The sequence below is a fragment of the Moschus berezovskii genome, chromosome 15 (assembly GCF_049115385.1).
Source record: "Moschus berezovskii isolate FMDL1 chromosome 15, NW_MosBer_1.0, whole genome shotgun sequence".
Taxonomy (NCBI): Eukaryota; Metazoa; Chordata; class Mammalia; order Artiodactyla; family Moschidae; genus Moschus; species Moschus berezovskii.
Window position 1 is genome coordinate 67,541,130 of NC_142474.1, and position 245,919 is coordinate 67,787,048.

The window sequence follows — 245,919 nt, forward strand, 5'->3', positions numbered from 1 at the left end:
GACTGGTGTCCTGGGAAGCTCCTTTCTACACAACACAGGTAGATGATCAGAGTTTAACCCACCTACAGCTTTTTACTGTGACAGAGCAGTGGTTTAAACTATTTGTGTTTGATTCCAAAACCATTATTTTTTCTACTACTTGAAAATTCCATGGGAGGATAATCTTAGCTTTTACCTAATTTAAGGGAAAGATGTAATTTACATTAAACGAAGTTTTAACAACTGTAGTTTGAACATATAATTGTTAGAAAAGGTGACAATTAGGCGGATTAAACCTGAGCAGTCATTACTAGAACAAGCTCAGTAAAACCATTAAATCATGGATTCAGTTACATGGCACCGATTATTACAGTGTCTCTTTCACTGCAACAGTTCTAAACAGTTTTAATCTTTGTCAACTACATTAATAACAGGATGCTGATAGAAAGTAAAAACACTCAAGCCATTTTGCAAAATGAAAAACAGTATTTAATAACAGAAAATTTACACATGGTACATTTAAATGTGCATTTTTCTCTTTTGGTGGATAAGTATGCAGAAAACCTCAATGAATTTAATATATGACCTGTGAAGCTGAATCTTAGTGTATCTATATGGAAAAGAGTGATGTTGACAGAGAATGTATCAAAGTATGTTACAATTCTATTTATTAAGTGAAAGTAAGTTATTTTTTTTAAAAAAAGAATCAGGCTATTCTGGTAATGCTGCATATGTTTTAAACGAATTATTTAAAAATGTAAACCATCATGTTTTTTGTTAAAATTGAACAAGCTGTTAAAATTGCTACAGTATATCTCACCTAAGCTTTCTACCACTATTTGAAAGTAATCTGTATTGTAGGGAAGGCACCAGAAGCAGCCAACGCAACAAAACTGTACTCATAGCAAAGTGAGGCAAAACCCTAATCCTTTTATTTCTCATTCCCAAAAGGAGTTATAGTACTGAGTGAAGGGATTTTCCAGTTGCATTTTTGAGGTCACAATGATAGCTTTACATGATTGCCCTCAAGACTACAGTTTTTGCAGGCAATCAAGTACAGATAAATTACAATAAAATAAAACTATATTATAATGTTTTTATTGTATTAACACCAAATGAATGGTAGACCGACATGAATAGATGAGAAAGAAAATCAAGCTCGAGGCTTACTCTTTCTCTAAAGAGGTCATGTTTCTAATAGTTTTACTGAAGCATTAATTTTTATAAAGTGCAATAACAAAATAAATAAGATGAAAATAGCTTTGCAGATCTATTTACAACTCTGAGACTAAGATAAATTACTGATTACATTCTTGATAGCCTTTTTAATGCTGTGGAAGCTGTAACATACATGAAAAGCTCACTGATCCAGGTAAAATAATGATTTTTCCCACTTAGATCAATCTAGTACTGAGGTGTATGTAATTATGCTAGCTCATGCTATAAGGCAAGGTTAGAGTAAAGGGAAAAATTTACTAGATTAAAGCTAAAGGCTAAATCCAGATACAGTCAGGTGCTGAGCGTTATTCCTGGCTTCAAAATAAGATGTATCTGTTTCGTCATCTGGTTGGGGTATGAAAGGCATTTTTTGATGCTGTAGATTTTCCCAGTCCACACCACTGAAGAGAGGATGATGTTTCAGCTCTTGGGAAAAAAAAAATCAAACAGAACAATATTATGACACCATTACCTAAGTACTATTGGGTTGGCCCAAAAGTTCGTTCGGGTTTCCCATCAGATGGTATGAAAAACCCAAATGAACTTCTTGGCTAACCCAATATTTGACAGGCATCGAGGAGAGACTGTCTCACGTGGACTTGCCCTGGTTTACTATGCCCGTTTCACAGACATTTTAAAAACATCCCTCTCTTCACACACTTCCCAACCGCACATGCTGTGTTATTTTGTGTATCACCTGGCATACAACAGGTGCCTTGCCCGAATCGGTCCAAAGAGTGAATGATGACTGGCCTTAACAGGAGCCTATCTTTCTCACTGCCTGTACCTGCTGGGAAGAATCCCAGACTTCATGAGGTAAGGAAGCCTGGCCTACTTCCTGTTCCCCCATCACTGATCTTAAGTGATTAATGCCCCACTTCTTATTTCAAGGCCTTGTTGACTGCTTGGAGCTCAGCATCGCCCGCCTACATAACTTCAGCAGGAAGCTCACCCTCCACTCCCACACTGTCTTCCCTGTGCTCCATCCTTATCCTTCCTGCTAATTTCAGCATACACACCAATGACACCTCTGACACATTCTTTCTCTTCCCAGTTCTTTGATTTCACTAACTTGCATCTCTACAACACACCGGCCACCCAGCAGTATGGCCGCATCCGAGGCTGTGGCTTCCACTTACAAAATCACATCTTCTACATTTTCCTTCTGTCGACTAAAATAAGAGTTTGCTTTTTTGGTCACACAGGTATTCAGTTGGTAGACATAGCTCCCCTCTCCTCAACTATTCACTTCATCAGGCAACAGTAAAGATGGCAAAAAAAAAAAAGTGTCAATTAAGGCAGTATGCAAACCAAAAAAGCAATCAAATTTAAGGAAAACATCAGAAGATGACTACGCAGACAGTAGGGAATCGTGTGTCTGTGCTGGGGCTAGTGGACTGGAAAAACAGTATGTGTATATGTTGAATTTACTGTAAACTAAAAGACTGGTAGGAAAAAGGATAAAATAGCAAAAGTAATTCACATTTAGAGAATTTGTCTCAATTGTTCAAAATAAATAACTGAGCGTCGGTTACTTTAGAGTTACTTGTAGTAGTAACTGGAACTGGGGTATCTGGATGTGATATGATGTTTCATGTTCTCTCATTGCATCTCTTTATTTTAAGCTGCATCTGCAAAGGAATCTAACCTATAGGTTAAGATGAACTAAACTGAAGAATAACCCTGTCTGCTTCACTAGGTAAACTATTCACTGAACAAATGAACAGTATCTGAGGTCTGGTAAGAATGTGCTAAGCAAATTACAGTGCAGTGCAGCCATCTTCTAAACAACGGTTTCACAACTTTGTTATGATTGACACTTGGGACCAGATAATTTTCTGTTGTAGGGACTGCCTAAAGCATTGTAGAATGCTGAGTGAACCCATGGCCTCTACTACTAGATGACCCCAGCTGCTGTGACAACCCAGAAATGTCTCCAGACAACACCAAATGTCCTCTGGGGAGCAAAATCATTCCACAGGAGAACTGTTGCTCTAAAGCAATTTTTAATTTTCATTATTACTATTTTTTGGTCATACTATGTGGCATGCAGGATCTTAGTTCCCTGACCAGGGATTGAACCCGTGGTCCCTGTAGTGGAAGCTTGGAGTCTTAACCACTAGACTACCAGGGAAGTCCCTTAAAGCAATTTTCAGAGCTCAGTTTTCAAATATCTGCATCCTCACTTTACACTGGTTTTTGCTCAGATTCCACTTGTCAGAAATCTTCGTGACCATCCAGTCTAAAATATAAATCTCTCGCCTTCACTTTGTACCCTCTCTGCTTTCTCTCTTTGTGTAGTTACTACTGGATGGTGTTATGACGATATTTGTCTACTTCCTGTCTTTTCACTAGAACTTAAGCACAGGAGTTTCAGTCTGGTTCATCCCTAGGTTACCTCCAGTGCCTCCAATAACAACACTGACACCTAGAAGTCACTCTATAGGGTTTGTTAATCTGATTAGAGGGAAAACTAGAAGCTGATACAAATGACATACTACTAAAGTTCATTTTCCTAACATATCGTACTTCACATGGAAGTGTATTTTGAGACATAAGTGCTTAGCTGTCTCTATCTATACAGAGTGACACAAAGAATTTTAAGGCAACCTCTAATGAGATTTACTGGACTTTCAAAATAGGAGTTTAAAATTAATTTGAGTTTCCAGCACTGGTAAAAACCTTGGAGTGGGTCACCATGAGCCCATTTTGTCTTCTTTGAGGCATCTTAGCTGTGGAGATAATGCAACAAGGAGCCAGAGTACATAAAAATACTTGTCAATCAATAATGATGTCAGAAATGAAGCAGTGAGAAATCATAGAACAGGAAGTTTTGACTAAAAGAATTTCCTATATTGGTTGATGGTTAACTTTATCAGGCTGTGAAAAACTTAAAAGACATTGACAAGATGAGATTGTTTGGAGAACCTGCTTGAGAGTAATAAAATTCAAGACTGCAACCTGATTGCACTGAATTTTAATGTTCTGAATAAGGACAAATGTATCGATGAATACTAAGAGGGCAAAAATAAACCGAAAGTTTAAAACCAACTGAGTTTAGATGTCAGATTATCAGTAGTATTATATTAGAACTTGATGTTATTAACATTCATCCCTGAAGCAAATCAAGGGTAAAAGTCACCAAGGTTTGGTGACTAACACCAAACCTTACCTTTCATTCCTGCTCTCTTTGCATCGTCAATGGTTAAGAGTATGTCCACAGCACTTTGAGCATTATCAGATAACTTTTCTTCACCTTCAGGCCAAGGGATATCTACAAATACAAGTTAACATGTTCATCATTGGTCAGAGGAACAATACACAGATAAATGAGATACATGAATCTATCTTCATAGATAGGAGAAAAAGAATCACCTCTTTTCAGAATATTCTGGAATACTTGCTGTGGTGTTTCATCATTGAAAGGGGGAATTCCTGTTAGAAACTCAAACAAGCAAACTCCAAGGGCCCACCAGTCTACTGCAGGACCTGGAATTTAAGAGGAAGCAGCTGAACTTGCAAGCATTTTCTATAAATGTTTGATCAACTAAAACATTAATATGTTTTTATCTTGGCACAATGAAGGCCCAAATACTTACTTCCTAAGGTTTTCCTCTGGCTCTTTAAGGTATAAAACCCCAAATTACCTTCCTTTAGGCAGTGTGGTAATTCTTTTCTTGGAAAATAGCAGTTTTATAATTTTTATTTATTTAAAAAAATTTTTTGCCATACCATGTGGCATGCAGTATCCTAGTTCCCCAACCAGGGATTGAACCTATACCCCCTGCATTTGGAAGTGCAGAGTCTTAACCCCTGGACCTCTAGGGAAGTTCTGAATATAGAAGTTTAGATTAACAACGTGGCTATTAAAAAAAAAAAGTTAAAGTTCTCTTTTGCCATTTATTAATTAACTTCCAATATTCTGGACACTTATTTGTGCTAAATCCTAAAACACAGTGAAGAAATGCATCAAATCTAAAAATTATTCCTTAAAATTAGAGTACTCCTCAGTTTCAGATCAGGAAATAATGACATTCGGATGATTCTGTATCTACTTGTTTTACAAAGGAATGAGATGAGGTAGTAGTATTAATGCTAACTGGAGGATAACCTGGTGACTAGGGAAGCCTTACTTACAGGGTGTTTAAATGTTGCTTTACTCTTTTTAAGGACAGAGGGGGACAAATTAGTTTAACAAAAAAAAAAACGTTCAGACTATAGCTTGAGGAGGGAATTAGAAGATAAGTCTTAATAAGTGGGTAAAACTGACTTCTAAATAAAACCTTCAATGAAAGCATCATTTCTATACAAAGATGTCTTTTCATTTTTGGGGCTATGCCATGAGGGTTGTGGGGTCTTAGTTCCCCAATCAGAGACTGAGCCCAGGCTTTGTCAGTGAAAGCACCAAGTCCTGACCACTAGACCACCAGGGAATTCCCTACAAAGATTTTTTTTTAGATGTTTATTTTAAACAAGACCTTATAATCTGGTTTATACTTTTGCTTAGTTATGTCTATGAACGAACAAAGTGTTTCCTAAGCAAAAGTTAATTTCAGTCCAAAAATGATTAACTTCAATATAAATTTAGAGTTGAGATTCTAGTCTAGAACTAAATTTGTCTGAAAATTAACTCTTTTAAAGTCAGTTTCACAAAATTCATTACTGTGGTTAAGCAAATACCATTTCAAAACAAGTAGAAAAACAAAAAAGCCTTCAAAACAAAAAACAATAGGAAAGCACTGTGGAATCTGCCATTAGAAAAAATAATCGCATGCATTTAGAATACCTTTCCATCTGCAAGCCACATGATCCCATTTTTCCTATGGAACACAAGGTACAAACAGTCTACAGGCTTCTATCTCTATTGTAATCACTATAAAAACACACAAACCACCTCCATTAGTAGGCCTTTTAAGCAGCACTGAGAAAGAATTATTTCAACAGATTAGATAACCAAATATAGGAAAGTAGGAGGAAATCAGGAAAAACCCTGCATTTTAATTTATTTTACTTAGGTTAGAAATTAGGACCCTTTTCCCAGCTCAGCCAAAAATGACTCATGTCAGAAACATACATGACTTCTCCATGGATATGTCATACATACCCATACACTTGAGTCAGAGTCTAAAAAGATCATGTATTGTGATAAATCATATTATCCATTATAAAACAAATAGCTAGAACTATAGAACAGAGTTGTTTTACACGACTGGCTTTCTAGTTTAAAATCCACTTCTGTAATTTGTATGTTAATACTGTTAATTCCTATTTTCCAATAATAATGGAATGGAAGGCTTAGAAAATTCAAGCCCTTTTATAGCTATTAACTTTAATATTTTTATCAAGCCTATTTCTTCAGTTGTAATAAAAAAAATTCCACATGCCGACACATGTTTTTACAGAGAAGAGTAATCTCTCTGGATGTCTTCTTGCTCAGAAGACAGTTCATTTTTGTATTTCATGGGATAAGGATAAACATGTACACGCTGTGTGCATGCTAAGTTACTTCAGTCATGTCTGACTCTTTGTGACCCCATGGATTGTAGGCCGCCAGGCTCCTCTGTCCATGGGATTCTCCAGGCAAGAATACTGGAGTGGGTTGTAGTGCCCTTCTCCAGAGGATCTTCCCGAATCAGGGATCGAACCCAGGGATCGAACCTGTGTCTCTTACATCTCCTGCATTGGCAGCTAGGTTCTTTACCACTAGTGCCACCCGGGAAGCTCATTTTGTATTTCATAAGTGAGCTGAAATTAAGAAAAATTTTTCATGCAATGTGATCTAGTTAGACTTTGACTATTCAGTTAAATGTGCTTTGCCACGTTCCTTTATGGAGAAATCCACTCACCTGAAGTCAGAAATCCTGCATGTAAGAAAAGAGGAGTTAGGTACATTGTTTGAAAGTTATAAGTTCATTCTTATGTCATTTATTGAACTAGAAACCAGGTAGTGTGCCTGATACAAGAAGAGATAAAAGATGAAGAAGAGAGCTTTTCCCAAGTAGAAAATAGCCTACTCTGGGATCAATAATTCAGGTAATTTTACTACAAATGTAAGAGAGCTGAAACAAACATATGTATTAAAAGAAGCTATGGAAACTCAGGCTGGGGTCCCTAAGTCCCCTTAGCAGTTAAAGGGCAGGGAATTGTTATTATTATCTTTAAAATGATAAATTTTTATTATTTATTTTAAAAACTATGTGTCAAGTCACTTTTATGGGAAATAAAAATTTTAGAACATTTCACTAGCTCACTATGATAAATAGATGTCCCACTAAAAGAGTGGCAATATTTTATCAAGTAAACCTTGCCATCTGAGGTTTCCATTCACACTGTATTGATTTGAGGAAATGTATAAATGATAATATAGGAAATGAGCTAGCCAAGCTGTGAATTAGCAAAAGGGACAATGTCCAAAAGCTAGTTAAGTGCCCAGAGGAACTTTTATTTCTGTGTTGCTTTTTGAGGGATGGTTCCTATCTGCCTGGACCCTTCTGGTGAGGGTATAGTGAGTGCAGGCTCTGAATAGGAAGAGGCATCTGCAGACTGAACAGAAGTGCAGGACCAATTTTGTATTCCTGAAACCAGATAAGAATAGACCTGGGGAGACATTTGGAACAAAGACAGTAGAGGGGGTGGAAGGTGGGGCTTCTCTGGATCACTGAGAATAAACCAGCAGGCTGAGAATGAATGGCTGTGTGTCTTTATTTACCATAATAAACGCCATGTATGTGAGAAAAAGAGTACTGCACGATCTCATCTTGTTTTACCTTAGGCAATCTAAGTTCCAAAGAAATTTAACACAATTTATCTCAAAAGAAACTATAATGACAGATATTTCAAAAACTCAAGATGTGTGTGTGTGCCTTACCGTGGGCCCTGGCTAACAGCAGTTCAGGTGCGAGGTAGTCTGGTGTTCCCAGGATTCGCCCGTCATCCACTGGGGCTGCCCCTCTTCTCACACTCTTTGGAGTTCGGTATGGAGTTTCTGATTTGACCTGATTTGGGGTCTGCTGATTTCAAGAGTTTAAGGCACAATAAATATCTTCATTCCTTTCACAGTGAACAGAAATGCTTACACCAAAGAAAAGCTAGGCTGCTGGGCATGAAAAATAGTCAAATCCTTGATCAGCTTTGGAAATGGTCTCAGAACTAATTACAAAAAGTCTTACTTAAAAAATCCTAATGATAATAATGCAATTCAATTGCTTAGCTAACACCAGTTATTTCAATAAGATCTAGATATGCAGGAAACAATGAAAAAAATCCAGGAGAAAAATTTCTTGATAGGATGGATCAATACAAGCTTACAAAGTGTCCTGGAGGGAAGCTATAGCTGAAAAATGACTGAATTATTAGGACAATGCATAAGATGGAACTATATGCAAATAACCTTTGGTGCCAACTGGCATTTATGTTTTTAAGATATTTTGTTGTCTCACAAGGACTCTGTTGGAACAGCAGGACAGGTGGCAGACACAGGCTCTGAAGGTAAGAATTTCTAAGTCTGTCACTAAGTTCTAAATAGAAAACTCAAGTTTTGTAACCCTACATTCGAGGTGTGCACAGTCTATATTATGATGTCTCTCCAAAGGAAGAAATAAAAAGAAACTTTGGGTTTAAAAAGATAACGGTTTAGAAAAAAAAAAAAAAAGATTTTATTTTTCAACTCTCTTCTACAAAGAAAAGAGAGCATCTAAATATGTCCTTAAAAGGCAGTAAAGTAGATGGATTTTAATTTTGTATCTCAGAGTTACTGTGATCAAGTGAAAATGTGATTGTAAACATGTAAACATGTGAAATGTAAATATGTGAAAGTATGCAGGACAGTACAAATGAAGGAGGCACTGGAATTAAAAATGATAAACACTGCCACCCGCTTCACCTTTCGGTACTAAAACCTCCACAGAGCCACAGATTCCCAATAAGCAGAACAAAACCATTTGATTAATATCATACAGTCCAGCTGATAGGCAAAGTGTCTGGCCTTCATAGTTTATTTTTCTAAACTCTAAAGGACCGCACATTAGCAAGTGATAACATACCTGATACAGCGTGGAGTGTCCAGTGATAACATACCTGATATGGCACGTAGCATCTTTCTTTCTGAGTAGGGGTGATAGCCGTGGGATATGACCCACTATAGGCACATGAAATATCCATCACGTCTAGAGAAGTGACGCTCATCTTAGAAGGTTCGGAGTTATTGGAAGCATTAATGTGACTGTTAAAACTCCGAAATGCCACAGCGTTTCTTTTAGAGGTTAATGGTTTTAAGACCTCTGAAGAGGGAGCCAACATTTTCTGGTTGCTCTTTTGGATGGCAGGATACTCAACACCTTTTGGCAAGGTATTTTCTTGGCAGCTGGGCGATACAGGAAGTAGGTCTTCAATATTTGATTCTTCCAAAGAGGATTCTTTGATGTTTTTATCTGGATCTAAAGACTGCCCTCCTAACGAACTTTCCATTATGGAAATTCCAGGAAAAGATGAATCAGAGTCCATGTGAATACTTTTAGGAGTTCTATCACCATCAGAACATAGGAAACTAGAACTTAAGTAGTCCTTCTTACTATTCTTGTCACAATCATCATCCAGCTCACACATAAGGTTTTTTTCTATCATTGGGACAGGTGATTTTTCTGGGGTTTGGTGTTTATCAGTAAACGAATTGCCCACATTCTCCTTATTCACACAGTCATTTTGCTGATCTCTGTATACCAACAGTTTAAGGTCCTGGACTTCAGCTGTTAAGCCTGTCCTTTGATTTGCATAACAATCTCTCATTTCATTACTACACTCATACTCGAAGCAACTTTTTTTATTTGGTATAATTCCCTGACGAGGACTGGAGTCAACTAATTCGAAAATTCTTTTACATCTTCTTTTCCCAAGGTGCTCTTCAGTCATCCCACCAGAATCCGCAGCCCACTGATTTGACTCGTGGAAACAAGACTGGCTTGTGTCAGCAGTCATGTTGACATTATTTACATCTAGTTCTCTTGCTTCCCAAGAAACTTCCCCTGAAGAACATTTTTTAGCAAGGTTAACATAAGAGTTTCCAGTGGCAGGAATGACACTGCTGCCGTGAATGGGAGAAAGAGCTAACTCAAGATCCCTTTCATTGAAACTTTTGGTCTCCACAGCATCTACAGATTTTGTGCATAAAGGCTTTTCAACTGTATTCCAACTCATCATTGTAGAGCTTGCTGCATCGTCACTTTCCTAAGAGGGAGGAAAAAAACACTTAAAAAATTAGGGGACTTCCTTGGTGGCCTAGTGATTAGGACTTAGTCACTATAATGAAGAAAATCATATTACTGAGACTAAGGAGCAAATAGAGTCCAATTTATTTTATCAAGTGGAAAGATTTTTTTCTTTGGGTATTAATATAATTCTAATCTAACATTTTATCTGCATTCTATATAGGAAAGGTTATCATATTTTTAGTTCCTCTCAGCTTTAATAGCTTTAAAAAGCCCAGAATAGAATACATAAATTAAGTAAAATAACTTTCAGTATCTATTCACTTGGCAAGCAATCTCCTTAAAATAGATACTTTTAAAGACACATCTGCATCACCTTTGTGGTCTAGAAGTTATTTCTGATTCAGAAGAGTTACCATTCCATTAAATGATAAACTGGCAGTAAACAGTTATAGAAGGAGGTAGTATAAGTTATAAAATAAGACAAAGGTTAAAAAAACTCAACAATCTAATGTCTGTGTTAGGGTAGGGAATTTTAAAAAAGAAGTCCATCTAGATGCCTAGAAGCCAAACATTTACTATTAAAATACTGCAAAAATTAAAAAATTGGAGGATTTCCCTTGTGAACCAGTGGTTAAGACTCCATGCTTCCAATATAAGGATCATGAGTTTGATCCCTGGTTGGGGAACTAAGAACCCCATATGCCTCGCAGCATGACCAAAACATAAATTAAAAAAAAAAATTTTTTTTTTAAATTGTAATCTCATATACTGAACAAGAACAATTTCACATTTGAATGAGAAATGAAATACTGCAAAATAATTTGACAGAATATACAGGAAAATGAAGAGTATCTTCACTGCTGTTCACATAACAGTTTCATGTCCTTACAGAACTTGTATGAAAAGGTGTCAAGTGTTTCTATCATTATACACAGTTAGTTTTGGATAAGGTGAGTGGCATTCTGACCTGGCAATCCTTTTCCCATCTGGGACTGCTGTGGCACTCGGATTCCACGCTGGATATGAACGTATGGGACGGACTGCTGGTGCTGGATGTTGCCAGCCTCTTCCTAGACTGGAGGAGGTGGGAAGTTAGACACTTCACAGGCATCCCGGGGTGACAGGCAACCATTTCAGGACCTGTGCGGAAGAGAAAACACTGAAGCTTATGTCACATCTTTCCTACTTCCCTGCGATTCCTGAATCTTTACAGGTAATTGGGTTAAGTAGTAAGTAAATATTTCAGATCAGAACTATTTCTATGTAAACATTATCTCATCTACAAGGATGGCTTCAGGCTGTTTTGACAAACAAGTACTGTTCTGAAAGTTAATAGACAAAACTCTCAATATTTATAAAGTAGAAATCAGGACAGGGAGCAAATTTATAATTAGGAGAAAATTCATTTTGAATATCCATTATCCAATTTGAAACTTTTCTCGATGAAGGTTCATTCAGTTCAGTTCAGTTCAGTCGCTCAGTCGTGTCCGACTCTTAGCGACCCATGAACCACAGCACGCCAGGCCTCCCTGTCCATCACCAACTCCAGGAGTTCACGCAAACTCATGTCCATCGAGTCGGTGATGCCATCCAGCCATCTCATTCTCTGTTGTCCCTGTCTCCTCCTACCCCGAATCGCTCCCAGCATCAGAGTCTTTTCCAATGAGTCAACTTGTCACATGAGGTGGCCAAAGTATTGGAGTTTCAGCTTTAGCATAAGTCCTTCCAATGAACACCCAGGATTGATCTCCTCTAGAATGGACTGGTTGGATCTCCTTGCAGTCCAAGGGACTCTCAAGAGTCTTCTCCAGCACCACAGTTCAAAAGCATCAATTCTTCAGCGATCAGCTTTCTTCACAGTCCAACTCTCACATCCATACATGACCACAGGAAAAACCATAGCCTTGACTAGACGGACCTTGGTTGGCAAAGTAATGTCTCTGCTTTTTAATATGCTATCTAGGCTGGTCATAACTTTCCTTCCAAGGAGTAAGCATTTTTAATTTCATGGCTGCAATCAGCATCCGCAGTGATTTTGGAGCCCAAAAAAGTAAAGTCTGACACGGTTTCCACTGTTTCCCCATCTATTTCCCAAGAAGTGATGGGACCAGATGCCATGATCTTCGTTTTCTGAATGTTGAGCTTCAAGCCAATCTTTTCACTCTCCTCTTTCACTTTCATCAAAAGGCCTTTGAGTTCCTCTTCACTTTCTGCCCTTAGGGTGGTGTCATCTGCATATCTGAAGTTATTGATATTTCTCCCGGCAATCTTGATTCCAGCGTGTGCTTCTTCCAGCCCAGCGTTCCTCATGATGTACTCTGCATAGAAGTTAAATAAGCAGGGTGACAATATACAACCTTGACGTACTCCTTTTCCTATTTGGAACCAGTCTGTTGTTCCATGTCCAGTTCTCACTGGTGCTTCCTGACCTGCATACAGGTTTCTCACGAGGCAGGTCAGGTGGTCTGGGATTCCCATCTCTTTCAGAATGTTCCACAGTTTATTGTGATCCACACAGTCAAAGGCCTTGGCATAGTCAATGAAGCAGAAATAGATGTTTTTCTGGAACTCTCTTGCTTTCTCCATGATCCAGCGGATGTTGGCAATTTGATCTCTGGTGCCTCTGCCTTTTCTAAAACCTTCTTGAACATCTGGAAGTTCACGATTCACATATTGCTGAAGCCTAGCTTGGAGAATTTTGAGCATGACTTTACTAGCGTGTGAGATGAGTGCAATTGTGCGGTAGTTTGAGCATTCTTTGGCATTCCCTTTCTTTGGGATTGGAATGAAGACTGACCTTTTCCAGTCCTGTGGCCAGTGCTGAGTTTTCCAAATTTGCTGGCATATTGAGTGCAGCACTTTCACAGCATCATCTTTCAGGATTTGGAATAGCTCAATTGGAATTCCATCACCTCCACTAGCTTTGTTCGTCGTGATGCTCTCTAAGACCCACTTGACTTCACATTCCAAGATGTCTGGTTCCAGGTGAGTGATCACGCCATCGTGATTATCTTCGTCATGAAGATCTTTTTTGTACAGTTCTTCTGTGTATTCTTGCCACCTCTTCTTAATATCTTCTGCTTCTGTTAGGTCCATACCATTTCTGTCCTTTATCGAGCCCATCTTTGCATGAAATGTTCCCTTGATATCTCTAATTTTCTTGAAAAGATCTCTTGTTTTTCCTATTCTGTTGTTTTCCTCTATTTCTTTGCATTGATCGCTGAGGAAGGCTTTCTTATCTCTCCTTGCTATTCTTTGGAACTCTGCATTCAGATGCTTATATATTTCCTTTCCTCCTTTACTTTTCACTTCTCTTCTTTTCACAGCTATTTGTAAGGCCTCCCCAGACAGCCATTTTGCTTTTTTGCATTTCTTTTCCATGGGGATGGTCTTGGTTCCTGTCTCCTGTACAATGTCACGAACCTCCATCCAAAGTTCATCAGGCACTCTATCTATCAGATCTAGACCCTTAAATCTATTTCTTACTTCCACTGTATAATCATAAGGGATTTGATTTAGGTCTTATCTGAATGGTCTAGTGGTTTTCCCTACTTTCTTCAATTTCAGTCTGAATTTGGCAATAAGGAGTTCATGATCTGAGCCACAGTCAGCTCCCGGTCTTGTTTTTGCTAACTGTATAGAGCTTCTCCATCTTTGGCTGCAAAGAATATAATCACTCTGATTTCAGTATTGACCATCTGGTGATGTCCATGTGTAGAGTCTTCTCTTGTGTTGTTGGAAGAGGGTGTTTGCTATGACCAGTGCGTTCTCTTGGCAAAACTCTATTAGGCTTTGCCCTGCTTCATTCCGTGCTCCAAGGCCAAATTTGCCTGTTACTCCAGGTGTTTCTTGACTTCCTACTTTTGCATTCCAGTCCCCTATAATGAAAAGGACATCTTTCTTGGGTGTTAGTTCTAAAAGGTCTTGTAGGTCTTCACAGAACTGTTCAACTTCGGCTTCTTCAGCATTACTGGTTGGGGCATAGACTTGGATTACTGTAATACTGAGTGGTTTGCCTTGGAAACGAACAGAAATCATTCTGTCATTTTTAAGACTGCATCCAAGTACTGCATTTCGGACTCTTTTGTTGACCATGATGGCTACTCCATTTCTTCTAAGGGATTCCTGCCCACAATAGTAGATATAATGGTCATCTGAGTTAAATTCACCCATTCCAGTCCATTTTAGTTCACTGATTCCTAGAATGTCGATATTCACTCTTGCCATCTCCTGTTTGACCACTTCCAATTTGCCTTGATTCATGGACCTAACATTCCAGGTTCCTATGCAATATTGCTCTTTACAGCATCGGATCTTGCTTCTAGCATCAGTCACATCCACAACTGGGTAATTGTTTTGCTTTGGCTCCATCCCTCAGTCTTTCTGGAGTTATTTCTCCACTGATCTCCAGCAGCATACTGGGCACCTACCGACCTAGGGAATTCCTCATTCACTATCCTATCATTTTGCCTTTTGATACTGTTCTGGGGTTCTCAAGGCAAGTATACTGAAGTGGTTTGCCATTCCCTTCTCCAGTGGACCACATTCTGTCATTACTGATGAGCTAAATCTGGATGTGCTAAAAGGCTGGAATGTGACTGCTGCTCCTGCTGCTAAGTCGCTTCAGTCGTGTCCGACTCTGTGCGACCCCATAGAATGTAGCCCACCAGGCTCCCCCGTCCCTGGGATTCTCCAGGCAAGAACACTGGAGTGGGATGCCATTTCCTTCTCCAATGCATGGAAGTGAAAAGTGAAAGTGAAGTCGCTCAGTCGTGTCCAACTCCTGGCGTGACTACTCTTACTCAATTCAACTTGTATTTAATTAAAACCAGAGCTTTATTTTAATGTTGAGGTTTACATGCTTACCAGTGTGGAATTATATACATCCATAGGGACTTCTTTATACTACTGGGTAAAAGAAATAATAGTGACTTTGCTAAGTGTGAGTCAGTGCCAGAAAGCAGCACCATCTATATAATACAAGTTCTTGTATCTTATAAACAACTAACGATGCTAAAACGATCCTGAACTTAAAGTGAGACTCTTTTTTCTCATTTGTAAAAAGGAGGCAAGTCTTCCTTTCGGTCTATCTATTCATCCAAGATATATACAGAATTGCAGACCAAATTCACAACAAAGTAGCATCTATGAAAACAACGAACACTAATTACTCTTTAGAGGATCATTATTCACATTTCCAAGATGAAGAAAACACCCATGCACAGAACTAAACTGTCCACTGTTGATAAATTAGAGGGTGAGGTTAAGTGCTATACAGATTTTCCACTTGCTTCCTTTACTTTTGACTTTTGTCTTTTATTGTGTAATAACTAAAACTATATCATCTTGACTTTATTTTATTTCAGAACCTTTTAGAAATCATTTTATAAAGGTACACAGTATTACTATATCTTCTCCACTAAGATTTCCATAGACTCAGTACAGTGAAATTCACCCAATGATCATTACAATGTTGCAGCTAATTGAAAAATTAGCTTGACATTTTATTTTGCTGATGTAAAGATCTGCAACAGGGACTTCCCTGGTGGCCCAGTGGTTAGGAATCCACCTTGCAATGGACGGTACACCAGTTCGATTCCTGGTCCAGGAAGGTCCCACAAGCCGTGGAGCAACTAAGTGAGGGCTCTAGAGCCTGTGCTCTGCAACAAGAAAAGCCACTGCAATGAGAAGCCCACACACTGCAACTACAGAGTAACCCCAGCTCACTGCAACTAGAGAAAGCCCATGCAGAACAACGAAGACCCAGTGCAGCCAACAACAACAGAAAAGATCTGCAACAACCCCTGTCAGAAATGGCACTTACACGACAAAACAGAGGAAATCCACAGGCTATCTGAATGTCTGCATTTCAAAATTATTGATACTCAAAATTTTTAAATTGTAAAATACTTTGTTCCTCAACGGCACATTTAACGGAATATACTACCTTTTCTTTTATACGCACATGATTTTAGTAGCTTGCTAGAATAAGGAGTAATGTCTTTTTGATCTACGGACATAGGACAAGTTAGTCCTTGAGAAAGCGGTGATGTTTCAGATACATGAGTTGAAAGAACATTTGCAGAGTCGTGATTTTCTTCTGCAACTGGCGTGTGCTATGAAAAAGGAAGACAAAAACAAATTAAACGATTTGTTGTCACAAAAATACCACCTAAATGCATGGACTTATGATATCTAGGTAGATGAACTGCTGAAGTAATGCAACATGCTTAATATTTGAATTCATGTAAATGGCAATCATGTTAGGGCGCATCATGTGAGTTTTTTTCTTATCGAGTACTTACAAATCCCAAAGAACTGATGAGAGATAATACTTGTCCTGGGGTTCTTGAATAATCCTGTCTAGGTTTCGCCATGGATGGTGTTGTAAGAATATCCATCATGTTGATATCTATGTATGGAAAGAAGAGTATATGATATTCTTTAAGAACTTCAACTGTTATTGACTAAAGTCAACAATTATTTGTTCTGGATTTTGCCCCACTTTCCACATTATTAACATCAACTACAAAGTTGGCTTCTGCAAGACAAACACAGCCAGGAAAACCATCATGCCATACAGTAAACATGTAGAACTAACCAGACAGAGAAAGACAAATACCATATGCTTTCTCTATATGTAGAATTTAAAAAACAAAACAAAAAATCAAGCTCATAGATACAGAGAATTGATTTGTGGTTGCCAGAGGTGGGATTAAGTGTTGGAAGAAATGGATCAAAGGGGTCAAAAGGTAAAAATAAATAAATAATAAATTTTAAAAAAAATAGAACAGTGTTATCTAACTGCCAACAAAATAATTCTTGGTAAATAAAGGAGGTGGTAAAAAAAAAAGCTAAGAAAGGAATCAAAGTACTAAGACTACAAAATAAATTTTATTAACAGAATCTGAGTGACTAAACAACAACAGCAGAATCAATTTAAGGAATTAATACAAATTATGGAACACTCATGTTAATTTACTATGTAAGCAAGACAGAAACTAATGCACATTTTTATCAGCTTTCAATGTGTAACACTGTAAAATGATTCAACACTCACACATAATATTGTACAATTTTCTTTAGATATCAAAAATAATAAGAGAAGTGTAATGCTTTGTATGTGGTGTAAGACTATAAAATGTAGGTCGAAAGTTTGAATTTAAATTTCATTTATACCTCACACTGATGAAACTGTAGGAACTACAATAAACTTCTTAAAAAATATTTTACAAATTAAAAAAATGCTACAGCAGTGATTTCTTGGTTATGACTTTGAAAGCACAGGAAAAAGGCAAAAATAGACAAAGGGGACTATATCAAACCTCACAACTTCAGAACATCAAAGGAAACAAGCAACAGAATGAAAAGACAACCTACAGAATGGGAGAAACATCTGTAAATTATTTATCTAATAAGGGGTTCATATACAGCATATAGAAACAACTACAAGTCAGTTACAAAAAAAGTACAAATAGTGGATAAGAGTCTTGGATAGACATTTCTCTAAAGAAGATATACAAATGGCCAAGAGGCTTATGAAAAGATACTTAACATAAGTAACCAATAGAAAAATGCAAATCCAAACTACAATGAAATATTAACTTATACCCATTAGGATGACCACTGTCAAAAAATAAAATAAGTAAAAGAATGTGGAGAAATTGGAACTCTTGTGCACTGCTCGTCAAGTGTAAAAGGTAAAACTGTGCAACCAGTATGGAAAACACAGTGGAAGCTTCTCAATTAAAAATAGAATTTGGTCTATATGATCCAGCAATTCTTCTGCTGGGTACGTACACAAAAGCCATTTTATTCATTTTTAACTAACAGAAAGCGATATAAGCTAATGAAATGTTAGTGTCTAAAATGTGAGGACTTTTAAAAAGGTACTTACTTGCTGTTTCTTACCTCTATTTAAAGTAACTTTGGAAAGGCCAAAATCTGTTAGTTTAATATGACCTTCATTAGAAATAAGCATATTGTCTGGCTTCAAATCCCTGCACACAGAAAAGACAAATAGCAGATAACTAAAAAAGAGCTAGTGTTGATTTTAACATTTCCAGCAAAAGAAACAGAAAGTTAAAGAAGAATCAAACCCTACTTATTGTCTCTCATTGGTGGCTTTGAAAGTACAGTACTGAACTCTCAAAAGCAAACTAAAAAAAAAAGCAAACTAAAATTTGAGTATCTGAATATACAAGAGTTAACTTTTTAATGCTAGATTATCTTTGGCATTATTCACTAGATATTCTATTAAAATAAATTTCATTAGGTAAAATAAACCAGGTCAAATCATATCTACCACTTTCTGTGAGAGTAAACCTTAATCAAAGAGTCACTTAACCTTTCTTTGAACACAGCAAAGCACTATAAATCACCTGGTATTATAAATTATAGTACTTTTGCATGCTGTACAGCTAAAAGAGTGGAAAAAAGAGTCAATATTCTCCACAATAAAATGGGATATCCATGGACAAAGCAACACATTCACACACACAGGGAGATGAAAGAGTTGATGGAATTTCTAAATTGGTACAAATTACTACTAAATTTAAGATAACTCATATATTGGGGGTTATGCAAATATCTAAGACTCAAATAGTAAATACATAATTTGATTACTTGTGCTTAAGTAATAGTTTGGAGAAAAGTCAGTCCTTACCTGTGAATGATTCCATGTCTATGAAGGTAGTCTAGAGCCAATGCAACTTCAGATATATATTTCACGGCCATCTCTTCATCAAAATAGCCATAGATATGTAGAAGGGACTTGACATCTCCACCAATGAGATACTCCATTACCTGTCAAAATGAAATAGAAATACTGTAAACTAAAACCAATATGACTACTTAAAAATATCTTATTTGAGCATTAATGATTATACATTTTAGCATGGTTCTGTAACAAACATTTTCTTGGTGTCACTGAGTACACATCAGTACCAGGTCTGTTCATGCTACCATACACTTTTTAAAATTTAAATTAAACTGTTCAGCCTTACAAAAAAGGTATGAAGAATAGAATAATTTCTCATGTACTCATCTGTTTTCACCCATCATTAGCACTTTGCTACATCTGCTTTCTTCCTCTACATATGTATGAATACACCAATACTTATTTATGCTAATCATTAACATGATTATGTTACATAGTAAACATAAGTTATTAACAATATTAACATAAATACATTATGTGCATGTATTTTTATTCAAATTAAATACTTTAAATAAGGCAACATTAGCAACTGGTATTAATCTTTAAAATTTTGGCTGAATAATTCGAGAATAAAGTTGAAGAGGGCATAATATGTCACCACAGAATTCTTTTGTTTTCTCTTTCTATTTTTTAAATTATGAAAGTATACCACTGAATTCTTCATTACATTTCTACTAACAAGGACATTCTTTTCTTTTTTAAACAAATGCTTTATCAAGGACATCGTCTATAACTACAGTGTAATAAACTGCATGGAATTTTATGCTAAAATAACGCTATTACCTGTTGTTTAGTCTGTATTCAAATTTCTCTGATAATTCCATATTGTTCCTGATGGCCTCTCTCCTCATCCTTCATTCCCAGGCCAGGACCATGCATGGGATTTAGTTACCATATCTCATTAGTCTCCTTTAATTTGGCATAATTTTTCTTCTTTTTATTTGCTGGAGAGGGGGTGGGACTGGGGGTGGGGCATAGTGTGGTCTTTCACAACACCTGATTATTTTCCTCATGAACCTCCAGAACTTGGAAGTCAAAATACCTGCCATCCTCACCTCTTCCTGCCCCCTACCCAAATTCCTCATTAGAATTAAGAGTGTAAGCTGCCATGTTCAGTGAAAAGCAAGCAACTTGCTAAGTACATAGATCCCAAATCCACCACTTCCTAATATTTCTTCCTTATTACACATCCAACTTTATATAGTATTTCTATTATCCATCCTTTACTTAGGAAATATTTTTAGCACTATGTGCCACACACTGTTCTACAAGGTTTATATCAACCTATTGGAATTTCATAACAACCTCTGAGGTAGGTACTATTGTTATCCTCACCTTGCAGATGGGAAAACTGAGGTGTGATGGTTCACTTTATGCATCAAATTGGCTAAGCCATGGCACCCAGATATTTGGTCAAACACCAATCTAAATGTTGCTGTTAAGGTATTTTTTACATGAGATAAACATCTCAACCATTAGACTCTGCATAAAAGCTGATTTTCCTCCATCATGTGGGAGAGCCTTATCCAATCAGCTGAAGGCCTGGAGAGAAAAAAGGTTGAGGGGTCGTGTCTTTCTCCTCCAAAGAAGAGGGAATTCTGCCTCTTCACTGCCTTTGGGCTTGTGCTGCAACATCAACTCTTCACTGGGTCTATAGCCTGTCAGCCTACCCCACAGATTTTGGACTTGCTATTACCACAACCAGGAAGGACAATTCCCTAAAATAAATCCCACTGTTCTACATACACACATAGACACAGACACAGACACAGACACCCTATTGTTCTTTTTCCCTGAAGAACCCTAACAAACAGAACAGGTAAGATAACTTGGTCAAGGTCATAAAGCTAGTAAGTTCAACAGCTGGAATTCAAACCTAGGTACTCTGAACCCAAAGATAGTAATTCTTAAGTCACTGGATTTAGTGGTTCCTGAATGAAGAAAAACATTTCATTTACTCACCAAGTAGACATTGTTTGCTGACTGCAGGGAATAGTACAAATGGACAATGAAAGGACTTTTGCTTAGGGCCAGCGCGTCCCTCTCAGCTTGTACTTGATGAGTCATATTTTTGTTGATCATATCTGCCTTTTTGACAACCTGTAGAACATAATGTGACAACAGACACATGGTTTTATTTTTTATCGTAGAGTGGTCTCAGGTTTCCAAGTTCCCATCGTGAAAACAAACAGAGAGAAAGCATGGACATGTTGTTTGGCCCTCACACTGCCAGCAGGAAACTCTGCCAGGAAAACAGTTGGTGAAAATAAAACTTTCTTTAACACAGAACCTCTCATCTTGACATCAAGTAGTAAAAGCATCACATCCCTTTTGAGAAGGAAAAAGATGTAAGCAAATGCTCCCCGTTTATCCTACCAATAAGTAGAAGATAAATTCTGTTCTGCTGTTCTTACAAGTCATAAGATAGCAATGTTCCTAATATGCTCCCAGATAATCAGGACTGTAGGGCTTCCCTGGTAGCTCAGCTGGAAAAGAATCCACTTGCAATGCGGGAGACCTGGGTTCAATCCCTAGGTTGGGAAGATCCCCTGGAGAAAGGAATAGCTACTCACTCCAGTATTCTGGCCTGCAGAAATCATGGACTGTACAGACCATGGGGTCACAAAGACTCAGACACGACTGAGGGACTTTCACTTAATCAGGAATATAGGCATAGAGAAATAATTGGCCAATCCATTAAAAAAAAATTTCGGTTCCTTGATGGATGGAAGTAGAGAAAGAATGTACTTTTTTTCCCCTGGAAAAATGCTTTTTTTTTTAGGAATATAAAACTATTGACCACTGTTCACCAGTATTTACAATAAAGTAAATAATATACAGTTGAATAACATTCTGATTACTACAAACTTGTTTTTCTTGGCTTCTGCTCAACTAGTAACCTGAAATACTGAGAAAACCGAGCCTTCATGTAAGGAATGGGTTGGGGTAAAGTCTGAAAAAACATGCAGGTCAAGTGTAGATTAGAAAAGTTTGTTCACTCGTTTTTTCCTGTGCTGAGTCGCTTCAGTTGTGTTCGACTCTTGCAACCCCACGGACTGTAGCTCACCAGGCTCCTCTGTCCATGGGGTTTTTCAGGAAAGAATACTGGACTGGGTTGCCATTTCCTTCTCCAGGGGATCTTCCTGACTCAGAGATCCAACCCAGGTCTCCCGCACTGCAGGCAGATTCTTTGCTGACTGAGCTACCAGGGAGTACGCTTCATAGACTGTGACTAGCTAAAATGCAGGGAGCAGTATAGGACAGGACATGTGTTTACACATTCTTGGGACTTCCCTGGTAGTCCAGTGGTTAAGATTCTGCCCTTCCACTGCAGGGGACCTGGGTTCTATCCCTAGTCAGGGAACTAAGATCCCATATGCCCTACAGGCATATTCCTGTAGGGCATATTCTCCTATATCGTAAATTGCCAATATTTTAAAACTATTTGATTAGGTTTCCACGAACAAATCTGAGACATCCCATATATCACAACCTTTCCTAAATAAAGCATTCGGTTCGGTTCAGTCGCTTAGTCGTGTCCGACTCTTTGCGACCCCATGAATCACAGCACGCCAGGCCTCCCTGTCCACCACCAACTCCCGGAGTTCACTCAAACTCATGTCCACAGAGTCGGTGATCCCATCCAGCCATCTCATTCTCTGTCGTCCCCGTCTCCTTCCACCCCCAATCCCTCCCAGCATCAGACTCTTTTCCAGTGAGTCAACTCGTCACATGAGGTGGCCAAAGTATTGGAGTTTCACCTTTAGCATCAGTCCTTCCAATGAACACCCAGGATTGATCTCCTCTAGAATGGTCTGGTTGTATCTCCTTGCAGTCCAAGGGACTCTCAAGAGTCTTCTTCAGCACCACAGTTCAAAAGCATCAATTCTTCGGCGATCAGCTTTCTTCAAGGGACTTTAATTTCTTGTAAAACAATGGTTCACCAAAAGGAACCATCAAATGTCCACTTAACTAAGTTTTGCTTCGCTATTTAAAACAAAGCAGAATTTTTCTACTTTTCTCATTTGGTTGGGGAGGTTGTTGATAGTGATAAAAAAATTTCCTTCCAGGGCTTCTCTATTTATATGCAGATTCTGATAGGGATGCTTCAAAAGATTACCCAATTTAAATTGCTTAGTTTACCTAATTAATTACAAAACTATTTAATTTGAAAGGTTAAGACTTAAGTTTTCAATTTAAGTTGAAGGGATTTCTTATATTGCTCAAAATGATGGAATTCCAGAAACATGGGCTTATCCATGGTTATGAAAAGTTGTTGTTTAAATATATTTACCAAAACAAAAACCACCACAACAAAAAAAGCTCCAAAATCATTTACATATGTATTTTATGTATACACATATAAAAAACTTAGAGTGATCCTTAGGCATATATGAGTGAAATGCAAATTCTAAATGTGATTAAGTAATGACTATGGAGATTTCCCCCAACATTTAGAAAAGCTGTTCTCTAATGCTGGGGAAATAATATACTATGGTATCAAATTCTTTTCTGCTGAAGGAAGCAACTATAGAAAGCTTTTATTTGTTCAAAGCAACTAGTGCGACAGACCAAAAAGAAACACAACCCAATGTAACTTGCCCAATACTACTTCAAAACAAACATATCAAACCTGATTTTCATTAGAATGTAGTTATTTCTTTACACTAATAAATCAAAAAACCAAGACCCACATTTTATATATATATATTTAAATACATATAAAAATCAATGCAAACAATTACTGAGTCTCATCTTCTGGACAAGAATGCCAAGTTAGTCTCTCTTCATAAAAATTACAATTACAATTTGAGGACACTTCACATTTGCCTCTTTTGCCAGCACCAAGTCCGCCTCATCGGAATCTTTCCATTTCATGAGAAACATTAATTCTCCACCGCTGTCTGTGGCACCAATTATTTGTTCTGGATCAAGACCTCTGGCAAAACCTCTTGGTTTATCAGCAGCATCTCTTTTCTTCTTTGATTTGCTATCATCAGATTCACTGTCAAAGATTTTCTTTTTTTTCCATCTTTTTCTTTACTAGCTTTTTGAGAATTAAGAAATGCTTACATTAACTCTGGACAATCTAAATTTTCTTCAGGTTCCTAAGTATTGTCTGCATCTGTAAACCCCTTCCACTTCAGGAAATACTCTACCTTCCCATTCACTGCACAGCAGTCCAGTACTTCTTCTACTACAAATTCTTCAGGTTCTGCCTCTTCAACTTTTTTTCTCTTTCTATTTTGTTTCTTTCCCATTTTTTCGCAATGTAGTTTTACTGGAGGCCATTTTTTATTGCAGACTTGAAGAGCTATTATTCACCGCCTGTGAGCTGCTTGGGTCCCGGGTCTGCGGCATCTCCCGGAAAAATTCTTAAAAACGATTAGAGTTTACTAACACTTAAGTGTCAGATGTTGTGTTACAGAAAACAACTAATTACTCTTTTTAAGTCTCAAGGTAATTGGTAGGGAAGCAAAACTATAATCTATGTTAAAACTGGAGCACTAAACTGAATAGTTAGTAACACTGAGATCAATTCTCAGGAAGATTACAAGGAAAAAAAGGGCATATTTCTTCCAAAGATTCATTAAAGCATTTTATAAAATCATCAATACACTGTAAATTCCAGCTGTAGAGTGTTCCATAAGAAAAATGAGGAAAATTGACAAGGCCATTCAAAAACATGATTTCCTTATCATTCCACTAGACTGGAAACTTCATGAGGGCATAGTTGTTTTTGTTCACCACTGTAACCATATCCTACACAAAGTGGATATTCACAAATACTTATGAAAAAATATACTGGCAGTTTCATTTCAACAGCTAATAATGACTTAGGATAACAGAAGGAAAAGCAAAAAATCTTTGGAATATGAAGTGATGGAGAATTAATTTCAATAGGGTGGGTCTGAAAGGTTAGGAAAAGTTTGAAGGGGGGCTAAAGAGAAAGTGAAAGTGAAGCTTGCTCAGTTCTGTCTGACTCTTTGTGACACCATGGACTATACAGCCCATGGAATTCTCCAGGCCACAATATTGGAGTGGGTAGCTGGGATCTTCCCAACCCAGGGACCAAACCCAGGTCTCCCACATTGCAGGAGGATTTTTTTTACCAGGTGAGCCACAGGGAAGGCCAATGAAGGCCTGAGGAACCTCAAAAACATGTGAAGGAAGTGAAGAAAGTTGGATGCAAAAGACCATGTATTGTATGATTCCATTAATATGGAATGTCCAGAAAAGACAAACCAATAGAGATAGAAAGTTACTTGCGGCTAAGTGGGTAGACACTGCAGATAAGCAAGAGAGGTAGTTTTCAGGTACTGGAAATTTTCTAAAATTGTAATGTATTAATGGTTACCCAATCTTTGATTACTAAAAACTGAGTTGTACTTCAAGAAAAGAAAGAAAGAAAAAATTAAGTCTGTATTTGGGCAAACTTAAGAATGGAATGAAAGGGGTACTAAAAATGAATATGAGACAGAATTGACAGGCAGAGTTGAGAGAGAGGCAGAGTTGAGAGAGAGGATATACAGACGCAGTAGAGGAAAGTTAAAAAGACTCAAGTTTCCAGCCTGAATGATGGTGGTGTTATTACAGGGAGAGAAGAAATCCAGGAGGTGGTTAGGTGGAGAGGACCATGTTCAAAGCTGGGCAAGTACAATTTTGATGTATGTGCTAGATATTCACATGGCAATGTCCAACAGGAAATTGAAACCACATCAGTACTCAGTCTTCTAGTTTCTCCTTTATTACTATTACTCACTCCTGAGATGTGACTAATTTGAAGCTACGGGAGTAGATGAGAATCAACAGTGGCCTGAACAGCTTCGAATACTTTGAGCTCTTGAATGCTTTGGAATGATACATACTACTGTAGGGCTTCCCGGATAGCTGAGCTGGTAAAGAATCCACCTGCATTGCAGGAGACCCCGGTTCGATCCCTGGGTTGCAAAGATCCCCTGGAGGAGGGCATGGCAACCCACTCCAGTATTCTTGCCTGGAGAATCCCCATGGACAGAGGTGCCCGGAGGGCTACAGTCCATGTGGTTGCAAAGAGTTGGACAGGACTGAGCGACTAAGCACAGCACATACTACTGTAAGGATAAAGGAGTGATTTAGGAATATTTCAGCTTAGTCTTTAAATAAAAGTACATTCCAGACTTTTAATGAAAGGCTTGAAAAGTGGGGTTTGTTTAATGATATCTTTTGGTTATACAGGTCAAAGTTGGGCTTCCCTGGTGGCTCAGAGGTTAAAGCGTCTGCCTGCAATGCAGGAGACCTGGGTTCGATCCCTGAGTCGGGAAGATTCCCTGGAGAAGGAAATGGCAACCCACTCTAGTATTCTTGCCTGGAGAATCCCATGGACGGAGGAGCCTGGTGGGCTATAGTCCACGGGGTCTCAGTCGGACACGACTGAGTGACTTAACCGCATATGGCATAACTCCTGTATGCCAGTAGCTCTTCTATATCATAGCATGCTGACTACAGTTAACAATACTGCATTATATATTTGAATGCTTATAAGATAAAGTTCTCATCACAAGAAAAAAAATCTGCAGCTGTTTCATCATGGTTAACTAGACTTATGATGATGATCATTTCACCACATAGACAAATACTGAATCGTTAAATTGTACACCTGAAATTGTTATGTCAATTACGCCTCAACAAAAATAGAAATGAACCTACATCAAATTGGTAGTTAAAATATAATTTGGAAATAACTGTTTCTAATTTAAAGTTTCACCCCTAATCCTGGTAAAGCCCAAATTAGTAAAAAGGATTCAGAAGTCCTAGCTAGATCTCCTAAAGTTTACGCGGTGGCTACAGAAGGGCGGGGCAGAGGCAACAGCGACTTGCCCGCGCTGTCACCTCAAATAAGAAATCATCTCGCGGGGCCCGGAGGCTTCAGCGAGCCAGGCATCCAGTCTAGCCCCTCCAGCGGCCCTGGAGCCTGCCCAGTTCAGGGGGCGGGAAGGAGGGCCGAAGGACCAGCCTCTTTAGCTTTCTTTAATCCTCGACTCTTACCTTCACCGCATACAACCTGTTGCCTTTCTGCCCCAGATACACCTTCCCAAAGGCGCCGCGGCTAATAGGCTTCACTATGGTGAACTCCTCAATGGAGGGAGGTCTTGGCACCGGGATCCTATTCACGCACTCTCCTGTTGCCGCGCCACCTCCACTCTCCATCTCACCGCCCACGGTGGGCTCCATCGCAGTCCACCCCGGATGCAAGGCTCTATCACTGGGCAAGGTCCCTTCCGGAGCCGCAACTCCCGCCAACTAGGTTCAAAGTGAGGCTCCGCCCACGCCGCACGTAGTCAGTGATGTCACACTGGAGCCCACACCACGCCCATCCATGCGCATCTCCGTCTCCGTCACCTGCGTTGCGTCGACGCAGAAGCCGATGGAAGTGAAGGCGGGGCTTCCGGGAATTTCTTGAACCTACAACAGGCTGCCCCAGGTTGCCGGCGGCAGATTTACCTCATTCGCACTGACTGCGGATGGCACTGCAGTTTTTGGCCAATGGGGAAAGGGACTTTGGGGGCTGTAATTTGAATAACGGGACTTGAAGAGTTTTTTATCCCGATGTCCAAAGGAGGCTAATGGGGCCCAGCCCTTACCCCACTTAAAAAACAACCACCAGACTCCACTGGGGCCTTTCACCCGCGGGAAAAATGTAAAAGGTTCGGTCGGGTCAGTGAATCGGTGACCAGTGAAATCATAGAATGTGGAGAGCAGGAAGCGCATGCCTGGTCCTGTAATTTGACATTTTAACTGGGTGAAACTTGCCTACCTGCAACAGGAAGTTTTTTATTTATTGTGGGGAAGATAAAGAGCACTAAATTGTAGCAAAAGAGCGTATTATGGCTCAAGGCCCAGTCACAACAGGAGAATATGTCGGAAGTACTGATAAGAAAGCTGGAGGAAGATTTAACGGGGAGGATGCCGTTCTCCCTTTAAAAAGAAAAGGACGCCCAGAAAGCTTTGGGGCTCCGGCGCGTGTATTATTTAATGTGAAAGTGAACTATTTCGGGGGCGTCAGCGGCCCAGGGTGGAGACCTCACCTGACCCGGAAGTACTGGTGCGTTAGCGCCTTGCCTTCCGGGGCGGTTTGTCTGTCGTTGCAGCAGCTGTATGCTGGGGAGGCCATTTTCCGCTTCTAGGAAGAGTGAGGGCGCGGAGAGAGAAAAGAAGGGGAAAAGAGGGCTCAGCGCCTCCCCGCCGGACCGGAGAAGAAGGACAATTTTGGCAGGCGGGTGAGGTCGCTGACGGCGTCGAGATGTTTTCCCTGTCGAGCACCGTACAGCCCCAGGTGGGTCCGGCATCCAGTTTATTTTTCTGTCCCAGCCCTGCTCCGGGCTGTTTGCCATTTGCGTTTCTTGGAAGCAGTTTTCTTTAAGGGATCGTAGGAGGAAAGCGTTCAATCCAGTTAGAGTCCTGGTGTTGAGAAAAGATCGGGGCGACGCTGAGTAAAAAGGCTGACGAAAAAGCCTAAGTATAGTATGAGCGTGATGGAGATCTTGGCTTATCGATTTGATTGCGTGGAATTTATCCATGTGGCACTGTTTAGTGCTAAGCATTTATGGGGTGGGCTTTGTGGGTAGGGGGAACGTCTACCATAGGTGTAGAGGGAGCAAGTGATGTTTCTTTTCTGTCTTTCCGCCTTTTCAAAGACTGGTACTCACAACCCAGACTCACTCTCTTTTTTAATGGCATTTAACCCAGACATGCGAAGAAATTTGCAAGCTTCTATGAATACTCTCTTTTTTTATCAGCAATAACTAATATATATATTTTAAGTTATTGATTACTTGCAGTTAAAGTTTTGATTCAGCCTCCTCGTCATCTTTCCATTTATAAAGCAAAAGAGCAGAGAAAAAATATTCCAAGGGTTTTTATTTTTAATTCTCTCAGGAGTTATCACCTGTGACTGTTTTGTTCTTAGTTCACTTAAAAGTCATTTTTGATGGTAATTTTTTTTTTGGAGAGTTCTTCACAGTTTTGCAAATAGTTTTTGTATACATTCAGTTTTCAAAATATCTTTGACATTCTTTAGTTTTTCTTGGTTTAAGATTATAATTATGTCCCTTTGTGTAACCTCTACTCGCTTTTGTTTTGCTAGTACTGATTGGATTAAAAAAAGTTGTAATTTATTTATAGGGCTTCAGTAATATACTAGGTGGACAAAAAAAATATGGAACTTTAATGATGATGTGAAATAAAACAGAGTAGGAGTTTGCCACGTGAATAGACAGGAACAGGTAGACATCTGGAGGTTCTGAGATCGTGACAAGCCTAGCTGATTGGAGGAACAAAAATAAGGCCAGTGTGGCTAGAGCCTGGTTGCTGATTAAAGGGCCAATGACAGAAAGGAGGTTGGAAAGACGACTTGATATATCATACAGGGAATTATAATAAGGGACTTTGGATTTCATTTGCAATTTGTTGGAAACCACTGAATTCTTTTAAACATATTAAGGAGTGACATGATCAGATTTACATTGCAGTCTATTACAGAGTAATACTGGCTTCTTGCTGTATGGAGAATGTGGAAGAGCAAGACTGGAGGTGTTTTCAGATAAGGATGTTATTGCAGTAATCTAGAGAGGAGCTAATGCACTGCTAAGGGGTGACAGTGTTTATGAAAAGGAGGATATGAGATTTATTTTGAAAAAAGAATAGAATTTCATCAGGGACAATGGAAAAAGATGTTTGCAGCTGGCTGCAAGAAGGTGTTACTAGTGTCTGGTGGAGTCCTGCCAATCATTTGAAAAAAAATTTGACGGAGATGGCACTGGCGACCCACTCCAGTACTCTTGCCTGGAAAATCCTATGGACGGAGGAGCCTGGTAGGCTGCAGTTCATGGGGTCGCTAAGAGTCGGACACTTCTGAGCAACTTCACTTTCCCTTTTCTCTTTGATGCATTGGAGAAGGAAATGGCAACCCACTCCAGTGTTCTTGCCTGGAGAATCCCAGGGACGGGGGAGCCTGGTGGGCTGCCGTCTATGGAGTCGCACAGAGTCGGACACGACTGAAGCAACGCAGCAGCAGCAGCAGCTGAATATTAAACCTTTTTGCAGGAAGTTGGTATCAAGTGTGCATGCATACTAAGTTGCTTCAGTCATGTCTGACTCTGCGAGCCCTTCAGGCTCCTCTGTCCATGAGATTCTCCTGGCATGAATCCAGGAGTGGGTTGCCATGCCCTCCTCTGGGGGATCTTCCCAGCCTAGGAATCGAACCAGTGACTCCTGCGTCTTCCTGCATTGCAGGCGGATTCTTTACCACTGAGCCACCGGGGAAGCCCATGGTATCAAGAAGACCCCATATTAGGAGAATTTATCATTGCTAAGTGGAGTTAGTGGTGTGTAATGTTGGTAGAGATAGTGAAGAAGCTGTATGTACTATAGGCAGTCCTAACTGGGCCATGTAGGACTCTTATGCATTTTATACTGTGGAAGATAGTAATGTTGTTTAGTCACTCAGTCATGTCTTGATTCTTTGCAACCCCGTGGGCTGTAGCCCGCCAAGTTCCCCTGTCCATGGGATTTTTCAGGCAAGAATACTGGAGTGGGTTGCTATTTCCTTTTCCAGGAGATCTTCCTGACTCAGGGATCAAACCTGCATCTCCTGCATTGGCAGGTGGGTTCTTTACCACTGCACCACCAGGGAAGCCCAGAACCCAATTTGTATTTCCTGGTTGCTTAATTGGTTTAATACACTTGAATTTAAATTGTATGAGAGAGGGTCAAGTTTTTCATTGAGAAGAGATCAGACCATGTTTTAGCAATTTAAATTCTTTTTTTTTTTAAAGAATCATGTCTATTTTATTTATTTTACAGAGTGATTTAGATTTAATACATTTGGGCATTTTAAATATTTGACATGAAAAGCAGGTGTATCATAATAGGGATCAGAAAAATAGCAACTCATCTTATACATAATAACTAGAAAATATTTTTTTGTCTGATCATTTAAGTGTTACAAATCCTGAGAATGTTGGACACTGAACAGACTTAAGTACTACCTTATAATTAAGTCTTGCTTGGAAATCATCCTTTTAAAAAATGCTCTGAGGTCCAAATCACCTATGTATTAAACATGAATCTTCTATATTTTACACAGAGTTTAAACAGGTATATCAAATGATTACTGTTTAGTGGCTCTTAAAACAGCTCTTAGGTACAAGGACACACTGTTCCACAATTTCCCATAAGTTGGGTTTCTCCATTGCAGTCGCCACTAGCTCTTTGTCATTTATCTGCTTGTTCATAACTTCCTCTGTTGAGTGGGTTCCTTCAGAAATTTAGATTTCCAACATATATTTAAATGGTAAAGACTGTTGAAGTTTTACTCTTAAGCACAGCCCAATAAGAGTTGCTGAAGAGCCTTGAGGTACTGTTGGCGTGAACCTTATAATAACCAAATAGTCGTCTTCATTTATCTCTTGAACCTCCACACAACTTTCTGTTACCACTTCAATTTCTTCTAAAGTATTGGGTTTCTCTGGGTCCCGGAGAGTTTGAATCAGGTCATAAACTTCTAGCTCTTTCTCTTCCATGATGTGGGGTTGCTGGGCAGCTCCCCACTCAGAGAGGCCTGAGAGCTACAGGACTCTGCTCAGTGTCCAGGAGAGCAGTCCAGACACTTGCCCCATTCTTACGTTCCACCCGAGCCAGTCTGAGCAGTGAGCCTCAGGATTTATCAACTGCATAGTCTTCAGATGAGCCAAGACAAGCCTAAAGGTCCATTTTAGCAGATAATAGGTGGGACCAGGTGGATTGTTCCAGAGGACTTAGGGAAATGGCAATTTAAATTATTTACTGAATGAGAAGAAATATAAGTAATTAAAATAAAACTTTTAAAGGTATAGACAGAAAATATGTATCTTAGTTTGATTCCTGCAGCTTGAGAAGAGCTTATAATTTCTTTCTCTTAAAAATAATACACACTCATTGCTAAAAATGCTGAAAAGAAAAATAGCAGAAAATAAAGATCACCCATAATTCCATTGCTCCAAGAGATTGCATTTTAGAATAATTTCTTTCAGCCCTTTAACTCTATACAAATATGTGTATGTGTACTATTCATTTATTCATGACTGCACTGGGTCTTTATTGCTGCGCTTGGGCTTTCTTTACTTGGAGCGAGCGAGGGCTTCCCTTGTTGAGGAGCACGGACTCTAGTGTTTGGGCTCAGTAGTTGTGGCGTACTGGTTTAGGTGCCTTGTGGCTTGTGGAATCTTCCCAGACCAGGGATCAAACCACTGGACCACCAGGAAAGTTCTGTATGCATAATTTAAAAAAAAAAGTTACATAAAGTTTTATAGCTTGCTTTTTTCATATAACAATATTATCTTCTGCATCAGTAACCATGGGATGAAAAATATTTAAGTGGAACCTGAAGTCATTATCTGGGTTAGAATTGTTCCTCTAATATTATACTTTTCTTGCTGAACAACTTGGAACATGACATTGAATCTAATTTCTTGCTCTCTTCATCAGTTAAATAGAAGTAACTAACGTTTATGTCTCTTATGAGGGTTGAATGAGATAGTTAAGTAAAGTATATAGTATAAAACTTGTCATATAGTAAGAGCCCATTTAGTTTATTCATCTTCTCAACAAATGTTTATTTAGCAACTACTGTGTACATTATTGTTGCACTGGGATACAGTATTGAATGAAATAGAGGAAGAGAAAAAAAAAATCTAAGGTGTGTAAGTATTATGTAAAAACATTTTATAATTAATGGATAAACAAAAGAGAAAAATATTAAAATACAGGAAAGAAATCCCTTGTGACATGAAACTTATGTTCCAGTGGGAGAATGTGGTATAATAAATGAAAATATTTGGTCTTTGTTCCCAGTTCTTGGCACAGAGCTCCTGAAGTCCTTGAAATTTCCTGTGTGATAGGCGTGTTTTTATTCTTAAAGCCCCCGTTTGGATCACCCACCTGGATTTATGCTAATAAGGGGACTTTGGTTGAGGTTTCTAGTAAACAATATATAGGTAGACTAGTAAATATATAAAGTGTGTTAGATAATATAAATGTCAAGAAGAAAAAATAGAGCAGAGGAAGGCAGTAAGGAATATTTCTTAGGCGAGGGTTGTTTAGTAAGTAGGTTGCCAGGGAAAAGACACATAAAAAGATTGCTTTTGAGTTAAGTACTGAAGGAAGCATGAGAGCAAACTTTGTGACTAACTGGAGAGGTGGGAATACACAGCAATGCAGAATACTTGAGTGAGAGCCTGCCAGGTGTGTTCCAGGAACAGCAAAGGGGCCAAGGTGGCCAGAGCAGAGAGAATGAAGGGGAACTTAATAGTGGATCAGTTCACAGAAGTGAGAAAGAGCCAGGGAGTCATCGTTGTTAGGACATCAACTTTTATTGTGAGAAAAGCCACTGGAGAGTTTTGAGTGAATGATGAGCTCTTACTGGCTTTAATAGAGGAGATTTCAGGGAGAGAAGTTAGGTTGCTGTTTTTAAAAATCCACATACAAAAAATAAATAATCCTCTTAGAGATGACTCAGAATAGGGTGGGGTGGTGTAGTAGGGATGTTGAAAAGTACAAAATTCTGGATATATGCTTGCTCGTTTCATGTCTGTGAGATATTTCATTTTTGTTGTGGTATTGTTTATTTAGCCACTCCCCTATTCTTGGACATTTCTAGCTTTCCATAAATTTTAAAATATTTTGATGAAAATTATCATCTAGGCATATGCAAGCATAGATTATTACTTACCAGATTATTTCCTTGGGATAAATCCCTCGGAGTTAGGTTGCTACAACAATGAAATATATGTATTTTTAGTACTTTTGCTATATGGCAGCCCACTCCAGTGTTCTTGCCTGGAGAATCCCAGGGATAGGGGAGCCTGGTGGGCTTCCGTCTACGGGGTCACACAGAGTCGGACACGACTGAAGTGACTTAGCAGCAGCAGCAGCAGCTATATATAAGCCCAATACTATCCTGAAAGTTAGTAGTTTTTGACCAGCAATAGTCTATTTATAATTTTTAATGTATAGTTTTGATAAACATTGTATGTTTAATTTTGTACAATCCCCAGTTCTGACAATAAAAAATTTTTTTTGCTGTTTTTATTCTAAAAAGCACTGCTGATTTTCAGCTTTTATCTTTTTTTAGGTTACAGTTCCTTTGAGTCATCTCATCAATGCTTTCCATTCACCAAAAAAAACACCAGTTTCTGTCAGTCCATCCATTTCTCAAAACCAGCATCGAGATGTAGTGTCTGAGCATGAAGCCCCCAGCAATGAGGTAAGAATTTTTACCCTGGATGTGTGAGAAAGCTTTTTTTGGTTTAGTACATTGTAAACATGCCTGAAATAACTTTCTATGTTTAGGCATTTGTAGCAGGGTGATTTCTGTCTTCAGCTTAATCTCTGTTGCAGGATTAAAGACATCTAATTCCAGCTTTGTTGTGTGTATAGAATATTACTTTGTCCTATTTTTAACATTTATCTTATAAAAAATTTCATGTGGCAATGCATTTGTATTCACTTCCTATGTTACTACTTGTCTGATACCATTTAAATATTCTTTTGTATTGCTTCAGTGGTAGTAGGGATCCCACAGTTAACTCCACAACTGCCCCACAAGTCTCAGGGAAGACAGAAGAGCAAGAAGTTATTATATGCTGCCTTATAGAAGCTTTCAGTGTAATTGAACAGTTGAAACACAGATACCTGAAAATGAAATGTATTAGCTATGAAACTGTGCTTTGAGTATTCAGAGAATTGTAAAATCATTATGGTCTCAGTTCAGTTCAGTTCAGTCGCTCAGTCGTGTCCGACTCTTTGCGACCCCATGAATCACAGCATGCCAGGCCTCCCTGTCCATCACCAACTCCCAGAGTTCACTCAAACTCATGTCCATCGAGTGGTCTGGTATATAGCAAATTGCTAATCTAGGAACTTGTGTTTACAAGACTTGTTACTAAGATAGTTGCTTGTAGTTCAGAATACATTTTTCATAGTAAACACTATAATATGTGGCTAAGTTTCACAGAAACCTCTTTAGCCCGTAAATGGCTTATATCCTTAGTCCTCATTTGAGGGACTGTGGCAGAGGACAATATATGTTATTCAGTCACTAAGTCGTGTGCAACTCTTTGCGAACCAATGAACTGCAGCACACCAGACTTCTCTGTCCTTCACTGTGTCCCTGAGTTTGCTCAGACTCATGTCCACTGAGTCAGTGATGCCATCCAACCACCTCATCCTCTGTTGCCCCCTTCTCTTACCCTCTATTTTTCCCAGCATCAGGGTCTTTTCCAGTGAGCCAGTTCTTTGCATCAGGTGGCCAAAGTATTGGAATTTCAGCCTCAGCATCAATCCTTCCAATGAATACTCAGGATTGATTTCCTTTAGGATTGACTAGTTTGATCTCCTTGCTGTTCAAGGGACTCTCAAGAGGTCTTCTCCAGCACCGCAGTTTGAAAGCATCAGTTCTTCAGTGCTCAGCCTTCATTATGGTCCAACTCTCACATTCATACATGACTATTGGAAAAACCATCGCTTTGACTAGACGGACCTTTGTCGGCAAAGTGATGTCTCTGCTTTTCCTAACACTGTCTAGGTTTGACATAGCTGTTCTTCCAAGGAGCAAGCGTCTTTTAATTTTGTGGCTGCAGTCACCATCTGCATTGATTTTGGAGCTCAAGAAAATGAAATCTGACACTATTTCTATATTTGCTTTTGGTGGGAGTGGGTGATGGGATGGTTGTGAGGTAAGTCTTGAAATACAATTTTATGTAGGTGAAAAATTTGTCTTTATGTTTTCCTTTAATACTATCTGGCAAATTCTTATTGCTTGTTTCTATAGGTGGTCCATTCTTGTTTTGTGACACCCTTTTCAGTTACAGTCTAAGAGAGCTTTCCTGATGATATGACTGCATGTGTCAAAATTGCTGCATGCAGCACTATTATGTTCATTTCAGAAATTTTGGAAAATATTATGTAAGTGGGAGAAATTAATCCATGATCCTACTTCTCCTTTTCTCCCTTGTACTTTATAGTTGGATCATACTGTATATGCAGATTAAGTTTTTTCCTTCATCATTTAATAGTCTTATGAACTTGTTATACCATACGTTAGTTTTTATGACTTCAGACTGTTCATTTTATGGTCTGTTGTTGGGTACTGTTTCCAATTTTTTCTGCTATAAACAGCACCACTTGTACTTTCCATGGTACTAAATACTTAACTGTTTCATTAAGTGAAATGGCTAGATCAGTGGTGAAGTATATTTTAGCTTAAAAAGTAACTAAATTCTAGAAGCCAAAGTTGAACTTAAGACTAATGGTTTCAGATACAGAATTGGTGTCTTATCCTCTAGTTTACCCTCATGAGTCCTGTGGTTTATCACTGATGACTGCTTGTTATTGTTTCACAGACATTTCCATTTTTCTTAAGTATCCTTCCTCATCTCTACTCTCACCTCTTTTGTTCTGCGATGCCTTTGCTTTCATCAAGTCTTAACTCATTCAAACATCCACTTCACAATACAAGCGAAAAAACTTTCTTTTTAACTTCCTTCCAAGCTGTCTGACTTCTTTACCTTTTGCTTTCAGACTTACTAAAAAAGTAGTATTCTGAACTTAATCGTTGCTTTTATTTATACCATCTCCCATTGTAGTTTGGCTACTACTTTTACCATTTTATAGGCTTGGTGTATTTTGTTGATTTCCTTAACAGTAAATACAGGCCTTTTAAAAAATCTGCAACTTTTTCAACTTTTCCAACTTTTCCTTAAGAATAACCACTGTTTTCAAAGTACTCTCAGAAATTGAGTGATACTGCATTGATTTTTTTTTCTCTTTCTGTTTTGCTGGACTTCTTTTTATTGCCACCCTTTTAAATAATGGATGCATTTACCTGTAATCTAATTTTCATTCTCCACAGTCTCCCAGATTATCTCTCTTAATGTTTGTATATATCTATATGCTGATAACTCCCAAATCTACCTTCAACTCTAAAGTATCTCTAAAGTTTTAAAATAGTTATCTGGTGACTTATTAAAAAACCCTCTGGACAGGCTTCAAGGACCTCAAAATTAAGATGTCTAAATCTGAACTACTTCTTCATATTCCAGTTTATTTGCTCGTACAGTGGTTTTAGCACCTCTTTGTCAGTCTGGGTCCAACCAAGAGAGAGACCACATAGTCATTTGAACAGTCTAAGTTTAATATAGTAAGTATTTTTAGTTGAATATTTTAAAAAACATTGGTCTTAGAAGGGATTGGCATAACTAGGGATTGGCTAGTAATAAGCAAAGAGAACTCAAAATATATAGGACTTGCAGGTTCAAGGAGCAGCTAATACTCCCAGGATTGAACTACCCACAAAGAGTTCTCCACCCTTGGGCTGAGGTTCTGAGGTTGTTGGAGAGGGTATGGCCTTGGCTCACTAAATGGCTTAGAAGTCAGTGGTGCTGTGCAAGCTGAACCTGATGCAAATCTGCCACCTGGGTACCAGGAGAAGCTGTTCGTGGGAAAGCTGCCAAGTACTGTTGGCAGCTGTGCACACAGGAGCCAGACTTCAGAGAAGCTGCAGGAGCCACATGCTGGAGAAACCAAGGGTGTTGCACCCAGGAGCCTGTTGAGTGAACATAATACGTGGCCTGAACCAGGAACAGAAACTCCTCCTATGAAGTCTCTCCAGTGCCCTCTACTGATAACTTAATGTTCTAGCCAACAAAGGAAGACTATTTAAAGGGACTCATATCCATGATTGTGGAGCCAGAGAAAGGACCAAGAGGAACTGAGAGACAGCAGATGGATAACCTGCACATCCATCCAGAGCCCCTCTCCCTCATAATCCTGTTCTTCACTGGTTTCTTCAAGTGTCTGTTGTCTGCCACTTGGTATTTGCATTCCTCTTAGGGCTCAGTTCAGGTTCACGCCTTTTTCCTCTTGTTATATCAGCCTTCTTTCCTCCAGATTATCATCTTTATCTTCTGTTTTCTTCCTCTAAAACAAAACTAATGATACTAGGTATAGAATTAAATTCAAACACAGCTCCTCATAATAGGGCCATAGCCCACCTTTCTAGGGCTTTTTTCAGTCACTGAACTTGACTGCATCTCAAACATTCCAGGCCCTCTGATGACTTTTTGTTTGTCCTTTTCCCCGAGGTTTCCCCATCGTGTGTGAATTAAGTGGTAATTCTGGGAAACCTTATCTAACTTAGGAAATTGGTTGTTCTGTGTTCTGTTACCACTTTTAAAAAAATACCTCTGTAAGAGCAGTTACCATGTAGTATGGTAATTATCTATCATACTCATATGTACTTTATTTCTCTTTGTGTTCTAGGACCTGATACCCAATAAGTAAGGTGAATAATCTACTTAGTTAAAAATCTGCATTTCTTTTTGTATTATAAATAGACTTTTTTGGTTTCCCCATTTTAGAAGATAAAATATCTTTGTAGCTTTTAAATATTGTAGTCCTTCTGGTTCCATTATAATACTGTGCCTTATATTGTACAGTTTTTATTACCTTAAAAAGCACTTATTAAATATTTTATTTCCTCCTGACTTGGGCAAGGCATGATCTCATCCATTGATCCATACTATCCTGTTGTGAAATAAGCAGGATATATTTTATAATCATTTTCCTAATGAGGAAAGGAATTCTAAGAATGTGAAGGACTTGTTACAAAGCTTATAATTGACTAGCACCTGAACATCAATCCAGAGCTATGTAATCCAGGGATCTGACTATATCAGTCATAAAAAGTTGATGTTTTACTTGTTTTGTTTAGTTTTACTTCTCTTACTTGAAGTTTTAGCTGCTGGGACTTTAAATCGTTACTTGTCCTTAATGGCTCCCTGTCTGCTCATTTGAACAAGAAAACAGCTTACTCCTATTTAACTTCTAGTTATTTTAGAACTGTTTTAAGGTGAATGTATTCTCTTGACTGGTTTCCACACATCTTTTGCTTTGTTCAATTTCTCTCCTTACTAGGAGTTAGATATGGGTAATTTATAGAACCTTTCAGTTCAAATAAGAATCTCAGCAATTGTTTATTGAATGGGCTTTTGTTTATGGTCATTAAAGCTCTATGGACTGCTAATACTATTGGGAGTATGATTTTTTTTAAAAAACTTTGTCAAATCTCACATGGTTGACCTCAGTAAAGATAGAACTAGAAAAATATGCATACTAATTTATTTTTTAAATATTTGAAGGAAAAGGGAATCAATACCTTCATTAGATTTTAAAAATTCACATTATTTTAGTTAATAAGTACTCTTTAAGTTAAATAGCTTGATGTGATGATGCTTACCTGAGCTAAACAACAAGAGCCTACTCTATAATGTTTTGTAGTAACTTACGGTAGAAAATTATATATATATAGGGCTTCCCAGGGGTTGCTATTGGTAAGGACTCCCCCACCAATGTAGGAGATACAGCTGATGCAGGTTCAATCTCTGTGTCAGGAAGAGCCCAAGAGAAGGAAATGTCAACCCAGTCTATTCTTGCCTGGGAAGTCCCATGGACAGAGGAGGCTAGTGGGCTACAGCCCATGGGGTGACAGACACAACTGAGCACACACACTTCACATATGTGTGTGTGTGTGTATATATACACACATGTGTGTATATATATAACTGAAAAGATGTGGGTTCGATCCCTGGGTCAGAAAGGTCCCCTGGAGAAGGAAATGTCAACCCACTCCAGTATTCTTGCTTGGAAAGTCCCATGGACAGAGGAGCCTAGTAGACTACAGTTGATGGGGTCACAAAAGAGTGGGACATGACTTAGCGACTAAACAACAACTGAAACTTTGTAAGTCAAATATATGTCAACAAAAAGTTAAAAAATAATAATGCTTACATGGTTGACTCAATCTTTTACAGCCTGTACTTAACTTAAGGGACCTTGGATTGTCTGAATTAAAAATTGGACAGATTGAGCAACTGGTAGACAGTCTACTTCCTGGATTTTATAAGGACAAAAATGTTTCTTCCCATTGGCATACATCTCATGTATCTGCACAGTCCTTCTTTGAAAATAAATATGGTAAGTTAATATATTTTATGTTTCACTGAAAGTAAGCCATTTTAGTACTGTTGATAATTTAATAGATAACAAGGTTAGGGGGTTTCTCTGGTGGCTCAGATGGTAGAGAATCCACTTGTAGCGTGGGTTTGATCCCTGGCTCAGGAAGATCCCCTGGAGAAGGGAATGGCAACCCACTCCAGTATTCTTACTTAGAGAATTCCATGGACAGAGGAGCCTGGAGGACTACAGTCTATGGAGTCGCAAAGAATCGGACGTGACTGAGCCACTCACACTTACTTTCATGTTACTTATTAACATACTTCTGTTTTCCAATGTTTCATCACATTGTTGATTAGCTTTGAAATTGTCTCTTGGAAATAACTTGTTTTGATTTTTATAATATTTGGTAAAATCATTTGTTGTATTTTGTGATTTGATTGACAATTAGAAAGTTTAAGTTTTACAATTTCTTTCCAGGTTGCTTAGATATGTTTAGTACTTTACGTTCCTCTTGCTTGTATAGACAACATTCAAGAACTCTTAAAAGTATTTGTTCAGATCTTCAGAACTGGCCAGGTACGAAGCAACAATTATATTTATTTTGAAAAAAATAGATTTGTTTAATATATTCTGATTTATCTTTCTTAGTGATATTAATGATTAGAAACATTCGTTTGTAGCTCACAGTAGAATCTGCGGAATATTTGGAAATAACTAGTGTCAAAGTTTTGGTTCTTAGTAGACATTTCCCTTGTGAAAATTTAAAATGAAAACTGAATGTGATACCGTTTCATTCAGTTTTCATACAGTCTCGGGGTTTTAAAACTTTGAAATCAAGGACACGACGTCTGCAGTCCACCTCTGAAAGATTAGCAGAAACGCAGCACACAGCGCCATCATTTGTGAAGGTAATTACACCTTTTTTGTTGTTGTTTGAGAAAGCAGTACTTTTCAGAAAGAATGTTCAATATCTGATGTATATTTTTGGCTAGTTGATTTTCTTTCACCTTTTCATTTAGGATAATGGATTAATATTCTATGCAATCATTATATCTACAACATTTCTGGATTCCAAGCTTCTCTTTCCACTAGCCTGTTAGACATCTTCCTTTATTTTTTTCTCTGTCAATCTACACCTGCTTATGTGTTCTTATGTTAATAAGTAGCATCCATCCAGGATAGAAACATTGTGGTTAACTATGATTTGTCCATCTTCTCTCACTTCCTGCATCCATAATTACTAAAATCCTATTGATCCAGCCTCTTAAATATTTCTTAAATCTGTCTTCATCCCCAGGTCCACTGCATAGACAGATGATGATTATTTAGTCTCCCTGCCTTCATTTTTGCTAGCTTTAGTCCAGTCTCCAGACTGTCATCCGCTAGACTGTCTAAAATGTAATAGTGTAATGGTTGTATCCGTTCCGTTCCGTCGCTCAGTCGTGTCCGACTCTTTGCGACCCCGTGGACTGTAGCCTACCAGGCTTCTCCGTCCATGGGATTCTCCAGGCAAGAATACTGGAGTGGGTTACCGTTTCCTTCTCCAGGGGATCTTCCCGACCCAGGGATCGAACCCGGGTCTCCCGCATTGGAGGCAGACGCTTTAACCTCTGAGCCACCAGGGAAGCCCAATGGTTGTATTCCTCCGCTTTATTGTCAGATTTCTGTCATGGTACATAAGGCATTTCATCACTTGGCATTCTGCCTAACATTTTTCTGTTCTCATCTTTGAGTGTACCATCTCCTCTCCCTCTAGCCTCTCCTCTCTTGGTGTTTTAAAGTCCTGTCAAACAAGATTCTTATAGCTCTTGAGTACTAGAGGCTGTTGTTTCATGGCACTGTCAAATTGTTTATGCCCTGTGTTTCTGTGGTTTAGTTATCCCATCCTCTGTAAAGTTTTTCCTGACTTCTTAGCATTTGTTTTACCACCATACCTAGTTCCTCTAATGTAATATCAAAATAACTTCAAAAACTTAGTTATTTGTGTATCTCTTCCCAGTAGACTGAAAGCATTCCGATCATTGGTATTTACATCTTCAAAACTTACACACAGTCAAGTATTGATATATGAAAGGTGCTAAGTAAACATTTAATAAATGAGTGAGGTTTCTCTTGTGGCAGGAATAAAGGATTGTGACCTATTGTAAGTTATTAAACCCTAAGTCAACTTGTGACCTGTTATTCAGTAGAGTTAGTGATTTACATAGTTTATATTCATTAACCGCTAGAAGTATATGGGCCAGTGTTAGTTTCCTAATCATTGGCTATTTATTGTTGAGTCTTAATTCTTCACATTGACAATAAAAATTTTAAATTGTAGAATTTTAATGAATTTTTTTGTGAGTAGTTGTTATGTTTGGGGGGAAAATTACCTATAGTCAGTGATACTGATGTGTTGTTTGTGTATTTAGGGGTTTCTTTTGCGGGACAGAGGATCAGACGTTGAGAGTTTGGATAAACTCATGAAAACCAAAAACATACCTGAAGCTCACCAAGATGCATTTAAAACTGGTTTTGCAGAGGGTTTCCTGAAAGCTCAAGCGCTAACACAAAAAACCAATGGTAAGTTGTTTAGACAGCATCCATATTTGGAGAGGAATATCTGAAAGGAAATCACAGTCCTGCCTCTAAGTGATTATAATAACTTTTCTAACAATTATGAAACTTTTTATTGGTTACATTTCCTTGTATTTGTATCTTAAGCTGTGTGGAAACAGAATATGTCCTGGCACTTTCACTGTCTGAAGTGAACCTAAGTCAGCGATAGAAGTACAAGAGGCTTTGTGGAATGTTTGATAGCACGTGCTGAAAGGCGGTCATGGAGATTATGCAGAATATACCAGGCTCCAGAACTGTGTGTTGTGAAATGTCATTACCATCAGTAACCTCATGTTTGCATTTCATTGAGCTGTCGTTTCTCACAGATAACATTTTATTTAAGCCTTTTTCCTTTTTTTTTCAGATTCTTTAAGAAGAACTCGTCTGATTGTTTTTATTCTGCTGGTAGTTGGCATTTATGGACTCTTAAAGAACCCATTTTTATCTGGTAGAGACTCTTTATATTTGACTTTTATTTTTTATATTTTATTTATATATTAAAAATATATTTTATATTTGACTTTTTAAAAAATCTTTTATATACTCATTTCTTTTCCTTAGTCTAAGACTTAGAGATAAGAAAACATTTATCTTTATAATTCCAGAGTCTAGGTCTTTAATCCAAATTTGAGACTTCTCAGATTGGGTTACTTTGAGATTGTTTTTTGCATTGAGATAGAAAAATTTTAATCTCTTATGATTATGAATCATCCTCCTTGTCAGAGGACTTACTATATTTGCATTGTCTTATGGATTATAAGAAAAATTCCTTCAGACACTGTATAAATTCAGTTGTACTTTTTTAAGAATGTAATATTTTTTAAAGTTCCAAGGATTATGTTAGAGTAATAATTTTAAATTTACTTCTGGACATGATTAATTCCCCAGATTTTTAGGAAATGATACTTAACCAATGATAAAATTCTAAGAACATGCAGGAAAATTTTATAATAGCAATTCAGAGTGAAAATAGTCATCTATTTCAAAGGCACAGTAATAAATTCAATGTATTGAAAATTAACACACAGAAAATTACTTTAGAGCCTCAGGTTTTCTCAGTTTGCCATTCTAAAATGAAGTAATAATGTCAGATTTAAGTGCGTCCAATTGATTTTTCCAGTTGTCATTCAGTGTTTATATTGTGTTTTCCCCTTTCTTTGTGATGATTACCTTGAGAGGAAAAAACAATGATTTACACTTAAGAACATTGATGGACCTAGATCAGAAATTATTCCTAGAACTTGATGTAGCCCCAGTTAGGTTAAAAGTTATCAAACCTGAGATGAGGTTTTAACATCCAGGAATAGCCTTTTTTATATCTAGATGTGCCTTCTCTTGTCTCTCTCTGTTTTTTTTTTAAATTATTTTTTCCAAAAAAAGAAACCAGTGTATGGATTGGTAGGTGGTATCAGCAGAGTGGTGGAAGAGTGGAAAGAGTTCTGATGATTATTCTTTTGTGTTTCTTAATTACACACAATGGAGCTTGAGAACCATTGGTTTTCATTTTTATTATTAGATATAAGGAGAAGAGGAAAATTCTTAGTTTTAATTGGAAAGGCAAAGATGTCATTTTAATGAGAATCATTCATTCCTTGAACATTGTCTCAAAATCCAGAAGATCTAATTCCTACTCCTCGCATTGTGATCTTAGACATTTCATTTTTCTGGACTTTTATTGCATCTGAAAAATAAGGTAGTTAGAATTTTATGAATCTATCAAATATGTAAGCATTTTTTTTTGTCCCTTTAGTCCGCTTCCGGACAACAACGGGGCTTGATTCTGCTGTAGATCCTGTGCAGATGAAAAATGTTACCTTTGAACATGTTAAAGGAGTAAGTTAAAAAGTTTACCTTGGTCTCTAAAACATTATTTTAATTGTATTTTTTATTAGAAAGGTTGAAATAATAGAAAATACATATATGATGTGTGCCTCCAGTTCTTGGCACAGAGCTCTTAAAACCCTTGTAATTTCCCAGGGGATAAGAGCACAGGGAGTATGTTTTGTTCTACTGTTTGGTTTTTGACACCAGTTCCTGACACAGGGCTTCTGAGTCTCTTGGAATGTCCTGGGTGATGGCGGTGTCTTTTGTTTTTTTCTTTCCTTGTCCCCTTGACTACACAGCGTGCACCTTATGGGACCTTAGCTTCCCAACCAGGGATTGAACCTGGGCCCACAGCTGTGAATACATGGAGTCCTATCCATTGGACCGTCAAGGAAGTCCCACAATGTCTTTTGTTCTAATGAGGTGGCTCTGAGTGGGTTCCTGGAGGGGGCTGGTCACCAGAAAGATCAAGCCTGTGGTTAGAATCTTGGAACTTCCACCTCTACTCTCTGTTCTCCAGAGAGGGGAGAAGGGCTGGAAAGGAGTTAATAATTGATTATGCCTATGTGAGTACACTTCCATTAAAATCCCAATAGGTCGGGGTTCGGAGGCATTTTCAGTTAGTGAACACATAGAGACGTGAAGAGAGTAGCATTTTCAGAGAGGACATGGAGGGCCTGTACCCTTCTGTATCCCTGGCCTACCTCTCTCTTCCTTCTGGCTGTTTCAGGGTATATCCTTTCATAATGAGCCAATAGTACCTAACCTGGTTTCCTGAGTTCTATGAGCTGCTCTGCCAAATTAAACTCAAGGAGGGATTCTGGGAATCTCCAATTTATAGCCAATTGGCAGAAGCACAGATGACAACCTCGGTGGGGGATTGACATCTGAGGGGTATGTGGGGAGGGGGAGGGGTAAGTCTTGTGGGACTTTGGCCCGTCAATATGTTTCCTGTTACCCCCTTCCCAAGTACTTTCTTTTTATCACTGCCCAGTGTAAATGAGTTTTCTCACTGAGTTATTAAAAGTTGTGTGATATGAGGTTGTAGATTGGCTACAAATATATTATTATGTGAGGGTAATTTAAAATAAATACGTGAAAGTATACATACAAAAAAGGTATTCTTCATTTACTCTGGTAGCTAACATTTTTAAATTGAAGTTGCACCCATGAAAAACTTTCCGGTGTTTGTTGAAAATTGAATTCTGGAACACTAGGTTGTGTTCTTTGGCAGAGCTATGCTGTGGTTGTCTTTAAAGGGACTGTTGCTTTCCAGTTCAGCACATTTCTACCAGTGCTGTTCTACATCTGGCCTTCACTCATTTATTGATACCATTTTGCCACTAGGAATTTGCATTTCTGACTTCTGCTTATATGCTGATTAGGAAAATTGCTCCCTGTTTCTAATAGATAGCTTTCTTAACCCTTGTCAGAGTTTTAAAGATGATCTAATATTCTGATTGTAATTTTTGTTGGCCAGATTGGATATTTTTTTGCTAGGGATCTCAATTCTGTCAGATTTTATATTTGGTGAATTAAATCTTTAAAACTTTTTTTTACCACAACTATTTATAAAGCAGTACACTATAGCTTAATTTCAGTCACTGTCCTTTGGCATTTGTTAGGAACTAAATTGTTTATATTTTAGTAGTAATTCCTTGTAATAAAAATAACTTCATAACTAGTCACAAATTAATGTTATAACTTAAACACTGACTCACTTATCATTAATATATAGTAAGTCCAGATAGTTTGCCCTTGAAGCTTATAACCAGGTCCAAAAAAGTTTTAGATTTGAAACTTATTAGGCAACTCTATATTAAATGCCACTGAGACATTTAACTAGAATTTTGAATGTAACAGGTTTTTTTTTTAACCAAAGGAAGCAATTAGAAAGGGGTTTCGTTGGGATATATAAGGAGATTTCATGCATCTGGTACTGAGGGTCGGGAGAAAACCCTTTGTGTGAGTATTTCTAAAGGGGCCTTTTGTATACTTTCACTGAAACAAAAAGCCAAATTAATATCAGGTTAAATTTACAATATCCAAAGAGGGTGTCTTGGTAAGATAATTAATATTTTAAATTATTTGGTAAATTGTATCACTTCAGGTGGAGGAAGCTAAACAGGAATTACAGGAAGTTGTTGAATTTTTGAAAAATCCACAAAAATTTACTGTTCTTGGAGGTAAACTTCCAAAAGGTAAGGTATCTTCGCTTTCCCGTGACTTGACAAAACACTGTAATATATCACTAATTTAACTTTTATCAGATTTACCTGATGGAAGTTTATTCAGTTCAGTTCAGTTCAGTTCAGTCGCTCAGTCGTGTCCGACTCTCCGCGACCCCATGAATCACAGCACGCCAGGCCTCCCTGTCCATCACCAACTCCCGGAGTACACTTAAACCCATGTCCACAGAGTCGGTGATGCCATCCAGCCATCTCATTCTCTGTCGTCCCCTTCTCCTCCTGCCCCCAACCTTTCCCAGCATCAGAGTCTTTTCCAGTGAGTCAACTCGTCTCATGAGGTGGCCAAAGTATTGGAGTTTCAGCTTTAGCATCAGTCCCTCCAATGAACAGCCAGGATTGATCTCCTTTAGAATGGACTGGTTGGATCTCCTTGCAGTATAAGGGACTCTCAAGAGTCTTCTCCAACACCACAGTTCAAAAGCATCAATTCTTCGGCGATCAGCTTTCTTCACAGTCCAACTCTCACATCCATACATGACCACAGGAAAAACCATTGCCTTGACTAGACGGACCTTGGTCGGCAAAGTAATGTCTCTGCTTTTTAATATACTATCAAGGTTGGTCATAACTTTCCTTCCAAGGAGCAAGCGTCTTTTAATTTCATGGCTGCAATCAGCATCTGGAAGTTTATTAGTAATTCTTAATTGATATTTTACAAGTGCTCATTCTGAACATACTGTTCTGTTATCTTTTTCCTTTGATAATTTAAAAGTTTGTTATTTCAAACTTTTAAGTAAATTGCAACAATAAATAGTACAAAGAATTCCCTCCATAGTTTTAACTCAGACTCAAAAATTTTTTTAACAGTTTGTTCTATTTGTTAATTGATTTTCTTTACATTTTTTTTAAACCATTTGCAAGTAAATTACAGATGTCATGCTCTTTTGCTCCTAAATACCTCATCATGTGTTGCCTAAGAATTAAGGATATTCTCTTCTTACAATTTCAGTACAGTTATTAAAGTCAGGAAATTTAACATAGATCCAAAACTGTTATCTAATCCAAAGTCATATTCAGATACCAGCATTTATCCCAGTGTGTAAACAGTATTTAAATAATACAGGAAAATTAGTTACGAAGCAGGTCCTGAAGTGAATCATTTATAGAGACAAATATGTTTGACTATGTTTGAAAATATTGATCATTGGTGTGCCTTCAACCACAGCACTGTACTTATTAATTAGTAATTATTTGTTTTAAGTTATCAGGTTGTGTTTTTGTTTTTTAATTTGAACCATTCTTGTTTATTTTTTTCCGTTAGGAATTCTTTTAGTTGGACCACCGGGAACAGGAAAGACACTTCTTGCCCGAGCTGTTGCTGGAGAAGCTGATGTTCCTTTTTATTATGCTTCTGGCTCAGAATTTGATGAGATGTTTGTGGGTGTGGGAGCCAGCCGTATAAGAAATCTTTTTAGTAGGTTTAGCGGATCTTTCATATAGTAATAATTTCTCTTAATGTTAGGAAAAGAGGGTTTCTTAAACTCTGTCTTTGCTTCTTGTTTCTGATTTGATAGTTGGCTGAAATAGCCATTGTAGAATGTGACTCTCAGGTAACTTAGTGTGTGGGCTAAAATAAGACTATTACTTTTCTTCCCAATTAGTCAGAAGAGTTTGTGGAATCACTAGGTTGCTGGATGAGGCTGAGGTCTTTCTGTTAAAAACCTGTAGTTTTGTTTGTTTTGGGTTTTGTTTTTTTTTTTTTTGGTGTGTTTTGTTTTCACCTTATTTATCAATTCTGTAGTATATATTTAAAAATTATTTGCCTCAAATCTGACTGTATATGGTTTGTACGACTGGGAAGAATGAATACTCAGTGTTATAATTTTTTTTTTTTTCATTTGAGACTACTCTTCTTAAAGCAGTTAAGAAAGACCTTCTTTTATGTATTTGCTCCCTAACGAGTGTCTTTTATTGGCTGTTAAATATTTATGCAGTTTTATTTTAAAGGTGTTGATTTTATTAAACTTATTTGAATCTTTTTTGTCTTTAGGGGAAGCAAAAGCAAATGCCCCTTGTGTTATATTTATTGATGAATTGGATTCTGTTGGTGGGAAGCGAATTGAATCTCCAATGCATCCATATTCACGGCAGACTATAAATCAACTTCTGGCTGAAATGGATGGGTAATTGACTCTTCTGTGTTGAGAATTTGGTGTTATATTTAGTAGCATTTCAGACATAGGAAAAATTTTAAGTTTACAGGCAACATTATATCCTATGTGCAAGAAGTAAAGACAAGCTATTTTGACTATTGTTTTACTAATGGGATCATTGATAATTGATGTATTAACTACTCTTAAATTGAAAAGTAAAATTTTCATTTACTGTAGTATGACAGAAAAGCAGTGATTCTAACTGAAAGTAGTCATCTCTTTGGAGATGTGAAAGAATACCCTCATTCCTGCAGTTTGTGACTAGCTCTGAGTGTTACTGGAGATCAAAAGCTTGCATCAGTTTTCATAATGTAAAAAGTAAGAGGTGGACTTGCTTTGAATGAAGCAGAGAAGTTTCTTAAAGTCATATAAGACATTCTGAAAGTTTAAGAGTAAATAATTGGAATTGGTAAACTTGAAAATAATTTTTCAAAAAATTAGTCAGAAACTCAATTTTTTTGTGTCAGGTCATCTCTTCCTAAGTAGAAAAATTACTGTGAAACCACAGATGATTTGGTGATTTATTAACGAGTTTTATTGAAGTGCTGCTGCTGCTGCTGCTAAGTCACTTCAGTCGTGTCCAACTTTGTGTGACCCCATAGATGGAAGCCCACCAGGCTCCCCCGTCCCTGGGATTCTTCAGGCAAGAACACTGGAGTGGGTTGCCATTTCCTTCTCCAATGTGTGAAAATGAAAAGTGAAAGTGAAGTCGCTCAGTCGTGTCCGACCCTTAGCGACCCCATGGACTGCAGCCCACCAGGCTCCTCCATCCATGGGATTTTCTAGGCAAGAGTACTGGAGTGGCTTGCCATTGCCTTCTCCGTTATTGAAGTGCATTGACCTTTTAAAAAGCAGTTAGTGATGTCTTACTATTTGGGGTATTAAAAAGACAACCCCTTTTCTTTGCTGTTAATAAGATTGAAGATAAACAGTTGTGTAGAACATTTCTCTGTGTGTGCTGTTTTAACTTTCAGTGAAAAGATACTTTTTTTCCTTAATAGTTTTAAACCCAACGAAGGAGTTATCATCATAGGTGCCACAAATTTCCCAGAGGCATTAGATAAGTAAGTATTAAAACTTTTGTGATATATTCTAGAACCGTGATGAACTTTAAAAATGCTGTGCTAAGTGAAGAATACCCATCACAAAACATTACATATTATGTGATTCCTTTTATATGAAATGTTCAGAATAGTTAGATCCATAGCAATGGAAAGTAATATACTAGTTGCCAGAGGTTGGGCAAACAGGAGGGAAATAACTGCCAGTAGACTTGGGGTTTCTTTTGGCTGGAGAAAGTGGGGGAAGGGATCAATATTCTCTAAAATTATTGTGATGGTTAGACAACTCTGAATCTATTACCCACTGGATTGTCCACTTCAAATTCTATGATGTGAGAATTGTATCTCATTAAAGCTACTAAAAGAATCTTTCTATGACTTAGATATCACAGAGCTTTTGGGGGTGGGTAGTAGACAGCACATTTTTAAAAGTAAAATTTACTGTAGTTTAAGATTTTTATTGATTTTACTGTTTAAATTATTCATACTTTCATTTGATCTAAATAGTTGGTTCTTGCTTAAGAGTCTAGTTTAACGTTTTATAGTATAGCAGTAAGATCGGTGTGTGGCTCTCATAATAGGCTGCTATAGAATTATTTGTTCCTTTACTGACAGACTTGCTTGTCTTTGTCTCTGAAGGGTTGTATACGATCCTGATGCAAACATTTATCTATATGAACCTTTGTTTAGCCTTCTAGTTATTGAAATTATTATTTCAACCATGTTTTACAAGGAACTAATCTGAATATTTATGCTCAAAATAAATGTTGGTTGCCATTACCTTTCATCTTCTCTTTAGGATGTCAGTCCTGTTTTTATAACCAGACCTTCAGTACAGTTTATTCATTATATTTTCTTTTTGTATTCTCCTTGTAGTGCCTTAATACGCCCTGGTCGCTTTGACATGCAGGTTACAGTTCCAAGGCCAGATGTGAAAGGTCGAACAGAAATCTTGAAGTGGTACCTCAATAAAATAAAGTTTGATCAGTGTAAGTCTAATTCTGTGATACAAACATTATCTGTGTGAAATGGTAGTATATCAATTTACCCTGTTAGTGGTCCTTAATTCAGGATGTCTTAAAAGACAAGTTCCTTTAAATGTTTTTTTTTTTCTCTCCTTTTATTTGCCCTTAAAGTCTATTTCTTAAGTAGTGTGTATCAAAGATTCTATAATTTTGAATCCCAATTTGAAAGCAAATTTTCTTTTGAATATTGAGATAGATGATATTTGATGAATCTATATATAAATGTTTCTTTAGATGAATATAAAATAATAGAACAAGTACCTGTATATTATGAGCATAGTACCTCATTATGTAATCACTTTGGGGCCAAAAGAGGGGAAACAAAAGTATAAAACAAAATACATGGAAATATTATGGACCCACCTGAGTAGTAAAAGCATCTTTTAAACTGCAGTATTTTCAGAGATACCAGAATCAGTTCATAAAATCAAACATGTTTCCTCTTGTAACGTGGACTTTTGTGTCAGAGTTATTTCAAGATGAAACTGATAATGTGCTTTTTCAGTTTGTGGTTGGGTGATAACTGAAAGTCTGTAAATTGTTATGTGACAACTTTACCTTTCTTTGTTTTTCACAAAATTATTTAAGTACAAGAACTTACGTTATTTGCCCCACTGACAATTTTTACAGTCTGTTCAGTAGCAATTTTTTATTTTCCCTCTTAGAATTTAGTGAAGTTTTTTAAAAATTATAGTTCATGATTGCTATTTTCTTTTTTCTTTTGCAAAATGAGTTCTTTATGCAGAGCTTTCTATTACTGCTTTTGAAATTTCAATGTTGTATTCTGTCTGCATATAGCTGTTGATCCAGAAATCATAGCGCGAGGTACTGTTGGCTTTTCTGGAGCAGAGTTGGAGAATCTTGTGAACCAGGCTGCATTAAAGGCAGCTGTTGATGGAAAAGAAATGGTTACTATGAAGGAACTAGAGTTTTCCAAAGATAAAATCCTGATGGGTAGGTTTCTTTTCCTTTTTTCCCTATGTTATGCTGTTCATTATGTTACAGAAAAAAATCTTAATTTTGAGAGAAAGGTTATAAAAACGAAAGGTATAGAAACATGCAAATATATATTCAAACATAGCACAAAGTTTGGCCTCTTACAGAACAAATACACTGTATATTATACTCTTTGAAGGTGCCCATGTTTTTCTTATGTGATATTGCTGATTAAAGAATAGTTAACTTTTTACTGTTTTTCAGTATTTAAGTTTTATTTTAAACCTTAAATTGGCTTCAAGGGGCTTCCTTGGTGGGTCAGTGGTAAAGAAGCCACTTACCAATACAGGAGACACAGGTTCAGTCCCTGATTTGGGAAGATCCCACATGCCATGGAGCAGCTAAGTCCATGTGCCACAACTGCTGAGCCTGTGCTCTCGGGCCCAGGAGCCACGACTGCTGAGCCCACATGCCATGGCTACTGAAGCATAGAACCTGAGCTCCCCAGCGAGAGAATTCATTGCATTGAGAAGCCTGTGCCCCACAACTGGAGAGTAGTCCCCAGTCGCCACAACTAGAGAAAAGCCGACGCAGCAGCACAGACGCAGCACAGCCATAAAGAAATTAAAGATTATTTAAATTGGCTTCAAAACAGGTTGTTACGATATTCCTGTTAGAAGTTTATTTTCTAGAAATAGTTTTTTCCTTTTGATATAAGGAGTAAGATTATAGTTCTTAGAATTTAGTTTTCAGTTGACAAATTATAGTTTACACATGTTGTAGAGTGGAGTCTACTCATTTTTTAAACTTTCACGATGTTTCAAAATATTAACGATATTAAATCATATTACTCTAAGAATGACTTTGAGGCATATGAACTTCATTCACTTAAATATTTCTTCCTAATGAAGTATTTTACTTAAGTAAATTTTTATTCTTAGGGCCTGAGCGTAGAAGTGTGGAAATTGATAACAAAAATAAAACGATCACAGCGTATCATGAATCTGGTCATGCTATTATTGCATATTACACTAAAGATGCAATGCCTATCAACAAAGCTACAATCATGCCTCGAGGGCCAACACTTGGACATGTGAGTACCTTTAGTTTTTCTTTTCTTTCAGATAATGTTCCCTAGTACCTTATGACGGAGAAGGCAATGGCAAGCCACTCCAGTGCTCTTGCCTGGAGAATCCCATGGACAGAGGAGCCTGGTGGGCTATAGTCCATGGGGTCGCTACTAGTCGGACAAGACTGAGCAACTTCACTTTCACACGTTGGAGAAGGAAATGGCAACCCACTCCAGTGTTCTTGCCTGGAGAATCCCAGGGATGGCGGAGCCTAGTGGGCTGCCGTCCATGGGGTCGCACAGAGTCGGACACGACTGAAGTGACTTAGCAGCAGCAGCAGCAGTACCTTATGAAGGAAATTACTGATGAAAATATTTCAAAAGAAAATTCAGCTCCTTCCTAAGTTTGTTGATACATTCTTCTTTAACTTCCTCAACTGTCTTGAATTCAGACATATGGGTGAAGTGTATCTGCTAATAAAGGATTAATTCAGGATTGACAACAAAATATAATTCTTAAATGTGTAGTTGCTCTTTTCCCCTCAGAAGAAACTATGTATCATAATGAGTGGTTCAGTTGTTTTTCTAAGTTTTGCCTCATTGAGCATAAATTTCATTTTCATATCTTTCTAATTATAGATATTTTAAATATTTTTATTCAGCGAAGGACAGACAGTTGTATTGCAGCATTAAGTACTTATTTATAAAATGCACTTCTGTTTTCCTCATTTTATATATTGCTGGTTTGGACATCAGTCACCATGACTGTCTATGAAATGTTGCTGAGTTTTCAGCATCATGATATTAAGTAAGAGAGACAAATGATAATTCAGGTTATTAATATGTATTTCAAAACTGCGTGTGAATTTTTTCTTTGCTTTTCAATTGTCTAGGTGTCCCTGTTGCCTGAGAATGATCGGTGGAATGAAACTAGAGCTCAGCTGCTTGCCCAGATGGACGTCAGCATGGGAGGAAGAGTGGCAGAGGAGCTTATATTTGGAAGTGACCATATTACAACAGGTTACTGTAAATAATGACATTAGTTCAAATTGTGTTTATTCATTTAAAGATTTTTAACTTGAGTTCTATGTATATTTTAAAATTTTAGGTGCTTCCAGTGATTTTGATAATGCAACCAAAATAGCAAAGCGCATGGTCACCAAATTTGGAATGAGTGAAAAGGTAATAATTAATTTTAACCCTCCCTCATGTATCACATGATGATGTGAAGAGTGTCTCTTTCTGAGAGAGGGTTCTATTATAAATTGATAGATTTTCCTGTTTCATTCCAAATGGATTTGACAAACTTACTTTATAAACTAAACCTCATTTTCTGAGAAATGGCACACACTGTTTCTATTCCAGCTGCTCAGACAGTAATAGTTATTCATGAATTAACCAAATGATAATATAAATTCTTTAGCTCTTTCTGTTCATATGACATCAAAGATCTACTTGTTGAGCTTGCTTAATTTGCCCTTTCCACATACTCTGTGTATCTGCTTTATCACTGTGGCTCCATGAAGCAATTCCAGTATACTGTGGCTGTGAATTTCTGGACTAGAATAGCTGATAAAGTTTTCCAAGAAGGTACTCAGAAGCATACATGCTAAGTTGCTTCAGTCATGTCCAATTCTGTGCAACACTATGGACTGTAGCCTACCAGGCTCCTCTGTCCATGGGATTCTCCAGGCAAGGATACTGGAGTGGATTGCCATGCCCTCCTCCAGGGGATCTTCTTGACCCAGGATCGAACCCATGTCTCATATCTCCTGCATTGGCAGGCAGGTTCTTTACCACTAGCGCCAACCAGAAGCCCACTCGGAACCATACTTGGGTTTTAAAATTCTCTCTGTACATTTTAGTAGTATACTTTCCCTTGTGACTCAGCTGGTAAAGAATCCGCGTGCAATGCGGGAGACCTGGATTCAATCCCTGGGTTGGGAAGATCCCCTGGAGAAGGGAAAGGCTACCCACTCCCGTATTCTGGCCTGGAGAATTCCATGGACTGTATAGTTCATGGGGTCGCAAAGAGTTGGACATGACTGAGTGACTTTCACGTCACTTATTATACTTTCAGAAGAAAAATGAATTTATTTTGCCCTCAAGGGCATTTTTATATTGTAATTTTTCCTTGCTCCCGTGATACTTATTTTCTTATGTATGGTATGTACATTAGTTAGAGGTTTTCATGTTGAATTTCTTTCTTTTCATTGATTTTAGCTTGGAGTTATGACCTACAGTGATACAGGGAAACTGAGTCCAGAAACTCAATCTGCTATTGAACAGGAAATCAGAATCCTTTTGAGGGTAATAATCTTTTTTCTTTAATGTTTGTTTATCTGTTTAGTCAAAATGTGCCTGAATATTTGGCTGCATACAAAATAGCTAAAGTTCTACTGTTCTTTAGAAATGTTGGTATAGCTCATAGAGTTAATAGGGGCACCATTGCTACCGGATCACGGAATGAAGCAGGGCAAAGGCTAATAGAGTTTTGCCAAGAGAACGCACTGGTCATAGCAAACACCCTCTTCCAACAACACAAGAGAAGACTCTACACATGGACATCACCAGATGGTCAACACCGAAATCAGATTGATTATATTCTTTGCAGCCAAAGATGGAGAAGCTGTATACAGTTAGCAAAAACAAGACCAGGAGCTGACTGTGGCTCAGATCATGAACTCCTTATTGCCAAATTCAGACTTAAATTGAAGAAAGTAGGGAAAACCATTAGACCATTCAGATAAGACCTAAATCAAATCCCTTATGATTATACAGTGGACGTGAGAAATAGATTTAAGGGTCTAGATCTGATAGATAGAGTGCCTGATGAACTCTGGATGGAGGTTCGTGACATTGTACAGGAGACGGGGACCAACACCGTCCCCACGAAAAAGAAACGCAAAAAGCAAAATGGCTGTCTGAGGAGGCCTTACAAATAGCTGTGAAAAGAAGAGAAGTGAAAAGCAAAGGAGGAACGGAAAGATATAAGCATCTGAATGCAGAGTTCCAAAGAATAGCAAGGAGAGATAAGAAAGCCTTCCTCAGCAATCAATGCAAAGAAATAGAGCAAAACAACAGAATAGGAAAAACAAGAGATCTTTTCAAGAAAATTAAAGATATAAAGGGAACATTTCATGCAAAGATGGGCTCGATAAAGGACAGAAATGGTATGGACCTAACCGAAGCAGAAGATATTAAGAAGAGGTAGCAGGAATACACAGAAGAACTGTACAAAAAATATCTTCACGACGAAGATAATCACGATGGCGTGATCACTCACCTGGAACCAGACATCTTGGAATGTGAAGTCAAGTGGGCCTTAGAGAGCATCACGACGAACAAAGCTAGTGGAGGTGATGGAATTCCAATTGAGCTATTTCAAATCCTGAAAGATGATGCTGTGAAAGTGCTGCACTCAATATGCCAGCAAATTTGAAAAGCTCAGCAATGGCCACAGGACTGGAAAAGGTCAGTCTTCATTCCAATCCCAAAGAAAGGCAATGCCAAAGAATGCTCAAACTACCGCACAGTTGCACTCATCTCACACGCTAGTAAAGTCATGCTCAAAATTCTCCAAGCTAGGCTTCAGCAATATGTGAATCGTGAACTTCCAGATGTTCAAGCAGGTTTTAGAAAAGGCAGAGGCACCAGAGATCAAATTGCCAACATCCGCTGGATCATGGAGAAAGCAAGAGAGTTCCAGAAAAACATCTATTTCTGCTTCATTGACTCTGCCAAAGCCTTTGACTGTGTGGATCACAATAAACTGTGGAACATTCTGAAAGAGATGGGAATCCCAGACCACCTGACCTGCCTCTTGAGAAACCTGTATGCAGGTCAGGAAGCACCAGTGAGAACTGGACATGGAACAACAGACTGGTTCCAAATAGGAAAAGGTGTACGTCAAGGTTGTATATTGTCACCCTGCTTATTTAACTTCTATGCAGAGTACATCATGAGGAACGCTGGGCTAGAAGAAGCACAAGCTGGAATCAAGATTGCCGGGAGAAATATCAATAACCTCAGATATGCAGATGACACCACCCTAATGGCAGAAAGTGAAGAGGAACTCAAAGGCCTTTTGATGAAAGTGAAAGAGGAGAGTGAAAAGGTTGGCTTGAAGCTCAACATTCAGAAAACGAAGGTCATGGCATCTGGTCCCATCACTTCTTGGGATATAGATGGGGAAACAGTGAAAACAGTGTCAGACTTTATTTTTTTGGGCTCCAAAATTTCTGTGGATGCCGATTGCAGCCATGAAATTAAAAGACGCTTGATCCTTGGAAGGAAAGTTATGACCAGCCTAGGTAGCATATTGAAAAGCAGAGACATTACTTTGCCAACCAAGGTCCGTCTAGTCAAGGCTATGGTTTTTCCCGTGGTCATGTATGGATGTGAGAGTTGGACTGTGAAGAAAGCTGATCGCTGAAGAATTGATGCTTTTGAACTGTGGTGCTGGAGAAGACTCTTGAGAGTCCCTTGGACTGCAAGGAAATCCAGCCAGTCCATTCTAAAAGAGATCAATCCTGGGTGTTCATTGGAAGGACTGATGCTAAAGCTGAAACTGCAATACTTTGGCCACCTCATGCGACGAGTTGACTCACTGGAAAAGACTCTGATGCCAGGAGGGATTGGGGGTAGGAGGAGATGGGGACGGCAGAGAATGAGGTGGCTGGATGGCATCACCTACTCGATGGACATGAGTTTGGGTGAACTCCGGGAGTTGGTGATGGACAGGGAGGCCTGGCGTGTTGTGATTCATGGGGTCGCAAAGAGTCGGACACGACTAAGCGACTGAACTGACTGACTAACTGATTGCTACCAGAAGTACAGTAGGTACTCTTTCCACCAGATGGCAGGATTACTTTGGTATTACGTGTTATGTTAGGTTCAAATGTAGTAGTATAGCTGCTCAGGTGCATCCGAGTCTTGGCAATCCCATGGACTGTACCCTGACAGTCTCCTATGACCATGGGATTCTCCAGGCATGAATAATAGAGTCGGTTGCCATTCCCTTTTCCAGGGGATCTTCCCAACCCAGGGATTGAACCTGGTGTCCCTCATTGTAGGCAGATTTTTTTATCATCTGAGCTAACAGGGAAGCCCCAGGTTCAAATGTACATGAGCCTTAAAAGTGTGAAACCTGATAGTTTTACATGTTATAAAGTAAGGGGTTCATTCCAAGGAAGTTTTAAAACTTACTGCTAATCCTTGATTTTTAGCTATAATATTCCATAATATATTTCTAATAATTTATATATTTAATGTGGTTATTTCATTTGGACATTATGGTTATGTTCACAATGTCTAGTAATTGTATTATATTTGTATACCTGTGTTTGTTGGTTTTGGTAAATTCATTTTTATGTTTTCTATCCGTTTTTATGAGGGCAAAAATTATTAGCTATTCAAATGTGGACATTTGTACAGGCAAATGTGATACTGTCAAAAATGAACTGTTATTATTGCCACTATTCATACACTGATAAACTTAATTCAGACTTGCTTTGGAAAGAGAATTGAAGCACTTAAGTGATAAGTTCAAGGTGGGTTGCAAAAAAAAAAAAAGGTATGAAAGTCAAAGATCACCTCTAGTGATGGACTGTTCTAGTATTGCGAAGTGAGTGTTACCAAGTAAAAGAATGACAATCTGTATCTTTTCTAGCCATTCTAGATTGAGTAAATTGGTGAAATGTTAAGAGACAAAATGAACAAACTCCCTTTACTTTTAGCATGTATATTGTATAAAAAAATAGATTTCTGTGTTTATAGACCTTACTTAGAAAGCAGATGAGTAGTGTATACTTTTATTTCTTCAGTAGCTTTTTGTGTAAGTGGACCTTGTTTATCTATAGGATAGATTTGGAGGTTAAAAATAGAACACTAGAAAGTATGAAAGTTATTGTCAGGGAACCAAGCGTTTAAATGCTTTTGTTTTATAGATAGAAATCAGTAGATCTTATATATTTTTTTAGAGTACATAAAGGGTTTTTTTTTTTTCCCCATTTATGATTTTGCTTCTAAGGTATCTGCTTTTTACGTATCTGCTTTGTATTTCAGGATTCATATGAGCGAGCAAAACATATACTGAAGACTCATGCAAAAGAGCACAAGAATCTGGCAGAAGCTTTATTGACCTATGAGACTTTGGATGCCAAAGAGATTCAAATTGTTCTTGAGGGGAAGAAGTTGGAAGTGAGATGATAGCTCTTGAAATGGATGTATTGCTGGTTTTATTGCAAGACCATAAGTAGCATTGAAGTAGTCTTATTTTGCAACTCTTTCTCCCATTCTTGACTCGGTATCATTCAGAGGTGTGAAACACTTTGTCAGTCTTTTGTCACATTCATCTAATTTTGATTATTCTCATGATGGACACCTATTGCAAATAGCAAATTTATTAAAGAAAATAAAGAGCTATCAGGATTGAAAACAGCTTGTTTGAGAAGTGTCAATTGGTTATTAAGTTGAAAATAAATAGTGATTTTATGGTTGGTTACAGTGTTAGATGTGAATAGAAAGTGTGCCTTTAGCTTTTGGGAGGTATTTTTACTTAGCAGAGTGAAATTCATGAACGATTGTCTTTGTTTCTAGATAGTACCATTTATCTTTGATAAAGAAATGATGCTGTTTGGCTATTGGTACATTGTAGTTCTACGTTCATTAGTGGAAACTTCATTAAAATGCACTTAATTATGATCCAGATTGACCATATATAAAGTGTTTTTTTAAAGAGTGGAGAATTGTGAACCTACAGATACAATCAGAATTTAAATGATTATAACTTTTAAAAAATGCAGCTTGCATTTTCATGATTTTTAAAACATTACTATCACTCTGAAAATGAAGCTTATTTCAGAGCAACAGTATTTTGTTAAATAAACAAGTAACACACCTCAAATTCTTAATAACAGTGTAATTATGCTTGGCAGTGAAGCCAAAATAAAACCAAAAACGCAGTCCCCTTCAGAGTGAACTTTTGAATTACTCTGTGTTAGAAATCGAAAGTTGTATTTACTTTTCAGTCAGATTTTGCAAATATTAATGTGTTGTTACAGGATTTACAGACGACTTTATTTAGCTCAGTAGAAACATATTTTAGAGCACATTGTATTGGTTTTACAACCAAATTATATTTTTGAAGTAATTTTATTAAAATTACCTATAGTTTTCTAGTAACTTAAAATTGTTGATGGTCTTCATTGAGGTTGATAGAGGGAGCTTGCTACATGGTACTCTTGCCCTTTTGTTTGGGTAATTTAAAATTTTGATGTACTTTCAACCTTAAAGACACATTATCAGAATAATACAAGGATCTCCCTTATACTCTTGATTCAGATTCACCAACTGTTTTCATTTGCCCCAGTTTCTTCTGGCCCTTCCTCCCTTTCTCGTCTCCTTCCTGCCCCCTGTCTGTTTATATGTGTGTATACATGTCTTTTTGCGGGCACGTTTTCATTTCCATAGGTAGACTTCCAGAAATTGCTGCTTGAGGTGTTGAGTTTCTGTTTAACTTCTTAAGAACCTGATGAACTGTTTTAAAAGTAACTATGTAAGTATATAATTTTGTGTTCCAGCTACCAGTGTGTGAAATGTTCCAGTTTATCCATATCTTGTGCTTTTCTTACAGTCTTGTCTTTTTGACAGAGTCATTTAGTGGGTACGAAGTAGAGTCTCATTGTAGATTTCATTTACGTCGCCCTTGGACTGGTGATTTTGAGTATCCTCTGCTAGACTTTTGGTCTTTTGTATGCCCTTTGGATAAATGTCCATTCAGATCTTCCCTCCCTGCTTTGGTTTGTTGTCTTCTGTGTTGTAAGAGATCATATATTCTGAAGACAAGTCCTTTATCACACGAATCTTGTGTTTTTTGTTTGCCTGGCTGTGTGACATGCCTTATGGGATCTTAGTTCCCCAACCAGGGATTGAACCCAGGCCCTTGGCAGTGACAGCACAGATTCCTACCCACTGGACCACCAGGGAATTCCCTCTTCCTCCTCTTCTGAGTTCTTTCTTAGCAGTTGCTCTAGGGATGATGATATGCATTTATCACTCTTAATTCCAGTCTACTTCAAAATAATACAGATTGAATTCTGTAAAAGTGTAGTAACATTGTTCTGATAGATCTCCTTTTTTCCTCTTCTTTGTGCCTTAGTTGTCATGTTACATTTGTATGTCTTATAACAACTTGACAGTACAGTGACATAACTACTGCTTTATATAATCTTAAATCCTCAGTCTTTATCTGGGGGTGTCTTTATTTTGTCTTTTGTTTTTTTATGAATATTTTTGCTGGATATGGAGTACATGATTAATTAAGAGTTTGTTCTTTAAATACTTTGAACATGTCATCTCGCAAACCCGACCTCCATTATTTTTGGTGAGAGGTCAGTGTCAATGGTAATGATTATGTTAATAGTAAACAGCTCTTGCTGCTTTCAAGAAGTTTCCCTTAGCCTTGTCTTTTTAACAGTTTGACTCTGATGGGTATTAAGTGTGGATCTCCTTTAGGCTTTTCTACTTGGGATTTGTTGAGCTTCCTGATCTATGGATAAATGTTTTTCATCAGATTTGAGAAGTCTGGGGCAATTATTTCTTTAAATATATTTATTTGCCCTTTCTCTTCTCCTTCTGGGATTCTTTTTCACATGTGTTTGATATACTTGATGTTGATGTGGTTTCTGAGGTTTTGTTCATTTTCTTCATTGCTTCTCTCTTTCCTTCAGATTGAATACTTTCTGTTGATTCTTCAGGTTTACTGATTCTTCTTTCAACTGAATTTTTCATTTTACATCTTTTTTTCAGCTCTGAGTTTGTATTTGGTTCTTTCTTATACTTTGTATCTCTTTATTGAGATTCTTTATGCATTGCATAATTTTCATCATAGGTCTCATTAATTCTTTAAACATGACTTCCATTAGTTCTTTGAGCATGCTCATAATAGCTGCTTTTAAATCTTTGGTAACTCCAGCATCTGGAGATACTCAGTTCTAGCTGAATGCCTTTTTTTGTCAATAAGGGTACATTTTCTTCTTTCTTTGCAATCTTGTTGAATTTCAGATGATGTAGCAATTACTGATTCTGAAATTTTTCCCTAGGGGTTTGTTCTTGTTTAGTAATTTGCCATCAGTAAATTTGTGAAATCTGTCTCCATGACAGTGTGCAGCCACTGGTGTGTCTGCTCCTTTTTTAAAAAAATGTTAACTCTTGCTTCCTAACGGTTTCTGCTGTGACTGCATAGCTTAGTATTTAGCCAAAGGATTGGACAGAGGTTGTGTTCAAACCCCATCAGTCAGGCCTCCACTCTGCCAGTGGATCTATGTGGGCTGGCAAGTACATTCAGTGTTCAGCTCATTTGCAAGTCTTGTCTGGTCTTTGCTTTCTGGTGGGCTTTTTCCTTCTCCCTTGTGCATATGTGCAGGTTTGGGCAACTGTGAGTATGTGAATGGCCTCAGTTTTCACTTTGCATGCCTATAAATCCAGAGTATTTAGAAGTGCTTATCAAACCCAGATGGCTGTCTTCTTACCTCCCAGAACTTCTAGTGAAATCCCTCGCTACTCTGTTGTTTGCCCCACATAGGATTAAAGCCTCAGTGAAACCTGTTTGCTTACACCTTGAGCTTACCATTTTACAGGGCATCAAGTCAGGTGAGTCCCTTCCGGCAGTAGCAGCAGGCCTTGTTCCCAGGATCTGCCATCACCCTGGTTGAACTGCTGCCCGCGAAGGTCCAGGAGGCGGCAGCACGGAAGCCCACGGGCTCACAGGTTCTTTCCTGAACTGGTTGTCAGGAGTAAGCACTTCTTAGTTTGTTGTAGATATTCAGTTCATTTCCAGAGTGCTGAGATGGCTATTTTATTCAGTTTGTCCAGATTTATAGCTGCTTCTTTGAGATGATTCATCAGTCTCCTCCCCTCATCATGCTGAACGTGAATTTTCCAACTTATTCTGAATACATTCCACCCAAATTAGCTTCATAAAGATAGACTTCAAGAGGACTCAAACTTTTCAAAGCTAGCTGTTCAAAGTTACCACCGTGCCAGAGTTTTACAAGTAACCTGTACCTACTTTTGATAATTGATATATGTCTTATTTTTAGACATTCTTTGTATTTGTTCATACTCATTTTAAAAGTAAGTACTGAGTTATTTCAATCTGTCTAGTTATAAGCATATTTTTTAATGTAAGTATGTAATATTTTAATAAAATATGTTGGAATGTAGACTTGATTTTTGGATTGAAAGAAACAACACTTAGTCATGGACATAAACTTTGGAGAGTTGATACATTTGAACTGAGGTTTTTATTTCTATGCAAATTCTCCCTTGGCCCCTATTCTGTCACACTAATCCCTATTCTTCTAGGCAAGAATGTAATTTCCTTATACCCGCTCCTGTCTTTTAAAATAGAAACTTAATTTAGTTATGTATCAGTGCTTCATACAGGAATATAATGGGTGGCTAATAAACTGTGGAACATTCTGAAAGAGATGGGAATCCCAGACCACCTGACCTGCCTCTTGAGAAACCTGTATGCAGGTCAGGAAGCAATAGTTAGAACTGGTCATGGAACAACAGACTGGTTCCAAATAGGAAAAGGTGTACGTCAAGGTTGGATATTGTCACCTTGCTTATTTAACTTATATGCAGAGTACATCATGAGGAACGCTGGGCTGGAAGAAGCACAAGCTGGAATCAAGATTGCCAGGAGAAATATCAATAACCTCAGATATGCAGATGACACCACCCTTATGGCAGAAAGTGAAGAGGAACTCAAAAGCCTCTTGATGAAAGTGAAAGAGGAGAGTGAAAAGGTTGGCTTGAAGCTCAACATTCAGAAAACTAAGATCATGGCATCTGGTCCCATCACTTCATGGGAAATAGATGGAAAAACAGTGGAAACAGTGTCAGACTTTATTTTTTTGGGCTCCAAAATCACTGCAGATGCTGATTGCAGCCATGAAATTAAAAGACGCTTGCTCCTTGGAAGGAAAGTTATGACTAACCTTGATAGTATATTAAAAAGCAGAGACATTACTTTGCCAACCAAGGTCTGTCTAGTCAAGGCAATGGTTTTTCCCATGGTCATGTATGGATGTGAGAGTTGGACTGTGAAGAAGGCTGATCGCCGAAGAATCGATGCTTTTGAACTGTGGTGTTGGAGAAGACTCTTGAGAGTCTCTTATACTGCAAGGAGATCCAACCAGTCCATTCTAAAGGAGATCAGTCCTGGATGTTCATTGGAGGGACTGATGCTAAAGCTGAAACTGCAATACTTTGGCCACCTCATGCGACGAGTTGACTCACTGGAAAAGACTCTGATGCTGGGAAAGGTTGGGGGCGGGAGGAGAAGGGGACGACGGAGAATGAGATGGCTGGATGGCATCACCGACTCTGTGGACATGAGTTTGAGTGTACTCTGGGAGTTGGTGATGGACAGGGAGGCCTGGCGTGCTGTGATTCATGGGGTCGCGGAGAGTCGGACACGACTGAGCGACAACTGAACTGAACTGAATCTGTATGAATTTGAGAATGCATTTCATGAAAAAAGGTTACAGAGCTGCCAAAGAGGGAGGGCTAGAAAGAGAGAGAGAGGTAAAACCTAGTTTGGGGAACTTGTTAGGAATCTAATTTTCTGCAGTTCTGGAAGCAGGTGTGTAACATGCCCAGGGAACCTGGAATCTAAAGAAGCTTGTAACTCTGGCTCAGGACAGGAGACGAACTGCTAATGTATTGAGACATTTCTGCATTTTCTGCATTTGCTTTGACAAATTCCTTTTGAATGCTTATGGAGGACCAAATGTTGGTCTAGAGAGAAAGTGAGCCATGTTGGGGGATCCACGTTAGATACTATACAGAAGGGCACTTAGAGGTGTGGACAGGCCCCAGAAAAGGATAATCTGAAATGGTGCTCTGTATTCCTTAAGAGCTAAGAAGAAAAGTCAACAGAGTGGATTACATATACTTAGGTCAGCGGAGTTACAGGTGAGAAAGCCGTGGGCACAGAAATACCACTGAGATTCATAGCTTTAAAATAACTGCCAGATCCAGACTGCTCAAAACCAGCTCACATAACTCTGCTCCTCCCTGCAGTTTTGATCCTGGTGGGTTGGAAACTATAAACTGCCAGCTAACAGAGGAAGAATGGAATTAAGCAATAAAGCTAAAGAGGACTATGCCTGCCTTCCACCCCGACTGCACGTGGGCATCCTGTAGTGTGGCTGAGCTGGTTAACCCTGACTTGGTGTTTTTATAGTTCAGTTCAGTTCAGTTGCTCAGTCGTGTCCGACTCTCAGTGACCCCATGAATCACAGCACGCCAGGCCTCCCTGTCCATCACCAACTCCCGGAGTTCACTCAAACTCATGTCCACAGAGTCGGTGATGCCATCCAGCCATCTCATTCTCCGTCGTCCCCTTCTCCTCCCGCCCCCAACCTTTCCCAGCATCAGAGTCTTTTCCAGTGAGTCAACTCGTCGCATGAGGTGGCCAAAGTATTGCAGTTTCAGCTTTAGCATTAGTCCCTCCAATGAACATCCAGGACTGATCTCCTTTAGAATGGACTGGTTGGATCTCCTTGCAGTATAAGAGACTCTCAAGAGTCTTCTCCAACACCACAGTTCAAAAGCATCGATTCTTCGGCGATCAGCTTTCTTCACAGTCCAACTCTCACATCCATACATGACCACGGGAAATACCATTGCCTTGACTAGATGAACCTTGGTTGGCAAAGTAATGTCTCTGCTTTTTAATATACTATTAAGGTTGGTCATAACTTTCCTTCCAAGGAGCAAGCGTCTTTTAATTTCATGGCTGCAATCAGCATCTGCAGTGATTTTGGAGACTGGAAATTCTTTTTAAGTATTTTGTGAGTGAAAGGAATTCTTGACTTTTTATTATTTGAGAGTAAGGTTTTTCAACCTGGGTTGGGAGAAGAACGTTCGAAAATTTCAAATGGTGAACACTTTTGGGTGATACAATTCATAAGATTTTTCAGGATCAAACTATTTGTAGTTTCCATCATAATCATGTATGGGATACATGTATGAAAAACTAACAAAGCTTCTGTCTTTGTAAGTTTTTGTTGAAGGATAGTTAATTTACAATGTAAAATAATTTACAAAGTTTAGTTAATTTATAATGTATTTCAAGTGTACAGCAAAGTGATTCAGTTATTTATATATATATATATATATTCTTTTTCAGCTTTCTTTCCATTATTAGATACAGTATAATTCCCTGTGCTATACAGGAATTTCTTGTTTATTTTACATATAGTAGTAGAAGATAAAATATGCAAGGTAGGATCAAGTGCCAGGCTAACATTATCTTGTGCATAGAAGGATCTGTTAAGTGGATAAGAGGATAACTTCAAGACCTGTAGCATGTGAAGTTCCTTAAGGTACTATGGGCTGATTTCACACAAGAGGTATTTCATCTTTTATCAACCAGTTTCCTCCTTTCACATGTTAAAGACCAGTTGTTAGTAAATTTGAGATGTTAGTAATGTCTGTATAGCTCTCCCAGAAATGAACTAGGTGATGAAAGACGCAGAGGTTGGAGAAGATGGAGGAAGAAGACAAAATAGGATTGAAGAAGATGGTTGCTAAAGGATTTCAGGAAGAACAAAAGAGACTCTTTTTATATTAGGAAATAAGCATCATTGTTCAAAAAGAAACCTAAATACACTATAATAAAAAATACAAAATAACTGAATGATTGTTAAGAAATTTGTGAATCAAACTTTGCAAAGCCTGGTGCAGTGTTCCCTGGTGGGGAGAAAGCATAGCACCTGCCAAGTAGAAGCATGTTGTCAGTATTAACAATGCGAGGCCAAAAGGTTCACAAGTTTTTATTTTTAACTTTGGTGAAAGATAGTGTTTTATACTGTTATAGCACAAAGAAAATCAACTTTAAAATTTATCAAAATTTTGGCCTTCGCTGGTGGCTCAGATGGTAAAAAATTTGCCTGCAATGCAGGAGACCTGGGTTCGATCCCTGGGTTGGGACGATCCCCTGGAGAAGGGAAAGGCTACCCACTCCAGTATTTTTGCCTGGAGAATTCCATGGACAGAGCAGCCTGGCAAGCTACAGTCCATGGGGTTGCAAGAATCGGAGCAACTAACACTGTCAATGTGATTTTTTTTCCTGATTGAGAAGTTGATAGATGGGCAAGTGCTTACCTGTGCTGTGGTTTGGTTCCACTTTCTGTGTGCTTTTTCATCCTTGTTAGATTTTAAGATTCTTAAGTTCATGCTGCTTCTTGGTGTCATAAAATCTCAAATCCTCATACATAATTTGAAGAAACAGTTTTTGGAGGAATACATAGAAAATAAACTCCTTCGGTTAGATTTTATTTTAAAAAATAGACCTTTATAAAATAAACCTTTTTTAAGAAAATTGAACTGTTACTATGCTTCTCACTATTCTAAATCACAAAGTTCATTTATCCACCAAAGCTGTTGATCACTGTTAGAACTGATTATACTGTTAACATTATATTTTGTAAATATATATTTTGTAAAAATTGGTGATGCCAAGGTGATAGTTTAGATTTGTCCTTTTTTGGGGGGTATTTCTTTAAATAGATAATGCTGATTTGTTTTATTAAAGTGGGTTAACATAAATTCTCATATAAATTTTTACCAGGACTTTCAAACTATATCCTATTTCCTATGCAGCTAGTACCATCAGTATGAAGTCATCCACTTAATGGGTAAATTTGATGAGCTGTAAGGCAGTGAGAATATCAAGATCCCAGTGGATTAAATGATCACAGAACTGAAGAGCAAATGTCTTGAGGCAAGATGATGAACTGCTATCCATGTCAAGAGTAGAAAATTTCTGGTACCCCTGGCTAATTTGTGAACCGATGGTATCCTTTGATCATTTTTTAAAAATGTAGTTCCTTAATTGTAAGCTAAAAATGTTTCATTCATTGTGTCTGTTCATTCCTTTTCTATATTTGGATTTATACTAAATTTTTTGGTCTGAAGTTTTATGTGGCCAAATGTACTGATATTTTCTAATTTCCATTTTTTGGGAAAGATCTAAACATAAATAATACCACTCACCCATATTTTCTTCAAAAATATTTAATGGTTTTTATTAAAAAGACTAAACATTCACTAACTTGGAGTTTATTTTGGTGATACCTTGAGATGTGTAGTTACTTCTTATCAGTAATTGATTTTTCCCAAACCATTTATTAATAATCCATATCATTTCTCATTGATTTGTGTAGTTTTTGTTATATTAATAAGTTCTCACCTCTATATTGTTTTCCAGTAATATGCTTATTCACCACCAGGGCATTATTTGAATCTTAGATAGGCTTAGTGGGAGTCTTAGTTGTGGATATTCTAGGCAAAAACTTTCTAGAGGGCATCTGTTTCCATAGTGATTGGGAATGGGAAATCTTAGGTTTCCATTGCTCGGGGATCCAGACAGCATTTGATAAAGGAAATACAGAAGTTTAGAGAGGACCTAAAATGAAGATCATGGCTTCTGGTCCCATCACTTCATGGGAAATAGATGGGGAAACAGTGTCAGACTTTATTTTTTTGGGCTCCAAAATCACTGCAGATGCTGATTGCAGCCATGAAATTAAAAGACGCTTACTCCTTGGAAGGAAAGTTATGACCAACCTAGATAGCATATTAAAAAGCAGAGACATTACTTTGCCAACCAAGGTCCGTCTAGTCAAGGCTATAGTTTTTCCCGTGGTCATGTATGGATGTGAGAGTTGGACTGTGAAGAAAGCTGATCGCTGAAGACTTGATGCTTTTGAACTGTGGTGTTGGAGAAGACTCTTGAGAGTCCCTTGGACTGCAAGGAGATCCAACCAGTCCACTTTAAAGGAGATCAGTCCTGGGTGTTCATTGGAAGGACTGATGCTAAAGCTGAAACTCCAAAACTTTGGCCACCTCATGCGACGAGTTGACTCACTGGAAAAGAGTCCGATGCTAGGAGGGATTGGGGGTGGGAGGAGACGGGGACGACAGAGAATGAGATGGCTGGATGGCATCACCAACTCGATGGACATGAGTTTGAGTGAACTCCAGGAGTTGGTGATGGACAGGGAGGCCTGGCGTGCTGTGATTCATCGGGTCGCAAAGAGTTGGACACGACTGAGCAACTGAACTGAACTGAACTGAATGAAGACTCCTTGGTCCATACAAAAACACTAGAGAAACCAAATCTTGACAACCTACCTGAAGTCCTGGTGTGTAGTTCTAATCTCCCTTCAGCTTTGTAGTGGCTTTGACCCTTGTTCCAGGCTGCTTCAGGTGCCAAGAGTCTTTTTCCGATATCACTATAGTTTTTACTGGTCTCATAGGTCACCCTGGAGAATACTGTGGAGGCAGAAGACAAAAGATAATTTTTTGGTTGGGCTATTGTAGGAAGCAAATGCTTGGTGATCAAGAATTGATACCAGTCACACACACCAAAACCATTTGTAGCTAAGCTGGATAGCCCTGAGAAATATTTTTTTGTTTTCATTTTTGTTCATTGCTCTTTCATCAGTGAAAACGCTGTCCTGGAACCAGACATCACTTCAGCAGGGACCCAGCCTCTCTTCAGAGTTCTTTGGTGCATTCCAGCAGCAATTTCTGTTGAAGGTCTGGACACTTGGCTTCTGAGTCACTAATCCTCAAAATTTGTTGCCAATTCATTCAGTCTACAAAGAACAAAATGGCATTAAATGGCCTCTGAAAAATACGTAAATTAATTTGTCTTGCTGTAAAATAAGGCATACATTCAGATTTTGCTGGTGCATCTTGTGCAATGGAGGTTATCTTTTCTTTTTGAATTTGGTTAATCAAAAGTCTTAAAGTTGTTAACTTCAAATCATTAACAAATGGAACAGGAACTTGGTGAGTTTGGGGTTAGCCTGTTTTCTATTAACTTTTGAGCCTGCTTCTGCTTCACTCACAATACTAGGTTTAGTCCAATTGTAACTACTGGATCAATAACTACATTAAAAGGAGTTTCTGTATATACTCACCTGTTTATGCCAGTATGAATTCAACCTGTTTTGCTTTATTCCTAAGAAATGGAATAAAGATGGAAAGACACAAGTTGCAGACAGATGGAAGCAAGGGAAAACATTTAAAGTTTGGGAAATGTTAAAGAGGATGGAACAAGTGTAGAGCATAAGATGCTTCCTAAAAATGGAGTTGATAATATTCTGCAAGGCCATTATGATGATTACATTTAGGAGTGGGAAATAGATTTGGGTAAATAAAGCAAATGAACAAAGAGACTATTAAGAGGAAACAAAAAAGATGTCCCTAGAGTCAGACACAGCTGAGCACACACACACATTAGTTAGCAAATTACTGAAAAATCTGGCTAATAGAATTTTAATGAAATTTAGCTATATTAAATGTTTTTTTAATTTGTAGCAGTGGCCTTACACTTCAGTTTAAAAAAGCCTAGCTTGTTTGCATTTGCTTGATTTTTTACAATCTGCATATTATCAGTATTACATCTTTCTGGTGAAATCTATACCAACAGTTTGTGCCTTCCTTAAGTACCACCAGAAGCTCAACTCTTTCTTCCAATGACAAGATTATAATTTAAAAAGTTCTTCATTCTGGTGGTCAAAAGAATACCCAGATATCAAAACAGTAATCATTCATAAATTATAATGAAAAATCATGTACCGTCACATTAAAAAATTTTAAAAGCCTAGATATAAATACATCAAGAAGGGTATAGGATTTACATTAAAAAAGCTTCCAAAGGTTAATGAAGGACAAAAAATAGGACAGAGACAGAACACCTACCTGGATACACTGATACAAGCGATTGTCAAGTTAAAATTACTTCTCTTAACCTAATAAAAATTTCACTGAGAATTCTCTTTAACTGGCATGGTGATTAAAGTCATCTCAAATAATGTAGAAACAAACATTGCCAAGGGAATGCTGGAAAGGAAAAATAAGGGGAGGAACTTTGGACCTATAAAGGATATTAAAATATATTTTATATACTACCTATGCTAGAAGCAGCAGACCATTCAGTGGAACAGAATGGAAAACCCAGAAACAGAACATCAGAGTTAAAAGTAGTATTTTAAACTAGATGAGAAAAGATGGATTATTTCGGACACGTGAATAATCATTTTTTTTTAGAAAGCTCTCAAATGTTACACTATGCTCCAAAATAAATTTTGGGTTGATTGAATATTTGATTGGGGAAAATAAAAGCAAAGAATTAAAATGAAGAAAATGTGTAGATGGAGGCTGGGCTACGGGAGGATCAGAGGGATGCGGAAACACGGTTTCATTTCATCTGGAGAACCTGAGTTGGTTTCCCCTAAATTTGCACTTGTTATCACAATTTCTGGAAACATGAAAAGTTTTCTGTAGTTACACTCGCTAAATTTCGCTGGTCCAAGAGGGATGTGGAAAGGAATAAGCTGAGGGGTAAGTAGATTTAGACTTTGCTTTTTTTTTTTTTTAGAAGAGCCCAAAAAAGCTCTTGGGGCACAGGCTTTTGGCATCCTGAAGCTCCTCGCCGCTTCAGCCCCACACTCTTGCAGCAAAAGACCCCTTTCCCACCTGCTCTATCTTTTGTTAAGTATCCGGAAACGCTTAGCCAACTGGCACAGTTGATTGAAATGTGCCTAGCACCGCCCACAGTCAATCTCAGACTTGAGCCGCGGGGCCTAGCACATGCGCACTGAGCAGTATGGCCCGACAGGTCTCTGTGCCTGCATGCAGGAACTCCGGCTTCCGAGGAGGCGCGCAGGCGCACTGTGTTTAGCGGTGTCGCTTAGCTACGACTCTTCTGGGCTGAAAGATTGGAAACCGCGGAGCTTCCCAACCGGGATATTGTGGGGGAACTGCTTAGGCTTATCTGTAGCTCTAGTATTGGGTTTCGGGGACAGTTAAGAGCCGAGGGGGAGGTGAGGTGTGTTTGAAGCCCCTGGGCTCTGTGATGAAGAAGATTTTTGGCTTCGGGAGTAAGAAGGGCGAGTCGCCCTTAGGCTCCTCCATCAGCCCGGGGAGAGACGGTGGTCATAGAATCAACTTCCAGCCGGGGTATCGCATCCGAGACAAGGACCTCGGAAAGATCCACAAAGCTGCCATTGTAGGGAACGTAGCCAAAGTGCAGCAGATTCTGTTGCTGGGGAAGAATGGCCTGAACGACAGGGACAAGATGAACAGGTAAGCGGGGTGGAAGGGCCTGGCAGAGGTCCCTCCTGTGAGTTTCCTTTTCAAGGCTGGCGGACACCTTCCTGGGATCCAGCGCCCTGCAGACTTTATAGGCAGCAAAAGCCTTAGCTCTTTTCGGACCCACTTATAATTTCCCTTATAGAGCACTTTACTGATAAGTTTTGAAGTCATTTACCTGAATGTCGGTAATCAGAGTAATGAAATGAAACGTATTTTTTTCCCCTTCTTGATCTTCCTTGTTATTATGCATGGGTTAGCATGATGTACTCATGAGTAAGAGCTCTTAAATTATATAGCTTTCAAGAAACCTGGAATCTCCTGGCTCTCACATTTTTTCTCATGTGATTTCTGAAAATACTTCTTTATGGATCGCCTATTGTGGATCATGACAGTGGACAGATTTCTGATGTTGTTAGCATCTTATTTTTAATGTACACATTTTTATACCGTAAGGTTATATATTATAGAAAACTGCATAGTGAACAAAATAATTCCCATGCCAGATCTACTTCTGGATTAAAAATTCTTCAGATACAAGTCAATTTCTGTTTTATATCAGTTTATGCCTAGGTATATATTTTCTTTTCTGAAGGACCTTAGAAGCTTTGAAGTAGGAAGCTGGCTGTGTCCTTGAGTAGGAAGACATTTTCTTAGGATGTATGGTCTTTCAATATTTAAACCAAATCAACATATGTGATTTTAAAGATTTTGGGTTACATATGCTGTCTTTAATTGTTGTGATGAAATTAAAAGTTTTGTATAGTAGATGAAGATTTGCCCTTCTAGATGTCAGAATGTGCTATAAGTGCCCCCAAAGTGTTCATTTACTAACAACTGAAAAGATAGATAAATGAATGGAACAGAATATAAACTACCCAAACACCTAAATATATGCAAGAATTTAGAACTTGATACTGGTGACATTTTCTATTAGAAAAGATAAATTATGTGTAGATGGTGGAGAAATAACCTGGAAACTATTTAGAGAAAAGTAACTAGATATTTATCTCACAAAAAAGCTTCAGATGGAGTATGGATCAAAAATTTTAAACACTCACAGAGAGAAAAGTACCAGAAGAAAACATAAATTCCTGTTTATACATTTTTTGTGTGTGTGCAGACAGAGACCTTCTTTTTCTATTTCTACTGGTTCTTAATTTTTTTTTTTAATTGGAGAATAATTGCTTTACAATGTTGTGTTGCTTTCTGCTAAACAACGTCGTAAATCAGTTGGTAAGTATACATATATTCTCTTAGTCTTGAGCCTCCCACCCACCCCAAAGACCTTTCTAAGAATGATTTCAAAAGCAAGAATTCTGGAGTTTCCTGAGTTTTGGCACCAAAAAAAAAAAAAAAAAGGAAAAAAATTCTGGAGGTTGATTTAACAAAAAACTTAAAGCTCTCTGTAGATCAAGCTGTCTGTAGGGAAGTCGGAATAGCAGACAGGGCTTGTCTTTCTGGCACTAATAGGAATGTGGCACAGATAAAAATAATTTCTCACTTTCAACTTTTTTTAGAATTCTTTTGAGACTGGTATCCTCTGACAATTTTCAGACTTTTCAGAAGTCAGGGAAATCTTGTGAATTCCCTGGCAGTCCAGTGGTTAAGACTCACTACTGTGGGCCTGGGATTGGATCCCTGGTGGGGGAATTAAAATCATGCAAGCTATAAGGATATATTGTACAACATAGGGAATATAGCTGTATCTCATAATAACTTTAAATGGAGTATAACCTTTAAAAGCTGTGAATCACTATGTTGTGTACCTATAAAATATAATAATATACAATATAAGGCATCTATACTTCAATTAAAAAAGCAACCTTAGAAGAAAAGACCTTACAGTGATTAGATGAACAGAAAAATTAGAAATAAGCAAACAAAAATGCTACCAATTATAGCTGTAAAGACTTGAATTATAAATTTCATCCCAATGTCAGAGACGTTAAAATGTAAGAAAATGAGGATATTAGAATCAGCGAAATACAGTGTTGTCTCTAATATTCAAAACATATTTGCAAAGGATGTGTAATAACCTTTGACTTCATTGAGATGTTGTCCTTGTAAGATAATAGTAATAAGTATGATAATAGTACCTAGCAATCACTGAGCTGTGATCTGTGTGAGGAGTGGTTCTAAACCCTTTCCTTGGATCTCATGTAAGCATCATGGTGTCCTGCGAGATAACTGCTACTCTCCCTCCATTATATTAGTGAGGAGATTGAGGCTCAGACAGGGTGAGCGACAGCCAACGAGTGACAGCGAAGGTCGAGTTCAAACCCCGGTTGAGCTGAATCTCAAGGCCATGCTCGTTCTATTCAAGTAGACTGTTCCTTCATTACTGTGGTAAGAAGAGCTGACACTGATATATACTGTTCTTTCTCCAGAAGGAAACAAAACATCAGTTTTAGAGGGACAGGAACAGCATGCTATTGAGTGTTGTCAATCACAGGAACAGTTGTTTGTTTTGAAACAGTCACACTACAGTTTCCTGAAGACTCCTCTTGCTCTCGTAGGACGGCGCTCCACTTGGCCTGTGCCTGTGGCCATTCAGCGGTGGTCACTCTCCTCCTGGAGAGAAAATGCCTGCTTAACCTCTGTGACGGTGAAAACAAGACCGCGCTGATGAAGGTATGGGGCAGCCAACCATGTCCACAAGAGGTGGATATGATTTAATTACTGAGACTAAAAGTGAATTTATCTCATTTAGGTATAGCAAACCGGTGAAGCTTGTGGACTGTTTACTTTGAATTCCGAGAATTTACACTCTCTTTCTTGGCACAACACTGACAGGCCGTAGAATGCCAAGAAGAGGAGTGTGCGACTCTTCTGCTGGAGCATGGTGCCGACCCGAATGTCGTGGATGTCAGTGGGAACACCGCTCTCCACTACGCCGTCTTTAGCCAGAATGTGTCACTCGCAGCAAAACTGCTTTCCTACGACGCCAATATAGAAGCCAGGAACAAGGTATATCTCAACTAGCTTTATTACAAAATATTTGCAAAGCATTTTTTTAAACCAGAAGTGTTTTATTTCTAACTATGTAAATAGGTAAACTGAATAGTGTCCATCAAGCCCTGTTACCATGGAAACAACTCCAAAGCCAATGCAGGGGGTGGGGAAAAATATCAAAGCCCACAGAGAGGGCAAAGTTCTGTCTCCCAGCCACCCATCTACCCCAGAAGGAAGATTTCCCATCAGAATGTACCCGGGAGTGGATGGTAGGCTCAGAGCCCACAAACGATGAAGGCCTCGGGGGAGTGAAGTGATGTGAGGAGTGGCTGCTTCCAGGGGCTCAGGGAATGGGTGCCCCTGGGGGTGGGTTGGAGGAGGAAGGAGACCCAGTGCCCATGAGGGGGAGCCAGATGAGTGCAAGTGGTCCTGGGAGGCAGCAGGCCTGGAGCCCTAAGCCCTCCAGGACCCCGGTTCTGAGATCCGGCCAAGAGGGTCAGGTCATGTTTGACTCCCAGCAAGGGCGTTCACTTGTGCTGGTGACCAGTTGGTTCGCGATGTCCCCTTTGGGTCACCCATGCTCAACCCTGGGGAGCTGCTACGTGGTGTTGCAGCTGTGTGTGCGGAGCTGCCCCTCCTGCTCTTTCTCCAGGACACACGTGACATCCTGCAGCTGCAGCCCTGCCAGGAACTCCCTCTGCTCTCACAGGTGGGCTCAGTTTTCTGTGTTTGGAAGCTGTAGCCTTCCCTGAGTGAAAAAATATTTTGAAAGAACTTAATTGTCTAAGATTTCACTTTATACATATTTCTAAAGAGCTATTAGAAAGTAAAGCAATCATTCATGTGTTTATGGCAGATATTTGTGATAACACTGCACTTGTTAAAGGTAAAACTTTCCAAATACTTTACCCCCCACTGAAATTTGTTTTGATTGGCATAAAAACACAGTAAAGCACAATTTGCCTTAGAAATAGACTTTGTCTTAAAACTCAAACATAATATAAACATTTTACAACATATGGACATCTCGCTGCTTTTAACAAATTCCTGTTTTATAAAAAAAGATTTATATAAAAATGATTTCTCTCTTATTGCCCAAGGCTTAAGAAAGTAAAGGAAAAGGGTAAAGGAGAGAGCAGGTGAAAAATGTAGCTCAAGTTGGAATTTTGGCTGTTGGGAAGTGCCAAAAAGAGTTTGTTTTTTTTTTTCTTTTTTTAATATTTATTTATTTGGCTGTGCTGAGTCTTAGTTTCACCATACAGGATGTGGTTTCCTGACCAGGGATTGAACCCAGGCCCCTACACTGGCAGCCTGGAGACGCAGCCACTGGACCACCACAGAAGTCCTGAAATTTTTGTTTTTGTCTATATTTTTCCTTCGGTTTATACATTTTGGTAAGGTGCTTTTCAGTTTTCAGGGATAATAGTTGTTATTTTGAGAAAGAGAGTGAGTGGATGGTATAGTAGCCTATATATCAATTTGAGGAAGAATTTGAGGAAATCAGACTGGCAGTGAACAGGTGGCGATTAAGTGGGAAATAAGAGAGAAGAAGAAATAATTAACTGACATCTTATCCTATTCTGGCAGAAACAGCCACTTAGATAAGAGTCTAGACTCTGCTGTCCAGGCTAGAAGGTCTTGATGGAAAGTAAGTGGTTTATAAATAATGAGATCAAGTTGCCTTTTGAATTTACTAGTCCCTGTTCTACCAATGTTTACCCAGGAAAATTTTATGCTGTTTTGATGACTTCTACCTCTTAGACTTTTCTTTTTTATTCAAATCCTCAAGTAAGAGAAGGAACTGGCCATGTGGGTAAGAGATGAGACTGGATTGGTTGTTGCACTAATTCTTGGCTAGATTGTGCTGGTGAAAACCACAATCACTTGGGAAACCTTATAAAAAAAATTTACAAACCTAGGCTTTTCCCTGAAGATTTTGATGGAATAAATTGAGGAAGGCCTGGATGTGTATATTTAGAACTGTTTCCTTGAGATTCTAATACAATCTGTGGTGAAGAGCTATGGACTGAGTAAGTGTAATTTCTAAATGCACCTTTCTCAAAAATAAGTAGTCTGTAGAAGAGTTGGAGTTTGATCAATGCTAGCTACTTCCATCAGCTCCTTCCTTTGCAACAGCATTAACCTGACTTTTTCTCTGCCTGTGTGATTAAGAAGTTAAAAGGAATATTATTGGCAATATCTGTTGGCTTGAATGATAACTCCTTTTCCTTCCAACCACTAAGTATTCAGTTGCACTCAGTCTTTAGAGATTTCCTCATGGTGAAGTCACTTCATCTGTAGAGTCTGACCCTTTCAGGATTTTGCACCTTCTCTTATCATCCAGGTCATTAGGTCAGCAGATGTTTGTTATCAACAGGGTTTTCCTGACTGCAGTAATAGTAACTCATGAGCCTTCTTTTGGTGTCAGCTGCTGAACAGAATCTTACAGTGTGTCTGTTAGATTCGCTGAGCCCTGGCATAAGCAAAATGAGAGCTTAAAACATCAAAACCCATGAAGTTAGTAACAGTATAGATGGGAATTGTTTTGATGATTTAGTTTCAGCAGTCTTAGGAACTCAATATCCATTTGATTAACAATTTAGAGGAATTCTAGAGATAGATTGTAGTTTCAACAGGCAGTGGAAACATTCTTGAAGTGGAATTATGATTTTTTAAAAAATTATGTTTAATTGAATTATGAGCCTTAATAGCAATTTTTATTACATGTTGGGCCTACTTTTTGTGAAACACATGATATGAAGAAGGGACGGTTTCACATACAAATACTTGCTTTATTCCCACCTGTTTGGGAACAGCAAACGTCAAACCACAAGTGGGCCATTGACCAAGCATGGCCCTTGGATATGTTTACCTCCACAAATTGAGACAACATTTAAAATAAAGGAGACTCATGCAGAGGTCTGCATTTCAGGCATCTCAAAGAACCAAATCTGGTCCCCTTGAGCCCATTCTACTGTTTGATCAGCATGCAGAGGCTGCCTCTTCTGTATGGAGCATGTGTTCTCGGGTTTGCTGGCCTTACCTGACTTTTTCACTTTCTTAGGTCACCAACTTTCCCTCCATAATCATTTGAGTTTCCAATTCTTGTTTTGTAGTTTGATAATTATTTCAAGATTTAAGAGACACTCTAATTAATCTGTAATTGATTTCATATTTTAAAAGAATTTCTTAAGAATGAGATTGAATTTTTCAAAGTAGAAATTATTAGTTGGTATTTTGGAAAAAAAAAACAACAACTCTTTTTCTTTGCATGTTCATATAGAGAATAATATTCCCATTGAAATGTCTGTAAACCTTATTCATCATCATCCTTGGACTGGTTATACATGCTACAGATAATAATACATATTTCTGCCTCAGCATTGTTCCTAAAATATGCAGTTGGTTTAGTAGCTAATTGATTCTCTCTGGAGGAGTGTTGAGAGTAGTAACAGGGTGAGTGAATACTATGATATCCCTGATGAATAGTGTGACAGGAGCAAAGGTCCTGCAACCAGTAAATATTGGACGTGAGCTTTAGAGAATGACTCTGTGGTTCGTCTTTTGAGGAGGCAGAGGAGGAGCATTTTATTTATCATTTTTTAAAAAGACATATTTGACTGCACCAGGTCTTAACTGTGGCACATGGGATCTTTAGTTGAGGCATGTGGGATCTAGTTCCCTGACCAGGGATGGAACCTGGACCCCCTGCGTTAGGAGCTGGAGTCTTAGCCACTGGACCACCAGGGAAGGCCCAGAGGAGGAGCATCTTCGAGAGAAAGAAGGCGCACAGGGGGATAAGGAAGAGCGGGCTCCCTTTTATTTGCTTTCTGAATTACATGTTTAAGTTCAGTGAATCTATTGCATGATTTTAAGTTCAGCTTTGAAATAAATTAACTGTGTACATTAGAAATGGTTTTCCCTGTTTTACAGGATGACCTCACACCACTGTCACTTGCTATAAGTGAGAGGAAACAGCAAATGGTGGAGTTTTTAGCACAGAAAGAAGCAAATATACATGCGGTTGATAAGATGAAAAGGTACAGTTGTTCTTTTTCTTTTTAAAAACCTTTGTGCTGTTCTAAGGTGGTGACATCAAGATTAAATTAATAAAAGGGTTAATTTGTAATCAACACATCATCAGGAAGGTAGAAAATCAATTATTCTGACTGGGAATCATGAACAACAATATATAGCAGGAATAGATAGCAGGATTCATATTCATATAATATTGACTGATGTCATATGCATCCGGTTCCCTTTTTTTTCATTCATCTTGTAGTCGCTGAGGGATTTCATATTAGTTTTATTAGCCTTATAAAATATATATTCTGCTTTTTTAATTTATCTTATGACACAATATTGAATTTCTTAATTCTTTTATAATAATTCTTTAATCTCTGTATATATTTTTCCTTAAAATTGCATACTGAACATAAAAGACTTGATTTTGTCTTTTGGATGACTCTTTGCTTTAAATTACTTTCTTAGAAGATTGCTGATGTCATTAGTGACAACTTCTTCGTTCTCATACGTGTGCTTGTAGCTCAGCCACTGTTGCAAAGCACCAGCATCCAGTTCTGGCAGCTGGGCCTCCTAGCCTCCCGCCAGACTCAGAAGCCTTATGTGGAGCTCACGTGTAAGCCTAGATCTAAACCTCGATCTTCACAATGAGGTGTCCATTGAGGCTGTTATTTATCTTTTCTGCTAGCAGATACCAGTGCGGACCATTTTAGGCTGTCAGGGAGGTTCAAGTGCTCCTGCAGGGATTGAGCAGACTTCCCTTTCTCCTTGTTTTCTAGACCTGAACCTCAAGGTGGCTTTCTGTCCTGGGTGGGGCACCTTTTCTTAGGTCATAGGTTCCCTATCATCCTTCCCAGAGTAGTAGGTGCCAGCTTGCCTGAGAGTCCATAACGATGATTGGCCCCTCATGAGATCTGTTTCCTATAGTAATGAAAATCTTTCAGAGGATTTATATGTGCTTCAACCTTAAATGTTTTCAGTGAAGTGAAAGTGAATGTTGCTTAGTTGTGTCTGGCTCTTTGTGATGCCATGGACTATATAGTCCATGGAATTCTCAAGGCCAGAATACTGGAGTGGGCAGCCTTTCCCTTCTCCAGGGGATCTTCCCAACCCAGGGATTGAACCCAGGTTTCCTGCATTGCATTGGGATTCTTTACCAACTGAGCCACAAGGGAAGCCCTTGTTTTCAGAGTCTGCCTCATAAGGAACTTATTCACCAGAAATCCCTAAGTCTCAAGTAAGTTAGTTGGAATTAAGCAAGGTAAGCCCTGTCCAGGACTTGCCAGTATCCATTCTAAGGGTAGGGTTATGTCTTCCAGGTGAAATGAAGATGAGCATGGAGATTAGACATCATTCTCAGAAAGATCTGCTGGTTTAGAGTTTGAGTAGGTAGAGAAGGAAGAGTAGTGGTCCAGGCCAGGTCTTGATTTTGATTAGTTTCTGCTCTTGGTGTAATTAGCTGCAATAATTGGGGTCAGTTTGGTGGCTCAGAGGTTAAAGCGTCTGCCTGCAATGCGGGAGACCTGGGTTCGATCCCTGGGTCTGGAAGATCCCCTGGAGAAGGAAATGGCAACCCACTCCAGTATTCTTGCCTGGAGAATCCCACAGACAGAGGAGCCTGATGGGCTACAGTCCATGGGGTCGCCAAGAGTCAGACACGACTGAGTGACCTCACTTTCACTTTCACTGTGTTATCTAATGTAGTGAATTTGTATTTTAGAAATAAATTTAGGTTCAAATTATATAAGAGCTGAGATTCCCTAACTTACAAACCACAAAGAGCAGCTCATCACCATAATTAACAGTTTTCCTGCAACATTTGAATGTTAAAGGTATGAAAAAACACACATTAGATTTCATTTGGAATTCCAAAGTAGTTCCAGCAATAAAGTTCTAGACCAAATTATTCCATTCCTTGACTGTTTCTGCAAGCATTTTGGGGATATATTATCTCATTAACTCCTCTTAATCACTTTGTGAAATAAGGCAGTAAGATCCCAGTTGTGTAGAGGAAGACTTTGAATTGAGAAGTAACTTCTCCAGAACGAAGAGCAGCTGATTACAGAGCTAGGATTTCCGAGTTCAAGAGAGTGTTCATTTGCCAAGTCAACTCTAGTTATTTTACTGAGCTACACTGCCCTTAGTTCACAAGGACTTCATTTTCCTTTTCGTTCTCCTTTAATTACATGCTAAATAAAAGTCTGTATAGCTTAGAAACTTGGAATGTATGGGACAATTGAAATTTTGATATTATATGTGATATTTTCTGAAATAGTCTAAGACTTTGGTAGTTGTTTTTCATATTGGTGTTAAAATATTACCACATTTTTAATACATAGCATTCGCCAACTAATTTCTGAATATAAAGAAGAGAGACCTAAAACTCCTCCTGAAAACAGCAACCCAGGTAAGTCATCTGACAGTGAATTACTCTTGGTGATTCTACCATAGGTAAAATAGGAATGAGCAACTTTTAATGATAAAAGAACAATGAAAAAGCATATGTAATTTGCATGTGTATTTTATTTTTAAAATTAATTTCTTAATAGTCTAGTATTCCAAATTGTTTAAGAAGTTAATTATAGGGTAACTTAAAATCAGAGACTCTATTATCTTAAAACAAATCCATGTATTTAATCATGGCCCCTAAAATCCTGTATTAGATCTTCTTGTAGATAGAAAAAACTTTTTAAGTTAGTATGATGTATATTTTCTGTATAATCATATTATAGCAAATTAGACTTCTTATAAAAGTGGAACTTTAATTTTTGCAAATGGTTTGCAGTTAGTGAATGAATAATTAGTGGTTCCTATGTAGTGATTAATTTCACTAAAAAAGTTACCATTGTTACAACTGGGAACCTCAACAATACCTTCCTGGTCGGATATCAAATGATAAACAATAAGAACTGCAAAGCTGAGCCAGTGTGCAGCATACCAGGAACAGATTTTTTTTGAAAGGTACCTACCAGTAGTACAGGAGACAGAAAAGCAATGCCTGGTTGAGAACCAGTTATTTTGCATATTGTTGTACCAACAGGGTCTCTATTACCAACTTCATTCCTTACAGATCCAAGAAAAATGAAATAGATTGACTTCATTAGAGCCAGATGTTTTCTTCGTGTGTTGGATAATTGTCATGACAATATAGTTTTTTTAGAACAATATATTCTCTTGCCATTAGTTAAAATATAATTGTATAAAATATTCACATAGATCAAATTGGGACTCTGCAGACTCTAATAAAAGCACAAAGACACGTCACATTAATAAAATCACCACCATGGCCCCTCGATGTGGCATCTAGCACATTGCACAAGCTGTCTGAGGACACTTTTAACTTAGTAGACTTCTATCTAATCAAAGAGGGCTTCCCAGGTGTCTGAGTAATAAAGAATCTGCTGCCAATGCTGGAGATGTGGGGTTGATCCCTGGGTCGGGAAGATTCCCTGGAGAAGGAAAGGGCAACCCACTCCAGTATTCTTGCATGGAAAATCCTGTGGACAGAAGAGCCTTGTGGGCTATAGTCCATGGGGTCGCAAAGAGTTGGACATGACTCAGTGATTTAACAACAACAACATCCATCAACCAACTTGTAGGTTGGTTTTACACGTTAGATAAGACACAGAGATGACATAGAGTCTTGATCTTCAATATGCTCAGAATAGAATAGAGTTGTCTCTGGTTCATTTCTGTATTTTTATAAACAAAATTTTCAAAGAAAACATTCTTATTTATTTGTTCATTTGTTCACCAAAGAAATCATTGTATGTCTTTTAATGTACTAAACATTATTCTGATGTCACAGAGTGCAAACATTTAAAAATCGAGCCCTCCAGGCTCGAGCTGGCAGGACTCCTTTCTCCATGGAGTCACTGCATGTGAGTCATCCCTCCAGCATCAGATCATGACGACACATGTGAAATGTTGTCCAGCAGCACCGGAGTCCATCACTCCCTCCCTCCTCCCATCCCTCCCCTTGTTCATCAGCTTCGGATCTGATGATGTATGCCTTCCAACCTGAAAAAGCATGATTTCTGTCAACATTTGCCATATAACGGGGAAGATTGATGTAATGATGTCCCTCAGTGGAGCACAGCACTGTTTGTACCATCCTGCTCTGCGTGGTCCAGATACTCTTGAGCAATGGAAGGACATAGTCTCAGGAGAAACTTTAAAAATATATTAGTGTGTATATATATATATGTATTTAAAACTTTAAAAAAAAGTTCAGCTTCTGTGTGACCTACTGCATGCTCACCAATACAAGTCTAGTCCCCATCCTCACCCCCCAGTTGACCCCCCTTTACCCATTTGCCCTCCCCTACCTCCCTTTCAAGAGATTATTCTTTCTAAATCTGGAATCACTACAGCTTTCATACTTCTCTTGCATTTGGAAATAGGGCCAGGAAGACTTTGTTTCCTGTTTTATCACGCTCTGAAGTTCAGCGCCTGTAAACCAGGCTTTCCAGTGACAGGGCGTTTCCATCCTGAACTGAAGAGCCAGAGATCTTGTGTCAGGTCCCAGCAAGACACCTGCATTCTCTGTTCAGTATTCCAGGTGATGGGAGTCCAGAAACACTGTGCTGTTCATGTGTGCCATTGTCAGCTTACAGTGCTGATTCTGTTAATGGTGTAGTATAATTTTCTGTCAGTCTCCTAGAGTTTGGTTAGGATTATGGTCATTGTAAACAGCAGTTCTTTCTTCTTGTTTTGTTTTGCATTTGATGACTGTAAAGGAGAGGCGTGGTTCTTAGGCATTAATGGCCTGTGAGTGTAGTATAACCACTGTTCCCTCTAGTGTGATCTCCAGGTGTGGTCCGGAAGGAATACTTTTAAACAGAGAGTCAGCTCTTTCTGCCATCTTTCTGTGCCGCCAGAATGGTGCGCATGAATGTCCTGGCTGATGCTCTCAAGAGTATCAACAATGCCGAAAAGAGAGGCAAACGCCCAGTCCTTATTAGGCTGTGCTCCAGAGTCATCATCAGGTTTCTAACAGTGATGATGTAGCATGGTTACATTGGTGAATTTGAAATCATTGATGATCACAGGGCTGGGAAAATTGTTGTGAACCTCACAGGCAGGCTATATAAGTGTGGAGTGATCATCCCCAGATTTGATGTGCAACTGAAAGATCTAGAAAAATGGCAGAATAACCTGCTCCCATCCCGTCAGTTTGGTTTCATTGTACTGACAACCTCAGCTGGCGTCATGGACCATGAAGAAGCAAGACGAAAACACACAGGAGGGAAAATCCTTGGATTCTTTTTCTAGGGATGTAATACATACAAATAAAATGCCTCAGAGTGTGTGGGGGGAATAAACAGAGCATCAGTCTTGAGGTTTAATAGTCTGTATTTTTCTTTTGCTGATTTAAAGTGTGTCTTACTTTTTTCTTTAATAGAGGATGAGAGTTCTGAAGAAGACTCTTTAAGCAGGTAGGATATTATGGATGTTGTAAAATTATATGTTTAAGTAAGGGAACACAGGGAAGAGAAACTAATGTTTGTTGAGCGTTCTACTCTAGGTTAGACACTGCATTATGTGCTTAACATTTGTGACCTCATAGAGTCATCACAGCAGCTTTGTAAAGTAGCTGTGTCCTACTTTTACTTAATTAGTCAACTGTGGTTCGGGGAGGTTGATGAATTGACCCGTGATTCCATGGTTAAAATGAGTTGACCTGTGATTTGACCGTTGGCCTGCTTGGCTCCCATGTCCATTCTCCTGTCCCTCAGCAGAGATTGAGAAGTACTGTGTAGCATATAAGTTAAACATATAAATTAGTTCTTCGACTTCTATACATTTTAAGTTTCAGACATTGCCAAGAACTCCTATACTGTCCCAGAGTAAAGGGGAGGGGTGGGGCCATCTCAGTAAGTGTTTTCCCTGCTGAAGGACCAAGACTGCCATTTTTGACGGATGCCGTTTATTTTGTCTTTGAACCAGGGACAGAGAGTGGAGAAGGAACAGCATACCCTTCCACTTTGTTTTAAGTCATCAGGTTTATTCCAGTTTGGGCAAACAAGAGTTATGTCAATCCACCAATTCAATTTTCAGTTCAGTTATTAGGTCTTTTGATGAAAACAAATTATTTTCAGGCTCTGCCAGTATATTGGCTGTCACTGTATGTCATGGAAACTAAGAATGCGTCTTAACTAGATATTTCAATAGTTGGGAGAAATGGAAGCAGAAATAGGTAATTAAAAACCTTTTAGAGACTTCCCTGGGATTGCAGTGGTTAAGATGGTTAATAAGACTTCTCCTTCCAGTGTAGGCAGTGTGGGTTCGATCCCCGTTCCGGAAGCTAAGATCCCACATGCCTCGGGGTCAGAAAGCCAAAACATAAAATAGAAGCAACATTGGAATAAATTCAAGAAAGACTTTAAAAGTGGTCCACATCAAAAAATCTGTTTTTTTTTTTTTAAAAGCTTTTTTAAAACAGAGACCAAGTTTTAATTATGTCAAGAAACTTCATTTAATATACAGATAGCCAAACTTTCACTTGATTTTTTTGTTTAAAGAAGTGAACTCACTCATTTTTGTTGTATATGTTTTTGCTCTAAAGGTTTTCCAACAAACCTGGTGTTGATTCATGGCCTACATCAGATGATGAAGACTTAGATTTGGAAACCAAGGTAAAGTGCTCTTTTCTGTGATTAGTTTTCCTGTTCTGAATTTAGTGTCATATAGCATTTACTCTTGCAATGGCACCCCACTCCAGTACTCTTGCCAGGAAAATCCCATGGCTGGAGGAGCCTGGTGGGCTGCAGTCCATGGGGTCGCTAAGAGTCGGAGACAACTGAGCGACTTCACTTTCACTTTTCACTTTCATGCATTGGAGAAGGAAATGGCCACCCACTCCAGTGTTCTTACCTGGAGAGTCCCACGGATGGGGGAGCCTGGTGGGCTGCCATCTATGGGGTCGCACAGAGTCGGACACGAATGAAGCGACTTAGCAGCAGCAGCAGCATTTACTCTTAATATTCAGCAGTGGTGTCCCTCTCACTGTTTTACGTTTGTAATGGAAAGTTGGTGAGAGCAAACCATTTTATAAAAATATGACTAGTTGAGTTTTTTTTCTTTTTACTTTAGTAAATATTGAAAAGTGAAAGTGAAGTCTCTCAGTCGTGTCCGACTCTTTGCGACCCCATGGACTGTAGCCTACGAGGCTCCTCTGTCTGTGGGGTTTTCCAGGCAAGAGTACTGGAGTGGGTTGCCATTTCCTTGTCCAGGAGATCTTCCCAACTCAGGGATTGAACCCGGGTCTCCTGCATTGTAGGCAGATGCTTTACTGTCTGAGCCACCAGGGAAGTCTCAAATACTGAATGTAGAGTGAAGAAAAAAAATGGGTTGGAAAATACATAGTGATAGGAAATCGTATTGGGAAAAGCTTTCTTATAATGGAGGAAATACAAAATTTGGTCAAGGGTAAGCCGAAGAATTGATGCTTTTGAACTGTGATGCTGGAGAAGACTCGAGAGTCCCTTGGACTGCAAGGAGCTCCAACCAGTCCACTTTAAAGGAGATCAGTCCTGGGTGTTCATTGGAAGGACTGATGCTAAAGCTGAAACTCCATGGGCACCTCATGCGAAGAGTTGACTCACTGGAAAAGACTCTGATGCTGGGAGGGATTGGGGGCAGGAGGAGAAGGGGACGACAGAGAATGAGATGGCTGGATGGCATCACTGACTTGATGGACATGAGTTTGAGTGAACTCCGGGAGTTGGTGATGGACAGGGAGGCCTGGCGTGCTGTGATTCATGGGGTCGCAAAGAGTCGGAGACGACTGAGCGACTGAACTGGACTGGACTGGACTGGAAGGATTCTTACGGTGAATTTTAAAACATACTGACTTGACTTATAATACTCATAATGAAATCTTTAGTGGATCAGTTACTTACTGTAATAATCATGGAATCTTCCTGGAGCTTTTCAGTTCCAAAACTATAGTTTATATCATCTAGTTTTTTTTCTACTCTTAGACACTATTTTGGTTTCTTAGAAGTGTTAGGAGGGTGCTTTTTTTTCTTTCTTTCTCTGTTTCTGTCTTTGGCTCTGCATTAAAACTAAAGTAATAGTTGTAATTATGGAAATTTAGAAATTAAAAATCTATTTCTCAAAATCCATATTATAAAGGGATTCCACTGTGTTTTCTAAAGCATTCCATTAAGAAGATATTCCCAACTGTTCATCTCTTTGAAGAACACATGTTTTGCCCAAAATAATAAACAGCTGTAGAAGCACAGGCTTTTAATAACCGTAAAATAAAACTTACAACTTCAGATTTTTTTTGTATTGTAGTAAAAAAAAGAAAAAGTCTACTGAAAGTCCTTGTGTCATATTCTAAAATTTCAGATTTCAGACATTTTGTATTATTGTTATTTAAATATTCATCTTATAGCCCCTGTATCAGTATAAACTAGTGGAGTTCAGGAAACAATTGTGCATCTCCTGGAGCATGTAACATATATCTCAAATGTAAGAACCATTTTAATAGTTTCTGAATGTGAATAAATGAAGAGACAAATGGAATCCTATATAATGTTACAGCTAATATACATAATATAGCAGTTAAATCTGTTTGAATTCTAAAAATATGACTTAAATTTAGATTCTCTTTTTAATATTTAGGATGTAGAAGTTCAGTTAAGTTATGTTGAGGAAGGAGGTCCTGCACAACAAGAAAATAAATAAGAAATACGTGATAAAAATGTTACTGTATATTTTTCAGTGTTGCCCAACTGGGAGCTGAGAATTTTAGATTATTATTTATTGACCTTCTTTTTAGCTCCATCTTGTATTCCATTAAATTTTTATTTCAAACAGTGTATTCTCCTTAGCATTCTGACTACCAGTCCTTGTTCCCATGTTAGGAATATTTCTTTATCAATTCCTCTCTCTCTAGTAATACTTGACAGCATTCAGGTAGTGATAGATGACCATGTGTGGCTAATTGAATGACTTTTTTTATAATGGCAAAATTAAACTCTTAATTACAGTATTATTTATAAACAGTTTTAAAGTAATATAAATCACTATTATTGATATACAATGAACAAAAGCCTCTGTTTTAAATATATCTTTTATATTCAATTTATGTTGATATTTTCATAAAACTTTTTAACAGTGTAGATATATAATTAATGTATTAATAAAAACATATAAAGCACAGGCTTTGTTCATAGTGTATCCTTAACAATACAGATATATTACTGATTTATTGTATATAATTTCTAAATATATATGTTTTTCCACATACCTCATTATACTTATGCTTTTCTTTTTTTTTCTCTTAAGTTTGTACTTCACTAGGCATATCTCACTTTTTCCTTTCTTTTTCTTCCCCTACCTTTTGTCGTTTTTAGTATTTACTCTTAACCTAGTTTTTCCTTGCAGAACACATTTCTTCCGGGTCTGTTCTTTGAGTCCATCTCTCTCTGCCTCTGTTGTGAACATGTTTGCTTATGGCTTTCTGTTTAGAGTGTTTGTGGCTTTCATTCATGATCGTTGCCCTATGGGTTTAACCTTGTTTTTTTCCCTCTTTCTTAGAATGAGCTTAATTTAAAAAATCATTTGTCTTTAGCTCTTTGACAAACAGAATAGAAATAACTTTTCCTGTTTGCAGTTCTAAGCCATCTAAATAAGGTTCTGCTAAAAACTAAACTTTCATATTTCCCTTCCCAAATGATAATTCATGCATATAGAAATCATGCAAGCAAATTTCAAAATATAGCAACTAATTTAAATAGCTTAGTTTTTCAGACATAGTACTCTTTAAAGTATTGGGGATAAATTTTTATTCTAGAACATTTTGGTAGAGAAAGTAATCTAGTGGGTGTCATAGTATTTTTATTGCAGTCAATTAGGGGTAAGGAGAGGAACATCTGGGGCTTCCTGTGTCATCTGTCATAATTCTTACCCCATGAGAAGGTCAGTCAGTGGCAGAACTTGATTTGAATCCACATTTGAATGACTCCAGAGCCTGTGCTCTTTGTGTTAGATCATAGAGAAATGGGGGAGGTTATAATTCTTTTATTAAATTTGACTCTAATTATTCTTAAAGTTCTTATTTTCTTCTCTAGAATGTCCTGAAACCAAACTTAACAAAGCTAATGAATGCTTCTCAGCAATCCAAGAGAAACAGTAAGTTGTCTAAGACCGTCCTTCTGGTTTTATTCACTGATTTGAAATTACAGATGTTCTCATGTACTCTCCCTTGTTTTCACTGTAGTAGAAGCAAAATGTAGCATTGTGAGACCAGAGAGTACAACCTTCTCTGAGGACAATAATTCTGATAGTGAAATTGAAGATGTGGTTGAAACCATTCCCGAACCATCACCTGGAATCCAGGGCTTCTCTCATCCTGCCTTCCCATCTCCTGAGCCTCTTCCACAATCTCTCAAGTCTTTAGCAAGCCTTGGTCTCACAAAGGCAAGTTGTTTTGTTTGTAACTCTTTTTTCCCTGTACTTTTCCACATGCCATTCACATGTCATGTCCCCTTATATGACAAAAAGGATCCTACCACAGAAATGGAAGCCTTCAAAGTCACGATACAAAATGGTGTGATAATATGAGCAATATATGTGTATGATTCAGATTTATAAATGTTGGCATACTAAGTATTCCATTATGAAAGAAAAAAATTTCAAAGAAATTAGGAAGAACAGCTAGATGAATATGAAGGTGGGTAGGGGGATGAAGGGGAAGAATTCATTTAAAAAGGACACGATGAATATGAAATGGAATGAGGGTCAGGATGAGACAGATTATTATACAGACACAACAGAAATAGTGGGGGTATGTCAGACGAGGAACTCTATATTATAAATATGAGAAGACTTATTTCAAATTCAACTTAAGAGGAGACAGTGAGGTCGTGAAAAAACAATGCTCATATTCTTTTGAATGACATATAGCTGATTTTTATGAAGAACTGAAAGAAAATTTGTTCCTTACCTTTTTTGGTGGTTGTTCTTGAGATTGGTGGTTCTTGTTTTTTTATAATTGCAGTATAATCAATTTACAATATTGTGTTAGTTTCAGGTGTACAGTGAAGTGACTTGGTTATACTTATATATGTATATATGTCTTCCCTGGTGGCTCAGTTGGTAAAGAGTCTGCCTGCAATACAGGAGACCTGGGTTCAGTCCCTGGGTTGGGAAGATCCCCTGGAGAAGGAAATGACAACCCACTCTAGTATTCTTGCCTGCAGAATTCCATGGACAGAGGAGCCTGGTAGATTACAGTCCATGGGGTCACAAAGAGTCGGACATGACTGAGGGATTAACACACACACATATATGTATGTATCTATATTGAATATAGTTCCCTCTGGAAGTTCATTTCAATTTGAAGTGATTTGTCTTTTTAAAAAAATTCTCACTTTGAAAGTAATGAAGCGATGTCTTCTATTTAATATAGCAAAACAATTAGTTCATAGACAATTCAAGGTGAGTTCTGTTTTAGGCCTTAGCAGATTTATTATGATTTAAGAATTTTTGGCCTTTCTGTTTCTTGTGGTTTCTAACTTACTGTTTGATAAATACTTAATGTACTTAACTAATTAATCTTACTGTTTGGTATAATCTTGGTGGGTGTTTTAGATCTTTTTGAAAATAAAGAGGAAATAAACAAGCATTTTATCTAGTCTTTTTGCTAAAGTTATAATTTATAATTATATAAATGAGAAACTTTGGATGATGTGCAGTGTTTAGTTTGCTTACTGTCCACTCTGGAGCATTGCTTGTAGGTTTTTTTTTCACAATGCTGTCCTGTAAAATAATGTCATGTTTGCTCCTCCCTGATGCAGTGTAGTCTTTCCCCTTTCATTTGGAAAAAAGCATGGCACCAAATAAAATATATTTGTGATGGTGTAACTCTTTACTTGTGTAGTAGATTCCCATCACGTGAAGGAAAAATATGACACTTGCTTTTTGCCATTTGATCCTGGTCCTGCCATTTGGTCTCTCTGTAGGGTTCCCAGTAACTGTGCTCTAGTTTTACACTTGACTTGATAACACTGTTTCACACCTCGTCCTTTCCTTGGGCTGCCCTTTCCAGAATCCCCCTCACATCCCGGCTCTGTACTCTGTCTTCTGAGACACAGCCCTTTGTCACAGCGGGCCTTGAGCTTCACAGGTTCACCTGCCTCCTCTCTCCTTTGTGCCCTTCCTGTGCTCTGTCCATTTCAGCTGCAGAGCTGCTGAAGGATACTTTTCTGCCTTCTTGTTTGTTTTCACGTGTCTCTGCCTTGCCTAGAACACAGAACAGAATCGCTCTTTTCTTTACATTTCTAACTTCTCCGAGGACAGTGGCTGTGATTTCTTAGACAACAGTGAATGTTTGTCATCTTACTGATTGACTAAATGACCAAATAAATGAATATGTTTTCTGAAGTTGGGTTTTTGTTTTATTTTGCCTTGTTTTTATAGGAAGGAGCCACAAAGCCAGAGATTATAGACAAAGAAAGTGATACAGATATTATTAAAAGGGCTCCACAAGAGCAAATAAATCATGACCATTTGAGTTCTGTTGATGGAATACACAAAAATAATAGAAGTGGTAAGTTAGTGAATGTCTGTGGATTTTCTTCTATGCTTAAAAGCTCAAATAAAAACCTGTAAAGTGTATAGATGCAAATATGGCATCTGTTTCTTTTTAAGTGTATTTCTTTTGCTCTCTTTCTTCAGAAGTGTCCCAAGTACTACCAACTTTTTCTTCCTGAAAATGCTTCAACCCTCTGAAATTCTTTGCCACTAGTTCATTTTATTGAACTATTTGTGGATAGAGATAGACTTATATATGTATTAAAATTCATAGTAGTAAACGTTCTCATTAATGTATCTGTGAATCCGTTTTACAGATATGATGTCAGCCTTAGGATTGGGAGAAGAGGAAGATATAGAATCACCTTGGGATTCTGAGGTACTGTCTTCTTATTATTTTGAAATGTAAGCACAGAGTGATGTAAAAACATAAAAGTGGGAGATGCTGTGACTCTCTCACCTTTGCATTTGCCCATCAAAATTTTTAATCTGATTTTAATCTTTATTTTTAATTATTGATTTTTAATCAATAAAATAATTCTGTGCTAAATACTACCACATAGTACACTTTAGCTAATTTTCAAGGTTTACCTAATGTAATCAGTGTAGTATGGAAATCAAGGCTTCTAAGTCATAAGGAATCTGTTTGTGTTCTGAAGTTACATTTATCTAAAAACTGAACCATTGTTCCAGGTGAGTCTATGATCAAATGTTCCTTTCTTTCTTTCTTCTTCCTCTCTTCCTTTCTTCCTTCAATTTTTATTGGAGTACAGTTGATTTATAATACTGTGTTAAACTCAGGTGTGCAGCAGAGTGAATCAATTATATATATGTCACCTCTTTTGTAGATTCTTTTCCTCTACGGGCCATTACAGAATATTGAGTAGAGCTCCCTGTGCTATACAGGAGGTCCTTATTAGTTATCTATTTTATACACTGTAGTATGGAGTGTGTGTGTCATCCCCAGTCTCCCGGGCAAATGTATGTTTCTTTGGTACCTGTGCATGTGTAAAACTGCTAGAGAGGGCCAGAGAGAAATGGGCTGAACTGTGGTTTTTTACCACATCAACATTGAAAAGATGGTGCTTGAAACTTGAAAGTATTATTATGTTTGGATTGTCAAGTTAATCTGCAAGGAACATTTCAAGAGAAGCAAAAACATAGGGAATAGTTAGAAATATGTGGTATTATAATAACAGCGGTTAGCTTTGCTTTGTGATGTTTCAGTAAGTACAAACCATTTTGGATAGTTTAACTAGCACACACAGAGTACCTTTGTGGCAGCCCTACTTGAAGTAACCTAAAGTAACGATGCTCTGTTTGAAGGTGGCAGCTATGGGAGGAGATAAGAAGGGCCTGATCTCTTAGATGCAGGTGGCTACAGCACCGTGTTTGAAGTCAGCATCCTGAATCTGTCGCTTAGCAGCTGTGGGATCTTAGCAAACCTGTCTTAACCTGGTTAAATGTAGGCAGTTTTTAAAAGTAGTATATTTTCTTCAAAAGGAATTAGGAAATCTTCATGCAACTCAATATTAATTTTAACAGAGTATCTCTGAGAGCCTTCCACAGAAGTATGTGGATCTTTTATCTGGAGCTGCTGGTCAAAGAGGGAAAAATACGTTAAATGGACAAGTAGAAGGTAAGAACTATATTTTATAGAAAAGTCATCTGACAGAATGTTGATTTAAAATGGAAATGCTGATATATTCTAATAGGCAAAGAAAATCACCTGTCAGATGTGTAGTGAGGTAAAAGACGAGAAAAGGAGGGAAATAGCGTATCTTATCAGGTGTCAGCCACAGATTAAATTGAGAATCCAGTTTAAGGAGCTAAATTATTTAGCTCCTAGACTTCCTTGGCAGTCCAGTGGTTAGGACTCTATGCGGTTAAGAGTCTCCAATGCAGGGGGTGCTGATTCGATCCCTACTCAGGGAACTAAGATTCCATTTGACACATGGGCAAAAAAAAAAAAAAATTCTCTTTCAAGATACTCTATGACCTAAGGAAGGTTGAGAAACAAGAGGGAAGAGGGAATGAAGGATTAGAGAGGCAGAGGGTACAGGGAGGAAATGAAGGAAAGGAAGCACAGGTCTATGGGGAAGGTGGCCATAAGTAAGATAGGTCTTTAGATAAAGGGAGAGTATTTGACATGGATGATGCATTTGAAGTGAGCTTCCAGTACCAAAACGTGTCAGAGAAGAACAGCAGAGTTCTCCCCTCTTCCTGTTTTCCTCATTGTTAGGAAGGCACTCAGGACTGCGGTCCCTGGGCGTGCAGAGTGGTGTGTCATCCTCTGGGGGAGCGTGGGTATAGGTGCTCAGCTGTAATGTGTGCAAATTGGTGTCATACAAAATGCTGCTGCTTTATAGGATGGTGTCACATGGGACAAAACAAGAGAGCTGGAAAGAAGGCGAGAGCAGGGGACATGATAGGGAGATCAAGGAACCCACAGCCTGATAGAGACTCCACAGGAAAGTTTCCAACGTGTAATGCAGTTTCACTTTGGGGGGAAGTGTTAGAGTGAGGAAGTTGAGGCTAAGATTTCAGGAGAATAAATTAAGTTGAAGTAATGTAGAAGCAGACTCAGTATAGACCAGAGTTTCTCAAGTTTTGACTAGTATCCTGGGGACCTTGTGTGAAGTGCACATACTGAGCAGGAAGTCTGAGAATCTGTGTTTCTAACAAGCTCTCTGAGTAGCAAGGGTGTAGCCTTGCATTTAGAGAAATCTGTAAGAAGAGCTTTGGAGAGTGCGGGACAGAACAGGATCAAGAAAAAGCATTATTTTGTGTTTCTTTCTGAGCGTGTCTTTAGCCAGAGGGAAGCAAAGAGTCGCAGTAGAAATTACAGGTGTAAGATACCATTGCTAAGCAAAGAGGGAGAAAGAAGTGCTGGGGATGATCCATAGAAAGGATGTAAAGGGGGAAGAATAAAGACCACAGATCCAGAGATTACCCTTTGGAGAAGAGAGATTCTAGTGAAAGAAGGAAGGGAGGAAAGTAAGTCCTTAGGGAGGTGAGTTTGGAGTTGATGAGGACACTTGAAGGAACTCCTTCTCGATGGCTTCAGTGTATTTTCACTGAAAAGAGATAAGATCACTGTTGCTCCAGAGAATACTGGAAGTGGGAGGGGGTGCTAGAAGTGGAGGAAACTCCAGCCACTCCAAATACCTATCAGGCATCAGAGATATGTGTTGTATCGGTATTTGTTATTTGAATTAGATTAATGTGAATTTGGGGGCATTGACTTTTTTTGAAAGTTGTTTCACAGAAATCCTTTGAAGCAGTAGCATGGTGTTCCAAACCAAACTAAGTTTTGAAACAAAACAGATTATTAGGGTTCATTTTCTAAATGCTAGAATTGTTATTTTTGATAAGTGAACTGACACTGATTTAAAATCAAAATGCAAAATTTTTAATATCTAATAATTGTGTGACAGTTAAATTTATTATTTCCTTTTTGATAATTGTATTTCAATATTGAGAACTTATTGTACATTATTTTCTAGATGTGTCTTATATACCTTCTTGCATGACTGGATCAAGAAACTTTAAGATGGCTAAACTAGAGGAGCCAAGACATGTAGGCATACCAGTAGCCCACATGGGTATGAAAAAAAGTGAATATTTTTATGAACCATTATTCTACAAGTGTGTATCCGAGCTAATCAGTTCATTACTCTTTGTCTGATGAGAAATGAATTATGCATTCAGTTGAACTGTCATTCCAGCTGTGTACTTCTTAAATGACAGATTGAAGAACATGATAAATACTTGTAGTATAATGGTGTAAATGATACTGCTTTATTGCATTCAAGATAATGCTGTTGCATTTTACCATCAGCTTTCACATTTATCTTGGGGTCATGATTTGCTCCTCTGATTAAGATCACTTTTCTCCTCATCAGTTGACATGTTCACACTGGTCTGTGTGCACTTTAATATTTTATAAAGTCATTGCAAACGTAACGTTACTTGTGATATCTTAACTGCATGTTTTGTTAAACCTGTATTTCTATTTTTTCCTCACTACCTATAGTGGATTCATAGTCTGTCTTGCTGGTGTCCTAACATACCCCTGAAAACAAGACACTAAAACCGAATGTATTCACTGCCAAGGCTGTGCACAAGGATTTCTGCTCAGTACTAACTGCATGAATGTAGAGCTGGCTTTCGTATTTACACGTAATTAACTCTGGGTCCCTTTTGCCTTTTAGATTCTCCTGAGAAATATCCTAACGTGAAGGTAAAAACGTTTATGTTTTTATCTTGAATTATGAACTGTGGATTGTATCAAATGTACATTATTTATTAATCAACTTGTTTCCAAACCCATTCAGCCTGCAGTATTAGTGAAAGATTCTGTTCCTAATAAAATAGTCGGAATGAAGGATTTACAAACATCCACTTCAGGTAAATTTTGCAATATACACGTAACTCTGAAAAGAGGGACACTGAAGTATTTGAAATGCTCAGTCTTCATACCGCTAACTTTTTTTGGCAAATTTAATTGAAGCATTTGACATATATAAGACAAATGTTATTATTGGTATCCATGTTTTGAAAAAAAAAGATATGTACAAGCATAAGAACAAGAAATTTTTAAAATGTAAACTTGAACTCAGTATGTTTCTATATATGTTTCAATACACTGAAGTTCTCAGTTTGGAATCTGTATGCTTCTTAGGGATTCTCAGAAATTAATTATTAGATCCTAAGATTTTTCCGGCATCCAAAAATGCTTATTTGAGCTCTGACCTTTACCTAGGATAAAGCTTCTCTTGCTAATATATCAGTTGTATTTCAGCTTATCATTATTTCATTTTAGTGTTGTTACACAGATGAATGTAGGCCAACCAGATATTTTGTTTAGCGGACTTTGTGTGTGTGTTGTGTTTGTGGTGTCTTTGATTATTAGAAGTATGGGAAGTACTCATACTTTAATAAATTTTTGATAGACATAATCTTTTAAAACAATGATTCTGAAAGTTTTGGCTTTAGGATCCTTTTATACTTCTAAAAATTATTGAGAATGCCATGGAACTTTTGCTTAAGTAGGTTGTACTTATTGATGTTCACTGTATTGGAAGACAAAGCTGAAAAACTTAAAATACAAGAACACAGAATCATAATGGCTAATTCCGTTTGTCATTAGAGTTATAACATCACATATCATGCCTCTGAAGAATTCCACTGTGCACTCAGAAGAGAATGAGAATGGAAGTAACATTTACTGTTGTTGTGAAAATAGTTCTGGCCTCTTGGACCCCCTGACCCGATGGGTCTCTGGACTTCAGGGATTCTCAGGGCACACTTGAGAACCACAGTTTTAATCTGTTGAAGTGGTTAGATGTGAAATAATGAAGGGGCCTTGAGTTGAAACAGGGTTTAAAGTTTCACTTTTACATTTCTTGCTTGTTTCTTTGACTTCTCTTAAGAAATTTAGACCTGACAGCTTTTTTTTCTGAAGCAAATATTTCTGTGTTGCGTTCATTCTTGTCTCATGCTCTGTGCTCTTTGGATCCAGTGTGGTCCTCGACTTATCCTGTTTTCACATGGAAACAATTAGTCACACACAAGCCTATCATTTCTTATATGTTTATGATGTTTATCGAAGGTTTACAAAATGGGTTCTGAAGATATTGATACATTGAGAAAAGGATGTCTCATTGTAATTAAAGTAGTTGTTGTTGGTGGTGTTCAGTCGCTAAATCGTGTCCAACTCTTTGTGACCCTGTGGACTGTAGCATGCCAGGCCTCCCTGTCCCTCACCGTCTCCCTGAGTTCACTTAGTCATGTCCACTGAATCAGTGATGCTGTCCAACCATCTCACCCTCTGTTGTCCTGCTCTCCTCCCCTCAATCTTTACCAGCGTCAGGATCTTTTCCAGTGAGTTGGCTGTTCACATCAGGTGTCCAAAGTATTGGAGCTTCAGTTTCAGCATCAGTCCTTCCAGTGTGTGTTCAGGGTTCATTTCCCTTTGGATTGACTGGTTTGATCTCTTTGCTTTCCAGGGACTCTCAGGAGTCTTCTCTAGCACCACAATTTGAAAGCATCAGTTCTTTGGCACTCAGCCTTCTTTACAGTCCAACTCTCACATCCCTCTGTGACTACTGCAAAAATCATAGCTTTGACCGTACAGACCTTTGTTGGCAAAGTGATGTCTTTGCTTTTTAATACTTTGTCTTGGTTTGTACCATTAATTAAGGTAGTAAGGTAAAGTGAAGTCGCTCAGTTGTGTCCGACTCTTTGCGACCCCACAGACTGTAGCCTACCAGGCTTTTCCATACGTGGGATTTTCCAGGCAAGAGTACTGGAGTGGGTTACCATTTCCTTCTCCAGAGGATCTTCCTGACCCAGGGATCGAACCCAGGTCTCCCGCATTGTAGGCAGACGCTTTGCCATCTGAGCCACCAGGGAAGTCCTGTAATTAAGGTAGTACCATTCATTAAAAGTGTTTTTAAAACCATGGTCTCTCGAACACACAATATTGTCATGCATAATTAAATGTAAAATAAATGCCATAAATTTTGTTAATAAAATATTTGTTGAAGAAAAATAATTATTAATAAAGTTCTTATGGAATACAGAATATGTAATAGAGATTGAGTGAATCAAAGTAAGTAATACTAGAAAATTAGGAAGTAGTAAAGGCACTAGTTAACATCTCTTCATGAATGGCAGTGAAGTGTAAGATACAGTAAGCTCGGAAGGACTAGTGAGTTTGAGGGGAGAAGAGGACATGGAACTGATTCTCTGAAGAAAGACTTTTTACAGGTTAGTTAGAGTCGTATTCTTACTGACATTCTAATAAATGGAAGCTTTGTTTTCAGATTTTTCAGATTCCGATTCTCCTAGTTTGAGCCTCAACAATGAGACTTATCAAAGAGCGGGGCATTTAAAAGTTGATCAGTGTCCACTGGTGTCACAATCAATGACCAAAAATCAGTCAGCATCCACAGAATGTGGACAGATGACTGTAAGAGATAAAAGATGACTATTGGAGCGGTGTTTCTGGTAGGGAATTACACGCTCCATGACCTTTCCAGTCTCAGCTGCCAGAAAACAGAGGAAGCAAACAAGGTAATGCAGAAGCCCAGAGCACTCAGCTGTGGGCCACCTGGGCACGGCCTAACCGTTACTCTGATGGTTCCAAATTAGATTTTGCGGCAAAACCTACCTCTCGCTGACTCCTTTTATGCAACCTACAGCCAAGCAATACCTCTTAGCAAGGTGTTTGCATTCTCCCTCTGGCCATAGTAATACAACAAATACAAAGAGAGTTAGGAGAAAGTAAGTTTATTTAGCCTAGTATTTAGCATACCCCTGAGAGTGGGTAGCAGGATTATATTTAGAACTCTGGGACTAGTTGAGAGACCTAGGTAGACGTCTAGAGATTGCCTTCTCAAAATGTAACTCCTTCTCAACATTGAAGGAGTGCTGTATCATTTAAAAGCAGTATATAGAAAGTCAATTCTGATTCTACTAGGATGCCCAGTCTGTTGAGTAACCATGTCTAATATGTGTTGTCCATAAATACCAATTAATTTAGCACCTTTAATCAGTCATATGATCAGAGCTATAGTAAGAAATCATATACTGTTTCTTTTTTTCACTCCTAGTTTTTCCTTTTCTATCCTCACCTATAAGGTTAACTTTACATTTACAAGATTCTCAGTTATTTCCTAGAATAGTGACTACAAGCTATAAACTCAAAGTGTTTGTTTTTTTTTTAATCTATAGAAGTGACTTGTTTGCCCTTGTTTCTCCATTAGCTTGGTATGTCCACGAAACACAAATTCAGGTAAAACCTATCCAGTCCCTTCAACAGAGGAAGATGTGAAATAGGAAAATTACAAAATAAATAGAAGCAACTTCAGACCGTTCATGTAGATCGTTTCTCATCTCAGTCGATAGCTTTTATAAAGTAACCAGCAGAGTCTACTCCTTCAAGGTCCCCGGATTTGTACATTTATTCATTTCATAAAGAGTTATTCTATACTGGACTCAGGACATTTTATATCCTAAGTATTTTTGGAAATGCTTCCCCAGTTCAGGCCTGCATCACCTTTGTTTTTTTCCATTAATAATGCTTTCAGATTCATCTCCCTCCATTTATTTGTATGCCCTTCAAATTCATTCCTCTTGTAGCATTTAGAGTCACCTCTCTCAAAAGCAAGTGTGACTGTGAACCACTCTTCAAATCACATTAATGTCCAGGCATCATAAAGTGACACGTGAGGCTTTCATAATCTGACTTCTGCCTGACTCTGCGTCTCTCGCCCTTTCTGTCGTTTGCTATGGAATTCTGACCTCCTTACCTGTCCCTGTACTTTCGACAGATATTTACCCTGTTGTGTGTGTGCTTCTCTCTTGTCTTCTGACTTGTTACAGCCTTGCATGCCTTCCCTCTCCTTCCCTTGAACTGTGCAAGTCTCCGCTCAGGCATTATCTCTAGAAAAGCATTCCCTGACATCTTTTATCTACATTTTTATTTAAACTCCAGTGTCTAGTACAGAGCAGAAAGCTGATAAATAATTATTGAATAAAATAAATAAGGACTGTTTATACAAAAGTGATTTTTAAGAGCTTGTCCTGTGCAGTCTAGGAGCCAAGAAGGTAGACATGTGAAGAAATCATTTACCATTCAGGTGATGAAGATACACTCAAAAAATCTATAAAGTACTAAGGTATCTACAAGGAAAGGGATATCTGTTTATCTGAGGAAAGATAGCTGTAATCAAGGACAACTTCACAAAGCAGGTTTGAGTCTTAACAGATGAAAAATAATTTATCAGAAGAGTACAGGGTAGCATTTCAGATTAAGGAACTGATAAAAGCATGCAAAGTAAGAGGAATTTTGTAAACGACGAATAATGTTGCAGTTGAAGCTTGGCATGCTGTTAAAAAGGTACTGTTATGAAGTAGAGAAGAGAATGTATTGTGACTTTATATGTCTGTCCTGTATTTTGAAATTTTATTTGGTTTCTGCTTGTCTTGTTCATTGATGTTTGGATGAATCTGTGAATGAATGTTTGAGCTGTTTGTGTGCCTGTATCCTGGTGACATCGGGTATTTTCCAAATTGTTTGTTGAAATTTTAGATCATTGGAAGTATTTCTTAAAGAAGTAAATATTCATCTGAAGATTAAGATTGCTTTAAGATGTCATTTGATACAGTGTTTTAAATCAATGTTTTAAATAAAGATTATGTCTTTTATCTAAATATTCTAAGTAATTTTAACTAAACATGCAGATTTGTCGGCAGAACTAGACTTAGAAATGACATCAGAGGAAGAAGAAGAAAAACCTGTTGGAGATGAAAATAACCATTCCCAGGTATGTAAAAATGTAAATTTAAATTTCTGGTTTAATACTGTTTCCTATGCTTCAACAGCATAATACAGTGTGTAACAGAGGTCATAACAAATAAAATTACTTTCCAGAATTAGTCTTTTAGAATCAATAGATAATAATTTAATAGTTTTTAATGGCACCTTAATTATAAAACTTCAAATATTGTTAGAATCTATTATAAAAGTTTGTTTTTGGAATTGAGGGAAAAAATTTCCTGACTATTGTTTACTTCTTCCATTTTTATAATTTCATTACATGATTATGAAGGTGATATCAAATACTGAATTGTAAGAGTAAACAGTTGAAATTATGAACGATATGACAATGATGATCCCTGACCTAGATACATGTAGAGAGAAATCATTCCCGGTGGTTCAGTGTTTTCCATTGAAATTGCCAGTCAGTGGTGCCAAGATGAAAGATTCATTCTGTCTGTGATCTTGGCGTAATTGATTAGGGATGTACATTCAGGGAGAGAGTGGGGTCATAGAATCAACCCAGTTACCTATTAACAGAATTGAAGCTTCCAGGTTGGACCTTTGTTGTTAGGGCACAAATAAAACTTTCTAATTTATCTCATTTTGGGGTGAGAAATCAGTAAATATTACTAAAAATGCTTTATCCACTTCCATTGGTAGATATTAGAATATAATATAACTGAATGTAGGGGCTTCCTTGGTAGCTCAGCTGGTAAAGAATCCACCTGCAATGCAGGAGACCCCATTTCATTTCCTGGGTCAGGAAATTCCCCTGGAGAAGGGTTCGGCTACCCACTCCAGTATTGTTGGGCTTCCCTGGTGGCTCAGATGGTAAAGAATCCACCTGTAATGTGCAAGACCTAGGTTTAATCCCTGGGTTGGGAAGTTCCCTTGGAGGAGGGCGTGGCAGCCTACTCCAGGATTCTTGCCTGGAGAATCCCCATGGACAAGAGGAGCCTGGCGGGCTACAGTCCTTAGGGATGGAGAGTCAGACATGACTGAGCACACACATAACTGAATGTAAGCAGGTAATATGTATTGATGAATAATACTATCATAATATATAATCTGCATTAGAATTTAGGGATTTGTTCCTGTCTCTGATTGTTGTTAATTTGATTTTGGCTCCTAGTAATATAAAATTTGTCTGTTTTGCACGTATTAATCCTTAAAAAAAAGAAAAAAAGTCTTAAAAATGTGCTGTAGGGACTCCCTATTTAAGATATAGTGAGGTGAAATATTTTTAAGTGAGGAAGCCTTTATAACATTAAAAATCATCTAATTAATTTTTGGTAGATTTAACATATATGAATTACTTAATTCAAACAGTGACAAAATTGGGTTTGTGAGTTCATGTTTTTCCCTTGTTTTAGGCTAAGGAAAATTATTTTTCACTTCTTGTGATCTGGTGATTTGTGATGGGAAATAGATGGGGAAACAGTGGAAACAGTGTCAGACTTTATTTTTTTGGGCTCCAAAATCACTGCAGATGCTGATTGCAGCCATGAAATTAAACGACGCTTACTCCTTGGAAGGAAAGTTATGACCAACCTAGATAGTATAATAAAAAGCACAGACATTACTTTACCAACCGAGGTCCGTCTAGTCAAGGCTATGGTTTTTCCCGTGGTCATGTATGGATGTGAGAGTTGGACTGTGAAGAAAGCTGATCGCCGAAGACTTGATGCTTTTGAACTGTGGTGCTGGAGAAGACTCTTGAGAGTCCCTTGGACTGCAAGGAGATCCAACCAGTCCATCCTAAAGGAGATTAATCCTGGGTGTTGATTGGAAGGACTGATGCTAAAGCTGAAACTGCAATACTTTGGCCATCTCATGCGACGAGTTGACTCACTGGAAAAGACTCTGATGCTGGGAGGGATTGGGGGCAGGAGGAGAAGGGGACGACAGAGAATGAGATGGCTGGATGGCATCACCGACTCGATGGACATGAGTTTGAGTGAGCTCCGGGAGTTGGTGATGGACAGGGAGGCCTGGCGTGCTGTGATTCATGGGGTCGCAAAGACTGAGCGACTGAACTGAACTGAAGCATAGATTAAGAAGTTTAAGAGTTAAATTTGAATAAATTTTAGATTTCCATCATGGACACTTTAGGATAATTTTAATGACAAATACATGTACTCCCTTCCCTTTATGTATTTAATAACAATAAAAATAAAATAAAAAATAGAATAAATAATACAAAACAAATTAAAAAATAAAAAATTTAATAACAAATACAAGTATTCCCTTCCCAATACATGTATAAGGCTTCCCTTGTGGCTCAGCTGGTAAAGAATTTGCCTGCAATTCAGGAGACCTGGACTTGATTCCTGGGTTTGGAAGATCCCCTAAAGAAAGAAAAGACTCTCCACTCCAGTATTCTGGCCTGGGAAACACTGTGGTCCGTATAGTCCATAGGGTTGCAATGAGTCGGACACAACTGAGTGGCTTTCACTTTAACTTTCACATGTACTCCCACATATTCTTTAATCATCACTTGCAGATGTTTCTTTTGAGACAGACTTTTCCATTATGTTGTTTACTAAAATGTAGTAAATTTTGACACGTGATTTTGTCACATAGGTAGTATAAACTCCCACCCCCCAAAAATTAAGTGTTTATCTCCAAAGGAGAAAACTGAGTTTTGAGATGCTGTGAGATTTTTCTTCCTTCCAATAATAGATTTTTAAATTTCTTTGTTTGCTTGTTTGCTCTTTTGTGTAAGAGGTGCCTTGACTGAGTTTTAACAACAGACAAAATTCTGTAGGTATTCTCCTTTAAAAGAAAAAGGAGATCACCCTATCCCCAGCTAAGGCATTAAATTACTTGGGCAAAGTCACACTTTTAACTTGTCTGATTCATTTGATGAATTCCTTTGGTAATTTATCAGGTTCAAGGTTACAGAATTTTATCATCTCTTTTGGTGCCATAAAATGCTAGGGAATGCCACTTTAGGGGCTTTGAAGAAATCATTTATCTTTTTTTATGATGTTAAGAAGGGTTCTAATTTCATTCTTTTACATGTAGCTGTCCAGTTTTCCCAGCACCATTTATTGAAGCGGCTGTCTTTGCCCCATTGTGTATTCTTGCCTCTTTTGTCAAAAATAAGGTACCCATAGGTGCATGGATTTATTTCTGGGCTTTCAGTCTTGTTCCATTGGTCTATATTTCTGTTTTTGTGCCAGTACCATACTGTCTTTATGACTGTAGCTTTGTGGTATAATCTGATGTCAAGAAGGTTGATTTCTCCAGCTCGATTGGATACAAATGGATTATAGACCTAAATCTAAGACTAGAAACTATAAAACTGTTAGAGGAAAACATAGGCAGAACACTCGATGACATAAATTAAAGCAAGATCATCTGTGACCCACCTCCTAGAGTAATGGAAATAAAAACAAAAGTAAACAAGTGGGACCTGATTAAACTTAAAAGCTTTTGCACAGCAAAGGAAACTATAAGCAAGGTGAAAAGACAACCCTGAGAATGGGAGAAAATAATAGCAAATGAAACAACTGACAAAGGATTAATTCCCAAAATATACAAGCAGCTCATACAACTCAAAACCAGAAAAACAATCCAATCAAAAAGTGGGAAAAAGGCCTAAATAGATATTTCTCCAAAGACAACATACAGATGGCTAACAAACACATGAAAAGATGCTCAACATCGCTCGTTATTCAGTTCAGTTCAGTCGCTCAGTCGTGCCCGACTCTCCACGACCCCATGAATCACAGCACGCCAGGCCTCCCTGTCCATCACCAACTCCCGGAGTTCACTCAAACTCATGTCCACAGAGTCGGTGATGCCATCCAGCCATCTCATTCTCGGTCGTCCCCTTTTCCTCACACCCCCAACCTTTCCTAGCATCAGAGTCTTTTCCAGTGAGTCAGCTCGTCTCATGAGGTGGCCAAAGTATTGCAGTTTCAACTTTAGCATCAGTCCTTCCAATGAACACCCAGGATTGATCTCCTTTAGAATGGACTGGTTGGATCTCCTTGCAGTACAAGGGACTCTCAAGAGTCTTCTCCCACACCACAGTTCAAAAGCATCTAGATATCACCTCACACCAGTCAAAATGGCCACCATCAAAAAGTCTACAAGCTTTAATAAATGCTGGAGAGGGTGTGGAGAAAAGGGAGCACTCTTGTGCTGTTGGTGGGGATGTAAATTGATCCAGTCACTATGGAAGATGTATGGAGATTCCTTAAAAAACTAGGAATAAAACTACCATATGACCCAGCAATCCTACTCCTAGGCATATACCCTGAGGAAACCAGAACTGAAAAAGACATGTATCCCATCATTCACTGCAGCACTGTTGCAATAGTTAGAACGTGGAAGCAACTTAGATGTCCATCAACAGATGAATAGATAAAGAAGTTGTGGTTCATATACACAATGGAATATTACTCAGCCATAAAAAGGTACACACTTGAGTCAGTTCTAATGAGGTGGATGAACCTAGAAGCTATTATACAGAGTGAAGTAAGTCAGAAAGAGAAAGATAAATATCGTATTATAACACATATATATGGAATCTAGGAAAATGGTACTGAAGAATTTATTTACAGGGCAGCAGTGGAGAATCAGAAAATAGACTTATGGACTTGGGGTGAGGGGAAGAGAGGATGAAATGTATGGAAAGAGTAACATGGAAACTTTCATTACCGTATGTAAAAAGGTAGCCAATGGGAATTTGCTGTATGGCTCAGGAAACTCAAACAAGGGCTCTGTATCAACCTAGAGGGGTGGGATGGGGAGGGAGATGGGAGGGAGGTTCAAAAGGGACGGGATATATGTATACCTATGGCTGATTCATGTTGAGGTTTGACAGAAAACAGGAAAATTCTGTAAAGAAATTTCTTTCAATTAAAAAATAATTTAAAAAAAAGAAAAGACAAAAAAAATTTAACTTTTCTTGGTTTTACTCCTATTTCTGGTAAATCGTGGGGCTACAATAGGTAATTGTTTCTATACCCTCTAGTTATAAAGTTTGATGGTTATTGAATGTGGAATTGGGAAGCATTATTTATATTCCAGAATTCCACACTAACAACTCATCAGTTTCACTCTGCTCCTCGTGTTTTGGTAAACTTTGGTTCATAAATTTTAGTGAACACCATCACTTTTTTGTTATATCCTGGATCCAAATGAACAAAGAAATGTAAAAGGCACTGGGGAAAGAACAGCTTTAGTGTTTTTGAGGCACTAAGGTGTCACATCCTCTAAATCTGGCTGTTTATGGGGAAATCCAGGTGGTAAAGACTGAAGAGGACAGATTTTGTGTGTTTTGTCTTTTTATTTCTCTATCTCTGCCAGTTAGATGGCAAAGACTGGGGATGAATAATTGCATCATCTTAAGAAAGCCTTTTTTGAAATTTTGGGAATTTTGTTTCTTTTCGTCAAACAAGAAGAAGTAGGATTTACAAATATTTCAGTGACTTGTTAGTGATAAAATTAAAGTAAGCACAAAAAGATTTTTTATCACTTAAAATCAGGCCAAACCCTGAGTCAAATAATAAAATTAATGAAAACAACAAAAAAATGTTTTTAATTAAGTAACAATTTCTTAGTGTCAAACTTTCGTTAAAGGTTGAAGAAGAAAAGATGCAGCACAAAAATAGTGAAGTGGAAGTATCAGACAATGTATGTGATACTGCTGATGACAGTGGATTGATTCAGCAGAGAAAGAGTGGAGAAAATAGCAATCAGGAGTTTGCTGCTGTGGAGAATGAAGGTTCTGATAGGTAAGCCTATTTAACAGCAGGTCATTTGTTATTTTTCTGTGAAATAAGTTTGGATGTGAGAGTTGGACTGTAAAGAAAGCTGAGCGCTGAAGAATTGATGCTTTTGAACTGTTGTATTGGAGAAGACTCTTGAGAGCCCCTTGGACTGCAAGGAGATCCAACAAATCCATCCTAAAGGAGAGCAGTCCTGGGTGTTCATTGGAAGGAATGATGTTGAAGCTAAAACTCCAATACTTTGGCCACCTGATGCAAAGGGCTGATTCACTGGAAAAGACCTTGATGCTGGAAAAGACTGAGGGCAGGAGGAGAAGGGGACGACAGAGGATGAGATGGTTGGAGTGATGGACAGGGACGCCTGGCGTGCTGCGGTTCATGGGGTCTCAGAGTCGGATACGACTGAGTGACTGAACTAAACTGAACTGAGCTAATGGTTGTGATTATCACATTTTACATTTTGTTAGGGATATAGTTATTTTTATTCTTTTGTCCTTTAGTCATAATACTAAAGTTAATTTCTTAACATACCACCATATTACAGTATTAGAGTATTCTGAGTTTGACTGGCTACTTGCCTTTACCAGTGTGTGGTATGTTTAAATATATTTTATGTCACTACTTAACATCTTTTCATTTCAGTTTGAGGATTCTTTCAGCATTTCTTATGAGACAGGTCTAGTGGTGAGGATCTCCCTCAGCTCTGGTTTCTCTGGGAAAGTTTTTATTTCTCCTTCATTTCTGAAACATAACTTTTCTGGATAGAGTATTCTTGGTTGGCAGGTTTTTTTTCTCATATCACTTTGAGTATGTCCATGGATGGGAGCCAAATTGTTGTTGGTGGCAGGGGAACTGATGAGGTACTGGTCTTTCAGTCATAATGCTGAAATCACCCCATCATGTGGGTGGTTTAAAAGTAAACTGCCTTGCCCCCCTCCACCAAATATTTCCTTGATTTTTTCATTCATGGTATATGTGCCGCATATCATTTAAAAAGTCATCCAAATTAAGCGTTACTTTTTTCTTTGAGGTTTTTTTTTTCTTTTCGGCTGTGCTAGTTCTTTGCTGCTGCAGTGCTTGGGCTTCTCATTGTGGTGGCTTCTCTTGATGCTGAGCATAGGCTCTAGGGAGCTGGCTTCAGTAGTTGTGCAGCACGGGTTTAGTTGCCCCATGGCATGTGGGATCTTCCAGGACCAGGGATCGAACCAGTGCCCCTTCATTGGCAGGCAGACTCCTAAGTACTGGACCACCAGGGAAATCCCTAAATTAAGCATTATTATATTTAAAAGCGAAACAGAAAATATAGTGTAAATCTAATTATGACTCCCTTGGGTAAGAGTCATTGTGTTTTAGGAAGTGAACTCCAGGTTTCCAGTGTAGCCCTTGAGGTTCTTCCCAATGTCTTTGCAAAGATGCATCTCTCTGCTTTCTTTCATGGGTTTTGTACTTTTCCTTCCAGGTTCCTTGGAAACAACCTAGATGCCATGTGCCTGATCTTTCTGCTCGTATTCTAATCTCCAAGTAGAATGATTTTCTCCCTTTTTTCTTCTTTGTAACCTCTTCTCTTCACTTCTTCTGTAAAGCCTTCCTTATTTCACTGATAACTTTCATACATCAACTCGTACATATCACATCATATCATAATTGTATATCTGTCTTTGAGGCAAGAATTTGTGTTTTCTTGCATATGGTTGGTACTTCATAACTATTTTGTGAATTAATCAATGATTTAAGATGGGTAAGAGTTGGAATTTTACAAGAATTGTTTTTTTATTCTTTATCAGTTGAATTATTAGAGAACATTGGCTTTTTTGTGGATTTTTTTGAAGTAGCGATCCTGGCGTGCATAGGAAGGAAATAAAGATAAAGGACAGTGGCAAATGGACACCAGAAAAATGTGTGATTGCACCAATATTTGAAAAGACCGATTCACTGACTGGTGGTCTGCTGCTTGTTAATGATGACAACATTTTAAGTGAAGTGGATCAGGACGATGACAGGTAATATCTACAAATTCTTTATTTCTAGAGGAAGAAATAAGCACTGAATACTTCTTCTGGAAATACAGCAGCATAATACAGTGTACAGGCCAAGACAAGAGATTCCTCAGCTGTAGTGGACAAACACTGCTGGAAGATTAAAGTGAGGACCAGTGCCTTTGGCCAGAAATCATTTCAGTAAATAGTCTCCTTGAAAGCTGGACTGTAGTGCATACATGTAAACAGGCCTGTAGAGAATATTTGCTGGGACAGGCAGTAGAGAACAGATGGTAACTGAAGAGGAATGTGGAGTTCAGAGGAGTTTCTTGTTTTATGTTAAGATGGGAGCTTTTAGAGTATGTATGCTGTTAGAAATGAGCCAGCAGAGGACGTGTTTATTGAGTTTAATCTTGTTTGCATTTCCAATATTAGAAAACATTGATTGTATGACATTGTCTTTAAACTATTACAGTAACCTAATTGTACATAATACTTCTGTTCATATATAGTTTTATGGTAAGGGCTTGTTTGTTGGTGCTGAAGTGTGATATTCCTATGTAATGGCATGTGTTGATGATTAGTTCAGTTAATTCTATCCTACATAGATTTAAAAAAATTATATAATCGTGAACTTACAAACACTTAGGCTATACTGAATAGGATTTGATCATTCCTTGATGATTCTAGTTGATAGTAGCATCCTGAGTAGCTATGATTTTGTAAGGGACTCTGAAACATTACATCATATCAACTTCATGGTTGTTTATAGATTCCAAGGAAAAGGGAAAAATTTTGTTTATATTCAATGGAAAAAAAACTAACAATCTTTCACAAATTATTAATTTTGGTTTCTAAAGTTTTAAATTAGAAAAACTATGCTTCCCATAGTAAGAGTGTTATTAACACGTATTGTGTGCTCAATAAGTGTATATCAGATTCATGAATAAACAGCAGAATGGCTGAATGAATGCCTACTGATAAATTTCTTTACAAAAGCAAGTCTTTAGTGAAAGTAGATTTCCAATATTGCCTGCCTCTAAAGTCTTTTTATTTTTTGAGAAACGTGTTAAGATTCAGAAAATGTTATTTACAGTTATAACTGAACATGGAATAATAATATAGATTCATTTGCTATCATATTACTTAAGAAGACTTATTTAAATATTACTTTCTCAGCATATTTTGGAACTGCAGTGTTGAGGCCAGATTTCCTGAGCTTGAACTCTGGGTCTGTTGGTGACCTGCTGTGTGGGCTTGGGCAACTTACTCAGCCTTTCTGTGCTCCATTTCTTCCTATGTAGAGGAAGATAGGAATACCTATCTCCCAGAATGTTTGTGAGGATTAAAATGCCGTTAAGACATATAAAATGTTTATAATAATGCATAGCTGTTGCAAAGGAAGTCCTCAGAAGGCTAATATCATGGTTATTAAAAATGGGTTTCTTTCTTATAAGGACTTAAGGAATACTTCCCAGATAGGTTTTATTCTATAAAACATAGTTCTTATTGAAAATGACAACTGTAAGAAATCCTGGTATATTGGTTCCTTTCACATATGCAGACATATGTTTTTCCTTTTCTTTGATCTAAATTCAATGCTTTATTAGTATTATAAATATATTTTCTTTGTCCTTTAATGTTACTCTTTATTGTTTTAATCCTTTTATAAAAAATTACCAATGCAAATGCAAAGGTTTTATATAAAAAACTAAGTTAGGTATTTGTATTTTTAACTATTTAACATTAGCCTGAAAAGAATCATTTGTTTTTTTAGGCCTGCAAAGAAAACATCTAATGAAAATAACAAGGTATAGTCAAAAAGTTAACTATAAAAAATATTTTCCTAGTAAAAAATACTTTGTAAAAGGAATAGTAGCAAAATATAAAGTCTTCCTTTGTTGTAGAGACATATACTTTGACAACTTAATTTAGAAATACTATTGATAAAGTTATCCTTTTGATAAAAAACAAATCTGTCCTTTTAAAAAGTGTCTGTTTTTGCTTTAATGAAGAGATATTTATCACCTTTGCACAGTTAGTATGTTTTTTAAATATTTTAAGGAGATTATGAAATAGTATCATTTATGTGCAGGTCAAAGAACAAATTACTTCTGTGGATGACCTTGATGACTTAACTCAGACATCTGAAACAGCTTCCGAGGATGGCGAGTTGCTCTACTGTAAGAAGTCCATGTTGCTAATTGAACAACTTGACGTGGGCTGTAAAGGTAGGACTGCAGTGTAAATATAAATACAGTGCCTGTTTGTGTATGGTGTACTAGTAATATATGTACACCCTGTCTTGTCGTGCTCTAGAGCCACGGATATGTTATACTGCTGTGCATCTCAGAAGTAGATTCTGTATTAAAAGAACATGAAAGTGCGTGCATACTCTGAGCCACAGGCCTATGATCCTTCTCACTCACTGAACCTTCTGTTGACTCTTCTTTCCTGTGCCTTCACCCACGGTCAGGTCAGCATCACCTTCCTCCTAGAATAACTGAAATAATCTCAGAACTTCTTTCCCTGCTATTCTACCTCCCAGAACCTCAGTCCACACAGCAACTATAATTATTATCTATTTTTAAAAATTCAGATCTCATCATGTTACCCCTTTGCTTAAAGCCCAACTGTTACTTCTCTTTGCTTCATGGTTAAAGGTCATAATTGTCTAGCTTCATCTGGTTTTATTTTTTACCCTTCTTTCCACTTGAATTTTAGACTCAGCGTGTCAGTTTCCTAAAATGTCTGCTGGTCTACGTTTTCGTTTTCATTCAGTTCAAAATACTTTGTAATTCTTCTTTTCATTACCTCTTTGATCCAAGGGTTATTTAGATCCATGTGATTTAGTTTCCAAATATTGAGAGTTTTCCAGAGATCCTTCTGTGCTCTTGCTTCTTATGATTTGTTAGGTGCATCCAAAGGGACCCTGGGGCTAGGGCTGATTATTTCCTGCCTTGGAGGCAAGACCTTACTGACTACCCTGTTGGTTCTACTGTAAGGAGATGTTTTTCCAGCCCGGCTCATGAGAATAGATAGAATTCCTGGGACTGAGTGAGCACCGGGCACAGGTTCCTGTGGTCTTTGCAGATAGTTTCTCCCTGGTCTCAGGTTGTTCCTCCCAGACGGGCGCTGTTCCTTCCTCTGCTGAATACCCGAGGGGCTCCTCCTCAGATCTCCAGGGTGTTTTTTTCTGTCCCACTCTCTCCTCTCCGCGGTTCTGCTCTGTGATCTCTGCCCACTTTGGTTTCACCAGACTGTCAGCTTCATCACCTCCTGACAGGGAGTCTGGCTGACTCAGCTTCGGTTCCTGCTCCCCATGTTGGGGCCTGGAAATTCTCTCCAGGCAGTGAGCTGGGGCGTTCCTTAGGCTAACCTCGTGTGTTTCCGGGATCGTTGTCCTTCAGTCCCTGAAGTCCTTTGTCATGAAAATCATTGTTTAATGCATTTTGTCGGCGTTGTTTTTGCTCTCTGCACTCAGGAAGGTAAATCAGTAGCTGTTGCCTCTGTCTTGGTTGGAAACACATGGCAGCTGGAGACTGCCCACAGGGTTGTTCCTCCTGCTCCGCTCACTCCTTGCTGCTCCTCCTCCATTTCTCAGTGACATCTCTTCCCCAGGGAGATCTTTCCTGGACCCAGGCTTGTCAAGTTCTGTTATGTGATCATAGAACTCTCTTTTCTTGGAGTATCCTTCTGAGGTCATAATTATTTGATTTATCTTTCTCATCTCCTAGACTTCAAGGTAAACAAGAGCCAGGGGCGTCTGTTTTATCTGCAGAGCTTAGATTAATGTCTTCCACATTGTAGACACTTAATATTTGTTCAATGCATGGATGCGTGACCGTGAAAGGCACAGTCCTTTATACTCAAAAATTACTCACATAGTTTTTTTTTTGTTTTTATCTTTGTTTTCTTCATCATGCAGATTCTGTTAGCTTGTTGAAAATCCGGGATACAATTCTTTCATATGAAAGATTAGTAGAACTTAAAAAAAGCCACTGTGAGCTGCTTAGAGGAAAGATTAAAAAGATGGAAAGTAAGATTAGTGGGCTACAGAAAGAGCTGTCAGAAACCAAAGAAGTGAAATTGCAGTTAGAGCATCAGAAAGTGGAGTGGGAACGAGAGCTCGGCAGCTTGAGGTACTGTGCATCTCGCTTTTAAAGAAATACTTGAACTGTTACTCTCTTTAATACTGCAGAGACATTGATGTGTTATAATTACTAATTTACCCTCTGGGATTTTACAGGGGAGAAAATGTCATTAGTATCGTGGAGTGTGATTTTCTTGGAAATAATATAGCAAATTTTTAACAGTGAATGCTTCTAATAACAATGTATATTTTTCCAAATCATCATTTTCATGACCATACCGAAGTCCACCATAATGGAAACCTTATTAGTTATTTAGCAAATTGACTTTCGGTTGTTTGTTTTCTTTTCTGTATTATATTTAATACTGCAAGAAACGTTTTTTCTATAAATTCATTTCTACTTTTCTAATTATTTTGAATACATTTTCTTTAATAATATTGTATTATTTGGTCAAAGTATGAGAACTTAAAAAAGTTCTTTGATCTATATTTCTAAACTATTCTTAAAGAAGTTTATATTACTTTACATTCCCACGCACAGATGTATAGTCATTTTTCTCAAGACACACACACACAAAATTTATGGAGTTTTATTCTTAACCCTCTGCATGAAAACAGTGAGAATTACTAAGTGTTTTTCATTGTATTTCCCCCCATTTTATTATTTTAAACATTATGTAGAGGGAATGAAAGTTATTGTAGCAGTGAACAATCTCATGATTTTCTAAGAAGAGGTGTATAAATTTTGCAGATTCACCTTAAAGCAAGAAGAAGAGCAGAGAAGAAATGCTGATATGTTGTATGAAAAAATTAGGGAGCAGTTAAGAAGAAAAGAAGACCAGTACAGTAAAGAAGTTGAAATGAAACAGCAGCTTGAACTCACTCTCAGAGCCCTCGAGATGGAGCTGAAGACTGCGAGGCATGATCTGAATCAGGTAGCGCAATCTTTGGTGAAGTTTTCAAATTTCTGACCCTGCTTCGTCAGTATTATTTGTAGTATCCCTTTAATTTAATATGTATGATTTAGGTTTAGAACAAAATTGTTATCTCAAGTATGAACTGTGACATTTAGAGCTTAAGTTATTAATTTCTTGCCATTCCTGTCTTTTAATAGATGCTCTGTGTATGTTTTCTGAGTGGAGGAATGGACATAAATCAAGCTGAATCATTTTTGATGTATTAGGCAAAGTAGTATTCCTAATTCCAATCCGTGTATTAATTTTGGCTTTTTTATGTTAAAATACAGGCTAACTTGCGTTGACACTCTGAAGAAACTAGTTAAGTGCTTTATAAAGAAATTTTCCTTCACAATACTATGTCTGCCTATGTTTTTGCTAAAGCATAACATGTTTTGTGATAAATTTAGCAGGCATTTAAATTAAGATCTGAGTTATTCATGTGGGAATAAAGATCCTTGTGCTTAAAAAGGCAACTTCCTTTAAACAGTTTTTTTCATTTTAAATTCTTCTAAGCTTTTAACTTCTTTTTTTTTTTAATGATATGGGCCCAAAACTTCATATAATGTCTCTCCAGGTTATAGAAGAGCGAAATGACACTCAGAAGCAGCTTTCCCGAGAACGGAATGCCAGAATCTTACAGGATGGAATTCTGGCCAATCACCTTGCCAAACAAAAGGAGATAGAAATGGCTAATAAGGAAATGAACTCTGAGGTATTTTCTGTAGTCATTTTCAAATATGTGTGTATGTCTCTGTGTATGTATATATTTTAAAAACCAAAACTATATATCATGGAAAGTGTAGAGGATTTTGAAAGCCTATATATCTATGTTTTGAGGAGGGAAATATTTTCCATCTGTTGGATAAAGTAATATTTGTAATTCAAATCCGCTTGTCTGCTGCAGATTGGTAGTGACATACGATGGCCTCATCCAAGGAGAGGCCTTTAATATTATAATAGGAATTGATCTCAAAGTTTTTGCGACTATCTTGGTAGAGCTGGCACCCTGATTGTGGTTTAGGCATGGAAGACCGTGTGTGGTCCACCATCAACTGCACTACCCTACCAAGTCCCTCTGCTCTGGAGTGAGCGTGTCGGTCACTCCATGCACATCATCATCTTCAGTGTCTAAATCAGAGTCCGTTCTTGGCTCCACTGTCATTTCTTTAACCAATACCCTATCGACATTTTCACATCATTTACAGGTTTTCAATTTGTCAAAACTGTGCCATCAGTTGTTAAAACACTTTTGAACACCTTAAAAAGTTGTTTCTTTAGAACAAACTTATATAAGTCCCCCCTCCCCCTCTAACGAAAACAGACTTTTGCTACTAACAATAGATATTCTGGTTGTTGGTAGTGATGTCATTTCCTCGAAAGATCGTTAGGTTAGTTTATCACTTCCGCTTATGGTAAGGAGAAAACTGTAGGCAGTTCAGAGACTACATTTTGGATGTCATTCTTCTACTTGTGAGAAAATGAGCCTCTGCTCTGTGAGTGTCCTGTTTCAGTACAGGGAACTTTTGAAAACAGTGATAGATACATCATAATATATATTGGTGATAATTATTGTGTTTTTCATTGTATTTCCCCCATCGTACTATCTTAAACATTATGAAGAGATAATGAAAGTTACTACTGTAGCACATAATCTCATGATTTTCTAAGACGAGCTCTCTACATTTTCCCTTATTTGCCATTAGGGTCTGTACCGTGAGTGAAACAAGAGGCTTGTTTTGTGTTTGTATGTTTTTACTAGAGAAGTAACTGTGGTTTGATGTAAGAGGACTAGTAGAGTCAGAAGACCTGGTGAAAAGCCTGCAGCTTATTTATATTTTTAACTTCTTCCTTTCCAGAATTATAGCTAATGAGTTAATTGATGTTTGTACAAGTGCTTAGTACAATTATCAATAGGTATAATTCTTCTGTTAAAATGTTAGAAAGGTAGCATAGTCTCAAAAAAGTTTTTTTTTATGAATTTTAGTATGTTTAAATAATATATAGAGCTAAGGCTCTTACTGTGAGGTAGCCGTATAGGTTAGGTATCAGATGCAGTGTTTTTAAAGCTAGCAAGTAGTTTTGTTTATTGAATTATAGTTGATTTACAGTATTGCATTGTTTCAGGTATTCAGCACAGTGATTCAGCTATATATGTATATGTGTGTGTGTATATACACACATATATATAGGGCTTCCCTGCTGGCTCATACTGTAAAGAATCTGCCTTCAATACAGGAGACCTGGGTTTGATCCTTGGGATGGGAAGGTCCCTTGGAGAAGGAAATGACTGCCCACTCCAGTATTCTTGCCTGGAGAATTCTATGGGCAGAGGAGTCTGATGGGCTACAGTCCATGGGGGTTACAAAGAGTTAGACATGACCGAGTGACTAACACACATGCACACTAACACACACACATATTCCTTTTCAGATTTTTCATGTAGAATATTAGGTGTAGTTCCTTATGTTGATTCTTGTTGGTTATTTTATATATCAGTTCAATTTCATTTCAGTTCTGTCTGACTCTTTGCGACCGCATGGACTGCAGCACGCCAGGCCTCCCTGTCCATCACCAACTCCCGGATTTGACTCAAACTCATGTCCATTGAGTTGGTGATACCATCCAACTATCTCATCCTCTGTCATCCCCTTCTCCTCCCGCCTTCAGTCTTTCCCAGCATCTGGGTCTTTTCAAATGAGTCAGTTCTTCCCATCAGGTGGCCAAAGTGTTGGAGTTTCAGCTTTACCATCAGTCCTTCCAATGAACATTCTGGACTGATTTCCATTAGGATGGACTTGTTGGATCTCCTTGCAGTCCAAGAGACTCTCAAGAGTTTTCTCCAACACTACAGTTCAAAAGCATCAATTCTTATATTTTATATATACTAGTGTGTAGATGTTAATCCCAACATCCTAATTTCTCCCTTCCCATACCGCCCTTTCACCTATAGTGACCGTAAATTTGTTTTCTATGTCTGTGAATCTCTTTCTGTGTTGTAAATAAGTTCATTTTTAGATTCCACATATAAGCAGTATGATATAATACTTGTCCTTGTCTGACTTACTTCACTTAGTGTGATAACATCTAGGTCCAACATCCCTGTTGCTACAAATAGCATTTCATTCTTTTTTATCTTGCCTAGAAAAAATCCCATGGATGGAGGAGCCTGGTAGGCTGCAGTCCGTGGGGTCGCTAAGGGTCGGACACGACTGAGCGACTTCGCTTTCACTTTTCACTTTCACACATTGGAGAAGGAAATGGCAACCCACTCCAGTGTTCTTGTCTGGAGAATCCCAGGGACGGGGGAGCCTGGTGGGCTTCCTTCTGTGGGGTCACACAGAGTCGGACACGACTGAAGTGACTTAGCAGCAGCAACAGCAGCAGCAGCAGCAGTATTCCATTGTATAAATACACCACATCACATGCAATTTTTAAGTATAGTCAGATCTATACATCTTTTGTTTAAGCCTTCCCAAGGTCGTTTTAATTCAAAGGAAAGCCTTTCCAGTTCTGAGCTTCTTGAAAAGTCTCTTGGGGTTTCTTTTCTACTTTCATGGATTCATTGTCTTCAAATAAATTTTTGAACTTTTGGGTATTTCTGCTTGTATAGTCTGAGATTTTTGTTTTCTTCGATTTGGAGACACACTTGGTGCAGTCTTTTCATTATATAAGCATAGAGGTTAGTCTTTCATTTCAGAGGAAATCATGAAATGTCACTTTATTGAGTACGAGCTAAAAGTCTCCTTTGTCTCACTTAGGTTTCTGATAGTTGTGAAGAAGCAAAAGATCTGTTGCGCAAAAACCACATGCTGCAGGATGAAATTGCCATGCTAAGACTGGAGATAGATGCAGTGAAAAACCAGAACCAGGAAAAGGAAAAGAAATATTTTGAGGACATTGAAATTGTAAAAGGAAAGAATGACGACCTTCAAAAGGCAATAAAACTAGGTGAAGAAACGTTAACAGAGACTATATCCCAGAGTACAGGCCAGCTTAATGCTCTGAGAGCGGAGAATACAACGCTGAACGCTCAGCTGGAGAACGAAAAAGAAAGCAAACAAAGACTAGAGACGGAAGTGGAATCCTACCGTTCTAGACTGGCTGCTGCCATACACGATTATGATCAATGTCAGACATCGAAAAGAGACCTGGAACTTGCCTTCCAGAGAGCAAGAGACGAGTGGTTACACTTGCAGGACAAAATGAATTTCGATGTGTCTAACCTGAAAGATAACAACGAGATGCTTTCCCAGCAACTTTCTAGAGCGGAAAGTAAGTTCAATAACCTAGAAATTAAGCTGCATCACACGAGAGAGTCTCTCAGAGAAAAGATTTTGATGTTAGAACGTGTCCAGAGAGACCTAAGCCAAACAGAGTGTCAAAAGCAGGAAATTGAACACATGTATCAGAACGAACAAGGCAAAGTGAATAAATATATTGGAAAGCAGGAATCCTTAGAGGAGAGATTATCTCAACTCCAGAGTGAAAACATGTTGCTCCGACAGCAACTGGACGATGCACAAAACAAAGCCGACAGAAAAGAGAAGACGGTCATTAGCATCCAAGACCAGTTTCAGCAGATTGTGAGAAAGCTTCATGCCGAAAGTGAGAAACAAGGTCTGATGCTGGAGGAAAGAAACAAGGAGTTAATCAAGGAATGTAATCATTTAAAAGAGAGACTGTATCAGTACGAAAATGAGAAAGCAGAAAGAGAAGTGAGTATCCAGAAGGAGAAATTCTCAGACTTCCTGAAAGAAAGTTCAAAGTGATTCTTGATTCTGGCTAAATGTTGAATCTAGTTGAAAATAAAAAAATACATAGGCCGTGAATCTGTGGTCTCTAAACCAGCCTTAAAGCACACCTTGTATCCAGCAAATAAAAATTAGACCCAAGAGATGCTTTACTTTGAGTAGAGACATCATATTGCTTATGAAATGTTAAAGAGATTCAGTTCTAAATTATTAATATAGACAGTGTTAGTAATTTACTCTTTTACTATTAGGATAATAATTTTAATCTTTATGTTACCACATTTCAGTATCATGATGAAGCAGATAAATGAAATGCTCAGACCTGAAATGAATATTTTGAATTTAAGCTTCAGTTGCATGGATCTCCTTGACTGTCAGTTCCAGGTTTCCCAGAGGCCATATTTATCTATTGTACTTTGGCTTCAGTAGCTTCTCATAGCTTTTTGTCATATTTGTTGATATAATTTGAATTTCACTCATGTCAATTTGAATTAATTTGGGAAAATTTCAGCCTTGAATCATTTATTCTTATGGCCTCTCAACTCCTTAAAGGCATCTATATGTCATTGAATCATAATTTGGGACTCGAGTGGTAAGCTTTAGCCAAGCTATTCCTGATTTAATCTTCCTACTACTATTTATGCTATTTACTTAGAGCATTTTTACAAACAATTTGTTCATAATTCTCATTTTAAAGATCAATTACTATCATTTGAATACAAGTTTGTCCACTAAAAATGGAGGCTAGCAGGATTCGTGAGCAGCAGGAGTAGGGTGAGTTAGGAGAGGGCTGCAGGGGCTGCGGTCTGGAGGCAAGTGGAGGCCAGGATATCGAGGCTCCTTGAAGGCATGGGAGCAACCTCATTTTTAAATTTCGTTTTTCTTTTATGTTGGAATATGGTTGATTTACAATTCTGTGTTAGTTTCAGATGTACAGCAGATTTATTCATTTATTCATATACATATGTCCATTCTTTTTCAGTTCCTTTTCCCAGGTAGGTGACTACAGAATATTGAGTAGAGTTCCCTGTGCTCTCCAGTAGGTCCTCACGGTTAGCCAAGGGAAAAGGTGAGGAGGAGGGATAAATTAGGAGTTTGGGATTAACATAGACATACTACTAGATATAAAATAGATAAGCAACAAGGGAGTGGCCTCATTAGGAATCTATTCGAAAGATCTGAACACTGGATTGAATATGTGAAGATCTGTGAAGTTAATCGAAGCCTCTAATAAAGAGGGAAAATGTTTCCACAGTGTGGAGTTTTCCACCACTTGTCCCACCTACACACCCATTTCTTTCTGGATGTGAGGTGGTGAAGCTCTGCAGACTTATTGGGAGGGGCAGGGCGTGGACAGTGGGCCCACATCCTTTGTCTGAGTAACTTAATATCAGGAAGGCTGGAGGGTGGCCTCTTCTGTGTGTGTAACCAAACTCACTGAGGAGGAAAAAGAAGGTGAGTTGCTGTCTGTGGTGATAATTTTCAAAGTACGTATGTTGGAGTTATCTATTATTAACATAATGTAATAGTAAAGTGATTTGATAAACTCAGTGACAGAGCATCTTATTAGGCAGCTGTGAGACAACTTCAACAAGAACTGGCTGATACCCTCAAAAAGCAGTCTATGTCGGAGGCATCACTGGAGGTCTTGTCACGTTATCGTGCCAACTTAGAAGTTGAGGCCCAGGATTTAAAGAAGAAGTTATGTCAACTCACAAGTCAGGTAGGTATGAAATTGAATGTGTTGACTGTTTATATGTAGGATAAAGTGTTTTAGGACACTTGTTTTCATGGACAGCTTTCTTTTGTATTTTCATTGCAAGTAATTTACTACAATTTTATTATCTTTATAATGCACTCATTTCTAAAACTTGACTTTCATTCTGCCATTTGCATTATATATATTTTTCTTATATTATTTACCCTTAGGAAAGTTAAGAATTGTGCAGCATTCTTCACAGAAGTTGAGAGACTGTTTCTTTGAAACAATACTTTTTTGTGTGTGATACCTGTATTGCCATGATAAGGCAAGCCAGATAAAATCAGAGGATGTTTAATGGAATGTTTCAGGAAATTATCATTTCTCGTCTTCACTTATGTCAATGACTGTAGAGTTATATATATATATATTTCATGGATTTCAGAATAACTTGTGCAGAAAGGGTATTATACAAACTAGTTGAAGTCAGTCATTGCCTTCTTTTCATTTTAGATATATTATAAAAGCCTGGAGGTACTCAGATGGTATATAGTATGTACATCCAAAATAGACAATTAAGAAGATTATTTAGATCCTGCCATTGGATTTTTTTAAAAAGCTATTGAAATATAATTCATTTTTCATATAATTCACCCACTGAAAATGTGTAGTTCACTATCTCTTAGTGTAGAAAGGTGTCACCTGTGACCAATTTTAGAGCCTTTCCATCACCCTGAAAAGGAAACCCTGCATCCCTTAGCCACCACTCATGGCCCCCCATCTCCCTCAGCCCCAGGCAAACACCAGTCTAGTATCTGTCTCTGTAGACATGCTCGTTCTCGGTGTGTCATGTAAATGGAATCACACAGTGTGTGCTCCTTTGCGGTTCGCTTCTCATTTGATGTCATGTGTTTGCAGTTCATCCATGTTATAGCATGTTAATTGTCAAACAATAAACAGTATGTGGCTAAGTTATTTCTCCATTCACCAGTTGATGCAGCTTTGGGTTGTTTCCACTTTGAGGCTATTAATAATGCTGCTGTGAACACTGATTTACAAGTTTCTGCGTGGACACGCTTTTGTTTTCCTGTGGTTGGATTTTATCCTCAGAGTTAACTGGCTGATTTCACCTTTTTTTGGCCTTTGCTCAGACTGTCCTTTTGGTCTGCACAGTTTTGTTTTCTCTGGGGTAGTCCTCCATTTATTCAGACCTGGTGCCCAGTCTTTTCTCATCCATGGAGCTGTCCTGACTGTCCAGTTCTCATTGAGCCTTTTCTCTTCAGCCTTTCTCATCTAGTCTGTGAAGAATATTTTAGCCCTTAATTTTACACTGTTGTCATTTTTTTTCATGAGGGTGAATCTTGTCTAAGTATACATTGGTTTAACAGGGAATATTTATTGATATGCACAATACTTGTCTGCATAAATGGAAAATACTTTAGCTTAACAGTTGTTAGGACACAACTAAATACTTTTTACCATACCAATAATTTCTTCTTGGAGATACTGGTATAGTAAAACTTTTATTAAGAAACTAAATTCTGTTAGTCTAATAGAATAGAATTGTTCAGTTAAATGCTCATTTTTTTCCCTGACTCTGGAAGAAAAATGTAAATTTTCCTTCCTTTATTATGCAATCAGAAGTGGGATTTACGGATTTCCAGAGTCGGACACGACTGAAGTGACTTAGCAGCAGCAGCAGCCTTTCACTGGAGAAGGCAATGGCAAGCCACTCCAGTACTCTTGCCTAGAAAAATCCCATGGATGGAGGAGCCTGGTAGGCTGCAGTCAGTGGGGTCGCTAAGAGTCGGACATGACTGAGCAACTTCACTTTCACTTTTCACTTTCACACATTGGAGAAGGAAATGGCAACCCACTCCAGTGTTCTTGCTTGGAGAATCCCAGGGACGGGGGAGCCTGGTGGGCTTCCGTCTATGGGGTCACACAGAGTCGGACAAGACTGAAGTGACTTAGCAGCAGCAGCAGCAGCCTTTCACCAACTGTGAGGTTCTGGAGTTGGCTTCTCTGATATCCATAGCTTGTCACTTTAATTTTCTCATCTGAGTACTTGCTAGACATTAACAGTTGCTGGGAATGAATTGATTCAGAACTTTGATTTAGCAGTAGGGTAATATTTCCATGGCAGTGACTTCACCCTGATGGTCATGTAAGTTCTGTACCACTCCATCCAGGAGGTGCTATTTGCATATTAACCCGTGGTTGTTGTCCACTGAGTAGTACAGAAGGAAGGAAGTTACAAATTATTATAAGTGGAGAGCACTGCTAGTTGGTTAGTGGAGTCAGTGAACATTTTTGAAGTACTGGATACATATGTTCTGGGCCTCATGCTCCCCCTTACTGCCACTTGCAATGGTATGGAGAGTGATTTCAATGTGACTTGTGTTGGAGACGACTTCTGTTGGCATGACATCTGCCTGATATTTTAAATTGTTTTGCAGATAAAATACAGCGACTGTAATAACACCAATTACAAATAGTTCTTATTCTGTGCCATGTCCTTTTCTAAACAGTTTATATATGTGGTTAGTCACTCAGTCGTGTCCAATTCTTTGTGACCTCATGAACAGTAGTACACCAGGCTCCTCTGTCCGTGGGATTCTCCAGCAAGAATACTGGAGCGGGTTTCTTTCTGGCAATACTGGAGCCGTTTCCTTCTTCAAAGTACATTCTGTAAACTCCGCAGTATATTCTTTCAAACATCCCACTGAGGTTGATGCTACCATTATCTCCATTTTATGGATGGAGAAACTGAGATACAGAAAGGTTAAGTGATTTGCTCCAGGACACACAGCTCAGAACTGATGGAACTGTGACACAGGCCCATACATTCTGGCTCCTGTGTAGCTACCGCCTCTCACACTAGTTCCTCAAGCATCCGGTTGTCCCCAACAGCAGTGTTAGCTCTCGTAACCACTGGAAGATCTGTGGTCATTTACATATGTGGATATTTAAAGTGATGGCCAATGTGGAGCCTGGATTAAAAAAAATTTGTTTACCATAAGGTAGCTTTCTGTCTTTCCCCATTTGAGTAGTTTATAAATTTGTGTGTTTATTTGAGAAAATCTGATTTAAAGCATGGCTGATGTTGTGTTTGAGTGCTAGAGGAGAGGTCAGTAACCTGCAGAGGGCAGACAGGAAATATTTTCACTTTGTGGACTGTAAGGTGTCTGTTGTAACAACTAATCTCTGCTGTATGTCAGGAAAGCAGCTGTTTACAATATGCAGACAAAAGAGACAAAAACCAATGACGGCGGATTTACTAGGTTATTAGTAGTTAAAACAGTTGTTTTTTCCTTTTTTTTTTAGTTGCAAGAAGCACAGGATCAACTTACAGAGGCTGTGAGATGTGCTGAGAAAACACAGGATCACGTCCAAAAGTACGATTTAAAGCAGCGTAGAAACTAAGTATAAAGCAGATAAACAGTATAATATGAGAATAGATCAATAGTGATAATAGATACATTATCATGAAGCTGTGTAACATTTCAGCTTTGAGCTATTTTGCGATGCATAATTTTCCCCCATTATTTCCATATTTTGCACATTATCCACAAGTGAAAAGTGAAAGTGTTAATCGCTCAGTCATGTCTGACCCTTTGCAACCCCATGGACTATAGCCCTCCAGGCTCCTTTGTCCATGGAATTCTCCAGGCAAGAATCCTGGAGTGGGTTGCCATTCCCTTCTCCAGGGGATCTTCCTGACTCAGTGATCGAACCTGGGTCTCCTGCGTTGCCAGCAGATTCTTTACCATCTGAGCCACCAGGGAAGGCGATTAGTCACAAATAGAAAAACGGTACAGTTGCCAAATCATCTACTTTTCAAAATTCTAAGAACCTATGTAATTGAACCTGCAGATGTTTGTTCAAAAACAGTGTGGTATTTAAAAAATCTATGTGTGAAGGAATGCCATGACAGTCCAGGGGTTAAAACTATGCCTTCCAAGGCAGAGGGTGTGGGTTTGATCCCTGGTTGGGGAGCTAGGACCCCACGTACCTCACAGCCAAAAGACCATAACATAAAACAGAAGCAATTTTGTAGTCAATTCAATAAAGACTTCAAAAATGGTCTACATCCAAAAAGATCTTTAAAAAATGAAACGTATTTGTGAGAATAATTATTTTAAAATCTGCATTTTAGGCTTGAAATTGAAAATGCCGAGTTACAAACTACAGTCAAAAAGCAAGCTGGCAAAATTGAACAGCTTCAGGAAAACCTGTTAAATACAAGATCGGTAGGTCAACCTCTTAATTTCTGTCATACTGAGAAAGGATTTTAATTTTTTTGCTAGTAATATATAAGAATATTTTGGACAATGTGAAAAGTCTTATTGATTAACTTATTGTATTTTTATTGATACTGCTTGCTACTAGTACTGTGATTCCTCTTTATAGAAGAAGTCAACTGAATTCATAAAATTAAAGATTTTTATAGTAAGATTTTAATTTAAAAAATTGTGACAGTCCAAAAAGCAGTATTTTATATAGACCACATTTTGTTTGTTCATTCCTCTGTCAATGAAATTCCACCTTCTGACTATTGTTAATAATGCTGCTTTGAACATTGGTACACAGACATCTATTTGAGTCCAGAAATTTGAGTAATGATTTGATTGAGAATTTTGAGTTTCTTTTGTAATCCAAATCTTTCTGTGAAAGTTTTGAGAATGAGTCATTTTAAATATTGTAGTTTGTTCTCTTCATTAAGAATGAATGCTACATCTGTATAGAACCATTTTTCTGAACGAATGTATTTTTCATTTGTTGGGTTTTTTTTTTTTTTTTTAAAGAGATGGGGGTTGCATGGGAATTTTTCAAAGATTATTTTAGTAAGATGTGACTTAACAAAACCTGGAATATCTTGAACCATTGATGAAAATTATTTTAGAGCATCTCTAGAAAGTAAAATGTAAATATAGACACTCTTTAAAAAACTTTCATTAACATTTAGTATTTCATGTGTAAAAGTCTCTATTTTTAACAAATAAATGTTGGCAATTTAAATTCCAGAAAAATGATGAAATGAAAAATCATTTTAAGTTGTTTTAAGAAAAGTCATCAATTTTGAAATCTGTTATTGGCATCAATCAGGTTTAAAAACTGTGTTTACTATAAATTCATATTAATTTGTGAACTCATGAGAAATAATATTTTTAAGAAAGAATAAGTCTCTCTAGGTGTTTAAAAATAATTTTCTTAAATTTTTTTTTCCAAAGTCTGAGGATGAAAAGGAACAATTAAAGAAATATATTGAATTAAAACAATCTCTGGAAAATAGCTTGGACCAAGAAAAGAAGAAAAATAGTGAGTTGGAAAAAGAGATTACTGGGTAAGATTTTAATATTTCTGATAATCACAACTATTAATTAAAGTATAATTTTATTTTATTAAAACCTTAGACAAATTCATTTTTTATGTGTATTTTCATAATTAAGCACATTATCCTTTTTCAAAGTTTACTGTGTAAAGTCTGCACAATCTGAAATGTTTTTGAGTGCAGCAGTGTTATACTTACCTGTAATGATTTCTGAAACAGTAACAACCGTGCCTCTGCATATAGTAATGTCACTCCATTCCTCATCATCTATGCTGAATTTTTACTTCTGCAAAGTATCTTTGTTCTTTTTGGTAATCCTGCCTTCTTTTAATTGTGTTCCTTCCCTTCATCATTCAAGTAATTTATTATCTAAAAACCTACCTGTGTTATTGTTGAACAACATTAAAAAGTATCTTGATTTGGCTTATATTTTCTTTTTGCCCCCAAATTTTAGTTATAAAATGTAAATACAAAAATCTATGTGTAACTTAAAGAATAATAAAATTAGTGACCATGTTTTGATCAGTAAGATAAAAAACTGCTTCTGTTTTTTTGCTGAGTACGGTTAACCCTCATCATCTACAGATTCAGCCAACCCAAGATCAAAAGTATTCAGGGAAAAAATTTGAGAAAGTTCCAAAAACCAAAACTTGGGTTGGTCTCAAAGTGGCAACTATTTCCATAGTGTTTACACTGTATTTATAACTATTTACAAAGCATTTACATAGTATTAGTTAATGTGAGTGATCTAGGGATGACTGAAAGTATAGGGAAGATGTGCGTAGGGAGGCTTGAGTATCTGTGGATTTTGTATCCACGGAGTGTTGGGGGATTTTTGAACCAATCTTCTGTGGATGCCAAGGGACGATTATACAAAGAGTTCTTCTCTGATCCTCATTAATATTTTTCTCTTTTAATTTTTTCTACATTGCTTTGCATTTTGTTAACAATGTGCTGGGCAAGATTTCTACATCTCTTAAAACCGTCTTGAAGGACTGGTACACTCTCTCTTCTGATTTCCTTTCTTCTAAAACTCTCAGCCTGGGTTATTTCCTGCTTAACTCAGGCTCCAAAGATTTTTCTTTTTTCAATTTTAAGTGAGAATCCTGTTGGTTTTTTGTATCTACTTTCTTTTCGTTTTGTAGAGGCTGAGGTCAGTAGGAACAAATGTGTCCTGTGTCTTTTCAAAAAATATTCATATATCATATCTCTTCGTCTTTAACTTGAATACTGATCTCTGGTTTATAACTAATATTTAATAATCAATTAATATTTTACACCAGCATACTAAAAATTGATGTTAACTTCTTTATAAGAACTCATATATTACATATATCACACATAGTATATTTAAATGTGATAAAATTTTTCTTCATAATATTTATCTAAGATTAGAATTTAGTTATTATGCTTTCAAAGAATATTAAATTTGAACAATGAGAAAGGATTATAATTTATAGATTTGTTTGTTTTATCTGATAGAACATATATCTGTTTAATTATTAAATATCTGCTCTTAAAGAACTTATTCTATACATTTCTACAGATTTAAGAAACTCTTAAAAATGACAAGAAGGAAGTTAAATGAATATGAAAATGGAGAGCTTAGTTTCCATGGAGATTTAAAAACCAGTCAAACTGAAATGGATATTCAAATTAATATGCTAAAACATAAGGTAATTTTTAATCAGTTTTAGAACCCCCAAATCACTTAATTTGGGGAAATGTAAATCATTCCATGCTTTGAGCAGTGAAACACAGATTTGTCTGTTAATTTTTTAGGTTGGACACCAGTAAAAAAGACAGCTTTTCCCTATTTCATTTTTTAGATAAAAAGGGCACACTCTTGACTCTCTCTGTCTTGAACCCTGGCTGGTGGTCTGAAGCTGAGCAGCACAGCATTAATGACCCCAAAGCATCCGTTGTTTTTGGTGACAGGTTTGTTGAAATCTAATGAACATACCATGCAGTTCATTCATTTAAACTCTACAGTTCAGTAACTGTTGTGTTTAAAGGGTTAAACAGGCATTACCACGTTAGAACGTTTTCATCACCCTCCAAAGAAACCTTGCAGCTTTTCGTAATCACCCTCTGCCAGTTTTCCCTCCTGATCTTCCCAGCCTGAGGGAAGCATGACTCCACGCCCTGACTGTGTAGATGTCCCTTTTCTGGACATTTCGTGTCAGTGGAATCACACAATGTGGGATCCTTTGTGACTGCCTTCTTTCATTTAGCATAATAGTTTCAAGGTACATCTAACATGTATCAGTGTTTCCTTGCTTTTTATTGCTCAATAATATTCTGTTGTATGGGCGTACCAGATTTTATTTATCCATTCATCATCTGATGGACCTTTGGGGTTGTTTCTGCTTTTTGGCTAATGTCAGTAATGTTCCTGAGAACATTTATGTCTAGGTTTTCATGTGAGTATATTCTTTCATTTCTTTTGGGAATACAGAATACAGTTATGAATAGAATTGCTGTATTGCACAGCAACTCTGTTTAACCTTTTGAGGACCTGCCATACTGTTTTCCAGCATGGCTGCATTATTTTATATTTTTATCCAAAGTATGTAAAACGTTCCAATTGCTATACATTCCTGTCAACACTAGTTATTACCTGTTTCTGTGAGTATAGCCATCCTAGCAAGTACGAAGTGGCATCTCGTGTTTTATTTCTCTCTCTGAGGAGAGGACAATGAAAACTGAGTTCTGGATTAGTAACTACTCAAAGCTACCCAAATCTTTTAGAATTTCAGTCAATTGAGATGAGGTCAAAAGTCTGATTTTGGTAATTAAAGTATTTCTAGTTATTTCTTATCATTCAAATGGTATGTCTCATTGCTTACTAGTCTTCATTGTTTTCAAACTTGAGCAGAAATTCTAAAGAGACACACCTGCCTATTTGTAAGAAATTGTAATTGAAGGGAACCCTGAAAAAACTTCTTCCTGAATAGTTCTTAAGTCTTTCTTCTAGTTATATGCTTCTTCTCATCAACATTGTTTGTCAGAAAAAATCTCACCCTTTATTATATTCCAGTTTATAGGAGACCAGTTTCTACCTGCATTTAGGTTATGTTTCTTTATTTTATCTTTTTCAAAAATTGATTTTTCTGGTTTTTTCCTAATCAGCTTTAAGTTTAGTGGCTTCAATAAACAACATTGGTTTCATTCAAAATCTACACTTAGGGAAAGGTGGCCAGGACGGCTGGTTTCTCATCCCCTTGGCTTCAGGTGGGGCAGCTCGAGGGCTGGGGGCTGGAATTGGGTGAAGGTGTGTTCATTCCGGTGTCTGATAGTTGGTATCTGTGGTTGGCTGGACTTTGGTGAAGGCAGACAAGTGAAACTCCTACCCTGGACACCTAGGCTCGCTTTGCAGCCTGGGCTTACTTGCAACATGCAGCCTGGTTCCCAGGTTGAGAGCCAGGCAGAAGCCCTGCTGCCTTGTCTAACCTTGCTTTGCAGTTCACACAGCATCACTCTCATCATCTTCTGTTCAGTAGGAGCAAGCCACTTATACTTGGCCTATAGTCTACCTTTTTTACAGAATAAATTTTTTAAAACTCATGGGTACATTTAAAAACTAGCACAGTTACTCACTGGCCACAATTTTTTGTATTCCTTCCAATGAAAAATACCCTTTTCCCCACCCATTCCCTCCCAAGTCTCAGTTGTTACAGTGTCAGGCCCAGGCTCAAGTCGAGGTCTTACCATCTTCATCAGGTACAGATGGCACATGGGGATGAGGTTTCTGGGTGTGATTTCTAGACTGTGATCCTGTGAGCACAACCCTCTCAGTACTAAGACTTGAGAAGTAAAGGGACAAGTTATCTGCCACCCACACCCCCACCATTCTGCTGGATGACTACTCTCCCGTTCAGAAATGGGAGGCACTGTAGTCCACAGCAACTCTGAGGTCCAGTTTGATGCTGCCAGCTCTTTGATGAGGACTTGGTCCTGCCCATAGGAGTGCTTCTCCTTTGCTCTACCCTCTGAGCTCTGTGTGCTGTCCTTTTCATAAGAAATGACCTCTGTCTGTAGCTGAGATGTTTCTTCAGCCAGCTTCCTCCTTATTGAACTTCTAAGAAAATCCCAAAGGCCTGTTCTCATTTGTATGTCTTGGTCTCTGTTAGGCAAAGCACTGTTTCTTTGCTGCCAAGGTTCTCTTTAAAGCTTTTAGTGTCCTGTGAATTGGATTGGGGTTCATGTCATTGGAGGGACTACCCTCACAAATCTTTTTTGAGAGAAGCTCTGCACCTTGGACTTCTTGTGAAGCTTTGTAGGATGATGCCTTTAAAATTCTTATGCCCTTAAGATCTCTAAAGGAATTTGAGGCACCACCTTAAGTCTTTCCAGGGTTTTAATGAAGGGTTTTACAGTCTACAGGCTTCACCTTGAGACCATGTTTTCCTGGCAGCACCCTAGATTTGATCTTAGCCCAGAAGCTGTTGCTCTCTTAGCGCCATGTGACAGCTGGCCATGTGGAGATGCTGTAAAGGCGATACAGATACTGAACCCAAGCATAACTGAGCCTGGCTCCTATGTATTTGATAGCCCCTCCTTTTTTTGATCACTTATCCCTCTCATTGATGTTACTTTCAGCTGGTTCGTAGCAAGAGTCTCCTTTCCCCTGTGTTTCAGTGTCATTTTCTTCTCTCGCCTAGAAGCTGTCACCAGCAGCCTCTTTAAGGGCCATCAGGATTCAGTTTACAATGTCATGAAGCCCTTTGGGTTTTCATTTCTTTCTCTGCATCCATTCAGGCCTCACCTACCTCCAGGTTGAAAGGCATTCTCACATCTTTTAGTTCTTTTTTAATGGCATTTTTAGTATCAGTATCTGTGCCAGGTATTTATTGCCAGCAAATTGTATAATAAACCACGTCAAAGCCTGGTGGCTCAAAACAGCATTTACTTTGTTCACAGATTTGTGCTGGGGCAAGGCTCAGTGGGTGAGGCCAGCACATTTCTTTTCCAGTCGGCATCAGCTGGGGTGTCGTGAAGGTGGGGACCAGAGTCATCTGAAGACTAGTTCATGCACACGTCTGGCAGTTGGAGCTGGCTTTTGCATGGGACATTAGTTGGGGGCGGTCAGTGGGGACACTGACAAAGTGCTCAGTATGTGGTCTGCGCTTCTTCGCAGCATGGTGACTGATGCTAAGGGTGGGCTTTCCCATGGAGCAAGAGTCAGTTTTCCCAGACTCTGTCCAGTAGAAATAAGTTACTGAAACCAGCACATATTTAAGGGGAGGGAATTTCAGAGCAAAGTGTCAAAGAATTTGTAGACAGTTTCAGTACCACCGCCTCCACTCACCGAGTAATCATTCTGTCTAAAGGAAAGTTCTTTCCAACTCAGTGTCACTGAAATTCCAGCAAATTTTGTTTGGTATGTTCTGTTCTGTGAAAAGTAACAAATGGTTACAAGAATGAAGCATTTTTTGTTGTTGTTCAGAAATATGTATGGATCATCTCACTAAGCTATTAGGAGATGGAATTTCTTTAACCTTTCAAATTATTTTTCTTTGGAATGCAGTTCAAATTAGCAAAAACTATTCATAGTTCAGAAAAAGACTTATGGGATTAGAATCCATATTTACAAGATTTATTAATTAGAGTCTTATTTTCAGTCTTATTTTGGGAAGCTTTTATTAACTCAGCCCTGAGTGAGTGAAGTCGCTTAGTCGTGTCCGACTCTCTGCGACCCCGTGGACTGTAGCCCACCAGGCTCCTCCGTCCATGGGATTCTCCAGGCAAGAATACTGGAGTGGGTTGCCATTTCCTTCTCTAGATAACTCAATACAGTATCCCTCAAACTTCTTTAAAACATGGGGCATTAAGATGGGGGGAAGGAGTAAGAGACATTCTACTAAGAGGTGACTTGTAGTCATTTTATGGAGAAAAAATAGAAAAGAGTGTAAAATCAAGTGCAAATGCTGTGTGACAAAGATGATGACAGTGAAGAATATATTTTGTGATTCTTGGTGGTTTGAACTTCTTTTTGGATTCTCTGAGTAATCCCTGGTCCTACATTCTACAATACAGATACCATCGTATTTATTTGATCCTGGGCTTGAGTTAGGCTGTGCTCAGCCCACTTGCCTCATTACCAAACAGTATTGTTTTATTCTTGCAGGTTGATGATCTTACAGCAGAGCTGGAAACTGCATCTTCAAAATGTCTGCACCTGGATGCAAAACATCAAGTTCTTCAAGAGGAGTTATTATCTATGAGAGGAATGCAAAAGAAATGTGAAAAACTAGAGAAGAATAAAAAGAAGTTGGAGCAAGAAGTAGTGAACCTCAAAAGTCATATAGAAATGAATATGATAGAACACAGTCAAGTAGAGCAGTATAAACGGGAGATTGAAGAAAGGGCAAGACAGGATCTCGTGGAGAAATTAAAAGAAGTCAACCTATTTTTGCAGGTTAATTTGTTCATCTGTCATGTGCTTGAATTCACCTCATTGTAAATTACATTTTGGATCTACACAGCTTATGTGTTTCCTCTACTTCCCTTGGAGCAGTTGGTTTGGTGGTTTTCTGGAAGGAAGGGGGCACTTGTTTCTCCCTTTAAATATTTCCGTTTCCATCACAGTTATCAGCAAATTGACCTTTCAGAATGATTCTCACTAGAGAAACCTTTCATTTATAAGGCCAGTTGGTATAAAAGAAGACTACTAGGAGGAAAAGAAAACATTGTGGTTTAGAACTGGTACCATCCTCTTGAATTATTTTTAAGTTGTCTTGTTCAGTTTTAAAAATTTTAAGTTGATCCTCTTATTCTTTGAATTATCAGATTATATAAGCACCACTATAACAGTAATTCCACTTTCATTTTATAATTCACATTTAATTGACTTCACATTGACGATAATTGTTTTAAACTTCTGCTCTTTTTTTTTTTCACCTTTAAAATTGCTTTCTGAATTACTGACTCAAAACTAAAGGGAGCAAATATTCATTTTCCAGGTTAATGATTATTTTTAAAATGTTATCTTTTAAAATTTGCCTTAGATACAAGCAGCATCTCAGGAGAACTTAGAGCAGTTACACGAGAAGAATAATGCTTCCATAAGAAGTCAGATGGAACTCAGAATTAAAGACTTGGAATCTGAACTGTCCAAGGTGAAAACTTTGCAAGAAGATTCTCATAAAGCAGAGTTGGAAAAATATAAGCAACTCTACCTAGTAGAACTAGAAGTTAGAAAATCATTGGAAGGTAAACTAGACAAGTAAGTCAAAACACAGAATCACAGAAAGTAAATTTTAGTTCGTTAATTTGTCTCTAAAGCCTAATTTTTATAGAGCGCAGTTCATGAGCTTAGTAGGAAGTGAAAGCTAACTAGATGGTCACTGCTAGAGGGCGCCCTAAGACAAACTATTAATACTGTGTCCTTTTAAGTTTTTCTACACTGCATAAAGGCATGCTTGTGACATTGGGGGCAATTAACACAGGGGTGAAAGGCAAGATAATTCTAGAGTGGCTAGAAATAGTATGGTGACCTGACTGAGGGGGTGGTGTGGAGGATGGAAAGGGTAGATCGCACCAGCAGTGCCTAGTCCAGGTTTCCCCACTGTCTGAAAGCAGAGCATTCCTAGGAAGCCTTTCATAAGCCAAAACAGCATACAGCAAAGGAGCAGGTACCCGAGGGCACGTTCTGCTAGTTGAAGCCTAAAATGAATATGCACAAGTGAAGCACAGCTGCCCCCAGACAGGGTTCAGGGCTGTGGAGACTTGATGCTGGGACGTGGGCTGTGGCTTCCGGGGAAGGAGCTCGGTGGGGCCGGTCTCCCTGCTTGGGGAGCACGAGGCTTCTTGCTGTAAAACATACACTGAACCTTTTTATATGAAACCAAAAAGTCTCTTCAAAAAAAAATTTTTTTTTGATTATCGAAAACAGATGCTGACATAGGCCTTTCCTAGAAGTGAAGTAACATAAAGTGCACTTTGGAAAAGCAGGGGATGCTTGTTGTTGTTCCTGGGCTGTTTCCGCTCTTTTCCGTCTCACCCATTCACTTTCTCGTCCTCCCCTCGAGATTGTGCCTCTAGATGATTCCTCAGAGCCAAAAGCTTAATTTGTCCGAGGTCACGAATGAAACGTGTATGCAAGGGTGCTGAAAGCAAATGCTTGAAAGTGGCTTTGTGGGATGGCGTGTCTCTTCATCCCGAACTGTTTCCTGGAGGCAGGTGTGTCCCAGAGGCGGCAGGTGTCACTGTGAGGCCACCTCCCTTTCTCTCTGGCGCCCTTTCTCTCCGCTCCCAACTGTGACTTGTTACTTGAGGAGCCCCAGACGCACGTGTACTTCTTTAGAACAAGGTTACAGCTATTATTGTTTACAGGAGGTCTGCTCCATGCTTTCAGTGTTCAAACAGTGTATTGGGAATTCCATTTACTATATGGCAACTTAAAAAATGCAGATAATTTAGGGAAACATGAATGAAGTTGGTGTTTTCCATCTTCCCCAGGACTAATGAGAGGCTGGCAGAGATCGGCACCAAACTTGAGGCGGAGAAAGAGCAGAACAAATCTTTACTCAGAACTCTTAGCACGAGGCCAGTCCTGGAGCCCCCTTGTGTTGGAAATTTCAATAATCCTTTAGTGCTCAATGGAAGTCTTACTCCAAGAGCAAATGTAGGGTTTTCTACCTCAATTCCACGCGCTTCGAATAACAGCATGGAGACTTACTTGACCAAGGTTAGTTCTATTATCTTTTTTCCACTGGGTTTCAGATTTCTGATATGAATGATCCTTGTTTTTAATTTGGTGAACTTCTGAGTTGTTTATTTGACTTAATGCACACTAAGGAAAAGTCGTAATTAGCTATGCTAATAAAGGAGACAGAAACTTTATGATTTTTTTGTCCCAGCATTCTTGATTTTAAGAGATACTTACTAAATTATTAAATTTCTCAAAAAGCTGCGTTTAAATTCTACTTTAGAAACAAAATCTTATTGCCTAGTATCCAAAAGTATTCTTTCAGATGTTTCACTTCCTTTCTAATTGATTTCAGTTGGCAATGGTTCATAGTCATTTCTAAGCTCTGTTGCACCCACTGAAGTTTTTCTACCTCTAAGCATAAGTGATGGACAGGGAGGCCTGGCGTACTGTGGTTCATGGGGTCACAAAGAATCGGACATGATTGAGCGACTGAATTGAACTGAAGCATAAGTGAATCACTGGCATCTAAACACTAACCACATATGGATGCTTTTTGTTTAAAGGAATCCTAGATAAATCCTTTTTATGAATTAAATAGACTTGTAATACTAAATGAAAATATTTCTAGTTTTAACTTAACATTTTTTGTCATTTTCTTACATAAATTTTGTCATTTCTTACAAAAATGACATTTTTGTCATTTTCTTTAATTGTTGTTTTACCTATAGCATTTTTATTTAAATTAAAAAAATCTTGCTGAGCATTTGTAGAATATTTCTAAATTTGTAGTTAATGCAAACATTTAAAAATTATAAATGAAGCTCACTTTATCTCTATCTTGACCTCACCTGGATGAATGGTGGTCTTTAAATTGGGAGTCTTTAAATTGCAACCAGTTTTTACTGTTTAATCACGTGATTAAAATATCCATTTCAGTCAGTGCACACACGTTTATGGTTTTGACAGTGTTTTCCTGATGTTTGTGATGCAGAGAAAAGTAGCCCTTATTGAATGCAGTCTCAACCTCTTTTCTCATTTGGGTTCTTGCCTTTGTAGGAGAGCAGTCTAAGGTTTCCTTGACAGCACTGCAGGTACATTGGGTCTTACTATTGAGAGCTGTGAAACTGGAGGACATGCTTTAGCTGTGCAGTTACAGCGGGTCTCCGAACACTTCATCCCAAGGCAGACACTTCCCCACACAGGCCTAAGAGGAGGAAGCAGATGCTTGACCCCTGTCCCAGGGGCAGGCTGCCTACTGTAGACCCAAGTTTTCGGTGCTGTGGGCACATACATCTTTTCAAAGGAGAGATTTGGAACCAAGCAAGAACTCTGGGAGAAGTTCCTTGTCCCAAACTCACCCGTTAGGTAAATCTCCTCACCTCTCATAAGGAGGGTAGGAGTTCAAGTCCTCACTTTGAGACTTCTCTCTTTCAAGTTCCCTGTCATGTGTTTTTAAAAAATTTATGCTTTATAAATTAACTGTATCAACTGACTGCTACATATAGGAGTTTGACAATAATTTATTCTTTTTCTTGCCTTTAAAACACATAATTTAGCTAGAAAGCTACTATGTCATGTCATGCCACAAGCATTATTGAACTATATCAGAAGGTTTTACATATTCATTTTCTCTACGTTATAATTAAAAATCTATGTGTTTTTTCTTAATCTGAGGAAGTAGCTGGCATAGGACTCTGGACTCAGTACGAAGGCCATTGGCTTTGTTACTTCTTTTGAAGAATTATGAACTTTGCCTAAATCATGACTCTCATACCTTAAAAAAGGTTGTTGTTCTTTTTAAAGAAAACAACCTTTCTTAAAAAAAAAGAAACTTCTGTGTGGAACCATGTTATATAAAATGGAGGCAAGTATAAAGCCTTTTAGCCAAAGGAGTGGCTAGAGTTCCTGCACCTGTGACTTCTCTGTTCCTCAACCCTGCAGTGACCCCTGTGGGACCTTCCACTTCTGTGGGACATAGTTTGGAAACTAACAGTTATGTGACAATCCTTCTCACTGAACACCTTTAGAATAAAATCTTGCTGGCACATTGTTTTCTTGTGTATAATTTTCTCACCTTTCTGTGTTTTTGTTAAATGGAAAAGTTTAAAGAAAATCGCAGATGTGTTCTCCTTAATAACATTCAACTCAAACTACTTCCTCCATTTGAACAGTATCCTCACTTAGAAATCAAAATAAAGGTCTCGGAAGTATGTGTTTAGGACAGGAGCTGTTAGGGGAGAAGATAGTAATCTTGTGGGTCATTCCTAGGATTATAGGTCATTCTCTAATTCTTTGAAATTATGTGTACTTGATAGACTGATTTTTATTGTACTTTTTGTCAGATTAAATAACGTTCTGTATATATGTTCTCTGTTATCTATAAGCGGAATAAGTAGGAATTCATTTTCTTTATGTGATTATTTTTCTACTGAAGTAATCTTCAAGTTAGGTTTAGTCTCTAAAAGTATTATTTAAATATCACATTTAGTAAGCTGTATACCATTCCTATGACAATATCTCTTGTTTAACTTAAAGATAAATAATGTTTGACTTATTTCAGATGCGGCAGGAGCTGGACAGGAGTATAACTAGAGAACTAAGAGAAGGTATGTTGCCAAAATGTATGAATTAAATTTAGACGTTGATTTCTGAAATACACTGTAAACGGTAAATGGCATCTTTTTCCACTGTTTCGATAACAGATGCTATGTTAAATAATTTTTCTTATACTTAGCTAATGAAAAAATGTGAAAGCATGAGCAGTCATAGTAAAAAATATTCTTCCTCATTTATTCATCATGTCCATAGTTTTAAAGAAATCTCAAAAGGTCTATGTATTTCTGGCTCTATCCTTTCTCTACTTCTGCCATCCCTGTGGAACTGTCCATCTGCACCCTGACACTGTTCTCAGAAAGCATGGAGTTCATTAACATCTCAAGGGCCTGGTAGTGGTTAAGGCTAGAACACCCAGACTCAAACAGTCATGTTTGTGTAGCTGTCACTTGGTGGGTGACTTGATAATTTCTGTGTCATTGACTTTGTCACTAGTTTATCTTTTGCCCTCAGGAAAAGCTCCAAAGACCGACATCAGTTTGGGTCCTTCCAAAGTAGTTGGCCTTATCTCTTTACCACCCCCCTCTGCCCCTCAGCGCTGCATCTAACCAGCCAGACCATGTGGGACCCACAGATTCACTTCCTCACCTTTGGTCTTTGTCCGTGCTTCTCCCCTCCGTCCCCTGTGCTTTCTCCTGTCCTTCAGGTATCTATGTCCATAGCACCTCCACCAAAAAGCTGGCAGGATTGACACAAAGCCGGCGGTCCCTTCTGAGTGTTCCTTGTGCCGTCTTGTATACCTGTCTTAGTATTTATGACTCTGTATGGAAATTGCCTGTTCATCTATTTTTTTCAGTATTTATGGCATATCATTTCTCAGGGTGGACTGGGTCACCTTCATCTTGTAATTCCAGTGTTTGTCCAGGCACCTTAGCAGATAGTTATTGAGTAAATGAATGAAGAATGAGAAAACCAGAAGCTCTGATACTCAGCCACATGTGGGACCGTGGGCTGATTATGTAATTGTAATCTTGTATTTTATTTTCTGTCATCTATAGATATGTTTCATTTTTCAGAGCACTTAGAAATATCTCAGGTTTTTTGTTGTTTTTTTTTTTTTACTAATACTGAGTTAACTCAAATATTTTAGATAAAGAATATAATCCTTTTTCTTTCCAGCTGCTGCTGAATTTGAATCTGAGTCCTATGGATTGTCTCCTCTAGGAGCTACAGATGGGTCAAATCTGTATCAGGACCTGCTTTTGAAAACATCACAAGAATATGTACAGGTTTTGAAGAAAAAATATATGATCTGAAAGATAAATAGTAAAAATTTCCCTTCTGGACTGTTTTCATGACATTTTAGTTGTTTCTCACTAAACATGATGAGAAAATCTTTATTAAAGGGAAATATTTTTGTGTGTATGATGAAAATTTATTTGGTATTTTAAAAATACTACTTTTAAGTAGTTTTAATACTACTTTTAAAAAGTGGTATCTAAGTACTTTTGATACTAAGTATTTTCTCTGCAGCTAACTTACTTTGAAGCGATTTAAAAACCAGCATTGTTAAGTTTTCCATATTCAAAGTGAAAGTCATTCAGTCGTGTCCGACTCTGTGCGATCAATGGACTGTAGCCCTCCAGACTCCTCTGTCTGCCACTATCTTGTGGAGTTAGCTCAAATTCATGTCCATTGAGTCAGTGATGCTATCCAATCGTCTCGTCCTCTGTTGTTCCCTTTCTCCTCCTGCCTTCAGTCTTTCCCAGCATAAGGGTCTTTTCTGATAAGTCATCTCTTCACATCAGGTGGCTGAAGTATTGGAGCTTGAGTCTCAACATCAAACCTTCCAATGAATATTCAGGATTGATTTCCTTTAGGATTGACTGGTTTAATCTCCTTGCAGTCCAAGGACTCTCAAGAGTCTACTCCCAACACCACAGTTCAAAAGCATTAATTCTTTGGCAGTCAGCCTTCTTTATCGTCCAACTCTCATATCCATACGTGACTACTAGAAAATAGTGTATATATGTTAATCCCAATCTCCTAATTTATCCTTCCCCTCATGTTTCCCCCTTCATAACCATAATTTGATTTTGAGATCTTTTGAGTTGGTTTCTGTTGTGTAAATAAACTTATTTTTATTAAATTCCACATGTAAGTGATGTGATACTTGTTTTTCTCTGTCTGAGTTACTTCACTTAGTATTGTAATTTTGAGATCCATCTGTGTTGCTGAAATGGCATTATTATTTCCTTTTATGGCCAAGTAATATTCCATTTTGGGTGTGTGGGGGTGTGTGTGTGTGTGTGTGTGTGTCTGTGTACCGCATCTTCTTTATCCATTCTTCTATTGATGGACACTTAGGTTGCTTCAATGTCTTGGCAATTGTAAACAGTTCTTCAATAAACATTGGGGTGCATGTACCTTTTTGAATTATGGTTTTCTCCAGATATATGCCCAGGACTGAGATTGCTGAGTCATATGACAACTCAATATTTATTTTTTAAAGAAAAGTTTATAGAGTTCTCCACAGTGGGTGTACCTAGTTGCATTCCATAAGCAGTGTAGAAGGGTTCCCTTTTCTCCACACTCTCTCCAGCATTTATTGTTTGTATATTTTTTGATGGTGGCTATTCTGATTGGTGTGAAATGATACCTTATTATACCTTATGATACCTTATTTCTGCATTTCTCTAATAATTAGTGATGCAGAGCATCCTTTCTGAGCATCCCTTCATATGCTTTTTGGTCATCTGTAGGTGTTCTTTAGAGAAATGTATATTTAGATCTTACACTCATTTTTTGATCAGGTTGTTTGTTTTTTGATATTGAGCTCTTTGAGCTATTTGAATATGTTGGAGATTAATCCCTTGTCAATTGCATCATTTGCAAATATTGTCTCCCATTCTGTGGGTTGTCATCTGTCTTGTTTATGATTTCCTGCACTGTGCAAAAGCTTTCAAGTATAATTCTATCCCATTTGCTTATTTCTGTTTTTATTTTTATTACTCTAAGAGGTGGATGAAAAAAGATACTGCTGTAATTTATGTCAGAGAGTGTTCTGCCTATATTCTCCTCCTAGTTTTATAGGACCTGTCTTATATTTAGGTGTTTAGTCCATTTTGAGTTTATTTTTGTGTATGATGTTAGGGAGTAGTGTTCTAATTTCCTTCTTATAGATATAGCTGTTGAGTTTTCTCAACACCACTTATTGAAGGGGCTGTCTTTTCTCCTTTGTATAGTCTTGCCTCCAATATCCTAGATTAATTGACCACAGGTACATAGGTTTCTCTCTGGACTTTCTGTCTTGTTCCATTGATCATTCAATATATTTCTGTTTTTGTGCTAGTACTGTGTTTTGATTACTGAAGCTTGCAGGGTAGTCTGCAGTCAGGGTACCTGATTCTGTTGGCTCTAGCTTTTCTTTCTCAAGATTGCTTCGGATATTTGGGATCTTTTGTTTCCATACACACTGTAAAATATTTGTTCTAGTTGTGTGAAAAATGCCTTTGGTAATTTGATGGAAATTGCACTGAATCTGTAGATTGCTTTGGATACTATAGTTATTTTGACAGTTATCCAGTTATAAAGTCACTTTCATTTCTGTGTTTATTTCCGTTTCCTCTCTTTCCTTCTTAGTTTAGGTAAGGGTTTATTGATATTGTTTGTTTCTTTCAGGAAATGAACTTACAGTTCTTGCATATGAGCACTGGGCAGTCTGGCATGCCAGGCCTCTGTGCACACGGGCAATGTGTTTAGAAGTGTTGCTTAGCAACGATCATTCTGGGATGAAAGATTCCAAACCGTTGAGCTTCCCAACTGGGAGGTTGTGGCGGGATCACTCTGACTTATCTGTAGCGCTTGTGTTGGGTTTAGGGGACTGTGAAGAGCCAAGAGAGAGGTGAGGTGTGTTTGGCTCTGCGATGAAGAAGACTTTTGGCTTCAGTAGTAAGAAGGGTGTGTCACCCTTTGGCTCCTCCATCAATCCAGTGAGAGACAGCGGTCATAGGTTCAACTTCCAGCCCGGGTACTGCATCCGAAACAAGGATCTCAGAAAGATCCACAAAGCTGCCACTGTGGGCAGTGTACACAAAGTACAGCACGTTCTGTTGCTTGGAAAAAATGGCCTGAACGACAGGGACAAGAAGAACAGGTAAGTGGGGTGGAAGGGCCTGACAGAGATCCCTCCTGTGAGTTTCCCCTCCAAGGCTCCTGGATACCTTTCTGGGATCCATCACCCCGAAGACTTTATAGGCAGCAAAAAGCCTTAGCTGGTTTCGGACCCACTTATAATCCCCCTCATAGAGCACTTTACTGATAGTTTTGAAGTCATTTAACTAGATGTCGGGTCACAGAAATGAAACATGAAGAGCATCTGTTTTTCCTTTCTTCCTCCTACTTTTTATTTGCATGGGTTAGCATGATGTACTCATGAGTAAGAGCTCTCAAGTTATATAGCCTTCAAGAAATCTCCTGAACCTCCTGGCTCTCACATTTTTTCTCATGTGATTTATGAAAGCACTTCTTCATGGATCGCCTATTGTTGATCATGGCAGTGGACAGATTTCTGATGTTGTCAATAGCTTATTTTTAATGTAGACAATTTTATACCATAAGGTTATATATTACAGAAAACTGCATAGTGAGCAAAATGATTCCCATGCCAAATCAACTTCTGTATTAAAAATTCTTCAGATACAATTCAATGTCCATTTTATATCAGTGCACACTTAGGTATATGTGTTCTTTGCTGAAGGACCTTAGAAGACAGCTTTGATGTAGGAAGCTGGCTGTGTCCTTGAATAGGAAGACATTTTCTTAGGATGTGTGGTCTTTCTATATTTAAACCAAATCAACATTTCATGGTTTTAAAGATTTTGGGTTACATATGCTGTCCTTAATTGTTGTGATGAAATTAAAAGTTTTGTATAGTAGAGAAAGATTTGCCCTTCTAGATATCAAAATGTGCTGTAAGTGCCCACAAAGTGTTCATTTACTAACAACTGAAAAGGTAGATAAATGAATGAAACAGAATGCCCAAACACGCAAATGTATATAAAACTTTAGAACTTGATACTGATGACCTTTTCTGTTAGAAATGTTAAGCTGTGTGTAGATGGTGGAGAAATAACCTGGTAAAGGAGAAAAGTAACTCAATTTTTATCTCACCAAAAAGTTTCAGATAGAGTGTGGATCAAACATTTCAAACATGCACAGTGAGAAAAGTACCAGAGTAAAACTCAAATTCCTATTTATACACTTTTATCTGCTGACAGAGACCTTCTGTTGTTTCTATTTGTATTGTTTCTTAGCCTTAATTTTTTTTTAATTGGAAAATAATTGTTTTACAATGCTGCGTTGTTTTCTGCTGTATAACATCATAAATCAGTTGTAGGTATACATATATCCCCTTCCTTGTGAGCCTCCCTCCCACCCCAAAGACCTTTCTAAGAATGATTTCAAAAGAATTCTGGAGTTTCCTGGATTTTGGCACAAAAAGAAAAGAAAAGAAATCTGGATGTTGATTTAACATTTTAACAACACAAAAAATTTAAAACTCTCTGTAGATCAAGCTGTCTATAGGCAAGTCAGATTAGCAGACAGGGCTTGTCTTTCTGGCACTAATAGGAATGTGGCACAGATAAAAATGATTTCTCACTTTCAATTTTTTTTACAATTTTTTTTGAGGATTGATATCTCCTGACAACTTTCAGCCTTTTCAGAAGTCAAGGGAATCTAGGGAGTTCCTTGGTCATCCAGTGGTTAAGACTCACTGCTGTGGGTCCAGGGTTTGATACCTGGTGGGGGAACTAAAATCCTGCAAGCTTCTGGGGTATATTGTACAACATGGGGAATATATCAAATATCGCGTAATAACTTTAAATGGAGTATGACCTATAAAAATTGTGAATCACCATGTTGTGTACCTGTAATATTTCATAATATGTAATATGCATCATCTATACTTTAATTAAAAAGAAGCAAGCTTAGACAAAAAGACCTTATGGTAATTAGATCAACAGGAAAAATGAGAAATGAACAAAAATGCTACCAATTATAGTTGTACAGACATTGTGAATTATAAATTTCATTCCAATGTCAGAGATGTTAAAATGTGAGAAAATGAACATATTAGAATCATTGAAGTACAATGTTGTCTCTAATCCTTAAAATGTATCTGCAAATGAGGTGTGATATCCTTTGACTTCACTGAGATGTTGTCCTTGTAAAATAGTAGTAATAGTAATAAGTATGATTATATTACCTAACAATTACTGAACCCTTTGCATGGATCTCGTGTAAGCATCACAGTGCTGTCCTATGAGATAACTACTACTCCCTCTCATTTTGATGATGAGGAAATTGAGGCACAGCGAGGCTGAAAACGGCTAACGAGTGACAGAGCGAAGGTCAAATACAAACCCCGGTTGAGCTGAATCTCAAGGCCATGCTCGTTCTATTCAAGTAGACTGTTCCTTCATTAGTGTGGTAAGAAGAGCTGACGCTGATATATACTGTTCTTTCTCCAGAAGGAAAGAATACATTAGTTTTAGAGGGACAGGAACAGCATGCTATTGAGTGTTGTCAATCACAGGAACAGTTGTTTGTTTTGAAACAGTCACACTACAGTTTCCTGAAGACTCCTGTTGCTCTCGTAGGACGGCGCTCCACTTGGCCTGTGCCTGTGGCCATTCAGCGGTGGTCACTCTCCTCCTAGAGAGAAAATGCCTGGTGAACCTCTGTGACGGTGAAAACAAGACTGCGCTGATGAAGGTATGGGGCAGCCAACCATGTCCACAAGAGGTGGATATGATTTAATTACTGAGACTAAAAGTGAATTTATCTCATTTAGGTATAGCAAACCGGTGAAGCTTGTGGACTGTTTAGTTTGAATTCCGAGAATTTACACTCTCTTTCTTGGCACAACACTGACAGGCCGTAGAATGCCAAGAAGAGGAGTGTGCGACTCTTCTGCTGGAGCATGGTGCCGACCCGAATGTCATGGATGTCAGTGGGAACACCGCTCTCCACTACGCCGTCTTTAGCCAGAATGTGTCACTCGCAGCAAAGCTGCTTTCCTACGACGCCAATATAGAAGCCAGGAACAAGGTATATCTCAACTAGCTTTATTACAAAATATTTGCAAAGCATTTTTTTAAACCAGAAGTGTTTTATTTCTAACTGTGTAAGTAGGTAAACTGAATAGTGTCCATCAAGCCCTGTTACCATGGAAACAACTCCAAAGCCAGTGCAGGGGTGGGGGGTGTGTGTCTGTGTCCACAGAGAGGGCAAAGTTCTGTCTCCCAGCCACCTGTCTACCCCAGAAGGAAGATTTCCCATCAGAACGTGCCCGGGAGTGGATGGTAGGCTCAGAGCCCACAAATGATGAAGGCCTCAGGGGAGTGAAGTGATGTGAGGAGTGGCTGCTTCCAGGGGCTCAGGGAATGGGTGCTCGTGGGGGTGGGTTGGAGGAGGAAGGAGACCCAGTGCCCATGATGGGGAGCCAGGTGAATGCAAGTGGTCCTGGGAGGCAGCAGGCCTGGAGCCCTGAGCCCTCCAGGACCCCAGTTCTGAGATCCGGCCAAGAGGGTCAGGTCATGTTTGACTCCCAGCAAGGGCGTTCACTTGTGCTGGTGACCAGTTGGTTCGCGATGTCCCCCTTGGGTCACCCATGCTCAACCCCGGGAGCTGCTCCGTGGTGTTGCAGCTGTGTGTGCGGAGCTGGTGATGGCGAAGCTGCCCCTCCTGCTCTTTCTCCAGGACACACGTGACATCCTGCAGCTGCAGCCCTGCCAGGAACTCCCTCTGCTCTCACAGGTGGGCTCAGTTTTCTGTGTTTGGAAGCTGCAGCCTTCCCTGAGTGAAAGTATTTTGAAAGAACCGAATTGTCTAAGATTTCACCTTAAATTGTGATGTTTCTAAAGAAGTGTTAGAGAGTAAAGTGTTCTCTTATGTGTTTATGGCAGATAGTTGTGGTAACACTGCACTTGTTAAAGGCAGAACTTTTTCCAATTATATTCCCCCATTCCAGTTTGTATTTTTTTCCTAATTAGTCTAAAATAACACAGTGAAACAAAATTTCCCTCTGAAGTTGACTTTGTCTTAAAATTCAAACATAACAAAAGCATTTTACAACATAATAGATATCTTGCTTCTGTAAACAAATTCCCATTTTATGAAGAATGATTTATATAAAGATAATTTCTCTCTCATAGCCCAAGTCTTAAGAGGGTAAAAGGAAAGGAAAAGGAGCAAGCAAGTGAAAAATGCAAGTGAAGTTGGAATTTTGGCAATTGGGAAATACGAAGAAGAGGATTTATTTATTTTAATACTTATTTATTTGGCTGTGCTGGGCTTAGTTTCAGCATGCAGGATCTAGTTTCCTGACCAGGGGTCGAACCCAGGCCCCCTTTACTGGGAGCACTGAGACCCAGACACTGCACCACCACGGAATCGTGAGGTTTTAGTTTGGCTTTTTGTTCCCTTCAGTTTATATATTTCTGTAAGGTGCTTCTCAGTTTTCAGGGATAATAGTTGTTATTTTAAGAAAGGGAGTGAGTGAACTGTAAATTTGCCCAGGTACCAGTTTTAGGAAGACTCTGAGGAAATCAGACTGGCAGTGAACAGGTGGCGATTAAGTGGGAAATAAGAGAGAAGAACAAATAATTAACTGACATCTTATCCTATTCTGGCAGAAGCAGCCACTTAGATAAGAGTCTAGACTCTGCTCTCCAATCTAGAATGTCTTGATGGAAAGTAAGGGGTTTATAAATCATGAGATCAGGTTGCCTTTTGAGTTTACCAGTCCCTGTTGTAACACCGTTTACTGAGGAAAATTAAAGAATTTGCAGTTTTGATGACTCTTACCTCTTACACTTTTCTTTTTTTTCAAATCCTCAAGTAATAGAAGGAATTGGCTATGTGGGTAAGAGATGAGACTGGAGTGGTTGCTGCACTTATTCTCGCTATATTGTGTGCTGGTGAACTGCAATCATTTGGGAAAACTTATTTAAAAAAATTTATAAGCCTAGGCTGTTCTCTGAAGATTTTGACTGAATAAATCAAGGAAGGCTTGAACGTGTGTATTTAGAATTATTTCCTTGAGATTCTGATACAGTCCTTGATGAAGAACTATGGAGTGAATAAATGTAATTTCTAAATGCATCTATCTGAAAGAAAAGTAATCTCTAGAATAGTTGGAATTTGATCAATGCTAGCTATTTCCATCAGCTCCCTCCTTTCCAAAAATATTAGCCTGACTTTTTCTCTGCCCCTGTGATTGAGAAGTTGAAAAAATATTATTGGAAATATCTATTGGCTTGAACAATAACTCCTTTTCCTTCCAACCACTAATCATTCAGTGGCACTCCAGAAGTCTTTAGAGATTTGCTCATGGCAAAGTCACTTCATCTGTAGAGTCTGACTCTTTAAGGATTTTGCACCTTGTCTTATCATCCAGGTCATTAGGTCAACAGATGTTTGTTAGCAACAGGGTTTTCCTGACTGCAGTAATAGTAACTCATGAGCCTTTTTGGGTGTCATCTGCAGGACAGACTCTTGCAGTGTGTCTGTTAGATTTTCTGATCCCTGGCATAAGCCAATGAGAGCTTTAAAACCCATGACGTTAGTAACAGTACAGATGGGAATTGTTTTAATAATTTAGTTTCAGCAGTCTTGGGACCTCATTATCCATTTGATTAACAATCTAGAAGAATTCTGGAGACAGATTGTAGTTTCAACAGGAAGTGGAAACATTCTTGATGTTTGAGTTATGAGTCTTTTTAAAAGAATTTATTTTTAATTGAGTTATGAGTCTTAATACCCGTATTTATTACATATTGGGACCCTTTTTTTTTTTGTGAAACATATGATACTAAAGAAAGGAAAGGTTTCACATACAAGTATTTGCTTTATATCCTCCTGTTTGGAACCAGTAAATGTAAAACCACAAGTGGGTCATAGACCAGACGTGGCCCTTGGATATGTTTCATTTAGTTGACACCCTGAGTCAACATTTAAAATTTAGGAGACTCATGCAGAAGTCTACAGTTCAGGCTTCTCCAAGAACCAAATCTGGTCCCCCTTGAGCCCATCCTACTCTTTGGTCAGCATGCAGAGGCCACCCCTTCGATACGGGGCAGGTGTTCTTGGGTTTACGGGCCTCACCTGGATTTTTCACTCAGTTCACCAGCTTTTCCTCCATAAGCATTTGAGTTTCCAATTTTTGTTTTATAGTTTATAGTATATATAGTATAGTATATAGTTTTATAGTTTATATTTCAAGGTTTTAAAGACAATCTAAGTAATCATCGATTTCATATTTTGAAAGGATCTCTTAAGAATGGGATTGAATTTTTCGAATTAGAATTTTTAAGTTGACTGTGGTAGTTTCACACTGAATAATTCTCAGAAACACACAAGATTATGAGAGAGAGCACAGGGAGAGCTTACAGAAGAGCAACTGCCCGAGAAAATGCTGAGCATGTTTTTATTGGTAACTTACCTTGTAATCTTTAACTAAGAGCAGTAAAGCAAGACAAACACCAGAACTTTGGGATTGTGGAAGCTTCCTCCTGGAGGTCTGGAGGTAATCACATGAGTGTCATCAAGAAAGGTCTTTGAAGATAAGGTTGGGGGGGGGGCGGGCGGTCATTCTGCGTGCAGATAGCATCTGGCTAATGCTGAAGCTAGAACTTCTAACTTAAGGGCGGGGGTGGGGGAAGAGCAAGCAAGGAGGAGAGAATGAGTAAGATTAAATTCCAGGAGACATTTCTGAGAAAGCAGTAAAACATGGTTCCCACATTTGGTTTTTTGAAGAAAGAAAAAAAGTTTTCAGTCTGCATGTTCATATAAAGGATAATATTCCCACTGTACTGTCTGTAAACCTTATGAGTTTTTGCTCATGGTCATCCTTGGATAGGTTATGCGTGCTACAGATAATATATATTTCTGCCTCAGCATTGTTCCTAAAATATGCAGTTGATTTAGTAGCTAAATGAAACCCAGACCCCCTGCACTGGGAGCTCAAGTCTTAGCCACTGGCCCACTAGGGAAGGCCCAGAGGAGGAGCATATTAAAGAGAAAGAAGGCGCACAGGGGGATAAGGAGGGGTTCCCTCTTATTTGCCTTCTGAATTATGTTTCAGTTCAGAGAGTCTATTGCACGATTTTAATTTCAGTTTAGAAATAGAGTAACTGTGTACATTAGAAATGGTTTTTCCTGTTTTACAGTATAACCTCACACCGCTGTTACTGGCTATAAATGAAAACCGAGAGCAAATGGTGGAGTTTTTAGTAAAGAAAGGGGCAAATATAAATGCGGTTGATAAATGGAAAAGGTACAGTTGTTCTTTTTCTTTTTAAAAACTTTAGTGCTGTTCTAGGGTGGTAATACCAAGATTAAACTAACAAGATTTGTTTGTGATCAACATATCATCACTTAGGTAGAAAATCAGTTTTTCTGACTGGGAATTATGCACAACAATATATAGCAGGAATATATAGCAGGATTCATATTCGTTTATAATATTGACCGATGTCATATGCAACCTGTCTTTTTTGTTTTTTGGTCCATCTTATAGTAGCTGAGGGATTTCATATTACTTTTATTAGCTTTATAAAATACTGATTCTGCTTTTTAGTTTACCTTATGACAGTATTGAATTTCTTAATTATTTTAAAATAATTCTTTAACCTCTACTTTGTATATATATATATTTTTTAAAAATGCATACTAAACATAAAGGACTTGATTTTGTCTTTTGGATAACTCTTTGCATTAAATTACTTTCTTTGAAGAATGCTGATGTTATTAGTTTGCAAAAGAGTCAGATACAACTTAGCGACTAAACAACAACAGCAACGAAATAGTCATTATTAATCACTGTCCCCAGATACTGTGGGCTCATCAGTTTTTATCCTTTTTCATTTCTCGTACATTTTGATGTTTTCATTTTTAATGCAAGAAGGAAGAAAGACAGCTTTAATTAGATAAACAGTTCCTTTAACAAAGACGAGTTAGAGGTGGATGGTACAGATGAAAATGATGGGCTTTAGATTCAGACTGGGTTCAATTCCTAGCTTTCCTGCCTGTTAGGGTTATGACCCTAACATTACTTATCACTGGGCACAGTACTTATCATCAACAAATATGTTTCCTGATTCAAAAGGCGAATAGTAAAGCATCTTTCAAAGTTGGCTATGTGTAAGAAAGATTTTATATATAGTTTTTTCATTTAGTGCCTAGCACATGCTTGTCAACATCATTAACTGCCACCATGACTATTTTTATTCCCATTATTATTAATATTTTTGTTTTAAACCTGCAAGTAGCCTTTCCTTAACCCAACCTCCAATTGACATTGAAACCTAATATATCAGACTAAGGAGGAAATGGGGAATTCATCCCTTAAATAGTCACCTGCCTCAGATAAGTGAGGCATTGTTTTTGTCAACATTGTTTTTGTCCATCAAGGACTTTATTATTATTTTTTAAAAAACATTTTTTCTTTATTTACTTGGCTGCATGGGGTCCTAGTTGTGGGGACTCTTAGTTGCAGCATGTGGGATCAAGTTCCCTGACCAGAGATGGAACCTGGGCCCCCTGCATTGGAACATGGAGTCTTAGCCACTGGACCACCAGGGAAGTCCCCATCAGGGACTTTTGAAATAGTAACTGCTGCTGCGTGCCATCCCAGTGGCACAGGAGGCTTCTTTTCTATCCCTTTATTTTAACCTTGGAGGTAATTTACAAAGATGAACACAAGCCTATAAATAGTCAGTTCTTCATGGAAAGGCAAGATGTTAACTGGGTAAAACGTATCAAATTAGTTGTTTAAGTAAGTTAACTCAATTTCCTGAGGCTGAAGTCATCTCTCTGTTGTTTTAGAACAGCCCTCGTGCTTGCTGTCAATTATGGATTAGTAAATGTAGTTAGTCTTCTTCTTCAACAAGGTGTTGACATCTTTTCTAAAGATATTTTTGGATGGACTGCAGAAGACTATGCTATTATTAGTGGCTTTAATACGTAAGTGTTCCCATTAAAACGCCAGTTATCACTTAACTGCAGCCAAAAATAATTTTAACTGTCACTAATACCTGACCAATGAGAGCTCCAGTTTGGTGCAGGCAGTTTGGGAATGGTGGTGAGATGTTCCCCCTCATCAGCTGAAAGCCAAGCAAAGGCCGATTAGTTACATGTGGCCATGGGTTTGGGATTCTTTATCTCAGGACATGTAGACCTTGATCCTTAGAGAGCCTAACATTAGCCATTTCATTCCCAGTGTGGCCTCTATGTATGGGGTACAAATAGTGTCACGGTTGTGATATTTCTAACTAGTTATTTGGGTCTTAAAATATTCAGTTCAGCAGCAAATCCTGTGTTTTCCCTTGAGGACTTGCCTCTTTATATGCTGCTCCTGCTTGAATTTTCCAAAAACCCCGCAGATTCCCTAAGATCAACGAGACAATCCTCTTCCACATGTCATTTGGAGGGAAAAAAATAATTCGTTCTCATCATTCTGTTGCTTGCATTGATTCTACTGCTGCAACTAGCCTTGACAGGGCCTCCTTGGCAGCTGGATCTGGAGTCTGGATGTTGGTCTACAAAGACCTTTAATAAAATCATTTTAAAATGAAAAAAAAAACCAAACTCGTCCTGCAGTTGGCTTACAATTGGCCTTTCCTCCCAGGCCGCCCCGCGGGTCCAGGTTCCCCAGTCTTCACGGTGAGGCACACATTGACTTCAGAGCGAGAGCTCCTTTGTTGTCATATGTGTGCTTGTCGCTCAGTCACTGTGGCAAAGCACGCATCCAGTTCGGGCAGCTGGGCCTCCTGGCTCCCCCCGCACTCAGAGCCCTTATGTGGAGCCCACATGTAGGCCTAGATCTTCACGATGAGGTGCCCTTGAGGCTCTTATTTATCTTTTCTGCAAGCAGATATCAGTGGGGACCATTTTAGGCTGTCAGAGAGGTTCAAGTGCTCCTGCAAGGATCGAGCAGACTTGCCTTTCTCCTTTGCATCTAGACTTGAACCTCAAGGCGGCTTTCTGTCCTGTGGGGACACCTTTTCTTAGGTCATAGGTTCCCCGTCATCCTTCCTAGGGTAGTTGGTGCTGGCTTGCCTGAGATTCCAAAATTACAGTTGGCCCCTCGTGGGATCTGTTTCCTCTAATAATGAAAATCTTCCAAAGGATTTATATCTGCCTCCACCTTAAATGTTTTCAGAGTCTGCCTCATAAGGAACCCATTCACCAGAAATCCCTAAATTTCAAGTTAAGATAGTTGGAATTCAGAGAGGTAAGCCCTGTCTAGGACTTGCCAGTATCCACTGTAGGAGTAGGAATATGTCTTCCAAGTGAATTGGGGATGATCATGGAGATTAAGCATCATTGTCAGAAAGATCTGCTGGTTCAGAGTTTGAGTAGGTAGAGAAGGAAGAGTAGTGGTCCAGGCCAGGTCTTGATTTTGATTCATTTTCTGCTCTTGGTGTGATTAGCTGCAATGATGGGGGCTAATTATGTTATCTAATGTAGTGAGTTCATATTTCATAAATAAATTAAGGTACACATTATATAAGAGCTGAGATTCCCTAAATTACAAACCACAAAGAATAGCTAATCACCAGAATTAATAACAGTTTCGTGCAACCTTTGAATGTTAAACGTATGAAAAAACACAGACTGGGTTTTACTTGGAATTCGAAAGTTGTTCCAGCAATAAAATTAAAAAACAAATTATTCCAATCTTTGACTGTTTCTCCAAGCATTTGGGGGGCGTATTAGCTCTTTAAATCTTCTTAATCCCCTTGTGAAATAAGGCAATAAGATCCCGGTTGTGTAGAGGACGACTTCGAATTGAAGAGAAGCAGCTTAACCAGGAACAAAGAGTAGTTGGTTTAGAGCTAGGCTTTCCAAGCTCGCGAGTTCGTATGCCAGGCTAAATCTAGTTAGTTAACGGAGCTGTACTGCCCTCAGTTCATGACTGCTGCATCTTCCTTTTCTTTCTCCTTTAAATACATGCTAAATAAAAGTTTGTAAAACTTAGAAAATTGAAATGTATGGGACAGTTGAAGTTTTGATATTATCTCTGACCTTGTCTGAAATGATCTAAGAATTTGGTAGTTGTTTTTCATATGAGTGTTAAAATAGTATTTATTACATTTTCAATACATAGCATTCGCCACCTGATTTCTGAGTACAAAGAAGAGAGACCTAAAACTCCTGAAAATAACAGCCAAGGTACGTCATCTGCTAAAGAATTATTCTTGGTGATTCTACCATAGACAAAGTAGAAGTGAGGAAGTTTCAATAATGAAAGAACTATGAAAAAGTTAGTGTAAATTGCATGTGTATTCTATTTTTTTAAATTAATTTCTTAATAGTCTAGTATTCAGAATTTTTTAAGAAGTTAATTGTAGGTAATTTAAAATCAGAGACAGTATTGTCCGAACAGAAATTCATGTATTTAATATGGCCCTACACTAGATCTTTGTGTAAATAAGAAAAAAAATTTTGTTAGTATGTATATTTCATCTATAATCATATTATAGCAAATTGGACTTCTTATGAAAGTGAACTTTAACTTTTACAAATGGTTTACATTTAGTGAATGAATAGTTATTAGTTACTGTGTAGTGATTAGTCTCACTAGAAAAGTTACCATCGTTAAAACTGGGAACCTCAAAAACCCTTCCTGGTAGGATAAGAAATGATAAACAATAGGAACTGCAAAGCTGAGCCAGTGTGCAGCATACCAGTGAGTGATTATTTTTGAAAGATACTTAGCAATAGTACAGAAGGCAATAAAGCAATGCCTTGTTGAGAACCAGTTATTTTGCCTATAGTTGTCCCAGCAAGGTTTCTATTACCAACTTAATTCCTTAAAGATCCAAAAAGAGTGAGATAGGTTGACTTAATTAGGGCCAAATGTTTACTTCTGTGTTGGATAATTGTCATGACAGTATAGTTTTGAAAGAACAAGATGTTCTCTTGCCATCAGTTAAAAGATTATCATAATAGATTTTCAAATAGATGAACTTGGGACTCTGCAGTTTGTAATAAAAGCACTAAAAATGCTTCACATTAACAAAAACAGTGTTAGGTCCCCTCATTGTGGCATTTAGCACATTACACAAGCTATCTGAGGACACCTTTAACTTAGTAAACCTCTATCTAATCAAAGGGTGGCTCAGTAGTAAAGAATCTGCCTGCCAATGCAGGAGTTTTGGGTTCGATCCCTGGGTCGGGAATATCCCCTGGAAAAGGAAATGGCAACCCACTCCTGTATTCTTGCCTGGGAAATCCCATGGACAGAAGAGCTTGGTGAGCTGTAGTCCATGGGGGTCACGAGAGTTGGGCATGACTTGGTGACTAAACATACAGTTCCATCAAAGAACTGTCGGTTGGTTTAATGTGTCAGAGGAGATACAGAGATGACATAGAGTCTTGGTTTTCAATATGCTAAGAATAGAATAGAGTTGTCCCTGGTTACTTTCTGTATTTTTCTGAACAAAATTTTCAAAGAAGACATGCTTATTTATTTGTTCATTTGTTCACTAAAGAGATAACTGTCAAATGTCTTTTATGTCCTAAGCATTGTTCTGATGTCACAGAGCGCAAACATTTAAAAATCACTGCCCCCTGCCCTCCAGGCTCGAGCTGGCAGGACTCCTTTCCCCGTGGGGTCACTGCATGTGAGTCATCCCTCCAGCATCAGATCATGACGACACATGTGAAATGTTGTGCCACAGCACCGGAGTCCATCACTCCCTCCCTCCTTCCCTCCCTCCCCTTGTTCATCAGCTTCGGATCTGATGATGTATGCCTTCCAAGCTGAAAAAGCATGACTTCTATCAGCATTTGCCATTAATGGGGAGGATTGATGTAATGATGTCCCTCAGTGGAGCACAGCACTGTTTGGACCATCCTGCTCTGCGTGGTCCAGATACTCTTGAGCAATGGAAGCAGAGAGTCTCAAGAGATTATACTTTTAAAATGTATTAGTGTGTGTATATATATATATATATTTAAAACTTAAAAAAAAAGTTCAGCATGTGTGTACCCTACTGCATGCTCACCACTACAAGTCTAGTCCCCATCCTCACCCCTCAGTTGACCCCCTTTACCCATTTGCCCTCCCCTACCTCCCTTTCAAGAGATTATTCTTTCTAAATCTGGAATCACTGCATCTTTCATACTTCTCTTGCGTCTGGAAATAGGACCAGGAAGACTTTGTTTCTCATGTTTTACCACACTCTGAAGTTCAGCGCCTGTAGACCAGGCTTCCCTGTGACAGGGCGTTTCCATCCTGAACTGAAGAGCCAGAGAAGTTGTTTCATGTCCCAGCAAGACACCTGCAGGCTCTGTTCACTACTCCAGGCAGTGGGGTCCAGAAACACTGTGCTGTTCAAGTGTGCCATTGTCAGCTTACAGTGCTGACTCTATTAATGGTGTAATACCATTTTCTGTCAGTCTCCTGGAGTTTGGTTAGGATTATGGTCATTGTAAACATCAGTTCTTTCTTCTTTTTCTGTTTTGCATTTGATGACTATAAAGGAGAGGCGCGGTTCTTAGGCATTAATGGCCTGCGAGTATAGTACAGTCACTATTCCCTCTAGTGTGGTCTCCAGGTATGGTCCGGAAGGAATACTTTTAAGCAGAACATCAGTCTTGAGGTTTTAATATTCTATACTTTTCTTTTATTGATTTTAAATGTGTCTTGCTTTTTTCTTTAATAGTGGATGAGCGTTCGGAAGAAGACTCTTTAAGCAGGTAGGATTTTATGGAAGTTTTAAAATTGTATGTTTAAGTAAGGGAACACGGAGAAGAGAAACTAATGTTTGTTGAGCGTTCTACTCTAGGTTAGACACTGCATTATGTGCTTAACATTTGTGACCTCATAGAGTCATCACAGCAGCTTTGTAAAGTAGCTGTGTCCTGCTTTTACTTAATTAGCCAACTGTGGTTCGGGGAGGTTGATGAATTGACCCGTGATTCCATGGTTAAAATGAGTTGACCTGTGATTTGACAGCTGGCCTGCCTGTTTCCCATGTCCACTCTCGTGTTCCTCAGCAGAGATTGAGTAGTACCCATGTAGCATATAAATTAAAGATATAATGTAGTTCTTTGACTTGTGTCCATTTTAAGTTTCAGACATTGCGGGGAACTCCTGTACTCCCTTTAGAGTAAAGGGGAGAAGTGGGGCCTTCTCAGTAAGTGTTTCCCCTGCTGAAGAACCAAGACTGCTATTTTTGATGGACACAGATTAGTCTCTGAACCAGGGACAGACAATGGAGAAGGAGCAGCATATCCTTCCACTTTGTTTTAAGTCATCAGGTTTATTCCAGTTTGGGCAAACAAGAGTTATGTCAGTCCATCAATTAGATTTTAAGTTCACCTATTAGGACTTGGTGAAAAATTATTTTCAGGCTCTGCCAGTATATCGGCTGTCACTCTTTGTTATGGAAACTAAGAATGAGCCTTAACTAGACATTTCATAGATTGGGAAAGATAGAAGCAGAAACAGGTGTAACTAAAGACTGTTTTGGAGACTTCACTGGGGGTGCAGTGGTTAAAACGGTTAATAAGACTTCTCCTTCCAATGCAGGTGGTGAGGGTTCAATCCCCGGTCGTGGGAGCTAAGATCCCACATGCCTTGGGGCCAAAAAGCCAAAATATAAAACGGAAGCAACATGGCAACAAATGCAATAAAGATTTTAAAAATGGTCCACATCAAAATATGTTTTAAAAAAAATGTTTTCACTCATTTTTGTTGTCTGCTTTTGCTCTAAAGGTTTTCCAATGATGATTTATGTCTTACATCAAATGATGAATTCTTAGATTCTGAAACCAAGGTAAACTGTTCTGTTGTGAAATTAGTTTTTGTGCTCTGAATTTAGTTTCATGTAGCATTTACTCTTAAAATTCAGCAGTGGTGTCCCTCTCACTGTTTTATGTTTACAGTGGAAAATTGGTCAGAGCAAACTATTTTTTAAACATATGACTAGTTGATTTCTTTTTTTACTTTGGTAAATATGGAAGGTGGGGTGAAGAAAAAAATGGGCTGAAAAATCCATAGTGACAGAAAAATTGTATTGGGAAAAGCTTTCCCACAATGGAGGAAATATGAAATTTGGTCAAGGATAAAGAGTCTTACTGTGAATTTTAAACCATAAAGACATGACTTATGTAATACTCATAACGCTATCTTTAGTGGACATAATTCCTTAGTGTAATGATCATGGAATCTTCCTGGAGCCTTTCAGTTCCAAAACTATATAGCCTATATCATCTAGTTTCGCCCCCCACCCCCACCCCCTGGACACTTTATTTTGGTTTCTTAGAGTTGTTAGGAGGGTGGTTTGGTTTTTTTTTTGTTTGTTTCTTTCTCTGTTTTGTTTTGGCTCTGCATTAAGACTAAAATAATTGTTGATATGTTGGAGATTTAGAAATTAAAATTCTGTTTCTCAAAATCCATACTATAAAGGGATTCCACTGTGTTTTCTAAAGCATTCCATTAAGGGGATATTCCCAACTCTTCATCTCATTGAACAATACATGTTTTGCCTAAAATAATAACCAGCTGTAGAAGCAGAGACTTTTAATAACTGTAAGATAAAACTTACAACCTCAGATTTTTTTTTCTATTGTAGTTTTTTAAAAACCTACTCAAAGTCCTTGTGTCACATTCTGAAACTTCAGAATTCAGAAATTTTGTATTATTCTTATTGAAATATTCATCTTATAGACCCTGTATCAGTATAAATGAGTGAAGTTCAGGAAACAATTGTGCATCTCCTGGAGCAGGTAGCATAGGTCATGAATGTCAGAGCCATCTTAATAGTTTTTGAATGTGAATAAGTGAAGAGACAAATGGAATTATATATAATGTTACAGGTAATATACATAATATATCTGTTAAATCTGAATTCTGAAAATATGACTTATTTTTATATTCCCTTTTTAATATTTAGGATGTAGAAGTTCACTTGAGTTATGTTGAGGACTGAGGTCCTGCATAACATGGAAATAAATAAGAAATATGTGATAAGAAGAAGATTACACTATATTTTTCAGTGTCCTCCAATTGTGAGCTGAGAATTTCAGATTAAAAGTTGTTGACCTTTTTAACTCCATCTTGTGTTCCATTAAATATTTCTTTTGAAGCCATACATTCTCCTCAGCATTCTGAAACCAGTTCTGCCACTTAGCAGCTAAGGGATCTTGGCAAAACCTGTCTTAACTGGGTTCAAAGTAGGCAGTTTTTAAAAGTAGGGTATTTTCTTCAAAAGGGATTAGGAAATCTTCATGCAACTCATTAACATTAATTTTCGCAGAGTATCTCTGAGAGCCTTCCACAGAATTATGTGGATTGTTTATCTGGAGCTGCTGGTCCAAGAAGAAAAAAGACACTAAATGGACAAGTGGAAGGTAAGAACTGTGTTTTATAGAAAAGTCATTTGACAGAACGTTGAATTAAAATGGGACTGCTGATATATTCTAATCACCAAAGAAAATCACCTGTCAGAGACATAGTGAGTAAAAAGACGAGGAGGGAAATTGAGTATCTTATCAGGTGTCAGCCACAGATTACATTGAGAATCCAGTTTAACTAGCTCAGTTATTAGTTCCTAGACTTCCTTCACAGTCCAATGTTTAAGACTCTGTCCGGTTAAGACTCTCCAATGCAGGGGGTGCAGGTTTGATCCCTGGTAAGGGAACTAAGATTCCATGTGACACATGACCCCCCAAAATTATTAGTTCTGTTTCAAGGTACTGTACAACCTAAGGAAGGTCAAGAAATAAGAGGAAAGAGGGAATGAAGGATGAGAGAGGCAGAGAGTACAGGGAGAAAATGAAGGAAAGGAAGCACAGGTCTGTGGGGGAAGGTGGCAATAAGTAATAAAGGTCTTTAGATAAAGGAAGAGTATTTGACATGGATAATGAATTTGAAGTGAGCTTCCAGCACCAAAACTTGTCAGAGAAGAACAGCAGAATTTTCCCCCTCATACTGTTTTACTTTTTGTTAGGAAGGCATTCAGGGTTGCGAACCCTGGGCTTGCAGAGCTGTGTGTTATCCTCTGTGGAGGAGCACGGGCATTGGTGCTCAGCTGTAAATGTTTGCAAATTGGTGTCATACGAAATGTTGCTGCTTTATAGGATGGTGTCACATAGGCCAACAAAACAGAACTGGAAAGAAGGAGTGAGCAGGGGGCGTGATAGGGAGATCAAGGAACCTACAGCCTCATAGTCCACTGGGAAGTTTCCAACGTGTAATGCGGTTTCACTTTAGGGGGGAGTGTTAGAGTGAGGAAGTTGAGGCTAAGATTTCAGGAGAATAAATTAAATTGACGTTTCTGTTAGCTCAGTTGGTAAAGAATCTGCCTGCAATGCAGGAGACCCCGGTTTGATTCCTAGGTCGGGAAGATCCTCTGGAAAACAGATAGGCTACCCACTCCAGTATTCTCTGGCTTCCCTTGTGGCTCAGCTGGTAAAGAATCCGCCTGCAATGGAGGAGACCTGGGTTCGATCCCTGGGCTGGGAAGATCCCCTGGAAAAGGGAAAGGCTACCCACTCCAGTATTCTAGCCTGGAGAATCCCATGCACTGTACAGTCCATGGGGTCGCAAGTCTGAGTGACTTTCACTTTCAATGTAGAAGCAGACTCCGTATAGACCAGAGTTCCTCAAATTTTAATTAGTCGCCTTTGGACCTTGTGTGAAGTGCACATGCTGAGCAGGAAGTCTGAGAATCTGTGTTTCTGACAAGCTCTCCGAGTAGCAAGGGTGTAGCCTTGCATTTTGAGAAATCTGGAAGAACATTGGATAGTGCAGGACATAACAGGATCAAGGAAAAGCATTATTTTTGTCTTTCTTTCTGAGCGTGTCTCTAGCCAGAGGGAAGCAAAGAGTCGAAGCAGCAATTATAATTGTAAGATACCATTGCTAAGCAAGGAGGGAAAAAGAAGTGGAGGGGCTGATCCATAGAAAGAATGTAAGGGGGAAGAATAAAGACCCCAGATCCAGAGATTCCTACCCTTTGGATAGGAGAGAATCAGCTGAAAGGAGGAAGGGAGGAAGGTGGGCCCTAGGGAGGTGAGTTTGGAGTTGAGGAAACTTGAAGGAACTCCTTCTCAATGGCTTCAGTGTATTTGCACTGAAAAAGAGATAAGATCATTGTTGCTCCAGAGAATACTGGAGGTGGGAGGGGGTGCTAGAAGTGGAGGAAACCCCAGCCACTCCAAGTAACTCTCAGGCATCAAAGATATGTGTTGTATTGGTATTTGTTATTCAAATTAGATTAGTTTGAATATGGAGACAATGACCATTTTTTTTTAAGATAGCTTATTTTTTGAAAGTTGTTTTACAGAAATCCTTCGAAACATTGGCTTGATGTATCAAACCAAACTAAGTTTTGAAACAACACAGGTTAATAGGGTTCATTCCATAAATGCTAGAAATATTTTCAATAAATACTACACTGATTTTGAAACATGCAGAATTTTCAATACCTAATAATTCTGTGGCAAATTTATTATTTCCTTTTTGATAATTGTATTTCAGTATTGAGAATTTACTATACATTATTTCCTAGATGTGTTTTTTATATATCTTCTTCCATGAGTGGATTGAGAAACTTTAAGATGGCTAAATTAGAGGAGCCAAGACATGTAGACATACCAGTAGCCCACATGGATATGGGAAAATAATGAATATTTTTATGAGCCATTTTTCTACAAGTGTATATATAAGCTAATCAGTTCATTACTCTCTCTGATGAGAAATGAATTATACATTCTGGTGAACTGTCATCCCATTGTGTACTTCTTAAATGACTGGGAAGATTGAAGAACATGATAAATACTTGTCGTATAATGGTGTAAACGATAGCTGCTGCATTGCATTCAAGATATACTGGTGCATTTTACCATCAGCTTTCATGTTTATCTTCTTGGGGGTCATGATTTGCTCCTCTGATTAAGATCAGTTTTCTTCTCATCAGTCATCATGTTAACATTGGTCTGTGTGCACCTTAATATTTTATAAAGTCATTGAAAATGTAATGTTACTTTTGAAATCTTAAGTGCATGTTTTGTTAAACCTGTATTTCTATTTTTTTTCACTAGCCATTGTGGATTCATATGTCTGTTTTGCTGGTGTCCTAACATACCCCTAAAATCAAGACACTAAAACCAAATGTGTTCACTGCCAAGGCTGAGTGTGAGGATTCTGCTGAGTCCTAACTCTGCCTGAATGTGCAGCTGGCTTTCATGTTTACATGACGTTAACTCTGTGTCCCTTTTGCCTTTTAGATTCTCCTGGGAAATATCCTAATGTGAAGGTAAAAACATGTATGTTTTTATCTTGAATTATGAACTGTGGATTGTATCAAATGTACATTATTTCTTAATCAATTTGTTTCCAAACCCATTCAGCCTGCAGTCTTAGTGAAAGATTCTGTTCCTAGTACAACAGTCGGAATGAAGGATTTACAAACATCCATTTCAGGTAAATTTTGCAGTACACACTAAACTCTGGAAAGAGGGACACTGAAATATTTGAAGTGCTGTCTTCATACTCCTAACTTCTTTTTGCAAATTTAATTGAAGAATTTGACATACATAATCCAGATGTTATTGTTGGTATCTGTGTTTTGAAAAAAAAGATAGGTACAAGCCTAAGAATAAGAAATTTTTAAAAGGTAAGCTTGAACTCAAAATGTTTCCATATGTGTTTTGATACCCTGAAGTTCTGAGTTTGGAACCTCTATGCTTCTCAGGATTTCTCAGAGATTAATTATTAGACTCTAAGATTTTTCCAGTGTCCAAAAATGCTTATTTGATCTCTGACCTTTACCTAGAGTAAAGCTTCACTTGCTAATATGTCAGTTGTGTTACGGCTTATAATTATTTCATTTTAGTGTTGTTACACAGATGAATGTTGGCCTATCAGATGTTTTGGTTAGCAGATGGTGTGTGTGTGTGTGTTTGTGTATGTGAGTTTGTGGTGTCTTTGATCATTAGAAGTAGGGGAAGTAATCATACTTTAATGACTATTTGATGACATAATATTTTAAAACAGTGATTCTGAAAGTTTTTGGCTTTACGTTCCTTTTATACCTCTAAAAATTATTGAGAATTTCAAGGAACTTCTGTTTTTGTCTATTGATGTTCACTATATTGGAGTTCAGTTCGGTCGCTCTGTCGTGTCCAACTCTTTGCAACCCTGTGGACTGCAGCTCGCCAGGCTTCCCTGTCCATCACCAACTCCTGGAGCGTACACAAACTCATGTCCGTCGAGCTGGTGATGCCATCCAACCATCTCATCCTCTGTCGTCCCCTTCTCCTCCAGCCTTCGATCTTTCCCAGCATCAGGGTCTTTTCAAATGAGTTGGTTCTTCACATCAGATGGCCAAAGTATTGGGAGTTTCAGCTTCAGCATCAATCCTTCCAATGAATATTCAGGACTGATCTCCTTTAGGATGGACTGGTTTGATCTCCTTGCAGTCCAAGGGACTCTCAAGAGTCTTCTCCAACACCATAGTTCAAAAGCATCAATTCTTTGGTGCTCAGCTTTCTTTATAGTCCAACTCTCACATCCATACATGACTACTGGAAAAACCAGAGCTTTAACTAGATGGACTGATAGTCGCAACATAATGTCTCTGCTTTTTAATATGCTGTCTAGGTTGGTCATAACTTTTCTTCCAAGGAGCAAGCATCTTTTAATTTCATGGCTGCAGTCACCATCTGCAGTGATTTTGGAGCCCAAGAAATTAAAGTCTATCACTGTCTCCATTGTTTCCCCATCTTTTTGCCATGAAGTGATGGGACCAGATGCCATGATGTTAATTTTCTGAATGTTGAGTTTTAACCCAACTTTTTCACTCTCCTCTTTCACTTTCATCAAGAGGCTCTTTACTTCTTTACTTTCTACCATAAGGATGGTGTCATCTGCATATCTGAGGTTATTGATATTTCTCCCGGCAGTCTTAATTCTAGCTTGTGCTTCATCCTGCTCAGCATTTCTCATGATGTACTTTGTATGCAAGTTAAATAAGCAGGGTGACAATATACAGCCTTGATGTACTCCTTTCCCTATTTGGAATCAGTCTGTTGTTCCATGTCCAGTTCTAATTGTTGCTTCTTGACCTGTATACAGATTTCTCAAGAGGAAGGTCAGGCAGTCTGACGTTTCCATCTCTTTAAGAATTTTCCAGTTTGTTGTGATCCACACAGTCAAAAGCTTTGGCATAGTCAATAAAGCAGAAGAAGATGTTTTTCTGGAACTCTCTTGCTTTTTTGATGATCCAGCAGATGTTGGCAATTTGATCTGTGGTTCCTCTGCCTTTTCTAAATCCAGCGTGAACATCTGGAAGTTCACGGTTCACGTACTGTTGAAGCCTGGCCTGGAGAATTTTGAGCATTACTTTGCTAGTGTGTGAAATGAGTACAATTGTACAGTAGTTTGAACATTCTTTGGTATTACCTTTCTTTGGGATTGGAATGAAAACTAACCTTTTCCAGTCTTGTGGCAATTGCTGAGTTTTCCAAATTTTCACAGCATGATCTTTTAGGATTTGAAATAGCTCAACAGGAATTGCATCACCTCCACTAGCTTTTTTTGTAGTGATGCTTCCTAAGGCCCACTTGACTTCACATTCCATTATGTCTGGCTCTAGGAGAGTGATCACACCATGGTGCTTATCTGGGTCATGAAGATCTTTTTTGTATAGTTCTTCTGTGTATTCTTGCCACCTCTTCTTAGTATCTCCTGCTTCTGTTAGGTCCATACCATTTCTATCCTTTATTGTGCTTATCTTTGCATGAAATGTTCCCTTGGTATCTCTGATTTTCTTGAAGAGATTTCTAGTCTTTCCCATTCAATTGTTTTCCTCTATTTCTTTTCATTGATCACTGAGGAAGGCTTTCTTTTCTCTCCTGATATTCTTTGGAGCGCTGCATTCAAATGGGTATGTCTTTCCTTTTCTCCTTTGCCTTTAGCTTCTCTTCTTTTCTCAGCTATTTGTAAGGACTCCTCAGGCAACCATTTTGCCTTTTTGCATTTCTTCTTCTGGGGGATGGTCTTAATTACTGCCTCCTGTACAATATCACGAACCTCCATCTATAATTCTTCAGGCACTCTATCAGATCTAATCCCTTGGAGTCTATTTGTCACTTCTATTGTATAATCCTAAGGGATGTGATTTAGGTTATACCTGAATGGTCTAGTGGTTTTCTGTACTTTCTTCAATTTAAGTCTCAATTTGGCAATGTGGAATTCATGATCTGAGCCACAGTCAGCTCCTGTCTTCTTTTTGCTGACTGTATAGAGCTTCTCCATCTTTGGCTGCAAAGAATATAATCAGTCTGATTTCGGTGTTGACCATCTGGTGATGTCCATGTGTAGAGACCTCTTTTGTGCTGTCGGAAGAGGGTCTTTGCTATGACTAGTGGGTTCTCTTGGCAAAGCTCTGTTAGTCTTTGCCCTGCTTCATTTCGTACTGCAAGGCCAAATTTGCCTGTTACTCCAGGTGTATCTTGACTTCCTACTTTTGAATTCCAGTCCCCTACAATGAAAAGGACGTCTTTTTTAGGTGTTAGTTCTAGAAGGTTTTGTAGATCTTCATAGAACTGTTCAATTTCAGCTTCTTCAGCATTAGTAGTCAGGGTATAGGCTTGGATTACTGTGATATTGAATGGTTTGCCTTGGAAACGAACAGAGATCATTCTGTTGTTTTTGAGATGGCATCCAAGTACTGCATTTCAGACTCTTGTTGAGTGTGATGACTTCTCTAAGGGATTCCTGCCCACTGTAGTAGATATAATGGTCATCTGAGTTAAATTCACCCATTCCAGTCCATTTTATTCACTGATTCCTAAAATGTCGACATTTACTCTTGCCATTTGTTTAACCACTTCCCATTTGCCTTGGTTCATGGACCTAACTTTCCAGGTTCCGATGCAATATTGCTCTTTACAGCATCAGACTTTACTTCCATCACCAGTCACATCCACAACTGGGTATTGTTTTTGCTTTGGTTCCGTCTCTTCATTCTTTCTGGAGTTATTTCTCCACCGATCTCCAGTAGCATATTGGGCACCTACCGACCTGGGGAGTTCATCTTTCAGTGTCCTGTCTTTGTGTCATTTCCTACTGTTTATGGGGCTCTCAAGGGAAGAATACTGAAGTGGCTTGTCGTTCCCTTTTCCAGTGGACCACATTTTGTCAGAACGCTCCACCATGACCCGTCCATCTTGAGTGGCCATACACGGCTTGGCTCATAGTTTCATTGAGTTATACAAGGCTGTGGTCCATGTTATCAGTTTGGTTAGTTTTCTGTGATTGTGGTTTTCCTTCTATCTGCCCTCTGATAGATAAGGATAAGAGGCTTATGGATGCTTCCAGATGGGAGAGACTGACTGAGGGTCTTGTTCTGATGGGCGGAGGCATGCTCAGTAAATCTTTAATCCAATTTTCTGTTGATGGGCGGGGCTGTGTTCCCTCCCTGTTTTTTGACCTATGGGGCCATCCTGTGGTGGAGATGATGAAGATAATGGTGACCTCTTTCAAAAGGTCCCACGCTGGCACTGCTGCACTCAGTGTCCCCATGAACACTGCAGCAGGCCACTGCCGACCCTCGCCTCCACCAGAGACTCCTGGAAGATAAAACTAAAAAACATAAAATACGACACACACGATCAGAATGGCTAATTCCGTTAGTCATTAGAGTTTTGATATGACATATGCTGTTTCTGAAGAGCTCCACTGTGCACTCAGAACAGAATGCGAATGGAAGTGACGTTTAGTGTTACTGTGAAAATAGTTTTGACCTCTTAGACCCCCTGACCCAGTGGGTCTCTGGACTTCAGGGATTCTCAGGGCACACTTGAGAACCATCATTTGAAACCATTGACGTGGTTGGATGTGAAATGATAAAGGGGCTGTTGTGCTGACACAGGATTTAAAGTTTCACTTTTACATTTCTTGCTTGTTTCCTTGATTTCTCTTAAGAGATTAAGACCTGACAGTTCCTTTTTTTAAAAATAAATATTTCTGTGTGGCGTTCATTCTTGCCTAATGGTGCTCTGTGCTCTTTGGATCAGTGTGGTCCTAGAGTTATCCTATTTTCACATGGAAACAATTAGTGACCCACAAAGCTATCATTTCCTGTATAAGTTTAGGATGTTTATCCACGGCTTTAAAAGTCAGTTCTGAAGATACTGATAAGTTGAGGAAGACCGTCTCATTGTAGTTACAGTAGTTGTTGGTGGTGTTCAGTCGCTGATCACGTCCGACTCTTTGTGACCCCACTGATTGCAGCATGCTAGGCCTCCCTGTGCCTCACCATCTCCTGGAGTTTGTCCGAGTTCACGTCCATTGAATCACCCATGCTATCCAACCATCTCATCCTCCGCTTCCCCCTTCTCCTCCTGCCATCAGTCTTTCCCAGCATCAGGGTCTTTTCCAGTGAATCGGCTCTTCACATCAGGTGCCCAAGGTATTGGAGCTTCAGTGTCAGCATCAGTCCATCCAGTGAGCATTCAGGGTTGATTTCTCTTAGGATTGACTGGTTTGATCTCTTTGCTGTCCAAGGAACTCTCAAGAGTCTTCTCCAGCACCACAATTTGAAAAAATCAATTCTTCGGTGCTCAGCCTTCTTTATGGTCCAACTCTCACATCCGTACATGATACGGAAAAAACCATGGCTTTGGCTGTATGGACCTTTGTCGACAAAGTGATGTCTTTGCTTTTTAATGTTGTCTAGGTTTGTACCATTAATTAAAGTAGTACTATTCATTAAAAGTGTTTTTAAAAACCATGGTCTCTAGAGCATACAGTATTGTAAGGCATAATTAAATGTAAACTAAGTTAGACATATGTTTTGTTAATAAAATATTTGTATGTTGAAAACAAATAATTATTAGTAAAGTTCTTATGGAATACAGACTATGTAATAGAAATTGAGTGAATCAAAGTAAGTAATACTAGAAAATTAAAAAATAGAAGAAATGAGATACACTAGTTAACGTCTCTTCATGACAGTGACGTATGAGATACAATAAGCTCGGAAGGACTAGTGAGTCTGAGAGGAGAGGAGGAACTGATTCTCTGAAGAAAGACTTTGTACAAGTTAGCCAGAGATGTATTCTTACTCACATTCTAGTAAATGGAGACTTTGTTTTCACATTTTTCAGATGAGGCTTCTACTGCTTTGAGCCTCAGTAATGAGGCTTGTCAGAGAGCTGGGCATTTGAAAGTTGATGATCAGTCGTCATTGATGTCACCATCAACGAGCAAAAATCAGTCAGCATCCACAGGATTTGGACAGATGACCATAATAGATAAAATAAAGAGAAATATTGCGGCGGTGTTTCTGGTAGGGAATTCCAGGCTCCATCACCTGTGCCAGTCTCAGCTGCCGGAAAACAAAAAGAGCAAACAAGGTAATGCAGAAGCCCAGAGCACTCAGCCATGTGCCACCTGGGCACGGCCTTACCATCATTCTGACGGTTCCAAAGTAGAGATTTTGTGGCAAAATCTACCTTGTGCTGGCTCCTTTCATGCAACCTACAGCCAATACCAATAAATACCTCTTAGCAAGATGTTTGCATTCTCCCTCTGACCGTAGTAATACAATAAATAATAAAGAGAGTTAGGAGAAAGTAAGTTCATTTTGGCTAGTATTTAGCATACACCCGAGAGTGAGTAGCAGGATTATATTTAGAACTCTGGGACTAGTTGGGAGACCTAGGTAGACATCTAGACTGCCTTCTCAAAATGTGACTTTGTAGCAATATTTTTATATAGCTCTAAACTCATAAGTATTAGTTAACATTATATTCAGTATAACTGCAAAAGCAGCTCTGAAACCAAATATTAAAATATTTCTTGTGTTTTCTATGACTGCGTATATTTTAGAATTGGCTTTCCCAGTGGGAATGGGAGTCATGGGAAATTGGCTACATGGTACCTACTTCTCAGCTCTGTCCACAGAGTAAATCAGCTTGTTTTATTATTTGTAATGAATTAAGAGTTCACAAGGGATGTTGGTTTGAAGGAGTGCTGTATCACTTAAAAGCAGTATACAGAAAATCAATTCTGATTCTACTAGGATGCCCAGTCTATTGAGTGACCACGTCTAATAACGTGTTGTCCATAAATACTAATTAATTTCATGCCTTTAATCAATCATGTGGTCACGGCTATAGTAAGAAATTATACACTGTTTCTTTTTACACTTCTGTAGTTTTTTGGTTTCTATCCTCAACTTTGCATTTACAAAACATTCTCAGTTATCTCCTAGAATAGTGACTGCAAGCTCTAAACTCAAAGTGTTTGTCTTTTTTTTTTTTTTAATCTATACAACTGAGTCATTTGCTCTTGTTTCTCCGTGAGCTTGGTAAGTCCAGGAAACACAGATTCAAATAAAACGGCTACACGAGTCCCTCCAACACTGGATGGTGTGAAATAGGAAAAACCACAAAATAAATAGAAGCAACTTCAGTCAGTTCATGGTGATTGTTTCTCTTCTAAGTCGATACCTTTTATAAAATAACAAGCGGAATCTACTCCTTCAGGGTCCCAGGATTTGTACATTTGTTGGTTTCTTAAAGATTTATTCTATATTAGACCCTGAAAGTTTTATATCCTAAATATTTCTGGAAACACTCCCTCAGTTCAGGCCCGCATCACCTGTTTCCCCACTATTAACGCCTTCGGATTCATCTTCCTCATTTTACTTGTGTGCTCTTCAGTTTCATCCCTCTCTTAGCGTCTAGTCACCAATCTCAGAAGCACACGTGACCATGAAACACTCTAAATCACTTTAATGTCTAGCCCTCTTAAAGCGACATTGATGCTTTCATCTCTCTCTCTCTGTCCTTTGCCCTGGAATTCTGAGCTGCTGTTGACGCCCCCTCACCTGTTCCTGTTGTTGTTGCTGTTCAGGCGCTCAGTCGTGTCTGACTCTCTGTGACCCCACGGACTGCAGCACACCAGGCTTCCCTGTCCTTCACCATCTCCCAGAGCTTGCTCAAATTCATGTTTATGGAGTCGGTGATGCCATCCAACCCTCTCATCCTCTGTCTTCCCCGTCTCCTCCTGACTTCAGTCTTTCCCAGCATCAGGGTCTTAGTGAGTCAGTTCTTCACATCAGGTGGCCAAAGTAGTGGAGCCTTAGTGTCAGCGTCAGTCCTTCCAGTGAATATTCAGAACTGATTTCCTTTGGGATAGGATGGACTGGTTGGATTTCCTTGCAGTTCAAGGGACTCTCAAGAGTCTTCTCCAACCACAGTTCAAAAGCATAAGTTCTTTGGCGTTCAGTCTTCTTTATGGTCCAACTCTCACATCCCTACATGACCACTGGAAAAACCACAGCCTTGACTAGACAGACCTTTGTCGGCAAAGTAATGTCTCTGCTTTTTAATATGCTGTCAAAGTTTGTCATATCTTTTCTTCCAAGGAGCAAGCGTCTTTTAATTTCATGGCTGCAGTCACCATCTGCAGTGATTTACATGCCCAGGAAAATAAGTCTGTCACCGTTTCCATTGTTTGCCGTCTCTCTGCCCCGAAGCGATAGGGCTGGCTGACATGGTCAGCCCTGTCCCTGCATTTTGACAAACATCTGCCCTGCTGTCCGTGCACTTCTTCCCGTCTTGCTGCAGCCTTAAGTTCTCTCCCTCTTCTGCCCTCTGTGTCCTTGAAGTCTGTGCTCAGGCGTTATCTCCAGAAAGGCCATCCCTGACACCTTTTATCTACATTTTTCTTTAAACTCCGGTATCTAGTACTGAGCAGAAACTCGAGAAGTAATTATTGAATAAAAGAAATAAAGGCTATTTATACCAAGGTGATTTTTTTTAATTTATTTTTTTATTGAAGGATCATTGCTTTACAGAATTTTGTTGTTTTCTGTCAAACATCAGCATGAATCAGCCATAAGTATACACATATCTCCTCCCTTTTGAACCTCCCTCCCGTCTCCCTCCCCATCCCACCCCTCAAGGTTGATACAGAGCCCCCGTTTGAGCTTCCTGAACCATACAGCAAATTCCCATTGGCTGTCTATACCAAGGTGATTTTTAGATCTTGTCCTCTGCAGTTTAGGAGCCAAGAGGATTGACATGTGAAGAAATAATTTACAGTTCAGATGGGTGTCTATCACTAGGAAAATCTAGAAAGATACACGAGAAAAATCTTTGAAGTACTAAGGTAGCTACAAGGAAAGGGACAGCTGTTTATCTGGGGAAAGAGAGCTATAATCAAAGACAACTTCACAAAGCAGGTTGAGTCTTAAAAGATGAAAAGTAACTTGTCAAAAGAGTACAGGGAAGCATTTCAGATTAAGAAACTGATAAAAGCATAAAAAGAGGAATTTTGTAAACCATGAGGATGTTGCAGCTGAAGCTTGGCATGTTGTTAAAAAGCTCCAGTTATGAAGTGGAGAAGAGAATGTATTGTGACTCTATATGTCTGTCCTGTATTTTGAAATTTTGTTTGGTTTCTGATTGTTTTGTTCACTGATGTTTGGATGAACCTGTGAATGAATGTTTGAGCTGTTTGTGTGCCTGTAACCTGGTGACATCTGGTATTTCCCAAAGGATTTGGTTGAAATTTTTAGGTCATTGGAAGTATTTCTCAAAGAAGTAGATATTCAGCTGAAGATTAAGATTGATTTAATCTGTCATTTGATACAATGTTTTAGATCTATGTTTTAAATGAAGATTATGTCTTTTATCTAAACATTCTAAGTAATTTTAACTAAACATACAGATTTCTCAGCAGAACTAGACTTGGAAATGATATCAGAGGAAGCACAAGAAAAACTTGATGGAGATGAAAAGAACCATTCACAGGTATGTAAAACTGTAAATTTCAATTTCTGGTTTAAACTGTATGATACACATACTATATGTGTATCAAACAAGGCAAATTAGAATGGAAAGATAAGTTAAAACCCATTACAAATGAGTTAAAGCAGAAGTTTGGTGAAATTTGTGAGAAATACAAAATTACTGTTTGTCCTAAGGAAGATCCATTATGTGATAACCCTAAAAAAGGAATAAACAAAAAGGAAATATCTCCTAATATGACAAATAATATATTTGATTGTGAGGGAAAAGATGCATTTGGAGTATCTGTGTCTCTAGTATTCCAAGCATTTCCTGAACAAAAAGAACCCAGTCTCGAAAATTTTTTCCGTTGTCTGTAAACTCTGGGTCCTTGGGATATGCTTGTTGGTCATCTTCAAAGCTTTGTTTCACTGAAAATAAAGTAGACATTGAAAATGATCAACTAGACATTGAACACGTGTGTTTCAACATCGAGGAGAGTTTTTATAATGATACAGAAAATGAAAAAGTAGGAGACCCGATAGTTACATTTGAAGTGAAATAAGACCAAGAGTTTGAGATACAAATGTCACAAAATATGAGGCAAAATCCTACTAATCAGAAGTTAGACATCAGACAGACACATCAGTCTAGTCTGTGGCTTGTCCACTCTGGGAAGATGAAACACATTATTCAAATAAAAAGTCACGGTACTCAGTTGTTACAAATCCTGTTGCTGTTGTTACAAATACTGATCAGAAAAACAAACCAATACAGTGGTTCCAGAAGCCACTGCATGCGGATAATTGTAGTGCTAGTAAGGATAAAAGCATGGAACTCAAATTAGAAAATGGGAATTCTTTACCGAAAGTCACAGAGCATCCAAAGTGTTTGGAAAGGAAGAATTACAGAAGGATGTGCAGAGATTTAAGAATGAAATAGGCATGTTACAAGTAGAGATGCTGGCTTTGGAAAAAGAAAATGCAACTTTCAAAAGAGGTAGAGGTTCATTTGCTCTTGCTTTGGTTTTTCTCTTTCTCAATGGTCTGGTCCACTTGATTTTCCACTTATGAATAAAGTAGGGTCATCTAAATAGGTAATTGTGTAGAAATAGATTATTTCTGCCATCTCAGTAATAGGAATTCAGGAGACAGTTTTCATGGCTTTTGTCCTTCAGTCAATCTAATACCTAATTCTGTCTCTGTCAGTCTTTCATGTGGGCTGGGAGACTCACTGAGCTGTGGACCATGTGGTCTTCTGAGCCAGAAGAAGCACCAAGGAAACTGCTTAAGAAGTGTGACCAGCTAGGGTTTTGCAGTGTTCTTTTTTTCTTGAACTCTGTTCTCTGTTGGATTAAATATGTTGTATTTCCATAGAATGGGAAGAAAGCAGTGACTGAGAGAAGGGACATAAACACGTGTTCTCTCTAATCTCTTCATTGTGGCTGAATATGTGCGATCTTCTCTGCTTTCCACAGTCACTGGGCACTTAGATTTCCAGCATGGCTGCTTCAGGATCTTTTTAATAACAAATACATGCACTCCCGCATGTGCTTTACTCACCACTCTCAGTTGTTTATTTTGAGACAGACCTTTCCATTATGTTTTTTACTAAAATGTAGTTTTTGACATGTTTGATTTGTCACATAGGTTGTGTGTGTGTGTGTGTGGAAGTTGCTCAGTCGTGTCTGACTCTTGGCGAGCCCTTGGACTGTAGTCTGCCAGGTTCCTCTGTCCTTGGAATACCAGAGTGGGTAGCCGTTCCCTTCTCCAGAGGATCTTCCCAACCCACGTCTCCTGCATTGAAAGTGGATTCTTTAATATTTGAGCCACCAGGGAAGCCCATAGGTAGTATAAACCCTCAGCAAAACAGAAAAAAAAATTGTTTATCTCCAAAGGAGAAAACTGAATTTTGAGACACTGTGAGATTTTTCTTTCTTCAGTAATAGGTTTTTAAAATTGTTTGTTTGCTTTTTTGTGTAAGAGGTGCTTTGATTGAGTTTGAACAATAGACAAGGGAAAAAAAACAAACTATGTATTCTCCTGTTAAAAAAAAGAGATGAACCCTATCCCCAACTAAGGCATTTAAAAATACTGTGCCAAAGTCACACTTTTAACATCTGATTAATCTGATGAATTCATTTGGTTATTTATCACATTCAGGGTTACAGAATTGTATCATTTCTTTTGGTGCCATAAAATGCTAGGGAGTGCCACTTTAGGGGCTTGAACAAAACCTTAAACTTTTTTTTATTTTATTGCTGTGTTTGGTAAATAGTGGGGCGACAGTAGGCAATTATTTCTATACCCTCTAGCTGTAAGGTTTGACGGTTATTGCATGTGGAATTGGGAAGCATTACTTGTATTCCAGAATTCCACACTAATAACTCCTCAGTTTCATTCTGCTCCTTGTATTTCGGTAAACTTTGGTTCATATATTTCAGTGAACACCATCACTTTTTTGTTATCTCCCGGATCCAGATGAAAAAAAGAATTGTAAAAGGCAGAGGGAAAAGAATAGCTTTAGTGCAGAAAGAAGAATGTTTTCTTTCTGTCCCTGAGGTACCAAGGTGTCACATCCTCTGCATCTGGCTATTTAATGGAAAATCCAGGTGGTAAAGACTGAAGAGGACAGATTTTGTGTCTTTGTCTTTTTATTTCTCTGTCTCCGCCAGTCAGATAGGGAAGACTAAATGTGAATAATTGCATCTTATGAAGAAAGCCATTTTTGAAATTTTGGGAATTTTGTTTCTTTTCCTCAAACAGAAAGGAGCAGATTTTACAAAAATTTCAGGCACTTGTAAGTGGTAAAATAAGCACAAAACTATTTTTATCACTTAAATTCAGGGCAAATGCTGAGGCAAATAATAAAATTGAAAACAAAGATCCTTATAATAAAGAAGTAGCAATTATTCTTAGTGTCAAACTTTCACTAAAGGTTCAAGAAGAAAAGCACAAAAGTAGTGAAGTGGAAGTATCAGACAACGAATGCGATGCTGCTGATGAGAGTGGGTTGAATCTGCAGAGAAAGAGTGGAGGAAACAGCAGCCAGGAGTTTCCTGCTCCGGAGAATGAAGATTTTTCTGTATCAACCTTTAACATCAGGTCATTTGTTATTTTCCTATAAAGTAGTTTCTAACTTGAACTAATGTTTGTGATTTACACATTTTATATTTTACTAGGGATATCGCTATTTTTAATACGCTTGTCCTTTAGCCTTAATACTAGAGTTACTTTGTTAACATGCTATCATGTTACAGTATTAGACTATTCTGGATTTGACTGCATGCTTGCCTTAACCAGTGTGTTGTATATTTAAATTTATTTTATGTCACTAATGAACATCCTTTCGTTTCAGTTTGAGGACTTCTTTCAGCATTTCTGATGAGGCGAGACTAGTGGTGCTGAGCTCCCTCAGGTTTGCTTTGTCTGGGAAAGTTTTTATTTCTCCTTCATTTCTGAAAGACAGCTTTTCTGGATAGAGCACTCTTGGTTGGCAGTTTCCTCCTCCTGGCACTTTGAGTGTGTCCATGGATGGAGGCCACATTGTTGTTGGTGGCAGGAGAGCTGATGAGGCACCTGTTTTTCAGCCATGATGCTCTTGTCACCCCCGTGTGGGTGGTTTAAAAGTAAACTCCCCCAACTCTGGCCAAATATTTCCTTGATTTCTTCTTTCATGGTATATGTACCTCATGTCATTTAAAATGCCACCTAAATTAAGTGTTACTTTTTTCTTTGAATTCTCTTTTTAATGTATTTTTGGCTGCGCTGGGTCTTCACAGCTGCAGTGCTTGGGCTTCTCATTGTGGTGGCTTCTCCTGATGCTGAGCCTGGGCTCCAGGGTGCTGGCTTCAGGAGTTGTGCAGCACGGGTTTAGCTGCACCGCGGCATGTGGGATCTTCCCTGACGAGGAATTGAACTGGTGCCCCCTGTATTGGCAGGTGGACTCCTAAGCACTGGGCCACCAGGAAAATCCCTAAATTCACCATTATTATATTTAGAAGCAAAGCAAAACATATAGTGTAAATCTAATTATGACTCCCATGTCTAAGAGTCATGGTGTTTAGGCAGTGGACTCCAGGTTTTCAGTGTAGCCCTTGAGGTTCTTCACAATGTCTTTCCAGATGCATCTCTCTACTTTCATCCATGTATTTTGTACTTTTCAGGTTCCCAGGAAACAACCTAGATGCCCTGTGCCTGATGTTTGTGCTCGCATTTGAATCTCCAAGTAGAATGATTTTCTCCCTTTTCTGTCTCTCATGACCTCCTCTCTTCACTTCTGTAAATCTTTCCTTATTCCACTTATGACTTTCATATGTCAACTCTTACATATCATATTGTATCATAATTGTATATCTGTGTTTGAAGGAAGAATTTGTTTTCTTGCATATGCTTGGTTTTGAGAGTTAATCAATGACTTGCGATGGGTAAGAGCTGGAATTTTACAAGAATTGTTTTTTTTATTCTTTATCAGTTGAATTATTAGCAAACTTTGGTTTTATTGTGAATTTTTTTAAAAGCAGCGATCCTGGCATGCACAGGAAGAAAGTAAAGGAAAAGAACCATGACAAACGGACACCAGAAGACTGTGTGATTGCACCAATATTTGAAAAGACCGATTCACCGACTGGTGGTCTGCTGCACGTGAATGATGAAAGTAAAGTGAATCAAGATGATGACAGGTACATTCTGCAGATTCTCTGTCTGTAGAGCAAGTGGTGTTAGCCCTGAGTGCTTCTTCTGGAAATAGAGCAGCATAATACAGTGCACAGGCCAAGACAAGACATTCCTCAACTCTAGTGGACGACCTATAGTTGAAAGTTGCTGAAAGGTTAAGGTGAGGACCAGTGCCTTTGGCTGGAAGTCGTTCCAGGGAAGAGTCCCCTTGGAAGCTGGACTGTAGTGAATACACGTAAACAGCTCCGTGGGGAATATTATTGGGACAGGCAATGAAGAACTGGATGGTAATTGAAGAGGAATGTGAAGCTCAAAGGAGTTTCTTGTTTTATGTTTAGAGGGGCGCTTTTAGAGTATGTATGCTGTTGCAAATGAGCCAGTGGAGGACGAGTTTATTTAATCTCATTTGCATTTCCAATATTAGAAAGCTTATTGATTGTATGACATTATCTTTGAACTATTACAGTAAACTAATTGTACATAATACTTCTGCTCATATATAGTTTTATGGGAAGGGCTTGTTCATTGGTTCTGAAGTGTAATATTCCTATATAATTGAATACGCGGATGACTACTTAAGTTAATTCTATCACACGTAGATTTTCAGAAATTACATAATTGTGAATTTACAAACACTTAGGCTACACTGAATCAGTTCAGTTCAGTTCAGTCGCTCAGTCGTGTCCGACTCTCCGCGACCCCATGAATCACAGCACGCCAGGCCTCCCTGTCCATCACCAACTCCCGGAGCTCACTCAAACTCATGTCCACAGAGTCGGTGATGCCATCCAGCCATCTCATTCTCTGTCGTCCCCTTCTTCTCCTGCCCCCAACCTTTCCCAGCATCAGAGTCTTTTCCAGTGAGTCAACTCATCGCATGAGGTGGCCAAAGTATTGCAGTTTCAGCTTCAGCATCAGTCCCTCCAGTCAACACCCAGGATCGATCTCCCTTAGAATGGACTGGTTGGATCTCCTTGCAGTATAAGGGACTCTCAAGAGTCTTCTCCAGCACCACAGTTCAAAAGCATCAATTCTTCGGTGATCAGCCTTCTTCACAGTCCAACTCTCACATCCATACATGACCACGGGAAAAACCATAGCCTTGACTAGACGGACCTTTGTTGGCAAAGTAATGTCTCTGCTTTTTAATATATTATCAAGGTTGGTCATAACTTTCCTTCCAAGGAGCAAGCGTCTTTTAATTTCATGGTTGCAATCAGCATCCGCAGTGATTTTGGAGCCCAAAAAAATAAAGTCTGACACTGTTTCCACTGTTTTTCCATCTATTTGCCATGAAGTGATGGGACCAGATGCCATGATCTTTGTTTTCTGAATGTTGAATAGGATTTAATAATTCCTTGATGATTCTAGTTAATAGTAACTTCGTGAGTAGTTATGATTTTTGAAAGGTACTCTGAAACATCACATCATATTAATTTCATAGTTGTTTATAGATTCCAGGGAAAAGGGGAAGATTTTGTTTATATAAAATAGAAAAAAATTATTAACAATCTTTCACAGATTCTTCCTTTTGGATGATAAAGATCTAAATGACAAAAACCATGCTTCCTGTACTAAGAGTGTCATTAACACATATTGTGTGCTCAATAAGTGGATGTCAGATGCATGAAGAAACAGCAGAATGGTTAAATGAATGCCTATTGATGAATTTCTTTACGAGAAACAAATCTTTATAGAAAGGAGATTTCCAGACTTGCCTATACCTGGTCTTCTTATTTTTTGAGAAATATGTTTTAAGATTCAGAAATTATTATTTATAGTTATAGTTAGGCATGGAATAATCCTATAGATTCATTCACCATCATGTTACTTAAAAAGACTTTCAGTATTACTTTCTCAGCATATTTTGGAAGAGCAGTTTTGAAGCCAGATTTCGGTTTGAATTCTGGGTCTATTGGTGATGTGCTGTGTGGGCTTGGGCGAGTTCCTCAGCCTTTGCTCCATTTCTTCTTATACCTATCTCCCAGAATGACTGTGAGGATTAAAATGGCTTTAAGACATGTCAAGTGCTTATAATAATGCATAGCATTTGCCTAGGAAGTCCTCAAAAAGCTAATATCATGGTTATTCAAAATGGGTTTCTTTCTTAGACGGACTTAAGGAATATCTCCCAGATAGGTTTTATTGCCATAAAAGTTAGTTCTTATTGAAAATGACAGGTGCAAAAAACCCTGGTATACTGCTTTCTATCACGTAACGCAAGTAACATTGTGTTTTTCCTTTTCCTTGGATCTAAATTTAATGCTTTATTAATATTACTGATATATTTTCTTTGTCCTTTAATGCTCCTCTTACTAATTGTTGCATCCTTTTATAGAAAATTACTTACCAATGCAAAGAGTTTATCTAAAAAAGAAAAGTTTAGGTATTGTTTGTATTTTTGAGTATTTACTATAATTATTTGTTTTTTTAGGCCTGCGAGAAAAGCACCGTATGAAAAGAAGAAGGTATAGTAAAAAAATAATGAACTTTAAAAAATATTATCCTAGTGAAAAATACTTTGTAAAAGGAATAGTGGCAAAATAGAAAATCTTCCTTTGTTGTAGAGAACTTTACTTTGAACACATCATTTAGAAACACTACTGATAAAGTTACCCTTTTGATAAAAATCTGTTCTTTTAAGAAGTGTCTGTTTTTGCTTTGATAAAGAGATTTATCACCTCTGTACACTTAATATATTTTACACATATTTTAAGGACATTGTGAGACAGTATTATTTATGTGTAGGTCAAAGAACAAATGAATTACGTGAACAACCTGGATGACTTCACTCAGTCTTCTGAGACTGTTTCTGAGGATGGAGGCGTGCTTTACTCTATGAGTTCCATGTTGCAAGTAGACCCTCCCGACGTGGAGTGTAAAGGTAGGAGCACAGTGTAAATGTTAACGGAAAGCCTGTCTGTGTATAGAGTAGTGATAGATGCACACCTTGTCAGTCCTGCTCTAGAGCCAGGGATATGTTACAGAGCTGTGCATCTCAGAAGTGTGTTTTGCATAAAAAGGACATGAAAGTGCGTGTATACTCTGACCCACAGGCCTATGATCCTTCTCACTCACTGTCCCTTCTGTTGACTCTTCTTTCCTGTGCCTTCACCCATGGTCAGGTCAGCATCATGTTCCTCCTAGAGTAACTGAAATAATCTCAGGACTTCTCTCCCTGCCACTCCACCTGGCAGAACCTCAGTCTGCACAGCAACTGTAATTATTGCCTATTTTTAAACATTCAGGGCTCATCATGCTACCCCCTCGCTTAAAGCCCAACTGTTGCCTCCCTTTGCTGCGTGGTTAAAGGTCACAATTGTGTAGTTTCATCTAGTTTTAGTTTTTACCCTTCTTTCTACATGAATTTTGGAATCAGATTGTCAGTTCCCTAAGATGTCTGCTGGTCTTAATGTTTTCATTTTCTTTCAGTTCAAAATACTTTGTACTTTTTCTTTTCATTACCTCTTTGATCCCAGGGTTATTTAGATCCATGTGATTTAGTTTCCAAATATTGAGAGTTTTCCAGAGATCCTTCTGTGCTCTTGCTTCTCATGATTTGTTAGGTGCATCCAGAGGGGCCCTGGGGCTAGGGCTGATTATTTCCTGCCTTGGAGGCAAGACCTTGCTGACTACCCTGTTCATTCTGCTGGTGAAGTGAAGTCGCTCAGTCGTGTCCGACTCTTTGTGACCCTGTGGACTGCAGCCTACCAGGCTCCTCCATCCATGGGCTTTTCCAGGCAAGGATACTGGAGTAGGTTGCCATTAAGTTTTTCCAGCCCGGCTCATGAGAGTAGATGGAATTCCTGGGACTGAGTGAGCACCGGGCACGGTCTCCTGTAGTCTTTGCAGATGGTTTCTCCCTGGTCTCAGGTGGTTTCTCACACACATGCACTGTTCGTTCCTCTGCTTCATACCCGAGGGGCCCCTCCTCAGATCTCCAGGGTCCTTTTTCTGTGTTCCACTCTCTCCTCTCCGCGGTTCTGACCTGTGATCTCTGCCCGCATTGGTTTCCCCAGACTCTCAGCTTCATCACCTCCACTTGGGGAGTCCGGTGGACTCAGCTGCCGTTCCTGCTCCCCATGTTGGGGCCTGGAAATTCTCTCCAGGCAGTGAGCTGGGGCGTTCCTTAGGCTAACCTCATGTGTTTCCGGGATCGTTGTCCTTCATTCCCTGAAGTCCTTTGTCATGAAAATCATTGTTTGATGCATTTTGTTGGCGTTGTTTTTGCTCTCTGCACTCAGGGAGATAAATCGGTAGCTGTTCCCTCTGTCTTGGTTGGAAACACGTGGCAGCTGGAGACTGCCCACAGGGTTGTTCCTCCTGCTGCGCTCACTCCTTGCTGCTCCTCCTCCATTTCTCAGTGACGTCTCTTCCCCAGGGAGATCTTCCTGGACCCAGTCTGTGTCAGGTTCTGTTATGTGATCATAGAACTCTCTTTTCTTGGAGTATCTCTCTGAGGTCATAATTATTTGATTTGTCTTTCTCTTCTCCTAGACTTCAAGCTAAACAAGAGCCAGGGGCGGCTGTTTTATCTTCAGATCTTAGAATCATGTCTTCCACATTGTAGAGACTGTTTGTTCAGTGCCTGGATGAGTGACAGTGAAAGGCACAGTTCTTTATACTCAAAAATTACTCACATAATTTGTTTTTTTTTTGTTTCTATCTTTCTTTTCTTCATCATGCAGATTCTGGTAGCTTGTTGAAAATTCAGGATGCAGGTTTTTCCTATGAAAGATTAGTAGATTTTCAAAGAAGCCACTGTGAACCACTTAGGCGAAAAATTCATGAAATGAAAAGTGAGATTCGTGGGGTCCAGAAAGAGCTGTCAGAAACCAAAGAAGTAAAGTCACAGTTAGAGCATCAGAAAGTGGAGTGGAAACGAGAACTCGGCAGCTTGAGGTACCGTACATCTCGCTTTGAAAGAAATATTTGAACTGTTGTTTCGTATAACACTGCAGAGATGTAGGTGTGTTATAAGGACTAACTTATCCTCTTGGATTTTACAGGAGAGAAAACATTGTGGAGTGTGAAATTCTGGGAAATAATATAGCAGATTCTTAACAGTGAATGCTTCTAATAACTTAATGTATATTTTTCCAAATCGTCATTTTCATGACCATACAGGACTCCACCATAATGGAAATCCCATTAGTTACTTACCAAATTGACTTTCAGTTGTTTTTCACTTTTCTGTATTCTATTTAATACTGCAAGGAACATCTTTTCTATAAATTCATTTCTGCCTTTTTAAATCATTTTGAATACATTTTTCTTTCATAATATTGTCTTATTTGGTTAAAGTATGAGAAGTTTTAAAAAGGTTTGTGATCTACATTTCTAAACTGTTCTTCAAAAAGTTTTATTACTTTACATTCCCACCCACAGATGTATGACGTAACCATTTTTGTCAAGACAAAATAAAAACAAAGTTTTATGCAATTTTATTCTTAACCCTCTGTATGAAAACAGTGATCATTATTAAGTGTTTTTCATTGTATTCCCCCCATTTTTATTATTTTAAACATTGTGAAGAGGGAACGAAAGTTATTGCAGCAACAGCGAATAATCCCATGATTTTCTAAGAAGAGCTCTCTAAAATTTTCAGATTCACCTTAAAGCAAGAAAAAGAAAATAGAAGAAATGCTAGTATGTTATATGAAAAAATGAGGGAGGAGTTAAGAAGAAAAGAGGACGAATATAGTAAAGAAATTGAAATGAAACGGCAACTAGACTTCACTATCCAAGCACTCAAAATGGAGCTAAAGACTGTGGAAATTAATTGGAATCAGGTAGAGTAATCTGTGGTGAAAATTTCAAATTTCTAACACTCTTTTATCAATATTATTTATAATGTGCCCTTTTTTTTGGAAATGTACCATTTTATTTAGCGTTGTGCCATTTATTCAGTGTTTTAGGAAATTTTAGGTTACTTCTTAAAAACAGAAGCAAAGAAATTCAAAATTCCCCAAGTAACAAGGCCGTAAATAAGAATTCTATAATCCTGAAATGCTGGGTGCAGATTTTCGATCAGAGGGAGGAAGAGGTCACGTCAATAGCTCACACAATAGTTACTGAGAAGCCACAGGGTTGAGATTGTTGTAGAAACTGGAGGCTAAGCTCTCCGCTCATCCTTCTGCCTTGAGGGACCATTCATGAGTATATAGGTCTAGAAGAGAAGGGGCACTGGGAGGGACCATCGTGCCTGATTTTACATCAAGTTGAGTCTGGCCTTCAATCTGGCAGGTGGCTGAGGGTCATGGACCCCCTCACTCTGTGCTGTTCAGCCCTCCAGTTCACCTTCCCGGTGAACAGCTCAGAGCTGGCTCCAGCTTTCCCAGCTGGGTTCTCCCCCACAGTAGAGTCCTCAAGGACCGGTGTTAACTGGCGTCCTCTAGAAGTGGAGGAGTGCTCCCCATGGAATTTTTTTCCAGCAGTTGGTAGAAACCAGACACTCTTGAAGCTGGTTGTCCTTCATTCTGCAGAGTTCTCAAGTGGCATCTCAGAGCAGAGAAATTTGCTCCCACACCCGATGTCCCTCTCAAACACGAACTGGGTCCCATCCCCGAGGTCCTAGCAGCAGATGTCCCACAACAAAAAGCTCTTGGGAAGAGCTCAGGAAAGTAGTATTTGTCATTCAAATCCATTTGTCTAGAGCAGTCAGGTAGTGACATGCGATGGCCTCATCCAAGAAGAGGCCTTGAATATTTTCCTTAGGAATTGATCTCAAATCTTTTGCGACTGTCTCGAAGGAGCCGGGACCCTGATTATGGTTTAGGCTGGGAAGACCGTGTGTGCTCCCCCATCGACTGTGTTACCCGACCACGTCCCTCTGCTCTGGAGTGAGCGTGTTGGTCACTCCATGCACATCATCATCTTCAGTGTCTAAATCAGAGTCCGTTCTTGGCGCCACTGTCATTTCTTTAACCAATACCCTATCAACGACCTTTTCACATCATTTACAGGTTTTCATTTTGTAAAAACTGCAACATCAGTTGTAGAAACACTTTTGAACACTTTAAAAAGTTGTTTCTTTAGAATAAACTTATAAAGTGCCCCCCTCCCACACCAAGGGGGGGAAAAAAACTCTTGCTACTACTAATAGATATTCTGGGTTTTGGTAATGATTTCACTTCCTCGAAAGATCATTAGGTTAGTTTATCACTTCCCCTGATGGTAAGGAGGAAACTGTAGGCAGTTCAGAGACCACATTTTGGATGTCATTCTTCTACTTGTGAGAAAATGAGTGCTCTGCTCTGTGAGTGTCCTGTTTCAGTACAAGGAACTTTTGAAAACAATGATCGATTCGGCATAATATATATTAGTGATAATTATTGTGTTTTTCATTGTACTTCCCGCATCTCACTATCTTAAACATTACGGAGAGATAACAAAAGTTATTGCAGCAGCAAATAATCTCATAGTTTTCTAAGAGCTCTCTAAACTTTTCCTTATTTACCGTTAGTGTCTGTACCATGAATGAAATAGGAAGCGTATTTTGTATTGATATGTTTGTACTAGAGACGTGGTTTGATGTAAGAGGACTAGTAGAGTCCAAAGACCTGGCGAAAAGGCTGCAGCTTACTCATATTTGTAACTTTTTCCTTTCCAGAATCAGTATAGCTAATGAGTTAATTGATGTTTGTAGAAGTGTTTATTATAGTTGTCAGTAGGTGTAATTCTTGTAATTGCCTATTAAATGTTAGAAGGTAGCATATTCTCAAGGAAAAACTTTTTGTACAGAAATTTAGTCTATTTATACAGAGTTCAGGCTCTTACTGTGAAGTAGCTGTATAGGAGGTGTCGGATGTAGTGTTTATAAACCTAGCCAGTGGTGCTGTTTATTGAATGATAGCTGATTAACAGTATTCTGTTAGTTTCAGGTGTGCAGCGCAGTGATTCAGATAAATATGTGTGTGTATATTATACAAATAGGGCTTCCCTGCCAGCTCAGACTGTAAAGAATCTGCCTGCAATGCAGGAGACCTGGGTTCAATCCTTGGGTTGGGAAGATCCCCTGGAGAAGGTGGAGAAGGCAATGGCACCCCACTCCAGTACTCTTGCCTGGAAAATCCCATGGACAGAGGAGCCTGGTAGGCTGCAGTTCGTGGGGTCGCTAAGAGTCAGACATAACTGAGCTACTTCACTTTCACTTTTCACTTTCATGCATTAGAGAAGGAAATTCCAACCCACTCCAGTGTTCTTGCCTGGAGAATCCCAGGGACAGAGGAGCCTGGTGGGTTATCGTCTGTGGGGTCGCACAGAGTTGGACATGACTGAAGCGACTCAGCAGCAGCAGTAACAGCAGCCAGGAGAAGGAAATGGCTACCCACTCCAGTATTCTTGCCTGGGAAATTCCATGGACAGAGGAGCCTGGCAGGCTATAGTCTATGGGGTCGCAAAGAGTCGGACATGACTGAGTGACTAATCCACATACACACTCAGTCACACACACACACACACACACATATTCCTTTTCAGATTCTTCTTGCAGAATATGAAGTGTAGTTCCTTATGTTGTACAGTAGATCTCTGTTGGTTATTTTATATATACTGGTGTGTATATGTTAATCCCAACATCCTAATTTATCCCTCCCCCTACTCTGCTTTCCCCTGTGATCACCATAAGTGTGTCTTCTGTGTCTATGAGTCTCTTTCTATTGTGTGAATAAATTCACTTTAGACTCCACATATAAGCAGTATGACATAATACTTGTCTGACTTACATCACTTAGGATGATAACGTCTAGGACCATCCCTGTTGCTGCAAATAGCATTACTTCATTCTTTTTATGGCTTACTAGTTTTCCATTATATAAATATTCCACTTCAGATGCAATTTTTAAGTGTAGTCAGATCTATGAATCTTATTTTAAGTCTTCTGGGTTTGTTGTAGTTCAGAGAAGCCTTTCCAGTTCTGAGCTTCTTGGAAAGTCTCTTGGGATTTCTTTTTGACTTTCGTGGATTCATTGTCTTCCATTAAATTTTTAAACCTTTGGGAATTTCTGCTTGTATAAAGTCTGAGGATTACATTGAACCATATTTTTTCCTGTTGGAGACACACATGATGCAGTCTTTTCATTGTATAAACATACAAGTTAGTCTCTCATATCAGAGGAAATCATGAAATGTCACTTTATTGAGTACTAGCTAAAAATCTCCTTTGTTTCACTTAGGTTTCTGATAGTTGTGAAGAAGCAAAAGATCTGTTGCGTGAAAACCACATGCTGCAGAATGAAATTGCTATGCTGAGACTGGAAAGAGACGCACTGAAAAATCAAAATCACCGGGAAAAGGAAGAGGAGTATTTTGAGGACGTTGAAATTCTCAAAGGAAAGAATGACGACCTTCAAACGGCAATAAAACCGAGCGAGGGAACGTCAGCAGAGACTCTGGCCCAGAGTCCAGCCCGGCTGCACGCTCTGAGAGCCGAGAGCCCAGTGCTGAACGCTCAGCTGGAGGAGGAGAAAGAGGGCGAACAAAGGCTGGAAACCGAAGTGGAATCCTCCCGTTCTAGACTGGCTGCTGCCTTACACGGTCACGATCAAGGCCAGACGTCAAAAAGAGACCCGGAACTTGCCTTCCAGAGAGCAAGAGACAAGTCGTTACGCTTGCTGGACAAATTGAAGTCCGATATGGCTAATCTAAAAGATAGCTACGAGATGCTTTCCCAGCAACTATCTTCAGCGGAAAGTAAGTTCAATAAGCTGAAAATCAAGCTGCATCACACGACAGATGATCTTAGAGAAAAGACTTTGATGTTAGAACGTGTCCAGAGAGACCTAAGCCAAGCAGAGTGTCAAAAGCAGGAAATTGAACACATGTATCAGAATGAACAAGGCAAAGTGAATACATACCTTGGAAAGCAGAAATCCTTAGAGGAGAGATTATCTCAACTCCAGAGTGAAAACACGTTGCTCCGACAGCAACTGGACGATGCACGAAACAGAGCCGACAGAGAAGAGAAGACGGTCATCAGCATCCAAGACCAGTTTCAGCAGATCGTCAGAAAATTTCAGCCTGAAAATGAGAAACGAGGTCTGATGCTGGAGGAAAGAAACAAGGAGTTAATCAAGGAATGGAATCATTTAAAAGAGAGACTGTATCAGTACGAAAATGAGAAAGCAGAAAGAGAAGTGAGTATCCAGAAGGAGAAATTCTCAGACTTCCTGAAAGAAAGTTCAAAGTGATTCTTGATTCTGGCTAAATGTTGAATCTAGTTGAATATAAAAAATACATAGGCCATGAATCTGTGGTCTCTAAATCAGCCTTAAAGCACACCTTGTATCCAGCAAATAAAAATTAGACAGAAGAAATGCTTTACTTTGGGTAGGGACATCGTGTCCTTTATGAAATGTTAAGAGATTCAGTTCTAAATTGTTAATACAGACAGGTATTAGTAATTTACTCTTTTACTATTAAGGTAATAATTTTAATCTCTATATTACCACATCAGTATCATGATGAAGCAGATAAATGAAATGCTCAAAACTGAAATGAATATTTCGAAATTAAGCTTCAGTTGTATGGATTACCTTGACAGTCAATTCCAGGTTTCCCAGAGGCCATATTTTATGTATCGTACTTCGGCTTCAGTAGCTTCTCATAGCTTTTTGTTATATTTGTTGGTACAATTTTATTTTTATTCATGTCAATTTGAGTTAATATGGGAAACAATTTAGCCTTGAATCATTCATTCTTAAAGCCTCTCAACTCTTCAAATGCATCTGCTGCTGCTGCTAAGTTGCTTCAGTCGTGTCTGACTCTGTGACCCCATAGACGGCAGCCCACCAGGCTCCCCCGTCCCTGGGATTCTCCAGGCAAGAACACTGGAGTGGGTTGCAAATGCATCTACTTATCATTAAATCATAATTTGGGACTCAGGTGGTGAGCTTTAGCAAAACTATTCTTGATTTAATCTTCCCACTGCTATTTATGATTTACTTTGAACATTTTTACAAACAATTTGCTCATAATTCTCATTTTAAGGATCAATTACTATCATTTGAATACAAGTTTGTCCACTAAAAATGAAGGATGGCAGGATTCATGAACAGCAGGAATAGAGTGAGCCAGGGAGAGGGTTGTAGGGGCTGCGGTCTGGAGGCAGGTGGAGGCCAGGTTATCAAGGCTTCCTGAAGGCCATGGGAGCAACCTCAGTTTTTAAATTTCATTGTTCTTTTATATTGAAATATAGTTGATTTACAATTTTGTGTTAGTTTCAGATGTACAGGAAATTGATTCAGTTATCAGTTCAGTTCAGTCGCTCAGTCGTGTCCGACTCTTTGCGACCCCGTGAATCACAGCACGCCAGGCCTCCCTGTCCATCACCAACTCCCGGAGTTCACTCAAACCCATATCCATCGAGTCGGTGATGCCATCCAGCCATCTCATTCTCTGTCGTCCCCTTCTCCTCCTGCCCCCGATCCCTTCCAGCATCAGACTCTTTTCCAGTGAGTCAACTCGTCGCATGAAGTGGCCAAAGTATTGCAGTTTCAGCTTCAGCATCAGTCCTTCCAATGAACACCCAGGACTGATCTCCTTTAGAATGGACTGGTTGGATCTCCTTGCAGTCCAAGGGACTCTCAAGAGTCTTCTCCAGCACCACAGTTCAAAAGCATCAATTCTTCGGTGATCAGCTTTCTTCACAGTCCAACTCTCAAATCCATACATGACCACTGGAAAAATCATAGCCTTGATTAGATGGAACTTTGTTGGCAAAGTAATGTCTCTGCTCTTTAATATGCTATCTAGGTTGGTCATAACTTTCCTCCCAAGGAGCAAGCATCTTTTAATTTCATGGCTGCAATCAGCATCCACAGTGATTTTGGAGCCCCAAAAAATAAAGTATAACACTGTTTCACTGTTTTTCCATCTATTTGCCATGAAGTGATGGGACCAGATGCCATGATCTTAGTTCTCTGAATGTTGAGCTTCAAGCCAACCTTTCACTCTCCTCTTTCACTTTCATCAATAGGCTTTTGAGTTCCTCTTCACTTTCTGCCATAAGGGTGGTGTCATCTGCATATCTGAGGTTATTAATATTTCTCCTGGCGATTTTGATTCCAGCTTGTGCTTCTTCCAGCCCAGCGTTCCTCATGATGTACTCTGCATATAAGTTAAATAAGCAGGGTGACAATATACAGCCTTGACGAACTCCTTTTCCTATTTGGAACCACTCTGTTGTTCCATGTCCAGTTCTAACTGTTGCTTCCTGACCTGCATACAGGTTTCTCAAGAGACAGGTCAGGTGGTCTGGTATTCCCATCTCTTTCAGAATTTTCCAGTTTATTGTGATCCACACAGTCAAAGGCTTTGGCATAGTCAATGAAGCAGAAATAGATGTTTTTCTGGAACTCTCTTGATTTTTCCATGATCCAGCGGATGTTAGCAATTTGATATTTGGTTCCTCTGCCTTTTCTAAAACCAGCTTGAACATCTGGAAGTTCATGGTTCACGTATTGCTGAAGGCTGGCTTGGAGAATTTTGAGCATGACTTTACTAGCATGTGAGATGAGTGCAATTGTGCAGTAGTTTGAGCATTCTTTGGCATTGCCTTTCTTTGGGATTGGAATGAAAACTGACCTTTCCAGTCCTGTGGCCACTGCTGAGTTTTCCAAATTTGCTGGCATATTGAATGCAGCACTTTCACAGCATCATCTTTCAGGATTTGAAATAGCTCAACTGGAATTCCATCACCTCCACTAGCTTTGTTCATAGTGATGCTCTCTAAGGCCCACTTGACTTCACATTCCAAGATGTCTGGCTCTAGGTGAGTGATCACACCATCGTGACTATCTTGGTCGTGAAGATCTTTTTTGTACAGTTCTTCTGTGTATTCTTGCCACCTCTTCTTAATATCTTCTGCTTCTGTTAGGTCCATACCATTTCTATCCTTTATTGAGCCCATACCAAATGTTCCCTTAGAATCTCTAATTTTCTTGAAGAGATCTCTAGTCTTTCCTATTCTGTTGTTTTCCTCTATTTCTTTGCATTGATCGCTGAGGAAGGCTTTCTTATCTCTCCTTGCTATTCTTTGGAACTCTGCATTCAGATGCCTATATCTTTCCTGTTCTCCTTTGCTTTTTGCTTCTCTTCCTTTCACAGCTACTTGTAAGGCCTCCTCAGACAGTCATTTTGCCCTTTTGCATTTCTTTTCCATGTGGATGGTCTTGGTCCCTGTCTCCTGTACAATGTCACGAACCTCCGTCCTTAGTTCATCAGGCACTCTATCAGATCTAGTCCCTTAAATCTATTTCTCCCTTCCACTGTATAATCATAAGGGATTTGATCTAGGTCTTATCTGAATTGTCTAGTGGTTTTCCCTACTTTCTTCACTTTAAGTCTAAATTTGGCAATAAGGAGTTCATGATCTGAGCCACAGTCAGCTCCCGGTCTTGTTTTTGCTAACTGTATAAAGTTTCTCCATCTTTGGCTGCAAAGAATATAATCAGTCTGATTTCGGTGTTGACCATCTGGTGATATCCAGGTGTAGTCTTCTCTTGTGTTGTTGAAAGAGGTTGTTTGCTATGACCAGTGTGTTCTCTTGGCAAAACTCTATTAGCCTTTGCCCTGCTTCATTCCGTGCTCCAAGGCCAAATTTGCCTGTTACTCCAGGTGTTTCTTGACTTCCTACTTTTGCATTCCAGTCCCCTATAATGAAAAGGACATCTTTTTTTGGTGTTAGTTCTAAAAGGTCTTGTAGGTCTTCATAGAACCATTCAACTTCAGCTTCTTCAGTGTTACTGGTTGGGGCATAGGCTTGGATTACTGTAATATTGAATGGTTTGCCTTGGAAACGAACAGAGATCATTCTGTTGTTTTTGAGATTGCATCCAAGTACTGCATTTCAGACTCTTTTGTTGACCATGATGGCTACTGCATTTCTTCTAAGGGATTCCTGCCCACGGTAGTAGATATAATGGTCATCTGAGTTAAATTCGCCCATTCCAGTTCATTTTAGTTCACTGATTCCTAGAATGTCTATGTTCACTCTTGCCATCTCCTGTTTGACCACTTCCAATTTGCCTTTATTCATGGACCTAACATTCCAGGTTCCTATGCAATATTGCTCTTTACAGCATCGGACATTGCTTCTATCACCAGTCACATCCACAACTGGGTATTATTTTTGCTTTGGCTCCATCCTTTCATTCTTTCTGGAGTAATTTCTCCACTGATCTCCAGTAGCATCCTGGGCACCTACCGACCTGGGGAATTCCTCATTCAGTATCCTATCATTTTGCCTTTTCATACTGTTCATGGGGTTCTTAAGGCAAGAATACTGAAGTGGTTTGCCATTCCCTTCTCCAGTGGACCACAATCTGTCAGACCTCTCCACCATGACCCGCCCATCTCGGGTGGCCCCACAAGGCATGGCTTAGTTTCATTGAGTTAGACAAGTCTGTGTTCCATGTGATCAGATCGACTAGTTTCCTGTGATTATGATTTCAGTGTGTCTGCCCTCTGATGCCCTCTTGCAATACCTACCGTCTTATTTGGGTTTCTCTTATCTTGGTCGTGGGGTATCTCTTCACGGCTGCTCCAGCAAAGCGCAGCCGCTGCACCTTACCTTGGATGAGGGGTATCTCCTCATGGCTGCCCCTCCTGACCTTGAACGTGGAATAGCTCCTATGTACCCATATATCCATTCTTTTTCAGTTCCTTTTCCCAGGTAGGTGACTACAGAATATTGAGTACAGTTCCCTGTGCTCTCCAGTAGGTGCTTACGGTTAGCCAAGGGCAAAGGTGGGGAGGAGGGATAAATTAGAAGCTTGGGATTAACAAAGACACACTACTAGGAGAAGGCAATGGCACCCCACTCTAGTACTCTTGCCTGGAAAATCCCATGAACAGAGGAGCCTGTAGGCTGTGTTCCATGGGGTCACTAAGAGTCAGACGTGACTGAGCGACTTCACTTTCACTTTTCACCTTCATGCATTGGAGAAGGAAATGGCAACCCACTCCAGTGTTCTTGCCTGGAGAATCCCAGGGGCGGGAGAGCCTGGTGGGCTGACGTCTATGGGGTCACACAGAGTTGGACACGACTGAAGTGACTTAGCAGCAGCAGCAGATATAAAATAGATAAGCATCAAGGGAGTAGCCTCATTTTTCTGCTGAGGTAGGAATCTATTCAAAAGATCTGAGCACTGGTTGGAATATGTGAAGATCTCTGAGTTAATCAAAGCTTCTAATTAAAAAAAAGAGGGAAAATGTTTCCATATAGTGGAATTTTCCATCACTTTTCCCACCTACACACTCATTTCTTCCTGAACGTGAGGTGGTGAAGCTCTGCAGACTTATTGGGAGGGGCAGGGTGTGGACAGCGGGGCCGCATCCTTTGTCTGAGTAACTTAATATCAGGAAGGCTGGAGGGTGGCCCCTTGTGTGTCTGTAACCAGATTCAGTGAGGAGGGAAAAGAAGGTGAGTTGCTGTCTGTGGTGATAATTTTCAAAGTACATATTATCTATTAACATAATAGTAGAGTGATTTGATAAACTCAGTGACAGAGTGTCTTATTAGGCAGTTGTGAGACAACTTCAACAAGAACTGGATGACACCCTCAAAAAGCAGTCTATGTCGGAGGCGTCACTGAAAGTCACGTCACAGTATTGCGCTCATTTAGAAGCTGAGGCACAGGATTTAAAGAACAATGTGAAACTACTACAGCTCCATCAACTCCCAAGTCAGGTATGTGTGAAATTGAACGTGTTGATGGTTAATATGTAGGATAAAGTGTTTTAGGACACTCCTTTTCATGGTCAGCTTTCTTCTGTATTTTTGTTACAAGTAACTTACTACACTTTTCTTAAATGCACTCGTTTCTTAAACTCTGACTTTCATCCTGCCATTTGCATTATATTATTTTTTTCTTATATTTTTTACCCTTAAGAAAGTTGAGAATTGTGCCTCATTGTTCACACAAGTTGAGAGCCTTTTTTTTCTTTGAAACAATACTTTTTAAAGTGATAGTTGTATTACCATGATGAGGCAAGCCAGATTAAAATCAGAGGATAATATTAGTTTAATGGAACTTTCAGAAAATTATCATTTCTCATCTTCCCTTTTGTGAATGGCTGTAGAGTTCTGTATATATTTATTTCATGGATTTCAGAATAACTTGTGCAGAAAGGGTATTATACAAACCAGTTTAAGTTTAGGCACTGCCTTCTTTCCTTTTCATTTTAAATATATTGTGAAAGCATGGAGGTGCTCAGATGGTGTAGAATACATACATCCTAACTAGAGGATTAAGATGATTATCTGGATCCTGCCATTGGATTTTTTTAAAAAAGCAATTGAGATATAATTGACGTATCTTAGAATTCACCCACTCAACACGTGTAGTTCAGTATCTCTTAGTCTAGAGAGGTGTAACCTGTGACTGCAGTCAATTTCAGAGCATTTTCATCACCCCCTAAAAGAAACCCTGCATCCCTTAGCCACCACCCGTGGCCTCCCATGTCCCTCAGCCCCAGGCAACCCCCAGTCTAATATCTGTCTCTGTAGACAGCCTGTTCTGGGTATTTTATATAAATGGAAGCATGCAGTGTGTGCTCCTTTGGGATTAGCTTTTCTCATGTGACTTCATGTTTTCACGGTTCATCCATGTGATGGCACATATCAGTTCTTCCACTTCTGTTGGTTGTCAGCAGTAAGCTAAGCCATTTAGCCATTCACCACTTGATGGAGCTTTGGGTTGTTTCCACTTTGGGGCCATTAATAATGCTGTTGTGAACACTGATTTACATGATTCTGTGTGGACATGTTTTTAGTTCCCTGTGGTTGGATCTTATCCGCAGAGTTAGTTGGCCGATTTCACCTTTTCTTGGCCCTTGCTCAGACTGTCCTTTCTGTCTTTATAGTTTCTTTTCCTCTTGGGTTCAGTTCAGTTCAGTTCAGTCGCTCAGTCGTGTCCGACTCTCCGCGACCCCATGAATCACAGCACGCCAGGCCTCCCTGTCCATCACCAACTCCCGGAGTTCACTCAAACTCATGTCCACAGAGTCGGTGATGCCATCCAGACAACTCATTCTCTGTCGTCCCCTTCTCCTCCCGCCCCCAACCTTTCCCAGCATCAGAGTCTTTTCCAGTGAGTCAACTCGTCGCATGAGGTGGCCAGAGTATTGCAGTTTCAGCTTTAGCGTCCTTCATTATTTCAGGCCTGGCACCCAGTCTCTCCTCCTTCATGGAGCTTTCCTGACTGTCCAGCTCTCACTGAGCCTTTTCACATCAGCCCTTGTTACCTAGTCTCTGAGGAACAGTTTAGCCCCTGATTTTACACTGTTGCCATTTTTTCCATGAGGGGGAATCTTGGCTAAGTATACATTGATGTAACAGGAAATATTTATTGATATGGCACAGCACTTGTCTTGCATAAATGGACAGTAACAAAGGATTACAAGAATGAGGCATTTTTTGTTGTTGCTGTTCAGAAAAATGTGTGGATCATCTCTGTAAACTGTTAGGAAATGGGATTTCTTTACCTTTGCAAATAATTTCTCTTTTGACTGCAATTCAAATTAGCAAAAAGTCTTTGTCCTTCAGAAAAAGGCTTATGGGATTAGAATCCATATTTATAAGATTTATTAATTAGAGTCTTATTCTCACAGTCTTCTTTTGGGAGACATTTATTAACTTAGCCCTAGATAACTCAATACAGTATCCCTCAAACTTCTTTAAAATCCTGGGACATTAAGATGGGGAAAGGAATAAGAGACATTCTACTAAGACAGTCTACTAAGAGACTACTACTACTTGTAGTCATTTTATGAGGAAAGATAGAAAAATATTATTGTAGAACAATAAAAGAGTGTAAAATCAAGTGTAATTGTTGCGTGACAAAGATGATGACAGTGAAGAATATAGTTTGTGATTCTTGGTGGTCTGAACTTCTTTCTTGATTCTCTGAGTAATCCCTGGTCCTACATTCTACAATACAGATGCCATCGTATTTGTTTGATCCTGGATTTGAGTTCGGCTGTGCTCAATCCACTTTCTTCATTAGCGAACGGTATCATTTTATTCTTGAAGACTGATGATCTTCCAGCAGAGCTGGAAAGTGCAGCTTCAAAATGTCTGCATCTGGATGCAAAAGTCAAGTTTTTCAACAGGAGTTATTATGAAACTAATGCAAAAGAAATGTGAAAAACTAGAGAAGAATAAAAAGAAGTTGGAGCAAGAAGTAGTGACCCTCAAAAGTCATATAGAAATGAATATGATAGAACACAGTCAAGTAGAGCAGTATAAACAGGATATTGAAGAAAGGGCGAGACAGGATCTCGTAGAGAAATTAAAAGAAGTCAACCCATTTTTGCAGGTTAATTTGTTGATCTGTCATGTGCTTGAATTCACTTTCACTGTACATTACATTTTGATGTATACAGTTTATGTGTTTCCTCTACCTCCCTTAGAGCAGTTAGTTTTTTAGATTTCTGGAAGGAAGGGGAGCACTTGTTTTCCCTTTAAATATTTCAGTTTCCATCACAGTTATCACTAAATTGTCCTATCAGAATGATTCTCACTAGAGAATCCTTTTACTTATAAGACCAATGGTATAAAACAAGACCATCAGGAAGAAAAGACAATAGTGTGGTTTAAAACTGGTACCATCCTCTTGAATTATTCTTAAGTTGTCTTGTTCAGTGTTTACAGTGTTAAGTTGATCCTCTTATTCTTTGAATTGTCAGATTATATAGGTACTACTATAACAGTGATTCCACTTTAATTTTATAATTCAGATTCAATTCACTTCACATTGACAATAATTGTTTTAAACTCCTGCTCTTATTTTTTTTCACCTTTAAAATCACTCTCTGAATCACTGACTCAAAACTAAAGGGAAAAAGTATAATTTTCCAGATTAATGATTATTTTTAAAATGCTATCTTTTTCAATTTGCCTTAGACACAAGCTGGATCTCCACAGATGGAACTCAGAATTAAAGACTTAGAATCTGCACTGTCCAAAATGAAAACTTTGGAAGAAGATTCTAATAAAGCAGAGGTGGAAAAATATAAGCTACTCTACCTAGTAGAATGTGAAGTTAGAAAATCATTGCAAGATAAACTAGACAAGTAAGTCAAAACACAGAATCACAGAAACTAAATTTAGTTCATTAATTTCTCTCTAAAGCCTAATTTTTACAGAGTGGGGTACATGAGATTAGTAGGAAGTGAAAGCTAACTAGATGGTCACTGCTTGGGGGGGGCCTGAAGACAAACTGTTAGTACTATATCAAGTTTTTCCACACTATGTAAAGGCATACTTACTAAATAGGGGGAAATTAACACATGGGTTAAAGGCAGGATAAATCACAAAGTGGCTAAAAATAATATGGTGACCTGACTAAAGGTGTGTGTGGAGAATGGAAAGGGCAGATCGCACCTGCAATGCCGAGTCTAGGTTTCCCCGCCGCTGAAAGCAGAACATTCCTAGGACGCCTTTCATAAACCCAAACAGCATACAGCAAAGGATTAATTGAGGGCACATTCTGCTAGTTGATGCCTAAAGTAAGTGTACACACGGGAAGCACAGGTGCTCAGAGAGGGTTCAGGGCTGTGGAGACTTGACGCTGGGACGTGGGCTGTGGCTCCCAGGGAAGGAGCTCGGTGGGGCCGGTCACCCTGCTTGGGGAGCACAAAGCCACTCACTGTAAAACGTACCCTGAACACTGTTTAGAGTTTTGGCTTTTTAAATGAGACCAGGAATTGTCTTCGGGTTTCTTTCTTTCTTTTTTTTTTTTTGATCATCAAACAGTTACTGACATAGGCCCTTCGTAGAAGTGAAGTAACATAAAGTGAACTTTGGAAAAGCAGGGGATACTTGTAATTGTTCTTGGGGCTGTTTTAGCTCTTTTCAGCCTCATCCTTTGACTTTCTCGTCCTCCCCTTGAGGTTGTGGCTCTAAATGATACCTCAGAGCCAAATGCTTAATTTGTCCGAGGTCACGAGTGAAACGTGTATACAAGGGTGCTGAAAGCAAATGCCTGAAAGTGGCTTTGTGGGATGGCATGTGTCTTCATCCCGAACTGTTTCCTGGAGGCAGGTGTGTCCCAGAGGCGGCAGGTGTCACTGTGAGGCCACCTCCCTCTCTGGCGCCCTTTCTCTCCGCTCCCAACTGTGACTTGTTACTTGAGGAGCCCCAGACGCACGTGTACTTCTTTAGAACAAGGTTACAGCTATCACTGTTTACAGGAGGTCCGCTCTGTGTTTTCAGTGTTCAAACAGTTTAATGGGAATTCCATTTACTATATGGCAACTTAAAAAATGCAGATAATTTAGGGAAACATGAATGAAGTTGGTGTTTTCCATCTTCCCCAGGACTAATGAGAGGCTGGCAGAGATCAGCACCAAACTTCAGGTGGAGAAAGAGCAGAACAAATCATTACTCAGAGCTCTTAGCACGAGGCCAGTCCTGGAGCCCCCTTGTGTTGGAAATTTCAATAATCCAAGAGCAAATATGGGGTTTTCTACTTCAATTCGATGCCCTTCAAATAATAGCGTGGAGGCTTACTTGACCGAGGTTAGTTCTATTATCATTTTTCCACTGGGTTTCAGATTTCTGATATGAATGATCCTTGTTTTTAATTTGGTGAACTTCTGAGTCGCTTATTTGACTTAATGCACACTAAGTAAAAGCCGTCATTAACTGTGCTAATCAAGGAGACATTTAATGATTTTTTTGGCCTAGATCTCTCGTTTTTAAGAGATACGTTTTAAAATTCTTGAAAAGCTGCATTGAAATTCTACCTTAGAAATGAAATCTTATTGCCTACTAACTGAAAGTATACTTTAAGATGTTTGACTTACTTTCTAATTGATTTCACTTTGGCAGTGGTTCATAATCATTTCCGAGCTCTGTTGCACCCACCACAGTTTATCTACTCGCAAGCATAAGTGAATCACTGGCATCTAAACACTAACCACATATGGATTTTTTTTATTTGAAGGAATCCTAGATAAATCCTTTTTATGAATTAAACAAACTTGTAATACTAAATCAAAAGATTAATTTCTGGTTTTAGGTTAACATTTTTTGTTATTTTCTTGTGCAAGAGTACGTCTTTAATTGCTGTTTTACTTCTAGAATTTTGATTTAAATTTATAAAAAATATCTTGCTGAACAGTTGTAGAATGTTTATAAACTTATAGTTAGATCAAATATTTAAAAATTGTAAATGAAGCTCACTTTATCTCTATCTTGACATCACCTGGATGAATGGTATCTAAGATAGCGATGATGGGGAGTCTTTAAATTGCAATCAGTTTTCATTGTGGTTAAAATATCCATTTCAGTCAGTGCACAGGGTTTATCGTTTTGATAGTGTTTTAGTGATGTTGGTGATGCAGAGAAAAGTAGCCCTTGTTAAATGCAGTGTCAACCTGTTTTCTCATTTGACTTCTTGCCATCATAGAAGAGCAATCTAAAGTTTCTTCGACAGCATTGTGGCTACATTGGGTCTTAGTACTTGAGAGCCGTGAAACTGGAAGGACGTGCTTTAGCTGTGCAGTCACAGTGGGCCTCCAATCACTTCATCCCAAGTCAGACACTTCCCCACGCAGGCCTAAGAGGAGGAAGCAGATGCTTGACCCCCATCCCAGGGGCAGGCTGCCTTCTGCACACCGAAGTTCACAGTGCTGTGGGCACATACATCTTTTCAAAGAAGAGATTTGGAACCAAACAAGTACTTCCTAGTTCCTTGTCCAAGCTCACCCATTAGATAAATCTCACTTCTCATGAGGAGGGTAGGAGTATAAGTCCTCCCCTTGAAACTTCAGGCTGAGGAAATGAAGTTCAACTGTAATTTCTGACCGGATTTAGATTATAGTTGGGATTATACTCATACTTTTTGTATAAACTAACTAATGATGAGAGCTTTGAATAGAAGTATGGTAGACAGTAAAGAGAGATCTGTTGTGCGTTTTAAATTTTGTTCTAAATAACCCAAAATGTGGATAATTCATTGTTGACCGATTTTAGTTAACCAGTTTTTATCTGGAGGAAATGAACATCCTTTTAAGGACGAATCTCTTCAGTTTTGGCCTGCTTGAGTCAAATAAAGATTTTCTCCTTCAAGTTCCCTGTCCTGTTTTTAAAAAATATTTATCCTTTCTAAATTAACTATATCGATGGCTACAAATAGGAGTTTGATATTGATTTATTTTTATTTTTGCATTTAAAGCACATAATTTAGTTAGAAAGTCACGTCATGCCACAGGCATTGTTTAATTATATAAGAAGGATTTACATATTCATTTTGTCTATGTTATAGTTAAAAATCTGTGTGTTTTTTCTTAATCTGAGGAAGTAGCTGGCATAGGACTCAGTAAGAAGGCCATTGGCTTTGTTCCTTCTTTTGTAGAATCAGGATCTGAGTAAATCAGTGAGTCTCATACCTTACAAAATGTTGTTTTATCTTCAAAGAAAACAACATTTCTTTAAAAAAAAAGTTCTGTGTGGAACGGTGTTATATAAAATGGAGACAAGTATAGAACTGTTTAGCTAAAGAGTGGCCAGAGCCCCTGCAGCTGTGACTTCTCTGTTCCTCAACCCTGAAGTGACCCCTGTGGGACCTTCCCCTTCTAGGGGACATAGTTCGGAAGCTAGCAGTTATGAGAGAAACCTTCTCCCTAAACACCTTTAGAATTAAATCTTGCTGGTACATTGTTTTCTTGTGTACAATTTTCTCACTTTTCTGTGTTTTCGTTAAATGGAAAAGTTTAAAGAAAATCGCAGATGTGTTCTCCTTAATAACATTCAACTACTTCCTCCATTTGAACAGGATCCTCACCTGGAAATTGAAATAAAGTCTCGCAAGTACATATTTAGGCCAGGAACTTTTAGGGGAGAAGATAATAATCTTGTGGGTCATTCCGAGGATTATGGGTCATTCCCTAATTCTCTGAAATTATGTGTACTTGATAGACTTATATTTATTGTACTTTTTATCAGATTAATCTAAATAGAATTCCATATATATGTTCTCTGTTATCTATAAGCAGAATAAGTAGGAATCATTTTCTTTTATTTATGTGATTTTTTTTCTACTGAAGTAATCTTCAGGTTAGGTCTAGTCTCTAAAAGTATTATTTAAAAGTCACATTTAATAAGTTATAAAAATATAACTTGTTTATCTTAAAGATAAATATTTGACTTATTTCAGATGCGGCAGGAGTTGGACAGGAGGATAGCTAGAGAACTAAGAGAAGGTATGTTGCCAAAACGTATGAATTAAATTTAGACATTGATTTCTGAAATACACTGTAAACAGTAAATAGCATCTCTTTCCAATGTTTAGATAACATATGCTATGTTAAATATTTTTTTATACATAGCTAATGAAAAATGTGAAAGCATGAGCAGTCATAGTGAAAAATATTCATCATGTCCCATAGCTTGAAGAGCAATCTCTGAAGGCCTATGTATTTCTTTTTATTTCTAGCTGTATCCTTCTACTTCCTCCATCCCTGTGGAGCTATCTTCCTACACCCTGACACTATTCTTGGAAAACGTGGAGTTCATCAACTTCTCAAGTGTCTGGTAGTGGTTAAGGCTAGGAAACCCAGACTCAGGCAGTCATGTTTATGTAGCTGTCACTTGGTGGGTGACTTTAAAATTTCTCTGTCACTGAATATGTCACCAGTTTATCTTTCACCCTCAGGAAATGCTCCAAACACCCACATCAATCTGGGTCTTGCCAAAGTAGTCGGCCTTATCTCTTTACCACCTTACTCTGCCCCTCAGCACTGCGTCTAACCAGACAGACTCTAGGATCCCACAGGGGCGCTTCCTCACCGCTGGTCTTTGTTTGTGCTTCCCTCTATCTCTTGTACTTTTCCTGTCCTTCAGGCAGCTACGTACATATCACCTCCACCAAAAAGCTGGCAGGATTGACACAAAGCTGGCTGCCCCTCCTGAGTGTTCCTTGTGCCATGTTTTATATCTTAGTATTTGTGACTCTGTGTGGAAATTGCCTGTTTGTCTGTTCTCCAGTTTAGGGCATAGCATTTTCAGGGTGGACTGGGTCACCTTCATCTTGTAATTCCAGTGCTTCTCACAGCACCTTTGCAAAAAGTGATTGAGTGAATGAATGAAGAGTGAGAAAACCAGGAGCTCTGATACTCAGCCCCACGTGCGACCATGAGCAGATTATAAAATTGTAATCTTGATTAGTATTTTGTGTTGTGTCATCTGTAGATATATTTCATTTTACAGAATACTAGGAAAGGTCTCAGGGTTTTTTTGTTTTTTGGTTTTTTTTACTAATCTTAGTTAGCCCAAGTATTTTAGGTAAAAAATATAATTCTTTCCTTTTCTTTCAGCTGATATTCAGTTTGCATCTGATGTCTTTAGAGTGTCTTCTCGAGGATGTACAGATGGGTCAAATGTGTCTGATGACCTAGTTTGTAAACAGAAGAACAAGATATACAGATTTGGAAGGAAAAACACATGATTTAGAAAAATAAATAGTAAAAGTTTCCCTACTGGACTGTTTCCATGACATTTCGTTATTTCCCATTAAGCATGATGCTGCTGCTGCTGCTGCTAAGTCACTTCAGTCGTGTCTGACTGTGTGTGACCCCATAGACGGAAGCCCACCAGGCTCCCCCGTCCCTTGGGTTCTCCAGGCAAGAACACTGGACTGGGTGGCCGTTTCCTTCTCCAATGTGTGAAAGTGAAAAGTGAAAATGAAGTCGCTAAGTCGTGTCCGACCCATAGCGACCCCACGGACTGCAGCCTACCAGGCTCCTCCATCCATGGGATTTTCTAGGCAAGAGTACTGGAGTGGCTTGCCATTGCCTTCTCTGGAACATGATGAGAAAATCTTTATTAAAGGAAAATATTTTTGTATTATGTGTGTATGATGAAAATTTATGTAGCATTTTAAATGATGTTTCTCTGCATCTAACTTACTTTTTAGCAGATTTAAACATCAGCACTGTTGAGTTTTCCATATTCTAAGTGATAGTCAATCAATCATGTCTGACTCTGTGTGACCCCATGGACTGTAGCCCACCAGGCTCCTCTGTCCATGGAATTCTCCAGGCAAGAATACTGGAGTGGGGAGCCATTCCCTTTTCCAGGGGATCTTCCACACTCTGGGATCAAACCCAGGTCACTTGCATTGCAGGTGGATTCTTTAGCATTTGAGCCACCAGGGACACCCTTTACAAACTCAAACTGAGCCCTAATGCCAGCTGTTTAAACAGCACCCAAACAACCAGCCTTGTCATTCATATTTATTGGTACTGATTGATAGCATTTTTTTATTTTCCAGTTTTTATCACTATATATAGACCTAAAGATTTAGATACCACTGTTATGGCTTCTGTCAATGTTTTGATGTATTACAATTGTTAATAGTGGCATAAAACTTACTATATGTAACTTTAAACACAGATTCATAGGCCTTTCCTCAGGGAGAAATAAGATTTGCCTGAGTTTTTGCCTTTTAAATGAATTAATTTTTTATAATTTTTATTTTTAATTAGAGGATAATTACTTTACAATATTGTGATGGTTTCTGCCAAACATTGACTTGAATTGACCATAGGTATGTGTATGGCCCCTCCCTCTTGAACCTCCCTCCCACCACCTCCCTCCCCATTACACCCCTCTAGGAGAGTGAAAAGGTTGGCTTGAAGCTCAATATTCAGAAAACAAAAATCATGGCATCTGGTCCCATCACTTCATGGGAAATAGATGGGGAAACAGTGGAAACAGTGTCAGACTTTATTTTTTGGGTTCCAAAATCACTGCGGATGCTGATGGCAGCCATGAAATTAAAAGATGCTTACTCCTTGAAAGGAAACTTATGACCAACCTAGATAGTATATTAAAAAGCAGAGACATTACTTTGCCAACCAAGGTCCATCTAGTCAAGGCTATGGTTTTTCCAGTGGTCATGTATGGATGTGAGAGTTGGACTATGAAGAAAGCTGATGGCCGAAGAATTGAGGCTTTTGAACTGTGGTGCTGGAGAAGACTCTTGAGAGTCCCTTGGACTGCAAGGAGATCCAACCAGTCCATTCTAAAGGAGATCAATCCTGGGTGTTCATTGGAAGGACTGATGCTGAAGCTGAAACTCCAATACTTTGGCCATCTCATGCGACGAGTTGACTCACTGGAAAAGACTCTGATGCTGGGAAGGATTGGGGGCGGGAGGAGAAGGGGACAACAGAGAATGAGATGGCTGGATGGCATCACCGACTTGATGGACATGAGTTTGAGTGAACTCCGGGAGTTGGTGATGGACAGGGAGGCCTGGCGTGCTGTGATTCATGGGTTGCAAAGAGTCGGACACGACTGAGCGACTGAACTGAACTGAACTGAGGTTGTCATGAAGTATCAGCTTTGGGTTCCCTGCATCATACAGCAAATTCCCAAAAGACACATGTACCCCAGTGTTCACTGCAGCACTACTTACAGTAGCTAGGACATGGAAGCAACCTAGATGTCCGTCAATGGATGAATGGATAAAGCAGCTGTGTATTATTCAACTATAGAAAGGAATGCATTTGAGTCAGTTTTAATTGACTTTTGATTTACTTTTGGAGACAGTGTTAAAATTAGAGAAAGTTCCTCATGGATAAATAAGATTTGCCTAAGACTTTTCACCTTATTTTTACCTATCTACCAATCTATCTATTTTTGCTTTGCTTGTTGGAAAAGTCTGGGAAAAGACTTTTTTTTGGAAAAAGCACCAAACAGACATTATCACAAAACTCCCCTCTCTCCCATATATCCTCCTAAAGTACCATTTATCTTTCCTAAATGTTATTTGTTCTCCCATAAGTGCCTCGCCCAAGTCACCTGTTTTTCAGAAGATGCCTTTTTCTCCTACTCCCTGTCATTTATTAAGTAGTATATCAACTCCCAGTAGTTCCATTAATGCTGAAGAAGCTGACATTGAACATTCTCTGAAGACCTACAAGACCTTCTGGAACTAACACCCAGAAAAGATGTCCTTTCATTGTAGGGGACTGGAATGAAAAAGTAGGAAGTCACGAGATACCTGGAGTAACAGGCAAATTTGGCTGTGGAGTCCAAAATGAAGCAGGGCAAAGGCTAACAGTTTTGCCAAGGGAACGCACTGGTCATAGCAAACACCCTCTTCCACATACATAAGAGAAGACTCTACATGTGGACATCACCAGATGGTCAGTACTGAAATCAGATTGATAACATGCTTTGCAGCCATTCAGGTATGACCTAAATCAAATCCTTTATGATTCAGTTCAGTTCAGTTCAGTCGCTCAGTCGTGTCCGACTCTCCGCGACCCCATGAATCACAGCACTCCAGGCCTCCCTGTCCATCACCAACTCCCGGAGCTCACTCAAACTCATGTCCACAGAGTCGGTGATGCCATCCAGCCATCTCATTCTCCGTCGTCCCCTTCTCCTCCCGCCCCCAAACTTTCCCAGCATCAGAGTCTTTTCCAGTGAGTCAACTCGTCGCATGAGGTGGCCAAAGTATTGCAGTTTCAGCTTTAGCATCAGTCTTTCCAATGAACACCCAGGATTGATCTCCTTTAGAATGGACTGGTTGGATCTCCTTGCAGTATAAGGGACTCTCAAGAGTCTTCTCCAACACCACAGTTCAAAAGCATTGATTCTTCGGCGATCAGCTTTCTTCACAGTCCAACTCTCACATCCATACATGACCACGGGAAAAACCATTGCCTTGACTAGATGGACTTTGGTAGGCAAAGTAATGTCTCTGCATTTTAATATACTATCAAGGTTGGTCATAACTTTCCTTCCAAGGAGCAAGCGTCTTTTAATTTCATGGCTGCAATCATCATCTGCAGTGATTTTGGAGCCCAAAAAAATAAAGTCTGACACTATTGCTACTGTTTTTCCATCTATTTCCCATGAAGTGATGGGACCAGGTGCCATGATCTTAGTTTTCTGTATGTTGAGCTTCAAGCCAACCTTTTCACTCTCCTCTTTCACTTTCATCAAGAGGCTTTTGAGTTCCTCTTCACTTTTTGCCATAAGGGTAGTGTCATCTGCATATCTGAGGTTATTGATATTTCTCCCGGCAATCTTGATTCAAGCTTGTGGTGCTTCCAGCCCAGCGTTCCTCATGATGTACTCTGCATAGAAGTTAATATAAGCAAGGTGACAATATACAACCTTGACGTACTCCTTTTCCTATTTGGAACCATAGCAAACACCCTCTTCCAACAACACAAGAGAAGACTCTACACATGGACATCACCAGATGGTCAACACCGAAATCAGATTGATTATATTCTTTGCAACCAAAGATGGAGAAGCTGTATACAGTTAGCGAAAACAAGACCAGGAGCTGACTGTGGCTCAGATCATGAACTCCTTATTGCGAAATTCAGACTTAAATTGAAGAAAGTAGGGAAAACCACTAGACCATTCAGATATGACCCTTATGATTATACAGTAGAAATGACAAATAGATTCAAGTGATTAGATCAGATAGAGTCATTGAAGAACTATGGACTGAGGTTCATGACATTGTACAGGAGACAGGGACCAAGACCATCCCCAAGAAAAAGAAATGCAAAAAGGCAAAATGGTTGTCTGAGGAGGGCTTACAAATAGCTGAGAAAAGAAGAAAAGCTAAAGGCAAAGGAGAAAAGGAAAGATATACTCTCCTGAATGCAGAGTTCCAAAGAATAGCAAGGAGAGATAAGAAAGTCTTCCTCGGTGATCAATAAATAGAGGAAAACAATAGAATAGGAAAGACTAGAGATCTCGTCAAGAAAATTAGAGATACCAAAGGAACAATTCTTGCAAAGATGGGTACAATAAAGGCCAGAAATGGTAGGGACCTAACAGGGCAGAATATATTAAGAAGAGGTGGCAAAAACACACAGAAGAACTGTACAAAAAAGATCTTCATGACCCAGATAACCACAAAGGTGGGATCACTCATCTAGAGCCGGACATCCTGGAATGTGAAGTCATGGCCTTATGAAGCATCACTACGAAAAAAGCTAGTGGAGGTGATGAAATTCCAGTTGAGCTATTTCAAATCCTAAAAGGTGATGCTATTGCAGTGCTGCACTCAATATGTCAGCAAATTTGGAAAACTCAGCAGTGGCCACAGTACTGGAAAAGGTCCATTTTCATTCTAATCCCAAAGAAAGGCAATGCCAAAACATGCTCAAACTACTGCACAATTGCACTCATCTCACATGCTAGGAAAGTAATGCTCAAAATTCTCCAAGCCAGGCCTCAACAGTATGTGAACCAAGAACTTCCAGATGTTCAAGCTGGATTTAAAAAAGAGGAACTAGAGATCAAATTGCCAACATCCAGTGGATCATCAAAAAAGCAAGAGAGTTCCAGAAAAACATCTGCTTTATTGACTACACCAAAGCATTTGACTGTGTGGATCACAACAAACTGTGGAAAATTCTTAAAGAGATGGGAATACCAGACCACCTGACCTCCCTCCTGAGAAATCTGCATGTAGGTCAAGAAGCAACAACTGGACATGGAACAACAGACTGGTTCCAAATCAGGAAAAGAGTCCGTCAAGGCTGTGTACTGTCACCCTGCTTATTTATATGCAGAGTACATCATGAGAAACACTGGGCTGGATGAAGCACAAGCTGGAGTCAAGATTGCTGGGAAAATATCAATAATCTCAGATATGCAGATGACACCACCCTTACGGCAGAAAGCAAAGAAAAACTAAAGAGCCTCTTGATGAAAGTGAAAGAGGAGAGTGAAAAAGTTGGCTTAAAACTCAACATTCAGAAAACTTTAGAACATGCCATCTGGTCCTATCACTTCATGGCAAATAGATGGAGAAACAATGGAAACAGTAAGAGACTTTACCTTTTGGGGCTTCAAAATCTCTGCAGATGGTGACTGCACCCCTGAAATTAAAAGATTCTTGCTCCTTGGAAGAAAATATATGACCAACCTAGACAGCATATTAGAAAGCAGAGACATTACTTTGCCGACAAAGGTCCGTCTGGTCAAAGCTATGATTTTCCAGTGGTCATGTATGTATGTGAGAGCTGGCCTATAAAGAAAGCTGAGCACCGAAGTATTGATGCTTTTGAACTGTGGTGTTGGAGGAGACTCTTGAGAGTTCCTTGGACTGCAAAGAGATCCAACAAATCAATCCTAAAGGAAATCAGTCCTGAATATTCATTGGAAGGACTGATGCTGAAACTGAAACTCCAATACTTTGGCCACTTGATGTGAAAACCTGACTCACTGAAAAAGATTGATGCTGGGAAAGATTGAAGGCGTGAGGAAAAGGGGACAACAGAGATGAGATGATCAGATGGCATCACTGACTCAATGGACATGAGTTTGAATAAGTTCCGGGAGTGGGTGATGGACAGGGAAACCTGGCGTGCTGCAGTCCGTGGGGTTGCAAAGAGTCAGACACGACTGAGCTACTGAACTGAACTGACTGATATCAACTCCCAGTTGTAGTCACCCCTTATAGTCACATTTCTTTGTGAACCTCTGCATGTTATTGTTCCATTGCTCAGTCATATCCAACTCTTTGACCCCATGGATTGCAACACGCCTTGCTTCCCTGTCCTTCACCATCTCCCGGAGTTTGCTTAAACTCACGTCCATTGAATCAAACATGCCATCTAATCATCTCATCCTCTGTCACCCGCTTCTCTCCAGCCCTCAGTTTTTTGCAGCATCAGGGTCTTTCACAATAAGTTGATTCTATGCATCAATTGGCCAAAGTATTGGAGCTTCACCATCAGTCATTCCAATGAATATTCAGGGTTGATTTCTTTTAAGATTGACTGGTTTGTTCTCCTTGCTGTCCAAGGGACTCTCAAGAGTTTTCTCCAGCACCACAGTTTGAAAGCATCAGTTCTCAGCACTCAGCCTTCTGTATGGTCCAACTCTCACATGTGTACATGACTCCTGGAAAGCTTGAATATTTTGGAGATTAATCTCCTGTCAGTTACATCATTTACAAATATTTCCCCCCATTCTGTGGGTTGTCTTCTGTCTTGTTTATGATATCCTGTGCTGTACAAAAGCTTTTAAGTTTAACGAGGTCCCATTTGCTAATTTTTGTTTTTATTTTCAGTACTCTTAAGAGGTGGCCCAAGAAAGATATTGCTATAATTTGTGGCAGATACTGTTCTGCCTATGTTCTCCTCTAAGAGTTTTATAGTATCTGTCCTTATGTTTAATCTTTAGTCCATTTTGAGTTTATTTTTGTGTATGGTGTTAGGGAGTGATCTGATTTCATTCTGATAAACGTGGCTGTCCAGTTTTCTCAGCACTTCTCATTGAGGAGGCTGTCTTTTCTCCATTGTATAGTCTTGCTTCCTTTGCCCTAGATTAATTGACCACAGGTACATGGGTTTCTCTCTGGACTTTCTATCCTGTTGCATTGATCTATGCAATATATTTCTGTTTTTGTGCCAATACCAGTGTTTTGATTACTGTAGCTTGTAGTGTAGTGTGAAGTCAGGGAGCCTGATTCTGTCAGCTCCTGCTTTTCTTTCTTAAGATTGCTTTGACTGTTCCGTGTCTTTTCTGTTTTCATTCAGTTCAGTTCAGTTCAGTTCAGTTGCTCAGTCATGTCCAACTCTTTGTGACCCCATGAATCACAGCACGCCAGCCTCCCTGTCCATCACCAACTCCCGGAGTTCACTCAAACTCATGTCCATCGAGTCGGTGATGCCATCCAGCCATCTCATTCTCTGTCGTCCCCTTCTCTTCCTGCCCCCAACCTTTCCCAGCATCAGAGTCTTTTCCAGTGAGTCAACTCGTCGCATGAGGTGGCCAAAGTATTGCAGTTTCAGCTTTAGCATCAGTCCTTCCAATGAACACCCAGGAGTGATCTCTTCTAGAATGGACTGGTTGGATCTCCTTGCAGTATAAGGGACTCTCAAGAGTCTTCTCCAACACCACAGTTCAAAAGCATCAATTCTTCGGCGCTCAGCTTTCTTTATAGGCCAACTCTCACATCCATACATGATACTGGAAAAACCATAGCTTTGACTATACAGACCTTTGGTGGCAAAGTAATGAATGTCTCTGCTTTTTAATAGGCTGTCTAGGTTGGTCATAACTTTTCTTGCAAGGAACAAGTGCCTTTTGATTTCATGGCTGCAGTCACCATCTGCAGTGATTTTATAGCCCCCCAAAATAAAGTCTGTCACTGTTTCCACTGTCTCCCAATCTATTTGCCATGAAGTGATGGGACCAGATGCCATGATCTTAGTTTCCTGAATGTTGAGTTTTAAGCCAACTTTTTCACTCTCCTCTTTCACTGTCATCAAGAGACTCTTTAGTTCTTCGCTTTCTGCCATAAGGGTGGTGTCATCTGCATATCTGAGGTTATTGATATTTCTTCCAGCAATCTTGATTCCAACTTGTGCTTCATCCAACCTAGCATTTCTCATGATGCACTCTGCATATAAGTTAAATAAGCAGGGTGAAAACATACAGCCTTGACATATTCCTTTCCCTGTAGGCAAACCATTTGATTTCTGCTCCCTTTGTCTTCCCATAAAAGGGAGTTTAGGAGGATAATTTCCCAGGAAATCTCCAGTGGTTTTAAGATCAAAGATTGGTTTTGATGCCTTATCTCATTCCTTCCAGCAGTTTTGAGTTCTGTTCTCCTTGGTTAGCAAAAGCTTTTAAAAATGTGTTGGTTATTTTGCAGCTTCACAGGTGAGAGCAGAGGCTTCCGGAGGGCCAAGTCAGTTCCAGTTGAGGCTGGACCAGTCATCCATGTGGGGGCCTCTGGCTTTCATCAGCTGTCTTGTTCTGTGTAGAGTGAAGACGGTGTGCAGAGTGAAGGTACAGGCAGACACGCTTCACGGTTCCTGTGTTCCAAGAACGGAGATGCTCCACCAGCTCACTTTCCAACCTTGTTTCCCAGCAGGTATGACTGATTTGTTTGAGTTCTGAGTTGCTGTCAGAGTGGAGAGTCTGATTGGATGTCCATGTTAACCAAAGTGTGCAGCACTGGTTCTTAGCATGTTGACTGATTTCTGAAGTCCTGGGGTCTTCCTGGAGGAATGACTAGCAGGGGCTTGTCCTTGTGTATTGTCAGTGGTGGTGTCTTAGATCAAATGCCTGCGATGTTCCACAATGTGACCCAAGTCAGGTGACCTAGCCTTCTTTCCCATGTAGTGAGCATCTTCAGGGATGTCTCTCCCCAGCGGTGGTACTTGAACTGTGTATTTTCATCTTCGTCATGATAGTGTAGCCAACTCTTCATGCTTGGCAATGAAAAGATGGACAATTAAAACCAGATAATTATAATCCATGTGGCTCTGGATGGAATAAAGACAGTTCTATGATGAGACACAGTCTCTTTCTCACAAACACATTCCACTCATATATGTTTGATTTTAATTGTACTCTGCATCTATTAGACTTCTCTCTTGACTTGGCCCACACCATCATGGACCGTGGGGCTCAGAAAGACAGCTAGGGAGGCAAAAAACTGACCCTCCACTGGTGTTTATTTGAGAGCTGATCGTAAGGCTTCAAGTTCATGGCTGCAGTGGGTGCTGCCCGTACATCAGTAGCACAGAAACCTTCCTGTTGTACCAGAACGTCCATCTAAAAACAGGTAACATCAGTAGGAAGGCTGGGGCAGAGGGTAACACTGCCCTAGCAGGTTAACAGTCCTTGAAAACCAACCAATCTCAGGTCCCGTGGAAACTAGAGAGGCCTGTAGCTGTCATGAACAGGTCCGACCATGTATGAACTCACAGGAGACTCAGTCTGGAGCTCTGGGGACCAGAGCAGATGATTTAAAGTGTCTTTCTATATAACTGTGTGTTCTTTGGGAGAAAAGATTGGGTGGGGGAGCAAACTGATTTCAAAAATTCTATGCTAAAGAATGTTAAACAGCTTTTTTTAGCCTTTAATATTCTGGTTTGATTGCAAATCTCTAAGAGGGGGAAATAAAAGGGAGCTTTTCCCAAATGTTTTTCGACTGGGATTTCCTCTTCACTGGGAATCACTCACATTTCAATGTGGGCAAATGCCGCCCCCCACCGACCCCTCCCCAACCCAGTTGGAGAATGGCAGCCGGAGAGGTCAGGGAATCCCCAGCTGTCCAGGGTTGCCAACTCTGCTGAGACTCAGCTCCCAGACAGTCCAAGTTGGGTAGCCTTCACAATTGGACCCCCACATGCTTGGTGGTATGTGAATGCTTGCTAAGGTACAGCAATACATGAATTAAAAAAAAATTGAAGATCCACAGCCTGCCTGTGCACCCTTTCCAAAGACTGCTCTGCCGAGGGCTGAGCAGCAGTAAGCGGTCCCAGGTGGGCAGAGGTTTTCTACAGAGACCTCTCCGTAGAGGTGAGACCTGCCTCTCTCCCTCTGCTTACTGTGATGAGTTTCTCCAGGGCCCACAAATCTCTTGAGTGCCAGACAAAATAGTGTTTTTTGAGAAAATGAAAGAGTCTATTGATTTAGTATCAAATCTTTTTGCAACTCAGATAATTTCTAATACTTTGCTTTCATGAAAATTGAGGGTAGACCTAATTGAGCTCTGTCAGAAGTTAGATCCTTAAAAAATTTTGATGACAGATCACCCTATGAGAGGGAGCTTGGTAACGGACATTGCTATGATAAAGTTCCTTTCATTTTCATGAAAAATGTTTCATAGTGTGTACAATTACTGTAACAACAATAATTGTAAAATAAGATTAATGTTAGTAAGGATTGCCATCTATTTTAGGAAATAGATGCATCTTAATATAGTAAGTCCGATGAAAACTGATTTTTCCAATAACATTGTACTTTGTATATTTAATAATTATTTATGAAATGCTGTTGTGATAAGTCACATATTAAGTGTAATGGCAAGCCACTCCAGTACTCTTGCCTAGAAAATCCCATGGATGGAGGAGCCTGGTAGGCTGCAGTCCGTGGGGTAGCTAAGGGTCGGACACGACTGAGCGACTTCACTTTCACTTTTCACTTTCACACATTGGAGAAGGAAATGGCAACCCACTCCAGTGTTCCTGCCTGGAGAATCCCAGGGACAGGGGAGCCTGGTGGGCTTCCGTGTATGGGGTCACACAGAGTCGGACACGACTGAAGTGACTTAGCAGCAGTAGCAGCAGCAGCAAGTGTATCTATAATGATAATTCAGTCTAGAAATATTTCTTTAATATCTAGAGCTATTTGGCTACAGGATTTAAACATTACCTTCGAATTAAAATATACAAAATTAAATTCAAGTTATATACATACTTTTGCTGCAGATAAATATGAGTGATCAATGAAAGGATTTTAGGCATAAAATGTATCATATTAACATAAAATTATGTGAAGAAAGTAGAGTGGAAATACAACTTTAAGGAGTAAATGAAATAACTTTTGCCTACTGAAGATGAGCTTATAGGTGTATATTAAAATGAATTATGGTGGATATCAAATTGCTGTGATATTAGATTGTCCTAGAAACAGTGAAGAAGTCATATTAGGATTTTACTTTTGAATGTTTCCTACTTCTGTTTCACTAGAGATTATGCCCTTTGCAACTATTAAGATTAATAGGGAAATGTTTTAGATGTTAACATAAACTGGTGTGAAATGTCATACAGTGTTTTTTGTTGTTGTTAAACGATAGTATTAATATGCATTTTAAAATATGCACAAATGAATAATTTGAAAAGACATATAGTTTAAAGAATTATTTTAAGGGGTAACCAAGAGGAAATTGATGGTCTCTATATCCAACAGCACATAAGGAGAATGAAAAAACAGGGGTCCAGAAATGGCTCCGTTTGGTCTGGTTCCACACTTCCTGCCACTGCCCTCCTAGTCCAGGATCCAGGTCTAACAGGTCCTCAGCTCCCAGCTTACTATCCCACATTACCACTGCTCTCCTCCTAACATGTGTGGCACTCATTTCTTTCACACTTGATGGCAATCATGTTGACCTGGCCCTCGGACCACCTTATGGAACTATCTGGGGCGTCATCGTCCCCTGGCCCACGCTCCCAGCCTCACTCTTGCCTCAAATCCCAGAAACCTTCAGACAATAGATAGCCCAAGTTTAGGCCTAGGCCCTAAGCCCTTGTCCATCTATCATCATCTGAACGATTGCTATTAATTTGTGCATTTGCAGTTTTGAAAGTGCCTCCCTCTTCATACTTCCTCTTTTCCTCTTCACCACGACCCGCTGTGACAGATGAAGATAGATGACGGATGGATGGATGGATGGAGAGGTAGGTAGGTAGAAAGAAGAAACTGGGGCTCAGAGGATTTAAACGGTTTGCCTGTGATGACACAGCAAGAAGTGGTGGAGTTAGTATTTGGAACCAGGTCACCTGTCTTCAGACTCTTCGCCTTATGCACGACATCACTGAACCCAAGTCCAAGGTCACAGAAAACCAATTGGAATCTTTCGAGCCTGGGGTGGCCCCCTCAAACCTTACTGATCGTGTAACCCTGGAGATAGTGGTGGGTGTTAGCATGGGTCCTTGTCTGATGACCACTGTCTGGGGCCTTCCCACTTCATCCAGATTATCTGCCAGACATTTGGAAAGGACTGACAGCGAGGGGAAGTGAACACGTGTGTGTACTTCCACGTACCATGGGACAAGATTACTTAATTCAGAACAGGACATGATAGTGTGGAGCTAAGAGAGCTGAGTATAAACAAACATTCACATAAAAATGGGCATGTTTTGCTGTGAGTGGTGTTTTTAGTCTGGATAGCTGTACCGGATGGAGAAGGAAATGGCAGCCCACTCCAGTGTTCTTGCCTGGAGAATCCCAGGGATGGGGGAGCCTGGTGGGCTGCCGTCAATGGGGTCACACAGAGTTGGACACGTCTGAAGTGACTTAGCAGCAGTAGCAGCAGCAGCAGCTGTACCGGAAATAAAACTTGGTTAGATGTCAAAACACCAGTCATCTAACTTTAGTTTTATTTTTAATTAAAGACACTGGCTTTTAGAAACCAAGAGAAATACTAAACCTGTTTCAACTTACCTCAATGTGCCCAAATTAAGAGTTATTTCTGGCTAAGTTGACTTCACCTATGCTTTTGAGTCACTTTTTGGAAAACTTTTGAGAATACCTTTTTTTTTTTTTAAGTGCCTTCAGACATACAGTTTAAAAAATAACTACTCCGATGTTGGAGCTTGCTATTTTTATTCTTCAATATGAGGTATTTCATTTGAGACAGCCCGTAAGAACATTGTAAAGTTAGTTGGGATTTAGGGTCACAAAAATTCAGACACAACTTAGCAACTAAACAACAACTGAACAACACGGTGATTGATTCCCTAGGACTTAAAGGAGTCGATCTGTAAGTCAGACACACAGTGAATAATTTTAGTTCACTTAGCGCACACACACATAATTTACTAAAGGACTATGGCATTATAACCAGCCAAAGGTTGCTCTCCAAGACCACCTGGAAGTTCAGGTGTGCAGACGGCCAGGAGTTCAGCAACCTGGACTTCTTCTACCTGTCCTCGTGGATTGCCTCCAGCATTTCCTTCTGAGCACAACTCAACTTGCTGAGTAGTCAAGCTCACCGTCAGTGACCGACGTGCGTAGATTGTCCAGCAGGGAAGGGTGAAAGAGACCAGTGTAAATGACCTCCCCTTGCATTTGGGGCAGGAAAGGCTATTCCTGTGAAACCTTGCTGTACAGGAGAAATAGCATGCAGACCCCTGGTGTCTACCTAGCAATAATGCTTCTGCTACTGTTATGATGATGAATCAAAGTCATCTCTTCCAGAGTTTCAGATACCGAGGATCATTTTATTTTCAGCTGCCAGTGCTGCATACAGGGAGGACACAGGGCTCCAGGGAGGTAGAGGGCTTGCCTGAGATCATAATGCAAGTTATTAATGGTAAATCAGAATTTTTTCTGATATCTCTTGACTCTAAACACCTGCCTACTACTACCCATCTGTGAATTTGGAATTAATTTACAGATTAATTTACTACTCATGGCCAGTGTTTGTAAGTGTTGTAATGTCCTGTGCAAAAGATACTTGTGTGCGTGCTCAGTCGCTAAGTTTTGTCCAACTCTCTGTGACCCCACGGACTGCGGTTTGCCAGGTTCCTCTGCCCATAGGATTTACCAGGCAAGAATATTGGAGTGGGTTGCCATTTCCTCCTCCAGGGCATCTTCCTGAGCTCTCCTTCATCCCCTGCATTGGCAGGCAGATTCTTTACCACTCTGCCACCTGGAAAGCCTTCAAAGATGCTAATGGTATTTTATTAGTATGATTTGATATCTGTTTATAGTGTAAGGCAGTAGCAACAGAGTATAAGCTATAGAAGAAAAGTTTAAGTTGGAATCCATTGTGAAAGTACTTGAAAAAAAAAAAAAAAGATCAGGGATGGATAGAACACAACTGTGCCCAGACCGATAGTGGGAGGAGTGGGATATTCCAGTCTGGAGTAGTCGGGAATATTGTCCATACACCCTAGTGCCGAGCAGCAAGCCTGGCTCAGAGCTGACAGCCAGCCAGCGTGTGTTCATCCAGACTGAAGCACATGCATGTTTGCATTTGAGCTGCTCTCTTATTTCATCCAAAGGAGAATCTTAGAGTTTTCCATTTCTGATTCCTCCAGGGGTTCCTATCAGGCTCCCCTGGATTATGGAAAGGAAACTGGACACTGAAAGTAGCCCAGGTGAGTGGGAACTCAGAAGACATGAGTTCTTGCCTTGAAGTTCAGAACCCTGACACAGCCATGCAAGATGTGGCCGGGACGAGCTGCCAGTGCTGCTGGGCTGGTGTGTAGAAGAGGCCCCCTGGCCAGCTCATAAATCCCCCTGCCCAGGAGCTCTAGCATCCAGAGCAAGATGCTGGCTCCCAGGTGCTCCGAGCTGGGGCGCTTCATCCATATTACTGTTTCTATCCTGCTGATGCAGGCTGCGTGTAAGTACAAGTAGAGGAGCGACTTGGGCTCACGTGCGAATCCACCTGACACCCCAGCCTGCTGCTTGCTGCCTGCCTTCCAAGAAGAGATGCAGCAACTCTGCTGCTGAGCCTCAGCAAGTCCTCTACATGTGTTTGTGATAGGAGCTTCCTCTTCTGGAACACAAATTCTAGAAGTTGGCTGTTTGTTTTCCTGAAACAATCAACTTTTGTTCTTCCCCAGTGGAGCGCCTCCACAGCCCTAGGCTTCTGTTTCTCTGGACTGTGGAAACACTACTCTCCTTTTCAGCTCTCCTTGGAAAACCGTTAGGGACCTCCTAGGGAGGAAAGCTATTGCTTGTGGTTCTAAGTGGATCCAGGGGAGGAGTAGGGTGGTGTGTGCACAGATATGCACACACCAGTTTCACCAATGAGACAATGCAGAGTGTCCACAATATCAGACGATACGCATCTGGAAATCACAGCTGGCTAGGGGGTATTTGAACTTGCCACACACATTCAGAGTATGGCAAGTTCTTCAGGACTCTGAGCCCAGTATTTTCTAGCTACTCAATGACATGGGAAAGGAGGTGGAAATGTTCTAATGTGAAAGAAATGTAAAAGAGACCTATGTCACATAATAATAACCTTACATAGTGTCTCAAAGAAGCCTATGGTAAGAAAGAGTTTTTTAGGTATTTGAGGAACTTTTGAATATTAGAGAACAAATAGCAATTTGTCTGTATCTGCTAGGTTATCAGATTTTTTGGTATATAGTTATTCATCGAAGTCTCTAATGATCCTTTGTTCTTGTATCTATCATTTGTAATGTCTTCTCCTTCATTTAGAATTTTATTTCAGTCCTTTCTTTTTCTTGATGAATCTAGCTAAAGATTTGTTTATATTTTTTTAAAAACAGTTCATTAGTTTCATTGATTTCATGTTTTTTTTTAGTTTCTATTTATTTCCATTCTGTTCTTTGCCTTCCTTATATTAACTTTGAGCTTGGTATGTTCTTATTTTTCTGGTTCCTTATTAGGTTGCTTATCTGAGAGCATTCTTTTTTCTTAATGTACGTGTTTATTGGTATAAACTTTCCTCTGAGAACTTCTTTTGCCCCATCCCTTAAATTTTGGTGGTATTTGTTTTCTTTCTGTCTCTCTTTTTTAAATTTAAATTTCTAAACACTATCTTGCTGAGCAATTGTAGAATGTTTATTAATTTGTAGTTAGATCAAATATTTAAAACTTGTAAATGAAGCTCACTTTTGTCTCTTTTTTGACATCACCTGGATGAATGATGACCGAGATAGCAATGATGGGGAGTCTTTAAATTGCAACCAGTTTTTGTTGTGTAATCATTGTGATTAAAATATCCATTTCAGTCAATGCAGACGGGTTTATGGTTTTGATAGTATTTTCATGATGTTTATGGTGCAGATAAAAGTAGCCCTTGTTAAATGCAGTCTCAACCTGTTTTCTCATTTGACTTCTTGCCATCATAGAAGAGCAATCTAAAGTCTCTTTGACAGCATTGTGGCTGTGTTGGGTCTTAGTATTTGAGAGCCGTGAAACTGGAGGACGTGCTTTAGCTGTGCAGTCACAGTGGGCCTCCAATCACTTCATCCCAAGTCAGACACTTCCCCACGCAGGCCTAAGAGGAGGAAGCAGATGCTTGACCCCCATCCCAGGGGCAGGCTGCCTTCTGCACACCGAAGTTCACAGTGCTGTGGGCACATACATCTTTTCAAAGAAGAGATTTGGAACCAAACAAGTACTTCCTAGTTCCTTGTCCAAGCTCACCCATTAGGTAAATCTCACTTCTCATGAGGAGGGTAGGAGTATGTCCTCGCCTTGAAACTTCAGGCTGAGGAAATGAAGTTCAACTGTAATTTCTGACCGGATTTAGATTATAGTTGAGATCACATGCATATTTTTTGTATATGCAGACAAATGATGAGAGCTTTGGATAGAAGTATGGTAGACAGTAAAGAGAGATCTGTTGTGTGTTTTAAATTTTGTTCTAAATAACCCATAATGTGGATAATTCATTTATTGACTCATTTTAATAAACCAGGTTTTTATCTGGAGGAAATGAACATCCTTTTAAGGACAAATCTCTTCAGTTTTGGCCTGCTTGATTCAAATAAAGATTTTTCTCCTTCAAGTTCCCTTTCCTGTGTTTAAAATAATTCATGTTTTATAAATTAAATAGATCATCTTCTCCAAATAGGAGTTCGATATTAATTAATTTTTGTTCATGCCTTTAAAACATATGATTTAGTTAGAAAGCCGCTACGTCATGTCATGCCACAAGCATTGTTGAACTATAAACAAGGTTTTACATATTCATTTTCTCTACGTTATAGTTAAAAATCTGTGTGTTTTTTCTTAATCTGAGGAAGTAGCTGGCATAGGGCTGTGGACTCAGAAGGCCACTGGCTTTGTTACTTCTTTTGTCGAATTAGGAAATTTGACTAAATCAGTGAGTCTCATACCTTAAAAAAAGTTTGTTTTTTTTTTTTCTCACAAAGAAAACAACCTTTCTTTCAAAAACAAAAAAACTTTTCCATGGAACCATATTATATAAAATGGAGACAAGTATAGAGCCCTTTAGCTAAAGGAGCAGCCAGAGACCCTGCAGCTGTGATTTCTCTGCTCTTCAACTCTGCAGTGACCTCTGTGGGACCTTCCACTTTTTTGGGACATAGTTCGGAAACTAAAAGGTACGAGAGAATCCTTCTCACTAAACATCTTTAGAATTAAAACTTGCTGGCACATTGTTTTCCTGTGTATAATTTTCTCACCTTTCTGTGTTTTTGTTAAATGGAAAAGTTTAAAGAAAATCACAGATGTGTTCTTCTTATTAACATTTTGATTTCAAACTATTCCTCCATTTGAACTCAATCCTCACCTAGAAATCAAAATAAAGGTCTCAGAAGTATGTATTTAGGGCAGGAGCTTTTAAGGGAGAAGATAGTAATCTTGTGGGTCATTCCTAGGACTGTGCGTGATTCCCTCATTCTCTGAAATTGTGTTCTCGAGAGACTGGTGTTTATTGTACTTTTTATCAGATTAATCTAAATAGCATTCCATATATATGTTCTCCATTATCTAAAAGCAGAATAAGTGGGAATTCATTTTCTTTTATTTCTGTGAGTATTTTTCTACTTAAGTATTATCTTCAAGTTAGGTCTCGTCTCTAAAAGTATTATTTAAATGTCACATTTAGTCCGTTCTGTGTCATTCCTATGATAATATCTCTTGCTTAACTTAAACATAAATAATATTTGACTTATTTCAGATGCAGCGGGATTTGGCCAGGAGTATAGAGAACTAACAAAAGGTATGTTGCCAAAATGTATGAATTAAATTTAGACATTGATTTCTGAAATACACTGAAAATGGTAAATGGCATCTCTTTCCATTGTTTGGATAACAAATGCTATGTTAATTTTTTTTTTATACATAGCTAATGAAAAATGTGAAAGCATGAGCAGTCATAGTGACAAATATCCTTCTTCCTTATTTATTCATCATGTTCCATAGCTTTAAAAAAAAAAATCTCAAAAGATCTATGTAGTTCTTATTTTTTTTAATTTTTGTTTTTTTAAAAAATTATTTATTTTAATTGGATGCTAACTACTTTACAGTATTTGGTGGTTTTTGCTGTACATCGACATGCATCAGCCATGGCTGTTCATGTGTCTGCCCGTCCTGTATCCACCCCCACCCCCCACCCCCACCTCCAAAGGACTCTCTAGAGTCTTCTCTAGCACCACAATTTGAAAGCATCCTTCCACTTTGAGGAACTTTGGTCTTTGCTCTGACAGCTGTTAACTGATGATGCCCCTGGATATTATGGAGGGTAATCAGTTTTATTCAAAGTTACTGATTTAAATACTAATCACATCTAAAGTATACCTTCACAGAAACATCTAAACTGGTATTTGACCAAACAGCTGGGATCATATTCTAGCCAAGTCGACAGATTAATTAACCATCACACTGGGCAGATACTTAAACTATCAGTTTTAAGGAGAATATTGAAATTGTCTAGCATTTCTCCAATTCTAGGCTAGGTTTTATGGAGAACCTATAGCACAATCTGTTTATTCCTTCCAGTCTTCCTTCCAGGAGTTTGTTATTGATTTGTTACCCAACCAGACTTGGGTCCACTTGCCCAATACACAGTCAAACCAATCTACTGACACCAGATCGTGATGAAGGAAATTGTGGTGTTTCTTGCAAGGTGCCAATGTACGGCCAGGCAAGGAAAACAGAGGGTTCCTTCTCAAAAGACCCAAAGTCTCTGATGGCTTCCAGAGAAGGGTTTTATTGTCGGTGGTGTTTTTTTTTTTTTTAATGTCAATGATTTATTGTTAAGCAAGGCAAACTTCAAAATACTACACAGCATATTTCCAGTATGGAGAAATAGCTAGATATAGACTCACATAAACACACACACAGGACTAGATATAGAGAGAGCGGTATAGAAATATATGTCCCCAAGTTTTGTATTAAACTGTTAATTTTTTCTTTCCAAGGAGGACAGGCTAGAATTATGAGAGAATTAACAAAATTTTAAACATTTCCTGATAGTTAGAATACCTGGAAAAAAATGAATGCACCTTTTGATAAACTAGAAAAAAGAAAAATATGTGGCTTAGGTTTCCTAAAGATGAAAACAATTTTTAAAAAATACTTATTTTATATTGGAGTATAGCCAACAAACAGTGTGGTGATAGTTTCAGGGGCACAACAGAGTGACTCCGCCACACATATGCATGTATCCATTCTCCCCCAAATTCAGGGAAGGGTTTTTGATGGCAGAGTTAGGGGTGAGAGTGTGAGGTGCCTGACAGCTTGGGTATATCCTTCTGGACTGGTTGGTGGTGAGGTAACTGGGTGACTTTAGGAGTCAGTATCATCAGCCGTCAGGTTTCAGCTGGTCTGGGGTGTACATAGGTTGAGTCAACATGTAGTTAACTTCTTCCACCTGGTGGGCATTTCAGTATCTGCAGAAGAATTCAAGGATAGGGCTCAGAATGTTATCTACAGCCCTTGAGGAGGAATTCAAGGTCCTTGACTTTGTTTGAAGGTTTAACTACTGTTATTTTGTCTTGCTGAACTGTTTTTGTTTCAGCATTTTCTCACTTCTCTGGTTACATTTGCTCTTTGGGCAAAGCCTCAGAGGCTAAAGCTTTTCTACAAACAAAAGGCAGGGTCTGTGGGCAAGTCCTCACAGGGTCCACTCCGTTTCCATCAGTTTTTCTTTTTAGTGTGTCCTCCTTTATTTTTAATAGATTTAAGAGGCGGAGAGAGGGTTCCGAGTTAGGAGGTTTTCATTCATAACCCACCTAGGCTGGAACATCTAGAAAAATCTCTCTTCTTAAAATAATCTGTGTGTCATATTCCTCCACATCATATATTAAATACACATCATGTCCTTCAAAAGCTGCACACCCAAAACCACCCAGTTCCAGAGTCTAGTCTCCGTGCTGGGTGCTAGAGATGCAAAAGCAAACAAAATGTGGCTTCTTCTCTCACGTTGGTTGTTACTGGTTGCCACTGGGCCCCTCAATGCTCATGACTCTCTGGACTGAATAAAGATACTTTATGAAACTGCAAAGAAAGTGGAAGAAAGTCATAGGAAAGACCCCTTAGCTTCTGAGGTGTTTATTGGGAGTTGGAGAGATTTGTTCTGAAGGGATATAAAGCCTTGTCCCGGCAGGAAATAATTGTTAAAAATTTTTTGTTGGAGTATATATGACTTACAGTGTTGTGCTAGTTTCAGGTGAGCAGCAAAGGGAATCAGTTTTATATACATATTCATATATAGAGAGAACTGATATATCTATATATGTGATTCACACATATATATCCCTTCTTTTCAGATTCTTTTCCCATATAGGTTATTGAGTAAATTCCTTGTAATATATTGTTGGTCCTTTTTAGTTATCTATTTCTATCCCTTCTGGAGAAGGAAATGGCAACCCACTCCAGTATTCTTGCCTGGAAAACCCCATGGACAGAGGAGTCTGGCAGGTTCCAGTTCATAGGGTCACAAAGAGTCAGACACAACTGAGTGATTAAACTATTTCTATTTTATGCATAGTAGTGTATATATATTAATTCCAATCTCCTAATTTATCCCTCCCCCCCATGTTTCCCTGTTGGAGAAGGCGATGGCACCCCCACTCCAGTACTCTCGCCTGGAAAATCCCATGGATGGAGGAGCTTGGTAGGCTGCAATCCGTGGGGTCACTAGGAGTCGGACATGACTGAGCGACTTCACTTTCACTTTTCCTTTCATGCATTGGAGAAGGAAATGGCAACCCACTCCAGTGTTCTTGCCTGGAGAATCCTGGGGACGGGGGAGCCTGGTGGGCTGCCGTCTATGGGGTCGCACAGAGTCGGACACGACTGAAGCGACTTAGTAGCAGCAGTGTATATGTATTAATTTCAATCTCCTAATTTATCCCTCCCCCCGTGTTTCCCTTTTGGTAACTGTAAGTTTGATTTTGAGATCTGTGAGTTGGTTCCTATTTTGTAAATAAGCTTATTTTTATTAGATTCCACCTTTAAGTGATATGCTGTTTGTTTTTCTCTCTCTTGAGTTACTTCATTTAGTATGAAAATTTCTAGGTCCATCCATGTTGCTGCAAATGGCATTTTCTCATTCTTTCTATGGCTGAGTAATAATCCATTGTGTGTATGTGTGTGTGTAACACATCTTCTTTATCCATTCATCTGTTGATGGACACTTAGGTTGTTTCCGTGTATTGGCTATTGTAAATATTGCTGCAATGAACATTGGGGTGCATGTATCTTTTTAAATTATGTTTTTCTCTGGATAACTGACCAGGAGTGGGGTTGCTAAATCATATGGCAACTCTATATTTAGTTTCTCAAGAAACCTTCATTCTGTTCTTCACAGTGGGTGTACCTAGTTACTTTCCCATGAACACTGTAGGAGGGTTCCCTTATCTCCACACCCTCTCCCGCACTCATTGTTTGTAGCTTTTTTATGGTGGCTCTTCTGACTGGTGTGGAATGATACCCCATTGTAGTATTTCTGCACTTCTCTAATTATTAGGGATGTTGAGCATCCTTGCTGAGCATCCTTTCATGTGCCTTTTAGTTATCTGCAAGTATTCTTTAGAGAAATGTCTGTTTAGATCTTACACTCATTTGTTGATTGGGTTGTTTGTTTTTTGATATTGAGCTCTTTGAGCTGTTTGAATGTTTTGGAGATTAATCTGTCAGTTGCATCATTTGCAAATATTGTCCCCTATTCTGTGGGTTGTCTTCTGTCTTGTTTATGGTATCTTGTGCTGTGCAAAGGCTTTTAAGTTTAATTAGGTCCCATTTGCTTACTTTTGATTTTAGTTTCATCACTCTAAAGGGTGGGTCAAAAAAGATACATTGCTGTGATTTGTGGCAGAGTGTTCTGCCTGTGTTCTCTAAGAGTTTTACAGTATCTGTCCTTATGTTTAGGTCTTTAGGCCATTTTATTTTTGTGTATGGTGTTAGGGAGTGATCTGATTTCATTCTTTTTTTTTTTTTTCCAATTCCATGTGTTTATTTCATACAGTGAACACGATTCTGCCTGGGTGAAGTATGAATTGATTCCCAGTCTAGAGAAAGAAGATGGTTCTGTTTTGATTTGCCTTCATGAGGAAAACTCTGACCCTGGCAAGAGCATGACTGAACATACCATAAACTGCATTGAGAAAAGTTACAAGTCCATCTTTGTTTTGTCTCCCAGCTTTGTCCAGACTGAATGGTGCCATTATGAACTCTACTTTGCCCACCACAGTCTCTTCCATGAAAGTCTTGATTACATAATTCTTATCTTACTGGAACCCATTCCACTCTACTTCATCCCTCAGTCAGTTCAGTTCAGTCGCTCAGTCGTGTCCGACTCTCCGCGACCCCATGAATCACAGCACGCCAGACCTCCCTGTCCATCACCAACTCCCGGAGTTCACTCAAACTCATGTCCACAGAGTCCGTGATGCCATCCAGCCATCTCATTCTCCGTCGTCCCCTTCTCCTCCCGCCCCCAACCTTTCCCAGCATCAGAGTCTTTTCCAGTGAGTCAACTCGTCGCATGAGGTGGCCAAAGTATTGCAGTTTCAGCTTTAGCATCAGTCCCTCCAATGAACATCCAGGATTGATCTCCTCCAGAATGGACTGGTTGGATCTCCTTGCAGTATAAGGGACTCTCAAGAGTCTTCTCCAACACCACAGTTCAAAAGCATCGATTCTTCGGCGGTCAGCCTTCTTCACAGTCCAACTCTCACATCCATACATGACCACGGGAAAAACCATTGCCTTGACTAGATGGACCTTGGTTGGCAAAGTAATGTCTCTGCTTTTTAATATACTATCAAGGTTGGTCATAACTTTCCTTCCAAGGAGCAAGCGTCTTTTAATTTCATGGCTGCAATCAGCATCTGTAGTGATTTTGGAGCCCAAAAAAATAAAGTCTGACACTGTTTCCACTGTTTTTCCATCTATTTCCCATGAAGTGATGGGACCAGATGCCATGATCTTTGTTTTCTGAATGTTGAGCTTCAAGCCAACCTTTTCACTCTCCTCTTTCACTTTCATCAAGAGGCTTTTAAGTTCCTCTTCACTTTCTGCCATAAGGGTAGTGTCATCTGCATATCTGAGGTTATTGATATTTCTCCCGGCAATCTTGATTCCAGCTTGTGCTTCTTCCAGCCCAGCGTTCCTCATGATGTACTCTGCATATACTTCATCCCTACCAGATATCCTAAGCTGAAAGCTCTCATGGAAAAGAAAGCATACTTGGAATGGCCCAAGGATAGGTGTAAATGTGGCCTTTTCTGGGCACACCTTCGAGCTGCTCTTCATGTTAATTTATTAGACACCAGAGGGACATGTGAACTACAGACATTCACAGAACTGAATGAAGTGTTTCGAGGTTCTGAAATCTCTCTGATCAGAACAGACTGCCTGTAGAGCCCCACCCACTCCTAGGGAGATTGGGACCTACGTACACTATTAGGATGTAAGTTGATGCAACCTTTGTGATGGCAATTTGGCAATATCTATTAAAATGAAAAATTATCATTTCTTCATGTCAGTTCCTTGAAAGAGTTCTAATAACGTATCCTATAGAAACACATTTTGCAGAGATTTATGTAAAAATGGTGTTCATCCTGGCATTGTTTATAATCCTAAAAAATTGAAAACAGCTCAAATGCCCACGAAGTAAGGATTGATCTGCTAAATCACAGTACATTAACACAACAGAATATTACATAGCCATTAAAACTGAGGTTGCTGTGTATTTGATTTCATTCTTATACGTGTAGCTGTCCAGTTTTTTCGGCACTTCTTATTGAGGAGGCTGTCTTTTCTCCATTGTATAGTCTTGCTTCCTTTGTCCTAGATTAATTGACCACAGGTGCGTGGGTTTCTCTCTGGACTTTGTATCCTGTTGCATTGATCTATGCAATATATTTCTGTTTTTGTGCCAATACCAGTGTTTTGATTACTGTAGCTTGTAGTGTAGTGTGAAGTCAGGGAGCCTGATTCTGTCAGCTCCTGCTTTTCTTTCTTAAGATTGCTTTGACTATTCAGTGTCTTTTCTATTTCTATTACACACTGTAAAATTTTTGGTTCTAGTTCTGTGAAAAACGCCATCGGTAACTTGATACAAATTTCTTCGAATCAGTAGATTGCTTTGGGTAGTACGGTTATTTTGACAGCAGAAAGCGGTTTATTCAGAGTGGTTCTAGGTATGTGGTGGCCACCATGAATTAAATCAGATTAAATCAGATTCATTAAATCAGATCTGATTTTCCCAGCCTGTGGCTCTTTGTGTCCTGTAGAAGGCACCAAATGACTGGCTGGAGCTCTGCTGCACAGGCTCCTCTTTGGAAAATGTGAAATGTAATTCTAAAAGGCCAGCATCTTAAACAAAGCATTCGGTGGTCTGTCTGCAACCCTTCCTTTTGCTTCATTTTAGTGTGACGTGGGTCAAAATGGAAGCAGACAGGAAAATGGTTGCCTCTCCTGGCATATGGTAATATTGTAGAATATGAAAATGTAAGTCAAACACAGATACAGCCCAGTCAAATAGCACCTAAACTCGGAGCTGGTATGGGAACTGTGTGTGTGTGTGTGTGTGTGTGTACTTGTGCTTCTGAGAAAGACTAAATAGTAAAGAATGGAATGAAACATACTTCAAAAAAAAAGGTAAAGAGAAAATATTATAGAAAAACATATAAAAAGAATAAAAAAGTGGGACATGAGAGAAAGAGAAAGGAACGCTCAAGGGAGCATGAAACCAGGGAACGTGGATAAGAGTACTGACATGGGAGCTCCAGTAGGTAAGATCCTAGTCCTCGCTTTCTTGCAGTTCTAATAATAGTTGAATTTCAAATGACTGTCATACAAGTAGAGGACAAGAAAAAATACACCAAGTCATCTGGAACCAATTCAGTGGAATTCTTTATTTCAAGGGGCTCTTTATAATTTCTATATATTATATTTTACATATATCTTACCTACTATATTTTATATAAGTTTATATATAATATATATATATATAAATGACAATGTCAGGTGGTAAGTTTTGGATTTTCAGTGATACCAAAGAGAGTGTGGCAGGAATTTAGGAGGAAGTTGCCTGGAAGTGAGCTAGTGTGGTCGGGAGAGAAGACTAGCTCGGGAGGGCTGGGACATGGCCTGGGCCCTGACTTTGGGGAGTGAACAAGATATTTGAGATGAATGAACAGAATCCACTTCCTATGCTAGTTGTTAAGCAAGGATGTTATGAACATCCATAAACCTACAGTAAAGATGGCTTAGTGGCAAAGCATGTCCAGGGATTAAAAGAATGATCTTGTTAATGACCTTCAGAGGAGTCATAAAGGATGAGAAGCCAGAAGTTCCTAATTCAGCAACATCATCTCCTTGTTTTTTCAGTGTTCTTGTGTCAATTGTACCATATTTTTTTAAAAAAATTTAATAAGTTGGTAAATGGTAGGAAGCTTGACATGACATATTTATTGTGTATTTATTTTCACAGACCCATATTTATATCATCCAGCTACTTTAATGAGTTAATATTATGATCATAAGACACATGAAGGGCACAGACAATGAGCATCTTAAGAAGAGGATCAGGACTATTTGAAACCAAAGGAGAACGATTAGTCTAATTAAAAGTTACTTCTTGTTTAATAAAGAAAACTGTATTCCTTAAGATTTATGCTTAGACATATTATTATTGGAGATTGTATTTTGCATATCTCATTACATGGAAGAAACTTTAATCTCATTACTTTGTTTTCCTCACCCAGCCCTCCTACAAAGCATTAAAATAAAATATTTAAGTCAAATTTGTCCAGGAGGTTTCACCGAGTATGTAGAGTATCCTGCTCATGCTCAGTATCCTGCTCATGGAGTATCCTGCTCATGGAATTCCCTGGCAATTCCCTGGCAAGTTTCTCTGAACCTTAACATCTAGAACCCATGACCTGAAGTGCTGAGCGCTCTCCCCCTTCATCTGTAGGCAAACTGTTTGATTTCTGCTCCCCTTGTCTTCCCATAAAAGGGAGTTTGGGAGGATAATTTCCCAGGAAATCTCTAGTGGTTTTAAGATCAAAAACTAGTTTTGATGCCTTATCTCATTTCTTCCAGCTGTTTTGAGTTCACTTCTCCTTGGTTTGCAGAGGCTTTTAAAAATGCGTTGGTTATTTTGCAGCTTCACAGGTGAGAGCAGAGGCTTCCCAAGGGCCAAGTCAGTTCCAGTTGAGGCTGGACCAGTCATCCATGTGGGGGCCTCTGGCTTTCATCAGCTGTCTTGTTTTGTGTAGAGTGAAGACGGTGTGCAGAGTGAAGGTACAGGCAGACACGCTTCACGGTTCCTGTGTTCCAAGAACGGAGATGCTCCACCAGCTCACTTTCCAACCTTGTTTCCCAGCAGGTATGACTGATTTGTTTGAGTTCTGAGTTGCTGTCAGAGTGGAGAGTCTGATTGAATGTCCATATTAACCAAAATGTTCAGCACTGGTTCATAGTATGTTGACTGATTTCTAACTTGAAGTCCTGGGGTCTTCCTGGAGGAAAGGCTGGCAGGGACTTACTCTTGTGTGTTGTCAGTGGTGGTGTCTTAGATCAAATGTCTGCGATGTTCCAAAATGTGACCCAAGTCAGGTGACCCAGCCCTCTTTCCCATGTCGTGAACAGCTTCAGGGACGTCTCTCCCCAGCGGTGGTACTTGAACTGTGTATTCTCATCTTCATCATGATAGTGTAGCCAACTCTTCGTGCTTGGCAATGAAAAGATGGACAATTCAAACCAGATGATAATAATCCACGTGGCTCTGGATGTAATAAAAAACAGTCATATGATGAGACACAGTATATTTCTCACACACACATTCCACTCATATATGTTTGATTTTAATTGTACTCTGCATCTAATTATACTCCTCTCTTGACTTGGCCCACACCATCATGGACCGTGGGGCCCAGAAAGACAGCTAGGGAAGCACCAAACTGACCCTCCACTGGTGGTTATTTGAGAGCTGATCATAAGGCTTCAAGTTCATCGCTGCAGTGGGTGCTGCCCCTACATCAGTAGCACAGAAACCTTCCTGTTGTACCAGAACGTTCATCTAAAAACAGTTAACATCAGTAGGAAGGCTGGAGCAGAGGACAGCACTGCCCTAGCAGGTAACAGTTCATGAAAACCAATCTCAGGTCCCGTGGAGACTAGAGAGGCCTGTAGCTGTCATGAACAGGTCAGGCCACATATGAACTCATAGGAGACTTGGGGACCAGAGCAGATGATTTAAAGTGTCTTTCTATATAACTGTGTGTTCTTTGGGAGAAGAGATTGGGGTAGGGGAGCAAACTGGTTTCAAAATTCTACACTAAAGAAAGTTAAACAACTTTCTTTAGCCTTTAATATTCTGGTTTGATTGCAAATCTCTAAGAGGGGGAAATAAAAGGGAGCTTTTCCCAATGTTTTTCAACTGGGATTCTGTCTTCACAGGGAATCACTCACATTTCAACGTGCACAAATGCCCGACCACCCACTCCAACCCAGTTTGGAGAATGCCACCTGGAGAGGTCAGGGAATCCCCCGCTGTCCATGGTTGCCCCCCTGCCGAGACTTAGCTCCCAGGTCAGTGGGAACCAGCTCCCAGACAGTCCAAGGGGGTAGCCTTCACAATTGGGCCCCCACATGCTTGGTGGTATGTGAATGCTTGCTAAGGTTACATCAGTGCATGGATTAAAAAAAATTGAAGATCCACAGCCTGCCTGTGCACCCTTTCCAAAGGTTGCTCTGCCAAGGGCTGAGCGGCAGTGAGCATTCCCAGTCAGGCAGAGAGTCTTGCTTTCTACAAAGACCTCTCCATAAAGGTGAAACCTGCCTCTCTCCCTCTGCTTACTTGTAATGAGTTTCTCTAGGACCCACAAATCTCTCGGATGCCAGACAAAATGGTGTTTTTTGAAAAAAGTGAAAGAGTCTATTGATTTTTTGCAACTCAGATGATTTGTAATACTTTACTTTCATGAAAATTGAAAGAAAGAAAGAAAGTGAAGTCACTCAGTTGGTTCCGACTCTTTGCGATCCCATGGACTGTAGTCTACCAGGCTTCTCTGTCCATGGGATTTTCCCAGGCAAGAGTGCTGGAGTGGGTTGCCATTTCCTTCTCCAGGGGATCTTCCTGACCCAGGGATTGAACCCAGGTCTCCTGCATTGTAGACAGACGCTTTACCTTCTGAGCCACCAGGGAAGCCCTGAAAATTGAAGGAAGACCTAATTGAGACATCAGAAATTAGATCATTAAAAATCATTTTGATGATAGATCACCCAACAGAGGGACCTCGGTAACTGACATTGCTATGATAAAGTTCCTTTCATTTTCATGTTCATTTTCATGAAAAATGTTTCATAGTGTATATAATAACTGTAACAACAATAATTGTAAAATGAGATTAATATTGGTGAGGATTGCAATCTTTTTAGGAAATAGATGCATCTTAATGTAGTAAGTCTGATGAAAACTTTTTTTCCAATAAAATTGTACTTTTTATATTTAATATTAACAAAATCCTGCTGTGATAAATCACATATTAATAGTATCCATAATGATTATTCATCTAGAATTACTAGTTTAATATCTAGAGCTATTTGACTACAGGATTTAAACATTACCTTCAAATTAAAATGTACAAAAGTAAATTCATTATATACATATTTTTCTGCAGATAATTATGGATGATCAATGAAAGGATTTTGGGCATAAAATGTATCACATTAATATAAAATTATGTGAAGAAAGTAGAGTGGAAATACAACTTCAAGGAATAAATGAAATAATTTTTGCCTACTAAAGATGAGCTTGTAGGTGTATATTAAAATGAATTATGGTAGATATCAAAATGCTGTGATATTAGATTGTCCTGGAAACAGTGAAAAAGTCACATTAGGATTTTATTTATAGATTTTCCTATTTCTGATTCACTAGAGATTATATCCTTTGCAACGATTTAAATTGAGGAAGAAATGTTTTAGATGTTAACTTAAACAGGTGTGAAGAGACATATAGTGGGTTGTTTTTTTTTTGTCAAATGAGAGTGTTACTATGCATTTTGAAATATGCACAAATGAATAATTTGAAAAGACATATAGTTTAAAGAATTATTTTAAGGGGTAACCAAGCAGGAAATTGACGGTCTCTATATCCAATAGCACATAAGGAGAATGAAAAAACAGGGGTCCAGAAATGGCTCCATTTGGTCTGGTTCAGGCTCTTTCCACACTTCCTCCCACTGCCCTCCTTCTAGTCCAGGATCCAGGTCTAACAGGTCCTCAGCTCCCAGCTTACTATCCCACATTACCACTGCTCTCCTCCTAACATGTGTGGCACTCATTTCTTTCACACTTGATGGCAATCATGTTGACCTGGCCCTTGGACCACCTTATGGAACTACCTGGGGCGTCATCGTCCCCTGGCCCACGCTCCTAGACTCACTCTTGCCTCAAATCCCAGAAACCTTCAGACAATAGAAAGCCCAAGTTTAGGCCTAGGCCCTAAGCCCTTGTCCATCTATCATCATCTGAACGATTGCTATTAATTTGTGCATTTGCAGTTTTGAAAGTGCCTCCCTCTTCATACTTCCTCTTTTCCTCTTCACCACAACCCGCTGTGACAGATGAAGATAGAAGACGGATGGATGGATGGATGGAGAGGTAGGTAGGTAGAAAGAAGAAACTGGGGCTCAGAGGATTTAAACGGTTTGCCTGTGATGACACAGCAAGAAATGGTGGAGTTAGTATTTGGAACCAGGTCACCTGTCTTCAGACTCTTCGCCTTATGCACGACATCACTGAACCCAAGTCCAAGGTCACAGAAAACCAATTGGAATCTTTCGAGCCTGGGGTGGCCCCCTCAAACCTTACTGATCGTGTAACCCTGGAGATAGTGGTGGGTGTTAGCATGGGTCCTTGTCTGATGACCACCGTCTGGGGCCTTCCCACTTCATCCAGATTCTCTGCCAGACATTTGGAAAGGACTGACAGTGAGGGGAAGTGAACACGTGTGTGTACTTCCACGTACCATGGGACAAGGTTACTTAATTCAGAACAGGACATGATAGTGTGGAGCTAAGAGAGCTGAGTATAAACAAACATTCACATAAAAATGGGCATGTTTTGCTGTGAGTGGTGTTTTTAGTCTGGATAGCTGTACCGGATAGAGAAGGAAATGGCAACCCACTCCAGTGTTCTTGCCTGGAGAATCCCAGGGATGGGGGAGCCTGGTGGGCTGCCGTCAATGGGGTCACACAGAGTTGGACACGTCTGAAGTGACTTAGCAGCAGCAGCAGCAGTACCGGAAATAAAACTTGGTTAGATGTCAGAACACCAGTCATCTAACTTTAGTTTTATTTTTAATTAAAGACACTGGCTTTTAGAAACCAAGAGAAATACTAAACCTGTTTCAACTTACCTCAATGTGCCCAAATTAATAGTTATTTCTGGCTAAGTTGACTTCACCTATGCTTTTGTGTCATTTTTTGGAAAACTTTTGAGGATACCTTTTTTTTTAAAGTGCCTTTAGACATACAGTTTAAAAAATAATTACTCCGATGTTGGAGCTTGCTATTTTTATTCTTCAATATGAGGTATTTCATTTGAGACAGCCCGTAAGAACATTGTAAAGTTAGTTGGGATTTAGGGTCACAAAAATTCAGACACACCTTAGCAACTAAACAACAACTGAACAACACGGTGATTGATTCCCTAGGACTTAAAGGAGTCGATCTGTAAGTCAGATACACAGTGAATAATTTTAGTTCACTTAGCGCACACACACATAATTTACTAAAGGACTATGGCATTATAACCAGCCGAAGATTGCTCTCCAAGACCACCTGGAAGTTCAGGTGTGCAGACGGCCAGGAGTTCAGCAACCTGGACTTCTTCTACCTGTCCTCGTGGATTGCCTCCAGCATTTCCTTCTGAGCACAACTCAACTTGCTGAGTAGTCAAGCTCACCGTCAGTGACCGACGTGCGTAGATTGTCCAGCAGGGAAGGGTGAAAGAGACCAGTGTAAATGACCTCCCCTTGCACTTGGGGCAGGAAAGTCTATTTCTGTGAAACTTTGCTGTACAGGAGAAATAGCATGCAGACCCCTGGTGTCTACCTAGCAATAATGCTTCTGCTACTGTTATGATGATGAATCAAAGTCATCTCTCCCAGAGTTTCAGATACCGAGGATCATTTTATTTTCAGCTGCCAGTGCTGCATACAGGGAGGACACAGGGCTCCAGGGAGGTAGAGGGCTTGCCTGAGATCAAAATGCAAGTTATTAATGGTAAATCAGAATGTTTTCTGATATCTCTTGACTCTAAACACCTGCCTACTACTACCCATCTGTGAATTTGGAATCAATTTACAGATTAATTTACTACTCATGGCCAGTGTTTGTAAGTGTTGTAATGTCCTGTGCAAAAGATACTTGTGTGCGTGCTCAGTCGCTAAGTTTTGTCCAACTCTCTGTGACCCCACGGACTGCGGTTTGCCAGGTTCCTCTGCCCATAGGATTTACCAGGCAAGAATATTGGAGTGGGTTGCCATTTCCTCCTCCAGGGCATCTTCCTGAGCTCTCCTGCATCCCCTGCATTGGCAGGCAGATTCTTTACCACTCTGCCACCTGGAAAGCCTTCAAAGATGCTAATGGTATTTTATTAGTATGATTTGATATCTGTTTATAGTGTAAGGCAGTAGCAACAGAGTATAAGCTATAGAAGAAAAGTTTAAGTTGGAATCCATTGTGAAAGTACTTGAAAAAAAAAAAAAAGATCAGGGATGGATAGAACACAACTGTGCCCAGACCGATAGTGGGAGGAGTGGGATATTCCAGTCTGGAGTAGTCGGGAATATTGTCCATACACCCTAGTGCCGAGCAGCAAGCCTGGCTCAGAGCTGACAGCCAGCCAGCGTGTGTTCATCCAGACTGAAGCACATGCATGTTTGCATTTGAGCTGCTCTCTTATTTCATCCAAAGGAGAATCTTAGAGTTTTCCATTTCTGATTCCTCCAGGGGTTCCTATCAGGCTCCCCTGGATTATGGAAAGGAAACTGGACACTGAAAGTAGCCCAGGTGAGTGGGAACTCAGAAGGCACGAGTTCTTGCCTTGAAGTTCAGAACCCTGACACAGCCATGCAAGATGTGGCCGGGACGAGCTGCCAGTGCTGCTGGGCTGGTGTGTAGAAGAGGCCCCCTGGCCAGCTCATAAATCCCCCTGCCCAGGAGCTCTAGCATCCAGAGCAAGATGCTGGCTCCCAGGTGCTCCGAGCTGGGGCGCTTCATCCATATTACTGTTTCTATCCTGCTGATGCAGGCTGCGTGTAAGTACAAGTAGAGGAGCGACTTGGGCTCACGTGCGAATCCACCTGACACCCCAGCCTGCTGCTTGCTGCCTGCCTTCCAAGAAGAGATGCAGCAACTCTGCTGCTGAGCCTCAGCAAGTCCTCTACATGTGTTTGTGATAGGAGCTTCGTCTTCTGGAACACAGATTCTGTTGGCTGTTTGTTTTCCTGAAACAATCAACTTTTGTTCTTTCCCAGCAGAGCGCCTCCACAGCCCTAGGCTTCTGTTTCTCTGGACTGTGGAAACACTACTCTCCTTTTCAGCTCTCCTTGGAAAACCGTTAGGGACCTCCTAGGGAGGAAAGCTATTGCTTGTGGTTCTAAGTGGATCCAGGGGAGGAGTAGGGTGGTGTGGGCACAGATATACACACACCAGTTTCACCAATGAGACAATGCAGAGTGTCCACAATATTAGACGATATGCATCTGGAAATCCTAGCTGGCCAGGGGGTGGTTCAGATATGAAGCAATGGCTTTGTAACTTATTCAGTGTGGCAAGTCCTTCAGGTTTCTGAGTCCAGTATTTTCTAGTTACTCAATGACATGGGAAAGGAGGTAGAATATTCTAATGTGAAAGAAATGTAAAAGAGACCTAAGTCACATAATAATAACCTTACATAGTGTCTCGAAGCCTATGGTTAGAAAGAGATTTTTATGATTTGAGGAACTTTTGGACATTAGAGAACAAATAGCAATTTGTCTGTATCTGCTCGGTTATCAGATTTTTTGGTATATAATTGTTCATCGAAGTCTCTGATGATCCTTTGTTCTTGTATCTTATCATTTGTAATGTCTTCTCCTTCATTTAGAATTTTATTTCAGTTCTTTTTCTTGATGCGTCTAGCTAAAGATTTGTTTATATTTTTAAACAACAGATCTTATTAGTTTCATTGATTTTATGTTAATTTTTAAGTTTCTATTTCATTTATTTCCATTCTGTTCTTTGCCTTCCTTATTTAACTTTGGGCTTGGTGTGTTCTTATTTTTCTGGTTCCTTATTAGGTTGCTTATCTGAGAGTATTCTTTTTTCTTCATGTACACATTTATTGTTATAAACTTTCCTCTGAAAACTTCTTTTGCTCCATCCCTTAAGTTTTGATGGTATTCATTTTCTTTCTTTCTCTCTCTCTCTTTTTTTTTTTTTGGTGGCTAATATCTATTGTTTAGCTGCTGAGCTTTAAAACCCATCATAGTGTCATACCAAAAGGTGCAAGTTTCTTTTATCTGACTTTCAGGAGGCTAGTAGAAAATTAACGTAAGACATGCTGGAGCAAAACAGGAGCAAAAAGCACTGAAGCTTGCAGAGGCCATTTCCACCTGTTAAAGTCCCCATGTGTAAGATTACCACCCAGAAATAGAGCCATGGTGCACTCTACTTGGGCATCCTGAGGTGATCCCAGAGCTGTGTGTTACAGAGATTTCCTTCAGTCTCTTCTGTTTGTGACTCAAGCGGGTAGAATGAAACTGGTTCCTCAGGCAGTATCAAGGCAGCTTTCCTCATGTCACAAAAATTTCCAGAAGTTTGAGACTGAGAAGTGGATCCCCAGTGGGAGCAGTGGTGTCAGAGCCCACGGCAGGAGCCCAGGGGAGAGGCTTACAAGCCTCCACTGCCATCCTTCTCACACACCACACACCTTGTTTGGAACAGGTTCCTCTAAATCAGGAAATCCCACGCATGGCTAGATCGCACAGCGACCCATTCAGTGTCTGCTGAGCGCTGACAGTGCAGCCACCGCTTGGCAGGGTGCAGCGATGTGGCGGGGCCTGAGACACCATGCTTCCTGGCATTGTGGCGTTTCTAGTCGAGCAAGGTCTGAAGTAATACCTCATTTATAAAGAGGCTGAAACCTGGTTTTGGTAGATTTGATGGTCAGAAAAAGAGATAGTAGTCTTTATACTTTACTGTCCTTCTATTTTCTGTATTTGTGTTTTTGCATCAATTTGTCCTCCTAGGACTCCAGCTGAGACCAGCTATGTAGTAGTCTAAGAAACCAGCAGTAGTCCACAAATTGGCTCCAATACCCGCTCCCCCCCTTTTTTTTTTTGGTGGGTGAAATAGCATAATCCACTAATCCCTCAAGTTTTGGTACCGCTCTGTCATCTGGGAGTGCTCTATAAACTGTGAATTAGAAAAAAGCTGACAAATAAATTAGAAATCCCAGTGAGGTCATTCGGATGTTTGGGTCACATGTGTCCCAGATTCTGTTCTGAGATATTCCAACTGACTGTCGACGCTGAGATACTGTGTCTTATGTCGACCTGGCCTTTGTAAACCAGGGGGATCCTGGTCAAAAATGTGGTCAGCATTCCACTGCAGAATCATGGTATCTCCCTAAGAGGAATATTACCCATGGTTTCCATCACTAATTGAGAAAATAGACTAGGAGTTTTAAATGCTGCTTCCAGCATTTACTAGCAGTACGACCCTGAGAACTTAAGCAAGTTAATATAAACTCTCTAAACTACTGCTTTAGTTAATTATCAATAAATGAGGCTAATAATATTTACCTTGTAGTGCTGCAATGGTTAAATGATAAAGTCTGTGGTAGAGGGTTTATATACACTGTGGGCTTCCCTTGTGGCTTAGCTGGTAAAGAATCTGCCTGCAATGTGGGAGACCTGGCTTCAATCCCTGGGTTGAAAAGACCCCTGGAGAAGGGAAAGGCTACCCACTTCAGTATTCTGGCCTGCTTTTAACTTGTACCCCTGGGTGTCCCCTCACACACTGATTCTGGATTTGGCCACATGATGAGCCTTGACCAGTGGAACGTTAGAAAGAGTGATGCAAGTGAAAGCCTGGTAAGTCCTTGCACATTGGGCTCTGTTTTCTTGGAATCCATTTGCCATGCTGTGAGGAAGCATAAGCAGACATGTGGAGAAGCCCACCTGGAGGAGAATGGAGGCTGTAAGCCAACTCCCAACTGGGCTCCCAGCCTGCAGCCAGTACTGATTTCCATCCGTCTGTATGAGTCCATTTTAGATCTTCTAGACATCCAACTCCAAGCCAGCAACATTCTTGAAGCCTAGTAACCTTGTGGCCAACCCCCAGAGCTGTAAGAAGGAATAAGAAATTGTGAGAAGCCATTAAATTTGGGGTGATGTGTTATGCAGCAGTCAATAGCTAAAACAGAAGCCATTGCCTCGAAGTGGGGTCCTGCCACCACATATGGCATCGATTTTGTGTCTGGTGGAAGAGTGGAAAAGTTTGGAGGAATGGCAAAGAGACTGTTTGGTGGAGGCTGAAACGCACTGGAGGCTATCCTCCTGGAAGGTGCAGGAAAGAGAACCTGAGTTATATAGCCGTAGAACAGTTACCAGAACTATGCCTGTGGAAACATGGGAACTAGAAGAGGTGCCTCATGAACCTGGGGTCTGCCTAAGGAGATTCCTGGACAGGATGTTGAGTGTGCCATCTGCCTCCTTTTAGACGCCTGTGGTAAAGTCCAGGAGGAGCTACTTGAGCTAAAGAAGGAAATGTTTAGATTTCAAGCAAATTTAGAAGAACTAAAAGGCACTAGAACTTGTGGGTTTGATAATAAAAGTGCTTTCATCTCTCTAAGGAAAATTTCTCAAAGTGAAAAATGGCCTTGGTTTGAAGATGAAATCCAGAGTGCTGTTAGTAAAACATGACCTCAGGGTCAACGTCTCTGTTAAAACATGAGAAAGATTCAAAGAGTATCTCAGTGATCCTCTCAGCTAAACAAGACTTCTAAGAATCTTAAAGGTCCCATGTACAGCAGAAATACCAGATCATCCAGAGGAATTGGGAGAAATATTACATTGTTATTAAGTCATTAAATATATGGGTGGTTTCTTATGCAGCAATAGGTCAGCCAAACAGGTTGCTAAAGGTTTTTAGATGCATTTGTATAATGGCAGGATAAAATTTCTTGACTTCACGTTTGACTTTTGCCATATAGTCAGAAAAGGGCTACTTTTGCAAAAATATTCAAAATTTTAATTTTTACCTATGTACTCTGTATCTTTGTCAACATCTTTATTTTCTCTTCTTAAATTGTTAACTGGTCAAGTTGTGTATAACGACTTCCCTTGTAGCTCAGTTGGTAAAGAATCTGCCTACAATGCAGGAGACCTGGGTTCGATCCCTGGGTTGGGAAGATATCCTGGAGAAGGAAATGGCAACCCACTCCAGTATTCTTGCCTGGAGAATCTCAGGCAAGATTCTCAGGACAGAGGAGCTTGGCAGACTATCGTCCATGGGGTCACAAGAGTCGGACACGACTTAGTGACTAAACCACCACCTTCACAAGTTGTGTATATTCTCATTTATTATTGGCTTGACATATTTCAAGCAGTTCTGTGATATTGCTTTCATCAACTTCATGAAATCCTGCTTTTTTTGCAATATTTACAATTTCTTTTCACTTCTACTGTCCTTGAATTTATTATCTGCTATAATGTTGGTAGGATGGATAGTAATGTCTTGAAATAATGGGTCTTAAGTTGGACATTAATTTTATAAGTAGTCAGTTTATTAATGAATAATTTTTCTTTAAGAAGTTTTGCTTCTTTTCAACAACCCAGACATTGGATTCTCATATAACGAGAGGCATTCCGGTACCACTCAATTTATAACTGAACAGGCCCTAGGACCAGACAGGGCTTAACGTTCTGGTAGAAGCTGAGTTGAAGCACATGATTCAGGCTCACAGTCTAAGAGGAGCTTCTGTTTTTCACCCTGAATCTAAATCTTGGTGCAACCCACTCAGATGTAACTTTGGGGAGGGAGAGAACTAGAGAGAAGTCTGGCCCACTTAGCATGCCATTGTAAAGTGTGGAAGAGGTGGAGAAAAGAAATGAATGCTCTGTGAAGAGAGCTTCTGCACAGTGTGCAGAAGGAGGCTGACGAGAAAGCTCTGCCCATCCGTGTAATCCTCCAAGGCACCATGAGCCTGCTCCTGGCAAGTGTGACCTGAATCATGTCCTGGGCGCTGGTCAGTAAAATCAGTACATCTTCATCTCTTGTGGGAAGATAGAGGAAGGAGTGGGTAAAGAAGCAGGAAAAGAGGAGTAAAGAATCTTCTGTCTCTACAGTGTCTGTTGTACTGGAGAGAATCCATCCATTAGGTGATGGGAGGCTGGTTGGTCAGAAAGTAGTGAAAGGAGGTAGGTGTTGTACTCAGAGGGCAGATCCCTCTGTATTTCCCTCTTAAGTTTCCCCTTTGGAGAGGAGATAAGAGAACTGAGAGAAGGAAGCCACACTTCTGGGCAGCATTGCTTTAGCAACTATGATAGAAGCTGGTTACAGGAATGAGCTGTCCTCCAAGTTGAAGTTCAGAAGTTATTGCTAAAAAAAGCTGTAAGTTTTTAAAAACCCATTTTCCCCAAAGTCTGTTACTAGAAATAGGGAGTTGAATCCAAGGAAGGATTGAAGTGGAATGAGAAGCTCTGGAGTGAAGATTTAGGGATTCGTGTCAGATTAAGCTGAGACTGAGGAAGAGGAGAGAGATCCAAAGGAACCTATTGCACTTCAAGTGTATTTCTTTAAAAGAGTTATTCCAGAAGAGTTACCCACCTCTATTGCTGAGTGTTAAGCTTAGGTATTTCCACAAAGCACTCCTTTTTGTAAATAAAGAGTAGAACACGTATAGCTATATTATAGTTATAATCTACTCCCAAAGCCCACATTTTTTTAGTTTGAACACACAAATTTAATACATGAAAAGATGACATTTAAACTGAATAAACTGTTTCAGTGTTTGATAAACTTTCAACTGAGGTTGTATATTTATAGATACAGTACATATTTGTCCATTCATTTAACAATTATTCAGTGCCTGCTCACTGCTTGTCATTACATGTAGTGTTCATATTATTAATGCAAATTTAGAAAGCTTATTTTTAAAGGCTGTAATGTGTAAAGAAGTGTCACTGGCAGTAAGTGATAGAATTTTTAAATGTAAAAAATCATTAATGGAAAATCTGGAAAAAAACAGATATTCTTCCGCAATGTCCTTTACCTTAGAGGTAGAAGTTGCTGAAATACTGACCACATTATGCCTGTGCCATGAGAGCACAGACAGAAAGGTTAATACGTGCAGAAGGCAAGTGAAAAAAAATCAAGGGGAAAAAAAATTCTAATTGTGATGCCTTTGGGGTTTTGCTATAAATGAACCCGTTGGACTTTTTCCTGATGCCAGAAAAGGGGCTGCAATCTAGTATTATTTATGTTTCAGTTATATTTGTTAACCCTGTTATTCCAATGCTTTCACAGTAAACATAAGAATCCCCGAACCGCTTCCAATTTTTCTGTTCATTTCTCAACAGTCATCACAATGTCCCATCAAGCCAAAAATCCTGTGAGATCCTTCCTCCGGAATAAGAGCCTGTTTCTCCAGCAAGCTTTCCAACAGGATTTTAACTCTTCTATGCAGCTGGCAAAAACATTGAACCAGCAAACTGAAAACACACAGTGGTATGTACGCTTGGGTCTTAATGAAATTTCCCATGTGTGCTATTCAGTCAGCTTCATACATTCTCGGGACAGGTACTGAAGAGCTGAGGAATCAGGCAAGTGCTCGGAGGTGAGAATTGATTCAGGATACACAGTGTGTGAATTCACAGTCTAGAGAGTGGACCCAGCTGCCAGGTCTTCTCTTTAGCAGGAGGGCTCTTCCCTTTTAAGAACTGTGTCCCATTCAGCCTGCCATGGCTTCTACTACCTCCCCGGGAGACTTCACTTCCTGTGGGAAAGAACCACTCACTGATAATATCTCAGGGAAAGTCAGAGCAGCGTTAGAATAATCCCACACATACCCTCTCTCCACTTCTCAACTGTGGCTTATTTCCATTTGCTTCCAAGGATACTGATGTGAAAGGGAACAAAGTGATATTGACGTCAATGAAACCCACCTTGCTCTCAGTCTGAGGGTTGGTTATGCTCTGAAATATAAAGGGGAACTTGGTTCCTTAGAGACTCATCTGAGCCCCACCATGCTAAATCTTAACCGTGGTCAGTTCCATGGACTTAATTTAAGTGAAGTGTTTCAGAGGACGTTGAACAAGGTTCTCAAGCCATTCTTCCCCCGGTAAAGGCTGTGTCTTCCAAGGCAAGCCTTTCTCTCCCCAACCTGTTGATGGCACTAATTTGACTTTTGGTGGATGTTCCCCGCAAAGGGAGGGTGCTCTTGTTTTATTCACTTCTATATCCCCAGAGCCTAGAATAGTGCCTGACACATGGCAGTTGAAAGGGAAATGTGCAAGTTATTTGTTGAAACCTACATGTGATTGACAACAGTGTCAAGATGCTCAATCTATGCCTGACCACTTCCATTTGGCATCTAGAAACTTACAGGAGAAGATGGTGAGGACTTGGTTTGAGAGACTTAAAGTTGCAACAGAAATTCTTGGACCCTCAGCTCAGCTTCTTGAAAAATCAACTAGTTCCCCTGTTTCTGTTTTGCCAACTGTGAAAAGGGGTCTGGTCAAGCCTTCACTGTGACAGTGTGAGGAAAAATGCGAGCGCAGTGTTTAACGCCTAACAGAGGGATGCATTCCTGCAAGGTGCTTGTCAACTCCACTCTTAGCTCCTTCTGTTTCTGAAAGGCAGACATGGAAAACTATAGAGTGAGATGTCTCTCAGGAGTCCATCCCTCTTGTTTCTATCTTCTCCTGATAGAACTGTCATGGATTCAGCACCAGAATGGTTGTTTAGGCTAAATACTGGTCCCCAGATTGGATGGATTGAAGCTATTATAGACAATGCCTACATGTCCTAAACCTGCCTTCTGAAAATGCACTCTATATGAACATGCAGGGGAAGGACAATGTATGTGGCATGTCAGCAGTCCCATAACCTCCCTGTTATAGAACAAGATTCCCACAGAGTTTGAACACAGAATTATCTTTAAGGAAGGCCCTGTTTGGGAGCCAAGGGACCCCAGGCAGGGATTCCTAACCCCAAGCATATTCCCAGCACCCCTAACTGCCTGTAGTTATGTGACCGGGGCAAGGCGTTTAACCCTTGGGACTCAGCTTCTTTGTCTGTGAAATAATACTGGCTTCCTGCCTCCCAAGGGGACAGACGGAAGACTGAATTAATATTTACATAGCATATTGAGAACCTCCAAGAAAGGCACCATACAACTGGGAAATATGATATAATGGGAAGAATGTCTTTTAAGTTGTTGGTCTCTGGTCAGCCTTTCTAGGCCTGTTCCACATGTACCAGATTAAAACGACAGGTGAAGGGGTTTGATTGGATAGTGTGCTAGTCAGGCATTGTCAGAAAAACAGATGAAGATATATATATATAATATCACAAATATGATATGTATATATGTATTAGAATATATGTATATATAATATATATCAGGACATATCTGTATTTGTATATACTTAGGATATAGGCATATATTTTTTCGTTATGCTTCACTTCATTGCACTTTGCTGCTGCTGCTAAGTCGCTTCAGTTGTGTCCGGCTCTGTGTGACCCCACAGACGTCATTGCACTTTACAGATATGCTATTTACAAACTGAAGTTTTGTGGCAACCTGGTGTTGAGTAAGTTGGTTGGTACCATTTTCCCACCAGTATTTGCTCACTTTGTGTTTCTGAACTTATCTTACTAAGGTCAGCCTCACTAACCCCAAGGTTTACTCTGTCAGTAGTAGGGACCTATACCAATGCCTTATTATGGTCCTGGGAGCTGTCTGTGGCTCAGATCATGAACTCTTTATTGCAAACTTCAGACTTAAATTGAAGAAAGTAGGGAAACCACTAGGCCATTCAGGTATGACCTAAATCAAATCCCTTATGATTATACAGTGGAAGTGACAAACAGATTCAAGGGATTAGATCTGATAGACAGAGTGTCTGAAGAACTATGGATGGAGGTTCATAACACTGTACAGGAGGCAGCAATCAAAACCATCCCCAAGAAAAAGAAACGCAAAAAGGAAAAATGGTTGTCTGAGGAGGCCTTACAAATAGCTGAGAAAAGAAGAGAAGCAAAAGGAAAAAGAGAAAAAGAAAGATATAGCCATCTGAATGCAGAGTTCCAAAGAATAGCAAGGAGAGATAAGAAAGGCTTCATAGTGATCAATGCAAAGAAATAGAGGAAAACAATAGAAAAGGAAAGCCCAGAGATCTCTTTAAGAAAATTAGAGCTACCAAGAGAACATTTCATGCAAAGATAGGCATAACAAAGGGCAGAAACGGCATGAACTAACAGAAGCAGAAGATATTAAGAAAAGGTGGCAAGAATACACAGGAGAACTCTACAAAAAAGATCTTCATGACCCAGATAACCATGATGGCGTGATCACTCACCTAGAGTCAGACATCCTGGAATGTGAAGTCAAGTGGGTCTTAGGAAGCATCACTACGAACAATGCTAGTGGAGGTGATGAAATTCCTGTTGAGCTATTTCAAATCCTAAAAGATGATGCTATGAAAGTGCTGCACTCAATATGCCAGCAAATTTGGAAAACTCAGCAGTGGCCACAGGACTGGAAAAAGTCTGTTTTCATTCCAATTCCAAAGAAAGGCAGTGTCAAAGAATGTTCAGACTACCACACAATTGCACTCATTTCACTTGTTAAGAAAGTAATGCTCAAAATTCTCCAAACCAGAATTCAGCAGGATGTGAACTGTGAACTTCCACATGTTCAAGCTGGATTTAGAAAAGGCAGAGGAACCAGAGATGAAATTGCCAACATCCGTTGGATCATAGAAAGAGCAAGAGAATTCCAGAAAAAATATCTACTTCTGCTTCATTGCCTCTGCTAAAGCCTTTGACTTTGTGGATCACGACAAACCGTGGAAAATTCTTAAAGAGATGGGAATAGCAGACCACCTAACCTGTCTCCTGAGAAATCTGTATGTAGACAAGATGCAATAGTTAGAACCGGACATGGAACAATGGACTGGCTCCAAATTGGGAAAGGAGTATGTCAAGGCTGTATATTGTCACCCTGCTTATTGAGCTTATATGCAGAGTACACCATGCAAAATGATGGGCTGGAGGAAGCACAAGCTGGAATCAAGATTGCCAGGGGAAATATCAATAACCTCAGATATGCAGATGACACCACTCTTATTGAAGAGGAACTAAATAGCCTCTTGATGAAAGTGAAAGAGAAGCGTGAAAAAGCTGGCTTAAAACCCAACATTCAAAAAACGAAGATCATGGCATCCGGTCCCATCACTTCATGGCAAATAGATAGGGAAACAATAGAAACAGTAAGAGACTTTATTTTGGGGGCTCCAAAATCACTGCAGGTGGTAACTGCAGCCATGAAATTAAAAGATGCTTGCTCCTTGGAAGAAAAGCTATGACCAACCTAGACAGCATATTAGAAAGCAGAGACGTCACTTGGCTGACAAAGGTCTGTCTAGTTAAAGCTATGGTTTTTCCAGTAGTCATGTATGGATGTGAGAGTTGGACCATAAAGAAGGCTAAGCACCAAAGAATTGATGCTTTTGAGCTGTGGTGTTTCAGAAGACTCTTGAGAGTCCTTTGGATTGCAAAGAAATCAAACCAGTCAATTCTAAAGGAAATCAGTCCTGAATATTCATTGGAAGAAATTATGCTGGAGCGCCAACACTTTGGCCACCTGATGTGAAGAACTGATTCATTTGAAAAGACCCTGATGCTAGGAAGGATTGAAGGCAGGAGGAAAAGGGGATGACAGAGGATGAGATGTTTGGATGGCATCACTGACTCAGTGGCCATGAGTTTGAGCAAGCTCCAGGAGTTGGTGATGGACAGGAAAGCCTGGCATGCTGCAGTCCATGAGGTTGCTAGGAGTCAGTCACAACCGAGAGACTGAAATGACTGGAGTGACTACACTGAACCTCTTCCATCTTGGAGGGAGCAGAGACTTGTCCTCACTGGAGTAGATACATTCTAGGTGTAGATCTGCCTTCCTGCCCCACAGTGCTTCCTCCAGGAACTCTGTCCACAGAACCCATTTTCCAGCATCGTGGTACATCCTGTAACATTGCTTCTGATCAGTGATTTTCATAGTGTCTCTTCTCTGATGGCAAAGGGAATACAGCAGTGTGCTCTTGGCCATGGAATTAACTGGTTTTACCGAGGATGCCATCACCTAGAAACAACTGGGCAAATTTTGAAAGCTTACTGAGACAGTGTGACAACTAATGAAGATTCAAGTGTGTCAGATGGGAGTCAACATCCTGAAAGGGTGGGGTGCAGTCTTAAAGGATATTGAACACGCTGTGAAGGATATAGTGCGTATTTGAAGCATAATGATGTTATCTTCCCCCCACAGCCAGAACATATGGGTCTTGTAATCAAGGGGTGGAAGCGGCTTGTTTCACTACTGAACCCACAACCCAGTTGAGAATTTTTGCTTCCCATCCTGGCTTCCTTGAGCTCTGATTCTTTGGAGATCTTGGTCCCCAAAGAGGAGCTATTCACCAAGGGACGCTCACATATGTCCAGGGCTCCAGGTGAACAACCCCAATCAGGGAGGCACTCTGCCAGACCTTCCAGAGAAGAAAAGCATGACTGATGTGTCTGTGAAGAATTCAGGAGAAGGACACCCTCACAGGCCCCTGCATCTGGAAAGTGCATTCTGGGTAGTACTGGAAGAGTTTTGATTCTGTCTAGTTTATACAACAAGAGAGACATTAGCTGTGCAAACTGATTTTTACTTATTTGTTCATCTAAATGGAAAGAATAATCAGGGTCTTCAGGTCTGTAGAAACAGAAAAACTTTTTCCAGCCCTCTGAAGCACTGCTGCTGCTGCTGCTGCTGCTAAGTCGCTTCAGTCGTGTCCGACTCTGTGTGACCCCATAGACGGCAGCCCGCCAGGCTCCGCCATCCCTGGGATTTTCCAGGCACTAGATACAATTTAAAGAAAAACTTCCTTATTCTCCTGTCTGCATAAGTTACAGCACTAATTTAAACAACTTAAAATAGAGCAGGGCTGCTAGTGAAACCAAAATTAATGTTAGTCCGATTACTCGCTCATTTAGCCATCACTGGTGATTCTGCAAAGGTTATTACTATTTATATACTCAGCTTCTTTTTAAATATTCAGTTATTTATTTGGCTGCGCTGGGTTTTAGTTGTGACATGTGGGATCTAGTTCCTGGATCAGGGATTGAACCTCGGTTCCTTGAATTTGGAGCATGGAGTCTTAGCCACAGACCACCAGGGAAGTCCCCTCCACTTGTTTCTTGATAAAGGGCCCACCTGTGCCTTTAAAACATTGCTTGTTTTGTCCATATTTTAATGCTGTAGTTAAGAACATGAACTCTGAAATCTGATGCTGGTGTTTGAATCCTGGCTCAGTTCCTTTCTGGCTATGTGATCCTGGGTAAGTCAATTAACCTCTCTGTACCTAAGTCCCCTGTCTCTAAACTGAGGATGATAGCAGTGCCCATTTTGAGTGTTTGGAGCATTCATTACGATAACATAGGCAATATGTTACAATAGTGCTTGGCATGTAGTAAGTGGTGAATAAATGTTAGCAGTTGTTATTGTTAATATTATAATCTGGCAATGCTTGCTCTAAGTTAGCGTGCCAGGAATATAAACCGTTTTATATCCCCTCTTTCTCTACAAACCTGCAGAACACCTGCTAAATGACTGTCATGGATTGAATTCTGTCCCTTGTTCACATCCCCTCCTCCCTGCCCTGAATTCTTCTGTTCAAGTTTTAACCCCCAGTGAGACTGTATTTGGAGATAGCACCTTTAGGGAAGTGATTAAGGTTAAATGAAGTCACAAGAGTGCGGTCTAATCTGATAGGCCTGGTGTCCTTAGAAGGGCCAGACATTTCTGTCTCTCTGCATGTACAAAGAAGACAGGCCATGTGGGGACACAGAGGAAAGGTGGCCGTTTACTAGCCTGGAGCCGGTCCCATTGACACCCTGATCTTGGACTTCCAGCCTCCAGCACTGTGGGAAATAAATGTCTGTTGTTTAAGCCCCTCAGGCTGTGGTATTTTGCCATGGCACCCTGAACAGACTAAGACGTTATGAAATGTTTTAACTCGTATATTGAATGAGAGACAAACGGGCAGTCCTAACGGAGGATGTCTGATGCCATCCTCAAATGCCATTTCTCCCTTGTGGGAAAATCTTAACTCTACCATCTCCCATGGTGGTGGTGGGGTTGTCAGGAGGAGTCATATACCATCGGGACTACTGTCCACTTGCTTCCCTCAATATAACTGTTTTCTACAGAATTAACTGAGGCTCCAGGCTGACTTCCAGCTATGTAGAGGTTAGTTATTGTCCGTGAGGAGCTCTTACTCTTACTTCTTTCCTCTTCCAATCTTGTAGGAATAAGAATCTGGTCCATTGAGTCATCACTTTCCTGGTGGCTCAGATGGTAAAGAATCTGCCTGCAATGTGGGAGATCTGGGTTCAACCTCTGGGTTGGGAAGATCCCCTGGAGGAGGGCATGGCAACCCACTCCAGTACTCTTGCCTGGAGAATCCCATGAACAGAGGCGCCTGGGAGGCTACAGTCCCTGGGGTCACAAAGAGTAGGACATGACTGAGTGATTAAGCACACATCTGTCCATTAAGTCACCGGTTGGATTCTGGATTGGTGTGACCTTATGGATCGTTAGCCTTCATTCCCTCAGAAGCTGGGCCACAGTGACTGGAGTCCTGGCCGTTTCACTTCAAGGCACGCCCAAAGCCATCCCAGGGTCTTCTGGTTCCCTGAGACCATGCTGCTCATGGCCTCTTCCTCCTCAGTCCCTGCCTCACGCCAGCTGGATTTCTGCCCTGTCACAAGAAGCATGCATGAATTTAGTTGATCCAACCAGTCCATTCTAAAGGAGATCGATCCTGGGTGTTCATTGGAAGGACTGATGCTAAAGCTGAAACTCCAGTACTTTGGCCACCTCATGCGACGAGTTGACTCACTGGAAAAGACTCTGATGCTGGGAAGGATTGGGGGTGGGAGGAGAAGGGGACGACAGAGAATGAGATGGCTGGATGGCATCAACGACTCGATGGACATGTGTTTGAGTGAACTCTGGGAGTTGGTGATGGACAGGGAGGCCTGGCGTGCTGTGATTCATGGGATCGCAAAGAATCGGTCATGACTGAGCGACTGAACTGAACTGAAGACTTGGGGATCACAGGAAGATTTGGTTGTCACGGGATGTGAAGCCTTGGAATTTTCTCTCTTCCCCGTTCCCCACTTTTCTCCTTACATTTCCTTTCCGAATTTCCTAAAAACTCTTCCTTTCAGTCAGAGAAGACTTTGGCTGAGTTCTAAGACTTAAACTTGCAGAAAACCTGGTTAATAAGATGCTTGCAGAACAAAGAGCTTTCCATTTTACGGCAGTTTTGCTTATCAACATATTGTAAATATAATATGTATGATGATATGTATATTATCTCCATGCTATTTCATATATATGATGTTTTGACTATATAAAATATTTATACTTATAAATAATCTTTTTTTTTTCCTTACTACATGAAGAATAATTAAGGCAATTGGGAGATAAAAGGAACTGCCTAGTTTAGAAATAAAGATTTAATTGTGGAGTTTAGGTCTCTTCAGAGTCACTCATTGACTCGTGAAAAGCTCTTTGAAACTTCTGAATCTATTTCTCAGGAGTAGGTTGTTCAGAATCTGAAAGTAGAAATCAAGTCAATCATGAGACCATGTAGCTGTAGGAAAATCCAAGCAATGTGGCTTTGGCTTTTCAGATGTTGAAGGCTTTCCTAAGAGCATCGTTAAAACATAAGAGATGGAAAGGGAGAGAGAGATTCAGAAAAGTTTATTAGATCA

The 245,919-nt window shown here is 39.2% G+C and overlaps 4 protein-coding genes and 3 pseudogenes across 9 annotated transcripts; 4 read left to right on the plus strand and 3 right to left on the minus strand.

Annotated features, from left to right (window-relative positions):
- Positions 1-1,318: 1,318 nt before the first annotated feature.
- Positions 1,319-27,391, minus strand: MASTL (microtubule associated serine/threonine kinase like). 2 transcript variants are annotated; one of them, XM_055427728.2, is made up of 12 exons: positions 27,151-27,391; positions 21,085-21,222; positions 19,069-19,208; positions 18,315-18,403; positions 16,709-16,815; positions 16,369-16,519; positions 11,371-11,543; positions 9,274-10,419; positions 8,066-8,204; positions 4,573-4,686; positions 4,370-4,471; positions 1,319-1,623 (listed from the first exon to the last, which is right to left on the minus strand). In XM_055427728.2, the coding sequence occupies exons 1-12, from the start codon at positions 27,334-27,336 to the stop codon at positions 1,466-1,468; spliced, it is 2,643 nt and encodes an 880-aa protein (XP_055283703.1). In that variant the 5' UTR covers positions 27,337-27,391; the 3' UTR covers positions 1,319-1,465. The 2 variants fall into 2 exon arrangements, with proteins under 2 accessions (XP_055283703.1, XP_055283696.1); XM_055427721.2 differs by having other exon boundaries at positions 8,066-8,207; positions 27,151-27,377.
- Positions 23,864-24,414, minus strand: LOC129557206 (chromobox protein homolog 3 pseudogene; annotated as a pseudogene).
- Positions 27,392-28,221: 830 nt separating the features above from the next.
- On the plus strand, positions 28,222-59,775 carry YME1L1 (YME1 like 1 ATPase). Its single transcript, XM_055427702.2, has 19 exons — positions 28,222-28,438; positions 34,274-34,405; positions 40,011-40,173; positions 40,633-40,731; positions 40,954-41,063; positions 42,567-42,717; positions 43,118-43,201; positions 44,504-44,586; positions 46,688-46,778; positions 48,088-48,240; positions 48,817-48,949; positions 49,981-50,043; positions 50,917-51,029; positions 51,864-52,019; positions 52,943-53,094; positions 53,964-54,090; positions 54,179-54,252; positions 55,294-55,380; positions 59,137-59,775. The coding sequence occupies exons 1-19, from the start codon at positions 28,406-28,408 to the stop codon at positions 59,278-59,280; spliced, it is 2,148 nt and encodes a 715-aa protein (XP_055283677.1). The 5' UTR covers positions 28,222-28,405; the 3' UTR covers positions 59,281-59,775.
- Positions 31,281-31,781, minus strand: LOC148775462 (cytosolic iron-sulfur assembly component 2A pseudogene; annotated as a pseudogene).
- Positions 59,776-71,798: 12,023 nt separating the features above from the next.
- LOC129557139 (ankyrin repeat domain-containing protein 26) lies at positions 71,799-139,505 on the plus strand. 5 transcript variants are annotated; one of them, XM_088844177.1, is made up of 34 exons: positions 71,802-72,249; positions 74,775-74,889; positions 75,052-75,225; positions 79,144-79,250; positions 81,573-81,640; positions 84,638-84,671; positions 85,802-85,871; positions 89,319-89,379; positions 89,468-89,671; positions 91,673-91,798; positions 92,100-92,161; positions 93,328-93,421; positions 95,289-95,387; positions 95,997-96,025; positions 96,120-96,192; positions 101,035-101,117; positions 106,709-106,863; positions 108,687-108,857; positions 110,611-110,644; positions 110,929-111,064; positions 112,762-112,975; positions 113,678-113,861; positions 114,460-114,597; positions 117,644-118,600; positions 120,207-120,359; positions 123,663-123,733; positions 124,495-124,588; positions 125,570-125,682; positions 127,217-127,346; positions 131,801-132,091; positions 132,681-132,898; positions 134,134-134,362; positions 136,887-136,932; positions 138,059-139,505. In XM_088844177.1, exons 1-34 carry the CDS (start codon positions 72,020-72,022, stop codon positions 138,193-138,195), a joined length of 5,100 nt encoding a protein of 1,699 aa, XP_088700303.1. In that variant the 5' UTR covers positions 71,802-72,019; the 3' UTR covers positions 138,196-139,505. The 5 variants fall into 5 exon arrangements, with proteins under 5 accessions (XP_088700306.1, XP_088700305.1, XP_088700303.1 ...); XM_088844178.1 differs by having other exon boundaries at positions 108,690-108,857; XM_088844181.1 differs by lacking the exon at positions 95,289-95,387.
- LOC129557130 (small ribosomal subunit protein uS8 pseudogene) lies at positions 84,090-84,602 on the plus strand (annotated as a pseudogene).
- A 788-nt stretch (positions 139,506-140,293) lies between the features above and the next one.
- LOC129556177 (ankyrin repeat domain-containing protein 26-like) lies at positions 140,294-199,589 on the plus strand. The gene is made up of 25 exons (XM_088844182.1): positions 140,294-141,035; positions 143,542-143,656; positions 143,819-143,992; positions 148,114-148,220; positions 149,771-149,908; positions 152,055-152,119; positions 154,618-154,651; positions 155,673-155,733; positions 157,216-157,309; positions 160,190-160,218; positions 160,313-160,385; positions 169,650-169,732; positions 172,646-172,812; positions 173,066-173,125; positions 174,231-174,389; positions 176,819-176,852; positions 177,133-177,268; positions 179,073-179,286; positions 179,993-180,176; positions 183,561-184,520; positions 189,908-190,075; positions 193,292-193,461; positions 194,707-194,908; positions 197,550-197,595; positions 198,709-199,589. Exons 1-25 carry the CDS (start codon positions 140,806-140,808, stop codon positions 198,837-198,839), a joined length of 3,834 nt encoding a protein of 1,277 aa, XP_088700308.1. The 5' UTR covers positions 140,294-140,805; the 3' UTR covers positions 198,840-199,589.
- Positions 199,590-245,919: the final 46,330 nt, after the last annotated feature.

Coding starts and splice junctions, on each gene's coding strand:
- LOC129556177 (XM_088844182.1), top strand. CDS start 140,806: ATGAAGAAGACTTTTGGCTTCAGTAGTAAGAAGGGTGTGTCACCCTTT. Junction 177,269..179,072: donor TCCCGACGTGGAGTGTAAAG/GTAGGAGCACAG, acceptor TTCATCATGCAG/ATTCTGGTAGCTTGTTGAAA. Junction 194,909..197,549: donor TGGAGGCTTACTTGACCGAG/GTTAGTTCTATT, acceptor GACTTATTTCAG/ATGCGGCAGGAGTTGGACAG.
- MASTL (XM_055427721.2), bottom strand. CDS start 27,336: ATGGAGCCCACCGTGGGCGGTGAGATGGAGAGTGGAGGTGGCGCGGCA. Junction 18,404..19,068: donor AGACATGGAATCATTCACAG/GTAAGGACTGAC, acceptor TTCTGTGTGCAG/GGATTTGAAGCCAGACAATA. Junction 4,687..8,065: donor GCTGTTAGCCAGGGCCCACG/GTAAGGCACACA, acceptor CTTAAATTCCAG/GTCCTGCAGTAGACTGGTGG.
- LOC129557139 (XM_088844177.1), top strand. CDS start 72,020: ATGAAGAAGATTTTTGGCTTCGGGAGTAAGAAGGGCGAGTCGCCCTTA. Junction 93,422..95,288: donor GTTAAATGGACAAGTAGAAG/GTAAGAACTATA, acceptor ATTATTTTCTAG/ATGTGTCTTATATACCTTCT. Junction 136,933..138,058: donor AACTAGAGAACTAAGAGAAG/GTATGTTGCCAA, acceptor TTTTCTTTCCAG/CTGCTGCTGAATTTGAATCT.
- YME1L1 (XM_055427702.2), top strand. CDS start 28,406: ATGTTTTCCCTGTCGAGCACCGTACAGCCCCAG. Junction 50,044..50,916: donor TTCCCAGAGGCATTAGATAA/GTAAGTATTAAA, acceptor TTCTCCTTGTAG/TGCCTTAATACGCCCTGGTC. Junction 53,095..53,963: donor GAGGGCCAACACTTGGACAT/GTGAGTACCTTT, acceptor TCAATTGTCTAG/GTGTCCCTGTTGCCTGAGAA.